Raw genomic sequence first — 243,793 nt, 5'->3', positions numbered from 1 at the left:
ATTTACAAAATTATTTAAAATAAATGAAAAACAAATGAGTTCTAATTCAAATATAATTTTCTTATCAACTTAACAATTTCCTTCTCTAATTTTCTTAGAATTTGGAATTTCCGGTCTCAGTTAAAGAGTTCCTCTGATTTTAATATTAAATTTTTTTAATTTTAAATTTTTTTTGTTTTTGTTAAATATCTTACGTCGTAGTCTACTGTTCTCATTAAGATTATCTACTATTTTTAGATTTTGTTTTTTCTTCTTTAATTATAATATTTTTTTCTCGTCATTTAATTTATGAAAATAATATAAATTTTAGTCAAATTGTGATTAAAATGCAAATAAGATAAGCTAGTAGATATAAACTGAGTTTGTTGATATTATTTTACAAATCTAAATTTATTAAAGTTATCAGGTTTAGTTTTGTAAATGGGCGACGTGTGCTTTAAGTACAGATTAATAAAGATTTTAGTAAAAAATAATATTGCCGACGGAATTTACACTTTCCCAAAATAATTAGTGAAACATTAAGATAAAAATTTATATTATTACTAAAAATTAATTTTTGGATTTCGAAATATTTCAAAAAATTCATTATTTTGCTACATTTTTAATATTGAATAATATGTGATTAATATGTGAATAAAAAATTTAATATTTTAGAATAAAATTGCATTAAAAATTTAATTAATTGGGACACTAAAATTAAGTGAATGAATCTTAAAAGAACATTTAAATTTTGTGAATATTTTCATTAAAAAAAGAAATTCTAAAAGTGTTTAATAAAAATTTATTTATTAAAAAAAAAAAATTTAAATTTTAAATCAGTCATTCGAAATTTTATGGTGCGAAAATTTTCAGGTTCCCAATTGTTTTCTGAAGAAAATTTTATATTCTAACATTAAATTTGTAATTATTAAAAAATTTTTGAGAATAAATTGACCTAATTAAATTCATTCTAATTTGACACTCATTTTAAGCCCTCTCTCTTTGCATAAATTTTAAAATGTAATAAAAAAAAATTTTCTATCTTTGGTATTAATTTCATTTTAATTTGAGGAATTCTGACATATGAATAATTAAAATGTTGATAACAAAAAAAAGAAAAAAGTTAGTGGGAGAAAATTCAATTCTTTCAATTTTTCTGATTTGGTATTCATCCCAATTTGTGTATGCCATTTATCTGCTCAGTAGTTGTGTGAAGAAACTATTTTCTTTTGTTTCTTAATTTAGTCGAAAATATCACAGGTCTTACTTGATGTAAAACATTTGTTTGGGTTTAAGTTAAAAATTAATCAGTGAATAAGATTGCTTTGTAAGGTCACGTTTTTTACATATGTACATATGAGTGTCAAATGCCAAAAATTTTTTAAGAAAATAAATTTTATTTATATATTGCGAGTGTAAAATATCAAATTCGCATTTGCAATTCTAACAAAGATCTGTAATGGTTGTTATGAAACTAGTGTTGTTGATGTTGACGACTGACCTGGCAGAGCATGTCATCCGCCACTGGTTGGGGCATCGGCTGGTTAAAGCACGTTTCGGTAGTTTGCTGCAAAATGTATTTCGTTTTTATTCGTAGAGCAGCAAAAGATCTCCAGCCAAATCGATCTTCAGCATAAAATTTTTTTCTGCTTTTATTTTCATAATTCCACAATTAAGTAGAGAAAACTCAATTAGTAAAGAATATAAATCAAACTTCTTGACACCAGAGTTTTTGTTGACAGCACTGCTTTAGTAAGTCTATTGCAGTGCAGTTCTAAGTAAAGTGATCGTTCATTTGAAGCTCTCTCTCTCTCTCTCTCTCAATATATTATGGTGATCTAAAAATTTTATTTCATTTTTTATTAAAATTCAATTCTTTTTTTTTTTAAAGAATAAAATTTATTTTCATTCCTTAATATTTTATTGGTCTTTAAAGTAACTTGTAACACTGAACCAATCAATATTATATAAAATATATTTTTTTTTCATAAAATTCTTTTTAAATTATTTAAGTTTATATAAGTAATATTTAATAAATTTTTAATAATAATAATTATTATTATAAATTTTTCATTATTATTATTTAATATAATAAAAAATCTCTAATAAAAATGTCAATATTTTTAGAATTTATTGGTTTTAAATAAATGTGCATTTCTATGTTTATGTGTGTATTTAAATGTATACATATTTAAAAGTTATTTTATTTTTCTGATTTTTTCTTTTATATAGTTTTAGAGATCTTTTATACATAAATGCACTTTTTTTCAAAAAAAAAAAAAATATTTTACAAACAAAAGAGAAGATTTATTAGCAATTAGATTAGATAATTTTCTCTTTATTTTTTTTTCTATTTTAATGTTCACTTATTTGAAAGTTATTTATTATATTTATTATTGTTAGGGAACGGATTTTTAGGTGCTAAAAAATAAGCACATAAATAGATCGTTTAAAACAGGAAAAAAGGTTCTTGAAAAAACTTCTTTAAGAAACTGTAAAAATTATTAATCAAGAAATTCATAAAATTGCATATAAAATAACAAAATTTAAATAAATATTGCTGGAAAAACAAAAAAAATTTAATCAGACACAATAAAGGAAAATATTACACAAAAATAACAAACAAAATTGAAAATTTAGACCTAATAAAACCAAAACGTATCACATGTAAGAAATTGTAAAATTTAATGTATGTTATTTAAAAAAAAAATTATGTAATCAAAATAAATTTTGATTGTACAATTTTTTTTGAATATTACACAAATTTCAATGATTACGACAATTTTTTAAACGTAGTTTTGTCGATTAAATCTTAAATAAATTATTAATATTGAAAATGATCTTTCAATGTTTTAGCTGAAATTTAATTTAAATGCTATTTATTTCAGTATTTGTATATAAATTTTGAGAGAGTGCTATTTATTATCAGCAATAATATTTGTAATATTTAATATTAATTTTTAATTTCAATTGAAATTGCATGTCACCTATTCAGGTTGCTTATTTTGTTAACGATATCTTCAATAATCTCTGAGCCTGAGCATGTATGAATGAGAAAAGAAGTCTCCTGGGTGCTTTAAATTAAGATTTAAAATTTCAGTGTAGAGCCTTTTGAAAAAGTATAGGAACGTTTTTAAATTTGGGGTGAAATTATTATGAAAATAGGCGAAGAATGACAAAATAGTTGGCGAAATAGGCAAAAAATGCTGAAATAAATGCAAAAAGGCAAAAAATTTTAAAAGAAGTTGAAAAAGGTCTTAAACTATAAAAAAAAATGTTAAAAAATTTTTTTCCAAATTGATACCAAAATTTTATTAAATGCATTTGTATATTAGTAAATATTTTCCAATAAAAACCTAAAATTTTCCAATCCTAATCCCTAACTCCCCAATTATTATTAAATATATGTAATTTTATTATATTTATAAAAATCCTTGTAAAAATAAAAATTTATAAAATTTTCTCTCATAATTTTTCCTCTTTAAAATAAAAATACATTAAAAAAAAAATTTTTTTTTATTGAAGTTTTAATGTCAAAAATTTTCATATTTATCAAAATTTTGATAAAAATCTCAAAAATAGATTGTTTATGTAATACACACATTTTGTATCTACATACACACACGATATATGCGTGTAAACTAAAAAAACAATATATGGTCTAAAAAAAAAAAGAATAATAATAACAGTAACATCATAACAGTATAAAATGGCAAAATGTTGCTAGTATCAGCCTATTTACACAAAAAATAACAAAAAAAAATTTTTTTTTTTCACAAAAGAAAACACAATAAGCACAACACCACAAAAATATAAACAAATTATTAAACTACTTACTTCGAACCCATTGTAACCATATTGAATCTAGTTCATCTCATAATTTATGATTATGAAAATAAACACAAAAAAAATAATAATAATTTATTTAAAATTATTAATAAAATATTTGTGCATATAGCTGTGATAGTAATAAAAAAAAACAGAAAAAAAAAAGATATTCTAAAAAAGGATCAACAGACATACTAGTTACATTATGCCAAATAGTAACGGCTATATTACTACGATTATATATATATATATCTAAATAGTTATAATGACAATGAATGAATAGTAAAATTTTTATTACAATCGTACATGTGTTTTAAATTTTAACATATAAATGTTATTTAACTGCAAATTACTCCGGAAGAGTCGAAAATATTTTGTACGAAAATATAAATTGTATGCTGTTTTGAATGGAAATTCTGTTATATTATATAACAGTAAAAACTAACCTATAAAATAATGTTAATATTAAGGATTTAATTTTTATTTTTCATATAAAAACTTCAAAATCATCCATTTTGAATAAATGTTTGTTACAAAAGCTCCTCTCAACTACTCCTTCGTATACGTATAGCTTCTACTTATTTTAGAATATTTAATATAGTATAATGATTTGGTGTTAAATTCTACGCATTCTAATTTTATTTTCAAATTCCTTGTAGCTATATTATTAATTTTTTATATAATTGAATAATCAGATTGTATTAAAACAAAACCTTAAAGTTATAGTCCAATCTAAAGAGTTTTCATTGAACATTGAAAAAAATTTTATAATTGTCCAAATATTTTTTATAATCTTTAAGGCAATCGTCTGTTGTTTGTGAAATAATTCGTTAAAATATTGTTATATTATATTTTCATTAAATATATAGGTAAATAAATATTTAAAAATTTTGATACTAGAGGGCTCATAGTTGCCAGCGTAATTTTATTTTGTGTTAAATTATAAGAATATTTCTGCCCTTTGGTAGGCTAAACAAATAATTATAAAAATTTTTATTTGATAAAAATTTACTATAAAATACTTTATAATAATTTTGTGATTATTTTTAATATTTTCAAAAAATTTCATTTGAATTTTCTTTTTTGTTCAAAATTTTATTGAAATTTTAATTTTAAATTGTGTAGCATGTACTTATAACGAGAGAGGAAGAGGCACAATACTCTCGATATTTATCATACTATTATATTTCATGTATCTATTTAAAATCTTTTCAGTATGTTATTACAGCTTCAATTTATTATTGTTATTTTTCCTATAGATGGTGTTAAATTACTTTCAAACTGTTTTATAGTTATTTTACAAAATTTATTATATTACAAAATTGAAAATTTATTATATTAAAAAAAAAAAAAAATAGAGGGCATTTTATTTTTCAACACAAATTAAAAATTTCGCTTAAATTTTGTTATATTTGTTATACATGTAGATAAATATATACGTATACATAACATTGTGTGTCATTTTAATTGTGTTTTTTATTATACATATGTTTGTATACTTATAAAATTTTAGAAAAAAATTTAGTTATTATATAATAGTAAAAGAAATGAAAAGGGTTATAGTTAAACATAAGCAAACAAACATATTTTAGAGAGAGTATATGAGAAATAAAAATAATTGTATAATAATAATTATAATATAAGAGCTATTAAATATATACACTACTACATATATATGTTTATATACTTCCCTACATGTAAATTTATATGAGAGTAAAAAAAAAAATTGTTATCCTATTAAAATCATTTTATAAATAATAAAAATTAATATTCACTTCATTTCTATATAGTTATTATATGAGAATTGAGATAATAAAGTATAAAAATGAATTTTTTATAATAATGATTAAGTGTACATATATATGTATATATTTATGTAAATGTATAATCATAAAAAGTTTATATTTTTTTTCCTTTTTACTCAAAATAAATAATTCATATAAATGCTGTGCTAAAAAGCAAAAATAACCCTTATTAGTTTTTACAATCTATTTAAAATTATTTTTAATAAAAGTTAAATAGATTGTAAAAGAACACAATTTTACAAGTATACAATTTACAAGTAGTTTATAAAACATTTTATAAAAATATTTATTATTAGCTACTGAAAATATGTTTTGGCTTCTTCTCTTCAAAAATGGTTTATTTATACACCATAGTTTATTATATTTTTCATCTTTTTATTGTTGCATATTTATAGGGAGTAGTATGAGTAGAAAAAATTCTAAAAAAAATAATTTTTCAATTTGTTTTTCCAATTAAAGAAATTGTTGAATTTTTTTTGTTATTTAAAATTTGAGTTTTGATTAGTTATTATGCTAGAAAATTGATTTCTTATAGAATTTTCGACAAAATTATATAATAATATTTTTATGACTAAAATAAGTGAGAGTTTTTGAATTAATTAAAATTTTGCGGGCATTAAATTTTTAATAGTACAATATAATTTATTTTTAATTTGAAAAATTTAGAGAATATTTCTATAATTTATAATAATATTAAATGAATTGGGTACGATGTTGGATTCTTAACATAATTTGCTTTTCAAAATTAATTTCTGCAATTCTCTGACTAAGTGGTACTTCAATACTTCAAACTGATATTTTCTTTTGTATACTTGTAATCATATTGGATAAGAACGAAAATGTGTTGTGTTTTTAAAGTTGTTTTTGTAGTATTTCATATTTTATAGGATTTCTCTGCATTTTATAGCATATACATATTATTTACAGAGATTTCACTGCAAAATCTTTGTATATTTTAATTCTTTATAATTTTTGTTCTGTTAGTTTATAAATTGCATTTTGCTGACGTTGCGTTTCCAAGGGAACGACTCTCCTGAAGGGAGCCGGAATAACTGAACTTTGCTTTCCCACAATATTTTGGTCGATTTATTAAATCATATCAGTTTTCGCAAATTTTTTTTTAATCTTACTACGGTCTTTTTAAGCCCAAATTTCAAAAAAATATATTAACAATAGTTGCCACAGATTCTTATAAAATATTTACTATACTTTTTGAATAAACTCCCATGATTTACAAAATTTCTTCTCTTAAATTCATTCTTTATATTGTAACATAATATTATTTACAATAACTATTATTTCTGTTTTAATTAGGTAGCTGTTTAGTTATAATTAAAAGTAGATACTCTTGAAAAAAAAATATTAAGATTGAAAATCTATGAACTTGTAAATTTTAACTTTAAAAATATTTTCAAATTAAATAGTTAACACAAATGAAATCTGAAATGTTTCAAAGTAAATGGAAATATAATAAAAAATTTAAAATACAATATAATCAGTTTTTTAAAACATTCAACATCAAAATTGAATTAAATAACTAAAATACAAGAAAAACAAAAGTGTGAAATATTAAAAACAAAATTATAATAAAAAAAAATTTAAAATAAAAAAACTACTTTTTCATAACAGAAATATATTAATAATTAAAAGAAACAAAATAATATATACAACTCGCCTATAAAATGGCGGGATATCGACCTTTACCACCGCCTTCAGCTTCCTCAACAACTCCCAGTTTAGCCCATCAAAGTAGTCGTCTATCAAGTTCAATGTATCATCATGCAGCTGCAGCTGCAGTAGCAGCAGCTGCTGTAGCTGCAAATACAAATAATAATAGTTTAATATATCCACCGCATAATAATTCAGCATTACATGGTTTAACAGCTGCAGCAGCAGTTGCTTCAAATCTACATAATGGTACAACGACCACAAATCAATTAAATCATAATAGTCATCATCATATGATGGCAGCAGCAGCAGTTGCTGCAGCCGCTGTTGCAAATCGTCAACAACAACAACAGCAACAACAACAGCAGCAACAACAACTACAACAACACCAACAACAACATTTACATTTACAACAACAACAACATCATCCATCTTCGCATCAACAACAGCAACAACAACAACACCAACAACAGCAACATCCTTTACATCCACATCATTTATCACATCATCATCAACATCATCAATTACAACAAGCACAGCATGCAATGCAACATGCAATACATTCACATCATCATTCACATTTACATCATTCACATCATTTAAATGGTGGTAGTTCACATGGTGTTGTTGGTAGTGTCGGTTCACATCATCCAATATTATCAAGACAAATATTTAGTCATATGCAAAATACAATAATACCATTAAATGCAAGTAAGTATATAAGTCTTATTAAATATACCTTTATGTATATTTAATATATTAATAATGATTATGTTTTTTAGTACTAATTATAGTAAGTGTATATAGTTAACAAAATATGTCTATCTATACTTATACTTTGCTTAATTGTATTATGTGTTAATTAAGTGAAGACTTCATTTCTCTTTTTGTGTGTTTGAATTAATTCTTGGAATTAATTTGTATAAAATTTAACTGTAATCATTTATTATATAGGAGGGGAATATTCTCTAAATTTAGTTGAATGTATAAAACAAAATTAAGAAATTTATTTAAATCTGAAAATTAAGGCGTTTATTTAGGGTTTAATGTCTATTAAAATATAGGGGGAAAACAAATAAACCTACCTTGAAAAATTAAGTGTGAATAATTCTGCTTTGATAATTCGTGTATTAATTTTGAATACCAACTGTCTTATTGCAACATTTTCCAACTGTGAAAGAAAAATGTGAAGGAATGTACAGTTGATCAGATCAATTCTAGGGTTTCAGGTGTCGAAAAACATATAAAATATGTTTTAATTAAATATCTTACTGCGGAATGTGACATGTTATTGGAGATTGCTCCAATTTCTTTCAATATTTTCTCTAAATAGCAATTCATATTACACAATAAATACTTTAAATTTTTAAGCTTTTGACGCTCCAGTATTCTAACAATTTAAGATAATAAATTTATATTCATTTCATGTCACTAATGGAGGATCACATTTAAAATGTCATTCAAATGTGTGGTCTATATAAAACAGTATAATTACGAAATTATTACATAACAGATTTTATTATTTAACATTTAACCTTTTAAATTATTATTCTGTTCAATTTTACTAAAATAAAAAAAATATTTTCTGCGCTGTATATTAGCTTATGTACAATGAATAATTCCATATAGTTTTCAATTCGAACATTACAACACAATTAAGCTCACACACTATATACATACATATATGTACATATTTTTGTATGTTATAATTAGTTGTATTGTATTTTAATATGCCCTCTCTTAATGATGAGTGTTAATGTTAATGAATTACTTCAGAAAATTATTTAAAAATATATAACAAGAAAAAAAATGAAAAAAAAAAAAATAACCATTAATTACAGTGTGATCCTTAATGATAATGTTGTCGTAATAATGTCGTGCTACTGTTATTTTTTTTTTGTTAAACAATATTTTCAATATTTAATTTTTCATGTCCTGTTTTTTCCGGTTAAAATTAAAGTAGATTTTATATCTTATACATATTTGTATACATATATCACTGTACATATTAAGTATTCTAGTATGTATATGTGTACATAATATCCTATATAAATATTTTTAAAATGAAGTAAATTGGTCTTATGAGTTTGGGATTGTTTTATGACCATGTTAGCTGGTTGGGCAATATTTACTTAACTTTTATTAAAAATAAAAAAGAAAATATATATATATATATATTTTTTGCTTTTTATTTTTTCAAGGTAATTATTTTATGAACGCAATCATCATAATAATAAAGGTATAAAAAAAATGTTATACCATGAACTCAAATTTTTAAGATGCCAGATTGTTAATTTAAAGGCATGCCTATGTTACGAGTATGTTGTGAATTTGTTGCTAATATAAAGAATCATAGAGAAGGTTACGAAGTTTAAGTGCTAACTGCTAAGAATTTCTGCATTACAACATACAAATTGTATCCACTAATCAAATAATATTTAAAATATGATCTCCATAAATCCTATACATAGGCAACACATCATTTTGAAACATTTAGTTTAAATAGTTCTTATACATAATGCTAAAAGAAAATTCAATGTCTAGAAGTATTATAATAGAAAACGTGAAAAAATAAATTTGATCTGGTCAGCTCTGTGATACTCGTACAAACTTATTACCGTATGGGTGAAGAAATATTCTGTAATTAATTATGATTAATTAATCTGCAATTTAACTATGATTTAACTAACAATAATTTTCAGTATTGCAATTTCATTAGTTTCTGAGACATGATTGATACAATTATTGAATTTGTACGTCACCTACTACAAGTAATCAAGGAATTTGAATGAATTTTATCACATCTAACACATCTCTATAATTTCAAAAAATTTTTGAAGTTGTAGGACAGCTATCTGAACAATTGTTTTAATCAAATCTAATTTAAATATTTCTGGACAGACATGGTTAAATCGACACCGAATTTGACGCTGATCAAAAACGTACGCTTTTGTCTATACCTCAGACCATTATTTCGAATGTTCGGGTATAATTGGACAATAAAGTAAAATTTTCGGTATGCAAATTATAATTTTCTTTTGAATTGAACACTTAGAAATTTGCAACTTTTAGGCTTCCTACAGAGCTCACTTTATATACAATTGTGATCAATATCCTTTTGTTATTTGAAAATTTCAATTGACAGAAATTTTAAAATATGTAATCGACTTCATCGTTATTGAAAATCTATCATTAAATACAAAACCGTTGTTTCGAATATCTGGCAACTCATAAGAAATTTTTGATTTTATAATTTTAATAGGACATTTTCAATAGGTGACTGCCTATAATATCACATATGTACATATATGTATATTTGTTTACACAGAGTATGTTTACATCAATTAATATTGAATAAGAGTTGTGATGACGCCTTCGATAACCCTTTAAAAAAATGTTATGAAAAAAAAATTCTTTTTCCAATTTTTGTTATATTTCTTTTTGTATTTTTTTTAATTTTAATTTTAATTTCATGAAATTTAAGGTTAAGTAAATTATTAGCTTATTAAATTGGTATTAAAAATGCAATCAATTATAATAATGTCAAAATGCAATTTGATTAAATATTTTAATGTGGCCATCATCACCATGATTTTCAAGAATAAAAATTTTAATAAAAATTTTATATAGAAAAAAATTGAATTTAGTTTTTCTTTCTTCTTACTATTTTTTACTAGTTGAATATAAATTGTTTGTTTTTGTAATAAAAATATGTTTTCAGTCGATGTGCACTTCCCAAATTTCAATTAAATGAGGGAAAGAAAATACAAAAAAAAAATTAATAATAAAAATATTGTAAAAATTTTCAAAATATTATTATTAATTGAGAGAATTTACAAGAGAGTAAATAAAAATTTAAATGTAACTTTTAAAAATTTTTAGGTCTTAAAATCACGCAAATCACACATATTTCTATAGTGTGCATATCAAATGGCAATAATGCTACTAAAACGAGGACAGTCATTAATTATTGTGAGCAAAATGAACACAATTTGTTATAAAAAGCACAAGTGCTGAAGTAATAAGATGGTAATACTTTTAGTTAATTTTGGTTAAAAACAAAACGTAAATAATCGCACGGGAGTAATATGCGGGCCAGTAGAGTTGAAATCAAGCACATAAGTATTCTTTCTTATTTTCGAATTGTAAATTGTAGATTGTGTATCGTAGTGCAGTTGCAACGCGAGTCCCACGGATCTATTGTACTCCTTGTTTACTTGCTAGGCTTACCCTACAACCCCTCCTCGAAACCCATAACTCTAATGAATTCAATCAATTTTTAGGGAACGAGTGATCGAAACTTCAATCCAAGGAATATATAATTTCGTTCCTATTCTTTTGCTGACAAGAGCTCTGCACTCTCACAGAAGGTGTGCTGGATTCTCCTCATTTCCGCACAAAATCTGCTATGGAAATCGTCCAATATGTCATTGGAATTATTTAGACCTTTATTTTAAGCTATATTTTCTTTTTATTTGAATGGTCTGATATAGATATTGTTTACATTATGTATGTGCTGGAAAAATTTTTCCAGCTAGCGTAGATTGGTAATAACAAATTGCAATCTTCATATATTCTATGTAAAAAACAATTTCACATATTCTGTGTAAAAAACAATAAGATTTCTTTAACATACTTTTATTTTGAGATGACCTGGTTTAGAAATTAAAATGATTAAAGGCATTCGTACTTTAATTAAATTTTAGCAAATATCATGTATATAAATATAAATTAAACCTTTGGCTCATCAATTTTAAACATTAGACATGACTGTTTAAAATTTTCTCAGCCTACTATACATTTAAAACTGTTATTATAAATTGAAGCATTTTGCTCTCATTTTAAAGTTTTAGATTTTTAATACATGTAAGCAATATGATTTAACATTTTGTGTGTAACATACAAACTCTTGATTTTGTAGTTTAGCTTAATATAATTATGTACAATAATTGATACCCATAGTTTTTACAATTTTTCTTATAGTAACATTATTTGAAGTCATTTATATGTATAACACTTAAAACTTTAATAAATGAACGAATATTATTAATATTTTTATATAACAAAATTTAGAAGAGTGTAATGTTCTAAAAACATTGAACATACTTTTGACCCAAAATTATTATTAACAAAAAAGAAAAAAAATTTAAAATTTATTGTTAGTAGTGATCCTAAACAATGGGGGCTTTTTAAATATTTGTATGTAAATATTTCATTATTTTTAATACTTCCAGGCTTTTACCGCCTCCTGCACCTACATTTATGTACGTTGAATTGTATGTGTATATGCAATTGTATGTATTTTATTCATTTTAAATATTTTCTCGTGTTCTTTTTAATTTTCATTTTATTTATTTATTTAAAATTATTTTTCATTTTTAATATACAAGGTGAGACAGGTATAAAATATAGTGGTAATAACGAAAACAAAATAATAAAATATATTAAAAATAACAAAAAATAAAGAGCAAAAACAAAAAAAAAAATCATCTCATTAAATTCTCGCTTGTGGGCATTAATAGACACTTTCCATACTTCTATACAAAATATATATAGCAAACAAAAAGAATAGAAAAGCGACAACAATGTTGCCAGAAACAAAATTCATTCATCCTAAATTTATGCAATATTTTTTGTTTCTACAGAAAATAAAAATTCAATTTTTCCATGCATTTCTTTTTTGAATGTGAAATTTAAAGAGAAAATGTATAGAAGATTTATTTTTGTTTTGGCTTGCTTTATGTTATTATTTGTTTATTAAAAAAAAAATAAAAATTAAAAATCGAGGGAGGTCTACATTTGAAATTAATTATTTAAATAAAATAAGAAGATTATAAGAAAATAAATCTTTTATAACAATAAGAAATACAAACAAAAACATATGGTGAATTTAAGTGGTGTGAATGTGCACCTATATAATAATTGTTTTTGTTCTCAAAAAAAAAAAGAAAACGAAAAATACAACTTGTATCTGAACTTTTAAAGTCTATATACGATCATACATATTAATATGATATGTATGATAAAAATCTGTGATATACAGTAAAATAGTCGATAAAATTATAACAGGTCCAATATTTATAATAATGTGATTGATTAAATATTATTGCTTATATTTTGTATTGAAAGAACCCATACGTATAACAGTGAAACTTGTTATAATATTATCAGTTTTTTTCTTATTTTCACTTGTATTTTATAGTACACATACAAATTCTTAAATAAAGCCCCATTCATTTGAGCCTAATTACAAAATTTCTATACGTGAAATAGAAACGAATGACGAATAAAAATAAGAAAACACATAAAACAATCTGGGTATATTCTCCTGTAAAATAATATTTTCTATTCATAACTGTTATATGTATAAGAATGTTTTGCATTGCTTAATTAAAATTAATCGTTTTAGTTAAAATATTTATAGCATTGTAATGTAAATATCCAATTCAAACGAGTATTCACTGTATAAGTACATGTACATTTTGTATGTAAAAAATAAATAATAAGAACTTGTATAGAAGAGATCAGTGTATTCTATACCCTCAATCCTTACATTTTATCCTATATATTTTTTCTTTTTTTTGCTTTCTATAATAACAATAGTAAAAATGACAATAAAATAAATAGAAATTTAACACAACTCGTTTAGACATTTTATTATTTAAATTATTTAAAATAAAAATAATAATAATGTACAAAATATTATACAAAAACATAAAAAAATATTCAAAGAGACACAAACATGAGACAAAAGAACTGAGAGAAAAAAAAAAAGAATACATAATGTAAAAGAAAGAAGTCAAAATTTAAAAAGAGAAAATAAAATTACAATTAAACATAAAAAAATGAAGAGTATGAGATGTGAGAAGAATAAAACAAAAAAAATAGAAAAAAAAAGAAAACTGGTCTTTTTAAATTCTGTGAAACAAAAGGCGAGAAAAAATCTTTTTCAAATAAGAAAATGAGAATACAAAAAAAAAAGGAAAAAGATGAGTACCGTTACAATTGGTATTATTCTAAAATTCTTTTGTTAACTCAATCCACTCACTATGTGTGTATGTTTGTGTGTATGTTTTGTTTTTATGTTGTGTTTGATATTGTTGGTTTTTATTGTTTCTAAATAAAAACTCGTTTTTTTTTTATTTTTAAATTTATTTAAAATTCTAAATTTAAATATTAAAAAAATAAATCGTTCCCAACTTGTTGTTATATAAAATTGATTCTCTACTACATATAAAATATTTTGTAAATTAATGCACTGTTATTAATAACATTACTAAAAATTATGTAAGAAATTATTAACAGTTTGTTATTACAGTTGAATGGTGAATTTTAATGTAAAAATGTTGCTATAAAATATAACAAAATATAATAACAGTTAGGATTTGAACTGCGAATTTTTTAAAAAAATTCTATTTTTAATTTTCACCTTAACAGCCTTAATTAGTTCTTATTGACAATTTATAGTATTTGACTTAAGAAATTTAAAGTTTTGAACTTTAAAGGAAATTGTAATAGAAAATTGGAATATTTTTTTTCCATGTGTTAAGTGTCTCAATAGTATTACTAATAAAATATTGAAATTGCTCTTGAACATTTTCAAACTTATTCTTAAACAATGATGATTTTAACCAAGACCTTATTCGCTAATTAGCATTTCGGAATATTAGAACTTAAATTATTTTAATCGGCTATAATTATTGTATTGGTGGCTATAATTTGTAATACTACGTAATACAGGGCCCGTTCCTGTACTTACTTTGTCTAAACTCTTATTTGGCCTTTCCTTTTTATACCAAATAATAAACCATTGTGATGGGTATTTTGCTTATATTACGATAATTCCCGAAAAGTTTTTGTATCAAAAATTACAAATCATTTTCATATGGCTAATATATATATACATAATAAATGTTAATATTGAGGAATAACAAAAGACGCAACAAAAAATAAATCAAATTGCAATAAAATAAAATCAAATTAATTTGAAACCGGTTACTTTTTCAAGGATGTTTTATATTGTTATACTTATATATGTAAATCAAAGATTTTAGATGTATTCGAAAATTTTGTGAATATTTTAATTAAGTACTGTGTAATGAAAGGTTTAAAAGTTTGTATGATTATTGTATGTTTTGAATAATAAACAGGTGTTATGGATATAGTGATTGTGTGGTACTTAACAATTGTTGGATTTTATATACATTTCGTATTCTCTCTGTAATGTTATAATATAAAGTTTAAGTATTTATTGGGTTAACAGATGGATGGGATCAACAGATTGCTATCGTTTTAATATACTATACATTATTATATTTCGAATTAAACAATTTCAACTGAAGATTTTTAAGCATTTTAATTAGAATAATCATAGAGTGTGATGATTTTAAGGGAAAAATAATTAAGGAGAATGCATACTTTTTCTCAAATGATTAATTTTTTCCCTGTTTAAAATGTAACGCTCCTCATTCTTCGATTTCGCCCTAAAATTGGTTACTTTGTTTTTCGTATGGTTACACTTTTCTTCATTTTGGTTTCTGATTTTTGTTTTGGTATTTCTTTCAATTTTCCCTGCAGAAACAGGTACTATTATCAAAAATTTCATTTAAAACGAGAAAAGGTAGAGTTGACCATGTCAATTCTATGATACTGGTACGATTAAATGATTTTAAGAGTTGTATGACAATATTGCCAGACTAATTCATACAACTTTTTGCTTATACATATGGCAGTTATTATATAAAATCGAAACATTACTGACAATAAGCTTGTTATATTACAACCTTCACAAAATTTCTGTACTGCAGCTTAGAGTTTGTGCAATAGTTTCTATGACAACATCTTTTTACTCTTTAAAATCAATAATCAAAATTCAGACGGATCAGTCAAGTTTTAAACATCTTCAGAAGTCAGTGCTACGCATTTGCATCCATTCTTAAATTATTTTATACTCACCACAATTTTAATAATATTCAAACTGTTTATTTTATGTGTAAGTACCGAAAAACAAAAATATTTAAAGAAAATTTATATCATTAGTAGAAAATTCTAAAATAACCTGAATATAAATTTTAAAAAGAAAACAAAAGATTCTTGTTTGTTTCATATCGTTTATGATTAAATGTTAAGTCGACTAGGTTATCCTGCTGCTGTTTTATTAAAATATTTCAAAATAAAACAAAAAAAAATTATTTTTAAATAATGAACTTCCTTTTTGACTCTTCTTTGTGTTTTTTTTTCCCATATTATACAATTCCTATTTATTTTTAAGTTTGATTTTGTTTCTAATTTTACGTATATAAACATTTTTTAAGGAATCCTTCTGATATTTTATTCACAACGGTATAGAAAATAAAATAAAATATAAGACGAATTGGAAAAATATAAAATTTAAATGCAATGGAAGCATTAGATAATTTTCTCGATTTGATTTATAACTCGCAGGCTGCTTTGAAATAGTTTGGATGTTGGATGAATTTAAAAACTTCAAGAAATTAATCGGGTCTAAAATTTCAACAGTATATTTAAATACCATTACTACTTGCAGTCTTCTTACAATATTGCTTCGCGAGTAAATTGGAATTATAGGAATGATTGTCATAAAATTCAAATACTATTAAAGTAGGTAACGTTTATTCTTATGATGCTCGACTTTTGTGTTCGATAATGCGTTTCAATTTCTTTTGAAATAATACCACGAATTTAGAATTTAAACGGTCCATGCCAAAGAAAATTGAAACATAAATGCTATCAGAGTTCCAAAACTTCTTGAAATATAATGTAGCGCAACTAAATCGAAATAGTCGATTCTCGATTTTCAAAAATCGGGAAAAAGCCCAACAACAATATTTTTACACAAAACATTTTAAACAATTACAATATAATTGTTAGAATAGTTTTAATAACAACAGGAGGATAAAACGTTCTTCTTTAAACTTGTGTGCAAAATGGTTGGATCTCTTTGTATAATTGTGAAAATTGTCGGTCTACATTTTCTTTTTTGACTTTTAAAATTATAACAAATAAAAATTGTCAAAAGCTTTCTTTTTTTTTGTTCTTTATTTTTATTAATTTTTTTTTTTTTTACAAAACTGACAAAATATGCCAGTGTCCTTTTTATAAAAATTTTAAAATTTAAAAAAAGGAAAACATTCTTTGTGTTGCTTGGTTCGTTTAGGAAATTTTTATGCACTTTTTCAGGTTATTTCCACCTGTATAACAATAGAATCATTGAAAATAATAAGAAAACAAAAATTTTTATCCTATATTTATAAAAAGGATTAAAAAGGATTCTATATTTTCATATTGTTAAAGTTTTGTTTTTTAATATTCAATATTATATAATTATCCTTAAATTTTCTTAAAACAATAAATGAAAAAAACAATAAGGAAATTTAAATATTTTTTGAAGAGTTAAAGTTCACTAAACTGTATAATAAAATATCATGAATATCAATGAGAAAAGATAACTGATATTTTATTATACAATGTCTATAGCGGTTTTAAAAAATTAATAATATGGTCTTACAAATTTATTTTTATGTGTGTTTATAAGAACTCAAGAAATATATTATTGTTATATACTTTATGGAGTCGACTCTTATTTTATATAGTCATTAAGTTTTTGTTCGATAAAATTGTAGATGAACTTTAGAAAAATAAAATTTATTTTAATGAGAAATTTTTGTTAAAATTTAAGAAGAAAATGAGATTTAATATAAGAAGGGTTAATGTTAATATTAAGCAAGTTCATTTAGCATATATACATATTAGGATCTATTCAAGTATATGCAATTGGTTAACTTTAGTATAGTTCTAGTAAAATATTGTTATAAACTTTAAATACAAAGTTTTGGGGTTTATTCGTTAATACGTTTTTTTAATAAGGAACGAGACCAGAAGCTCTTTATGGAATCCGGAGAAATATGATTTATAAATCATAAAAGCATGTAAACATAAAACTTATGACCTTCAAAATGAATACATAGAGTTGGTGTTACTTGCTCTGTTCACTGAGTTATCAATAAAAATGTAAAAATTAATTATGGTTTTTAACAATTCCAACTTTGAGGTTTCATAACGAAAAAAGGAGGTCGGAAAAATGGTTCCCTCAGCCTGCTCCAGGAGTACTGTTGAACCTCGGACACCCGGTATAATATCAAAATCTTTTGTGAAATTTGCAAAGGTTTGAAATAACCTGGTTTTATTTTAATGTAAAGCTAAAATAGCGTTTCATTCCATATCACCGTTATAACATTTTTATGTTGTGGCAGTGATATTTTAAATATTATACCGGGAATTCTAATATGTCACCTGTGTCGTTCCAATACTAGTATAGTACTACTAGTATACTAGTATACTATTTTATATTTAATAGCAAAGACTTTTTTTTTTGCAAAACTTAAAATTTTTTTTTAACATTATCCTAAATTTTTTTTTATAACCCGCATTATATAAAATAAGGGAGGTTATGTAATCACTAATCACAGTAAATTTTACATATCGAAATTTCGGTGCAAATTAGTTTCTCCATGCTAATCAAACTATTTTTAGAGAAATGTTTGTCTGTCTATCTATCTACCTGTCCGTTAGTCTGTCTGTACAGATAAGTATCTTAAATTCGGCTAAATCGATTTTCCTTAATATTTGAGTTTTCATCGGGGGATGAAAGAATTTGGTCATCTTTTGTAGTATGTCAGGTCTCTGGAATTGGATCTTTATTACGAGCCATTTTTAATTCTTTTTACTATACATATCTAAGTAAAATAATCAGCGTATTCTAAAATTATATACAAGTATATGCTCAGTCTGACAGTACCAAAAAACAATTTGAATGTTTGAAAGAAATCAGATGCCAACAAATTGATATTAATTTATTACGGACCAAATTTACATTTTTGCGCATATAAAAAGTTCAATTTCCTTAAAATTTAATATTTAAAGTAAGGGTGTTAAAACAATGAAATTGTAAAATTTTTAGGAATATAAGAGCGTGGAAGCCAAATTTGGGGTCGATTTTACATTTTAAGTATATCTAAGCAACTAATTGATGGAATTTCTTAAAATATTTCTATTTGCTACTGGATATAACTGACGAATATTTCAAATTCGGATAGCAATAATCTACCAACAGCCAAACACACATTTTTTCTAGGACAATACACCTTGCATTAGTTTATGTGCCTTGACCACATCTGATTTGGGGATGGAAATGGAAAAAAATTTTCTTTTAACGAAATGAACAATTTGTTAATATCTAAAAGCTCCTAAAATTTCAGGCTTCTACAGGCTGGGGTCTAGAAGAAAAACGAAATCAAAAATTTGGAAAAAGGACTTTAGATAACGGTAAATTTGAACGGCCATTTTGTTTTTCTAAAGTTTAACTATAGTATATACCGCGCTAGAGGAAGCAAGCCACTGCCTTTCTGCGTTTGCAAAATTTGAAAAATGCTTATGGTTTCATTTCAAGAAATAGTTAAAAAAGGCCATTTTTAAGGTTTTTGGGGTGGTATAACTTCTAGAAGGGGGGAGATAGATAAAAATTTTGTTCTATGGAAGTAAGTTTCTAGTAAAAATGTATGTACATATAAAATTTCAGCTTTCTATCTTCAAGGGTGTAGAAGTTTTGTAAACAGACATACGGACAGACGGACGGACGGGCGGACGGACGGATGGATGGACGGACAAAGTGAAACTAATAAGCACTTTTTTTCAAAAATTTTTTGGAAAAGTGCTAAAAATGAAATATCAAACCACCCAACTTTAAACTATTTAATATGGATTACGATTTTAAAGAAGATTGTGGTTTACAAATCATTTTGCAATTTCAAATAATAATATTAAAAAAACAAACTTTTTAATAAAAACAATTTCAGTGAAAAAAAAAAAGAAAAATCAATTTTTATTTCTTACTTAACACTATTCATTTTATTTTAAATGTATGCGTTCATGTAAAAAAAGAACAAAAAAAAAAATTCTGTTTTAAAAGTGAAAATTCTTCAATATGCAAAAACTTCTTCCCACCTTACTGTTATGATTCTTGTTTAACATTCTTTAAGCATTTAGTAAACATTTAAAATTAAAAGTATGTATATATATATATATACACAAATGAATATTAATTTAATTTTTAAATTAAAATTCACTTTTAAACATTCACTTATCGTCTCGTTTATTTTTCATATTTAAATATGTAATTATATTACACACATGACATGGATATGCATATGAACCCTCTACGCAACTTTAAAATTAAAAAATTTCTTTAAATTCTTTTTTTTCTTATGTATGTACATATGTAAATATAATATATTTATATGAATAACACCTTCTATTGCATTTATTTACATGCTAATATATTTAATATGAAAATTTATATAATATAATATCACGCACTATTTTATAACTTCTAATTTGTATAACAATAATAAATGTATAATATTTTTCACTTAATAAAACGTCATTGTTATAATATGACATGTTTGTATTTTTACGAGTATATACGTATAAATGTACATATTTACATTAATATTATATTATATTTTCTATATTGATTTAACAAACAAATTAGAATTAAATTATATACCCTTTGTATATACATTATAATATTATTTATATATCAGTTTTTATATATTATAATAATATAACAATATGAAATTGTGTCATCTATTGTTATCCTTATAAAATCCTTTAATTGAATCTTAATTTTAATCTTCCCACACATAAGTATAATATATATGTAATATATATAAGATATATTGGTATATATATAAGAAAGGATATGAAATTAGTTATAAAATTATTTTATAGTATTAATACAGAGTGTATCATTTTTCATTTTTATTTTATTCGTATAAATTATTTCTATTATTTGCTTTCTTATTGGATTTTATTTAAATTTTAATTCCTGAAATGAAATTAATTAGTCATATTTCATATTATAACACTTATATAAAATTTTAAAAATAGAATTTTTATATATATATAACAATGCAATCGGTTCCGTTGTCGGTAGTGACAATTATGGTAATGTTTCGTAATATTATGAAAATTTTAGAATGAATGTTCTTCATATAACACTTTTGATGTTCAAATAATTGTTTGACTTTTAACTGTTATCACACATTTGTAAATTATAGGGTTGGTATAGTGGATAACAGTCTGTAATCAATAACGAATTCAATTTCATTATGACAAATATAAAGTGTAACGTTGACATTACTTAAATTTCGGAAGAAACCAAATAAATTTCTTAATTATTATTAAGAATTGTAAAATTAAATTGTTTTTAAAAATTGGTTTTATTTTAGGCAAAATTACATTCAAGGCAATGATAATTATGTAAATTGTTTTTTGTTAGATCTTGCTGTAAATTTTTTACATAATATAACATAGTTATTACTCGCGGTAATACTCGGTATTTGAGATTGATATAATTTTACTATAATTATATACAGTGTCATATTACATACTTGGAGTTTGTGTCTGTGTGTTTAGTATATAGAGTATATAGAATATTATAAAAAGATTTTGTACCTCATTTTTAATATGAAATTAATGCTAATGTTTAAATAATATCTTAGTATAATATAGTCCTTTTATATCCTTATAATTTTCTGTTAAGTTGTTAATTTTATTATTTTGTTATTATTATTAAGTAGCTATTCTTTATGCTTTTTTTTTTATTATGTTTTTCATATATATGGTATACTATACGATTATCTATTTTGATGTGTGTCTGTGCATGTTTCTTTTACTTTTTATATAGACGTCGAGTAAAGTTTTCTTGATGGCCATTTATCTTTTTTTTTCCCTTGTTATTTTCTTTTCTTCTATTTATTTATTCGGTTTTTTTTTTGTTTTTTTGCTTATTATAGTGGCAAACGACACACAACATGAGTCCTGCGTGTCTACTTTTTATTATTGTTTTGTTATTGTTCTTTCTTTAGTTATTATTGTTATTTTCCACTTAATATTTATGTAAAGAATTTTAAATGTTAAGGGATTTGACTTTAATTTAATATTTTCGTTGTTGTTTTTTTTTTATTATTACAATATTATTCAGATGGTGATAATGATGATGTTGATGATGATGATGATAATATGTAAAACATAGAAAACTAATTATAAATAGAATATTTTTCTTTTTCTGGACAATTTTTGTGTTTAATAATTATGAAATTTAAAGAAATATTTAATATTTTTATTTAATTGATTTTATCCCCTGTTTTTTTTTTTGGTTAGCTTTCATTTCTGTAGAGAAGAATCTGAGTCTGTAAAATTTTATTGAATTTTAAATAATATTTATATAAGAGTTAATCTTGAAATATGACTTAATCCTGGAATATGACTTAATTAAAGAAATAGTACGCATAGTTTGTCTTGCGAGAAAATTTTATGAATTGGAAGAAAAATTTGTTAATTTATTTATGCTATAGGTATAGGAGACACTTCTTACATATTCGAATTTTTAGTATTTTTATGAAAAAAATTACAGAATCATAATTTTAAATTAAAGAAATTATTGAGAAATTAATCTGAATGTGTTAAGTTCGCAGAAGTTAGCTTGTGTATTACGACGACGACCCTCACATATTTTATATTAATATATATATATATATATATATATATATATATATATCACATATCATAAACTTATGCATAATTTAAAATTTCTGAACTATAATATCTACAGCTTAACTAAATGAAATAAGCTTGAAACTAACCAAAAGTTATTAATAATTAGCAACGTATAGAAAATAGCTAATGGAAGTTTCTCTGTTCTGCAGTTGTATGAAGCAATTCCCATTATAGTTGTAACTATAAAATACTTAAACTGAAGGTCAAATTACTCATACAATTAATTATAATAATATAACAGCGCGTTTCCCATAAGGTGGAAAATAATTTTAAGGGATGATTCTTTAATCAATCTAATTCCAATTTTCGAAAGAATTGTATGAATGCGAGGGTGTAGGTATACTCATTTTCGAGCCACGGCCCTTTTAAAAAAAAAAAAGGATTCCATACAACTTCGGAACCATACGATATAGAGTAACTATCGTAGCCTTATTTTACAAATGATTGATTGCTTTCTGTTTTACACGTTTTACTCAAAACACCCTGTATAATTTACTATTTACAAAAAAAAAATTTTAATTTCGTTCTAAAAGATTTAAATTAACAATATTATTTCCCTATAATTTCCATTAATATCAAAAATGAAAAAAAAAATTCTTTAGTCTCTTTAAAATAGTTTCTTAATTTTAAAACTTGTAAATTTGAAAAATACGAAACGTGTTGAATTCAAAAATAAAATTACAAATTTATTTATATCGCAATTGGTACCGTTAAATATGGTGAAACTATTCATATGATTCTATAATTTTTCCTAACTTACAAAGAGTAAGTAAACTATTTTTATTACAATTCTCCTTTTTTTTTGTTTTTGTTTATAAAAAAACAATTTTTAAAGAATTTTCACTTTTTTATTTTAAAGAAATGATAAGGAAACTATGAACTTAACTTTTATTATTTCTAAATTCAGTGTAAATGCATAAATATATTTCATATACACATTTAAGCGTATATAAGTTTCTTATAATGCATAAAATGTGGAAAGGAAATTGAAAACTATGCAAGGACATTTTAAAATGCGTGATATGTTCCTTCCTTTTTTTCCTTCTTTTTTTTGTTGTTTTTCTTCTTACGTATATATACAAATTTTATATTTTATATTTTAATAATTCTATTATTTATAGTTTTCTTTTTTATATTCTTTATATTCAAAGAATATCCAAATCAATCTAAACAATTTAAATAGCAAAGAAAACAACTTGAAAGTTTTGAATAAGTCAAGACAAATTTACACTGTACAATGTGTGGTAATCTTTGCGTTTTCTTTTTTTTTTTATATTTTCCTTAAATATTTTGAATTTTTGAGTTGTTTGTTACTATTATGCTATCGTTGGAATGTATAGACATATTTTTCACCCACTATATAGTTATAGGAAAATTGTTATGTGTGTGTTGAATATAAAAGAAATTTACAGTAGTGAGTATAAGTTTTTTGCTAAGTTTTCATTTAAAATCAATTAACTTTCCTTAAATCAATAAGTTGCAGACTCTTATTTGCCAGACTTTGAATGCTAAGTTACTAAATGATATAACTCGTAACTTAGAGTACAAGATTTTTCTTCAAAATTTATTGTAATAACTTATACTCTATTGTGTTTTGCTCCGAGTGAAAAAGAGAGAAAGAAGTATACGAGCGTCAAAATAATGCAAAATTTATTTGAACTATGATACGAGCGTCAAAGCAATACAAAATTCGTTCATACTTCTACACGAGCTATTTATTAACTTTTAAATCTTCGTGTTATCGTCAAATATTTCTCAATCAAGCTTGTAACGCCAATAATATTTTATCCAATACTGTTTATATTTGGTTTTTATTCATTGTCTATTGTCCTTATTCGATATTAGAATTCAAATCATGTTTCTAACAACTATGAAAAACTATTATAAATTAGTTTTTTTGCTTTAATTTTTATTTTTTGTTCATTCTCTCATTCACTACTCACTTATTTTGCTATTATTCATTCACTCAAATTCTTATTCTAATATTTTCTCTTCCTTCTCTTCTTATATGTTGTATAATAGAGAGGAAAGTAAAATTACTTGAAAGTTAATGTCTTTTTGTTCTGTCATGTGTTGTTTGTCATTCTGACATTTGGTATCCGAAAGAGTGGTAAATTTTAAAATGGTGAAATTTGTATCGAATTTGATTTGTGATGTTTTGGCCATTCCTGTTCTATAAGCTTTTTATAATATCGTTTCTGATGGTATTCAAGCAATTTCTTCTAAAAGTGAAATTTTTGAAAATTGTGTTTGGTTTTTTTTTTTGTTTGCACGTATACGTACTTGCTATTGTTCGATTTCATTTAGAAGGTATGGTTAGAAATTGCTTGTTAAACTTCATCTAACAGTTTTTTTGATCAGGTTCATAAATCGTATTATGTAAACAAGCTAGGTAAATATAGCAAGTATGACGCACAATTATCTATATTAAAATAAATTAATTCACTTTGAATATGAATAAATATTGCACTATAAATATAAAATAATTTATTCTTAAATTTATTAAAAAATTTTGCTATCATTCAAACGATTAAATTTCTGTCCTTGCATTGTTTTGCTGCTGTTTTTTTTCTTATTATAGATTTGTTCCCCCTTGATTTTTGCAATTTGTTTACTAACTGTCTTGTATTTATTTGATAGGAAAGAAGAGTACTTGTTCTTTTTCTTATATATTATTTTTTTTTCTTTCTCTCTATTTCTTACGTGCAGTATACTATAGAATGAAGAGCTTTCAGAGAAATGTGGGGAAAGAAAAATTAAAAAGCATGAAAGAAAAAACGAAGAGGAAATGACATCTTCATAGACGTTATAAGGAAAAGAAAGTGTCATGCACGCAGCTTGAAATTAGATGTTAAGTTTTTTCTTTCCATTTCATTAAATTGGCTCTAACTTTGTGTTCTGTCTTTGTTGTTATTATTTTTTTTTTTGTAACAATCAGCAACTACTTGTATAGTAAAAGCACAGAAGGAAATTTTTTTTTCTTGCACATTTTTTATTTCACTTTTCTTTTTATTGTTATTATTTAAAAAAAAAATAATATATTCAAAACAGAAGTAAAACCCTCAAGAGAGTGCAAGGATATTTATATTAAAGATATGAATTGAAATAAATTTTTCTAATATGTTATAGTATGAATATAGATGAATGTGGGTATCATTGAAATATAGAAGAATGGTAGAAGGAAATTATTAATAGTTTTCTGTATAATAAATAGAGGTACAGTGAGAAAAAGTCGGCCCCATAATGTATAGAACTTAAAAAGAAATTATTTTATGGTATGCGTTTAGAAATGTGGTGAAAATATTTTCATTCTTTTTTTGTTTAGCTTTCGAAAATTCAAAGAAAACGAATAAATTTTTCAATTGCATTTTATAAAAAAAAATTCAAAGAAAAACAAAGGAGAAAAAAATATTTTTATTTGAACATTGGTGCCACTATTTATACTTAAATATCTCTATGCAAATGTATGTCTGTAAATATGTTCATATGCATATATGGGAAAATGCATTGTAGCCTTAAAGAAATTATTATTGTGCAACAATGCTAAAATTTTTTTTTTAAATAAAATTGAAATTATTATTTATTTGTATAATTCTTCGTAATTTTTGTAGAGAATGGTTGTTCAAAATTGTTCTTGCATACTGATTTTCTTTAAAATTTTAATTATTTTAAGAATTTGTCCAATTCAACAACAGTTTCCACTATGATAAAATCTTACAATATTTTAAATATTAAGTTAAATTGCTTAAATTTTTTAAAAGACTTCAGAAATTTGTCTTTATAAGAATGAAATTTACAATTTATTTTGGTGTAAGTGTACTTTAACACAGATCGTAAATCATATTATCTTATACATATTTTCTGGAAGACAGAAATGCGATAGCAAAATTCTCTCGGAAACTTTTTAAATTCTCTTAATTTAGATAAATAAATATAAAAAAAGAAATAATTTTGAATATCTGTAAGATGAAGTCGGCGAAACGCAAAGCGTTGTGGGCTGAACCTTTAGATGCAGTTGTTGACATGACATGCAATTATATGACATGACGTGAATTGACGCGACGCGATATAAATTAACGAAAAGAAATCTGCAAAACGTAGGAAGTAATGAACTGAATCTTTAGTCGCAGTTTTTCGGACTTGAAGTGATATAACATGACGTGAATTGACGCGACAAATTCGGCGAAATGTTGGAATTTGTGGGTTAAATCTTTAGACGCAATTGTTTGCATAACATTAACTAATATGTGATATGACGTGAATTGAAGCGACGCGATCTAACGTAATGCAATGTAATATGATGCATTGCGACGGGACTAGAAGGATTATAACTTTGTTACAGCGGAACATTCTCAGTTTTGCAGAATTAATCACAATTATAAATAAATATTTGAACCAAAATAAATATAAAATTGTAAAAAAGTATAAAACAAATTGTACAGTCATGTATGGGGAATTGGGGAATATTAACAGTCCTCAACAGTGTTGAAGTTAAACCGCAATGAAACGAAGAGTGACTGTGTGTAAGGAACCGAAATGTGTTGTGATAAATTTGTTCAATAAGGCATACTAATTATTACCTCAATAAGCCGGACTATATATTATATTTTCCATTACCAAAGAATTCTAATTAAGTAACCCTATAAATTGAATATTGTGTACATACATACATACAATGTTATATGAATGTGCGTCAGCTTGGAAAAGAAAAATAAAGGTATTCAATGCATTCTTTTATATATATATTGTTATTTATTTTATATTTTTTAATTTATGACAAATAATAGTGTAAAATTATATCAAAAATTTGTTAAAATAATTATGAAAAATATTTTCTTTTATTTAAAATATACATGCATAATATTTGTGTGTGTGTTAAAAGGATATTATTTGGATTATAGCGTAGGTATGTACATATTCTACGTGGAAGAGTATTTTTCATATATAAAATTTGATTTTTTCTTTCATGTTATAAAGATCGAATCGGTCGGTTGGATTTTTAATTTATTTGATTATGATTGTTGATTTCTAGGTATTTTCCCGATGGAATTTTTTGAACTTGTAGTTTTCTTATTAAAATTATTTCAAAATATGCCACTTAAGTGCATGCATCTACATATTTATGTATATATATATTATGTGCATTTGGAAAAGAAATTTATTGCATTATATGTTAAAAGTGAAAGATAATTAGATTAAAATTATTTCTGTCAAGGGTAAACAAAAATAATTTTTTCTTGTTTTGTTTTTTCATTTTTTCAACTATTTTATTGTGATTTTAAAGTTTTAAACACGAAAATTATTTTTTTAGGTTATCGTTTCTTATATGTGTGTGTATAATATTAAGAGGAAAAACATTTAAACATTTTATTAGAAATATTTTTCAAATTAATTGTGAACAAATTTTATACTAATTTTATTGTATTTTACGTAAAATTTTTATTTAATTATAATTTTTGAAATAAAAATTTTTATATTTTGAATGAAATATGAAAAGGATATGAAAAATGCATGAAATTAGGTTTTAAGGATATGGGAAGGAATTTTGATATTAATTGCTGTCAATTATATTTTTTCTTTAAAAATGAAATGTCGTAAATAACATAATGAGAGCACCTGAATCAATTTTTAATTATAAAATACGAAATTTAATTTAATGTTTGATTATTAATAAAGTCATATTTTTTCTATTTTCAGGTAAGTACAAATGTACTGATAAAAAATAAATTTTACGAAAAATATATTAGGATTTGGAAGGTGGTGTTGGTAAGAAACTCACATTTTACTACTAAGCACAATCGAAATATTATATACGGGGAATTCGACAGTTCATAGTATTGCCGAAAAAAATTCATAGAATATATTAAAATATTTTTATTCATTTGAATTTAGTTTCTGTTTAATTAACATTTTATATCCTCAGATTTTTTGCAATATACATATACATAAAATTAAGCTCAAATTGAGATACTTTACATGAGTATTACATTTATACCTATGGCATGGACGGTATATCAAAAATTCGGGACAATAAATTTGGAAATTTTCCTAAAATTCGAATTTTTGCGTTTCCGAAAAAAAAAACGTAAAACCGAATAATGTGCTATTCTTAATTTTAAGTCATCTACGAGCCCTTTTAAAAACTGTTTTTTTTTGAAACTTTTATCTTTTTTCAACATAAGTTATAGGCAAAGAAAATTAGGTATGCTAAAATTTTGCCAAATTTTCTTAAATTAGCTCTGAAATGGTGCCAATTTGACATTGAATTCCAAAACAAAAATTTTGCTTATATTCAACCATCTACCCGATGGTATGTTACTCCAAACTTGTTACTGAATTACCCTGTATAACTGACCTATGTATAGCTATATTAAATTATTTATTTATTTAAGATTAAAAACTGTTTCAAATTTTTAACAATCTATGTAAATGTAATAACATTATTTAAATGGAATTTCATTTAATAATAATAATGATAATTAAAATGAAATTTTTGAATAATTGCTTTCTTTCTAAACTTATGCAATTCCTGTAAAATTATCATAGAATTAAAATTTAATATTAGTAGTATTAGAACAAAGATTTTACGATTATTCTAAATAATAATTTAAATTTTTAATTAAATACATACATATTAGTTTTATAAAGCTGTTAATCATATATGTAATATGCAAGTGCACACCTCGTCGGCGGCATTCAATTTTTTTTTATAATAACTTTCAAGTGTACAGCATGTAAATACCACGTGAATTCATTAAATTTATTTTGAGAAATTTTATAAATATGTACGTACGTATGTACACAGATCTTCGCCATTGTAATTTCGAAGTTACTTAGTTTTATTAAAATTCGGAAATACATTGAAAAAATTATTTGTAATAATAACAAATTGACAATATTAATAATGAATAAATGGTGAGCCGAGTCTTTTATAATTTCCCGTGAAAAGGGATTTTTTTACAAAAAAAGAAAATTGCACTTTTATAATTTTCCAAACTTATTGATTTTTTATGGCACATTACCACATAAATAAATAACCTTTATAAATCAATTGTTAAAAATAAATAAAAAAGAAAATTTTTCAAAAAGAAAAACTACTAAGGAATTGGAAGAAGGTTTACTTTTCTTAAATATGTGAATAAATATATAGTAAATCTAGTTGATATTTTAAATTGGTGGAAATACGGTATGTATTTCGGGTGAATGTGTTGTATACATCTATATAATAAGTGTAAAAGTTATTGAGAAAATCTAAATGTGAAGTAAAATGAAGACACTGATAAGGCAACAAAAAAATCCTCAACAGAAGGATCTTCTGGTATAAATTGCTAAGTAAAGAAAGGGAGGGTATAATAAAAATTCTCCTTCTTACCCTCTTGTTTTCGGGATTTTGATTATTTCTTTCTTCCATTATCAGCTAACTAATAACTATTTTTATGGTAGTTTTTAAACAATTTTTAACAATTTTAACATGATATTAAGTCATGAAAACAATTATTTTCTGTTTTTTCTTCTTCTTCTCTCTTATATATTGTTGTTTTCTTTTATTTTATTTTCACTATATAAAATAAATTTATAAATAACGTTCGTCTTTGCCAGGAAAACCATTTTTAAACTTTTCAACCTTTTCATATCATAATTTTGCTTTTTTCTTATTTTTCCAAAACGATGATACCATTTTAAATGATTATTTGAAATGAAAAGTTTATTCTATATTTATAATTGCATATAGACGTACAGGGTAGTAGTAAAAATGAGGGAGATCCACTTCCACCACAAGGCCAACCAGATGGACCATCGGCAACTTTCAATTTAATGTCCCCATAATGCCCATGTAATACAATCCCAAAAATCATTATCGAAACCAATTGACCTCCTTAAATTATTTCAAAAGCCGCGTAAAAGACCCGCCTTCCGTGGATATTCCAGCCCATCATAAAAGAAAGCCCCCGGGATATACCCCGTCAACACTCCTACCAGTATATTGAGATCTACACTGCTATATTCCAACAACTATTTCGTCCTCTGAGTTATAGGGTATGAGCAAGATCGTTCAATTTTAAATGGATTCCATTTTAATAAAATTTTAAATTTCTAAGTTTAAAATGAAATTTTGGAAGAGTACGATTTAAATATTTATTATTCTTGTTCGATCTTCACTTATTTCTAGCGCAAAAACTTGAATATTTATAAGACTCGAGTAAAATGAAATTGTTTCCAATTTTGCTAATCTCGACAGTCTAATCAAAGAAAACACATTGTTCAACTTGAATATTTCGTCTTATTTCCATCGCATAATTCTCATCAAAAAAAATTTTTACTTTTTACGTTTAAGAAAAGTTTGAACACCTTTCTTAGGGCATGAATTCCCACATAATGTATATAAGTGGACATAATAAATATTGCAATCCACTATAAAACTCCCAATATATTATAGAAATTGAATGAAAAATTACAACTTTTACTTAAAATGAAGTTTTGGAATCACAAATTTATATAAAAAAAAACCTTTTGAAATTAATAAAATTTATGTATAAAATTTGAAAACGTACTTACATACCCCTATAGATTTTTATATACTTATGCAATTGTACATAAATTTGTTTACCGTTATTATTTAATGTACATAATAACTTTACCATTTTATAAAAATTCTACAATATTTTTAAAATCACTTATATTATTCTCATTTAATTTATGTGTTCTATTAAAGGTCATTATTTATTTTTGCAAAATAAAAAAAAACAAATTATACCATAAAATGCCATAAAAATAAGAATTAAAAAAAAAAAGCAAAATAAAACAGAACAAGTTTTAAAATAAATTTTCCAATTCTTTACAAAAAATCCAAAGAAATTAATAATTTTCCTTTTTATTGTGAGGAAATTGTAAAAAAACATTCTTATACATTTTGTAAAATAAACTTTGTCAACTATAATAAATCAGCTGATTGTCACTCTTTATAAAAGTATCATTGAAAAACAAGTAGTTAACGACAGTGGCTCCGATTTTGTTTCTCTTTTTTTTTTTTTTTTTTTCAATTTGTCTCTATATAATTTTGTTTTTGAATAGTTTTTAAAAAGTAAAATTATTATATGACACATACATGCATACATACATAAAATGTATACATAAAACCGACCTATTATCCTTTTAATGGAATTTATATTGTGTTAATAAAATTGTAACATACATTTTAGTTGACGACAAAACTTATGATCCTTAAGTTGAAAAAAAAAAAATTGAGAATTTGTAGAAATTGTATGAATTGTAACGGATATAAGGTATAAATGTAATACAAAAGGAGGACTATATTTAAAAAAAAAAAACATAAAAATGAAATTCAAATAAATAAATAATTGAACAAGTTGAATCAAAAAAAAAAAAATATGGGGGAAAACTTTTGCAAATAGAACGAACACGCACATATTTCTTATAACAAGGACATTAAAATTGAATATATTAAATATAAATGAAGACATATTATCCATTAAGTGAAATTTTTCATTTTTCTTTTCTTGTTTGCCTTAATTTTTAATACCTTAACTTATAATTGAATTTAACCCTTACAATATTATTGATTTTAAATAGAAATGAAATGCATATAATGTTGCACCTCTATAGAAAAACTAATTATGTTCTTAGAATTTCAAAAATTTCAATATTTTTTAATATCGTATTTAAATATATTTTTACGATATTAAAAAAAAAATTATATATTGACATAGAATTGGTTAATCGAAATGAGACAGTATTCTTTCTACAAATGATAATTAAAATCTTCATTAAATAATGGTCGTGTAAGATCTAATTTAGAAATTTTTTTTACAATTGGAAATCATAAGAATTATCGTGAAACCAGCTCCAGCTATACCTCAAATTAAAGTAGGTTAAATTGTCCATTTTATACTGTCGTCATTGCTTAATTTTTACGATATTTTGTGTTGTGCAAGTACATGTAAGTGTAATAATATATTTCTGGCACAAGTTTTTTCGGCTAAGTTTTGTTAATTAATACATAACAATAATTGCAAAAATTATCTGCATTAATTATTGAATAATAAATTATTTAATTTTAATAGAAAACATTACTGTTACGCTAAACTTTGATAAATGATATATGACAAAGGTTTACGATAAAATTTTTTAATAAAAATTGCCACTGTAATTGAGCTTTTAAGTATTACAATATTGGCTGTTCATGAAGTAAAACAAAGTGAGCGAAAGGGTTAAAATATTATTCATATAACATTAAAAAAATTAATAAATTTCGAATCAAACTCATATGAAACAATTTAAATTCAAAAACAATCACTAGAATTTTGAAACAATTTTAAGTTATAAATTTATAAGAATTTTTGTATTTTACTTTTAAATTGATTTTTCAAAACTTTTAGATTTAATTTATTTGTACATTATTGGATTAATAGACGCCACCTTTAGAATTTGTAAATAATTAATTTAATTAATTTTGAACATTCGTAAATTTATGCGGTAATGGCAATAACTGTTTAATGAGTGTATAATCTTTTCTCATGTGCCATCGAACGTTTCATAATCCACATAGAATTTTAATAAGGTTATTTAAAACTAGAAAATAAGTTTCCATAATAGCCTGTTTAAGTAATCGTATAGTCTTAATTGGTCTGCCTAATCGCTCATAATTAGTCTGATCATTGAAGAGGTCTTACTTGTTAATTGACATATAATTTTATACTCTTAGTCTCTGCACAATATTTCATTTTATTATCGAATCTTTTAAAAGCTATTTGAATTATTATGTAAGTGAATATTTTCAATTCACGCATGTTTCTATATACATATTTTATTAATAAATTTAAAATCAAATGACCCTATTAATCGTGCAAACTGTTAAAGAATACAAAAAAAAAAGTAAATTGAAAGAAACTGATAAACTGATTTTAACAAATTATCACTAAAGTGTCAAGTTCAATGTTAACAAATAGCAAAATAATAGATTTTTACTCACTTCACTTATTTTTCGTTTTTTTTCGGCTAAAATATAAGAAGAAAATAATTTTAATATAATTTGTATATTTTTGTTTACAATTAAGTATACTCTGCACTCTCTTGATATTCTTTTTAATTTTAGATTTTTCTTATCTCTTATTTTCCTTGTCAACAAAAATTTTTAACTAATTAGAAACTAGAAAAAGATAAGAATAGAAAAATTTGTAATAATTATGAAAGAAATTTCACTAATTAATCTTGTATACAACTTTATAATTTGACTTGTTCAAGTATGTATATTAAGAGGGTTAGAGGCTTTATTAAAAGATATATAATTATTTAAAAGTGGTAAGAGATATAGCAGGAATAATATTAAATATTTTTGAAAACAAAAAAAAAATTCAAATAGTTTTGGACAATTATATGTATTACCCGAAACTATTTGTTCGGGCAATACATATAATTAATTGTTTCCATAATTCACAATCACAATGTTCGCGTTTAACATTATAATTCAATATATAATTCGCGTTTGACATAATTTACTTGTTCAAATATAATAATATCTCGATTTAAAGCAGCCCATTTTCAGCTACTAATTTAAGTCATCCATTTAGCTCAATACTCCTCACTTATATACGTTATAGAAAACTAAACTTTTGCACTACTAACATTTCTGATTAATTATGGCTGTTATTTTGCCATTAGTACTGCCATTCCATATTGAATTTTATTATTAAAGCAATATTTGGAACAAAAACTTCTAGTATTGTGTGTTTCACATTTTGAAACGCATATATTCTTAAAATTTTTTTCTAAACTAAACGGCAACACTACCATTAATTAAATAAAATTAAAACCAAAAATAAAGAGCACACTGTCATCATTTATATTTATTAATGTTCTAAATCAAATAATTTTAATTTCAAAACAAATAATGATTAAAGATAACATTTTAAGTAAACATTGTTAACATTAAAGAAATATTAATTTCAGTTTCAGTTATTAAAACAAAGAAAAAAAAATTTAACATTTGAAAAATATTTTTGGAATATTTGTTCTTTTATTAATAAAGTAACAAATGAACTTAATTTAATAAATAATAATTAAATTAATAAAGGAAAAGAAAATGTTTATTAATTCTATTGTATAAAATTTGTAATTTATGTTTTGTTTTGCAAGCATTTTTGATTTGTGTGATGTTTGGAATGTTAAATATGAAATTAGGAATACATACATAGTTGTTTTCGAAAATAATATAAAGTTTTTTTTTCAGTGTACATTGATTCGCTGAATTCTATTTACTGAATTCTATTTAAAACAATCGAATTTCATTCGTTTGGTTGTTAAAACTTTATTTATAAAAGCAAATCTCCAGGATATGGGCTGCGTGCAATTTACTGTGTCCTAGTGACTGCTCAGTTGTAAACAAAAGTTCGAAATTTGTAATGTTATTGTTCGGATTAATGGTAAAAATATTTTCTAGCTATAAAATAATAAGTTTTATAATCAAAATCAAAGTAAGTTTACTGTTGTTACTTCTAAGATTGTTCTTGATATATTTAGCCTTAAATTATAGTACCAAAATAAGAAACGTGGATGAATTCTTTATATCACAGTTAAAAAAATTTTGGAAATTTTAAGTAATATATTTAAAGACTTAAATTATTTAAAAATTAATTAATTAATATTAGCACATTTGTCTCATTAGTTTTGTAAATAATATTATTAATTAAAATTTTGAATTTTTTTTTTTCAAATTTGCTTATTAAATTTAATTAAAAATCAATATTACTTTATTATTGTGCGTATGTTTTAAAGGAATTTATACATTAATGCTTGAATAGCTCTCTAATGTTTATAACAACATTCACGTTCGATTTTCACTTACCATTCTTACCTTATACAACAACCTTATAGTTTTCGCACTATATGTTAGCGCACGTGTTTGTGCTAAAAAGAAACAAATTTAGTTTTGTAAACTCACGATAATTGAAAAAATTTAAGTATTTGCTCTTAGTAGTAGTTTCTTTTGCAGTTAATTATTTCTAATTAAAATAAATTAACAAAATTTTATCCACACTTATGACGTTATTCCTATGAAATACAAATGTATAAATACTCAATCTTGCTCTATCTGGTCATTCTAATTAATTAAAATTAAAATTTCTTGGCCATTAATTACTGTTTTTTTTTTCTCTATTATTTGATAAATTCTGTTTTCTATACTTTTAAGCTTACCTTAAAGGCGCTAATATAATTAATTATTGTGTATTAGAGATAAGTAATTTATTAAGAAAAAGCTTCAGACCAGGTTCAAATATTTTCAACATTTTTTTGCTAGATTTTTCAATCTGTTGCGGGAATTTCTTAAAATTTTTTTAGATTTCTACTTGCGCAATTATTATTCGACGATCAAAGTTTAAAAATTTTTCCGAAAGTAAATAATTTTTTGTTTTGTCTTTCAAATTAATTTTGACTAATTGGTATGTTAATTTTTATACACTAATTTTTTTAAATTGATTATTAATGATTTTAAGTAATATTTCTTAATCAATCAATCATTAGAGACTTGTTTTGTATTTATTTTGGCAGTTTAGTTCTCTGTGATAGCTTTCATTTTATTCGAACACAAAAAATTACTGTGTTACCTTATAACATTTATTTTGCGGTTCTTGTAAGAAGACAATTTAAAAACATTAGTATTTCTTAAGTATATTATTAATTAAATTCTTAGATATTTACATTGATTAATTAGAAAACAATTGAAATACAATATAATCATAGATTTTATTGTGATAAATGTAACTAAAAATTGTTGAAATAAGCTCTATAGAAATGCTAAGGTTCCAAAGAAATTTTATCAAATTTTATTAATGTAATATAAGCTATTCAATTAAAATTTCTTGTATAAATAATTACATATTTAGAATTATATTACAATTTTAATGTAACTAATATTCTTAATGAAGTGATCGAAAATTATATCACATTGTAACCACATTAAATCAGATATTTTTACAACCACAAATGGTATAGAATCATAGATTTCTTTACAATCGCACTAAGTAACTGCGCACATATTTAGAAATTTAGAATCAATAACCGCTGTCAACTGTAATATTATAATATAATCTCTATATTTTAGTGTTCCATTTGATTTCCGAGATATACAATTCTAATTTGAAGTAATATTACACTCGCCTATGTTTATTTCACGCCACCATTATAACAACTATTATAAAATCATGAATTTTATTATTAGTGGAACGCTGTATAGTAATAACTGAAGTTCATTAGTAGTAATAACCGTATACAAATATGAAAATTGTTAAAAAATTATCACTAAAATGGGAAATTTGAAATTATACTTAAATTGTGTTTATGGTAATAGCAAAAAATAAATCTTATATATTTAAACATTATTGTACATTTATTATTAAAATTATAATTATATATATATATATATATATATATATATATTTTTATTACTAGGTCTATGTTTAAATTTTAGTATACATAATGTTTGTATTTTAATATTCAATACATCTTTTTCGTTTTGTAGTTTAAATTTTAATTATTTTCGTTTATTCTAACACAATATTTGAAACAACATTGTATAATCTATATGTGTTTGAATTGTTAATTAGCACAACAACATCAACAGCAACAATAAATTAATATTTTTATATAAATATTGTAAATAGTATATACAATACTTTGTAAATTTATAAATACAAAGTATTGTATAAATTATAAAAAAAAAAAATTTCTTTTTTTGATGGAGATATGATAAAAGGCATATAGGCACATCACTCAGCTTGCAGCTTTAAAAAGTAATTAATTTATTCTTCTTTCATATCTTCTGGTACCATCCAATATTCTTGATCTTTATCATGTTCTTTTGTTTCAAGATTTCTAAATAATTTTGATTTTAATATTAAACCAGTTATAAGACCACCAATTGCACCAGAAATAACAGTAACAAGAATACCGATTGCTTGATAACCAGCTTGTTGTAATGCTGTTCTACGTAAACCACCAACAAACATAATCGGTTCATCAGATGTATCACCCATTGCTGGGAATATTACTTTTAAACTATCTTTATAATTATTTTGTGTTGCTAGTGCTGCATATAATATTGAAAATAATGCTGATAAAATACCAGGCATACCATGTAAATTATTAACACCACATGTATCTTGTAAACCAATTTTTGATTCCAAAAATGGTGATATAAATCTATAACCAATAACAGATAATACACCAGCTGTAATACCAATTAATACAGCACCATGTGGTCCAATTAATAAATTACAAACAGAACCGACAGCAACACCACCAGCTAATGTTGAATTTTGTATATGTACCATATCAAATTTTTTCTCTTCACTTAATAATGCTGATAAAGCAAATGTTGTTAAAGATGCAGCACTTAATGATAGGAATGTATTAATAGCAGCACGTTCACGATCAGCACCACTTGCTAATACTGAATTAAAACTTGGCCAATATATCCATAATATTAATGAACCGAGTATTGCAAATAAATCTGATATATATGTTGATGGTTCATCATGTACAACAGCACCAGCTGTTACTTCATTATTTTTTGTTGAAGATTTTTTACGTAATGCTATACTTGCTGCTAAACCAAAATATGCACCAAATGCATGTACTGTTATTGAACCACCAAGATCACATATACCAAATATATCAAGTTGTATCCATTCATTTAATACATATAATGCTGTTTCAATAATTGCCATTACAGCTAATTGTATTGGTGTTGTACGACCCAATAATACTCCCATACTAATTAATGGTACAGCTGCAGCAATATTTGCTTCAATAACATCACCCAAATTAATTCTCATTATACCATTATCCAATCTATGACAATTTTTTAATATCATTGATAATTGACCAACAATAACAGCAACTAATAATGTATAACCAGTTGCACTATAACCATATTTTTTTAAAAATGTCATTAAAAATGCAAAACCTAAAAATATCATTGCTTGTACATCTTGAAATTGACTATAACCGTATGCACTGAGACGATCATCATTTGTTAATTTTGTTATATTCGCTTTAACTGGTAATAATTTACGATCATAATCAACCCAAAGCCAATAAACTAATAAAAATACAAATTGTACAATTAAAAGGAATATTATTCCTAAATTATTTGAAGCTGAATTATGCATTTTTGTTTTTCTAAAACACTATGTTAATTTTACATTAAAATTTTTAATATTTTTCGGGTTGTTGGTTTTTTTTTTTTAATAATTAACTTAGTATTGTTATTGTAACCGAACCGTACTAGACCTTTACTGTAGAACGACTAATCTAATTTTGAAGAAATTATTTTCAAAAAATAAAAACTTATTTTGCCCCCTTTTTTATAAAATATATTTTTAAAATAGAACTTTGTTAATAATATAAAAGCTACTAATTTCAACTTATACTTTAATGCCAACAACAAAACATAAGAGTATTAAAAATTAATATCAGTGATTCTCAAATATTTTCTCTGATTTTTATTTTATTTTGTTTTCGTGTTTATTTTTTATTGTTTTTTTGCTCCCTTCGATTAATATGTAATCAAATATAATTTTAATATCTTTAAACACATGTTAAAAGCTTAAAATTCTACGAGTATCTCTAAATTTAATTGAATAATTTTTTTTTTTTTGAATATTATTTCTCAATTTAGATACAGCACTCATTTTTATTAGATACTTGATATAAAATTTTAATTTAATATCTAATAAATGGCTATCTAGCTAGCTTGTGTAATATTATAAGAATGATCAAATGCTTTAACCTTGAATGAAAGTATAGTCCAGCTAAATCATCAGATTTTTTCTTATCTTAATAAAATGGAATTTTCTTTTTCATAATTTTCAAGTATATTCCAATATAACGTATGTGTACGTATAATAATATGTTGCCAGATTTTAAGGTTGTATTATGATACTTTTGTATGTAAATGTTCGAGGTCAAGAAGATATTTTCTTTTAAGCGTTCTATACATCTGTTTTTGCAATTAAAATCTATTATATAAATTTTTTTTTTTTAATACGATAGTAGGTAATAAATTTTTTTTTTGTTTTGTTTAATAATTTTAAACTCGCAAATAAAAAAATAATCAATTGAAAATATTGAATATTTCCAAGAAAATTTTTTATTATTGAACAAATATCAAATGAAAAATTGATAATAAAAGCGAGCGAGTTATTAATGGTCCCATAAGAATGGTTCCAATAGTGAGTGGTTGTCATTATATACAGTTATCATCGGTAATGCACAAAAACAGCAAAAAGCAGTGCGAAATTGCAATTGCAGGAAATTCAAAAATTAAACTGAATTGTGTATTTCCCGGGTATATTGCTATAATTCCGATGTCAGGGGCATGAATTTCGCCATTCCTATCATTCCAATATAATATTATTATTAAAGTTCTTTTCAAATTTCAAGAAGGCATTTTCAAATTTATTTAAGCCATGATATAATTTATATAATAATATATAATTTTTAAATTGAGCCCTTACAAAGCAACACATAATATAGAAAAATGTTCATACGAACCTTAAATTTTTGCTGGTATATCGTATGAAATTTACATTTTTATAAATGGTAAAGCTTCAAATTTCGCATGTTTCTGAAATGTTGGCTTCAAACCAATTTTGTGTTATATGATTAATGCTTGATTATAATTTATTGTTACCAAATAGTCAAATATTCATTGAGTTAATTTAAGGTTTAAGAAAATATAATTTGTGCAAAGAAAACAAACTGTCAATGTCAAACGAAAATTGACATAATTTTTGAATTGAAATCAAAATTCGCATTTCTGGTCTTTGAAACAATAAAATTTTTTGATGATAAAGTTGTTGATAGTGAAATTTACTGTCGTGTTAAAGCCAATGGAGCCTCATGAAGGTAGCGTTATTGATAGTGCAATGTACTGGTCTGATAAAGCAGCTTTTGCTATGATTGACTATTTGCAAATGTATTTTGGAAAAAACCACGCTATATGAAATTTTAAAATGATTTTTTTTTGTTTTAATTTTTCACTTATTTTTTCCTAAATGTTTATGAAACCGATGTGTGAATATCTATATACTAAATAACACGAAAGCTAATAACATTTTTTAGCTAATAACTTTAAAATTTTAATTACGCAATTTAATTTTTATGTATTTTCTTTTTTTTTATTTGTTTTTGTTAAAATATTTTAATTTTTTTTTTCAAAAAGAAATTTTCAATTTGTCTGACTTCATTTAATTGAGTTTTTATGCTAATATATTTTCATAAATTTCAAATAAATTTGTGTAATTTTTTTTTGAAGAGCATAAAATTATTTTAGTCTATCAGAAATTGATAAAATTCTTCAGATTCGTATATTATTTTAAAATTTTATGCTTAACATATGCACATTTTCTTAATTTCTCTTTTTTTTTTGGTGTTTCTGGAACAAAAAAATTGCATATTAAGTTGCGAAGGTCGCGCCATATTCATTAATTAAAATTCGTAAGATTCAGTCGAAAAAAAAAAACAAACTGAATTAATTTTGGTTTTACAGATAAATATTAATATGTTTTTAAGCAAAGTATTGTTTAAAAAAATTGCGGTCATGTTTAATAATTGAATTAGGGTAATAAATTTTGCAGCTTTTTTTTCCCATAGTCGTATAAATTTTCAATTTTATTATATAATATGCTTGTATTTGCAGATAAATTTAAAATAAGCTGTTTTGCAAATGACATTTACAATAAAATTTAAGATTCTAATCGAATATTCCTTCAGCAGTTCTCAAATTTTAGAGAACTTATGCGGGATAGTCAAGTGGCTATCGAAAGAGCAATTTTTTTTTTCAAATTCAATTTACAAGCTACAATATTTGTAACAATTTTACAACCTTAAGGGTTTTTACAAAATTAGTGGTAAATTAGTGGTAAATAAGTAATATTAGTAATAATTTGATTTTATCGCTTACTTGTATTGACCGGATTTTACCGATTTTTTGAATCTTATTCATATTGTTAATTGTTAAAGTTGTACAAAGTTGTACGGAAGAGACTTCAAATCTGAAAAAAATGAGAATTTTTATAGTTTTTGTTTTTTGATTTAATAGATTCGATGTTGACGATTGATCTGATAATTACCCCTGTCTTTAAAAATATTACAGTAATACTACGTAAACTATACTAAGTAGTACAAAATTCAGCTTGAGCTCTTGATTTTTAATTGCTCAACTGTTCTGTGATATCTTATTGGAATAATTTTGTGAGCAATTTAATCGTAAAGTGTGCCTGTTTTAAATAATTAAGTACACTTTTCAATTTAATAATAAAGATTTTCAATTATTGAACATTAATTTAGTTTCCATGCATTTAAAATATTTTGGAAACACTGAAATTTTAATCTTTTCTTGTATATGACAAATAAATTTTTTTTATCATTTTATTAGTAGCTCCTCTTTTTCTTTTTTATTTACCTACATACATATGTATATATATGTACATATTTTTTAATGCTACACAATTTTGATCTAAATAAAAATGTCCACACACAAAAAAAATTATAACATGCTTTATTTCAAGCTGTGTATTTTGCTCGCATATACAAATATAAAATATAATTTATTTTTTATTTATTTAAGGAATTATTTAAGTACACATATTCAAATACAATTTTAATAACAATCTAAGTTCAATATTATAAATTATATGATAATTTGATAGTTTGTAATTTCAATTGATTTCTTTTTCGAAATGAAATTCAATTACAACCTCATTTGATCCCCGATAATCTCTCAGCTCTCCAACTTCAAAAAAATTTAGGTGCACATATGTATGTAAATTTATTGAGGTAATTTTGTTGTTACATTGTTGCTTTAACTTTTCATAAGCCTGTAAACAATATCGTAAGTATACTATGTATACATATTAGGAATTACTTAGATTTTGTGTACATTCACAATTTCAAAAATAGAAATGGGCTATCAATCCAAACGATGATTTTATTTAAATGTTAAAATTTATTAAGGTATATTAAATGTAATATAATGTAAATAATATGGGGTTGCATTATATGGACATTGTATTTTTGTTTTTAAATTGCTGAGGTCAAGGTCATCAAATCAGGTTTTAAATATAATATTGTACATGACATTTTATGAATCTAGGTTCTAAGTATTGCAATATAGGTAGATAACTTAGCCTAAGCATAGTATAATTGTTATATTGTATAATATTCTATAGTCTATATACAGAGAATTTGATTTTAATTTTATTTTTGTATAAATTTACAAAAAATTGGTGTCACTATTGATTTCTTGTAAATATTAAATATTATCAATTACTTATGCCATTTATTTACTTTTAAGAGCTATGTTAATAATAAAATGAAAACAAATTATAAAAGTAAATACCCTGATTTGTTTAATTTGGTTTAATTAAATATTAATATTATTGATTAAATATTTAGAATTTGAAATAGAAACAAATTATAGTCAAATTTACATATGAGAACTAAATTAAATTGAGGAAGACAATAAACAAAAATAGTTATTGTTTTTACGAATTAATAATATCGGTGCTGTTTTGGTGGAAAAGTTTGTACGATATAGTGAAATCAAATTATTTACATTAACAATAATATTGATTCTTTGTAAATTTGTAATTAGGGCGCTTAAAAATTTTATTTTTATTATTTAAATTGTAATATTTGAATTATTTGAGTTTGCATCAATTGTTTGATATTATACTAATCTTGGGATTTAAGGTTACAGAAATATGCCTGAAAAATTAGTAGATATATCGATTTTTGAAAGAAGCTGATTATATTAGTTTATGCATTTTTCCTGTCAGCATATTATCTATTAAAGTGAAATTATCGAATTTGGTCAGTTTGAATCATTAAATGACGTGTGGAGCCCAATATATTCTTAATGTATATTTAATTTTTGTAAATAGCTACTATAGCCTTCAAGTAGCTATAATTTATATTTATTACTTAGGGTATTCTTTAACACTTTCATTCAAAATTTTCATAATAGGTAGGGGTAAGGTTTTAATATTGCCTATTAGTTGATTTTTCCTAATTTCGATTCATATTACAATTTTTTAATGTTGTACCTAACTATGAAAAAAATTTGATCCTATTCGTAATGGTTTTGATATGGACAAATTACAAGAGAAAAAATGTCCGTGTAACAAAAACAACTTTCAAATTTTGGTGGAACAGTTGATTGAGATAGTTTCGTCTAATTGTCGCTGCAATTATAATTTAGTATACAATTTTCTGATGTCAATGTGCTGAAATATAATTCAATATTTATTGAATCACGCTGTAATGTAGTAGTTCCAATTTACATTTTTATTTCCTTAATATATTTCAAAATTATAATAGCAATCCAAAACTTAAAGTCTCTGCGCTCTCATAAAAATATTATCGAATGACCAACACATAATTTTCTTCAACTAAAGCTATTTTGTTTTGTAGTATTGGATTCCCGCAGATATTATAGAAATCTGAAAATGTTTAATCATAAAATTGAAAAAAATTATTTAGCACTTTAAAACTGTTTGTCTTCATATTATAAAAATATTTTTAACATACTCTGCCTCACTGCTACCTGTTAGATTTCACATACAAATTTATTATTATTTCGCTATAATTTCGCTGTCTACATATTTATTATTGTATATTAAATTCACCTCAGTTAATTGAAAGCTATAAATTAAGAAAAACAAAAGAAAAACGAAAAATTCAACTTACCATTGTAAATAAAAAACAAATTTTTCATTTTATTGATGTTATCGTAGATAATTTTATGTTTCCCTAGCTCATTGCGTAAAAAAAAAGCATTTTCACGAAAAAATTTTTTTTTAAATAAAATTCTTAAAAAATTTTCTTTTATATTATTTAAATTTGTTTTTAATTTGTTTCTATTATTATAAAATGTTTACAATAGCTTTTGGGTCTCTTTGGTCCGCATAAACCAAAACAAACAAAAAAATTACTTTCGGAAATTTTAAGACTGACTGTAAGAAAATATTTTTTATTTTTTTTTTTGTATGTTGTGTTTTTAATAATAATCAAAAATTTTTTCCATAAAAAAAAAATTTATAGTATTAAATTTAAGTGAAATATAATAATTATTATAATTTATTACTAAACCACGTAGACAAAACATTATCCATTATACGAGGTAATAAAAAAATTTAAAACTTTTACCCACATATATGTACGTGCATTGGGACATTTTTAGCACTTTTCCAAAAAAATTTTGAAAAAAAGTGCTTATTAGTTTCACTCTGTCCGTCCGTCCTTCCGTCCGTCCGTCCATCCGTCTGTCCGTGTGTCTGTTTACAAAACTTCTACACCCTTGAAGATAGAAAGCTGAAATTTTGTACGTACATAGAGTTTTACTAGAAACTTATTTTCGTAGAACAAAATTTTTATCTATCTCCCCCCCTTTAGAAATTATACCCCCCCGAAACCCTAAAAATGCCATTCTTTAACTATTTAGTGCAATGAAACCATAAGGATTTTTCAAATTTTGCAAACGCAGAAAGGCAGTGGCTTGCTTCCCCTAGCGGGGTATACTAAAGGTTAACTTTAGAAAAACAAAATTGCCGCTCAAATTTACCGTTATCTAAAGTCCGTTTTTTCCAAATTTTTGATGTCGTTTATTTTCTAGACCCCAACCTGTAGAAGCTTGAAATTTTATGGGCTTTTAGACATTAACAAATAGTTCATTTCGTTGGAAGAAATTTTTTTTTCCATCTCCTTCCCCTCTCAAGTTATTGCCTCTTGAAATTTGTAAAATTTGAATTTTTGACACCTTATATTTCCGAAACCGCAAGCTTTTTCAAATTTCTATAAACACAAAAAGCTAACGGTAAATTCCATGACATTAAAAAATATAATTATTTTTCTTAACTCACATAATTAAACCTTAAAATCGAGCATTATATTAACCCCATTTTATATTAATTTTTGCTTTATTTCAAAGACTGCATAAATCGTTGATCCTAAATATATGCAATCCTAGAAAGAGTTTTGTATATGAATGAAAATAATTTTTAGAATGTGTGATAGGTATACATAGACTGTATTTAAAAGCAGAATTTTCACTTGCTGAAGGGAAAAGTGCTACAATACAAACCATTGGTTTGACCTAACTTTATATAATATATGTACGAGTATAAGACTAGATATAAATTCTTTTGGAATTTTAGAAAAATAAATCTTGAATACAAGAATAAATATTGCTTGGTAACGACCACACAAATTTTTTTATATCATTTGAAGTGTTTCCAGGCGACTGCAATTTTCTATATTCCAAAGTATTGTTGCAAAAACAAAATTCAAATAATAAAAAATTCTTTAGTTTTACTACAAAATAATTGAGATTATGAACAAACTCTGAGGCGAATTTGAATTTGTTATAAATACGGGGGTATTAACTTACAAACCTTCTGCTTGTAACCACAGAATCAATCTTATTTTATTCAATACTTTAAATATTTAATTGAATTTCGTTTTATTTTTACAAAATAAAATAAAATATTAACGAATTAAAAATAAATTTCGCAAAAAAAAAATCATATAAACTGATATATGGGCCCCTTCAATTTAACTCTTCTATATAATAAATAGAAATGAAAAATTGAATTAATAGTTTCCGGTAGCAATAACATATTACGAGTATTTCACATAATAACAATCTACATTCTGTATTGTAGTAAACAAAGAGTAAAAACAAAATACCTACAAATTTTTAAAAATTATTTATTTATTTTAATAAAAACATGCATAGTTAATAAGAGAAAAATTTGTAAATTGCAATTTAAAAATAAAATTCGGGAATTATTTTTGATGTAATTTAAAAATTTCATGTACACAATCAAACATAACTAAATTAAGTAAGCGGTAAATAATTTTGAACTCTTAATCACGCATTATTGTTAAAATGAAAACAATGAAAAACACCCAAATTTCTTTTGGAAAATTTGTCATTTATGACACGGCGCGAGTCATTTTTGTAATTTGAAATTTTTGTACCAGAACTTGAACTTGTATATAATGTTATTGGTTCCTAGACACCTATAATTTACTCTTAATATAAATAAGCAAAATAATTGAATTGACATTGTAAAATTGTAAATTTAAATTGTTTTCTGACTTTATCAACAATTGTGGCGTTATGTATGTTTTATAAAAAAAAAAAATTATATTACGTCAAGGATTGAACTTAAATCGAATCCGTATTCTTAAATGCTACTTGTAATAATTCCTAATTGAATTGAAGTGAAAACAAATTTTTTCACGGTCCAGTCTATTCTTATGTTGTTTTTCTTTCATTCGAGATACAAGTCAGGACACTATAATTCTAACAATTTTCAACGACTTAATTAACATGGGAGCGACATTATCGTGATGAAGCTAAAAATAATAGACAGTAACTTTGTAGAGGCTTGTCCAACCTCTTTTACCCCTTCTTTACAATTTACAATCTACAATACTTAAAGTATTGGGCTTACAGAATACAATTATACCCCATTTTATTTAAATTTAATTTAACTTAATCATTCTTAATATTCAACTTGCAATCGGACTTAGTTTCTGCCAAATTTGTCTCCGAATATTTGAATTTAAAGATTTATAGTCAAAAGCAGAGTCATTTAAGAAAGCTCGTCATCTTGTTTCAACGAACATCATTGACGAACATCTATCGTGTCACGTATAGAGTACACAAGTTAATATTTTTAATAATAAATTTCATGTCCTTAAAAATAAAAAATTTCAAAAAAAAAAAATGTAAAATATAAAAAAGTTTAATTGTAGAAATGAGTCTATTTTCAAAGCGAAAGTATACTCAATTTTATAGTATAAGTTACATAATAATACTTTGAATAATAAATTGAGGTTATATGAAATTAAGAGAACAATAAATTTTCATTTATATTTTTAAATGCACTTATAGTAACATGTAATATATATGTATATTGCACCTACATATAGAATATAAAGGACACATACAGTATACAAGGAAATTATTCAAAAAGGATTTTCATTCTTTTCAGTTTGCAATATACTTGTAGGGTTTGAATTTTATTTTGAGTGAAAGTTATTCATGCAATCAACCTTTTATTTAAACACGTAACAGTTTGTCTTTATGAAGTAAAAAGGAACAAAAAAAAAATGTTATTTTTGAGTTACTGTTTTCTTAGTCGCTTCGTTTATTCTATTGTGAATTTTGTTCTTGTAATAGAAATTATTGTTAAATGAAGAGAGAGGGTGAGGGAGGGAGTAAGAGTTAAATTGGTGAATTGCATTCATTTCTGTATATATACAATTGCATTTTTCGTTCTTTATTATGTGCTTATGTATTATTTGAGTTAGTTATGCAGATATGTGAATGTGTTATATGAATAAAAAATATCAACACGATTAATCGGTAAAGTTTTTCTTTTGTTTTTCATATTTTTATATGCGCTTAATGAAAAGTTGAAATGTTAAAGCTAATTTTCTTTTGATTTTTGTTTTTTTTGATTCTGTTATTTCTTTGTTATTCTGTAATTTTATTTTATATATTGTTATTTTATTAGTTTTAATATTATATTTTATATAGTTATATATGTTGTATGTAATTTCATCTGATATAAATTTATATACACCTTTACGGAGTGAATAACATGTATTTTTGGTAGAGATTTGATTAAATCTTTTTCTAATTAGATTTTAAATGATTAAATAGCGTTTGGGAGCATTGTACATATTGGTTCAGCTATATGTACAGAATAGTCGAAAAGGTTTCTCGGAATAGTCGAATAGATCCCTTGTAGACTGGTGCGCGATAACGTAGCTAAACATGAACAAATTTCTTGTGTCATTGAATTTTCTAGGTGTTGATATTTTATTTTGCTAATATTATCGAAATATGGCAATTAGTTCATATTAATTTTTTATTTTATATGTTGTATACATTACATAACTACATAATATTAAATACAATTTTTACTGGGACATGACCAGGCTTTGAATCTGAGACTCTTGAGCTAATGGACCAATAATCACTGCACAGTTGATCAAACCTTCTTATATAGTTATTTCCAATTAATAGTTGCAACATTAAACCAGAAAATATTCTACGTCAATTTCTAATTTGAAAAAGAGGGTTCGATTGCTTGATCGTCGTTTTGTTCAATATTATAGAAATGATAAAAATGTTTTGAATTCATAAGAGTCTTGCATCTTCAACAAATAATTTGTAAGGAATGGGAGGCTTAATGCTGCAATAACAATCCAATAACCACGAAATTTTGGAAATAACACTCCCACGATAGTTTTTTTAGGAAACTTAAATTAAAAATTTAAGAAAACTTGTCGAAGTTATAGCAAACAAAAAAATTTGATTTTTCGACCACTTCTGAACGTTCTAGTACTTTGATAATTGAAGGCTGACAAATGTTATCATTGTTATGAGTATTGTTTATTGGCGAGATTTACAACTTTTATTCCAGAATACTTTTGAAAATCAATCCTGTAGCGAATACACCAATTATAGTTGTATTAATAGGCCCCAGGTACCGAAAAAGTTCTGTACACCAATTTACATTCCAAATAAGGGTTTCGGACCAGTCATAATCTTATACTTTTATTTTTACTTTTCATTTATTTTAAATGAGTTTTTTTTTTTTGCTTTCGTATATGAAATTTCAGATTGCATATATATCAGGATGATCAGTAAATTATTTATTTTTTCTTTTTCTATATAAATTGGATGTAAACAAAAGGTAAAAAAGAAACAATCGAATAAATAAATAAATAAACAAAATCCTGTTATATTATTGTAATCCTTTTCATTAAATACATGTATATACCTACATATACATATATCACACACATGTTTACTTTAAATATATTCAATTCATTATCACGAAAAGGTTGGATGGTAGAGAATTACACGATTTTTTGTTTATTTTAATAATTTTCTCTATTTTCTTTCATTGTTAAGGATAACTTATACTTGCTTCTACGTATATATATAAAATCGTTAATATGTTTGCTGGTATAATTGAAAATTTATTTTGTTTTGTGGGAGTACAATTCTAAAATTGCATTTCTATTAAGAATACAAAGAGTATATATGAGTAATACCTTTAAATGAGAAGTTCATTTTGGAGATTATGAAAGACTCTTATTTGAAATATTTATGAAATTAGATTTCTTTTAATTTAAATTCATTTTATAGAAAATTCGAAGTCAAATGATGAAGAACAGAGAAGTAGCCACTTTAAGAGCCATTAAGAAGTAGCCATTGTGTCTAAATGTTTTTGGTATACATAAGTAATATAAATGTGTACTTATTCTGCTCAAAAGTAGAATTTAATTAACAATATTTTTCAATTCTATACGACAAATTTTATTTAATTTTATGCAATTAAAATAAATAGAGTAAACTATAGCAAAAGTGATTAAAAATGTGTAGTACACAAGTAAATTTATTTTTATTTCCCAATGTAGACGATGTACTGATTACAAAGTAGACATACGCCAAACGAAAATTTGTACTAAATCTTAAGTAACCAAATTACTCACTTAAAATTTTAAAAATTAATATACTTATATACATGTAATTTAATTATAACAGTTAATTGCTATTTAAGAAATAATTAGTCGAATAACAAATTAATAAAATTCATAAAAATTTTTAGTGACCAGCACATTGTGAATTCTTATTAAATATTCAAGTATGTGTACTCAATTTATATTTGAGCATTTTGCCGCAAATCTACTATACCATATACATATATTGTATATTAAGAGGCATTTGTAGAATGCTAATTTGAGTTAATATATATTGTGTTAAATGTTGTTACACTATTATTGAGTTGCATAAATTCAACATTAATAAAAAAAAAAATTGTAGCATTAATTGCTGTGCGAAAGCTTTTCTTATAAATTGAAATATTTTTCAAATATATATGTTGGAAATATTATAGGGTAAATTTTGAACTTAAGAGTTTTTGGACAAATTTTTAAAGTAAATTTTTGAAATGTGTAAATTTTTTAAAAAATACGATATTATTTAATTAAAATTAATTGAGATTTTGTGATTTTTCAAATAAATTAAAAAATTATTATGACCGGAACTAAAATTTTATGGGCAAACTAGAGTATATGGACCATGAATTACGTATATTTATAATAATAACCAATAAAAATACTATAATAATAAAAATTCTAATTCTAATAACATTTATAATTGCACTATTAAAACTGTTGCACATCTTTAGACAGACAATAATTGTATATTGAAATTCTTGTTATTAAAAATTTTTTTGATCAGTCATTAATTTTAAAACTCAATGGTTGAACGCAATTGCAAAAATCAAATTTTATAAAACAAATTACTGTATAGAAATTTCTTAATACACTAATATCTAGATTTTTTAATATGGCACTTCATATACTCTGTTAAATAGATTCAGAGACTTATTGACTAAAAAATTAAATTTAACCTTAAATTAAATATAAAATTGTTTTGCCATTTTGTCAATCATTATAGATGTGTTAAGGACAATCCAAAATTTTTAGCAGTAGTCTACTTGTTCCAACACATACCCACGTTTAAATATTTGAAATTGTTTATGAAAATATTGTGAGCCATTAAAGTTGAGATCAAATGTGAATTCGTACTTGAAAATTCTAAAAATAAGTAAGAAAATGTAAAATTTAATGTAGATACTATATTATATTATATAATTGCACACACACATGTATACTAAAGTGATTTTTTTAAATTTTTATATCAGTGAATTACAAAAAAGCACGTGATTTTTTATCTTTTGATTGAAATCTCAAAAGCTTTATGAAAAATTCGATTTATCTAAAATATTTCTCAAAATCATAAATAAAATATTTACAATAAAATCTGTAAAACATAATTTTTTTGCAGGATCTTAAAATTTAAAGACACTTCATGTCTCTTCGTACAACACTCTGTTATTCACTTAATATGCAAGATTTTTACTTAAATTTTTCTGTTTGTCTCATAGTAATCTCATGAGATTATATAAGATTGGATGATTTTTTAAGTATCCACCTATTCAAATGAAATTTATTTTTGTTACGTCATCGCAAATTTTATTAGAATCTTTCTTTTTTAACATTTTATTTATTTTATAACCATTTCCTGCATATATTCTAACTGATTTTTTTCTCTCTATCCACACCTATAGTATATGAAAGCGAAAAAAAAATTAAAAATCAAAATTTTGTCCTTAACATATGTGACACAAAATCACATAAATCCTTTTAAGTATTCTCTCGTTTTTGTTTTTTATTGTAATATTTTCAATCGCAAATAACTTGTAAGGGCTAACCAGCTTAAAAAATAAAATCTTGTTTTTGCTATTTTTTTACTCAGATCAAGGGTTAAACTAACTTTTTAATATTAAATGTCTTTTATATAGAAATGGAAAATTACAACAAAAACAAAAAAAAAAATTTTTTTTTTCTTACTGTAGATCAAGGATAATATGAAATTTTCTTCCGCTACAGGCGTATATTCGATGTCGTCTTCGTCAACATAATAGTCGACAACATTGTCATCCTTTATCCTTGTCTATTTTCATATAAATATAGAATATGAGAATGAAATATGAAAAACAAAATAAGGCACTGTACAAGGCAACTTAAAATCTAAAAAATAATAAGAACAAAGAAAAAAAAAAGAAAATAAGCATTGAGTGGAAGAAATGTATTGAATACGTGATAAAAGAAAAATGCATGCGATGATGAAAAATCTTAAAAAGATGAGAAAAAACATTAATAAAAGTGGAGAATTTACTATTTGAACTGAGACTGGATTTCTTCTTACTCATTAATTATTATACGTTCTTGCAAGAGAGTTCAAGGATTTTTTTTTCATATTTTCTTAAGTAAGAGAAAATTTTATCAGTAAGAGAACAAGTTTTACTGACAATGAATCGATGTATATAGGGGTATGTGGTACTGAAAACATTTCAACTTATAGTTTCTATGTTTTGTACAATTTCCTGCCATGAAAGGAAAAACAAATTTATTAAATGGTAAATTTTAGCTAAACAAGGCAAGGAAATTTTTTTAAACAAGGACGTATACTGGCGATATTTAATGGAAAAATAATGAGACTATGCGTACACAAAATTGAAAATTTTTGTATTATATTTTGTTGCAGGTAATTTACGCAGGAGTCATGTTAGAAATTTAAACGAAATTTGGAATTCTTCACATTCTTCTTCATACTAAATTTCAATTGTATTATAAACAATTTTCCAAAATTTCCTCTTGATTTCTGCCATATTATATTTTTAGAGGGTGAAACAACCCTAGCTACTGCAGTAACAAGTTCGATTTTTACGAATGTGCACAATGTGCCCGTGTGATGTGCAATTACTTTGTAGCATTTCTTATACAGATTTAATGACTTACTTCAAGAGTAATATAAGAAGTGACAATATATCGATGAGAATAACTCAAATATGAAAATAAGTGATTTTTTTTTTAAATAAAGTGAAAATCACTATATTATTACCAATTTATACAATACAAAATCACTGTTCTTAAAAGGATCTCTTCAAAACAACGAAAGTTCTATAAAATTAATTTTTATATTTTTTTTGTTCGAAGCTCTTAAATAAACGATTAGATTTTAGTCTCTCAATCGGAAGTAATATTTCTTTTAAAAATCTAACACTTTAGAATTTACTTTAAAATTTTCTCAAGTGTAATATTCGATGTAATATACTTACATTAAAGATATATGTTTATGTACATGTACATGTATGAGATATTCATAGAATATTTCTTGATTATATACTCGTATACTATGAAGATTTAAAACAGATAAAACAGTAAAAATCCTTGTAAAATACTTTTTCTTTTCGTGCAATATAGAAAATTATCAATTGGCCTCAGGTTTCATTTTGACCTACGTATATGTATGTGGTGTATTAAAAAAATTATTTTTCAACATATAGCGTTTACTTGGTAGACTCACATAGATGGACTGACATCAAAAACTGATGTTTCAAAAAAAGTTCGTGTAAGATGTTAATATTAATTTGGTATTAAGTCAAGGCAAAAATATTTTCTGTTTAAATATTCATTCATTTATGCATCTGTGTATGTTATACAGATATAAAAGTTATTATTGCTAGTATAGAGTTAGGTGAATCACAATATTGTAGTATTGTTACGTCGGATCTACCACTTATGTAAAGTAAGCATACGAAATAAGCCCCGGAAAACGAGGGCATCATTGAAAACTTAAAAAAAACTAAATTTTATTATATAAAAATTTTTTCTTTTCCAACTTTTTTCATTACGTGCAAAACGCAGTAAGTTTAATTCAAAGCTTTAGAGCCTTTAATTAGTCTTGCATTTAGTACGGTAAGGTTAAAAGAAAGTGATTTATGATGCAGAACACGGATAATAAATCACTCTCTTAATGAAAGCAGGAAAACATTTTTAAAAACCGCGTAGGGCGCCGAACAATTGAGAACCGGGCCTGTATTTGAAGGGTACAGAAAATATTAAGATAAAGTATTATTTATACTTATATAATAACTTTTCAGATTTGACTTTTCAAAATATTCATTGAATAAAGCTTAAAGCAAAATCATTTTATACAAAATTTATTGTATACAATAAGTTTCTCATAAATTTTTAATTGATTTCTTTTTACATTGTTAAGGACGAATAAATTGAAATTTTTCCTTTATACATACTCAAATATGGTGATATTCAAATGCAGCTACACTATTTTTTTAAGGTTAGACAAAATAATAATAAATGTCTAAATTCTGTCAGTATGGAAAAAATAACTTTGAAGAAAATGAGAAAAAAGAAAACCAATGTTTGCGGCTACTTATTTAAGTATTTTTTTTTTTATAATTTTAAAATGGAATTGATTTTTTCACTGAGGAAAATTTTTGTTATGTAAGCATTGAGAAAATTTTATCGAACACTTATTTGTCCATTAATACATATTTTGCATAAGACTAATATTTTTAAGTATTCCTGAGAGAAAATTGGCTTTTCTCTCTGGAGTCTTCCGTTCTCTTTATTTAATTCTGGTTCTCTCTACTTAATTTTAATAATTTAATTAAATTTTACCAAAACTTTTACCAATTACTTAAACCAATTGTGGGCAAATTTTTATGGGTTATGAGCAAATATATATACTATATGAGTATAAGTATGGGCCACAGAAATTATTAATTAAGAATTTCTGTTTAATTTAGTTTCGCTCGTAGCACTGGTTCGGATATCTCCCAGACAAATCTAAAAATTAATTTCTAATTATGTCGGAAATAATTCAAAACGCAGTGATAAATTGTTAAATAAGTAAGACTGATAAAAAATAAAGAAATGTTGGATGCTATAAGCAGTTGTCTTGAAAAATTATTTAGTCATAATATTCTAAAATCCTCTGATATCACAATACCAATTTTCATATGATAAGTTTAGTGGCAGAGCTACAATTTTAAACAAAAATAAAAAAAACTGTGGAGACGGAATGAAAATGAATTTTGAGCTAAATTTTTTTGAGCTTAAAGGGTACGACACGTTTCACTGAGTTTTTCAAAATTTTATCAGATTTGATCTTGCAAATAATTTCCATTTTGCTTTTTATGTAAGATTTTTCTCTATGTTAAAATTTCAAGTTTCAAAAGTAGCTACTGAAAAAAATATAAAAATTATTTTGAGATTTATTTTTTTGTTTTGTCGATGAGCACCATATTTCGTTCTGTTACATGCACATACCTATATATTATAAAAGTGTAGATGTAAAAAATTTCCTATTTTATATTTCCTTTTTTTTACTACTCTAAAATAGAAAAAACGAAAATAAAAACAAGAAACCATTCAAATCTTTAAATCCTTAGCTAAGCAAAATAAATAAAAAAAAAGAAAATATTCAACAAAAGGACATTGGAGAGGATGCATATATCCTGAATATTACAATGTATATGCTTGTCAATTGATATACTTAGTCGTAGTATAAGTTCATATATTAAGTATATGTACGAGTACTATACTGAGCAAAAGGACACCTACAAAATAAAAAAAAAAATAAAATAAAAGGAAGAAGAACAAAAAAAAAACATGAATTGAATATGAATTTTTTCAATATTTCACATTCCGGCTGATGTCGCCTGTTTTCGAATTTTTGTTTTCCTAAATTTTATTTTAATGCTTTTCCTTTTGACATTACCAAAAAAAAAAAAAAAGAAATATATAAAATTGAGTCCGTTTTACATATAACTTAATCTAGATATCCTTTTTTTTTTGTTTTTTTGCTTTTTGATATTAAATGAGTTGTTATATACCATAAAATTTGGTGGAAAATCATAAAACCGGAACCAATTTATTATAGCTAATTGCATCTATGATCGAATATAATAATATCTGCTTCATATGTAGAATGTCCAAGCTGCTACTTAAAAAATTTTTTTTGGTTTGTCTATACTTTTTGGTTTTTTCGAATTTTGTTTTTTTTTATTTATTTGCTATCTAAAGTTTTAAGGATATGTTTAATTCTTTGAATCTATAGTAATGAAGGACGAATTTTGTTTTCTTTTTTTTTCAGAAATATTTGGAATTTTTTATTGCTTTTTTTGTATTTTAAAGAAGTCATTTGTAATCTAGACAATATTTATGGATGTAGTTGAATAAGGGAGCAAAAAAGTAAGAAAGATAAGAAAATTGCCCAAAAAATATTTATTGCACCCTCTTTTAATGGGTTATATGTAAAGAATAAAAAAAAACAGAAACTTAGAATATTGGAAATTGGTAAGGATGAGAAAGGTACAATTTAATAATTTTAATAGTTTTTTTTACAAAAAAAAGAAAAATTTTACCACAATATTTTTTTTTGTTCCATTTAAAGTTTATGTGAATTAAAAATTTCACATAGAGAAAAATTTGATATTTTGTAATATCGTAGAAAAAAATAAGTGAGTTATTAAGAATTTATGAATAATAAATATTGAATAAAAACCTATTAAGTCTGAAAATAAAATTACTAAAACAAAAATTCGCGCGATTGAATTTTTTGTATTCGGCAAATCGCTTTAGCGAAGCATCAATTGCCATGCAAATTAATATTGCATGTAAGAGCTAAAGGAATCATAATTTATACGCACAAAAATGCGACTATCAGATTGCTTAGTCATAATCGTCATAATTTGATAAGGGAGGAAAGAGATAGTAGAGATTTAGTAAGGGTAGAGTTCATTAATATGAGAGACACAAAAAAGATTTTTCGATTAAATTTTACAGAAAACGGAAAAAAACTAAACCACTAAAAAACCGCTATATAACCCGTACTTAGACATAATTCAAATCGCTAAAAAATCTCTTGGGTCTGTCCACAGAGCACCATTTCCTACAAAAAATGGAGTTAGAATTGACGTCACGCAATATCCTAATTAATGGCACATTGACAGCATAATCCGTACTGTGATGATGAACATTAAAAAACTATCGACTATCTAAATGACACCTGCGCCAACAAAAACGACGAGACAACGTTCCCTGAAAGAAATTGATGAATAAAACAAGATATTTTGAATTATACTATGTATATTATTTCGTTAAGTTAAGTTTCCGTTACTTACATTATATCTTAGAATTTTATTGTTAAGGTGGAATATGTATATTTTGAAAAAAAAAAAATATATAATTACATATATGAAACTTTATAAGAAAAAAAAGATCAGCTACTAATTATTTTAGGAAAACACAACGTTTGCAAGTCCAACAGTAATAGCCTATTTTCATACGTTGCCAATCTGAGAGAATAAGGCAAACTTAAACCATACGTAATGTGAAACGAAGAAATCTTCTAAAACAGTAAGGTGTCCAAACCTACTGTTTTAGAAGATACATAAAAATAGGCCTAACATATAATGAATAATCATAGGAATTTGCGAGCCGAAGCTGGATTTGATTTTAAAAAAAAATTGTACAATAAATGTGTATTACGAGATTTTCCCAAAATTTTCCATTTTTTTTTTTTTTAATTTTGAATTCACGATGCAATGTTTTTCAGACAAAAAAAAAAAATTGTAGAGGGCTAATTGGTAGAGAGAGGCAATTAATTAATACAGCATTCTGCTTTTTCATGTGAGTTCCAGTTCTTGCTCGTTTCTCGAAAAAAAATTTTTCCAAAAATAACGCTGTAGGTAATAAAACAGTTACAGCATGATTTTTTTAATTTTACAAAATTATTCATTTAAAAAAAAAAATCCTTAATTTCGTTTTTTTGATTGAATTTTCATTGAAAATCTATTCAAAGTACCCCATTTATTTGCTATAAAATAATTTTGTTCTGTTAGTGACTGAACTTGCAGCTGATTATACCGTGGTAGTATAATGAAAGCTTGCTGTTACTTTTTAGTTGTAATTCAGTGAAATTCAGAATATTCTAAAATAAAATGCTAGATGCTGCTGCGAAGGCCAATACCATACAGTTATAATGAACTTGTAAGTTAAGTTTTCATATTTTTAAGTATTTGGAGTATTGAAAGCTATGTAATTTAAATTTATTTTATATATGACATATAACATTTTCAATTTTAAGGACATTCGGATATGCTCAGAAGATTGTGTTTTAAAGATTTATTTGAATACTCGTTATATGAAATAAATTTATCATGAAAATAAATTCCTTTTGTTCTACTCGCATGAAATAAATTTGAATAAATCTCTTAATAGTTTTATACATTAATCATAATTTTTTTTTTAGTTTCTATAGTCTAGTTGAATTTTTTTTTATTTTTTTATATTCTCAAGAATATAAATTCTTTCCTTGAATGAAATTTGAATAACTAAGTATATACCTTCCTTAGTATGTAATATACACGAAAGTTTGTAAATTCTTCACTGTCATCTTGAAATTAAATATATTAGAAGGCTGTATAACAGTTTTAAATAAAAAACATGTTGCGAATACTTAACTACCCATATATATATATACATAAATTTAAATTATAGGCAAGTTATATACAGTGATAGTTGTTAAAATTAATTGATTTTTCGTAAGTATATAGAATATACTTTTATACGATATTTAGATGAATGCCTAAATATTCGATACCATATATTATGTATAATATCTTAGATATTGGCTTCCGAAAACCTATTTAGACGATGTTGTTTTTGAATGGTTCAAATTCACTTTAAATCCGGTATTAATTATTTTATTCGCTACTAGTCATATCTTTCTTCTTCCTCTTCCCATAAATTATAATAGTTTTGCTGAGTAATATTGATTATCGTTTCCTACCACTTAAAGTTTTAATAGAGTGTTTACTAAATACTTGACTTAAGAGGTCATTTGAGTTATATTTAAATTAACCTTTGACCCGTGCCCATTGTTAGAGAAATTCGACTGGATTAAAAAAATATTTGGTAAAGAGAGACTAAAAACCATAATTTTTTAATTTTGCTGATCTTTTACTTGAAAATTTATTTTATTTTACTGTATATACTTAATATGTTTAAATACAAACTATTAATAATAAATAATAAGACACGAAAATAAAGAGAAGAAAAGAAAACAATTTGGAAATGAAACAAAACAAAAAATATGAGAGAAGAATAAAAAAAAATAATTTACACATTATAAAAAAAACTCTGCTTCTTATATTGATGACAGGTATAAAGTCCATTTTTCATTGTTGCTCTCTTGATTATATGTATACCAGGACCTAATAATTATATATGTATGACTTTCTAAATATACACTTGAAAAAAACAGGATAACACATTAGTTATGGAAAAAAAGAAATTTTTTTCTCTTTATCCTTAAAAAAAAATATTATATGAAAAACACATGCAATTGAAATCTATTAAGAAAAGTTGAAGAAAAAAAATATTATGAAAAAAACAACAACAACAAATAATGGAATATAAAAAAAATCCGAAATAACTACGAAAAAAAATGAAAATCCTCATAAGGACTCATGGAATTGCAAATGAAACAAACAATAAAAAAAATGAATTCAAAATTTAAAAATAATAACAGAGAAAATAAAAAATGCAAATTTATCCCAGTTAAAATGTCAGTAAAAGTCATTTTTTACACAAGAATATGAAAAACAAATAAAAAAAAAATTCTAAAAAAAATAAACAAAAATTTGAATAAAAAAAAGGATTTTTTTAAAAAAAAAATTAAAAATAAATTGTTTTCAGTTATGAAAAAAAAAAATCGTAAAAAAAAAAAACAACCAAAACGCCTTTTAAAGCAACACACCGTTTTGAACGGAACGGAAGAAGGTTACAAAGGTAAAAAATAATATTTTTTCCTTAATGTAGTTTATAAAGAGAAAACTACCGGAAATGAGGTGGAAATAAATACGAAAGACACAAACCAGTACGATATTAAAAAAAAAAACTGATGTGGTTGACACATAACCGACCGCACTGTGTATTGTCTAGTTTAGAAAAAGTGTTACAGAATATTATGAAATTGTCTTTTAAACACTGTTTTTAAATTTTAACTATACTAGTGTGCCCTTAGTTGATGTACCTAGAAAAATGTAAATTTGGTTCATAGTAGAGTTTTGGTTTGTACTATCCGAATTCTTTGAAAAGTTCACCAGTTATAGTTTTAGTGAAAATTAGAATTCAAATATTAAATTTCAAAAAATTTCATCAATTTGTTTTGTTAATGCTGTACAAAAATGTGAATTCGGCCCTAGTTCCGTTTGCGAGTCTTTATCTTTGCAAAAAAAAAAAATTGTAGCTTCATTGTTTTAACACTCCGATATTAAATATTAAATTTTAAGGAAATTTGTTGATTGTTTCTCTTTATATGACCAAAAATGTTAAACCGCCCCTAAACAATCCACTTCCTTTCCTCAGGCTTAATATATTCCAAAAATTTTATTAAAATCGCTTAGGCCGAATAAGAATACATCAAGGGTACCCATATAGACCGTCATCTCTCTAAAAATAGTTTGTTTACGCTTCTCTATCATACAGAAGTTCGTTCCCGTCGAACACTCGACATCCGAAATTTGATGCCATCACCGAACCAACCTCCCTTATTATATTATATTATATCAGTAAAAAAATTAAAATGAGTTAAGGACGGCAAAGACATATTGAAAAAATAAAATTATTAAAAAAAATTACAATAAAATATGAAAAAAAATAGAAAACGGATAAGAGGTGTTTAACCATGAAACAAAAAACAAAAAAAAAAATAGTAATCATAAATATTTTAACATAGGGTCCAAAAATTATTTATGAATTCAAAAAAAATACTAACGGTATAAATTTCAAAATAATTATGTAGATTTTTCTCTGATATTTTTTTATTTTTTTTTTTATTCTTTATTCCTAAATAAATGAAAATTAAAATAGAAAATATTGTTATTAAAAAATGTAAATTTTCTTATTCTTTTAAAAATGTGCCGAAACAAGGAAAGAAAGTAATTTTAATGCCACAAATATCTCTTTTCCCTGAAATAATCACTATAGAAAGTAATTTTAAGTAAATCCAAAGTAAGGATTGCATATTATTTTTACCTTAATAGATAGACACCAAATGGAAAGTGTTTATGTAATAGCATGCAATTAATAGAATAATTTCGAAGAAGAAGAAATTTATTAAGAGAGTGAAGAGAAAATTATTGTGGGTATATTTGAAAGAGAAAGTATGTATAATAATGAGTTTGAATTTTTGAAATAAAGCATAGAGACTGTATAAATAAGAAATCCACTCCAAAATAGCCTTATTATAATTATTGACAAAAATTTGTGATAAAGGCGAAATTACATTTTAATGCTAGTGAATTATAAAATTTTCATTGCAGACAAATAATTTTAAATTTTCAAACAAAATCAAATTTGGAATTTTTCTGTACTCCTCATACTCACAGCTATCACAAATAAAATTGTAATAATAGAAAGAAAATAAGCTCGCGGGGAATCGAATAAAATGTAAGCTGCAATTTGGAAAATAATTTTTGTATTATTGATGCGCCAACTTTCTGAGCGATTTGTTTATGATTTTATTTATTACACTTGTTTTAGGCAGAACAGCATCTCACTATTTGTAATTAAAAATTTTTACTTTCCCAACGTTTAATAATATTTTCTATTTCATTATACTTAACGATATCTTGTGTTATGTAAAAGTGTGTTTATTGTGACATATACAATGTCTTGAAATATTTACTTTTAACCAAAAAAAAATTATATTCTATTTTGTCTATGCATGTATTCAACATATAAGATTTTCAAGATGAAAATTTATAACATTAACCACTTTCCCACAAAAACATTTAATTGAATGCGAATTAGTTTCACTCTGTTCGTACGTCTATCTAAAGGAGCCTGAAATTTTAGCAACTTTTACATACAGATAAATACCTCATTTTGTATTACAAAAAAAAAATTTTCCAATCCCCACCTTCCTTTTAAGCTATCTCGTCTAGAAATTCATAAAAATCGAATATTCAGCACTTTATATTCCCGGAACTGAAAGTTTAAACTAAATTTTAAAATAAAAGCAAAAAGGTAATGGAAAATGCCATGCTATCTAAAAATATAATTATTTATCGTAATTTAAACTCACTTAACCGTTGATTCAACCATTTTGTTAACTCTTCTCTCAATTTTTTTTGCTCTTGCTCATCCTAAACGTATGCAATAAATTGATATATTTTAATATATGAATGAAAGTAAATTCTCAAATAGAGTGTAAATTAACTGTTAACTGACTGAATGAAAGTAATTGCACTAGATTGTTATAAGAAGCAGTATTTTAACTTGTTCAAGGAAAAAGTGCTGCTTTACGGACCATTAATTTAATTCAGTTTTATTTGATTTTAAATTTTTTAATATACGATAATCATAAATTGTTTTTGTTTTCATATTTTCTTTCGCATTTTTTATTTATCAAAATAATTTCATATTTTATATACTTTATTTTCTTAATTTGTATAGCTATTTATAAAGTCATAATACACAATACTTAGTACTTGAATGTGAATTTAAAAGATTCTTATTATGAAACATAAAATTTTGAATAATTTATTTAAGTAAATGTTTAATAAAGTTGAAAAAAAAAAAATCCAAAATTTTATTTATATTAAAAAATGTACTTGAAAGTTGTTAAAAAAAATTTTTTTGGTTTATTATTATGTTTATTTTATTTATAATCACTTTAATAAATTTTGGAGTAAAAAAAAAAATTATGATGATAATTTTAATATTAAACAAAATTTAATAGTTATGAAAATAATAATTGTGCGTGTATTATACAAAATGGTAATTTGTTAAATAGCAACAAATTGAATTAAATTAAATTATAGTTAAATTACGAAAATGCTCTATTGAGTATAGTATGAAGATATTACATAACATGTAGTCTAAATATACTTATATACAGGGTGATTTAGGATTTTTTTTCCTCTATAAAATTTTTTTTAATGCTTAGTGATTTTAAAGTCCGAATACTTGGTATCCCAAAAATACATAAAATTTTAAGCCATAAAATACATAAAATCTTAAGCCTTTACTAGCGCTCTCTTAAAAACTGTTTGTTTGAAGCTTCTATATCTTTTTCGGAAGGGAATATAAGGAAAAATAAGGAAAACAAGTTGGGGAAAGTAGAAATTTCGTTAAAATTTGTTAAAATTTCTTTACTTCGGAAACTATTGAGATTTGACACCTATAGTTCTGAACAAAAATTTTACTGATTTTTAATGATCTACTAAATGATGGTATATGTTCTGTCATTCATTTCTAAATCATCCTGTATATCTATTTCAAAAATTTAATATTATTTTGTCTTTAATTGTTTTGAGTTTCTTGAAAATAGTTTGAACTTAAAAATTGACTATTCTTTTATTTTACGTAAAATTAATGCAGTAATATTATAACGTAATTTGTAATTATTCGATTAATTAAAATATTAATTAAATTATTAATTAAATTTACCGTAATTTATTCAAAATAAATAATATTTTTAAGTAAAAAATCTTTAAAAGTTTATTTTTCTTGTGGGTTTTCATGATTCCAATCCAATATTTCATAAAAAAAAATTCATGTGTATATTTAATTCTATACAATATTGTCACAATATCGTCATCATCAAATACAAAATACCAAAAATAATTGAATTGAATTTTTTTTTTAATTAAGTTTTTCTATTCTAATAAAATATCAATTATATAACAATTTGAACACTTCACTCTAAGCCTATTGTATTAAAATTTTTAAAAATTTTATTCTAAACTACATAGTATTAAAATTGATTTTTTTTTATTAATTTTCTATCCTAAGGACTGAAAGAAACAATCACATGAATTATCACAATTTATTAAAACTCTATTTATCTTTTCCAATTAAATTAAGTCACTATATCATTTTATTATGGCATATCATCACAATAAGCTGTCAACAAGAAACCGAACATAAGAAAACAACAAAAAACAAAAAAATTAATTTAGTCCATCTGACCATATGCAATCTCTTCATCAGGGTTAACGTCAAGACATTGTATGTGCAATATTTTATAATTATATTTTTTTTTCTATATAACATTTTACATTACACGGCTATATCATGTATATATATGAGCAATCCCGCTAGCCCAATAATCAAAACAATATATTATATACGTTGCATTAAATAATAAAAGTCAAGTGATTTGTCGTTTATATGAAATTTATCACCCAATATTCCAATATAATTTATATATACTTTTTTTTTTTTTTTAGTGACATATCAAGTTAACAAATCGCTTCTCATATATGTCTATATAATACTAAATTGTTATACAAATTGTACTCTTATACAATACAAAAACAAAATAAAAAATAAACAGCGATAAAATATAGAAAACATCGGATATCCGCCAAAAGTGTCAAAATTTATGTAAAATTATTTTTTATATTCTCAAAAGCTCCCTAAATATAGGCAAAAAAAAAAAAAACAAGTAATAATAATAAAACCAAATAATACAAGGATTTTAAAAATTGCTTAAAAAGAAAAAAAAAAGGATACACGTAGAATCACAATAGGATTCAGCTATTATTATTTTTTTGTTGTTGTTGTTTTTTTATATATATTATTTATTAATTTTGTTGCTATTGTGTTTGTTGTATTCATTTTTATTTTTCTCTTCACTGTATATTGTCTGTAATAATAAAAATTTATTTCATTTTGTTTTGAATCACTTCTCTTTCTCCCTCTCTATTTCTCTCTCTCTATATATATATACATATATAAAAACCAAAACAATAATTTTCTTAACACCAACAGAAGAAAAAAAAATCATAATAAAACAAGTTTAATAAAATTTTAACTATGAATATAAAAAAAAAAAAATTTCAATGCAACAGAACGAGAATATTCAGGGCTAGAAAATGAATAAGACTATTATATAGAAATACATGAATGTAGAAGTATTGGATAAAATATTTAGAGAATTGAGAGAGTATAAGAGGTGATGGTTATGTAAAATTTATTTTCTAAAAAAAAAGTGTTCTTATCTTTTACGTCGCGATTTATTGTTTATTGGAAGTCATTTTGAGTCTATCTCAATTTTAAAATCTCTCTTTATTTTCTATATATGTATATGCTTACGAGTACATATAGTTCATAAGTGTAATTTTTTATTGGAATATCCTTGTTCCTCTTTTTTTTTTTTTTTATTTTAGAAATAGAGGCATTTTGATAGTAATTATTGAATACATACATGCATTCGATTGTCCTTCTTGTTTTACTTTTTTTATTAATTTTAAAAATTTTCCATTTTCTTTTTTGAAAAATTTTTATATTTTGTGTCATTGTTAATTTGTTTTTTTTATAAATTATTTAAGATGATGTACTAATGAAGATTTTTCAAGAACAACTTTTACTAAAAATATAAGAGAATTGAACAAAAACTGTAATGTTGAAAATAATTTTTATTGAGTGTGAGAAAAAAAAATACTGAGAATTAAGTCTTAATTACATTTTATTGTTATTGATGGAATTTAGTTGTAAGAGTTGCACTAACCGTGATTAACACTAAATCACAAAATTAACACTAAATCAATTGTGATTAACACTAAATCACAAAAATTTCATATCTTAAATAGTGTGTCTTCAAGCCTTTGAAAGCTTATGCTCTGCTTTTCCCTTAAATAAAAAATATTAGTGTGTAAAATATTGAAAGGAATAATTTTTTGCAAAACAATAGTAGTGTGTAAATTTGACTAAATCATTTCAATTAATATTTTAGTAAAATTTATGTTTAAATAGTTTAATTAAATTTGGCAGTATGGTTCCTTCACCAATCAAAGGTGAAAATATTGTTAAGAATAAAAAAATATTATGTAGTTAATCATAAAAATGAGACGTTCAGAGGCTTTGTTTACTGTTGCTTTGCTATTAATGCAACTTCCATCACCTTTAGGGTAGAAATCTTGCAAGCACATCCAGGAAGATGTAAAAGAACTGCGCGTTTTTTTTTTACTGTAAAATGCTGATTGAATTAAATTTCATTAAATATAGTTTATTCTGTTAGAATAGAATTTTTTTCAATTAAAATTTGATGATTAATTATTATACTACCCTATATTAGTAAATCCTTTTACTAGAGGAAGGGAAATATTTAAAAAGTAATTTAGTAAATTAAAAACTTGTTTTTGTAACTTTTATTTTTCCAGTTTCTTACTTGTTTTCTGACTTCCTGAAATCATAAGAGATAGGGAGTTTTAAAGAATTGCATAAAATTTTGAAAATTTAATTAAACTAACTAACCAAGGAAAATGAGCGTTTTTTGAATAAAAATTAATTTTATTAAATTTTCATAAATTTTCCACATTCTTTTGAGTATCCTTCAACTCCTACTAACTATACATTTAAAAATAAAATATAGCGATATTAAAATATTAATAATTTTTTTTTTATTTATTTTCAGTTTAATCCTTATCTTATTCTATATAAAATAATATTCAAATAAATTAACAAAATATCAATAGTATTTCTTGTTAATCCATTGTATATTGGACAAACAAAAAAAAGCAATCCTTTAAAATTTTATCAAAAACAAAAAATCGCAAAAAAAAAAAAAAAACAAAAACTAACCGACCTTTATTTATATAAAATATATGTTAGGGGAATAGAAACATATTTTAAAACATGACCATAACCAACCACCACTATAGCCATATTATTGAACGGGGCCATACTCATCTATTAAAATTTATATTAATGGTTTGGAACTCGCCAAAAATTTGTTTATTTTTTTTTTCTATTTTTTATTTATTTTTTTTATATATACCGGTTATAAAATTATTTTTTAGCCAAAACTATTTAATACTGATATACTGCTGAGATATTTTACTAAAATAAAAAAAAAATAAAAATATAGAAAACAAAAAATATTGTCCAATATATTTTATATCATAATATCTCTTCCTTATCATACATACTTTTCGCGTTTATATCATACACAAAATAATACACACTTTCATACATAATTTGTGTATACAACTATATGTTATAACAAACTGTTAGTATTAATCACAAATAAAAAAGCATTAAAAAGCAAATCTACATTTCCATTTTTTCTCCAAAATAACATTCTATACACGTGTATATCGGATGGAATGCATATTGTATTTGTATAGTATATGAGCCGCTAAATTTCCCGACAGATGAATGAGGGATTATATACAAAAATTTTTTAAACCAAAACCACACTCTATCAAACACAGAATTTAGCTAGTTTAGTTTGGATAAAATTGTATTTGTGTTTATTTATTTTTGTTTATTCTTTTATTGCTTTTATTATTGTTATACAAGTCTTATACGTATATACTCGTCATGAATATCATATACAAAATACTGGTATGATAGACGTTATATATAGATCCTAAAAGAGAGATAAATGATTTTGTGATGAGACATATTTTATTGGTGATGATATAGTTTTCATTCATACTCGTATGTGCGGTATTAACCCTTCGCAATACTAATTTTTTTTTTTTGCTACATATTTGATGTTATTCAAATATGTATGTATATATGTTTTTTGTAAATTGATGTGTATATTTGATTGTAGATTTGTAAAACAGTGCACCGCCATCTCATATAAGAATCAATTGTGCCCCCCTCCAACCCCTGAGAGCGGACCTTACCCAACGAGCCCACCCTTCTGATGAACTCGAGCACCTAATGAGGCCCATGACTCTGCGGCCGTGAGACCAAAACTCACCAGTATTTCCCTTCTTCCACAAGTGAGAGCATCAAACTCTTCCAATAGGTGAACTGAGGTATCATTATCCTTCCCGCAAAATCTGCAAGTGTTCCCACTTTCTAAACCCAGCCTACTAAGATGCACCATAAGCTGCAATGTCTCAACAAGATCCCGATAAAGACTTTCTTTTGATTCTTGCCCAACCCTACATTTTTCTTAAATTTATTGTGGTCATAATCTCCAAGAACCTCGCTGATCAATCACATCCCCGAAAAATTGTTACAGCGCTCCGGGAATTGAAGGCTAATATTAAAACTCTGTAGCTAAGTTTGTAGAGCGTCCACCTAGAAAGCTGTAGGTCACTGGTTCGAGTCCGAGTTCGATAAAATTCTGAAAAATACTACGAGTATAATCTTACAATTTCAAAATAGTGTAACCCATTTGTATATTATTATTAAAAAGACCCAATTACTTTTACATAAAAAAATTACATTCTTGCAATCACATTACTTTCAAAACAAGAAATTAGTGCATACCAGTTTGCTTAACAGTTCTATTTGCCCCCTAACGACACATAGTTTTTAAAAGTAAAATTTTCAAAAAATCAAAAATTTTTCACATTTTCCTCTGAGCTAGAATATTATTCTTTTTATTGTTATTTTGTTTTTTTTTTAACCATACATACAGTGTGACGACAAATCATTTCTCATTGACTTTTTGATTTGATTTTATTGTTTTTTTGTGCTTTTCATTTTATATCATTCAATGTCCTTGTGATAAATTACTATTGGGATGTAATATACCAAATTCCGGAAAAAAATAAAAATATAAATAATAAAGAGAATAACAAAAGGAAAGAGAATATTGTTGTTATTCAATAGAAAATTATCAAAACCTCAGAGAAATTTATTTTCTCTATATATGTATATATGAGTTTTTACAGTGGGTGGGAGTGAAATTGAAACGGAGTAAAATAGAAAAGTATGCTGTATGAGTATACAGTTTGAAAAGAGGAGCGGGTGTAAGGGAGAGGAGAACTTTATATGAAAATATTTTGTTAAAATTTGTATATTAGAACAATAACTTGTGTTTTTGGTTTGGCATCAGTAAATCAATTTGGCACAAAGCTGATTTTCCCCAAAGAAAACTTTTGAGTATATATACATGTATGTTAAGGTTTACCTAAATACATGAATCTAAGTCAAAATCATTTTAAAATTTAATACATGAGATTATTTTTTTTTTTCTTTTATTTTAATTTTATTTTGAAAAGACCTGATTTCTTTATTTTGCTAGATTATTGATTCATCATCATTATTGTGACCAAGGATATTCAAATATATTAATGTTTTATTTATTTTTTTTTTTTTGAAAAATGAAGGAGTCGGAGAAAGCAAAGTATTAAATCTTTAAAGTGTTCAAATGGAAATGCTTATAATCCAATGTTAAATATATGTAGATAGGTGAATAATGGAATGTTGGCTGCTCTTTTGTTCTTATAGAATTCTCAATGCAATTACATTTATTTCAAGCAGGTATCACATAAAGGCTTAACTTTGTATAGATGATTTTAGAATACAAAATTCATTATTATTATCCTAGTATATAGGCTGTATATCCTTCCTTTTATAATATTCGTATAATATGCCTAAATAAATGCACAAATTCTTTTAGAATTAGATAAAAAAAAGCATATACTCGTATAAATTTCTTAAATGGGAAATTATTTTCAAGGTAAAATAAAATTTATAAAATTTCTTTTGGTACAATGAATCAATAACATGTAGAAGAATTCAGGGTCATATTGTGATTTTTCTTTTTTATAAAATTTTTGAAATAGGCTCTCTATACATTCCGAAAATTATGATTTGTTTCAATTGAGACAAAATTTTTGGGCTGATTTTTGAATTCTTTTGTATTACAAATGCTTTTGTATCTATATTTTATTAATCTATTATAAATAGTGCATTGTATTAAGAGGTGGTCTGCGGCCTCTGAAAAAATATATTGTGTCCGCTTTATAATTGGAAGAGATGTGCTCATGTCAATTGAATTGAATACAATCCTTGATGATGAATTCTAGCAAAAATTTTGAATTGGAATTTAATTTCGTTATCGTAACCACGTAATCCTCAAAAAAAAAAAAAACAATTCTCTTTTTGTTCCTTAATTCTTTACACTGTTCTAGAAGTTGTGTTGATGTTTAGAATCCTCTCGTAGATCAAGCTTCCGAAGGTGTTTTTTTTTTTTGATTATTCAGTTAGGTAGTCGAAAATAAATCTGTGAAAATCATCTGGTTTTTAAAGGCAGTCATCTGAAATGAATGAGAATCATTAAAATTTTAAAATATCTCAAGTCTGTTATTGATTAACGTATTTTTACGCTAAGTCTTCATGGATACTTAGTGCACATTGAGTATAATTGAAAATGTGCCACATATCAAATCAAAAGCTCGTAACAAAAAAAAAAAATTGTCCTTTAAGGCGATTCCTTTCAAAATATTGAATTAAATTTGTATAACAAAAATATATGTACACATATATGTATATGAATTATTTCGATTGTAACGATATATGTATATATACTTTATAGCTTTGATTACCATAATATTGTATAATCATATTTTGAAATCAAGATTTACCACTTCAACCAATTATTTACAGGTATTATTGTATAACGCCCCCTTACAACTTACAATTATAATCTTTAAATCAATACATTTACCATATATAGAGGTACTCTCCAGATGTGTATACCTATGCAATAATAATTTATGACCATAAAAATTAAAAACGATTTATTCGAATTTTTTTTTCTTTTACAAATTTCAATGTTTTCTACTAAATCCTTATATGTATATGTATATAAGTATGTAGCAAATTTCTACATGTGTATACAAAATTTATTGATAATCTTATACTACGTGTTGTCATTTCGAATTCAATTAAATTGGTAATGGTTTTTAAGAGTTTTGGTCTCTTTAACATTTTTAGTTGAAACGTGTGGATAATAAATATTTAAAATTTTAATTTGATTCTAGTTACCAAATAATTAAAGGTGATTGCAATACTCTTATATACATATATGAGTACATATAATTATTTAAAATTCAAAAGAGTATAAATGTTAAATGTAAAATCAAATATTCAGTGTATAATAGTTATATACAAGGAAAATTGTTATCCTTTTAAATGTCCTTCTCAATATCATCATAGAAACATTAAAAAAATTAGTGAGTTATATGGTCAAATGAGCGAGAATGAGAGGGGTGTGTGTGTTTGTAGAATACTCGTAAAAATGGTATGAATCAAAATTTACAAGAGAATAATTTGTAAGTTTTTGCATATTTTATAATTTGTTATTTTTCTTGTTTTTTGAGTTCCAGTTTTGAAAAACAAGTTTAAAATAAAATGTATACGGTTGAGGTTTTTGGATAAATTTTTCAAAATTTTCTTGTTACACTATGTTACATTTAGGGTTTTTTTTTTTTTGGTATTATTATCGCATTTATATCGCCTGCATGTTAGGAAGTGTATTATAAAGTTGTTTTTTCTATTTGTAATGAAAATATGAAAATATGAATTTTTTTGATAATTGTAGTAATTTTTTTGTTCCAATTCGTTTCGAGTGGAAAACTTGTAATATGTGTTAGAGAAAATTAATTTTTAATTTCATTATATATGGGATATATGGGCGATATATGGGCAAATGAATTTCAACACTTCAACCATCGCAGGCAACCATTTTACCAGAGCTTATTGTAGCCTTTTCATATCCCACTTACACTACCACAATACCAAATAAATAGCAGGAAATATTCTTCAGGGAGTTGTATGCGAAGTCCGCAATACTAAGAAAGCGTCACCCGAACCATCTGCACCTCGTGACCTGACGACCAGAGCTAGACAGTCACGCAAAATATGTATGGCCGTCTCCTTATCGCCTTCGCAGAATCTATATACAAAAGGGAGTTCGATTTTCCAGTTTGTGCAAATGATGTTTAACCGGATAATCCCCAGTAAAGAAACCAATAATAGCAAGAACTCGGGTTTGATCCATCCCAAGCAGCTCTGAAGAGAACTTCCTTGAGTAGGATCTATACTGTTTTTAGACCTGCATAACAGTCATATTAAAATTTTTGTCAGCCTGTTGTATTAAAATTTATAGAATTCAGTAAATTGTGCAGTTTAGGTGTTTGTTCTTGGGAAATTTTTAAAACTAAATTTTGATATCCTAAAGTTGGCAATCATTAATTTTCCTCATTTTTAGTTTTTTATTTTGTTTTTGTTTTCAATTGGTTATTTAGAGAGAAAACCGATTAAAAGTTATATGCTGAAAAATCGCTTTAAAAGGTAAAATTTTTGAGGTTTTTACAGTTTATTTAGCTAAAATAATTTAATTCTATAATGATAGAAAGAGAGGGTGCTCATGTATTATATGTACATAGATGTGTTTTTAATCTTCATGTAATATTGGATATTTTTTGTTAGTGTATTAATGTTGTTTCTATGTTTTTTTTTTTATTTTTGTGTTTTCTGAATTATAATTGTGTTAAATATTTCTGGTCCATGCAGTTTTAGTGGTTTGATGGTAAATTTTTGTACTTAATTTTTCATTATATTGTGTACATGAATATACATATATATATATATATGTACATGAATATACATATATATGAAACATATATTGTTCTTTGGCTTCGTTATTTTTTTTTTTTGCATATTTATTTTTGCTAATGGTGGGAAATAGAATTCCAAACAATTTAATTTTATTGATGATAATTTGGTATTAATTTCACATGTTTTTATTAAATATTTTTATTTGATTCTATTTTATAATAAATTGTTGGAATTTTAACATTTTTTTTTTGATTGTTTTTAATTACCAAAACTTAATTTGTATACTAAAGTATGTGTATAAGAGTTTTTTCTCTGTGTATGAAAATTTATGTAAATAATAGAAGGGTTTCAATTAACATATTATATACATATATTTATATACTTATTATTATGTATATAATTGTGCTTGTTATATTCGGTGACCAAAATAATGATGAAATCATTGTTTAAGTAAATTATTTAAAATGAGATTTTATTATGGTCAATATAAACGTATACCTATCTAATATCTACTCACATACAAAATATATATTTATGTAGATACAATATTTGAAAAGAATATGAATTGTTTGAAAAATTATTATAGGTTTGCCTCTATATGTATTGCAATAATACTGAAAATTAATTTGAATTCAATATGAGTGTATAACAATTTATTTATTTTATATTATAAGTATAACCAGTAATAATGTTTATTTATAAAAATTTAAACTTAATTAATTTAAAATTCATGTAATTATTTTGGAAATTAAAATGTTTGAATTTGATAATTTTAATTAAGTTATTAAAAGTTTATTAGAGCGTAGCATATATAAGTATTAGAGTTAATTCAGTCAATTGGTTAATATTTTAATTATTTAACCCATTCACACTTTTTTAAACACTTTAACCCATTCGTACCATATTAATTCGGTTGATATGGCTGTTTCTTATTATTGCTACGGAAATGAAATAATTAAAATTAAAATAAGAAATTGTTTTATTCTTATTATTTCTATAATCCAGCTAATTAATGTGGTCATTATTCTGTTATACAGTTATTTTAATCTATAAGTAATCATTATACAGTTTTGAATTGTTCAAAGGTACACAAACTATAATTTATAGCTCATTTACCTACATTTAATTCCATTTCCTATGATTTGGCTGCTTTGATGTAAAGCTGAATAAAAGCAGCTACTTGAAATGTTCATTTTTTCATTGCTAGAACCTCTGAAATTTTCTATGAAACCTTCAAATTTCAAATTATGAAGCAAAGATAAAACATTTTCTCACATGAAAATTATATTATACAAATATGTGACATTCACTAACTTTTTTCTCTCACTCAGCGAGTAGAAAACTGATATATATGATTAAACCCTTATAATATTTTCCTAATAATGACTTAATTGCATATAAATGTAAATTAGTTTTCCAATTTCTTGAACAATATTTTTACTATAGAATCAAAATATTTATGAATTAAAACTTATTTATTCCGTAATATGCAAACAATCGTAATATCTGCAATCTCAAAAATTATTTTATTAATGCATCATTCTAATAAATATATAATTATTATGTAATCTCGTCCTTTTAATCAAATTAACATGGTTATATTTTTTCTTTTTCTTCATTTCATTTTCCACACAAAATTGAATTCATTATAATATTATAAAAATAGTTTCATATTTTCCTTTTAATATAATTTTTAAAATTTCTTAAAATATACAAAATAAATTAAATAGAAAAACTTTTTATTTAATTTTTAATTTTTCAGTTTAAATTTCATTTATTAATTTATTCAATAAATTATAAATCACGGGTTGGCAATAATTTTCGATCGGCGTAACATTTTCAAAATAATTTTTTTTTTTATTTTGAGCCGCACATTCAAATGTAGCTGTAAACAGAATTAAGATTCAAATTTATCATAGTCAATTTTGGTCAAATAAGGTACTTTTGGGTAATCATTAATTAAGGTTGTAACAAATTTTCATTAAATTCTTAGTTTTCGTCATTAATTTTTTTTTTCGCCGGTATTTTATTAATTATTCCTGCGAAAATAACAAATATGAATTATTTTGTCAATAAATTAAGAATAACATGTACTTTTCATTATCTATTGTAGTGAAACGTAATTCGGTTCTAAATTTCAGCGAATTAAAATGCTCAAATAAACAAACAACAGCAAACTGGCGTAATGAAAGAATGCTACAATTTCTGATGATGAGTTATCAATTCTTCATCAGAATGAATGCTAAAATTTCTGGGATCAAGTTTCTGCATGGTAAAGTAGATTTCTCACTGTGCTTCTGTTACAGTGCATTTTTGTCGCCTACTATACATTTACTCACTGTTATGCTCTATAAGTTTATAATTTTTTTTAAAATATTTTGGTTTGCACCAAAATTTCTAAAGGGTTGCATATTGGCAAGCCCTGCAATATAAATAATACACAAGCGAGAAAACGGAAGAAAAAAAAAATGAATTAATATGAAATTGTGGAAGCGAGAAGGTGTACAAGTTATTTTAAGTAGATTTCGGACAAAACAAAATATTTTTATCCCAAAATAAGAAAGAAAACAAAAAAAAATTTACAAGGATTTTTTTTTCATTATTGTTATTTATTAAAAAATACAAAGAATTTTGTTTCTTTAATGGTTATTTTTGGGGAAAATTAAATTTTTATTTTTTCAAAAAAAAAAAATAAAACTTTTTAAATGCTTATATCTCACGTTTATGATAATTTCAGAATAAAGAATTGTAGAAGAAAACCAACAATAATGTATAAGAGTGCTAATTTTAAGTTTTAAATATCATTCACCAACTATATACCCAACTTTAATGCTGTTTACCACTTATGACTATAAATTTCTTAAAAAAAAGAAGAGAAAATGAAATGAAAATTATAATAATAATAATTTCTTACTGTTGTTGTCCCTCTTTTTAGACAAGAACATCAAAAATTAACTATTAAGGAAGTAGATGGTCTTAAAAAGAAATTCAAGTTAAGAAAAGAAAAAAGAAAAGGATATTCATTTCAATTATTTTTGAATTTTTCGTTCTACAGAGTGAAAATTGTATTTTTTCATGCAATTTAACTATAATTTTTTTTTCCTCCTATTCAATAAATAATTTTATGTTATTTTGGTATTCTTTAGCTCCTTTTAAACTCATTAGATACACCATTTTTTTTTTCATAAATATTTTTAATGATTTTGAATTTTTTTTGTGAAAATAAACCGGATAATTCATGCCAGTTTATTCAAACATTATAATTACGTAAATCACTAAGAAAGTTCATAATAAAATTTAAAAAATAAAAAAAAAAAACATAAATAAATTAAAAAAGAATTAAAAAAAAAAAAATAATGAAAAAGAAAATCTAAAATGCAGTGCTGTATTTTAGAATATGAGCCCTAAGTTGAATTTGACCATTAATCATGTTCATATCGTATGATGGACTATAGTCTAAACTACGAGTACTTTAATACATTGGGTTTGTTATTAAATACGAACAGCATGTTGTCCATATTCGCAATAGAAAATAGGACTAAGAAAGAGTTACAGAGGAGATGGTCGGAAAATTGGAATAGTCCTCCGGAATACAACAGTCCAAGAAGCTTCTAGGAGATTACGACCAGAAACATTTTTCTAGAATTAGGAGGAATTCTCACAGGGGTCAGTACACTCCGGATTCAAGGCATTTATTTGTAAGCTGAGCCTCGAAAGTGAAAACATTTGCAAATTTTTTTTAGAAGGAAGCCGTGGTACACCTTTTGGCTGAGTACTAGTTGATCAGAGAATGGAAATACTAACTAAGGAATGATACACACACAATGATATAGTTACGATCTTGCGTGGCACATATGTTATTCGAATTCATCAGATGAGTTTATCTTTAGCGGCACTGCAGGAGCATATTCCGCATTTAGATGAGAAGCACAATTAATCGCGGATAGAATATGGGGTCGCTGTCCACTGTTGCTCGGCTTAATATTCTATATTTGTAACGTGTAATAAGAAACTGCAGTTGTAATAGGAACTAAACCACCGAATTACTAACTCAATTATCAAAAACAATTTAATAATAATAACATAGGACTCATACCAAATTTATTGTTTCAATTATTTTATGATTCTTTAAATTTGTTGATGACATACCAAAAATAATCATTTTATTGAATCTTTCAACTTTTTAAAAAATTTTTTAACCTTAATTCTTAATATTTTGATTAGGTTAAATTGTCTTATCAAGAATAACCCAAAAAAAAAAAAAGCAAATGAAATCAGAAACGAAAAATTTATTTTCATTCTTATCCTTTGTTATTATACGTTCAAATAATATTGAAATAAACCTTTCTTTAAAAATGAAGAAAAAAGAAAATCCTAATTCTGTCACTGTCAAAAATATTAAAACTATTTTTACCACAGTCATTTTCTTCTCGTATTCTTTAAGCAAACTCCACCATCACTACTGCTACCATCACCAACAATATAAAAAGAAAAGTTGAAAACCCAACAAATAAAGTAAACAGGATAAATAAATTCAAATAAGTCGAAAAAAAAAACACTGAAATCTAAATGAAAGAAATGAAGGATAAAGAAAGTTCAACAGGAACAAACAAAACAAAAAAAGTGAATAAAAAAAAAAGAATCCTTTTTTTTTGTACCTTCAAAATGACTTAAAAAAAATATGTTATAATTTGTAAATGGCAGGATATTATGAATAAAAAGAAGAAAAAAAATTTGAAAATTCAACCAGCACATGCACATCTACCTGCATGTCATACATGTTATTAAAAAAAAAAATCTGATGTGGTCAGCACATAACCGACCGCATAGTGTATTGTCTAGTTAAATAAAAGTGTTACAGAATATTATAAAAATGTCTGTTAAATACTTCTTTCCAATTTTTAGGACATTAGTAAGCTTATAGTTAACATACTTAGAAAAATGTAAATTTGGCTCTTAGTAGAGTTTCGCTTTGTGCTACCCGAATTCTCTGAAATGCTCGCCAGTTAGTTTCGGTAACAACCAGAACTCAAATATCAAATTTCAAGAAATTCCATCAATTCGTTCTGTGGATATGGTGAAAAATGTAAAATCGGCCCGCAAATCAGTTCTCGAGCCCTGATCTTTCCAGAAAATTTATATGTTCATTGTTTTAATACGGGGAATCCATATATTAAATTTCAATGAAATCGGTTGATTATTTCTCTTTATATACACAAAAATGTATATTTGGCCCGTAGTAAACGCCCAGTTGCTGATGCCTGATTTCTTTCAAAAGTTAGGAGTTTTTGCGTATGATCGAGCAAAGCTTATATATGAAATTTCAAGTAAATCGGTTGAATACTTTCTTCAAAATGGTGAAAAATGTAAAATCGGCCCGCAAATCCGTTTTCGAGCCCTGATCTTTCCAAAAAATTTATATGTTCATTGCTTTAATATGAGGAATTCATATATTAAATTTCAATGAAATCGGTTGATTATTTCTCTTTATATACACAAAAATGTATATTTGGCCCGTAGTAAACGTCTAGTTGCCGATGCCTGATTTCTTCCAAAACATACAAATTTTTGCGGACGGTCGAGCTGAGCTTATATATAAAATTTCAAGTAAATCGGTTGAATATTGTCTTCAAAATGTTCAAAAATGTAAAACAGGCCCGCTAAAAAGTGCAGTTCCCGAGGCCTGATATATACCAAAAGTTGATCGATCCGTGCCATGGTGGAAACAAACTTACATATAAAATTTCATCAAAATCGGTTCAGCCGAACTTGAGATACACGCGTGCACACACAGACCGACAGACCGACAGACCGACAGACCGACAGACCGACAGGTTGCTAAAAATAGTTTATTTACACTTCTCTACTATGGAGAAGTACGTTCCCACCGAAAACTCGATATGCAAAATTTGTTGCCATCACATAACCTACCTATTGGTTACACAATACGGTCGGTAAAAAAAAAAGGATTTATTACAACTTTTAAGGATATCCTTAAAGGTATTTCCTTGCTCTTTTTTCTTTCACAATTTTTTTTTAAGTATAACAGTTTTTCTCTTTTTTTTTTTTTTTTGTTTTCAACTTATTGAATGAAGGATTTATAGAGCACATAAAAGTTAATGTATTTTGAACTTCAAACAATGGATTGTCTATTTTTAAAATCAAGTGATGGGAAAACAAAAAAAAATTTTTTTTTTTTTAATTTAAAAATAAAATTGAGGACGGTAATGGTTGTCTTAAAATTCACAAAATTTTTAATTTTCATTATAAAATATTACAGTGCATACTCGTTAGTATGAATAACAAATGAATTTTAATAAAGTTGAGTTAAACGGATGGTTTGTATTGTAGCACTTTTCCCATCAACAAGTGAAAATTCTGCTTTTAAATACAGTCTATGTATATCCACCACACTATTTAAGTATTTCTAGGATTGCATATATTTAGGATAAACGATTTATGCAGTTTTTGAAATAAAGCAAAAATTAATATAAAGACGGGTTAATATAATGCTCGATTTTAAGCGTTAATTGTGTGAGTTAAGAAAAATAATTATATTTTTTAATGTCATGGAATTATGTCAAATATAAGGTGTCAAAAATTCAAATTTTACAAATTTCAAGAGGCGATAACTTGATAGGGGGTGGAGATGGAAAAAAATTTTCTTCTAACGAAATGAAGCATTTATTAGTGTCTAAAAGCCCCTTAAGCTTCTACAGGCTGAGGTCTAGAAGAAAAACAATATCAAAAAATTTGGAAAAAAAGGACTTTAGATAACGGTAAATTTGAACGGCCATTTTGTTTTTCTAAAGTTTAAATATAGTATACCGCGCTAGGGGAAGCAAGCCACTGCCTTTCTGCGTTTGAAAAATTTCAAAAATGCTTATGGTTTCACTGTACTAAATAGTTAAAAAATGGCATTTTTAAGGTTTTGGGGTGGTATAACTTCTAGAGGGGGGGAGATAGGTAAAAATTTTGTTCTACGGAAATAAGTTTCTAGTAAAGATCTATGTACATATAAAATTTCAGCTTTCTCAAATTTCAGACGGACGGAGAGACGGACGGACGGACAGAGTGAAACCAATTTTTTTCAAAAATTTTTTGGAAAAGTGCTAAAAAAGGAAAATTACAATAAGACAAGAAAACAAGAACAAGATTAGATCATGCAATAAGTTTTAAAATAAGAAAAGATTAAGACTTGAATGCATAGTGGGCCTGAGACCTTAAAATTCCTTATAATAATTACGGAATGAAATTCGAGTATAACTACAATTGAAATTAAATAATTGTATAATTGAAAGGGAATCAAGTCTAAAATTTAGAGTCAACTTTATGAAACTGTGGCTAAAAGTTGTACTTGTCAGAAAGGCTGTGTAAATAACGTAAAACTTTTGAAAAAGAAAAAATTTGAAATAATTTGTAAATTATTCAATAATAAGTATATTTTGGGAATTTCTAAATTGAATTTTGAAATATCTTAAACTGTTTACCTATTTCCCACTCTAAAAAAGTTTAGTCTCTCAAATTCCTAAAAATGCTATTTTTTGATTATTTTGTTGTAAAATGTTGTTTGTTGTTGTTTATTAAAAGCTCAAGCATTTTTCAATACGCAGAAAAGCAGCGGCTGGCTTCTTCTACTGCGGTATAACATACTTGAATTATAAAAAAAAAACAAAATGGCTGCTAAAATTTACCGTTATTTAAAATCAGTTTTTTCCAATTGTTCGTTTTTCTTCTAGACAATAGGTTGTAAGAGTCTGAAATTTTAGCAGATTTTAGATAATAGTAAATAGTTAATTTTCTTTAAGAAAATTTTTTTTCCACTTCCACCGCCTCTCAAATTATCGGCTCTCGAAGTTTGTAAAATTTGAATTTTTCGCACCTTATATTTCCGAAACTGCATGCTTTTGCAAATTTCTTTGAATGTAAAAAGCTAACGGTAAAAGCCATGCCTCTTATAATTTTTTTTTTGTTTCATTTGAACCTAAATGTATGCAATCCTTGAAATATTTTCATATTTAAAAGAATGAATGTAACTTTAATACATTGTTTTTAAAAGTAGTATTTTCACTTGTTGAAGGGAAACGTGCTACAGTACAAACAATTAGTTTAATAAACTTTGTTTGTTAACGATAATTCGAAAAAGCATTCTCACATATATGAATTATGTTTGATATATAGAGTCTTACTCTAAAACGTGTTAAAATTGAATAATTCCAATTCTTATTTCAAGTTTAATATTTTAATAATTTTGAAAGTTTATTACAATTTTTTTTGTAAAAATTATAAAGTTTATATTATATTTTAAATTTTCAGTGATGAATAAATTTTCAGAAAGTTGTGACTCTTTGAATAATCACAAAATCAGAATTTCTATATGAATTTATTAAGCCGTTTTATACTTGTATTAAAATAGCATTTTGTACAAAAAATATTTTAAATGAATTCCTTTTAAAAATTTTCAATTTTAAACATTTTTATGCGTTTTATTAATAAAAAAAAATCTCATTCTTTTGAATGAATAAATCATTATTAACCAAAAATATTATAAAAAATAATATTTAATTTTTGTATTTTATTTTCTGTCTCCGAATATAAAAAAAAAAAAAAATTTCTTTTCTCGCCTACAAATAATATGAACGAACTTGTAAAAAAAAAAATTTTTAATATTTAAATTAAATTCACTCTCTGATTTTTGCTTTTTATTTAAATGTGAACATCTCAAGTCAAGCGGACCCTTTTTAAAAATTTTATACACACATAAAAGAAAATCAAATTTTAGTTGTCCCAGCTTACTATAAAATTTATTAATTTAGTTTTACCATTTCTTTAATAGAGTTTTTATTGAGATACAATTTAAAAGGAATCAAATTAGGGTTCTAAAGCTCGAATACTCGTAATTTTAAATAGAAATTTTGCAAATTGCTTCACAATTATAATCCGCGTCATATATTGAATATAAAGTCTTTTATTTGCTTATATAAAAGTCGCTAATATCTGATGATATTACTATCTATATTAGAAATGTGTATATTTTTCCGGACCCTTTTGGTTTTTACTTAATTTCTATTTCATTTTTCTAATTATTTATTGAGACAAAATAATAACCAAGCTGTTTAAACAGAATAAACTTGTCTCACTTACTATATATACGTTGATACTATTTAGGTTCCTGCCATAATTGATTTTTCAATTTCTGGTCCAGTTATTAAGGACTCTTGTACTCTAATACGTTGATACTATTTAGGTTCCTGTCATAACTCATTTTTCAATTTCTGGTCATTAAGGACTTTTGTCCTCTAAACTAATTGTTTATTTTCATATAGTAATTAATATTATTGACCTCCATATAGCAGTCAGTCATAAAAGACCATCACCTTTATAGCAGTCAGTCACAAAATACTACCACCTTTTTCAATTCTAATGCAGTCCTTTACTTTTAGTTGATCTAAAATTGACTGAGAACTAAAAGAAAATACTTATAATTTGAAAAAAAATTCTATATTGTTCTATATTGTCAAGTTGTTCTATAAATCTATAAGAGCAATTACTTTTAGAATATTTAAAACAAAAGTATATGACGTCTTAAAATTTTAAGTATTTAATCCTAATAAAGACCCCATAATTCCAATAGCAATTATAAATATTTTGACGGAGCACTGATATTTTCTCTTAGCTTCGCTATAGAAAACATAGCTTCACTATATGTATAACAAAATGAAGGTCAAATATGTTATACCAAATAGGTCACAATTATTACGTACGGCACGCATACCCACACAGAAATTTCTTCAATTAAAAAAAAGAATAACTTAAACTAAACTTTTTAAAAAATTAATCCATTTTAAATAAATATACATACATATTTAATGTACATAGGTATAAATATTTTTTTTATCACTTTTATAAATATTAAATTAATATATTATATTATTTCATCCTATTAACAAATAAAAATTTTCATAAAAAAAATATTTCCAGTTTTATACCCTGCACCATGCATAACTTCCCCTGTGAAGGGTATATATTAACTTTGGGTATGGAGTTTGTAACCACTTGAAGGAGTCGTCTGCAACATGGACCTGAATTAATACTCTTGCTCAGCGTAAAATTTTGCGTTGATTTAGACATGTCTGTCCGTCCGTTCGTCCGATCGCACGATAACTCAAAAATAAATAAAGCTAACAGCACCAAACTTTTACAAATTTTTTCTTTTCTCCCAAGAACGACTTCTATTATAATTTTATCAATTCAGATAACGGGTTCAGATAGCCACCGTACAACTCTCAAACAGATTATTTCAAATATTTCAAAAATTAATTGAGATATTGTTTGTGATGTAATGTCCAATTATTCTGAAAATCACACTGGTTCGGGTAGTTGCTTATAACCCTTAAAACTAATTTTAAATATTCGGAAACATAACAAAGTTATTATCATAAAACCAGGCAGTTGTGTGTCCAATTATTGATCAGATATATTCGTGAAATTTTTGTGGAATGACTTAACAGGTTTAGGTAGCTGATATAAAAACCTTTAAAGATGATATTGAATATTTCAAAAACAAGTTTTTATACTAAAATTGTTAAAGTGCAGGGTATAATTCAATCGTTTTAGACCGACAAAAAATTTTTAAATCAACTAAGTTATTTTATTTTTTTTAAAAAAAAACGTGCACATTTTATTTTTTGAATATATTTATAAATCAAACCTACATGTACACGAAACCATAAGTGACATGGTACATACTTTTAACCTCATACTTTTCTTTATTATTATATGAAAGTATTTTTATCAATCAAAAGTTATAATATTGGCATATAAACCAGAAATTGCCATCAGTTGTAACAAATTTATAGCTTTTTAAGCAAACTTTTGCTTTTTATTATTTTTTTTTGCAATAAGTATCCTTTCATTTCTATTAAACCAATTGCAAAATATATACACTTTTCCTTTATGTACCTATACATGAATATCAATATGTTCAATATATGTAAATATGTGTGCATATATATATATTTCAAAATCCTTGAATTGTTATAAAAAATGTACGTGTATAATAAAATGTCGACATTCAAAATGTTCAAATATTTTCAAAAAAAAATACAAAATGGGGAGACTTTTCAACATGTGTACATATGCTCCTAATAAATGTCACTTTGGGGTAAAATGTTATCATATGTATGTACGTATATAATATGGAAAGTTGAAAACGATTTGAATCATCACATCCTTGGTACTTTGTTATTTTTATTTTGAGTTTTCTTACTTCTTTCTATATATACACGGCTATATATTATTATAGTGGGGGTATACGTTCACTTTGTCACGATGTATGTAACACCAAGAAGGTAAAATTTGCAAATTCTATAATCAAATTCTAAGACGAAAATGCCGTGCACATACGCCTGTTTATCTGGCCGTCCACTCGTTAGGGATTTGTGGCAGATGCATATTTTTTTTATTGTTCTTGTTTTATAATTAATAAATCGATATTGAGAATGTGCAAGTTGGGCCCATTTCAATTAGTTTCTTCGACACAATGTCCCGGCAGAGGTTTTAAAAATATTCATTAATTATATGTGATTTATTGTATATCAAGAATTTCTAAAACTTTTGTTCGATAACGTTTTTGAACATAAGGTCTCCAAGGTTACAGGTTTTGGGGAAAAGTCTTTTAAAAAATTCGGCTAATATTATGGTCAAGCCTCTATAAATTTCCAATTAAAATTTTCACTATTTCTATGTTTCATTGCCTTTATTTGAACATAGATTTTTGCATAAATAAAATTTTCGTTCCAAATTTTTTTTAAGAACGCATCTTGGGAGTTAAGGTGTACATATACAATCTTTTATTAAGAATTGATTTGGTTCTTTTATTCTTCTTCTTTTTTTCGTATTTTATGATGATAACTTTGACTTTATTTTGTCTTGTAATGTTTTACTCTTCTAACCATATAACAATAATATTTTTTTTAATGGTAAAATATTTAATATGAATTTTTTTTTACCATACCATATAATACGAAATTCACCTTGCTTTCGTTCCCTCTTCTCAACTCTCGCTATTTAGTATATCAAATGTTCTCTTTTGATTTTATGTGGTTAAAATACATACACAATTTAGTGTACTGTAAGTGAGGGTGATTATTATATTCTTTCACTTTAAAAACAAACATACATCACGAATATTTTAAATGTTTTTTATAACAATAAAATTTAAGAAGAAAAATATGTTCAAGTTCTTAAAAAAAATCCAGTGTTGTTGCTTGGGTGCGGTGAGAAAATTATGCAAAAAGAAAAAGGTGTAAGAATGTTTATATAAGCGTGAATAAAGAATTTAACCAAAGAAACAAAAATGAGAAGGAAAAGTTGAAAAAGAAAGTTGAGATTTTTTGAAGAAGAAGAAGAAAATTTTTTTGGAAAATTTGCATACGAGCAAAAAGAAAAGTAACAGAAGGAATGTTAAAGATGAGAAAAAGAAAAGTTTATCAAATTGGCAAAAAAATTTATTACCACAAAAAAAAATGAGAAAAACAAAAAAATAAAACAAATTTTTATTAATTAATTTTTCTCTTATTATCCTTGTAATAAACTTTCACTTGAAAGTTAATTTGAAATTCCAAATCAGTTTTAATAAGAATGAAATTTATTAACATTTAAATTATTTTGACATATTAAGTGTGTGAATGTAAGAAATTATAATGCTAATTTAATTACGAAATTAGTATGTGTGTAATCAGAATTTTATACAGATTTTCTACAAGCTTTATGTAATTTAAAATAGTTTGATTTAATAAAATAAAAAACTTGGTAATCATGTAGATTAGTGTAAAGCAATGTCAAGAACGATTTACCGGTAATTTCTTCGTACCTCTGTAGCTCAGTTGGTAGAGCTAGAAACCGGTAAGTCACTAGTTCGAGTACAGTTCGAAGAGAAAAAATTTTTTTAAACCTTCTGTCTTGTATTTAAGGAATATTCTTATTAGTTATTCTTGTACTCGTAAGAAAAAATTTAAAATTTAAATATAGTTGTAAGAGTCTTATGAAATTTGTTTTGAAAACACTTGACGTAATTATTTCGATTTTAAAATTCGATTGGAAACAATTCTCAAAGAAATAACAATAAGTATGTTATTAATCAAAGTGCTCATTACTAAGTTTTTCATTTAACAATATCCAATATTTATTCAATAAATTTTCTCTATAAATTAAAAATTTTATTAAAAACTTTCTCTCATTGTTTTATATACCCAAAGAAATTTTTTAAATTCATCTGAACTAATTGAATTGAAACTCACTGCTTATGTTATAACATTTGCGTTTCTTTTAATGTTTTATTCCCCGAGAGGTATGCAATAAAAACGTGATACGAAATTGGTTTTATAAAAGTCGAACACGCTTAATATCACTTAGAAAAATAACCAAGAATTTTGTGATTGTAAAGGAGTTATTAAGTTAAGCGATGCTCGGATAAGTTCACATTATGTGAAATTAAGCGAGCTTGAAATGATTAACGAGAAACCAACGAGGTTTTTTGGTTCAAAATCATTTATTTTAAAAAATTTTGTAAATTAATTTGCCTTTTACAATAACGATATGTAATAATCCACAATATGTGGGTTTGTTCGAACTATTTTTAATATTAAAGAACAAATTAGTAATAAAAGAAAGTCAATAATTCAATAATTTCCTCACACTATGCTATAATAATAATATCTTCCTTTTTCATTCAATCGTGTTAAAATTTATACAAATCGTTCTTATTTAAAATGAAACAAAAAACCTACATATATAATCGGTTTCTTTTCTTTATGGTCATTCTAAAATCTAATTATTATACCGATCAATAACTTAAAAGAATACCACACTGTTTTAATTCGATTAGTGTAGTATTAAATAATCCGATAAAATGTAATTTTATTTTACTATGCTTTTTAAAACTAAAAACACAATTACACAATCAATTTATTGGCAAAAGGTGAAGAATTTGCGTAAATTTTTTTTTTTTTAAATACCACGTAAAATTATTTCCTTCATTTATGGGTTAATGAGTGCAATGAAAACCTATATGTGATATATTAATTTAAATTACAAATTGCATTCATATTTTGTAATCGTTACCGTGCTTATTAAAATTTTTTTTTTTTTTGAATTAAAATTTTTCGTTAATTACAGGTGAAAGCAACAGCATTTCAATAAAAAATTTTTAATTGTTTTCTAATTATTTTTAAGACTAAATTAAATATTACCCTCTTAGATTTGTTACGGTTGTATTTTCCAGATAGCATATAATTTTAATATTACTTATAAAAAATTTTCATTTGGCAACATTCTCTCTGAATTCAATCCAATAATCGTGTGATAGTAATTAACAATAATGCTTTAAACTAAACTTTCCTATTAGCGATAACATTCCACACTTAATTCCATTTTACTACTTTTTCCGTTTTGTTTTTTTTTCTGTTGGGGTTAGTTGAAATTTATACTTTACAGAAGTGTGAGTAAAATAATGAGATTTTTTTATTTTGTTCTTGTAATCGTGTTAATTATATGGTTCGAAAAATTGCACTCAACTTTTATTTCATTTTCTCTTTATATAACTACTGTTAATGAACTTAAGATTTAATCGTGGTGAGCGACAAATTAAAAGAGCAAAAAATGTTAAAAAAATAAATAAAAACAAAAGCAGAGGTATACAAATATGAAAAATTGTTATATATGAGAACACTTGATTTGAGATTTTAAGCTTGAAATAATTCAAAATAATTTTTACTCTTTTTTTATTTTTAAGAGTGTGTTGCTACTGTACTGTAACAGTCAACGAATAAATTATTGAGCACATATAATATTGGTATTAATGTCAACGTCACATAGTATTATAAAAATTTTAGTACATTTTTGATTTATGACATAAAAAATGGTGTGATTATTAATAGCGAAGGTAAAAAAGATTAAGTGTTAAAAGAGCTGAAGTGATATTTAGGTCGCTTGTATTAATTGAAAATGTAGCAACAATTGGTTAGGAAAATATTTTAATATTCCTAATTTTGTATAAGAAAGTTGATATTTTATCGATTTTTTAGAAAATCTATTGTCAATTCATTGTTGCAGAGGAAACAGAAGATTCTTGTACACATAGTCGTTACAGACTAACTACAATTGTGTAAAGAGAAATGATGAAGAACAATTTGAATTTTTTAAGTTTTAGTTCTCTGTTTTAAATTAAAATGTTTTGATATTTTCAAAAATACTATGAGAATTTTATTATGTCCAAGTACTGTAATTCCTTATACATACATGTACAATATCCGAGTACATTATACATTAATCGTGTAGTCATTCTCAATTCAACTCAATTTGTTATACACGTATACTTATACATTGAGTGCAAAGATGAAAATAATTTACAATATTAAAATGTCAGATTTAATCTTTTCTATAATATGTTGAATTAACTGTTATATTTTTTTTTTTTGGTATATTTAAAAAAAGGAAAATGAAAAAAATTTTTTTTTATGAAAAATCCTTTTTTTTTTTCTCTTTTGAAAAATAATGAAAATTTACGACGGTATATAAATGATAAGTGCACACTGATGCTCTATAGTGGTTCTACTAATTTTTTTGGTTCATAATTCAGTTTGGGTTAATTTTTGACGGAAAAATGTTTTAATTTTTTTAAAAGGTTTTAATATTTTTTTTTCTCTTATTTTAAGAATATGGAAAATTTTTTTGCTTTAAATTTTGAGTAATTTTTTTTTTTTTTGGATTTAATAAAGAAGTTGCTTTAATAAAAATTTGTAGCCTTTACATTTTTTGTATGATTAAAAAATTTTTTAAGGAAGTTGTGTTGAAATCGGTAATTAAAATATTCTTATTGATGTTTAGCATACCTTATAGCAGAAGTGGGCAACCTGCGGTCCTTTAAAGTGAAAAACCGCTTTAGTGTGTGGAAGCTTGATCCTCACTCTCCACCAGTTCGATAATTTACTACTTTATGTTTATTTGAGCGTTTTGCGCATTGAATAGGTAATGAGAAGTACATGTTATTTTTAATTTATTAGTCAAATAATTCGTATTTTGTCCTAGGAATAATTAATAAAATACATAATAGAAAAATTAATAACCAAAACCAAGAATTTAATCTAAAGTCAACTTAACATTATTTCATTTTTGGTAATTAAATAAAAGCACTATTATTCTTCATTTGGAAAGAATCTATAAGTTTGTTCAAAGAATTTAGTTTGCGTCGCCACGAAATGATGTGCGGTCAGTGTAAAAAATTTCATTTTGGAAATGTCTCGGCGTTCGAAAAAGTTTACCAACTCCTGCCTTATAACATTAATATTTAAGTTTTAAAATTAAAATTTTAATTGATACTTATATAATATACCTCTTAGGACAACAATTAAATCAATCATGAAAGTTTATTTTGAAAAATTACGCATTTTTGAATAGATTATTAAAAATTTCAATTAAATATGAGAAACTGTAACCCATATAACAGACTCATATTATTTTTCCGAACTAAAGGGAATGCCAAACCAGTAATACCGAAATCAGTTAACCATCACTAAAATTCGATAACGAAATATTGGTATTTTTTCTTAAAATTTCAGTATTTAAAAAACGTAAATTATTATCAATGACGGGCTCCAATCGATTGAAACTGAGCTTAGTTTAAAAGAAAAACTAGAAGGATGTATTCAAAAATCTTGAAAAAAAAAGATGAAAAAGAAGAAATACTTAAATTTCGTTTATAACAACTTACCAAGAATACCTTCGACTACTGGAATCAGAGAAATCTTATTCATCTCCGGACATTATTTGCACCGAAATACGAACCAAGAATGAATGACAATATACAATTGAGGTATAGTTATTTTTCAAAGAAGTTACGGTCTAAATATGAAACGAAGATTTACGGTTTTGATGAACTTGAAAGGTTTTTAAAACGAGTATAACAGATAATACCGGTCATACTGGTTTTGGAATATTGGAAGGTTTTGCATTCCTTATTTCAAGTCCAAAACGTTCTAAATTATTTGCATAATTATAATAGCTTGTAGTGAGCCATATGAAAAGTATTGCATGAATAATTTTTTAGATCGCAATTTAATTCGTGTTAAACCTGAACAAAATTTTCTGTTAAGATAATTACTTAAATGATTTTTGAAATCGAGTCTTAAAATTGTGTTACCTTGATTTAAAACATTTCCTTTAAAATTTTTTGAAATAAATTTTAACATTGACTTGATTTTTTTGATTGAAAATCTTTACAATTTAGTTAAATCTTTTTTATTGTCTCGACATTATGTAATAATTTCCTAAAGGACATTCTTCTTATTCTGTATTATTTTTAATATTAAAATCTTAGCGAATTCATTTATAATTATTTAAGGACTTTATTTTTTATTTGAATTTCTTCTGAAAACTTTTGAGACCCAATAGATTTGTTATTTGTTTCAATTAAATTGACTCCATTTTTTATAAATTTTTTTTTTTTTTTTTTATTTAATTAAAACCTTTTTGATGTTGAAATTCTATACTGAAAAAATACAATTTGTTTTTTTATTAACCTGAATAATAAATTTTATTTGACCACCTGTACATGTACTTGTATTCATAAACCTTCTTTTTTTGTTACAAGTGCCATATAAACAGTACAAATTATATATAAGAATCTTAAAATGAATTCTCAAAAGTTAAAAAAAAAACCAAAAAAAAAAAAAAACCGAAAAGAAAAACAAAAGAAACAATATTGACTTAACTTGAAAAAGTGAATCCTTTTTATTATTATCCTTTTTCCTTCTCGCCCTATTCAAGGTTAATTATGCATGAAAATCAAAATAAAATTTATGCTCCGAAAATTTGTCCTTAAATAATAATATAATACCACTTGTTATATCATTAAATACTGATATATATCATTTGAGAATTTTTATAATATATATATATATGGTGATATATATGATATGTCACAGGATATATGAATATATATATACATATATATAAAGAGTGCAACTACATAAATTTGTAGAATTTCTTAGAGAATATTTCATAGAATAAAATCCAAAGTGTATCATATCATATATTATATTCACCTATATAATATGGTATATATACATAATTTTACTTACAAAATTCCCAACAGGATTTACGAGAATTTTTGAATAATATGGCATAATAATATATGAAAGAAAAAAGGATATACTTATATTATTAAATATCCTTAATATCTACAGCTTTTATTTTATTTTATTATATTATATTATACGTATATATCCTTTTTAATATAAAAGGTTAAGAATTTAAATATTTGATAATGTCCATTGCAAATTTTGTAAGAAATCCAAAATGAATTGAAATTTTATTTTGATATTCTATTTGCGAATGTATGTGCATTCAATGGATTTATACAAGAACTTTTTGAAATATGTGATAATGTTGAAGGTTTTATAAATATTCGGAAGTTTTCCTATTTTTTTTTTGTTTTTTTAATTTCATATTGAAAATCACGAATATTACGGATGAAAGAACATAATTTAGATCTGATTTTTTCTAAATATGTGAAAAAAATAGAGTTTTTTTTTATATTTGAAAAAAAAAATTTAGTAAATAAATTATATTTTAAAGAAAAAATTGAAATCAAATCAAATTACGATAAAGGAGGAAATTGTTATAGACTAACTTAAAGTTAAACAGTCTTTATCTAGTTCATATTTTCAATAATTTTCAAACAGTAATTTTTATCGTATCATTTCGTCGCTGTATTTGACCACAATAATAAAACGCATTACAGTTGATAATTATGATAATTAAAGCATGTTAAGCAAGAAACGTGTTTCATACTTAATACGTATATGTTTGGCATCAGAGATTTAGATATACTTCTCAAGAGAACTGGGTTTCTTAGATAGGCCACCTGTAATCGTTCACTCTTTGACGGACTGACAATCACGGGATAGTGTTAGCAGAACGGCACATCTAATGAAAAATTAGAGTTGACGGCAGTTTTTTCCCCCGTAATATACATAAATTTTTGAATCTATTAATTCATAGTGTGTAGGTTAAGAATGTCCTTATATAAATGTAGTTATTAAGAATATCCTTCAGTTATAATTAATTAATGAAAAATTTCAAATAATTTTAAGTATCTCATACAGTCAAATACAGATTTTAATAATAAAAATGTTTGAATTCAATTCTTAGTTCTTAGAGAAATTTGAATATAGGGCAAATAATATGTTAAAAATTTTGATGAAATGCATAAATCACTAAGTTGAAATCCAAAAATGAAATATTGATGAAAACTGATGTCGTATCTTTTGTTCAACAAAATTGTTTATAGTGATTCACATATAATCTGTAAGAGTTTAGAAAAAGTAAGAAAATTTTTACCATTTAATGTAAAAATTTTTATCAAATGCTACTATGAATAGAAATGCTATTATGGTAGCTAGATTGTAGATTATAGATTTGTGCAACGGGGGCAACAATGCACCGCGACCACGTATAAGGATCTATTGTGCGCCCCTACCCGAGTGCGGGGCATGCCCTACAACACACGCTCGAGACCCACCGTCCTGATGAACTCAAGCAACTTTAGAGGACCAGAAGACCGTATTTCCGCCACCGTTCCAGCAAAGCCTCCCAGCACCTCCCCCTCCTACGTCTAATATGGTAGCTAAAAAATAAATCAGATTATTTTTTGAGATCTAAATAAATAAAATATAAAATTGCTGAGAATAGTTCTTATTTTTTTTTTATTTTGAACCACTCTAAACATTCATAAATTTTATATAATATGAAAAAATTTCAAAATTTATTTAGTTTTCTTTTTCTAATAATCAAAAAATTTCACCCCAATTCTATCTACCTATCTGTATTACATATTTTAATTCAATTGAACGCCCTCTCAACAATTCAATAAAATTCTATTTTTTTATAGTAGATATTGTACTCTATTACACTTTACTCAAAAAAAAAGATTACAATAAGGAGATTTGAGTATTCTCTAATCTCAAAATCACTTTCGAAATTTGATCGTTGTATAACACTTTTCTCATCGGAAAAAAAAAACTAAAATCAAAAATTATTTTTTAAAATTCAACAAATAAAAAATACAATGACGAAAACTAAAAAATTTAAGTATGAATGAAATAAAAAATGAAAATATGAAAAAAAGAGAAAGAGCAAAACAAAAATCACGTAAATAACAATGAAATAAAGATTTATCACTCTCTTTAGTAAAATCATATTTTTCTACGTGGTAAACCATATTGTAAAGTAATGACACTTTACAAGAGCAGCACTTTAAAAACAACATGACAAAAAAAAAATAAAGTTACTTTTGCGTTTTTTTTTTTTTTTGAAACCAAACCCAACAACTGAACACAATCCAACTAAAAATATATCCAACTTCTACATAATGTTTGTCTCATGATAGTTGAGTACAGAACAAAAAATCAAAAAAAAAAAAAAATCTCCCGTGACATCGTCACGTTTATGTCATATCTTTTAATCTCTTGTATATTTTTGTTCTCTTTTCTTTTTTTGTTCTCTTTTTTTATTGTGCTCTCTTAAATATATTACGTTTTATATTCTATTTATATCGCGATACAATTTATTCATGGGTTTTGTTTTGCGGTTGTATGTACATTATGTTTATATAAAGGTGTGTATTTCGCGAAATTTTTTCTTTAACCTCTTCCATTTCTGTTTTATATATATTCATTTAATATGGTATCCTTTTTTTGTTTTTTTTTTTGGGTTGCCTTTCGATCGTATTATGAATAAAGTTTGATTTGTTTGTTTTTTTTTATGCTCTTTTGTTTTTTTTTTATGGTATTCAATTTTAAACTCTTGACATTAAAGTGTACTCATTCTTATATTATAGTTTAATACACGAAATATACTTATCGGATCAAAAGGATAACAAGGTTTTTCAATTATAAACATTTGAGTTTAAAGTTTCTGAAATTTTTATATGAAATTTGTGACTTAGAATTTTAAATGTTCAAATTGTTATTGAAAATGATTGTAAAATGAGCTTTCTATAATATTTGTAAATTTTAATAATTTTAATATTATGGAAAAATATTAGAAAAACTATGAAACTTTTATATAAAAGATGAAATAGGTTTACTAAGTGACTTGTGGTATTCTTAGTTATACGATTATTGTGTTTGATTCATAGTTATACAAGGCGGCTTTCAGATATCAAACATAAGAAGCCTACCTATATTATACATATTCCGAATTATACTCTTACAACAAACATTATACTGCAACATTTTTCATAAAATTTATGAAAACTATGATTATCATACAAAAAAGTTTATAATCATATTGTATTATTTGTAAAATCAAACAAGTTTGATTTGCATATTTGTTGCATCATTTTGTTTGGTGCAATTTTTAGTTTTGCAATTGTTACTTGATTGTAAAATTATTGCAAAAATAAAAATTGTAAACTGCTTGATTGCTTAATTGCATGCGATCATACAGTTTGCATGTGAATGCGCTTGAATATAAACAACATCGAACTGTTGCAAAACTAAAAATTGTTTGTCTATCAGAGTTCTTACTTAATTAGCTTTTATAATCTACTCAACGTTAAGAGTGTCATTATTATTAAAAATTTCCTCCATTTCAAATTTATGTAAATAATGTTGTGTTTCTCTTCTATGAAATAAAAACTTATCAAACACTAATCAAACATCCAGTAGGACAAATACTGCGTCAAAATTTTAAATAATGCAAATAAAATTTTGCAAATTAGTGTGCAGAATATTGTGAATTATTTTTTCTACCAAGACTTTATGGAATACCCTTTTGCATGGAGTTTCAAAAAAAAAAGGTGAATATATAGTTTTCAATGGCATATTTTAGATTTTTAAAATTTTATTCAATAAAAAAAGAACCAAAGTGTTCTATAACGATCTGGAAGAGTCCTTTTAGTTAAACTTAAAAATTTTTATCTCATAGAAGAGAAGTTAAGTATAAAATGAAGAAGAAAATATGACGAAAAAAAAATGGAAGTGAAAGTAGAGATTCATTTTTAGCTTTGTTTTTTTTTTATTTTATTTCTTCTGTATATTTAAGATGGATAGGAATAGAAATCTGTTGAATAATTTATTAATAAAGTGTCGCGGAACGACTATAAAATATGACCGATTTTATACAATAAAAAATAAGAAATCTAAGAGAGATAAAAAAAAAATGGAGAATTTATTTTTCAAAAACAAAAAACAAACACGAAATAAAAAAGCGCTAAATTAAATGGATAAAATGGGTTTTTTATTACGCGAAAAACTTTTCATAAAAATTTAACTACAAAGACGATTACATTTGAAATTTTTTTTTTCTCAATTTTCTTTCTCCCAATGTGTAGTCTAAATTTTGACTGAAATAGTAATTTTGATTTGTGTTAGATGTTTGTGATATACATACGTACTAAAAATTAGAATTTATAAACGTACTTTGAATTAGACGGAAATTACTCCTTTTAAGGAATGAGAGCTCAGATAGACATGCAATTATTATTAGTTTTGCAACTGTTTGATTGCTTGTTTGTATTCCATAGTTTTATATTCAAATGTCTCCACACATGCAACTGTATGATCGCATGAAATTAAACAATCAAACAGTTTGTAATTTATTACAAACTGATTGCAATTTTTATTTAACACAATAGTTTAGTTGGTTAGATGTGCGCGCAACGATTCTAACGATTCAAGCAGTAATTACAAAATTTAAAATTGTATATCTGTTTGTCTTAGCCGTGAGCCCAACAGTAGTAGGATTTTAAGGATTCCACTAAAATAAATTTTTTATTGAAATTTCGAAGCAAATAAGGAGACTAGTACTGGATTTGACTGGATCGTAAATAAAAAATAATTGAGTTCTGAACTAATTAAGATGCCTTTTCGCTAAACTTCATATGTTGATGAGGTATTTTTTTCTTAAATTCTTGCTTCAAATAGAATTCTGTAAAATTTTTGATTAAATTATGTAAATCTTATAACAAGAGTATTGGACGATTTCACCTCTATGTACCGTGTTTTTTAATACCTTGAAAATTGATCCTGTAATTTGTAATTGAAAATTTTCTGTAATTTGATTATATCCTGAAAAATTTACCTGGAAACGTTCAAACCCGATTATAATTATAAATTTTAGAGAAAAAATTTCCATTTACAAAACTGAAATCTAGCACTGTATATTAAATTCAAAGTGATGTTGGTGGCTATCAGGTCAGTAAGACTGTCCATAAGATTTTAGGTATCAAATAACCAATGCAAGTCTGCTTGTTTTACATTTATAACTCTTTCAAACTCATTTATACAATTTTCAAAATATTGTTATAAAAATCGTTCTTTTGCATTTATTATGTTTTCTAATAAATTTTTTATGAATTTCCCAAATATCCATAATTTCTTTCTCTATTTTTTTTTTGTAAATTTTAGTATAACACTTAACATATTTACATTCCATCATATATGCTGCTTATATACAAGTTTATTTGTCTAAATTCATTTATTATAAATTTTATTGGAAAAAAAATTGTAGATTCTTCCAGGACATCAAACAAAACATTGGGAAAACAATAGGGAAAAGATCGTGAACATTTCCCGTTTAACAACATTTTTAAATTGATGATAAAAATTGTGTTTTTTTGTCATTTTTTTCTAAATTCTCTTGCATTCTTTTTGTCTAAAAGAACACAGAAAATTTGTGCTTCATCGTATGTGTACAGTGTAGACCCCCATTATTTTATTCCATTGTCAGTCAAAAGTTATACAGGTTCAAAAAAAAAAAAACAAAAAGAGTATGTAAAACTATAATAAATTTTTTTTCGCGAAATTTTACGCGATTTCATTAACTATAGTTCTAATTTTATTCTAAAAATGTCCTGTTGTCTCGTTCAACTGTGAAATTAATTCTTTACCCATTTCATTTTTACTCTTTTGAATTTTTTTTTTTTTGAAATTTTTTATCTTAGTTAAAATAAAGTTTTTTTTTAGGGGCAAAAAGGATAATTTTTTTAGTGTTTCGTTTCACAATTTTTATTTTTATTTTTTTATAGAAATGAAAATGAAAATTAAGAAATTGCCCTTGTTTACTCAGCTTATCGTTAATTTGTACGAGCATATATGATGGAATGTTGGTTCTCAGTTAGAATGATTTTTTTTTTCCTACTCTTCAACGTTTTTGTAAATATTTTAAACATTTTACGGATGTACGGGATGCACACATTTTATTTCAAATCAAATCATAAAAAGTAGAACAAAAAACAAAAACAACAAAATTGCATAAAATAAGTTTTTGAAAAGTAAATATGGGCTTTTAAAAGGACAATATTTTTAATTCATCCGAAATGAAAAGATGAAAAAAAACAATGTTGGGATAGATATATAACAGCTGCAGTGATATGCAATTTTTTTGTTGATTAATTTGGCGAAAAACAAAAAACGGGGAGAAAATCGTGAAAAATCCTACGAGATTAGCTCCCGGATGAATGTTTTCAAATATAAATGCATAATTTACTGACAAAAAAAAAAAAACGTTCGTTTAATTATATAACATAATTTTAGGAGGAATTTAGAATTTTTTTATTTTGTTTGTTTTATATTAGATTTGGTTGGTAATATTTCAATTTCTAAATTATTATTTTAGAAATGAGTTTTTGTTTTTGTCAGATTGAATGATTTTTGTTAACTAAAGACTTTAATAATTGATATTATATAGGATATTAATTTACTGGTTTAGCGAAAATGTTAGACAAGATTATGCAATTGCTTTGGAACAGTTCCTTGCAATTTTAAGGACGTTAGTAAGCTTTTAGTTAATATACATAGAAAAACGTTATTTTAGCTGTTATTTAGAGATTTCAAAAACAAATAGTTACTTAGATACGGTTAAAAATATGAAATCGACCCCTATAGTGAAACTTCAATTTCTGTGCTTTGATATTCTCCAAAAGTTATGTATAGTCTCTTGTATACTGTCGTCAATTTTATATGCCAAAATTATATGCTATGTAAATTTCACTTTAATCGGTTGAATCGGTCTTTAAAAATAGTTAAAAAGTAGAATCGGATCGGTCCGGAAGATCTGATATATCCAATGAGTTGATCAAACCGTTTCATTCCTAAAGTAAACTCAGATATAAATTTTTGGTATAAAATCAGTTTAGCTAAACTATTTGAGATACTGATCTGCACAGACAGACTGAAAAACTGACAGACAGACATTTCTCTACAACCATTTTAATTACTCTACTCTTCCCTAGCATAGAAAAACGTCGAAAACTTCGCATGTGAAATTTGATGGCTTCACATAACTTATGCAGTTCGATTCGTAATAATAAGAGTTGAAAAACTGAAATTTCGGCTGTAATAAATTCAAAGTCAGCAAAAGGATTTTATGCAATGTGAAACCAATATTGAACCGAAAATTCTTGATATCCTTAAAATAACGTTAAATTCATTTAATTAATAAATTTTATTTAAATTTTAAATTCAATAAGTTGATGAGAATGCTTATTATCGTAAATGTTATATAAATTTTTTTCTACTTGTAGACATTGCGTTGAAATCAAGATAATCTTCATTATATGATTACAAGGATTTCTTAATTGCAAAGAGAATTTCCATTTTCCAAAAGAATAATTTTTAATCAAAATAAATTCAAAAATGATTTAAAAAAATATTCGAAAAGTTAGAAAATTTGACAAATTGTTTGTCATAATTTTTTAGATAAATAAAAAGTCAAAAAGTTTATTTCTATATTAAATTTAAACTCTTTGACTCTTTGACTCTTTTAGACAATTAACAAAAAAAAATCATAATAATTTTCTTCAAAAGTCTAAAAAATTTTCCATTATTAAGAAAATAAAGTCACTCTTAGAATATTTTGGCAAACAATTAGTGAAGTTTTTTTTGGAAATTTTACTTAGAAAAAGCGAAAAACCAAAAAAAAAACAACAAAAAGGACGAAATATTTTTCGTTTTATCAGATTTTCATAATTTTTCTAAAAAAAAATTGTTTTGAGCAAAAAAGGAGCATGAAGTTTTCTATATAACAAAAATATAACTGCCTTTTTTTCTTCTCTTCTTGTTATTTACAGTTTATAACCTTTTTAACAGTTATAAAAGTTTATTCTTAATCTGTTTCAACATTATTTTAAAACAAAAATTGTATTTAGTTTTTTTTTTTTACTTTGCACTCCTTTAACACTTTTTTGACTCTTTTGACCAACCCATGACCACCGTTTAATATTTAAGAATTATTTTACAAAAAAATAAAAACGAGAAAGAAAAAAAAGGACAAAATTAAGGAAAAGTAAATAAAAATTTATAAATATGATCATGTTTTAAGGCGTTAAAAGGAAGTTTTACAAGTATAAAGTTAAGCGAAACACAGAAAAAGACAAGAAAGGAAAAAGGAAACAAATATTTGGTCCTTGTTGTTCCATTCTATATTCTGTTCCTTTCTAATTTGTTCAATGGAACGGCAAAATATTGTAAAAAAAAAAAAATTATATGAATTACATAGAAATGAAATAAATGGCTAGAAAGGAAAGCGCTATAGGAAGAAAAACGTGGCATTTTTTTTTTTCCTTTATGTTAAAGAAAATGAATGATGATAGAAGGAAAGCAAAAACAGAACTTAAATACTTTACTATTTTTATAAAATTTATCTAAAAAATTTTTATTATTTAAACGAAAAAATTTAGAACACGAAAAGGATACTCATAGTTTTTTACGCGAAGATCATTATTTCGAGTGTTGAATTAAAGCTTCGGGCTACAATGAAATTAGTAATATAATGACTTTTTTTTGAAACATACTAAAAAATTTTGTAACCTACTAATCGGGATTTGGGCTTAAGTTATCGATTTTTTAGTAATTTCTTTTAATTTGGTGAAATTTAAAGATAACAAATTTAAAATTTATCTAGAAATTATAATTATTTTTTAGTCCGAATTGTTAAATTTTAACCCCGCGCGATCATTCAAATTTTTATATACTACTACTACTAATATTAGAATTACATATACATATATTTTTTTATTCCATTTTCTAATTTAATAACATGAAAGGGGAAAAAATGAGAGGATTTGAATATTAAGGACTTATTTTGTTGAAAAGCCATGAGTGTTGTTTTTTTTTTGTATGAAGATGGCCTTATTTTTGAAAGAGGTCTCTACTCTTGGAATGTGCACATTTAGTGGTTGTGAGAGGCATTTTTCCAGTGCAAAATGTACATTTTTGTGCACTTTGGTGTATGCCCTTTTTGGACGAACTGTATGCCACTCTACAATAACTAGATCAATGTTTCTTGTACATAGATATAAAAGTTTCTTCAAAAATTAGTTTTTTGAAATTTTTCTTAAAAGTATACAATACGCTATGATACGGCCGACAGAACGTTTTGAATGAAATTTCGAGGAATATACATAATTTTTTGTTAGTTACAAGCTACGACAGTAAGCTGTAAAATGTAATTAACTTCAAATTTTTTCCATAAACTTCTATAAGTAAATCCAATAATTTTAAGATTTTGTCTTTCGAAATAATGCATACGGTAAGTTTAATTTTCATTTTTAATTGTCGCCTTTTAATAATTAAGTGATACAAGAAAAAAAAACAAGCAAAAAAAAAAAAATTACAAGTACTTGTAGTAGTACAAAATATAATAATTTAATGTCTAAATTAGCCCCTTTAAAAAAAAATTTTACAATACAAGGATAAAATACAATAAAAATAATAAAAATATCAAAATAAATTAAAATATAAGAAGAAAAAAATTGCATGTACATTTTTGTATTTTGTAGAATACGAGTATAAGAGAAAAATAGGGTGTCGCGTCTATATGAGATTTAAATCTATGAAGTAATAAAATGTATGACCAAAATGAACAAGAAGAAAAACAAACCATGAGAAAAAAAAGAAATCTAAAATGATAACAATAATAAACAATACAAAATTCATTGTAACCTGCTAACTATGGGACATTTTCTGACAACAAAATTTATAATAATTTTTGAGATCGGTTTTTAATAATTATTAATTTTTAATAACAAATTTTTACAAGCTATTTTAATGTTACTGTCAAATTTATATTATTGTTTAAATTTTGGCACTCAAATTCATTGTTCTGACTTATATTGGAATTTGAGTGATTTTTGTGAGTAAATTTGAGTGAAATTGAGTGAAACGAAGTTTCATTCAAAAATTACAAATTTTTCATGTAATAGCAGGCATTCCAATAGCAGCATTGAAATTTATAAAGCAAGTGTTTTAAGCAACTCTTAATTCATGAATTTTGTATATTATAAACATCAAATCCTAAAAGTATGCACGAATTGTAGATGTAATTCTATACTTTATCTATACATTCTATACACATTCACAATAAACTAAAATAATTTTAAATCATAGATAAAATTCTTATATGATGTGGTAAAAAAAAAAAGAACAACTGGCAAAAACAATAAATTTAGCTAAGAGTTATTTTTATTAAAAAAAAAAGGAAAACAAAAACAATAAAAACAGAAAACAAAAATGTATACAAATACAAATGTGATTCACATCATATCTCTCGGCTGGAAAGCTACTATTATTTGATTTATAAACTTTATCTTTCAGTGACTCTTTTTTTTGTTTCTCCTCTTATTTTCGAATTAATTTTAGTGTTTTAATAGAGAAAGAGGAACCGGCAAATTGCACAAATCTTATAAAATCATTTTTTCTTTCAAGTGTATGTACATACAATGTACTTGTTTATTTTCTTTGTCTATAGATAAATTTTTTGGCGTCCTGTTGCTGATTTCTTCTTTCTTTTTTTATTTTTTTTTACAATGAAATTATTTTTTTTTTTTTAATTTGCTGTGTCATATGTAAAGGGTGGAAAATTATTTAAGATTTCCAGGAATATATTTTGTTTAAATTTAAATATTGTATGTAAAGTTAGTTTTATGAGCAATTCTTAAATATAATGTAAATTCACTTATAGATTTGCAATAATTGACAAGTGTCAAATGTCATTATGATTTTATAAATTTTTTTAACTTTATTGCCTCGTATGAATATCAAGTAAATTTCAAATATCACTTTATTTTTTTTTGGCTTGTATTTGAATATAGATATTCGATACTTAATATTTGACATTTGAGACTTAAGACTCACTTGACATTTGACATTTTAATAAAAATTTTCAATATAATCTTATTAGTTTAAATATCACCATTCGTCCAATTGGTTCCTTAACTTTTTAGGCTTATATTTAAATATAGAGATTTAGGATTTCTCGTTTGGCATTTGACATCTATCATTTGACATTTGACAAATCTGACATTTAAGTAACTTTGAATCATTTTACACTTGCAATTTTAATAAAAATTTTCAATATCTTTAAAATGTCACCGTTCATTGAATGGTTGTCTTAATTTTTGGTATTTGCTTTTATATAAAACAATCGTATACCAGTAATCATATTCCATGTAGTTTTTTTATAGAACTGTTATACAAAATGGCATCAATAATTTTCTTACGGTTATCACAAATCCTGAAATATAATGAAATAATTTTCAGTCAATAATCAATCATTTCTATGATCTATTTTAATATCTATGGTAATGTTTATTTAAAAATCTTGAATAATCTTTAAAATACTCTGTCCATGTATATGAGTAGATTGCAAGTGTAAGATAATGCAATTTACTTATTTCATTTTTTTTAATTTATTATAATTTTCTATTTTACATTTAATAATATAATAATTTTTATATTTCATTAAGAGAAAATTCTATTTTCTTACTCATTATTATTATATTTGTTACAGATGGTGAACCAATAAAACTTCCAGATAATTTAGAAAGCTTACCACGTGCTGACCATTTTCCCACGCAACGTCATCGTTGGAATACCAATGAGGTAAGGTTCTTTATAATAAATTTTTCTCTTATATCCTTACAAAAAGAAGAAAAAATATTCATAAATATTAAAGAAAAAGTTTACTCTTTAACTCTTACCTAGCCATTTTGTACTGAAAAATATTTGATGTGAAAATCTGTCCCTAAATTTAGTTGATCCATTAACTTTATTATTATACATATTATATACATACAAGTACTTGTAATATTATATATTATTATGCACAAATAAAATTATTACTAGTGCTCCTATACCTTAAACTCATAGAAAGAAAATTTTTCATAAATTTTATCAACAGAATAAAAGAGAAGGAAAAGGAAGGAACTTATTATCATCATGAACTTCTAAACTTGTAAAAGGATGAAAATTTCGTACATATCTACGTAATAAGATGAAAAAAGAATCCGGGTTGTGGTACCTAGAAGTGAGAAAAAAAATCATAAAAGATATCTTAAACTCTAATATCGTAACTCTAATATCGTTATTATAAGTGACAGAAAAAGTTTGTCAAAGGGCTACATATATAAAGCTACATATTATGTACTTATATAAAGAGTAGGTGAGGGAAAAAACACCAGAATATTTTCAAAGAAAAAAGTTATAATAAATTAACGGGGGGGACGAAAGTTTTTTTGAAAATTTTTTAAAAGTTTCTAATTTTTTCTTTCAAAATTTAATATTGAATATGATTACGGGACGGCGGTGTTAACTCGGAAGGTGTTATGAAAAAATCTTTTTATTCATAATTCTAAAAGTTTAAGACCAACAAACTTGATTGAAAACTTTTGATTTTTAAAATTTTTTTTTTGTCAAATAAATCAAATTTTCAAAAAGCAAAAAAAAAAAAACCAGATCGTAAATAATTTTCGTAAATTTATTAAAGATTTTACAAGATTTTCTATTTTTTACTTTGTAGAGTTTCAATAAATACTCTTCCTCTTGTCTTAATCTTTGGCTTTAAGTAAAATTATGATTTTATTTTGTCTAAATTGAATTTAAAAATTGTATTGTATTGCAAATTTAATTCACGATAGAAATTACTATGGCTAAGTATAATTAGAAATAAGTTAATTTATGTAGACGTAGTAGATATTAGAAAATTTCGAAACAGTGAGACCTTACCTTGGATTGAAAATAATTTTCTTAATTAACTAATTAATTTTATAATAAATTTATTGAATTAAATTCCCTATTAAGTAAATCACATAATTTTATTAAAATATTTACGTGATTACTTACGTTATTGTAATTGTTTATACAAAATAATATTTTACACTATTGTTTCCTTTCATAACAAAGTATAGACACAGTATAAGGTATAATGTTGTATTACTATAAGCATGCCAAAACTATGTACAATCCTACAGAGCTTGTGCTTTCCAAATGTGTTGTTATGCTGTTACACATACATGCATACATATTATGTGTATCCTCAAGTGAAAGTATAAATGTTTTGTTCGGAGACAATCTCTCCATTTCAACAGATTCCCAGTATCTATTAAAGATAACACATTTATCTTCCCGTGCCCTCAATTTACGCAAACCCTCAAGAATCTAAGTTCGTTAGTTGAATATTTGCATAACAGAAGAGGAACTCTATTTTAAACGGTTAGTGCAGTTTTTTTTTAAATAACTGTGATTAATAATTAGTTTTCCTTAATAGCTCCCAAACCGTAGCATGTAGGAACCGGAAAATGATTGACATACCAAAATTAAAGTCAGTTCATAAAAATGGCAAATGTGCGAAAGAAAGCTACAATTTTGCATCACCAGAAAATTAAACATAAAAGTTAAGAATTCAAAATTTTCGAACATTAATTACTGGTCTTGTGTGTCTGAAATTTGGAAAGATTATAGAGAGATATTCCTTTGGAAATCATTTTTCTGAAATTTCGAAATCAAATTTAACCATGCGTCTATGTCACACAGGAAAGGAATAATACCTAATGAAAAGCTAAAAAGAAGAGCCGACTTAAGTCTCCGTAATTCGGAAACAGTTGAGCCGTTAACACTGTGTCTACACATATTAACTTATGAGACTCTATACAATGGTATTTAGTAATGTATATAGAAAACAGACACCCCCGCCCCCATAAATAATTTGCTAAAAACATGAAAGACCATAATTTTAATATAGAAAAAAAAAATAAACACAAATTATTTTTTTATTCCAAGAAATGGCATAAAAGTAATCTTTGGTCAGAAAGAATGGACACTTGTTAAATGAGAAAATGATTTACGACAAGTTGACAATCTTGAATGTCAGCCGGTTATCTATAACAATATAGAAGAAAATAAAAAAACAAAAATGTGTATGCAAAATTTATACTTAGAAATTTATGCATGTATATTTTTGATAGCCTTAGGTCTTGAACTCTTTTGTTGTTTTTTCGTTATTTGAACTTTTTGTTTTAAAAATTTTTTTTGTAATATTTTCTTTTTATGCACTTGTAGCCTTTGTAAACTGATATCTTTCCCTTCTAGTCTTGTACAATAGAATATAATTTATAATATAGAATTCATTGCTAAGCTGGAATATACAAATTGTTGCTATAAAATATCCTTTGAACCAAAAATCATGTATTCTGTTTTCATTTTCTAATATGAGAATTTGAGTTACATTGTCTTTTGTACTCTTAATTTTGTAGGTGTTTTTTATTAAAGCTGTTGGTTTTTAACTGAAATTTTTCAATTTGTTCCTAAATCGGTTTGCCTTTTAAAAGAACTATGTCAGTTTAAGATTAACACACAAGTATAGTGGATTAGAAAATAGAGTTTCTTTTTTAAAAAAAATCACACTGACTACATTAGCTATACACAAGATATACGCTTTTGATTAATTTGATTATATTGTGTGCGGATTAGTGCTGTTATCTTTTTTGTTTTGATAATAATCACCTCGGATGTCATTAAAATTTTTAAAGAGTACCTTTAGACTTATTTCAGGTCCACTAGCACAGCTTGTGCAGTATGTAGTCTTAAATTAACTTTATTCAAAAATTTTTTATTTTTTCCAATTTATTCAAATATGCAATTTGTTTATATTCCCCGTTTTTTACATTGGTTCTTGCATTTGTCGAATTAATAGTTTCTCGTATGTCTCGAATTCTAAAGGACCATATATATAAAAAAAAATCCTTAAATAAAATACAGGAAGAAAAAAATATTAAAATAGCTGAGTTCGTTTTTTATTAACTTCTCACGAATGAGAGTATTATTTTTTGTTTTCATTACTTTTTTTTTGTGTTTTTTGCCATAAATGTCCTTAGAATCGCAATATACATAAAAAAAAAAACAGCTCCAAACAAAACAAAAAAAAAAGGTTAAAAATAAAAAAAATTTTGAAACAAAAACATGAAAAAAATTTGTAAAAACAGACTGGGCACACACAATAAACGACAACGAGAAACCCAACAAACGAAAAAAAAGAGAAAGGAAAGGGAAATTGACTTAAGAAGTGATAAAGGACTACAATGGTTGACTTTGTATTGTTAATCCTAAGTAATTTTTATATTTGGTATAATATGGTGTTCTTAAATATTCATTTAAGGTTGTTATAGCTCTGTTTCGGTACTCTTTTGTTGGGTCTTGGTGTTGTTTTCGTTTTGGTTATTCTCGTTTTTTTTTTGTTCTTTCCAACTTAACAAGTATTGTAGAGACTAGAGTTTGGATTTCTTTGTTTTTTCTTTTACACTTTGGAAAATAAATTTATTTGACATTTATGCATGCAATCTGCTGCATAATCAAAGAAGGAAAGCAACAAATTTTCGGGTGTAGTAACGAGAAAAGAAAAAAAAAAATAAATAAAATACAATTTATTATTATTTTTTTTTTTGGGTTTTTGTCTTTCAAAACTTGTTAACCACTGAAACTAATTTAGTTTACAATTTTCTTCTATTCACATTTATTTATTGAGTATAACAAAATTTAAATTGAATTTTCATTACATGATTACCTTAATATTTTGCAATATTTAATTATATAGTTGAAATTAAGTACGATAACAATTAATTTCTGATAATATAAAAAAAGGGTTGAAGATAAAAACATTATCGTAAAATGTTATTGAAGTAGGAAACAATTTTACAATGAATTGGAGGGAATTAGTAATATTGAAGAATGGGGCATTTGGTTTAATTGGAAATATTGATGTATAAAATAATTATTGTAAAGCATTATAAGGATCATTTCTTGTTAATTATACACAATAGCTTGGAAAATTAGAAATATGTTATTTATTGAAATAAATCAATAATTTGATGTGCTGTACCAATTGAATTTAAATACATATAATATGTCCACTCGTCACTAGGGCTGCAAGTTTTTTTATTCTTGTACGAACGTATGTTCAAAGAATATTATAAATTTGCATTACCGTTTGTACTTCTAATTTGCCATTACATTGTTTAAAATCATTCATTTGTACGGGTATCATTGTGTTGGGACGGTCAACTCTACCTATTCTCGTTATCCTATGTAATTTTTTAAAATTTATGTCATAAAACTATACAATTTGTACTTAAAAATATAAAAGTATAAAAAGAAATATTAAAATAAAAAAAAAAATTTATTTTTGGCTATAAATAAAAAAAAAAACAGAAGGACTTTTGTTTAAGTTTAAAGGACTTTTAAAAGTTTGTCTTCTTTTTTTTTTTGATTTTATTTTTGGCAAATAAAATCAGAATAAAAAAATGCAACAACAAAAAAACCTTGTTACAAATTTAAATACAAATTACAAATAATATGAGAATTTTTTTTTGTTTAAAAACATTTTGTGAATTTGTGAATAAGAAAATTTAAAAATTAAAGTAAGAAATTCGACGGTCTTATAATATTTTACAATTGTAATGCAATTGAAATGGCATTAAGGACTTCTAATTATAGGCAGACAATACTCGATTTTTTTTTCTAATTGAAACAACAAACATTTCCAAAAATATTTTCTTTATTTAGATATGAGAAAGGAGAATGGGCCGCCCCGCAAACAATCTTTGTAGGAGTTGCTGTGACGAGAGGACGATATGAGAAATCGCCAATAAATATGTAGGCAGCACAAGTTTTCTTAAAAATATTTTTATATTCTAATTTTTTCAGAATCTCTCGTGTAATATTATAAACGTTGATTAAATTTATAATTTTTTAAAAATTGGTGGTCAAGGTTCGGTTTTAATTTAAGAAAATGCTAGGGCGAATAAACTTAGTATTTTGAGAATAAAATGTTAAATTTGACCCTTTATCTCAATTATACTAAAACATTTATTCTTAAAACAAATATTTCAACTTCTTACTTATAGGCAAGGATTAATATTAGAAAACTATAATATATCTGAAAATAAAAACCACAATTAATTAAAACTACTTTAAAATTAAAGACATGTGCCCATTAGCCAATGAGGATCTAATTAATAAACTTTTGGAAATTGATTTTTTTTATGTTATCTGTAAATTTGCTGTCACTCTGTTTCAAAAAAATATTGCAATTTTAGCTTAAGCTTAATACAGTTGTAAGCTTGAAAATCTCAACTTATTAAGAAAGTTCAACTTGTCGGGCATATTCAAATTTGAAAATAGCTCTTGTAAAAGAAATTGTATAGGCAGTGTTACAAGATATTCCATAGATACAAGTTTACGGAATATTATCCAGACTTATTTCTTGTAACTGTATAGTTGATAATGTTAAAAAAAAGGGAAATTTAACAAATAATTTAAAAATATTGAGGTTTAATGAAAATTTTTGGGTTGAAAACCACAAAGTTAAATAAAATTTTTTTTTTTATAATTTTCTCCTTTTTAACATAATAAAAATAAATAAATAAAAATTCTCGCTTTAATTTTGTTTTTTCGGTATTCTCACAATACAAGACGAAGTTTTTCGCCGCAGTTCATTAACAGTTTTAGTGAAAAAAGTTTTAAAGTTTACACAAAAGTATTGCACGGGTTTTTTTTTTATTGTACTCGTATAAATTTTTAATTATTTTTTTAATTTTTTTTGTAAATATTTTTGGTTATTTACACCAAAAATTATTGTTGTGACACTAAAAAAGAAAAAAAAAAAGAAAATTGTTTTTCTATTTCTTTTTTAAGGATAAGAAAAACCGCAAATTTTTTTTTTTAAATAGGTAGACTACTCGTTATTATTATCGCTATTTGATTTTTTGGAAAATAAAAAATTTAAATAAAATCTGGTGGTGATGACCTCGGTTACCGCCGACGAATAAAATGGGACAGAATGGTAAAAAATGCCTTCTTTTGTAGTAATAAAAAAATGAGGTTAAAGGTTCGAAATTCCAAAAAATTTTATTACACTTCACATTATTACTTATGCTTTATAACTTTAAAACATAATATAATTTACGATTTGCACCTCCACTTACAAGAAGTAATAGCTTTCTTGTAACCTGTAAAACAGCTGGTTGTAAAAGTAATATAGCAAACTTTAATTTTTGGAAAAATTAAAAAAATTTTGTTTTTTTGTGAATTTCATTTAAAAAATTTTGAACTATCCTAATATAGGCAAGAAATATTTGAAATTTTTTGGATATGCCTAATCTCTATACGTAAATTTTCTAATTTTTCTGAACTTATCCTAGCATTTACATTTACAAATACACTGAAACGTTCTCATTTCATTTCACACTCTCTTTATTCTAAATTGTTTCCCTACCGTTTTGAGTTTATAGTCGAATAGTTGTAAAATATACGCAGGCTTTCAAAATGTTAAACTGAGTAAGCCTTTTATTTTCTCATGGAATTGGTAAAATTTTATATTGAATAGATGATTCCGGAAGACAAATGTAACTTTAGTCTCTATAAAATTTTAGAACAAAATGAATTCATGCACTTATTGAAAAAGAAAATTTTTTTTTATCGTAAATGCTTAATACTAAATAACTCTTAAAGAAAATAAATTCAAGCATGAAAGGGTTAAAAAAAAAAACAATATTAATTTTTATATAAATAAATTTACGTGATCTGAATGATCTCAATATAAATCAAGGATGCATACTTAATGAATTCAAATAATGTACTGCACTTTTGTCCATCAAACTTTTAAATTTTATTTAATTTTCAAAAATAAAAAAAAAATAAAAATAAAAATTAACATGAAACATGTTTTTTGTTTAACAACACTGCAATAGAATTTTTTCAAATTTTTTAATCAGTGTTCCGAATCAGTTAATTAACTTAAAGATTTTTAAATTTGCATAAAAATAATTGAAAATTGAAATCAAATTAAATTTAAATCGTCAAAACATAGAAATATAAGAAATAAGTATAAGTGCAGGGGCGGGTCGGATTTGTTTGTCGCCCTATGTGGTGACCGAAAAGTGGGCTTCTCCGCCCCTTTCATATAGCAAAGAACAATATGCAACAAAATTGCACATTATGCTTTCTTATAAGTTTATAATGCTGAATGTAAGATTAGTCATAGAATTGAAGGCTGTTTGTATATACTCGTATATGCATGCAATCAAATAGAAAGAAAACCAAATTTTTAATTTTGGTTTTTTTTTTTGTAGTTTTCGATAACACCTCTGTTTTGCAGTGCTCATTGCTCATTTTATATATACATATATTAGATTCGATACGACTGCATGGCTGTTAGTTTATTTGCAGTATTCCAAACAAATTGCATGAGTACATGCAACTGGTTTATTTAGTAGTGAGACGCGGCCAGTTCAAAGGGCTAATCAATCTCCGTTGAAGTTAAATAGTATATAATATAAATTTAAGTGATCAATTTTAAATATACATGTATATATTATTCTTTAAATACTAAAATTATCCTAAAAATATTGAGTTCCCTTCATTGTTTTACAAATGATAGATTTTCAAATCAGGTAGATATGCACATGGTGTTATTGAAATTATTAGTAAAATATCAATTTTAATTTTATAATCGAAAACTTGAATATTCATTAGCGCTGGATTTTGATTTACTTCTTGATTAAGATGTAGATTAAATCAGTTAAATCATACGAATTGTTGGTACAATACCAAAATATTTCAAATTGCATCCTACCTACATTATATGAAATTTTCTTGATTTCCTCAAAATGTCCTTCAATTTCCCAATTTTATTTTTATATTCCATTCATTTACTTATTTAACTTGTATAACACTATATTGTATAACACTATATTTCATACTCATACGATACATAAATATTTTTAATCAAAATTATTGGTTTGAACTTGAAATTTATGAAAATACAAAAGATCAAAAAAAAAAATCAACAGGCTATAAACATAAAAAAAAAATTCATATTTGGCTTTCAAATTACATTTTTGTAATAATTACGAATATCCTTCTTAAATAAAAACAAAATATTATTATTAAAAAAAAAAAAAATTCATAAAAATAATTTCAAAAAATATGAATTTATTTTATATTGCATAAATATATTTTATTTATATCGATATTTCCCCCTTTTTTTTTATTTGAAAATTTTCATAATAAAAATTCATGTATCGAATTGAATATTTGATTCGACATAATCGTAAAAAATTTAAAAGTTATTTTTTGGGTTTTTGAAATTTCATTTTTATGTCATCGAATGAAATTTACAATTACAATTTATATACGAGCTTATATAACATATACGAATAGATTTTGTCACAGAGAATACATCGAAATAAGTATGCCATCCGAAGGACCGAAAAATTATACAAATATTTTGTGAATAATTTTAGAATATTTTAATATTAGTTGAGATTTAACCAGAAACTAAAATATAATTCTGGCTTCTAGTTTTCCTATCATGAAATTTTTAAAATTTCAATATTAAGCAGGAAAACTATATGAAATGCTGAAGAAAATTAAGGGACCTGTAATGGTATTTTACATGAAACGTTACAATATAAGGAATGCTATCAAAAATAGTTGTAGTACTTTATACCCATATAATATAAAAGCACTTACAAATTGATATCAAAAAGGGAACATGTTTAAAAAATTTAAATATGAGCGAAAATATATCGCGCAGTCCTTACATACAGCCATTTATAGAAAATATTGAATGAACAATTTCCTTTAATATTTTTCTTATTTGTTTTTCTTTTTTTTTTTAAACAAAAATCAATTGTTGTGTTACTAGTTCTTAAATTTTCAATTTTTATTGCTTGTTCTTGCTGGGTTTTTTTGTTTTTCTTCCAAATTGACATAAAATATTCTTTTAGTACTTTTAAGTGATTCCGTCTTGTTTTTTTTTTTTTTTTGATATTTTATGCTATTTTGAATATGTGGGTATCAAAATACTTAAGTTGAAATTTATATTGTATATACAGGGTGTTTCGCATAGATGGCAAATCATTTTAGAGATGATTTTTTGGTCAAATTTCAATAAAAAACAGGGGAGATAAAAGCGGGTCGATATACTTTTTTTGGAGCTAAATCCTGTTAAAAAAAAGTACCAGCAATTTCGAGTCTTTTAAAAACATTTTCAAAATAAAGCAATTATTCTGATTTTGACAAGCTTTATCTTGAAAACTGTGCTTCAAATCAAGTTGATTATGAGACCGGTAATAAAGAGAAAGTAATCGCCTGTAAAATAATCTCTCAATAGTTATTCTATGTCACATTGTTCCGAAATTATAAGCATTTATTTACATGCAGGAAAAATCTGATACCTGCGGTTGAAAAACGAATATATCTGCAGCCCCTTCTTCCCGCCAACTTTTTTTCTAGAATTTGACCAAAGAATCATTATTTTCTAACTAATGCGGAACACCCTGTATACAAAAGAATATTAAAATAATATTTTACAATTCGCAGTTTCATTTAATTCACTTTTCATGACTTTGTATGCCTTTCATTGATAAATAATTTGATTTCTTTATTTTTTTCAAAATTTATAAGATTTTGTACTTTAGCTGTTGTTCTCTATACGAGTATATTAAACAGATAGTTTTTGAGATATGCAAAATTGTTCAATGAAATAAAATAAAATTTTGATTGTTGAAAATTGTATAGGAAAAATAAATTGAATAGTCTGTACTTACATAATAAAAATTCAGGTCTTATTTAATAGTTTTGAAAAAAAAATATAAAAAATTTAGGATTTATTTTTATAAATTTATGTAAAATCAGAGTTGCACAGGCGGCATTTGATTAGTGGTTGAAAAATGTTAATAGGAATTTTAAATAAAATCAATTTTTAATATTTTGAAACTCGGAACAGTATATTGGCTGAAATTAATATTAATTTCCCATTCTTATACATTCCATTTTTCGACATTTAATTATTAGCATTAATTTTGTTGCAATTAATTCTTGTATATATAGCAATTAATTATTCAGATCTGCATCTACTCCCATATTTATTAAAATCAAATATATTTGCAAAATTCTTTATATTGTACATTATACCCTATTCCGGAAATTAAAATAAAATTAAGATCAATGATCTAATTCAATTCAAAGTATATGTATAACATTTCTCTTATTTCAAATTCACTTTAATAATTTGATTTTGAGAAACAAAAAATTCAACCCAAATATTTTATAAACCATAAAAGAATTGCCATACTATACATATATTATGTATAGATTTAATAATTTTTAATAATTTAATTTCTTCCAGAATTCCTTCTAAAGCAGAAATAGGATTATAGGAAAATTTTCAGAAGAAAAAATTTGTTTTTTTTTTGCAATTTCATTTTTTAAGCTGAAAAAGCTCTTATATACATGTTACTCTCATCATATCAATAAAAAAAATTCTCTTTTGAACTAAACCAAATTATTATATAGGCAAGTATGATACATACCTATACCTATATACATGGTCATAATGTAGCAAAAGGAAGAAGGGCATATTAAATAAAGTTAGTAAATTTATATTCTTAAAAGGACCTCTGAAAGGTTTATATATACATTATGCATATTATATATTTACTTACTTATATATTATATGCCCATAATATAATATAAATTTTTTATTTTTACAAATGTGCAAAGTAAAGTAATATTTATTCATTTTTTATTTAACTTTTACATATATATTTTAATTTTTTTTTCTTCTGTTATTTTAAATGCATGTATATCGTATATATAACCCAGTAGATTTTTATAAGATTTTGTGTGATTTGTTCTATATATTCTACATTATAACTTACACATATTTTTTTTTCTTTTTGTTTTTTGTCATATAATATATTCAATGGTTAAATACAATTTACTGCTTTTATGTTAACGAATATACGACTGTAATACATATATATGTATATATATACATATTTGAATTTTATACCCAAAATTTATATACCCGAAATTTATATAGAGAATGAAAAGAATATAACATATAACTGAAAATATCACGACCAATAAAATAGAAATAGAAAAAAACCAACAAAAAAACAAAAATAATAGCGGAAATAAAAGACAAATGGGAACCTCCAAGAAAAAAAAAAAACAAACAAATTTACAATACACCTATATAACAAAAATTCTTGAAAAAGAATCAGAAACGAAATATGAGACTTAAGGACATATTGAGAAATGACAATATATTAAAAAAAAAAAAATTTTTTTAAAATTTACAAAAAAAAAAAAAATAAAAATTTCTACTCCTTTTAAATATTTTAAACACAAATTACAAATATGTATTCCAAACCGATGTAATAAAAACAAAAAAAATAAATAAATGAAATCACATTTAAAAGAACTGTACAAATACACACACACATGTTTGTATAAACATTATATAGTTTCAATAGAAAATCCTTTTATTTTATTTAGATTTTTATATTTTTTATTCTTGTATTCTTTTTTATTTTTCTCATATCAAAATGCCTATAAACTTCATTCATAAATAAATAAGGACATGACAGTGTTATTTTTTTGCTATTTATTTTCTACTAGTGTTTCCTTTTCGATTTATACTAGATAGATTTGCGAATCCTATATAAAATATAACAGTTATTGAATGTGTTCCCGAAATTTTATTGTATGATAAAAAATGATATTCTATCTTCGAAATCTATGAAGATTTTTTAGTAGAAATATTCGTTAAATCTATTTTCTCTTTAAGAACTCAAAATTTGCATTCATTTACAAAAGAGGGCAATTAAAATGTACGTAAATTTATTTATTTATTTATTTTATATAACATTATATAATAAATTATAATAATATTATCAATACCCTCGGCTGCCAGGGCCATTATGGGCTTAGAATGTACATAAATTAAAAAAATTATTAAGGTTATTGAATTAAATGAAAAAATTGCATACTTTTAGGGTAATTTTTATTTTGCATGTTTTTTATACAAAGACAGTCAAAGAGAGAGAAATACATTCTTTTCTATTGGATTTAATTTTGATTTATTTAAAATTCGATAATTATGATATTTGACTAATTCGAATTCGATTAATATTGGTATTAGATGTTTGAAATTTAAGCCTTCATAGAAGTTTTACTTAAAGGCAATGTGAAGTCTTACTTAGATTAGAGCTTTCTTAAAGTTTTAATTTTTCAAAGTCCTTATAAAATTTAGGATGCCTGTATTCACTTTGTTTAAAGAGAATTTATTGTTGAAAATATTGTTTTATTTGCTGAAATTTTTTGCTTTATTCCGATAGATTCAACGATTTTTTAGTTAAATCAGATTTAATATGACTGGATTCATTTAATCATTTCAATTCTAACATATTTCAATATATTTAATTGAGATTGAGTTCGATAAAATATTATTTGTAAAAATTTAAAATTCTCCATTCGTTTTTAGAAATTTTTTAGATTTAAACAATGTTTTTATTTAAATTTACTTTACGTAGTGTCGTGCCAGTAACATACGCAAAAATATTCTTCTTAAAATCTACGCTCATTGATTGGCCCTTTCCAATGCTTTCTCCTTTTTTTTAAAATTTAATATATTTATAATAGTAAAAGCTGAAAAATGTTGAAAAAATGAATATATAGGCAACAAAATCACTGCTTGAATTTTAAATAAATAAAACGCGAACATTTCAAAAAGAATGCCATACACAAAACACAAATCTGTAATGTAAGGAATGAATGAAAAACCCAAAATACAACAAAAAAAAATAGAAAAAATAACTGTGTAAAAAAAATAGAAACTTATGTGTGGAAATATGAAAAATATGCTTACCGTTTTTGAAAATTTCTATAAATATTTTAGTAGATTTCTTCACATCGAAGTAAAATAAGGAGATTTGAAAGGAAAATGTTTTCTTTTATATTCTATTACTCGCATCATATGGTTGTCGTATATCTCTTTTCACAATAGAAAATCGGATGAGAATATTTAATTCTAATCATGAAAATTTTTAGAAACAAATCTTTGGAAATATTTTACATGCGCTACCATTTGTGACTAATGTAAAGTAGATGTTAAGTATTCCTAGATGTGGTGACATAAATCTGCAAAATTAAGATTTCCGGGAAAGTTATAATAATTTTAAAAGAAATGTTAATTTCACACTATAAAATTCAATCTTCCTCCATATTCAACATAATCTGCTCAAACTGTTCGAAGGTACTTCATGAATTCATATGAAATCACAAATCTATGGTATTTCTAATATCTTTCTATAATACTTGAGATACATATTTGGACAGGAATTGATTTTAATAAAAAAAAGTAAGATTGGTAACACAAAACCCAAAAAAAAAAAAAAAAGAAAAATTTGCAAACCTCATAATTTTTCTCTTTGCAATCAAAAAAATATTTCACTTCTCATACACTTTTTCTAATATGAAAAAGAAAAAAACGGGGTGAGAAAGCACATACGTGTATAGGTAACTATAAAAAGGACATTATTATATACTATACATACTTACAGTTATATGGCGGAATTGAAATAAAACTCAAACGTAAAAAAGAAGATAACAACCAACTGAAAATTTATAGGAAATTATGAATAAAATCAACAAAAAGGATACAAGACAATAATAACAAAAAGCCAAAAAAAAACAATAAGGATTTTATAAATAAAATTGCAAGTGGATATAAAATAATGGAAAGGCATAAACTTTTATGACTTATTATGTAATGGGTTTCATTAAAATCAAAAAAAAAAAACAAAATATTAAAGAAAATACAAGGGGAGAAAAATAATATGAGTATTAAAAAGGACGAAACAATGATTGAGGTTAGGCTGATGTAATAAAGTCATGAATTTTAAAGTGTAGAATGATGATGTGTTGTATGTGATCGAATATTTTAATTTTTTTTTTTTTATTATTCTTGTCTTTTTTAGGAATTTTGATATTTTTTTTATTTTATTCTTATTTATGTAGGTTAATATTGTAGTCCCTATGGATTCAAAATGGCTATATATTAATTTAACTTATTTTAATGTTTATATTTTATCAATTTATTTGATGTACATATATATATAAATAATAAATATTTTTCAAGGATGAATTTATTGGAGCCATGGTGAACTTTAGTCAATATTGTTAGTTGCGAGAAATATTGATCGTATAGAATTATTTAGGAAGGGAAAATTAATTTTTATATAATTTTAAAATTTCTTTTTTAAGATCTAAGAAATGTTTCAATCTAAGAATTTTCTTAATATTCTCAATTCTTTATCTAAGAATTTTGAAGGTCACACTATAATTTCATGTATGCTACATTAAATGTTCCCATTGTAAAAATTTCAGATGAAAATTTAAAAAAATTTTATCATTTTTCTTATATGATATGGAAATTTTCAATAGAACTTTGAACATGATAATATTTTAAATTATTATAAAAAAATTTATTTGAATTAATTTTCATTGGTAATGGAAAACAATTGAAAATTTAAATTTTAGTAAATTTTCATATATTATTTTTAATAAATTGTAAATTAATTGTAAGAATAAATTAAGGTTGCACTATTCACTATTCAATTTTTCCACCATCTTTGCTCTTGAAACCCCAGTATAATGTTTAAAATATATTTCGTATGATTCCAAACTATAATAAAAGTGAAAAAATGACTGATAATTTTATTTCCTACACCTTCGTGAACGACATATTAATATTGACACGGAGTTTGTAACCACTTGAAGGAGCCATGTCCAGTATAGACATGTACATTATATTCTTGCTATGCCTATCCGTCCGATTGCACGATAACTCAAAAACAAATAAAGTAAACAACACCACAATTTTACAAAATTGTTTCATTTCGGTCAAGAAATTGTTACTGGAACTAATTACTGGAACACAACCGATTCCTGGTAGCCATACAATTTAAAAAGATTATTTTAAATTTTGTATACATATGCGTCCAATTACACTCCACATATGCTCTAAAAAAATTTTAATGTCATAAATGCACTAGTTCCGATATTTCCATGAGGTTCAATATAACCATAAAGTTTTTATGGGTTAGTTAAACAAAATGGTTCAACTAACTACCACACAACTATTCTAAATATTTCAAAAACAATTTCTTTTATATTGTCAAAGTGCGGAGTATATTTTAATCAACTCTAATAGACTGAAACGTTTTATTTTTCTTTTTCGTTTATTTTTATGCATACCATGCATAATGTCAAATTAAACGATAAAGTTTTAAAAAAAAAATTGCCTTCTTCTAGGAGTGGAAGATGCAAAAACACAAAAAATTAAAAATAAAATTTTTTAATTTTTATTAATATGTAAATTGCATTTCAAAAATTGTTTTATTTACTACAATAGTGTCGTATGTACAAAAAACAAAAAAAAAATTAGTTGAGTTGAAGATTCAAGCCAAAAGATCTATTTTAAAATTCTGAAAGTTATTTGAATCATATGATTTTTTTTAACAAACCTTCTATTTTATTCTAATTTTTCTTTTTTTTTTACAATTTTTGAATGCTATAAAGGCTGGCACATATCCTGTTCTTGCATAATATTTTAAATATAAAAAAAAAAAAGAAATTTCAAATTTTTTAAGTGTTTTCTATTATAGTTTTATAGGGGGAGATGAGAACAAAAAAAAATATCGCATAAATTTTTCGATCTTAAAATTATTTTAAAAATATCTTAAAGATGACAATCACATACAACCACAAAACAAAAAAAAACTTTTCTTTCTCTTTTTCCTTAAAATCTAGGAATTTTCAAAAAAAAAATATTTTTATGAATATGCAAAAATTTCTCAGTACTTTTTTCTTTCTCTCTACATGCACATTTATTTTTCTTCATTCTTTATTATTTTTTTTTTGTTTCAGTATTTAAACTTACACTCAAATGCAAAATTTATGCATGTGTTATTCAAAATTAGGAAAAAAAAAAATTCCATTTTCTACATAAATCTTTTTTTAGGATTTAAAATTTATGAATTGTTGTCACTACTTATTATTTTCTATTGTCCTTTTTTTTATATATAAAATTTATGAAAATTTAAGAAAATATCTTTGCTATTAAAGTTTGTCTTCTATTTAAGTAAAAAAAAGCATATTTTTTTTTTTGAAAGAAATTTTTGACAATTTAATTTTGAAAGTACATTGAATTTTTTTTCGTAACATGTTATCCTTTCTGAATAATATAGTACATATATACAGGAACTTACATACATATATGACCATATTTTGTATGTCTATACAGATTGAGAAAATGACAAAATAAACTTCTTATTACATGATTGCAATTGAAACTTTAAAACTGAAAATTTGATATTGTTAGAATTGATTTTATGAGCATTAGTTCCGATTTTCTGAATTAAAATGGAGGACAAATTCATAAATTATTTTAAAATGTTATTTTCAATAGGATCATTACTTGAATATCAATAATTCACACAAATAAATTGAATTCAGTTGGAATTCAGCGTTTCTAAAATTTTAATATTAAAAATTGATTTAAATTCGACAATTCTTGTTTTCCATGAATAAGATGTCATATTAAGGTAATTATATTAAGTGCTTGTAATTAATTGATTTTTTATTTATTTTTGATTTTTCATCGACATTGATGTAGAATTTTCAATTTTTCTATTTTTCCTCCAGAACTGAATGGCAATATGATCATATTTCCTACAATTATAATGTGTTATATTTTTGTCATAAATATTATTACCTTTTGACTCCGATAAAAAATTAGAATATCGTAAAAATTTTTTAAAGTGCAGATTCAGAAAGTCTTGGTGATAAAAGCTTCTGAATCTCTATTTTTAGAAATATCCCTAGCATCACATTCCTCTGATATATTAATTTTTAGAATTCAAAGGTACAGGCAATTCTATTGCTATGCGAAAGTTCTCGTATTTATCTGGTAGGCTGTGCAATAGAAGAATTAAAGTAGTACACTATCCAGTTGTATATTGATTGATTTTAAATAATTAACAACATAAAAAAATTGAGACAAATTGAGACAAATGATTATTAATATCATTTGGCCTTTTTATGAACATTAATTTTTTTAAGAATGTTGCTTTGCCTACAGATCCACTGAAATCGTATGTTTTCTTCAACTTGATTCCAATAATATAATTTGAATATAGGAATAGTCTTTAATATTTTTATGGAAAGGCTTTCTTGTCTAATTTTACCCATTAAGCATATATGCAGGATCTTCTATTATTTCTTCTTTTATTTATATTAAATTGAAGATCTCATTAAATTTGTAGTTAAATTGAAATATTTTTTAAATAAATTAAAAATTTATTACTAATAATTATGACTAATCTCCTATAATCGTAGAAATTAATAAATTAAATTCGACTGAAATCATTAAAATAAAAATCCTTATTGTTTCTTAACATGGTCCCCGAAAATTTAAAACTCTTTTTATTTCAATTTTTTTTTTATATTGTATGAAAATGGTAAACATTAGGGCATAATTTACAAATTTAAAGAAAATTCGTAATCTCTCCATAAATAATAGTATTTTAATTTAACAATATTATATTAGTAGAAAACACAAACACCTACATACACAAAAAAAAACGCCTAATATTACATAAGCATTTATTATAATTCCCTACTTATTTTATTTTTTTGAAATTTCGAAAATTCCCTACTCAAAAATGCTTCCCACATAATTTATTCCTGTACATTTATTAAAATATACGTTCTTATCACTATTTATACACAAGAATTTTCACATAATTTTTATTATCCTTTTTTCCTCCTTGCTTATCTAAAAAAATATTTTTTAGAAGAAAACTAATACAAATTTTATTATACACTTATATTATTTGCTTCCCTAATATACAAATAAAATAAAATAAAAAACAAGATCCTTTTCATCCTATTCATTGGTCAAAAATATTTTAAGCTTTTTATAAAATCAAAAAAAAAAAAACATTTATTTATTTGAAAAAACAAAAAAAAAAAACCCGGATACAATACAGAAAATATTTTTAATATATAAAACTTAAAGTGGGCGGTGGTTTACGAAATATGAAAAAAAGTAGGTGGAGATTTTGAAAATAAAATTTATATTTTTATGTAATATAAGTATGTGTATATATATGCCTGTATATAACTACACATTTTTTGTTTATTTTATCCTTTATACTTATGAAAGTTTTAAAAGAAAATTTCTTATAAAATAAAAGGAAAAACAAAAAATATTTTTGATTTTTGGCTCCTACTTTAGGTATAAAATATTTCTGTTATACAAATATCACAAATTCTATTTTTATATATATATGCGTATATACAATATAGGAAACTATTTTTGAATTTGTTCATTTTTTGGATTTAATTCAAGAAAATTTTTTCATTTTAATTCGTAAAAAAAACAAAATGTAAAAGGAGTAAACTTTTTCAAAAGATATTAAAAATATTTTAAAAGTAACAATATTTTTAATTAACTGTTATACATATATATAATAAATAATAATGAAAATTTGTAAATTCATATTAATATTTTTTAATTTATTTATTTGTTTTTCAATTTAATTTTATTTTTTTATTTTACAGGAAATCGCAGCAATTTTAATTAGCTTTGATAAACATTCCGAATGGCAATCAAAGGAAGTTAGAACAAGGTAAATTGAATAAAAACTTATATTTATAAGTTTTAAAATATTGCGAAAATCATGATTTATAACAGTATAAGTAAAAGCGAAAACTTACTATTCTGTACCTAAATTGAATTAAAGACACCTTATTAAATTAACCTGAGTAGATTGTTGTAAAGGATATATGAGGTGCAAAGGATTTCCACGTCACCAAAATTTTAAACTGTACAAGTTTTCTTTATAGAGTTAGCTGTTTCAACTTTTCTGTCCAACTTAATTAAATTATCCTTTACAAAAATTTTAAATTATATTTCGATAAACGTTCGAGATTAAGTTAAGATTTTATTTAAATGAGAACTATACAAGTTATTGGATTAAGCAGAATTATTTTAATATTGAAAAAACAAAAAAAATATTTTTGTAATTTAAGATTTTGAATATTTTTTCAAATTTTTTTTAATTAATCTTTTTAACAAAATATTTTATATAATATAGAAATAAAGTGTTATACACTTGTTTTTGAAATTTGAAATTTCTTAATACAAAATCATTTTTACGTGGTTGTTAAATATTTGCATTATTCATTATATTATATGTTGACGGAATTTTTGAGGCAATATAATATGTTGACAGAATTCTTTGTATTTTCGTAAGAAAATGCACCGACCGAGTTGTCTTTATTTAACAAAAGAATACTTATAAGATCGCTATCAATCAGCAGATTAATATCTTTCAATTTGTCTACTATGTCTAAAATTTTTGTAGATGTTTACGAATATCGTTATTATTTACTGAGAATATAGAGTTGTTTCACTAAATTTGCCTTTCTAGTTGGATATTTTAATTCGAAAATTTCATGTGACTTATACCAAATTTGAAGTTTTACCATCCTCTTACCGCATTTACTCAGAGGAATTGATTGATAATATTAAATCAGCTTCAGTTTTCGCATCTACGCAGTATCCCATATTTCAGCAGTTTTACTTGTTGTGTCATCAATTATTTCATTTATGTTTTCCATTTGCATAATTCCAATAATCACTTTTTTATCGGCATATCGCTTCCACTTGCAACTTTATCAAGTACAAAAATTTCAGTTTTTCGAAATAAAATAATTTTGCATTTGACATTATCAATAATTTTTTTAACAGTTCCAAATACAAATATTTGGTAACCATAATATCTAAATGCAATATAGTAGCCATAATAATAATATTAAAATGCACGAGGATTTTTTTTCTAAGCTGGGTCCATAACCTGTTGAGATTATTACAAGTAATTTATTCGAAGGTTATAAAAAAAATTAAGTATTTAGTTGCATAATATGCGTAATGTTCATTTTAATGTATGTATATAACAATATATATATTACAAAAAGAGAGACAGATATATTACTAATATTAATGTATAATTAAATATCAAACATAGTTGGAGCTAGTGTAGATCATTTATTACGATTGATCTCCATGTATAGTTTATATTTTATATTTTAATTGTGCTTCTTTCAACAAAATAACATTGAACTGTAAACATTTATAATTATTTTTATATAAAATATTACTTTAATATAAATTGTTGAATTATTTATAAAAAATTCAATTAATACAAATTAATTTACTTTATTTTTATTTTAACATTTTGTCCTTATTTTTGTTATACTCGAAATAATTTTACTCTATATACACTTGTTGTTTGTAATATTATTTATAGTAAAATAGTATTCGTAAAATAAACTGTATAACATATACAACTTATATGTATACAAACATTTTAAAAATTAATTATACAATTAAAATTTTTAAATTAAATAAATATAAATGCATCAGGTCCGAATGAATTTTTAAAATTGATTTTCATTACAATTTAAAAATGTTGAAAAATACTATTTTTTACTAAAAAAATAAAAGTTGTGTTTCTTAAATTTCTTAACTGTAATACAAAAAATTTAATTCGAAACCTTGTTAATATTTGAATTTAAATTTGCATTGTTTAAAATATAAAATGAAATTATTTGTTTTTTTTTTTCTTTTTTTTTTTGTACTTATTTGTTAATTTTATTTTTTAAATAAATTTATGATTCATTTTAAACGTTTAAAATGGTGGTTAAAATAAAAATTAAATAATTAAGAACACATCAAAAATATGAGGGTATAAGCGGAGGGTAAGGAAAATTTATATAAAAAAGAATGAGGTCATTTTACTATTTTTGTTTTGTGAAAAAATAAAATCCTTAACCATACTTTTTAAAAATTTTAAGAGTTGGTTAAAAAATTGTAGGTCTACTGTATAAGAAGAGAGAAAGAGATAACAAAAAAAAAAGAATCATTTGTAATGGTACATTAAGGTCAATCTTTGTTCCATATATAAAATGAAAGTGCATTAAAAATTTATTTTAGACTTATGCACGAAGAGGAAATTGGAGTACCTAATACAAAACCATAAGAATACGAAAATGGAAGCAAATAATTTAACATAATTTTTCCTCTTTGGGAACTACTTTATTTTTTTTTGTTTTTGCAAAATTTTTCGGTAAGAAAATTTTTGCTTTTAAAAAAATTTTCTTCCCTTCCCTCCACATAGAAAAGATATATAGAGTAAAAAATATACGGGGAATTTAAAGAAATATGAAGGACTTATTAAGGGAATTCCAAAGTAGTAATTAAAAATTTATAATTACTGCTTTGAAATTCCCTTAATTCATAATTTATTTAGGGATTCAGCTCGAATGAGTTGCTAAAAAGTCAAATGAAAAATTAATTTACGAAATTTTTGAGTAGTATAATCAAAATTTTACTTAGGCTTTCTAAAAAAGTTAAAGAATTCTGATCACATTATTAATTTATGTACAAATTTTTGAAAATGCTTCAGAAATTTTTGATAGTGACTGTAATATGCTTATTTAAGTGATTTTAGACATAAAAATGAAGCTCCTGCATACATGCAAATTGCAGAAATTAAATAAAAGTATTTTGATTTTCTTAAAAATTACGAGAAATTACCAATGTCAATTCAAAGTGACAACAGTAAAACTGTTGATTTGTAAAATTCTTATATTTATTTTTAAACTTTGCCACGTAATTTATTTCACACGTTCAAAAATATTTTATTATTGTTAATTCTAGTACCTGACCTATCTTACAACTAGCTTTAAACTCATACAATTGAAAATTGGAAAATTTTGTAAATCGATTTTTCGACTTCTCATTTGCCTGATATTATGTAAAACAAAGAAAAACAATTATTTTAAGAAAAATTTAATAAATATAAAAATCATTAAAAAAAATAGAATAAAATAAAGTTGAACTTTTCCATATATACACATAACGATTTCAAGTCATTAACTATTTAACCGCTATAAGCTAATTATATGATAATTATATTATGGGTAGAATCTGATGGTCCGTTTCAGGTTCATGTTCAAATAATAAGCCTTATTCATACATTATAGTATCAGTTCGTTTACATATTATTTTATATATATAAGTACTCGTATGTGTAACGAAAAATTTGTTTATGTAAACAAAATAAAACAAGGTTGTATTAAAACAATTACTTGATATGTAGCACATTTCTCTTGAACAATTCGAAATACAAACAAAAAATTGGTATTTTAAAACAAAAAGAAATTTTTATTGCATACGCCTAGGAGGAGTAAAATAGGTGAGACTGTTGGTCAATGCCATAACTTTTTCGTTTTCAAGTGTTTTGAATTATCATGTCTAACTTAATAATTTTTTGTTTTAAAACCAAAAAATTTATCAAGTTAGACATGAAAAAATAACACTACCTCTAATGAACTAAAAATTGAACTGTAAAAATTAAGGTTCAATACAAATGCTCAATGTTCGCAAGTGGTTTTTATCGAAATTTTTGTTTGAAAAAAAATTAATGTATTAGACAATTAGAAAACAAAAATAGATTAATTCTTCAAGCTTTTACAAAAAACTCACAAAAATTGTCATTTAGTTCAGATGATAGAAAAATCTCATAAGTATTGAATATTAAGTAAATTGAGAATCACTGGAAATAGGAGAGATCTGCAGCTTCTCGGTTTCGGTATCAAATGTTAAATTCAAAATTTTATGTTTTCTGAAATGTCTACAATAAAAGAAAAATGCTTTTATAGTAAAAGTAACAAAGAATAGAGAAAATTTTGTATATCATGCACCACTGTAGAACAGGCAGAATTTGTGGCAAGAAGTTATAAATTTTTACTAATAACTTATAATTTTAAAGGTGTGGGAGTTGACAGATAGCAACAGTTATTTTGTGGAAAACAAAAGATTTGCTACTGAGTCTTTAAGTTAGAGAAGGAAATCGTTGTATCTTTGTCGAATTTAAAGTGCTTGTGCTTAGATTTCCAAATTGTTGGAATTTTTAGTAGCTTATAGCAGGATATTATTGGCATATTTAGAGGAAGAGTTCACGTACAAATAAGAAATACAAAAATTTTTTAAACAAACTGTACGGACTATTTTGAAGTTTTTTCGGAAATTTGCTTAAAAGTCAAGTATTTATTTGTGTGTACCAGTTCGTCTCATATCAACGGTGATAATATACAGTAAACTCTTAACTGTTTTAAATTTTTTCAGTTTTTTATTTTCAGTTTTTCTTTTTTTTTTTTCGTATTTTAATAGGATAGTTCTTTATTGTTAATTGTGAGATAATACTCGACGAATTTATTACATATCCTTAATATAAAAATAAAGTTAACGATACAGAATTTATATATATGTACATACATATGTGCAAAAATTCATACATAAACGCATGATAAGCGATTTCACATACATATACCTATATAAAACATGTATAAATTAACAGAAGAGTTATTTGTATGAAGGTTAACTACTGATCCCTCTAATTAACTGGTTTTTTTTTTTTGCCCTTAATAAAATGTTTTCCTACTTAAATCTATATATGAATGTATGTATGAATATGCATTGTATTAATAGACGGTTTATCCTTTAAAGTTAATATTCTGTTATTGTTTTTTTCTTTTATATTTTGTTGTGGGCACAGTAAACATAATTTAAATGATTGAACTGAAAAGATTACAAAAAAAAAAGAAACGGAGACATTATACAATAATTACCGAGTATTTTGGGTGGATAATTTTTTGCTTGTAATATTGTGTATGACTTTGTCATAAATTTTTAATTCAAATTATAAATATTTCAAGGATTTAACCTCAAGTACATATGTACATATTATATTGTACATATATTTATAAATATTTACATTAAATTTATTTTATAATTATATACGAAAAATATTTACATTTAAAGAGAAAATATCGTGAAATTTTATAAATTTTATGTATTATTAATTTAAATTTAATTAAGAAAATATTAATTTTTTAGTTACTTTAATAAATTTATTAAATAATTTGTAAAAAAAAATTGTGATTTTTTTATCATGATCTGAATGATTTTGTAAACTGTAATAATTAGGGATAATTATGTTATATACATTGTATAACAGTGACATTATTTATTATATGGAGTAGTGGAGACTTTCACAAAATGAAAGTCATTTAATATTTTGTGTAATTTAAAGAAACTGAAACTAATTGTTGTATGTAATCGCGGCATGTCATATTTTTAATTCTGGTCTCGTCTGGTTAGATAATTATGTTATACATATTTTCTGAAATTATTGTTCAAATGTTAATTATAAGGAATTTATTTAATTATATCTATGATGATAGAAATTCCTCATATAAATTATATATTTTATTGTAGTTACTCACTATTTTACCTTTAAGCGAGTAATTATTATTCTACTGAATAATAATTCCGACTGATATGGAAACATTTAGCCTTAATTTTTAAAGCATTTTAAATTTAACTTAAATTTTAGAAATTTTTTAATAATTTATTTTTATTAGAACACAATGAACTCGATGCGTTGCTGCTTATGAACATTTTCCTTTTGAGCATCACATATTATTCTGTAAGGAAATGGTTGATAACAAAGGAAAATTAAGCATAATTTATAAGAATGTGTTTTTACCAATTTTGACTATCTTGCAATATACGTTCGCCATAAAGTAAAATTGTCAATATTTTTATATATTCCATACATGTACCGTCACTTCTAATAGCATGTAACAATTAACATTTAGTGTTATATGATCGTTAGTATACTTTTTTAATTGAACTTTATATAATTTCAAATTTCTGATAATTCGTCTTCTGTCGAATCATGAATGACGCTAGAATTATGAAAATGCAATCGATATTCTTGACCTAAAGCTCTTTGAAAATCTATGTCTTTTATTAATTTTAATTCCTGGAGCACCACAACATATACTCGATTTACTCGAAAAATCAAATAAATAATTAAATAAATGTGATGCCAAAATCACTTACTTAACTAATTAACGTAATTTGTTTTTTGTTATTTAATTTTTCAGACCAAAAAGTGGCTCATTATTGCTGTATTCGAGAAAGAAAGTCCGATATCGACGAGATGGCTATTGTTGGAAGAAACGTAAAGATGGTAAAACAACAAGAGAAGATCATATGAAATTAAAGGTTCAAGGGACTGAAGTAAGTATAATAAATTTTATAAAAAAAAAAAAAATTTTATTCAAAATGAAAAGGAGTAGAAAAAAAAATTATCGCCTTCAATTATAAATTTCATATTTTCATCAATTTTTTTTTAAGTTTTTTTCATTCAATTAATTTTTTTTTTAAAGGAAAACATTAATTTTTCATTCTTAATTTTTTTTTTTTTTGATATTGATTTAGAGTGTTTTTGTTTTCTTTCTTTTTAATTTTCTTAAATTGAAAGAATAGATTCATTGCCAAAAATTTTTTTTTCTTTACATGTAATTAATTCTTCTCGCGATTTTTTTTTCTTCTTGCTCTCTCTCTCTCTCTTTTTCTATTGAAAACAGCGAGAAAAAAATAAGTGTTTAAAAAAAGTAATTTTGTTTTTTCCTTATATCTTTTTCTTCCTTCCTGCCTTTAGAATAGGAACCATTCTACAGAAATTTTATAGAAAGAATGAAAGACAAAAAAAAAAAAAAAGCATAAACTCTTTGATAGCTCTAAGGATACAATTGGGAAAATTTGAGGGAAAATAAAAATTGAAAACATGAGTTCAATAAATAATTCGTTCTTATATGCCCTTAAGCATTTTCAATATGTTAGATTCTTTATAGACATTATACACATATAATGCACTTGTAGATAAATAAATATATATGTAGGAAACATGGTGTTAACAGTAGGAAATTAAATGAATTAAAGAAAATGGAATATAAAAGAAATATTAAAAATTTTATATTATAGTGTTTAACTAGACATGGTGATTCAATTATTTTGGCATGTTCATTCCTTGTTGATATTATTAATTGCAATTTTTCAAAATTATTTCATTACATAGAAAGTTAAATTAGTAAATTATAATTCTATTAGCAAATAAAAATATGTTCATCAAGGCAATACTCGTATTATATTAAGTTGGAAAAAAAAAATTTTATTATAAAAAATATTAAATGGAAGCAGCGCTTTTCCGAAAAACTGAAAATAATTTCTTTTTTTTGGGGGTGGGGGGGGATTTTAATTTAATTGCCAACTGCGCAGAATTTTGTTGAATTCCCGTTTGCAGTTCTAACAAAGATCTGCCAATAGCAACATGTTTTCTGTGATTTGCTGCAAAAAAGCATTCCGTTTTTGTTGATAGAACTGCAAAAAATCTTCTGTCAACTCGATAGCATAAAATTTTCTTCTGCTTTTATATTCATAATCTTAATTAACAGAGAATCGGCAGCTCTGCTTTAGTAGTTGCATTGCAATGCAGTTTTAGCTAATAAAATCTTCTGCAGTCAGAATTACAAACGAGAATTTAAACTTTCAATGTTGAAGTTTTAATTAATGAAGTTTGTTGGTCTTATATTAAATCTAATAGCCCCTAAATCTTACCTTAAAAAATTTTTTTTAATATCATACAGTGGAAGGTGAAAAGATGCAATAGAATAATTTTGTTTTTTAATTTTTAATTAAAAACTTATAGTAATCTTAATCAATAATATTCGGAGACTAACATACTATAAATTAAATTAAAAATTCATAAAAAAAACTATCAAGAATGCGTAATTTTAAAATTTTGAACTTACATGTTATATATAATAAGTTGACTCACAGAATACATTAATGCTATATAGGGCGTTTATTGTATAATATTAAGCTCTAATTATTTACAGTTTTAGAGACAATCACAACTATTCTCTAAATAAATGTCTAATTTTGCTACTTTACAATTTGTAATTCTATGTATTTAGTTGCAAGCTAAGAACTTGAAAATAGATTTTGGATTTTTCATCAAATTTAAAGTGAATGTAATTATCTTTAAATCACCTTGTGTAAAGTAAGCAATCTTAGCAAGATTTTCTAAACAGAACATTTTATTCTGAAATAAAATTTTCTTTTACTAAAAATTAAAGAAGGAAATCAAGTTAACATAAGTTAAACTTTAAAAACTATATAATTAATAAAAATCTTAAATAATTCCAAGACCATAGTTCAAATTTGTGGCCTTGCAAAGAAAATAATTTAAAAATTTATTCTACACAATAATTAGCAAAACTCTATATATAATAATCACCATTAAATCGGTCCACAGTGACTGACACAGAACATTTTATCCTTTTGTTATACGAAGAAAAAAAAAACTTTAAGTAACAATATTAAAGTTATACAAAAACAACAATAATATCGTAATTTCTTGTATAACAAGATCCTTAAAACAAGTAAAAAAGATTTAAATAAATCATATCATAAGGGATTCGATTTTATTATTCGTTATACACTAATAAAGAAAAATTACGTGAACAAAGTTTTACATTTTATCTACATATAAATTATTTAAAGATACTTTTGAACAAATTTTTTTTTCACTTTCAAAAATTTCCAAAGTACAAAAAAGAGAAGTCAATGCGAGGGATAGAGTTAAAAAAAGAAAAAAGAAACGTGAAATAATATAAAATAAGGTTGGAACGAAAATACGATTGAATGACTTAAAACCTCCCCCATGTAAATAATTGCTCAGACAAATGAATGAAATAAATTTTTATTCTGACTTTTAACTATTCAAGAGAATAGTATACAATGCCATTTACATTGGCTGAAAAAAAAATTTTTTTTTTTTTTAAAGAAAACCTCTAAAGAGAACAAAACAAAAAATAAGAAAACAAAGTGAAACCTTTGAAAAAGCCAAAAGGATAACAATTTTAACTTATTGCCAAAAAAAAAAACCAGAATAGGAAAAAACGTAGATGATTTTAACTTTATGACGTGATAGTTTATCTTTCCATATATTTACCAACATATATGAGTATTATGTCTATGCATGTATGCAAGTGAATAAATAAGCAATAATAATTTTTGAGACGTATAAGAATTGGAAATTAAAAACTATTTTGTGGTAATAATTTTTGGCAAATATCTTTCAATTTTAAAAATTTCACAAAATACTTAAATAAAAACAAAAATTAGATAGGATTAATGGAATAAAATACTGACTAATTTTTTTAATAGATTTATTCAATTCAGGATCCCATAGAAAATTCTAAATTAAAGATTTTCAAATTAACTAAACGATGTGTGCCTTTTTCCTAGTTAAGACGTGCAATATACGAAAATTTGAATTAATCTTTAAAATCTACACAAAGATACAATAAAAGAGAGAATGTACAAACTCTTGTACAAATAAGAGATTTTATTTAGAAATCTCAAAAAAGGATTTACATAAGGATCTGATAATACTTTAATTTATGCTACTAAAAATATATAAAAATAAAAATTAATTTTTTTCTATTAATGCCTACTTTTTAAGAAATATCATTGAATCCGAAAAATTTTTTTATCCGAATTCACAAGAATAATAAGTTTTTTCGTATTTTATTTCCTTTAAGTTCCTATAGGCCCTCAGCAGGCCTCAAATGTTATACAGTTGAACGTGGATTAGGGTAATTTGAATTTGGACCGAACATTTTGTTCTATACTTATAGAGGTTTCTCACTTTTTCAGTTTTCCACTTATCTAGGTTTTTTTTTCAAAAGAAGTTTTTCTGAAATCCAATAGAATTTCGCAAAACAAGTGAGTCAAACCGGGCACCAAAACTAAATAAGAAAAATTTACTTATACTTTCGTGCTTCTAAATTTCTTCGTTACTCTCTGTTTCTAAATTCGTCGAGTGTAACCCTAGTGTTATTTCTTCTGTCAATACTTCCTATATCTTGTTTTTTTATTTGCTGAATAAAACAAAACCTAAATAAATACTCACGAACATATTTGGAGCGTAATTTTGAAACCAAATAGAAATAAACGAAATTAAATACAAAAATTGCAATTAAAGAGTTAATCATAAAAATATTTCTTTTATATGGAGGCGAAAAATGTACTGAAATATTTGCGCGAAACTCTTAAAATTTATCGCAATTATAGAATGCATATACACTACAGTTAACTCGTCACCTACCTAGTAAACTCAATGATTTAAGAAACAAAAAAAAACAAATATATTATAAAATGTAAGGATAAAATAAATTGGGTACATATAGATATTCTTCTTATAGAGGAAGATTTTGTTAGAAAATTCAAGGGACCAGAAAATTAATTTTATTTAAAGGGGTTTTCCTCCTATCCAGGTTTTACTGTAGTTTAAAAAGAATTAATTCAAATTCTGCTTGTATCAAACTAAAATATTGCATTTCTTTTTTTAAAAATTCATGTGAATACTAAAATGTTTTTTTTTTTCTCTAATTTAATTTAAATAATTTTCACCCAAAAAAAAAAAAAAAAACAAATCATTCCACATAAATCATAAAATTTTCATTTCGAAATTTTAATTTTATTTCTAAAATCCTTCATAAGGATACTGAAATAATGACCATACCCGAGTAACCAACTAAAAAAATTATTGTTCAATTGAGATTTTCAAGAATTTTTTTTTTATTTCATTTTTATTATTTTTAATTTCTAAATTATTTCATAAATTTTTTTTTTTTTATATTTTATTTATTATTTCAATTTTTATAATATAAGTTGTGTATATGTACATGATATCCTTAATATTATAACAGTTTTATTACCTAATCAGAATGTTTGTTTCTTTTCATTTTTTATTTAAACTGAAAAAATTATGAAAATATTTAAAAAAAAAAAAAAAATGAAAATTGTTATTTTTACTGTGTTAAAAAATTATGAGGCCTCTTGAATCTTAAATTATTGTGTATATGTAATGTACTGGTACTGGAAGGACATAAAATTATATTGGAATTTCTCAAAGGTGTTATATAAAAAACAAAACATATTTCATTTAATAATTTCACCTTGGTCCCAAAAACAAAAAAACAAAAACTAAGCATAAAATAAATGAGACTTGGCAAAAAAAAAATAAATAAATAAATAAATTTTTTTCAGTTTTATGTCCTGTTTTCACAAAAATAACAATAAAATTTTCTGACTAAAAGAAAAAAATTTTTTTTTTGCTTTCTTAGTATAATTGTAAGCATACACAATTTTACGATTCTCATATTTTCCCCGATGACGACATTGGTCGGTCATTTGACTTCGCAAAAAACCAAAAAATTGGAATTTAAGAGCAAAAAACCAAAACGAAAAAAATTAAAGAATGTGATGTTATTTGCTTTTTTTTTTTGTGTTTTGCTTTTTTGGTTTTTAATTCCTGAAACATAAAAATGGTTTAACCACTTTCTTTTAGATTGATTGTAAAACATAATGTATACTTATATAATGTACACATTCATCTATACATATAAAAATATTCTGTATGAAGATGGTGTTGTTGTTATGTTTACCCTTAAAATTATTTTGCATCCTATAATTTTTGTTTTTTTTTTCTTGTTTATCATCGTACAAATGAATTGCAATGCAAGAGAAGATTATTAAAAATTTAACGATTTTTTAAGTGTATACTTGTTTGTTTTTTTTTTTCATTCTAAAGATTTATTAAGTTCAAAATAGAATATGATGTACTCCATATACGTATGTGTTGGAATTTTCATATAATTTATAAAATGTAAATACAAAAGTTTGTGTATTTGGAACAAATTCTTTTCTAAAAAATTCTATAGTAAGACACAAATTATTTAATAGAGAAAAAAGGAAATTTTGAAAAAGAAAATTGTTATTAACAATTTGCTTTGAAAGTCTCGAAATATTTAACTATGCTTATATTAATCAAATCTTTATTAATCATCTTGAGTTCTAATTAAATGTCATTGCTATATTGGAAGGACATAAACTATATACATATAAGTAAAAAATGCTTAAATTTCTATAAAATTCAAGATATACACACAATAAAATGGTGCGTTATGTTTAGTAGTAGTAAAAGAGGGGGAGTCCGTTTGGTGTCTCACACGAAACCTATCGGGCCAATAAGAAGGCCTATCGGCAACCCTCAAATTAACATCCCACATGTAACACAGTACCATGTAATACATCAAATTAGCCCACCACCATGTAAAGTAATCCCAAATACCATTTACCTGAACAAGCTCACCTTCGCCAAAGGAATCTGAAAAGTCGCACAAAAGACTCACAAATATTTGCTTGGAGTTTATAGCAAATATTTATGTAAATTTCGATATAAAAGAAAAATGATGATTTTATGAGTAAAAACTAAAAATTGTATGGTCTTGCAACATGAGATATCCAGCATTTTATTTCTTGCTTATGAGTTTCATATTAAACATACATACATACATATTTTAATATATTTAAAATTTTATAATTGATTACTAATAGAACGTGTAGTTATTTATAATTTATAATTAATTCTAATAAGAATAATTAATGGTAATTTCTTCATACAACTGTAGAACAGTTGGTATAGCATTCGCCCAAGAAAAGCGATAGGTCACTGGTTCGAGTCCAGTTCGAGTAGAAAAATTTTTTAATTTTTCTTCCTTGTTTCCTTCCTTTGATAACGTCGTCCATCTGTTCTGCAATTATACAAAGAAATTGTCTATTTGTTATACTTAAAATTTTATTTTAATTTCAAGGTTTTTAAATTTTCACTAAACTAGGCATCATTTATTTTAAAATATTAATATTTTTTATAAAAACTTCTAATATTATCTTAACTTTTAATAAGATCCTATAGGCATTTCTCTGTTTTTGTTTCCATATTGTTCTATTACATAATTTAATAATTTCACTCACAAAAGAAAAAACAAAACAAAACATTAAAGATTTATTTAACTGTAATAATCGTAAAGTTATAAAAATTTGAATTGATATTATTTCACATAGCTATACCCCATCTGTAATTTAAAATATGCCACAAATTTCCTTTCATTTTTTCTATTTTCATGCCTTTTTTTTTGTATATATACTCTCTTGTACATATATTATACAAATAAACCCCATTCTTATAAAAAATTTCTTTTTTTAATATTCATATTTTGATGAATCAGTTTTTTTTTTTTTTTTTTTTTTTGTATAACTAATTCAATTTATAGATGTACAGAGAGAGAAAAGAAAAACATATAAAAAATATGAGAAAAAAAAATAATGCCTAAAAAACAGAAAAATTTTTTTTTTGTTTTTGTGTTTTTACAAAAAAAAAAAAAAATCCTCAATCGGACTTGTGGGAAAAACAAGTCTATAAAAAATGAGAAATGAATCAGAGAAAACAAAATAGAAAGGAGAAAAAAAAATCAACAATTGAGTACAAAAAATTACAAAATACCATATCTAAAGCTCATAAATCTGACTTAATAAAATTCTTTTATGTTTTTATACATATATAAAAGATGCACCTTCAATATATGGAAAAAATTTAGTATATATGTATGTATATTCCTATGTATGTAGCCATTGTAATAAATGGTAACAATAACAAAATTCATTTTTGTGAATTTTCCGAATTTATTTTTTGTTTTTTTGTAAGGATTATTACTGTTATTTTTTTTTTCTTAACAGAATTATTCGATAGAATCATTGTTATCCTAACAAAATTTTTTTTTCGTTATTCTCAAACAACGGAATCTCAAGTATCAAAACAAAAAATTATGTACTATACACACATACATATTCATCATATAAAGAAAAAATTCTTTCATACTAACATTTTCTCGTATAATATCAAAAATGTTTACGAGTTTCAATTTAGATCCGAGTGTGTAGAATGTATGTATTATATGTATATATAGTTATATAATATTTTAAATCATATACGAGGTACGTACGAGTACAATATTGTAATATAATTTTTCAAATAAAATAATTACCAAAAAAAAGAAATTTGAAAAATAAAAAATAATTGCATATATAAAATTTGTGGTTTTTGTCTTGAGTAAAAAAAAAAATTCATTTGTAATAAATAAAAAAAAAAAATTTAATCAGAAAAATTCAATTTTCATTAATTTAATTTTAAAAATAAAATTTCACAAAATTTTTTAAATTATTTAATAAATTGTTTTTTTTTCTGCAATTTAATATTAGTATAAAATTTATAAGAAATTTAAAATAAAATCGCAGCTACGTGCAAATGCAAAAAATTAAAAAAAATTTTTTTACCAAAATTTACATTGCAGAGAAGCCCTGAAAGCGTATGCAGCAATTTAGAGTTAAATTAAACAAAATTTAATAGTTATTTCACTTAAAATTTCATATTTTACTGATAGTCGTGTGAATTGCTGAATTATGAGTTAATATCGTGTTACTGAGTTTCGGAAATTAGAGAAAATTAGTCAAATTACTTTAAGTTACCAATATAATTTCGAATATAATTAATATGTCATATTCAGCTTGTTTTTTATAAAAATTTTTACATAACACTTGAAATTTATAATAAAAAAATTTTTGTGCCACTTCATTGATTCGAAATGAAATTGTGACTATTATTACTTGTATTATTTGTAGGTAATTTTTAAAATTGGGAAATATTGTTATCGCATACAATAATTGATGGTTTTAATATTAAATTAATTATATGCATGACTTCAAAATTATTGCAGCAATACGGTCCAAAAACATAATTCAGCATTTAAAATTAATGAGCTGAATTGTGCATAAAATACTTTATTATTGCATTTTTGAAATCAGGATACATATAAATAATATTGAGAGATTTTTTCAACCAAATTGTCATTGCACTATTATAACAATTATTATCAATTGAATTGAAAACGTAGTACTGTTTACATATACGCGTTTCCTTGTTTAAAGTAGAATAAAAATTTTCAGTGTTAAATTCTCAATTTCGAAAGTATTATTACTTACCTCGTTTCATATTGAAAATTTTCATTTAAAGGATTACAATGGAAAACCCAGTTAACATTAGCTAACAGTTATCACTGTTGAAATTTTGTTAAAATTTTTATTCATTTTTGTCATTCTTCTTTTATTTTTTTTTTTTACACATTCTTAGATGTCACATGTTATTATTATATTTTCAATAAATCTGCTACTGTGTGGTGGATGTGAAAAACAACGTAAACATTATTAATTTTTTTTTTTTGTTTTCATATTTTTTTTTTTAACATAATTTCTAACTCTGATCACTGAAAACTTTCTAATAATAATTTTTCCTTTTTTTGTAAATTCTTTTTATTCTTTCAGTGCATTTATGGTTGTTATGTACATTCAGCGATTTTACCAACATTTCATCGCAGGTGTTACTGGCTATTACAGGTAAGTGTTATTTTATTTCATTTCTCCTTTTTCTTTTAATATTTTTGTTTTGCTTAGTTTTGTATGACAAATAACGGTGTAAAATATTTCAGGTTCATATGTAATATTTGAGAAAATTATCTTATGTTATGTAAGAACAAAGTTAATGTTCCCTCATTTTTTTGTTACATAGAAATTGGAAATTTTAGTAAAAACAGTTTTGTCTCTAAAATTTTTCGCAAATGTGTAACATTTTTTTGCTGGACTTCAGTTTTAATTCAAACTATTTGGAATTAGTACTTCAGGCTATTTTATAAACTATTTCATTAAAATAATATCGTTCCATTACATTGCAGTTGATTTGAGTTCGCGGAATATTTTTAAATTACTGTATTGATTTCGGCAGGATACAGTTAATAATTATTCAAATAATCTACAATTACCATATTTCCGGAATGTTAATTATTCATAATTTAAATTTTGATTAAAATGCAAAATATGTAATTTTCTATATAAAATTTAAAACAAAATAAGGAAGCCAATATGATTTCATTGTTTCATTATCGTTATTATTTCAGCCATATTTTGATATTTTAGATTATAAGCATCTTAAGCAGATTTTCGCCTTTTAAATTTTGTTAACCGTTATAGTTTGGTATTTATATTGTAATAACTATGTACGAATTAAAATTAATTTTTATTAAAACTAATTTATTTCTTTTTCCCTATTTAATTTCATTATTTCTTTGTGAAAATAATTATCTTGGTTTAATTTTTAATGGGCAATTATATCGACGGGTACGGATGAATCATCAAATCTTTACCTACAACTGAATGGCAATTAACACAAAATAAAAAACAACCAAACAACAAAAACAATATTACAAAATGTACTTAAAAATGTCTGGAATGTTTGTAAACATTTAGAATCCGGATATTGTACTTGTACATTATTTAAATGTTCCATATCCAGATGATAATAAAATGGCAATAATAACACCAAGTCTTTCATTATGGGGTGACAAAAAAGAATGGACAAAAGAGGAATTAGTCAGTCAATTAAAGCCAATGTGTAAGTGTATTTTTTGTTTTTGTTGTTCAATTTTTCTATATAACTATATATATATATATATTCTCGGAAAAATTATTCTTAAATAATATTTTCACGAGCTAATATTTATTTAATATAAAAATTTCATTTAAAGTTTTTAGTGAAGATGACCCAGAAGGAGGAAATGATATTGAAATATCCGTAAGTACTTTAATTTTGAACCAAAAAATTTTGTTTCTATAATGAACAAAAAATTTTTTTTTGTAGACTGCTGAGACCGTTGAAGCTATTGTTAGCCAATTAATGGAAAAACAACGTTTAGCACGGCAAGCAGCATTAGTTAAACAATTAGAATGTGGTTGTCCAGATTCAACATGTGCTGATGGTAAATCATGTGCACATCCAATGAGACGTATGAATAAATCATTATCAGATAAAAGATCTGATGGAAGTAATCAAGTAACAAGTACAACACCAAATGTTTTAGTTGGACCAAGAGTAAGTTTAAGATTTCAAAATATTATAAATTTTTTTTTGTTTTTCTTAATTATTTTTTTTTTTTGATTTGTTATTAGTTTTATTCACGTTGGGTTGATCAAAGGAATCGTGATTCAGCAACTGATTTAACACAAAAATCTTCAATTGAAAATCAATCGTCAATGCAATTTCAAGTAATTCCAAATCTTCATTCTCAATCATTATCCCAACATCATCAACACCAACAACAACAACAGCAGCAACAACAACAACAACATTTATTAACACGACATCATAGTTCACATCAATTATTATCAACTAATAATAATAACACTTCATCACAAACACCAAGCATTGGTATAATTGGTAGAACAGCTTCAAGTCATCATCAACAAAATCATCATCACCAACAACAACAACAACAACAACCACAATTTACCAATGCGTCTAATCAAGGCAATCAAATAAATCGTCACAATATTACAAATAATAATCAAATTAATCAAATAGTCATAAATTCAAATAACTCTAATAATCATTCAAGTTCAACTGGAACAATAACAACAGTAACAACAGGAACAGGCACATCAATATATTCACAAAATATATCTACAACTTCATCAGCTTCAAATGTTGAACACAGTATTGTTAGTAATCATAATAATAACAACAACAATAATAATAATAATAATAATACAATAAATAAAAACTCCAATAATACAAATGCCCATTCCAATCAACAAACCATACAAAATTCAAGTGATACTAATAATCTAACAAATAATCATCATACAACGTCTTCAACATCAACATCTTCCACATCCTTATCATCAGTTTCATCTGGGTCTTCGGTTTCTTCTTCTTCTTCTTCTTCTGCTTCTTCTTCTACTTCATCATCCTCTACTTCAATATCATCAGCATCGACTGTTGTACAACATCATCATTCAAATTCACATCATCCACAGAATCATCATTCCCAGCATGGTGGTATTACTCCACATCAACAGCAACAACAACAACAACAACAAAATAATAATAATAATAATAATAGTAACAGTAGCAGCAATACAAATAATAATAGCAATATTCAAACTCAAATACAACATCATATGCATTCTAATCAACAACAACAGCAACAGCAACATCAAACAATAATTGATAGTAATGGTGTCAATCAAAGGGTGTCATCATCAAATCTAATTAGTAACAGTTCCCTTGGTCATCGTAACAGTAATAATAATGTGAATAGTGGTAATGGTACTAACAACAGTTCAGCACCTCCACTTGTTTTAAATTTGTCCCAGGTGAATTTTTATACACATTTGCATATTTTCAATTTTATTTTTACTAGCATTATAAAAAGTAAGAGTATTCTGCCATTTTATGTAATTCTTGTCTTTCGATTATATTACTCTTGAATAAATTGTTGTATTAAGTTCTGTTAATTGACAATATGAAATTTGTCAAAAATAATAATAGATAATTAAAAAATTATATCTATATAGATAATTAAAATAATTATTAAATTTCTATCATTTCTAAAAAAATTAACAGACTTTACAAGTTTTAAGTTACAAGCTCTAGCTTATAAAATAATTTCAACTATAAGCTATAAAGCAAGTCCAAATACGAATCCTTGTAGCTTTTATACTCTATCAAGTTTTCTTTTGTATTCCTTGTTATGCCAAAATATTTGCAATTCAATTTTCAAGAAAAATATTGAATTTTACATTATAATATTGCAAGAAACTGTAATTAACAATACATTTGATGTGCATGATGTAAGGATGATATAATTTTTACATTAAAAAACAAACAAACCCACACCATTTTATAACCATTCCAAATCAACATTTACATAAATGCTATTTGCATGTACATAGATTATATGGGTAAATTATTCCACATGTAAAATTGTATTAAGGCAGGCATATACATATTTAAACATTGTGTGTACTTGTGTTTATTGCTATATTTAGATATCTGTTATATTCACGAATATAATACCATATATACATAAGTTGAATATTATGTAGAGGATTTCAAAAAATATTGAAATTTATGATTTTATGAGGTTAAAATTTTATGTTTTTAATTTTCAACAAAATCATAAAATTTACAACAATATAATAATGAGAAAATTAGAAAATTTCAATCAATTGAAAATATCATATCCATTATTATTAGTTTTATTATAACAATAAATAAATAAATATATTTACATTGATATAAATGAATGAACTGAGTATATATGTATGAATGTATATGTACATACACATTATACCATTCGAATAATTGAATGAAATATAAATAAATAAAAATATTAAAACTCTAACAATATTGAAAAAAGAAAATTTAATAAATATTATTTATAATTATCTGTGAAAATCTGAATATGTACCTATAGTCACTAATAATTGTTTAATTATTTAATGGGTCCAAATTATAGATTTATTGGGCAATTAAAAAACTTCATTTTTTTTTGTTTCTAATTTTATTATATTTGATTATATTTAGAATATTTTGATTGGAAAATAATTTTTAAAAAGTCATTTGGGATATTAAAATTATTAGAAGTTAATAATAGAATATATATACACTCATGTACTCATAGACAATATAAGTATGTATATAATATATGTATAATATTTAAAATAGGGAATAATATGGTTTTCAGATTTATTAGTATATTGTAAAATATTATTTGACGTAGAAAATAAATTGCGGTTTTTATGGGAAATTTATATTTATTTGTTAACGAATAGGTAAAATATAAATTTCTTGATAATTTACGTGGGCGTATATTAGAATTAAATTATAATAATATTAAAATTAGAAGAAATAATTTACTATAAAATAAATATAATTTTATTGTTTTATTAAATTATTAGAATTAAATTAACTTCTACGTATAGTAATTATGAAGCTTGTAATTTATATTACTTTAAAATAATTATAACACAATTAAATATTTATTCGAAAATTAAAATTTACAGTTCATATAGCACATCCTATTAAATAATTTTGTTTACTGATACTATAATTTTAAAATTCTTATACTTACCATTTTATTATGAATACCCTAAATTTTTTTTTTTTTAAGATTTCATCATCTGCTAACAGTCTATTAATATTAAATGGAAGTCAGCAAAATTCATATTTATGTCAACAACAACAACAACAGCAACAAATCCATCATCATTCAAATCAAAATCGTCATAATAATATGACGGCAATGTCTGCAAATCTTGTTCCTAAAACTGAAATGATGGATACAATGTCAACAATTAAACGTCAACATTCAAGTCAACAAGAAAATTCAATTTCACAACAACAGCAACAACAACAGTCGCATTCTATACCAGATTTTGATGATCTTCAATTTCCATGTGATAATAATACAACAACAGTTTCAGCATCATCAAATGATCATAATAATAAACATCAAGAGAATTCTTTAGTTAAAGAATTAAATGATTCTTTGCCATTTTTTAATGAAACACTTGATTTATCACATGAAGATATACAAAAAACTCTTATTGCCAATATGCCATCTCATCATCATCATCACCATCATCATCAATCGCACCATCAAAACCATCATCAGCATCATCATCATAATAATCGTGGTAATGGCAATGGTGGTAATCATAATGGTGGTGGTATTATATCAAATGTTAGTGATACCGTTATTGATTCAAATGATATAAATCCTATGGATTTTATTGATAATGTCTGTGATGTTGGTGAAATTGTTGGTGAAACAAATTCATTTACAAATGGAAGTAGTAATTTAATAAATGGTCATAATGGTAATCTTGTAAATAATAACAGTATTCTTAGTGATCCAAATGGTTGTGTTGATAGTTTAATTGGTAATGGTAATGGAAATGATTCGACTGGTGTTCATATACCCGATGATGTTTATATAAATTTAGATGCTTTTGATATGTTTGTGGATGATTTAGAATTTGATGGTAAAAATAGTTTTGATAATGATTCATCGTTAATATTAGATGGTGGCAATATTATGAATGGTAATAATAATAATAGTAATGATTCAAATTTTGATCATATTAATGGTGGTTTAAAAATGAATTCATTGTCTGGAAGTAATTCAACTGAAAATGATTTACTATCATTAAATAGTGGTCACAATACAGCTGCATTTAATATTACTGATTATAGTCCAGAATGGGCTTATCCAGAAGGTGGTGTTAAAGTTTTAGTAACCGGACCATGGAATTCAACATCACAATATACTGTTTTATTTGATTCCTTTCCGGTAAAAACCCATGTTGTCCAAGAAGGTGTTTTAAGATGTTTCTGTCCAGGTGATTATTATATTTTGAAATATAATTCAAATTAATTATTATTTGTTTTGATAAACAAATTTATAGCAAAAATAATTTTCCGGTCTTTAATCAAAATATTTTACTTCTTAATTAAAGCTCATGAAGTTGGTATGGTTTCCCTTCAAGTCGCTTGTGATGGATATGTCATATCAAATTCAGTTAATTTTGAATATAAAGCTCCTCCTATCGTCGAAACAGCATATGATAGCGCTGCTAATGAAAGTTTATATAAATTTACTTTACTGGATCGATTACTATCAATTGATCAAAAAATGCAAATAAAAAGTGAACCTAAAGATATTGTGAGTATAATTATTGATAAAATTCAATGTCATATGGAATTAAATGTTTTCTATGTATTTAAACATTGTTAATATATTTTATTAGCCTGAAGAAGGTGTTGTTATAGCACAAGACAATTTCGAAGACAGATTGGTTACCTATTGTCAGCATTTAACAAATAAACCATGGCTTTCAATGGCTTCCGGTAATTGGTCGATAAACTATAAAGGTAGATAAATCAAGAATTTTCATTTACAATAATTCATTAATTTAATATTTATAAAGGCATGACACTTTTACATTTGGCATCGGCCTTGGGATATTCAAAATTAGTTTGTGCTATGTTAGCATGGCGTTCAGAAAATCCTAATCTTATATTGGATACTGAGATTGACGCTTTAAGTCGAGATGTTCAAGGATACACACCATTGGTAAGTCCTTCCTTATAGCTCTAAAATATCTCGCAAGTGATTAATGAAGAAAATTCTGAACTTAGGCTTGGGCATGTGCTCGAGGACATTTTGAAACAGCTTTAATATTATACAAATGGAATCATAATTCCTTAAATATAAAAACAAACTTCCAACAAACACCACTTGAAATTGCAAAAGCAAACAGGTAATATTAAATTATTCATAATATGTAATATATTTATAATATTGAAATATTTTTTGATTTTTAAATATCACTTTATTTCAAAAATTTGTTATAGCTTCCAACAATTATTTGATGAACTAAAACGTTTAGAAAATATTCGATTAAATGGCCAATTAATAAAAAATAACTCATCTTCAATAGCTTTAAATAATTTTAATTCATCAATAACTATATTAGCAACAATAGATTCAGCATTAGCTGCACCACAAGCTAATTTACTGTCATCGTCGTCATCGACATCTACATCAACATTCGAAACACCAATTTTAACAAATACAAATTCTAACAATAGCAATAATATGGATAATAATAATTATAATGACAACAATAATATTAGTAATAATAATTGTGATAATATTAGTCACAACAGCAATAAAAACAGCAACAATAACGATGATGATAATAAGAATAATGATAAAAAAAATAATGGAAATAATAAAAATAATAATAATAATGATAGTAAATGCAATGATAAAAATAATAGTAATAATACTATTAAGAATGATAATAATAAAGATAATTCCAAGAGTAATAATACTGATAATATGTGTTGTAATAATAATAATTATAATATCATTAACAATAAAGTGTCTAATAATAATAACAATATTAGTAAAAATAATATTAACAGTATTAATGTCACAACTACCGTCAATAGTGATGAAAATAATAAAAAAAATAATCAAAATAATAATGAAAACAAAACTAATGAAAATAATATTAATAAAAATAAAATCTGTAATAATAATAAAAATACTGATGATATAAAAACTAATAACAATCATAATAAAGATAATACTAATTTAAATAAAAATACTAATAATAATAATGATCGCAGTAACAGTAATTATCATGATGATAACAGAAAAAGGAATGTTAATAAAAATGAAGTTGAAAATAATAAAAATAATACAAATAATAATAAAAATAATCAAATAAATAATGATAATATCAAAACAGAAATTAAATGTGAAATAAATAATACCAATAATAAAGATGATAATGAAAATAATAATAATAATAAAGTAATTAATAATAACAATAATAAGAATAAAAATAATAATGATAATAACAATTGTAATAACACAAAAATCAATCCAACAAGTACTTATGATAAATCATCTTCCAATTCTAGTCCAATTGAGGAAAATAGTTGTAATTATAGTAATGGTAGTAATGCAAGTAATGGTCAAAATTCAAATTCAACAGATAGTTATAAGGATTTTAATAATGATAATGAGAAAAAAGGATTAAATTATAATAATGATGCTAGTAATTGTAATTCATTTGATTCGAATAGCAGTAGTGATGGTAGTACTAATGGTAAAAATTTAAATTTTAATGAAATACAATCATCATTATCACAATGTTTATCACCAAATTCAAATGTATCATCGGTTGGTAGTAATCGAAGTCATGATGGTGTTTTTTTAAGACCAGGAGCTGTTGCAAGGTAAAATTTAAAATTTTTGTTAATTTTATTAATTAAAGAGTGTATAAATAATTTTTTTTATGTGTATGTTTCAGTAGCCAAAGTCCACCAAGTGCAAGAATATCAAAAAGATCTTCAGTGGATAGTGGAATTAATATTGATATTAGAACCTATTCAAGATCTGGCAAATTATTTAAAGAACAAAATCGTTTTCAAAGGTAAAATTTCTTTATTTAATATAAATCGTATTTATATTTATATTATATTTATTATATATTTCTATTTTGTTAATTTTTATCATCTTTTTATATACATTAATATATTTTCAATGAATATCATTAAAACATTAACAAACGAAAAAAAAAAACAATATTATATTTAAAAACTTTTAACTTTAGTCTTGATACAAATGACAATTTCAATTTATCCATGGATTCAACATTTAGCTTAGATAATGGTATTGGCAGCAGTTCCAGTGCTAGTTCATTATTATCACCAATGCGTAAAATGGATTTCGCTCTATGTAAGAAATATCTTTATTTTAATTAACCATTTTTTCAATAATTTTATTTTTATATAAAATTTAAAAATTACATATTTTTCTTTTTATTTAATTATTACAAAATTAACGCTTAAATGAAAAAATTGAAATTTTTCATTAAAATTATAATACTTAGTTTATATTATATTTAATTTATTTCCAATTCTTTTTTCGGTTTCTTTTTTTTCTCTTAAATCACTTCGATTTCTCTAATTAAGAAATAATTTTTTTTTTTAAATTTCAAAATTTAAATTTACGCTTATACATGAAATGAATAAAATAAAAACTAATTTATTATTTTTTTTAATTTAATGATTAGCATATGATTAAAATTTTTTATTATTAAATGAATATTTGAATATTTGTTCAATTTATTCTGAATAGATAATTTAAGTAATTTAAAAATTATTGATTATTTATCAAAATTTCAAAATGTTATTAGTACTAGGGCAGTATAATGAAATTATACATGCAGTTTTTCTTTTTCATATTTTAAAAATAAAAATTTCTTTTGCGTATATTGAATATTTTTAGTTGCTACATATAATAATTAAGACCCGAATTAATTAAGATTTCAACAATTAATGAAGTTTTGGGTAAACTTAAAATTTTTCAAATTTTTTTTTTAATACAATTCTTTACTCTTTGGCTGCCATCCAGTGAATGTATTGCCATAATGAAATAAAATTTTAGTACTAAAAAAATTTATGAAGAACGGTTTTTCCAAACTTATTGCCGAACAATTGCCGAACTTATTTTGAAGTAAATTTAAAATTCAAATAACTCTGGCCGAGAAATTAAATTATCTGCATTTAAGAAGTTAATCATATGCTATTTATTTTGTTTATTTTCCTCAATTCATTCTTCTATTATTTCTTTTTTTATAATATTATAGATTATTCTCACAATATCTTAGTAACAAAACAAAATTATTAAATTACATAATTTTGTATTTTTTTTTCTTAATTTTTAAAGTTAATACATTTACTTACTTATATTACAAAATGATCGAAAAAATTAATAAAATTAATGATGCATTTACAATGACAAATAAATATTTCTTTTTTTTTTTTTTAAGAACTTTACTCTTTTTTGCACAATTTAGTTTTTTACTACATTTTACAGTTTTAATTTTCAATAAATATTTATATATCTATATATATATACATATATATATTTTTTTTATAATTTAGTTTTCCAATAATTCGGTATACCTATATATATTATATATAATAATTTACGCTTTTAGATTTGAAATATTCAATTCTAGTTTCGATTATTATTTTAAAAATCTCTTTTTTATTTAATATTTATTTTGATTATTTATATACCTAAATCAATATACAACGTTAAATACAATTTAGAATGACAAAATATATACAATTATATATCTATATATATTATATAATATAAATACATGTATTGTATTAATCATAAGTTAAAATAAATCAGTAAAAAGAAGACAATCTAATATTTAATAAAATAAATTACTTAAAAATTATAAATTTGAAATCGATAAAATAAAAATTTATTAAACCATTTAAAAAATCAACAATTAATAATTATTAAAATAAATAAAAATAAAAAAAATAAAAAAATAAAAGAAAATGAATATCGCTGACTTCAATTTGTAGGCGAAGTATCGGCTGCTGAATCAAGTCCACAGGATAAACAGTCTGGATGTACGTCTTCTGATGATGAAGATATTGCAGAACAAAATTTAATGAATGAAAATGGTGGTGTTTGCGTAGGTTAGTTCAGATTTATAATTTATTTTTTATTTTTTTATATTTTATTTATTTAATTACTTGTTTTGTTTCTGTTTTTGAGTTTTTTTTTATATTTATTTTCTGTAAAATTTTTTATTTATTTTTTTCTTTCTTTGAATAAGAAAATTATTTTTGATTTCCTAAAAATAAGGAAATATACTAGCTATTTTTATAATTTGATCAAAAAATTTTTGTATTTTAAATTAATCTTCATTTATGAAGGTAATATAATTGTTTGTTAAATAATATAATTAATATTTTAATCTTAAATTTTTTTTTTTGTTATTTATTGTGTTTTTATTTTAAATTTTTTTGGTTTTTATTTTATAAATATTTTACTTTATTAAATATTATCCGCAATACATTTTATGTATATATAATAAATATTCGTTTAAAATTGTTAATTTTTATTATTTTGTTCTTTATATTTATGTTATGATGTCTTAATTTAATACACGTATTTTTTTTATTATATTATTATGATATTGTGTTTTTAATTTAATCAATAAATATTTAAATTATGTCTTGGTAAAACATACATTATATGTGTATATAATTTTATGTATTTATACAAAAAAAATAGGATAAAATAAAACATAATAAATTATACTATAATAATATTTATTTTTCGGTAAATAAGTTTTATTATTTTTAATCTCTTATACTCGAATCGTCATCTTACTTAATATAATTAAACACGGCTATAATACTATTATTATGCAAAATTCTATTATTATGTTATTATTTAATTTAATTATATTCTTACTATTATATTTTTTAACAAAAATTTAACAATCTGAACTTCTAACTGTTATAAACTTTTATAGAGTATTCTTAATTTAATATTTTATTTTAACTTTACTGTTTAAAAACATTCATTTGACATTTGAATTTGACATATTTAATATATGTAAATATTTATTTTTGAGAAAATATAAATAATCTAATAAAACTATTTATAACATAAAATTTCTAAAAGTTATGGAACTTTAAATGTTTTCTTATTTTGTTATGCAATACGGCCATTACAACAACCTTAATAATTTAACATAATATTATATTGTTAAACTTTGAATACTTGTCAAATATTTTTACACAATATTTGGGAAAAAAATAAATAAAAAATATATAGATTTATTTAACAAAATATTTTATTGTGTGAAATATTGTGATGAAGAAGAATGATTTTACCAAGATTTTTTTTTTAATTTTTCCAAATTATGTTTTCTTTTAATTTATTTACCTCTATACAATTTTTGAGTGCTTACTTTATTATTTTATAAATTTTTTCATGTTATTTAATTTATTTTTTGTTATATAATAAACAAATATATAATAATCTTATATTTTTGTAAATTTTGAGTGTAATCTTTGTTTTGTTACTCTTTTATTTTCTGTTTTTTTGTTAATTGTTTATAATTTACATTTAAAATTAATAAATGTAAAAAATGCAAATTTAATAAAATTCAAAACAACAACAACAACAATATTCGTAGTGGACCACAAAATATTATATGCGAAACACTAAATATTTTCAAAGACGAAACATTAAATACGATATTTTTTTTTTGTTTTTGTTATTTCTTGTTCTTAAGAAAACATCGCCATTTTAAAATTATTCAATAAACATACCTATGTGTAGCTACAAATTTGATATAAATTATTTTAAAATACTATGATTTTTAAAAACCAAAAAAACAATTGAAATGAATAAACCTGGCAACACTACAAAATCGCTAGACTTTTTGTACCATAATATTCAATATTATAAATACAAAATCTTACATAACCTGCAAATCAACTATATCATTCATAGGTATAATTTAGGTTGTAAAAAAGAAAAAAGCAAATTAATAAATGTAATATTTTTAAATGTTAAGGTAGGAACTTATGCTCCTTTTGTAGAAAAAACAAAAATTTTTTTTTGATGACATAAAATTAAGTTGCTTCTTTATTTTAATTTTCATAGCTTATCAATGTTAGTTTAAAAAATAGATTTTGGCTTTTGCATTTTATTTAATCGCAGCTTTCGTATTTTGTTATTTTAAAATTGCATGAATTTGTTCCTTAGTTGATATTTAATCAGTCTTTTAAATAAAGCAAATTTTGTTATTTTTGACTAAAAAGCGCACGACTGTCACAGTAAATTGTTTAAAATCATCTTGATGTTTTTATACATGTATTGGCAACAATTTTAATTCAGTAAAAAATATTTGTAAATTATTTTGACAAGAAATCAATATGTTCAATTTGTTATTAAAAAAAAAATATTTGTTTTGTATTTACAGGGGAATCTGATGCTAAAGTATTGACATTAGCTGAACACATTATTGCAGCAATGCCTGAAAGAATTAAGGTAATTTATTAAAATTTAAATAAATTACATACATATGTTATATATATATACTTGATTTATATATACACTTTTTTTTTTATTTTAGAATGAATCTGAAGACATAATGTCTTTAAGTAGTCCAATGTCAGATTCTTTAAATACAAGTGACTTAAATGATTCTTTTATGGAACCATTGTTGGATTCATTACCAAGTTCACAATTTGATCATGAATTCAATTTTGAATTTAGTGATAATAATTACCGATATCACGATGTTAGTACACCATGCTCTAGTTTAAGTCCAGCTAGTTCTGGTCCTTTACAATCACCAGCAAGCTATTCTATACTACAAGAGCCCACGATGAGTTCACCAAGTCCACCACCTTCAACCAAAGAATTAACTGAATTTTTACATGCATCTAATACATCATTAAGACCATTTGAAGCTGATTTTTCAAATTTGACATTAACTGGTTAGTATAATGAGGATACCAGAGATTTAAATCCATTTTTTATTCTATTAAGATATTTTCGTTTTCAGATTAGTTTTTTTTAATTATAAAATTATAAAAATTTTTTTTTTCTATAGTAAAATAAAACTATTTTGATTTTATTGTAGATCGTGAACAACGTGAACTATATGAAGCAGCCAAGTGTATACAAAAAGCATATCGTTCGTATAAGGGTCGTAAAAAACTGGAAGAACAAGATAAAGAAAGATCAGCTGCAATTGTTATTCAAAATTATTATCGAAGATATAAGCAATTTGCTTTATATAATAAACAAAGAACACATGCTGCACTAGTTATACAAAATGGTTATAGATCCTATTGTGAAAATAAAAGGTTCAAAAAATCTCAAAATCATACAACAACATCAAATGAAGATAGTCAAGATTCACAATGCTTACAACATTATTATACTACTTATCATAATGATCAACAGCAACAACAACAAAATCAAATGAAAAATGCAGGAGGTAGTGGAATAACTTCTAAAGAAGCTAGTCCATCTGGACCATTAAAGTAAATAATATTTTTTTACAAAAATTACGTCATAAAATTATTTTAAATATTTAAACGCTATTTATTTTCCGTAGAAGAACATATTCCCAAAGAACTCAAAATAAAGCTGCACGTAAAATCCAACAGTTTATGAGACAGTCAAAAATGAAGTAAGTTTTCTTTTTTTAAATTAAAATGTTTTTAATTTGGTAAACATTGAATCTCCCTTTAGTCTAAATATTTAATTTAAATGTTCGTATATATACCTGCCTTCTAAAATATTTTTGGTTTCAAATAGTATTAAACTCAAAACAAAAATGTAAATATGAAATTATTAACAAATTATCAAATTTATTTTTCCTTACGCTTTCCATATTCACTTGACTAATAAAAAAAAATACTACTAACATAACATAAAAAATATATAGCATTTGGGACGATAGTCTAACAATCTTGGTAAGATTATATGTCAGTGTATTATAAACGTTTTTATTTTGTACTTATTTGGTAATTTTTCATTTCTTTCGTTTTTTGAAATACGATTTTTATTTCCAATAACTTTTAGTTTGCGCTCTTCTACTCTTTTTAGTTGATTATTTCTAATTATGTAATATTGTTATTATAAATATTTTTATTTTGTAAATTTAGTTATAAAAATTTTTTAAATACACTTTATTATTACCATCAGTCTTTAATAATATTTTGTTTCCTGCGTTTTAGACTTCAGAGAGAACGAGCAGAAAAAGAGAGGCTGGCGCACCAACACAGGGCGGAATACCTCCGAAACTTCCAGTATCCAGGACAACAAGAAATGGAAATCATTCCAGGACCAAAGTAAGAAAATTACTTGTTGACTAAAATTCTAAAATATTTTTTAAAACGTTTAAAACACATGTAATAACATATTTATTTTTATATAATTTTAGTGAAAAGCCATTTTAGAAATCCTAACGAGAAAAAAATGCAAAATTCTACCGAAGGCATAAAACAATTATTTGAAGATAACAACAACGTAAAAGAAATCTTTATCATACATATTTTCATTTTATAACACAATACCAACAACAACGGAATTTTTTACTAAAATAATATTTTTTGACACTATTATTCTGCACGTTACTCTAAATTAAAAAAAAAATTGGAATACCATTATATAAGAAGAGAAAGATGACACAAAAAACACATGAGATCATTTTAAAAATCAAATTTTAAACAATTAATAATCCACAGCATTAATATCTATATAAAAGCAACTAAACGAAAATACATCATCAAAATAGTATTTATGAAACTGAACTTCTATTCTATATTTAAAGAACATTTTTTTTTAAATTTATTTATTTTACATAAAATACAATCCTAAACTTACTGAATTACTCTTAGTAACATCTTCTTCTATATAGGTAGTAAAATTATATAGACTTAAGATATTTTCTCTCCTTACAAAATGTATAAAAAAAAATCATTTAATAAAAACAAAATTATAAAAGTTCTTGCAAATTACATTTACATTTTATAAAAAGAAATTATTTTAAATATTCATAATTACTTTAAAAATAAAACAAAAGAATTCAACAAGAATATAAAACAAAAATTCCTTAGATATAACATTATAAATAAAGTGTATTTCTTTCAAAGAAAGAAAATTTGCCTATAAAGTAGAAATCAGAAATCAATATTTGTACATACATACACATATTAATGTATATATATATATATATATAATTAAATAGAAAAACTGAATAAAACAAAAAGAAGCTAATTTTAATTACATTTAAACTAAAATATTATATAAAAATAGTTCAAATATTATAGCTAAAAATCTCCAAAATTCTAGACAATGAAAATCCTAGAAATTTTTTCTTTGATAACCTTAATGAACTAAATCAAAACAAAAAAGTAAATTTATTCAAAAAAAATTGGCTTAAAATATATAAAACAAAAGAAAGAAATTAAACTAAAAATATTACTGTAAATTATATTATAAATTTTAATCAATTTTAAAAATTTAATATAAAGAAAATGAGACAAAAATAAATGATTTTTTAATATTAGATTACAATTTTCAAAATGAAATAAAAAATCTTTAAAAAATCAAATCTATGAAATCTATTAATGAGTGAAATTTAAAGAATTAAAAAAAACCTATTTTAAGGATTCAAAAATTATATAAGAATCATAATGTAAAAATTTAAAAAAAAGATTTTATTGTTTTCTGAAATAAAACAAAAAATGTATATATGTAAGAAATTTAAAAATAATAATTTTTCATTTTATGAAAACAAAATTTTAACTTATTTAAAAAAAAAAAACAAAACAAAAAATCACATAAACTTAATTCAAAAATAAAAGCTTTGCTTAAATTGTTTAAAAAAATATAATATGAAAAACACACATATATTATAAAACATGTATTTAAAAAATAAAAGAATAACCAAACTTTTTAACTATTTAAAGGGGATAATTTTTTCTTCACAAAAATTTTAAATAAAAAATAATTAAAAACATTGAAAAAAAAATCCAACTTAGGGAATGAACAATATTAATGGCCATAAATTTGTTAAAAACAAAACAATTATTTTTATATTACTTAATTTAACTTTTGGTTTTTATTATTTAGTTCAAATCAAATTCAGTTTTTTACATAAAATTTATTAATTGTTTTAATTATTTTAAAATGGTTTTATTATTATTATTATTATTATTATTATTATTATTATTATTATTATTATTATTATTATTATTATTATTATTATTATTATTATTATTATTATTATTATTATTATTATTATTCATATTATTATTATATTAATATTAATATATTATTATACAAGTTTAATATTTATTGTATTAATAATAATGTTATAATAATTATAATAATAAATCATAAATATATTTTTAATAAAATAATATTTTCTTTTAACATAAGGGGATGAGCTTATAAAATAATATGTAAAAAAATTTTTTTGTTTCAATTTTTTAAAAATATTATAGTGTTTTATTGTTATAATGTTTATAAAAATTATATTTCTTTATTGAAAAAATTAGTTTTTTTGATTTACAACATTAATTTAATTTACGAATTAATAAATGTGTTATATAAAATAATTTTATAGTTTATATACATTTGTATATTTCTATTCAACATTAGAAATTTTAATTTTTAAAATGAATTAATTTTCAGAAAAATTAATTTTATTATTGATACAATTATTCTGATTACACATCCAATATAAGTTAGACTTTAAAATATTTTCATTATTTTTTCATAAAATATTTTTGATGATTACAATTTCTTATGAACGCTTTTTTTATTTATGAAAACATAATATGTTAAAATACTAAAATAATAAAAAGAAAAAAAAAAATAGTTAAATTATAGAATAATATAAAGTCTTTGTTGCAAATACACATAAAAAATTTATTGAATAAAAGGTTGTAGTTGATCATTTTTTATACTGTAACATGTAATCCTTTAACTTAAAATTAAAAGTCTTTATTATCTAAAAATTTCAATAATTACCTGAATATAATATATTAATTCAGAATAAAATTCTACTATATTTAGAAATAACAAATAAAACTTTAATCATTTATTGCAAACAATGTTTGCATCGTAATTCTTATTCTTGTTAATAATATTCCTTATTGTTCTCACATATATAATTATGAAGTGTTTAATTTGCAAATAATATCTAAATTAAATTAAATTTTAATTCGATTTTAATTCAGTGAGTTCCCTGAATATTTTATAAACTTTTCAATCATTTTCAATCAGTTTTTCAAATAGAAATATAACATACTACTATCTGATAATAAGTTACATTCTAATTTTAATATTTAAAATATTAATTATTGGTGTTCACGTTTGAATTTCCGTCCATTTTTGAATAGTAAAGAGTTTTTGTATAATTATGTATCTTAATTTTTGATTTATAAAAAATATCTCAGAAGCAAAATCAAATGCCTAACAAAGAATTATTTTTTCTATTTTGAGAATATTTAAGTGAAATTTGCGTAAATTTATTTTAAAATTGTTTTTACATTGAAGCACGGTTACTGTACTAGAAATTGTTAATCTTAATACTTATTTTAGATATTTACAAAATTTTTTTCATATGTTTGCAAAACCAAATTTTGTTTTTTTTTTTTTACAATTACAATTTCAATTTACAAATTTCTCAAAATTATTAATTTCATATTTTGTGATTTTTAGATATCTGCAAATGAATTACAAGTTTCCCTTATAGCCCGTTGTGAATTTAAATAAATAGGTTAAATTAGATATAATTAAATAATTTTAAGAATACGGAATTTATTGTGTAAACTGTTAAAGATTCAAATTGCTAAACCGATAAATTCTTGGAATATATTAAAAGAATGCACGGTTTTTTAATTTAATTTTCTATTTATTTTAATTATTTTAAAATTGTGTTTGCCATTTCATATAGACTTTATTGGAAAAATTTTTTTTAATTGTTTAAATTTTTGCAAATGGTAAATTATAATATTAAATTTTTTAAAATTTATACTGTGTGAATAAACTTAATAAAATATATTATAAATTTCAAAATACATAAGTGTAGCTTATTCTTTAAAAAAAAAAAATTGTTATTACTATAATTTTAAAATAATAAATTTTTAATCATATATCTTTAATTTTGTTTTATTTTTCAATTTTGAAGAAATTTTAGTATAATAAAATTAAATTTCATAATATATTAATCAAATTTCTGTAATTATTGTAGCCGCTAATAGAACTTTCGTGTTGTTAAAGCTGTACATATCACTAGTTATTTAATAAATCAATAACATTTCTTTTTGTTTATTAATAAAATTTACTAAATTTTACTAAATATAACCTTTATAGAGCTATGTATTTCGAAATTTCAAAAGCTTTTTTTTATACTAAAACTTCAATTTAAAAAAAAAAAATGTAATTAAATTTTATAAAGATCAGTATTAAAACAAACAAATTTTTACAAAACAAACATTTGAAATTAGTCAACCTATTTAAAAAATTAAAAAAAAGAATTAACTAATTTTAAATTGAAAAATAGTATTGTAAAATTTTAACTTTACGATTTTTCAATACTAATTTTCAATATGATAAGAAGCTTGCTTTAAAAATTCAGATTTATTAAGTCAAGGTTTTATTAACGATAACTAAATAGTTATTTAATTTAATGCTGATCAAGATGTGTAAAAAATTTTCTATTTTCAAATCTATTATCAAAACTTGAAGAATTATTATTTTGTTTTTTAAACTAAATACGCAAAAATTTAGTAAAAATCTGTTAATAGTGTTTTTCTTTCTATTTGTTTTCTATAGTTTTTTTTTTATATATTATATGGTTATTCACATTTAGTGTATTTTCATTTTAATTGTTACTAAAACAATCTTGAAAAATTCTCAAAAGTCCATGGTTATTGAATTTCCTAATGAGAAGTATAAGTTTTAAATTTTAATAAATCTAAAAGAACATTAAACAATTAACCCTTTAAATAATAGCATAAATTCAAAATCAAAAGAAAACAAAAAAAAAAAAAAAATTAAAAATATCATTAACTTACATACACGTCCTTTGGCTTGTGTTGAAAATCCTAAACCTATAATAAAAATTAAAAAAGAAATATATAGTTTTTAAAACTTATAATCATTAAATTTATTATCTTAAATAAGATTTCAAAATAAAGAGTGAAATATTTAATATAGAAAACGCATATAAATAAAATATTATTAATTAATTTTGTAAATACATATATTTCTTAATATTTTAAATTAATATGAATTAATTAAAAAAGTTGAAAAAAGTCAAAACAAATCCAAAAAATCTTATGAAAAAATTAGTGTTTTTGTATTAAATTTTAGATTCCTCAAAAGTTTATAATAAGATATAAAATATAAAAAAAAGCAAACAATAATAAAACAATATTCTCTTTATTATACTTATTGCTTTCTATTTTTGCATTGAAAATTAATTAATATTTATATAAATGCGCAAATATAAGAATATACTAATTAAATGAAGTCTAGGCATTTAGTTTATATTTTTGAGTTTGTTTTATAGAAATGTTGAATTATTAAAATTTATATTCTTTTTTGGTATCCGCCATAAAATGTTCATTGTTTAAATTAACTTTATTGTTGTTTTTCTATTTAATTTTAATCTTCTCTCTATTTGAATATAAATTTCTATACAAGTCTTAAATAATTTTTAATTCTAAATATTTGCGCATATTATACAAATAACTTTTAATGAAATTTTTATGCAAGATAATATTGAATACGTTTATATTAAAAACTAAAATCAAAACATTTAAAGAAAACACTTTCTTAACTTAATGTAAAAACTCTTAATAAAAACTCAACCATATATTTTCTCAATACAATTAAAAAAAATTAATTCTTTACCTAAAAGTATAATAATATATTTGTCTTTTATTTTTCAATCAACAAGAAGTGATAAAACAAATATAATTTTTCATTTTAAATCAAAAATTTTGAAAAGCAAAAACAAAGGTTGCATTTATACTAATTTTTTGATTTTAAATTTATTACTAAGAGAAAAATTAAATAAGAATACTTTGTTTTAATGCAAACATAAAAAGTATAAATATTTAAAGAAAAAGGAAATATACTAGAAACGTCCATAGTTTATAAAAAAAAAAATTAATATATTATATAAAATAAAATTAAAATAGGAATAAAAGTTTTTAATAAGAAAAGTCAAAACAGAAGAAATTCATTAGCTTTGTACTTGCACTAAGTGAAATCAAATCGAATTTTTAATAAAAAAAATCCAAAAAAAAAATAAGAAACATTACATATTTATAAAACAATTTAAATATTAAAAAAAAAAAAAACAAAAGAAAAATATTAAGATTTTAATGGTGTCATTTATTCATAATAAATTTTTTCTTAAACATTAATTTTTTTAGTAATTTTAAAAAGGAATTCTTTTACATCAATAAATTTCACTAAATCTTAATGAAATAAAAATACTAAAATGTTTGTTTTAAATAATAATTTAGTTCTGTTTTATAAATTATTATTAATTTATACTTGGTTATTGCATTTAAAATTAAAAACAAAATAATTAATTAACTAAACAAACTAAAATTGTAAAATTATAATTTTATCAAGTCTCTTCCAAAATCTTTACCAAAATTTTGTTAATTTCAAGCACAATAGCAAATTAATTTAAATTTTAATTGTTATTTGCTATATTTAATCTTTTAATAATATTTTTATATTAAATGTAAATATGTTTTGTAATTTTAAAACAATATTGTTGAATATGTATGTATATTAAAAACAAAAGACAAAACTAATAATTCAAAAAAGTTGTATATTAAAAAATACAATTATATTGTAATTATTAGAATTATATATATATTAAACTTTAAAATCGAATCACTCCTATAGTCTGACTACAAGTTTTATCTTAACTTTGAAATATATTTATAATATATATATATATACATATGTATGTATATATATATAACTATAAACAAGTGAATTATGAAAAAAAAAACAATGTAATTTATGAAAATACAGTCAAAAGTATGAAAAAAACAAAATATATGAAAAGAAAAAAAAAAACAGTTAAAACTAAGTTAAATAAGAAAAGATTTTAAAATATTTTCTATAGATCATATTTATCTTTAATTTTTACATATACATTACCTACCTATATATAAATGCATATATATACACTCATATATAAATTAATATATCCTTACAAAATACTATGGCAATTAACTATTATTATTAAAATAACAAAAAAAAAAACAAGTTTACTGTGCATAAAATTACATAACATTTGACTAAAACAAAAAAAAAAAAACAAGATGAAATTATATAAAATAAATATATAAAATATATAATTACAAAATATATCTATATAATGATAGTATTGAGCGAAAGCAACCATTAAAAAATTCATAAAATAAAATAAAATTTTTAATAAAATTTCAATAAGAAATGAAAAAAAAAAAATGAAAAATAGTATTATACAAAACAAAGAAGAAATCAATTAAATATTTTATATGTATTTTATTGTAAATATTTGAAAAATAATAGCAAATAAAAAAAAGAAAACAAATAAGTAAATAGGCAATATGCTAAATACCCACAAAAAAGAAAATAAAATTTGAAAGAAATCAAAATTAAATAATTTTATAATAAAAATATTATTTATTTTTACTCTTTTTGTCTAATATTAAATTGTGTATTAATGTATTTTAATATTTTTGAAAGTGTTATACAAAATTCAAACGAATTAGAATAAAATGAAAAATTTTAATTCCCTTTAATTCAAATAATTCTAGAATTTGTACAAGCAATAGATTTTTTTTTATATTTTTCCAATATTTTTTTTTATATTTGTCCTCTTAAAAAACATTTCCATTTTAGTGGAAGACAGAAAAAATAACACTGTAATAAATTTTCAAGTTTAAAAAATATTTAGACTAGAGTCTGAGTCTTTCCACATAAGACTGTTCAAGAATATTCATACTTAATGTATTCTAGTAATAATACGCTGGAATTACATATTAAAAGAAATTTGAAAGTTTTATAAAACTTCTCTGATCACTTTGTTCTATATAAAGAATATTAAAGGGAAAAAAGCACAAAAATATTATAGAATAATTTCATTCCCTTCTTCCACAAAAAAATTTGAAAAGAAAAAAAGAAATAATTCTGATTTGGTTTAATTTTATTTATTATTCAAAAAATTCCGCCTTTTATAATATTCATTTTTGATTGCAATTTTGATTACATCTGAATCTGGAATAAGATTAATTTATCATTTCTCAAAATGAAAAAGAATTTACATTTAATTAAAATCATTTATTAATAATTGTAATCATAAATTGTAATTTCCTAACTAATATGTATAGAAATACGCTCATATAAATTTTCTTTAATTTTGTTTTCTCTAAAAAAAAAAACAAAACCAAAACAATATTATTAAAAGAAATACTAAAATTGATAATATTATAATAAATATTTACTATACATGTATATAATTCTAAGTATTTTATAATAAAATACAAACAAATAAAAAACAAAATTCAATTGAATTATTAATAATTATACAAAAAATATTTTGTCATCAAAAAAAAAAAACAAAAAAAACTACTGTCACAATGATTTTGCACTCTCCTCTATTACTACAACAATTTACTAGAAAAAGTTATACATATAAAATTTTAATAGAATCTAAAATAAAGAAACCAATTAAAAAACAACTTTTTGTATGATAAAAAATATTGATATGAAGGTATAAAAATGTGCATTCAGTATAAAAATATATAAAATATACACTATATACTGTTTAAATTAATTTTATGATCATTATACCAATAAAATATTATGATCATAACAATTATATTTTAACTAGTACAAACTTATATCCACTTATATTATATAAATATATTATATATAAATATAATCGAATTTTTTATTTTAATTTATTAAAAAAATTTTATTTAATTTTTTTCAATAAATACGTAATAAAATACGTAAAAAATATATATATATATGTATATTATCGGTACAATGATTTAACACCATTTACAATATTTATTATAAAATAAATAAATAAAAATTTTTGTGTTCTTAAAAAATTTATTATATCTAAAATATATTATCTGCTACTTAAAATACAATAAAATAATAAAAATCAATATTTCTTCCAATAAACAAAAAAAAAATCTACCATAATTATACATAATTAAATATTAAATTATTTAATAAAATAATGAAAGTAATTATATTAATATAATAATATTAAAATCCTGAATGCACTAAAATATTAAATTAAACACAAAAAAAAAAAAAAAAGAAATAAAAATTTAAAAAAAAAAATTTCACTTAGAATTTTTATTAAATTATTATACTTAGAATAATATTCAAATTGTATTATAAATTAATAATAAATAATTTTTAATTTTTTTCATTTTGTTAAGCTTTACAATTTTTCTTTTTCTTCTTCTTCTTCTCTTTTATTATTATAAATAAAAAATATATGATAGAATAATTTGTAATATTATTTATAATAAAAATAATAACAATATTCTTATTCAAAAAAAAATTTTTGTAATTTTACTGAAATCTTTAAAGAAAATGATCAAAAAAAGGAAAAAAGAATTAAAAAAAAAAAATTAAACATATGTACCTAAGCCATTCGGCACTATATTATAATATTTATATATAAAATTTAATTATAATACAAATACGTATAAATTAAATGTAAAAACTATTATATACATAAAATAATATTTAATTATATTATGTATAAACTCACAAATAAATAAAAATATACATGTAGATATATACATACATAATAATAATATTTATAATTAAAACAAAAAATATAATATAAAATTATTTATATAATTTTAATTAAAGATCATTAATATAAAAAAAATTTAATAATAATAATATTTAAATTATGTAGTAAATAATTTTTTTTTTTCCGTTTTATAATCTTAACGCATAATAAGCATACATACAAAGTTGCTGAATTAAAAAAAAATATATTATATATATATATATATAAAAATTTAAGAAAAGGTAAAACACCAATAAAAATACTAATTAATTATATAAAACTATGTTTATTTCATTTTTTTTTTTTTTGATTTATTTAAAAAATTTAATTTTAAATATACTTAAACATATATTATTAAATAAATACAAAAAAAAAAAAAAAAATTAAATATTATAACAAAATAATATTATGAAAAATATAAAACGCTTTTAGTTAACAAAAACAACAAATGAAAAAAAAAAAATTAAAATTTAAAATGTATAAATGTATTTTAAAAATAAGAATTTTAAATATTTATTAAAAACAAAAAATAATATTAAAGAAATACAATTATTATTTAATTAAGATTCGATTCATAATCATATTTAATATTTATAATATTTTAATTATTATTAATTTATTAATTTATTTAAAAAAAAATAAATAACTATAGCCTTTTATTTTATTTTGATTTTGATTGCCTATAACAGGATTCTTTCAATAAATTTTATAATAATTATAAAATTATTAAATTTCATTCAAATAAAATTAAAATATTAATTATAACATTTTACAATATTATTTGTAATTAAAAAGAATTTTGTACAATATTTTACAATAATATTTTTATTATTGTTAATACAATATATGAGTATCTTTAGAATTGCATCTACGATACGTCAGGCACATTATATCATTTTTTGAAATATCAACAAAAAAATTTGATCATGTGTTATGTTCAGAATTTATTTGATCTTGTGGATCAAATAAATGGAATTATATATTATTAAACTAAGCAATGGAATTATATTATAAATTGCATCGAACATTGCATTAAGTTTTAAAATGTAAATGAATGCAATATGTTTTAAAAAAAAAGGTTAAAAGTTAAAATTTTTGATACACGTTGTATCAAAAATTAAATTGAAATTTTATTTTTTTTTTTTTTCGATTTTTGAACCGTGAAACTTTTATTTGGTGACTCCTAAGAAACTCATATTATTTTAAAATATTAATGTTATACAATATATTTTAAAAAATCAATAATATTTTAACAAAGTATAAACACTACTTTATGCAATAATTTTATGAAAAACCATGGTAACATAAAATGGAAATATTATAATTAATAAAATACAATTATTAATGCCATATATTTCTATGAGGCCTCCAAGCTGAAAATATTTTCCGAAATTTTGAATCGGAAAAAAATGCAAAAACAATTCTTAATGTTTTATGTTTTCGAGGTTTTTTATTATTCTTTATGAATCTTATTTTATCTAGTGTATTTTTAAAAGTTATCTAGATTATAATTATTATTTTTTTTACTTTTTACTTCAATTTATTTTTAAATTCTATTTCTTATTCAAAAATCTTATTCTGTACCCTTCCATTTGGAAGACAAGAAAGGTTGTCTGCGCTAAAAATTGCAATTTTTTTTTTAAATGTAAATGGAATTTACCAACCAATTTTTTTGAAATTTAAATTTTAAATTTAAAAAAATATGTAGAATCAGTAGAGCCAAAAATATTGAATAATTTCCTTCACACATTTAAACTCCATATAAATTTAGAATTTATTTTTGATTTGCTCTCTGAACTTGATGGCCTGTACATATATTGTTTATATAACAAAGGCATTAAAATTATAATAATCGATTATTGTTAGAACACTATTTTTTCTTATATTCATTGAAAATTCTAATTAATTTATTAAAAAACAAATAAATTTAAACTCTTAATTTTTAGCTATGCATAAATTATTTTTCATTATTTTGAAAAATACTTAAGTAAACTCCTATAACATTCTTTTCAGAAATTTCTTATATTGTATAAAATCATGATCATGTAGATTGTAGAACAATAATTTAATTTGTTATTATTAATTATTTTTATATTAAAAATGTTATTAACTAAAATTTATTGTTGGCAATCATATTTAAAATCTTGAATTAATTTTACAAATTATAATTATATAATTTTTTCAATATTGTTGTCATAATTCTTACTATATTTATAATTGTAATCATTTATATTATTTTTACATGTTTCTATTATCACAAAATAAATAAATAAAATGAAAGGCCATAATTACAATTTAATTTTCTATTTATTTTTTAATTTAAAAATTTATAATAAAGCGCACAAAATATAATTAAATATTTTAATTATTACATAATGATTACATATATATAGAATTAATTTTAAAATTCAATATTTAAATAAAATAAACAATTTTATAAACACATACATAAATCATTTTTAAATTTTAAATAAAATATCAAAATTTTCTTAATTTATTACCATTAAAATGAATCGAAATCTTAATTTATTTAAATAATTGTATATCATAATTATGCTTGTAATGAAATCAGCGATATATATTATGGCTTTTTTTTTATATTCTATACAATTGTAAAATTTATTAAAAAAAATTTAAAAAACAAAAAATTTTTAAAAATAAAAATAAATTTAAGAAGAAATCATTTAATTTTATTGAAAAAAAAAAACAAAAATAAAATGAAAATTTGGAAAAACATATTTAAGTTTTTTGTTTTTTTTTTTGCTCTAAATTCGAAAAAAAAAAAAATCATATACATATAAAAAATTTATTGTAAGATTTTGAAAAGATTAAATATAAAAAATAAAAAAAAAAAGCTTTAAAAATGTTTTTTGATATGTGTGTTCTAAATTGTAATTTTTTTTAAATACAAAAACAAAAAAAAAACCATTTTCTTTATTGCTAATAAATTAAATTAAAAATTTGTAAATATTTTTCTATGTAAAATATAAATTTAATTATATAATGCATATGAATGTATATATATAAATATATATATATATATGAAAAAATAAAATTATATTTTCTTATTTTATATTTTTCTCTATTAATTTTATTTTTCTAGAAATTGTTTAAAAATATTATAGTTAAAATAAATGAAAATTTAATTATGTTATTTATATTGGTACATGAATTCGAATATTGGTATTATAAGTGTGTAGTTTGAAATTGTTTTGCTAAAACTCTTAATATTTTATTTATTATTAAATTATTTTTCATTATTTTAAAGAATTACTTAAGTAAGTTCCGCGCCGTTTACATTCTCTTTCTGTATTTGCTTTTCGTCAAATTTGTAATTCTTTTTCATTTAAAAAGAATTAAAAATTGTAATTAAAATTGTAAAATTTATAGATAACGAGTTTTATATAACAAATATTGCAATAGTATAATTTATAAATTGAATTCTATTAAATTGTTTAATTAGTAATTTCCAATTTTTACAATTATTTTGTCAAAAAAAATAACAATTTCTATTTTTGTCTTAAATAATTTGAATCGTTTTTCTTCCTCTAATTAAATTGAATCTTTTTCCTCAAAGTATTTATTTATTTTCAATTATGCATTTCAATTTGAATATAATTGGAATTATTTTATATTATTTAAATGTTATATATTTACGGTTCCAGATTAAAGCGTTTCAGCGTTTTTAGTAGGTTTTCAGGAAACATTTTTTTTGTTCTTTATAGTTTTTATATTATTGATATTAAATGGATATTTTCTTTTAGTATATTATTTTAAATATTTCTTCGATGTATTAATTAAACAAAACTTTGAGGTTATAAATTATGATTATAAGTCAGAGTCAAATCGCTGTTTAAGCGGTTATATCGCTTTTTTTAACATTAAAATTTATAAGTCAATTCAGTTGTTTTTAACGCAAACTCATAAAATATAAGTTTTAAGAAGATTATTATATTGTTCATTTCAATTTACAAGTAATTTTTCATAGAAACTGATTAAAGTGATAATGTAGTTCGATAATATAAAGAATAAAGAATAAAAAATTAATGACACTGCTGCTGCTGCTGCTGCAAAAAAAAATCTGCAGACCAAATTTTTTTAATTGATTTTTTTGTAGATATATTCTATTAATTTCTCTAAAATTTGAAGTTGTACCAATAATTTAATAATAATAATTATGAATGATTATCCGTTATAAATTGATTTTATTTATTTTATTTATGTTTATAGTATTTTATAAAATTTTACATTCGCTGAGATTGGAATTGTAATAATAACCGTAATAATGTAGAATTCAGATTATAAATATTAATTTTTGAATTTTACATTAATTTAGGTATTATTACAATTCTGATGTCAGGGATTCTTAAAATAAGAATGTATAATATTAAGTTTCGCTGTATAGTAATTTCTTAGCGAAACTATATTATATCTCAGCGAAATTATGTAAAATCTCAGCGAAACTACGTGATAACTCAGCGAAACAATTATGTAAAATCTTAGCGAAACTACATAATTAATAAATCGATTCATGTACTAAATTCTATATAAAATATTTAATATTTATGTAGATCTATTATTTGCTAAAACAACAACTTACTTACTTTCTTTTTCATTTTTTATTCTTATTAAATATTAATTATTTTTATTATAATTTCTATTTTTAAAATATTTTTGTAACTTTTTGTAAATACAATGAAAGAAAACAAAAACAAAAAAAAAAAAAACAAAAAATAGTTTACAATCATTTTTCAAATCAAAATTGATTATATTTGGCAAATAAAAATAGAATAAAAAAAAAAATCTAATCTAATTTATTTAATTTTACTGAAAAAGAAATAAAATAAATTATGCATAATCTAATTATTACGTAGCAAAACTGCATAAATAAATTGAAATCGAATGTAATCTAGCTAACTAGCTGCTAGTATGTGTTATAAAGTACGGGAAGGAAACTGTAAAAAAAAATTACTGAAAAAAATTAACAATAGAATAAAAAAAAAACATGAAATTATCAAAAAAGTAAGGAAAAAAAACAAGAGTTAAAAATTATTGTTGTATCAACGATAATTTTTTTTTTTTTTTAATTAAAAAGCAACTTTTTAATTTTATTGAAATAAAATTGTATAATAAAAAAAAAATGAAAAATATACTTAATATACAAAATTGTCAAAAATTCAATTTTGATTAGCTAAAGTGATAAATTCTTAGAGAAAAATAAAAAAAAAAACATAAAAAAAGTTAAAAAAATTTAATAAATATTAAAAAAATAAAACCACGCTGTTTTCAATTGCTAAAAAATTTCAATTTTTTGAAACAAAAAAAAAATCCCTTTTTTTAGATAGATTCTTTATTAAAAATTTTAATATAAACCACTTAAATTATATTTAATTATAATTATAATGATTATTAAAAACAAAACCAAAAAAAAAAACAAAATCTTAATACAAAATTTAAACAAAAAAATGAAAACTTTAATAAAAAATATTTTTCTTGTTGAAAATTTAAAAAAAAAAAAAAACTAATTTATTAAAAATCATAAAACAAACAAACAAACAAAAAAAAAACAACCCAAAGTAAATACTTAAATTGTATTTAAACGAAAAATCTATAGTAAATTTAAAAGTACATAATTTAAATAAATGAAAAAAAAAAACTAAAAAAAAAAATCTTATTTAAAAGTCAAAATAAAAATTATTGTTCATCTTAATTTTAAATGAGTTTTAATTTCTATTATAACAAATTCCTTAGAAACGCTTTATCAGTGCCCTCGTTTTTTCCTACAATTGCATATTTTGTGTCACAATTTAATATAATTTGGGACTGAGACAGACATTCTACTTTTAGTTTTTCAACAGTTTGATTGCTTATTTGTATTTCCATAGGTTTATATTCAAGTGCGCAAACATCCAACTGAATTATCGCCTGAAAATAAGCAATCCAACAGTTTGTAGTTTTTTTACAATTTTATTGCAATTTTTAGTTGACGCAATCGATTTGAATTGAAGCACAGTGGTTTAGTTGCTTAGAAAAGCGCCTGTCGATTTAAAAATCAAGCGATAATTGCAAAACAAATATTTGCATATTTGCCTGAGAACTTACTACAGTATTGTAATTTACTTCCATTTGCTGCAATTATTCTCTTCGAAAAGAAAAAAAAAAACATTTTTTATACCCTGCACTTCGTGAAGGGTATATTAACTTTGGTATGGAGTTTGTAACTATTTGAAGGAGCCATCTGCGGTATGGACATATATATATATTCTTGCTCAGCGTAAAATTCTGCGTTGATTTAGACATGTCCGTCCGTCCGTCCGTCCGATCGCACGATAACTCAAAAACGAATAATGCAATCGACACCAAACTTTCACAAGTTGCTTCTTTTGTGCCAAGGACGAACCCTATTGTTAGTGGACCAATTCGGACAACGGGTTAGGGTAGCTGCCATACAACTCAAAGAGTTTATTTTAATTATTTCAAAAACTAATAAAGGTACAAATATAAAATTTCGTATACATGTGTCCAATTATATTCTACATATTCTCTAAAAATTTTAATGAGATAGCTGCACCAGTTCGGGTGGCTGCCATACAACTCCAACAGCAAATTTTTTATATTCGGCAAAATAATAAAGTCATACTCATGAAACTTGGCAGTCCTGTGTCCAATTATAGGTCAAAGATATTTCTGAAGTTTTGGTGGAATTGCTTGACAGGTTCGAGTAGCTCCCATACAAGTCCAAAAGCTTACTTTAAATATTTGAAAAAATAAAAAAGTTAGATTTATGAAACTTGGCAGTTGTGTGTCCGATTATAGATCAGATATACCTGCGAAGTTTTAGTGGAATTGCTTTACAGGTTCGGGTACCTGCCATACAACTCCAAAAGCTAATTTTAAATATTTGGAAAAATAATAAAGTCAAATTCATGAAACTTGGCAGTTGTGTGTCCAATTATAGATCAGACATATCCATGAAGTTTCTATAAAATGGTTTCACAGGTTTGAAAAGTTGCTATACAACAATGAAAGGTGCAGGGTATAATTCAATCGGTTCATACCGACTGAAACGTTTTTACTTGTTATTCTTTTATTTTGCAGCCTATTCGTATATCTTGCTTTTTTTAAACACTTTTCATTCATGTTTTCAAATCAGAAGTTGAAAATTTTTTTTCTTACACAAATATGTGATAGTTATTCAAATTCTTCTCACTTGGCGAGGAAAATAGTGAGATCACCAAGAAACGCCCTTATTGTTGATTTAAAAATTTTCATCAAATTTTCAATCAAATTGAAATTTTTGTGTAATTCATATTAAAGGTGAATTCAAAAGGTGAATTCAAATGAAAATATTTCATTTATTTTATTTTAATTAAATCACAGTATTGCAATGACGTCAAACTGTTTCTGAATAATTAAAATTGTGAACACCAGGGGGAACGACATAGTAAAAAATATTTATTTATTGAATTTGAAATTTGTTCTAAATTTGTATGTAAAAGAATAAAATTATTTTAATTTTAGTTTGTTTATCAATTCATAGATGGTGCTTGAAACGATAGGTTTCAAAAATAAAATTTTAGTAACTTTGATTCTATTAAAATATAGACGACATTTAAATAATATCGAAAATGTGCTTTTCAACCGTTTGTGACATCTAGCGTCTAAAAGCAAAAATAATTTTTTTTAAATTTTCATTTTAATAATAGAAGAAACAGAAATAAAATAAAATAAATTATAACAATTATTTCTGGTAATAAACTAACTAGTCGATTATAGATCACATCCAATTGTTATTTTTTAATTATATCTTGACCAAAATTATTTATTCGGTGTGGCTTCCAAATAATTTAATAAATTCTTGCATTTAGTACAAGTACAAATATTAATATTAATAAGTATTTATTAAATGCAATTTGAGCTTTAATATTTTATTGAAAATTTTTAGACGCAATTACGTAAACGACACATGTCATCTCACAGTAATTGTTCAAACGTTCAACCCTACCTGAAATAATATTGCCGATAAATTATTTGCAAACATTCGTTATACTTAAAATGTCATACTTATTGTTAAAATTAAAATGTTATACTTAATTTATAATTTACATGAATTTTCGGTTTCCTGTTCTATTGTAAAAATGTAAACTTATTCGCAGATTGTTTACGCAAATGTATAACATAGAAATTTTATAACAATATTTTCAACATCGCATCACATCTTCTTTGCCATGTCGCAATTTTTGGTATTCTACTAGACGTGAAATATGATGTGACAGCAGAGACGAGACTCAAAATTTTTTAATGTAAAAATTTTACAAAATTGTTTTCAAATAAATTGGGAACATCAAAAACTATAACAAATAGTAATTTAGAGAAAGTAAGATGTTTTTGAACATTTTTTGATTTTTTAGGCTGTTTATCTAATGCGTCTAACATTATGGACGTTTTTTGTGACGCTTAATGAGACGCGAGTCTACTAGAATAGCAATTCCATCAGCTTATGTTCACAAAAAAAAGTGAGAGACTTCTACTTGCGATGCAATTTTTCTAATTGATTTACGAGTTTCTAAATTTTCGCACTTATAAACACTTATTCCCTAATTATAAATATTCCGCAATGTTTTTCACCTTACACGTTGTTTTTCTAATTTATATAAATTATTTTATATTATTTATGTATATAAATTATTCCAAATTTATTTCTTATACCAAGTAATTTTGTGCTATTTAAGTTATAAAACTAATATCAGGTGTATAACTACCACCAATCTTCTTCAGTAAATAATGTGTAATCTCTAAAAATTCAGAAAATAATGATAAAGCTGAAAAGTGAAAACAAATTTAATGAAAATAAAATGCGGTTGTCGATTTTGACAGCTGGACAGCAAAGTGAGAAAATCGAGCCATCCTTTTATGTAATATTGCGCATAAATTATGATTATATAAATAGGTGTTGCCAATATTCAATTTATTATTATTTTGCTTGGCATCAGCTGTTGTAGTGCACCTTGATTTCATCTTACCAAAACATAATTAAACAAAACTAAATTTTTTATCTTTTAATTAAAATCAAAAAAAAGAAAACTGAAGAAAAAAATGAAACTGCAATTATATATTCATTTACAGTTAAATAAAAAAAAATTGGTCCAAAAATTCCTTAAAACAAAACATGAAAAATATTATTTTCCTTTTTTTTATGTAAATTTTTTGTAATTTATGTAAATCGTTGTTAATTTGTAAAAAGATATGTGTTCCAAAATTAACGCGTGTATGTATTCCTGCTATGCTAAGATAAACGTTATGTATGAAAACGTAAATGAATAAATAAAAACTTTCTCCTGCGTCTGTTTAGAATAAATATTTAAAGGAGTGCACAAAATAAAAATAAAATTTCATACCAGCATTTCAAAATTGTTGTACCTTCTTATTTTGAATTTGCTAGCTGTCAATATTTAAAACTGGACAGCAGATGCCAAGTTTTGCAGTTGTTAAATTTTGAAGAGTTACTTTGCAATAGTTAAAGTCTAACAAAGTCTGACCAAGCTCTTACTACAAGACGTAATAAGAAAAATTTTGAAGTCGTCGAGTAATAAGAAAAAAATTTTTTTTTCTTATAACATCGAATCATTATTTCCTTGCACCACCATTTAATCATATTTTGTTTGTCTTCATTACTACGGATACACTTAATTTATAATAATTGTTTATTGTTTTTTTATTAAAAATTAATTTTGCAATACATTTGCTCGAATACTTTATGATTTTTCTTTGTTATTTTATGAATTTGAATTTTGGCTTAGAAAGTATGGGAGTCTTATATATATTGGAGAGGAAGGACAAATGTTTAATGGAAAAACTTTCTTTAATATTATGGCTCTGCTTAAAACTTAAATTATATGATGATGGTGGGGATGACATTGTGTAAACACTCATACTAGGTCAGTGGTGATTGTACATTGTGTAGACACTAAATGCGTCTGTTAAATGCATAAGTTTAAATCATCTTGTAGTTTTAAGAACCATCTATGAACTATAACGTAAATTAAAAAGCAATAATTTCCTATAATTAGAAAAAAATTTAAGCTAACGTATAGTTAAGTAGGCGTTGGAAAATTAATTTCAATAAAATTATCAAGTTTGCAGAGATTTTATTTTAAAATTAAAATTAAAAAGGAATAATATTGCAAATAAACTAGAAAATTGAATTTTTAAAATTTGCAAATAGAAATAATAATGCCGAAAAGTTTTCAAAGAGAAATTTTTATGCCGAAAGTCGAAACATTCTAATTGGCTTAACCAAATTTCACAATTTGTACAAGGAAAGAGTTTGCTTTGAACTTTTAAAAAAGTTCTTTAGTGTGTAAAAATTACATATGTACATTAAAAATTGCAATATCTTGGTAAGTTTTTTAAAAAGGATTCGATCTAATTAATTTCTTTGTAGGAGATTTCACCATAAATGTTTGTCGCAAGAATAAATGAATGTACATACATATGTGCATATGTAAGTATGTACATATATAATGTACATATTTCATACCCACTAATTTGAGGTCTTTGAATTTCCGGAAAAAATTTTTGCTATTAAATGTTATGTAAAGGGAGCAACAAAGTCAGCTGGAAGGTTATACCAAATCATTTTAGTTGATTATAAGGTAAGATTTTTAAAAATTTAAGACTTTATTTTCATTAAGTTTCTACACAACGACTTTGATTCTACACAAAGATATTTGCTTAGGAGGTGCTCCAGGTTTCTTGAGTTAGGTTGGAACAATTTTTAATAAAATTTTATTACGTGAAACTTTTAAATGAGAAAATTTTATGTACCCACCAACAAGTTTAAGTTCCATATGGGTGTGATAACCAATATTTGCCATATTTGTTTTAGGTTAATGAATTTTTGCCATTTAGAAAATAATACGGGAGCACTGTAAATTCATTTTTAATCATTTCAATTGAATTATAATGATTTTAACAATCTTCATATTAATCTATAGCCTTATCATAATCTAATTTTTTACAAATTAATAAACAGCCAAATATGTGTGTTTATCTTGAAGTACCTACCAAAACCTCTAAGAATAAAAGTAAAAAGGAAAAATTAATTTCATACTTAAAAAGACTAATATGTAGGTACCTAGAATAAATGTTTATAAATTGATGTAATATGTATGTATATAACATAATAAAATATACATGTGTGTACATCTACATAATGTATACACAAACGTATATACATAATATATGAATTTTTATCTTAAGAATATTTGCATAAATCTTAATTTTTCCTTAACGTCATTTCTTTTTCACAAGATCATAAACAGATTGGCATAAAACTTTTGTGTGGTGTTGAGAGAATTAATTTTCATGTGCATCGCAGAAATATCTTAGTTTTAAAAATGTGAATAGCTATAGGTACTACCTAAAATAGGTAGGTAACCTAGGTATGTCTATCTATATATACCCTGTATATTTTTATGCTTGATTTTTATCTCAATATAAGCGAATAATTTGGAATTTTCATTTAATTTTTTTTTTGTTTTAATTTCTTTTCTTACCTTATGGTTAATTCTATTAAAGAATAAAGAATTAGAGCTGCCGGAACTCTTCTTATTAAATTTATATACACAGCCAAAACTCGTTGATATGCAGGGTGTACAAGAGTAGAAATAGAGTTCCTTAGAATGTGAAGTGCTCAAAAAGTTCGAAAATTTTTTTATTTTTGCAGAATTTTTTCGCATCAAATGCCCAAAAACTTTTGTTTGTCCGGTTTTTTACTATTAGACATTCAATTGTAGTAGGTTAATTACTTAAAATTTTTATAAAAAAAAAAAATTGGTTAAAAGATCATATTTTTGCTTAATATGTATCAATTTTTATGATAGCAGAATTTTAGAGGTTTTTAAGATGGTTTAAAAATTGCTTTCCAAATGTATAGAATATTAATATCTATTCAATTTATCTCCCAATTCAATTTAAATACGCTAGCTAGAGCTAATGTAGTTTACGTTTTCTAAAATCTGGGTCATTTTGTTGTTGAGCTTCTGCAATACCAACAAATTTCGTACACTCTGTACAATATGAATGAGTAGCTTCGCTTAAAATTTTATTTTTATATGAGAAGTTGAAAATATTTGATGAAACTATTTGCCGCTAATGTTATTACCATATAGCATTACTACTGCTAATAATATTTTCAAAATTTTAACTACCATTATTATTTTGATTATAGTGTTCCAAGTAATTTCTACATCATCATAACTATCATCATTATTATGGTACATGAGTTTGTAATGTAGTTATGTGAAACTGTTTTCATTTTGCAATTTGCGTGGGTGAACTCAACTTCTTTAGTTCCTAAATAAGTATATATGGAGTATAAAATTCCAAAATAAAAAAGTAAGTCGAAATAATAAGGAAAGTAAACTATGAAAGAAAAATATAAGGGAAAAAGAAATATGAAAAAAGCTAGTGCAAATTAATTTTTTAAGCATTTTAGTTGAAAGATGAAGTGATGCGAACCGAAAAATTTTTATTTTTTACTTCATTATGTGCTTATTTGCTTATGTGTTAAAAAAATTAAAATGCAGATGACTCAAAATTCGTTTAGAAAAAAGGTGTATTGAATTCCTCAAACAATAACAGTGAATTATTGATAACAATCACTATTATGCCATCAGATTTTTTTTCCTTTTTTGAAAGACCTTTAAATTTGATTTAATACTAGATTTCAGACCAATTTAATTTGCAATTAAAATTTTTTTTTTGAAAATTTTGCGTTTTCCTTTGATACTATTTTTACGCATTAGTATTGTTGTCTGTTTTTGTTTTTATAAATTTTTCATATTCTTTAATAAACAATGATAATATTATACTCGGTCTTATGGTCTGGATTAAAATGAATGTTAATTTTTCTTAAATGGATTCTATAAGAATTATTTTTATAGAATCCAAAAAGTGAAGTTTTAATGAAATTTAAGCCAAACTCTTTTAAAATTTTCTAAACTAATCCAAATAGGTATTACATTAAACCTCAACAGTCAGTGAGTGTATTGCGATTTGATATTTTAAATAAAGCGATCACTCACCTAATAAAAGATATTCTGTAGAATCAAATTGAAAATAGAATATAAGTTTTTATAATTTAATAACTATAAGTTTTTATAGTTTAATAACAAAGTTCCTTTTGATCAAATTGTTGATGATCAAATTTCCTTTTAATAGGTATAACATTTACCATATTATTATGACGTGCAAATGGTAAAATGCTTTTCAAAATTTTGTCACGAGCCATAAATATAATATGGTGGAAGAAATGAATTATAAAAATACTTGCGCCATCAATTCACAATGTTCTTTTATAAAAAGTAAGAATGAAAAGATCAATGAAAATTATATTGTAAAAGTTGCCACCGCTTTCTATATCTATGTATTTATAAAATCACTATAAAAAAATTTATGTAAATGCAAACCTTCTACAAGTATCTTGTAATATAAAGGTAAAAGAAAATTTACAGTGGAATTTCGGTATATGAAATTTTTTTTTTATGTAAAAGTGCATATGTAGAAGAATCTCGTTTTAAAAAAATTGCATAGTTCAAGCATATGGTGAAAATTGAAATTTTAATATTACTTTAAAATTTCGATTTAAATTTGAGTATTTCGTATTAAAGAGTTTTCGAAATTCGAAAACTAAATTTATTTTCTTTCTAAAGAGTACGTCTGGTATCCTGTTTTCCTTTGTTTTTTTTTTTTTGTCGTACATTTCCTTTGATTTTAATTTCTTTATTGAACTATTCTTATATTGATTTTAGGACTTTTTGCTACGGTTACAAGTTCTGATTCGATAAACTTCGGCGGTTTCGAACTTGAATTTAAATTAAAATTTTTTTCTCATTAAAAGACTTAGTTGATAATTGTTTTCTAAAGTTGGAATTTAATTAAATATTTCCATATTTCAATTTGAAGTTGATTAATTCCAGAACATAGGTTCATTTGAAATATCAAATTCTTATTTAAATTTATTAAAAATATTTAAATTTTCCACAATTTTCTATTATAATTTCATTTATTAGTTTATATTTTTTATAAATATCGACCGTTCAGTGTTATATATGATGTGCAAATAACTTTATGAAATGTTAAGATGAATAATTTCTATTCATCTTAAAAAAAAAGAAAAAGAAGCATAAAAAAGGACAGCGTGTCAGTGCAGTAGGAAAAATAAAAGTGCACATTAAACAAGTATTTTTTTTTTTTTGTTTTCATATTGTTAACATCAAAAATGTGTATACGATCACATAAATTTCATATATAAAATATTTATGTTTAAATATAATATCTAAAGTCTATGATGAATACGTTGCGCATACAAAATTATAGTAAAGGTATTAAATATACCACATCCACCCGAACCATTATGATTAATAATAGTTATACATATAAAACAAAATTCTATCCATAGTATCTACATTGTAGACCAGAACTATACATAAGATTTATGATGAATCTTGGTGGTAACAAATTTCATCTGATCTCAAGACAACGACACGCGATGTTGCAAGTAGAAGAGACAAATAAAAGGAAAAAAATAAAAATTACTTCTGTTCACTGATGACATTACAATTCTTATGACTCTGTTACGCTTATTACACTTCTTGTTAGTTAAATTAAGTTGAAAAAAAATTAAAAGGAAATATTTTGTGATTTTTTTTTTTGAGTTTTTGGTGCATTTTTTTTTGTTTTTTATTAAAAACTAGTTATTTGCTTTATATAACGCTTTTGAAATTTTTAATTGGCCTTTTTTTTTAAGGAGTAAAAAAAAAAAAAACAAAATTTAGAAGATAGATTATAGGTAAAAATTATAGTGTCTGAGAGAACATGTGAGTGTGGGAAAAAACGAAAGTATTGTTATCACGTAGATATGCAGGTATATACTATATAGGAGGATGTATATACGTAGATATATAGAGGTTATCGGGTATAGTGACTATTTAAATTGCGTGACTATTTTTTCATTTTGCAATCGTTTGCACCAATATAACTGCTTTGTATAGCTGTTTAATCTTCTACCGAGTCTAAGATTTGTTTTTTTTTTAATGTAGGTTATAATTTTATAAATACAATGGATTTAACTTGAATATTGTTATAAATAATTTTTAATAATATTTACGTATTTATATAATGTTTTTTCATATGTTACTTAAAATTAAATAATACGCATGTGTTTGCATGAATATGTGAAAAATGTGCACCATTTACTCAATATGTAGGCAGTTATAGGTTAATCATTTAGATTTTAATTTTATTTTCATTGATTAATTTATTTTGTAAAATAAATTATTATTGGAATTATATTAAATAATTTTATATATGTTTTAATATATTAAATAATTATATAAATTATTTAGAAAAATTTGTAGGCTGTTATTGAACTTGAACTTTTTTAAATAATCAAAAATATTTATTCGAATCATTTATAAATTTTTATAAAATTAATTTGCTACAAGAATGTTTTCCAATTTTAATTTATTTTGATTGAATATTATTGAAAGATTGGTAAATTTATCTTGCCATGTGCGTGACAACAATTAATTTGAAATTAAAATAATTAATCTTGTGTTGGTTGGTTGGTTGACGTTGCTAGTCCTATAAATATACAATAGATGTATCGTTTTGCTACCTCGTTATCACTCGGCCGTCATTAAGCGTATGAATACAGATGGTTTATCTAATATTTATTTTCATATTTTTGTTCCCGAATAAATTCCCTGGTAATCTCTAGATCAGCTACTAATGAAGGTACACTGCAAGAATTAATTTTGCACCATTATGGATCATTTTAATAATGATCTTTTTACTAATTAAGATTTAAGATTATTTCCTCTTGTGAAGTGATAGTGGATTTTTACATATTTTCAGAAAATTTATTTTCTTTATTTTTATACAGTATAATAATTAAATTTTTCAATTTTACTGAATGGTACAGAGATTTAAAGGGTGGGTATAATTCGCATTTGTACTACTTAAAAAAGCATTAATAAAGTAAATAAACATCTTTATTTAGTCAAAGCTGTAAAAGCAAAATAATATAGAATTTGTGTGTTCTACATGAAAATAATAAATTTATTTCTGATATTTAATTTCTAAGAATATTTAATGTATTATCATGTTATTATTAAAAGAACGCGCTTATTACTAATTATTTTATAATTTTTAAAAAATTATTATTAATCTTCGAGCCTCATATATAAACGAATTTATTTTTTTTTTTTAGAAATGTTTTCGAATACAATAACAGATCCAGGGAGCGAGAATGGGACGATGTCTTCCCCAATGAACTGAAAATACATATAAAATTGGTAAGGGTATATAAAAACGTCCCATTTTTTTCAAAACATTTTCAATTCCATATCATTTTGGATCTATCAGTGGAAGAAGATACGATACATATAAACGTTTTTTAATACACTATTTTCTTAACAAATTTTCTGAATACAGACGAGTGACAGTATAAAATTAAGCAAAATTAAGAGTAAAAACTTATTTCTGCGATTTGCGAATTTGCATTTGCATTCAAGATCATAATTCATAAACTCGCTTAAACATTGAATTTTTTGTATTGATTTACAGTAATTTGGAAATTTCTTTTAACGACTATAGTTAGTTCAAAATCACTTTAAACAATTCATTCATTTTGACAATAATCAGAAGAAATTCAACTTTAAAACTTGTTATTTTACAAATTTCTATAATTTTCTATTACAAATGTTTCTAACATACGTTCAGTTGTCTTTTTGAATAATTGTAACTCAAATCATGTTAAAATGACTTGAATTTTCTTTCAAAAAAAAAAATAATTTCTATTTGGGATTTCACAAGATATAATAGAGATATACACAAGTAGGTTCATAAAATTTCGTACATACATTTTCATGGATTTTATTTTTTCAAATTCGTAGATGAATTACCATCAGTCCATCAGTTAAAATAATATTAAAAAATCGTATAACTTTCTTATCTTAAGACATAAATCACATTTTTAACCCTTTTGTTTTTATGAATGCTAAGGAAAAAAAAGTAAAGCAATGTTAAAAATTAGAAAAATCCAAAATAAAATAAAAAAAAACAAAAAAATAGAAAAATAATACAATTATTTTAAAAGTTCAGACAATTTTACGTGTAGGTTTTTTGTTTTTGGTGGTATTTTTTTTAAGATATTTAACGAGACTTTTGTGTAATTGCTTCAACTTTGCTATAACATAAAAATATACACATAAAAACAAAACAAATTTTTTGATATCACAAATCATAATAACGTATTTTTTTTATAACGGTAAATACAGTCTATTCACAATAATTCTATTAAAATGTTAAAAATTATTTTTATTAAAAAATTTTATTTGCAGTTTTATAATCTTACAAATCTTATGATATATTGATGACTGGATAATTTGTTTGATATCAGAAATTTTCTTTGTGGCCGAAATGGTTCACGTTCTGTACGTTGTACCAGAGAACACAAGATAAATTGGTATAAACCTAGGGTGTTCAAAATTCTCAGTCTTCGACAAGCATTCAATTGACAATTTGTTTTTGAGAAGCGTCTTTGTAAGAATAATTTTTGTTTTACTGGAAAAAATAATTTGTTTTGTTTCTGTAAGGCAACATTTTTTTTTTTCTATATTGTGTTCATGTTTCCGTGATTGTACTGCACGTATGCATAGGGTAATGAAATTTTAGCAGTCGCGAATTTTAATCTTAATTTCATCAAAAGAATTCAGTCACTTAACATATCATTAAATATTAAAATTATTTGTGTCTAGTGTTGAGAGCTTTATTATTTAAATTAAAGATTATATCCTAATCTATGATTAGAAAAAAAAAAGAAAAAAAGTAAAATAATTTTATTAAGGTTAGAAATGAAGTATGGGTTTTGAAATTAATTTTTTTTTTGTTTTCTTGTTTAAATAATAATTTTTATTTTCTTTTCTTACTTAAAACTAAAAAAGAAACCGGCAGGATTTTCTGATAAAAAACAAAAATGTCTTTTCATATTTTCTTACGTTATTGTAGGATGTAGTTGTTTATAGTTTGTTCTTTTTATTTCTATTTTTCTTTTTAATAAACAATAAACTTCCTACTATTTCATATTGCATATTTATTTTTTAATGAAAATCTATAATTGATTTTAATTTATTTGTTTTCTATATATTATAATATGCAAACAACTATCATATCGTATTATAGTGCCTACATAATAATCAAATGTAAAACAGAATGTAGTTAGTATTTAAGGTAAATTTTTATAATATTTGCTTAAAAATTTGTAAGTGTTTAGCAAAGAAATTACATTGCATTAGCGTTATATACAATAATAACTTTTTTGTAAATTTTTAAATAATAATTGCTATACGGTCAGTTTTCTTTGTAATTAAAATATGGAAGTTATGGCAAATATATTAAAAAATGATGAAATTTTAAAACGGTTTAACGTTTATGTTAATTAGAAATTAGTACTTAGAAAGAACAATATTATTTTGCATCTGTTGTTGATTTTATATGCTTATGGAATAGTATGTGCGGAATTGAATTTTGCAGATTATTTAACATGAACGATGGTGCTTAAAAGAAAAGATTTATGTTCTTATAGATGGAATGTGTATATGTACACTTGTAAAGTGTATTCTCGTAGAGGATTTTAAGAGATCTTATAGTTAAGAGCAAATTAAATTTTGATGTTTCTTATACGAATATTTATCGTTAAGCATATTATTATGTTTAAAAATAATGTGTTGGAGTTACAACTAATAAAAAATTTATTGAATATGTATTTTATTATAAAAATATCGAAATCATTTAAATGTTTAATTGTCTAAAAATTAACATATTAAGGAAAAAATCTTAATTCCGTTCTTGTAAATTTTCCTTATTTAAACGTCATGATTTGACGTCCATTTCATTAAAATTTTGAATTTATGTCTATAGAAGCCCAGTACTTATTAATTTTAAATTTGCATTATTATAAATTGGTAAAAATTCTATAATGTAAGATTATTGGTATAGATAGATTATAGATTTATTGATGAATGTTTGTACATAAATTCTTGTAGGTTTATTTATAAATACTAAATATGAATATATGTATGCATTTAGTTTTAAAATTGAATCTGTTCATTTATTTAATTATCTCTTTTAAAATAATTATGTTTCCGTTCTATTCACTTGCGAAATGTTATTAATGTAGGCATATGGATGTGTATATATTTTTGAAATAAATTTAAATTGATGCTAGTTATTATTATAATAGCAAATATTGCATACACATTTTATATGAATACCTATATATCTTAAGCATAATATTATATTTAATGTACAATTTATTATAGAAGACCTATTAAATGTGAAAAATATGTTGATATATATGTAATCAAAAACAAATTTTTGCAATCCATTTAATGGTATACAAAATTCTAAATATTATTTTAACCTTTCGCAAACTGAGATCAATGACTATTCTAAATTAGCTTCAACTACCCTGAAGTGTGATGTTTTTAAAAAGAACGGGGTCAATATAAATAGCCTTTGTGAAAATATAAAATTAAATATTATGCAAGTTAACTTTTATGTAAGTTGCTATAAACACAACAAATTCGCAAATTAAAATGAAATATACAAGTACACAAATTGATATACATATACATTGATTCTTTAATCTCCACTTGCTTTTAAATTATTACTTATAAAGTATGTGCAATTCTTGTGAAGATAGCTCAAAAAAACAATATTTAAAGCAATAAATCGCGTGATCATTATAATGTCCTTTTGTTAATCCAATGTGATTACGTATACAAATGTACATATAAAGCCTAGCAGTTTGGGTAAAAAATAATAACAAAAAATAATGTAGGTTATAAAACAAATAGCAAGGCTATTTTTACAATATTTTTTGTTTATAAGCATCGCTTTTTATACATGTACAAATTACATATCTGATTATTTTGTTTATTAAAATTTTTACAACTAACTAATTGCTAGAATATTAAAAAATTCGAATGTAACAAAAAAATTGTAAATGTATCATTATATTATATAATAACTGTTTTTATTGTAGTATAACAGAAATATCTCGTGGAAATACAAAAAATTTAAATTTCCGTTATTTACAATTACAAATGATCGTTACGATTCGACTGTTAAAAAGCTACTGGACTGACTCACTGACCTGTCGTGAGAATAATAATTTTATTATCCATAACATATGCTGTAAATTTCCTTAAATTACTCAATTCTGTAAAATTAATTTAAAATAACATTCTTAAAATTCATTTGAAATAACATTTTTAATTTTGTATTATTCTCTGTTAACATTTTAGGTACTCTGTTATTTTTGATTTAACAGCTTGGAGGAATAAAAACAAAACTAAAATTACATTGATGTTTCAAAGGAGAATTGTAAATGTTGCTGCAACAAAATGTCATCAACAAAATTACAATAAATGTTATTTTCAATATTATGTAATTGAAATTCTGGAGTTAACAAACTACAGGCAGAAGTAAAATGATTAATGGAAACTTAGACTAATCACTAGAGAGAAATAATTGGTATATGTCATGAAGGTCAGCAAAAAAAATTAATTATAATTTTATTTTTGTCAACTATAATGAAAGATTATCTTATATATTTTTAAGAAAAACTCAAAAATTCCCTCTTAAATTAAATTTGGTAAAATTGTACAAAAAGCTAGCTATAAAATTTAATTTTAAAAATTAAATTAAGATGTCTTCGAATATTTGTATCATTTAATATTCTAAATTATAATTGTTAATTCTATAATTAATTAAATAATAATAATTTAATTATACTAATTATATATACACAGTAAAATAATCACAACTCAACAAATATTTTCCTTAAATACCATATTGTTTTTAATGAATTACAGTTAGTAGTTAACAAGTAATTTAATGTGATTTAATATGATTTACACGAATTGCTTAAAAATGTAATTTATCTGGATGAACAAGATGTGAAGGTGCTGAAATGAAAAATTTTTTTCTTAACTATTTTAAAATAAAAAAAAAAGAAAGAAATAGGTATATGTGATTAAGATTAATTAATAGTAATTTGTTAATTTTCACTTACTTAAACTGTACAGCATGCATATTATGTGTGTGTACATACTTTTGTATCTCAATCTATAACATTTTTTTTTTGATCCTGAAATGGGAAACCTGAATTTCATTAGCTAATAACAGTTTACTAAAATATTTTGAGTTTGTTGATATTCGAGTTTATTGAATTTTCTATTTGAAAAAATATTGAAAATAATTGTAAAAATAATTCAACTTAGATTAATGTATGAAGACATAGTTTTTGTGATTCAGGAAGAATTATGTACATATTGAAAAATAGTTGTTATTAAATCTGTAAGTAAAATAGGCGCAATTAATTTAGATCTATTAGTAAGTATAGAAATACATTTTTATTTAAAGATTTTAGATTATGAAAAATTAGTAAAAATAATTGGAATCGTTGATTTATACAATTGCGATAAATTAATTATTTATTATAGAGAAATACTTTTTAACTTTCTTAAGTTTAAAATGCGATACCTCATTAAAATATGCTACAAAATTCATTTTCCGAATTTTTATTGCCAATATAAATTATTAAATCAAAAATAATATCACAGTGGTTTTTCTATTCCAGACATTGATTTATATTACAAATCTTGTAAATTTTCCAATTATATTCCCACCCTTATTAAAATCTCCTTCGTAAATCACACAATATCTATGCAACAACTGATAGTAAAATATTGTGAAACATTGCTATCAAAAAGTTTTATTTAAGTTGAATGTGTCTCTAATTTTCTGATCTATTATAATATAAATTCGAATTCCTCAATCATTTTGAACTATTTATAAATTAAACTCGTTTTTTAGGTGTAGATATATAATTATATAATTTATTTAAGAATTAAGTATTACAGATAGGTATTTAAGTGCAATAATTTTTATATTACCACAATTTATTATTACTTGTTGTTCAAATGCAATATTATTAAAAAGATTGAACAATAAAAAATTAGAATAATAGCAATTTTTTTTACAAATTTGTTTACATGTTTTAAATTAAATTTAACTTTTGTAGCCCTTAAGCATAATGTTGATTTTTATCAAATTATTTATAGTTTAGTTTTGAATATTTATATATTGTTTTTCATGTATATACTATTATATAAAACTAACAAATGTAACAACATTCTAAGATTTTATCGTATTTCTCTTTAATTTTACATAATTTTTTGAAACATTTGTACAATTAATTTGTAAATCGAGCGAATAATTTGAATGATTCATTTAATTGTATTTGCGCATATATCTTTGAAGATTTGATCCAATTCAAAGTCCTTTAAAAATATTGAATAAGGTATAATTATCTGTTATTTTCGTATTTAAATCATAACGTAGTTTAAAGTCTCTTGAAGTTGAAAACAAATTATTTAAAACTTTTTGCTTTGCCTCAAAAAATTTTTATTGCAAAAAATTGGGATTCAATATCGGTATGACCGTTACTTCTGTTCAAAGGTCAATGTTTGATTTTATATACCATATTATATTTTTGTATTTAATTATGTATAATAAATGTCAAATTAATAAACTAATACAGAAAATATGTACAATTTAATGCTCTTTAAAAAAAAAAAATCCATTTAATTTATATTATTTTTGAATAGAAAATGCCACTGAAAATTGTTTTTATGCATTTGCCCTAATTTGGTGATTCAATCATTTGAAATACTTAAAAAGTTAACCCAAAACAATAATTACCTTTTGTGTTCATCTTAAAATATTGATTTTAAGATAAAATTAGTATAAAAATTTACCTTGGTTGATATTTGTATTTTTTATATTTTATTTTTGATTTGGGTCGCAAAAAGGTTACCACCAATTAGTATTAAATTTGTCATGGCTACCCAAATCTTTAATGTTATCCATATTTTTTTTGCTATTTGATTTTGAAATATTTAATTAACATAGGTTTGCTTTGAATAAAAATTATGTAGAAGTTAAATGGTTTGGGATATTGTTAAAAATTCATCTGCTTTGAATCGGATTTCATTAGGTTTTTTAAATATTATTATAAAAATATTGTAGAAATGACAAATATTATAATTAAAATTTATAACAGTGCAAAATAAAATTTCTTATATTTGAAAAATAAAAAAATTCCATAAATTAGATAGAATAAGTATATTTATTAAAAACATTTAACTTAAGAATAATTAGATAAATAATTATAGTAATAACTTTATAGTTAGACAGAAAATTAACTCTGTGCACTTAAGAACATAAGAGTAATATTCATTATATTCTTTTACAACACATAATCCATTAAGCAAAACCGCGCACTTGAATATATCAATAAAATATATAAGGAACTTAAACTATTAAAACATGAGTAGTATAAACTTAAACTATTAAAACATGAGTAGTATAAACTTAAACTATTAAAACATGAGTAGTATAAAGTCAATAATTTCATAAGACGCATAGTTACACTTGACCTTTAATCTACAGCATCTGAAATTAAAATGAAATTTCATAAATCTTTTTTTAATAACAATAAGCATTCTAAGTTCTTTTTTATTACAATATTAAACTCTAATTTGCGATTTAATGCATAATCAAAGTAAATTGATTTTTCAATTCATTAGCTATTGTTTGGGAATTAGATTAGTTTATAGTGATCACTGAGTATTACAAAGCACTTAAATTTGCGGTTTCAAATGAAAATCATGAAAAAAATTTTCTTCTATGTTATAGTTATGGGATATACTAAACGTTTTCATGTAATTATTGTATTACATATTTCAATGAAACCTATAAAATTGTATGGTGTACCATAATTATTTAAAGCTGAGATATAAATTTTATTAATGGAGTAATTCAAATTTTGTTTTTATATTTTTGTTTTAGAAAATTATGTTCAATTCATTCTAGAGCTGTTATTAATAACCATGATTAATTCAATTTTGTTTTTTTTTAATTTTCAATAGTAAAATGAATTGAAGAGGAAATAAATTTCATAAATTTTATTTTCAATTATCTTCCAATTAAAGTAATTTGTCGGTTTTCAAAATATTATGTACCTTCAATTTTTTTTTTTTTATTATTTTAAGAGTAAAATAATATGAAAAAATAATATTATTAATCATATTTTATAAATGATGAGTAAAATCATAGATTTTGTGCTTTACAATTTATTACAGATTAGTTTCAGATATAGGGTTATTGTTGGTTCAACCGATCAATTTAAATTTTGATTACAATTTTAATTTATTATTAAATAAATATGTATAGTTTAATTTATTACTATTATTTATTATAGAATTTTAATTTGTTTGTGACAATTTTAGTGAATAAATTCCTTATATACCTATATGTATGTGTCAGTCAATCATCGAGAATTTGATCAATTTAACCTTAACTAGGGTACTTTTCTCTCAGTACTTTTCTTTAAGTACTGTAATATCGTACAGTTATAGTATAAACTATCTGTCCGAGTACATAATATAAAATTGATATACATTGACTTGATATAGAATCTAATAATAATTGATTGGAAGGTGGTCCACACCTTACAAAAATAATTGGATAATGAAAAATAAGCAAAGTAATGGAAAAAAAAAAATTTATGATTTTTGTAAAGCCCACAATTTAACTTTTGAAAGTTTTTTGACGTTTTAATAACAGTATAAAAATAAAAATCACATACAGCAAACAAGATTTTAATTTTTTGATTATATTGTATATTTATTAAATTTGATTTATTGAGTTTTAATTACTATAAACATATTAATTTATGAAAAAATTTATAATAAGTGACTTATGGTTAAGTGAGTTGTGTATTTTAACATGTCATACAAATATTTATATAAATTTTAGTGTTTTTTTTTTGTTTCTTTCTCTTATCGTTTATTGTCAATCAATTCAATTATGATGTCATAATAGATATAAGAACTAATTTTTGTTAGGTATTTACATTCTGTGTGCATATGCATTTTAGTAAAGTAATTAAAAAATTATAAATGTTTATTTATAATGAAAAAAATTCACAATAGTTAAATTGTCTTTTTTTTTTGAAGTAAAATAAAAACTTCAGGTTTATTTTGTTTTATTTTAAAGACCAAAATTTTAAAGAATTTTACGGTAAACTGTAATTATTTAATATTGAATAAAAAAAGTGAGATTTTAATGCTAAATGTAACGTTTTGAAAAGTTTATTGAGTTTGTGAATTGTAGTTGAAGAATGGAATTGCAAATTGATATACATACAAGCTTGAAAATAATTTAACCATCAATTTTCCTTCATAATTTTTTGGTTCAATGACCTGTTTATGCATTTAAGTGTTTGGAACAAACCGAAAACATGCTAGAAGGCCTGATTCCATATTAGTAAATGTGATTTATCAAAATATATGGGCATATTATAGGCTATATAGTAAATATATTTTTGAGTTTAAAATTGTTGTAACATTCAACAGAATTTGGAGGTCCTTAGAATGCGAATTAATTTTTACCTAAAAATTTCAAAGATTAAATTTTGTAAAAATTTACCGAATTCGAAATTTTGAAAATGTTAAAATATTTCCTTATTTAGTGAACCGGTATATAATATACTTAAAAAATGTATGGGAAACTGTAATTTTTATATTCTCATTGTTAATCTTTTGTTTCTATTAAAATCTCTTAAGGGTTCTTCAACATCATTTTACAAATTTCATATTTTTTTTCTCCTATTTTTCAATTAAAATGTTTTGATATTTTAACAAAGTGTGAAATATTTTCAATAGTTTTCAAATAAATAACTATTTTTTTTTTGTATATTTTATTAAATGTGTGAAAATTAATTGAATGACGTCCAAATATTTTAATGGCAATATAATTGACTACCATAATATACCAAATACCAAAATGTTTAATACGAGTATAAAATTTTTTGAAATTTTTACGAAAAATACCTTCTGGCAATTATATTGTATTTTATTGATTTTTTAGATTTATTAAAAATTTTAATACACGCAATACTTACATTTCAGCATATTATTTGAATATCTGTCTGCATAAGTATGTATAAATGGTATATTTATACATAAAGTGCGTACATGTTTATATATAATTAAAAAAAAAAATTTCTCAATGAAAATAATGTTGAATGAAAACTACATAATGTAGGCTTTAAGCTTAACTTGTTAAAATAAATCATTTTTCCACATTATTATTTGTACAAAAAAAAATAACTAAAAAAGAAAAACATTTTTATTTCTATTTAAATATGAAATTTAGTTTAAATATAACTGTTTTGTATCAGACACAACAGTTATTGAATTAAATTTTGATTTATATTTAATAAAATATTTAAAATCTACCTAAAATAATACCGGTATATTAAATTAAAATGTTATAATATTAGACTTTTAATAGATAACGTTATGTTAACGGATTTTTTAATTGCGATATTTTTTACAATTTGAAATTATTTACGATATACAAATTTTATTTTGTGTTGGATGTAGAAACTCTACAGCCAAGTCGCTCAAATTCTTTTAGTAGGGGTTTAAAAGTCACACCTCGTTATGATTTTCTACTATAGTAGTTTTTTTAGTATAATACCACCAAATTCATTTTTTACCGTTCTTTTCACCAAACTCATTTTTTACTGTGTTAGAAAAAGGTGTTGGTTTCTTTACTTCTGATACTAAACATTTATTATTACAAAGCGAAAAAAAGTTCTTTGAATTTAAACTTTCAAAATTAAGAAAGAAATTTTTAATACTGTATTAAGAAAATTCATTTCTTTAATATTGTTAATCTAATTAATTTTTTGAATTTTAAATTTTGCTTATTATATTCATGTTTACTATAGAAAATTCTTACGACATAATTTTTTATCGCTCCTTTTTCAAGTTAATTTACTATAATGCCTACATTTTTTTACATAATTATTACAGTCAGTACGCAATAATAAAAAATACCAAATTTTATATTTTAGTGTCACCGGCGATTCATTGGCTTGAAAATGGCCCCTGCAATTTGGATTCGATTATCTGGACTTCGACAATCTGGATTGGATATTGTTTCTAATACACTTTTATGATGTCCAAAATGCATCAATAATTATTATTTAAATATCATGCAAGTTTTATATTTCCTTTACGAAATTTTGCAATTATTCATGTAAGTATGTATATAGTAAAAGTAGAATATAATTTTTAATAATTTCATTAAGAAACTAAAATATTATCGAGTGACATTTGCTATAAAATAGTTAGTGTTGTAAGCTGAGTTACTATTGTGATAAAATAGTAAACAGTAAATCATGGGTAAAAAAAATTTTTTTGTCAATTTACTCAAATTATTTCACCTGTTTTCTTTCACTTTTTTTTTTCTTTTTCTTATTAATTTAAAATTCGAACTATTATATATGTGTATAGAAATAAATTGATATATGTTAATATACAAAATGTGTTCAATTAAGATCGTATACGCAAACAATCTTTATACGATATTATACCTGATATCAATGTCATTTATCTCTCCTGCGCATAGCTGTTAATCATTCATAACATAATAATCACTAACATATAAAATGTATAATAGTTTTATGTGTATATAGAAAATGCAAACAAAAAATCAAAAAAAAGTTCAAGACAAGAAAACAGAAAAGTTGTTAGTTAAATGAGTTAGCCAACAACATAACCCAGTAAGAAAACACCTTTGATTATTGTGTTATACCGTGAAAAATACAAAAAAAAAGAAGAAAAAAGTGACAGGTTTTTTTTTTGTTGCCGTACTTTTAACGTTACAAAAAAAAAAGTGGAAACACATACTGCAAACAAATAGAAACAAATAAAATCGCAAAATCATAAAATTCGATGTTTATTCAGTGAAAATTTATGCTTCAATAAGAAAAAATATTTATCCATTTGCATATTATTGTATATTATGCTGCGGTCATATGTTAGATGCATATTGCATATAAATGTATATAAATATAAGTCTATATATAAATGATGTGTTCATATAAAGAGGTCCGTAATATTTTTATATTATCCATTAAATTTGCTTTAAGATATTGATTTAAAAAAAAAAAAACTTATTGCAAATACGACATTTTTTATTATTATTCGGCCATATGAATTTTTTATATCAGTTTTTTTTTATTCGTATAACAACATAATAGTATAAGATTATCTCTTTATAAAACTATCATATAAAATTGAAAATCGTTTATAGTTTTTAGTTTTTCATTCGAAAAAGATAGAAAATAAAAACGCATTTTCTTGATTTTTCTTCATACATATATTTACTGTATACACTGCATTATTTGATAGAATAAACATAATCGAGACATTTATCTGTGGTTAAATAGGCGCATAAAATTTGACCACCTACAGCTATCACATCCTGCCAAAAGTTATTAAGTAGTTCAATAAATTTTCTTTCTTTTTAAGTGCTTACAATATTATTAAATGAAAAAAAAACACTGATAGTGAAAATTAAAACTATATTATAATACACAATCAACTATAACCACGCTTAAAATTTTCTTCAAGTATTTTTTATAAATTATTAAAAAATAATATATATGAAGAAAGCCAGTGATTTCATTTATGAATTATTTCTTTCTGTTATTGTAGAAATTTTATAGTAGTTTTAAGAAAAAAATGGCATAAAATATGCGAACACAAGACATTTAAAAATTTAATCGAAAGTTTTAATAATATTTTTAAATTTCATTGTAAATTTATTTGTTTCAAAGCAATTGTTTTTATTTCAGATTTTAGCTACCACATATAAAGTGAAAACTTATAATTTATAACTTAAGGCAAGGGAGTCGAAAATTTAATTAGAGTAATGTAGTAAAACATTTCTTTTTTTGGCTTTTATGTAGCATAAACATAAAAGTCGTAAACAGGATCGTAGCGTAGAAAAAAATATTGAATTTAATATTATTATAACAGGGGTGTAATGTAATTGAAATTAATGCGAATGATATAATAATAACATTTTAATAATTATTATTAAGAAAACTGTTTTATAAATATATTTTCCGAAAATTTTAAAAAGCTTCTTATCTAAAATCTAAGTGAATATAATGCAAGAATTTAATTATTTTTTAGATTTTTGAAATTCTTATTAACTTTAAATGTTATAACAATTATACCACAAATAATATAACAATTTTACCACAATTATTTTAATTATGTATTTTGAATACGATCTCCATTGTAAATTTTACATATATTCTTAATTTAAAATAAACATTCCGCCCGGAAAAAAATTTTATATTAAGAGATGATGCCAGTAGGATTTTGTTAGACTCGACGGACTTTGTTCAATGTATTAATTCCAAATTCCCTACTAACTATAAATCAAAATTCTAATTTTTCAAATTCCAATATTATTTAATTATTTTTATAAGATCAAAAGATTATGTTAATTTTCATCACCACATTTAAAATCAATAAATTTAATATGTAAATTACATTTATTTTTTTTTACAAATTGTATTCATATTTTTATTGTTAATTGAGCTGTTGACATAATATGGTAAATTGAAAAATAAGGAAATAATTAAAAAACCATTATAATTAAAATTTTATTGATTGTCATGCTGTGAATCCTTGTAGATGATAAAAATAAAGATGAATATCTGATTTAGACATAAAGCAACACTTTTTTATAATTTTTTCAAAAGAAGAAAAATATGAAAATAGCTATGTTCAGATTTTATACATATAGGTATTAAAAGGTATTAAATTACAATTTTCGAAAACAAAGGAAACAAAAAAAAAAAATTGTGCATCTGAACGAATGTGTACTCACACTCATACTGTCGATTAAAATGTATTAAGTGCGTCAATATAAACTTAATACATTATAATGACTCAATTGATTTACAGAATATATGAAAACCTATTTTTACTACTATGTGTTAATAACAATGATTTAATTTACATATTTTTCTTTTTTAAATTTTGCATTCATACTAAAGGTGTTAACATAATATAGATTTATCAATATTGTTGCACCAACCATTATAGATTAATGTAATGTAAGAAGAAAAAAGGTCATGCTGTAGATAATAACAATAAATTACATATACTGTACTGAAACTTAGTTTTATTTAGTATTTAGTAAAATTTTGAAATCGAATAAATTAACCCATTAATATATATAAAAATTAACAATGATGGAGGTATTGAGATTTGAATAACATTTATACTAATTTTTTATTGATAAATTAGAATTTAAAGTGACAAATAAATATTTAGTTCTTATGACAAGCAGAAAATCGCAAATATGTATATAATGATAATTAGTCGTATATCTTAATAATTAATAAACGAATGAATACAAAAATTTTCTTTTTAACAGATAGTGTTTTAACGGGTAGATGTTAAATAAGAGTGAACTTCAATTACAGTTTTATTATAAACCATTTATTGAACATATTGCAGTTTATATTTTTTAAATATAAAAAATTTTCTTAAAAATTTCCAACAATAATACCAAAAATAATAATACAAGGACAATGTATCAGTCTTCAGTCGGGGTGTGTTATACAAGTTTTTTTTTTTTAAGAAAAATTTTATACATTGTATATTTTTACCGACCGTATTGTGTAAACAATAGGTAGGTTATGTGATGGCAACAAATTTTGCATATCGAGTTTTCGGTGGGAATGTACTTCTCCATTGTAGGGAAGTGTAAATAAACTATTTTTAGCAACCTGTCGGTCTGTCGGTCTGTCGGTCTGTGTGTGCACGCGTGTATCTCAAGTTCGGCTGAACCGATTTTGATGAAATTTTATATGTAAGTTTGTTTCCACCATGGCACGGATCGATCAACTTTTGGTACATATCAGGCCTCGGGAACTGCACTTTTTAGCGGGCCTGTTTTACATTTTTGAACATTTTGAAGAAAGTATTCAACCGATTTACTTCAAATTTTATATATAAGCTCAGCTCGACCATCCGCAAAAATTCGTATGTTTTGGAAGAAATCAGGCATCGGCAACTAGACGTTTACTGCGGGCCAAATATACACTTTTGTGTGTATAAAGAGAAATAATCAACCGATTTCATTGAAATTTAATATATGAATTCCTCATATTAAAGCAATGAACATATAACTTTTTTGGAAAGATCAGGGCTCGAGAACTGATTTGCGGGCCGATTTTACATTTTTCACCATATCCACAGAACAAATTGATGGAATTTCTTGAAATTTGATATTTGAGTTCTGGTTGTTACCGAAACTAACTGGTGAGCATTTCAAGGAATTCGGGTAGCACAAAGCGAAACTCTACTAAGAGCCAAATTTACATTTTTCTAGGTATGTTAACTATAAGCTTACTAATGTCCTAAAAATTGGAAAGAAGTATTTAACAGACATTTTTATAATATTCTGTAACACTTTCATTTAACTAGACAATACACAATGCGGTCGGTTATGTGCTGACCACATCAGATTTTTTTACAAGATGTATTTTTACTTTGTATATGCAACTATATAATATGGGTTTCATTGAACATTTTGTATTGTAAATTAAAGTATTATAAATAATGAAAATTTCAACATTATATTGAAATTTTGAATAAAATATTGGATATTAAAGGCGTAAGACATTGTTTAAAATTTTTATTTTTAACAATTTAAAACAAACTGTTGAAAACTATTCTATAATTTATTTGTTTAAAATTTTGCTTGTTTTCAAAGTTTTATTTCCGAAATTTAGAATGGTAACAGTTTACATTTCTGTGTATGACTTAACTTTCGTTAAGTCATACACAGAACTATAACTTTCGTTGTTTAGTTAGTAAGTTAATAAAAAATTTAAATTAAGTAATAAATTTAGTATATGTATGTACATGAGAATACAAAATAGTTTTTGAGTTGAAATACAATTTTTAAAAACTTCTACTAGAAATTTCATTTATTTTCAATATCAAAAGTTTGAATACATGTGAATAATATAATTAATTGTTTTGCAATAATAAAAAAAAAATTCATCTAATTTTTTATCAAATCAAATCATCACTTTATTACACCGTTTATAATTTGCAAAAATATGAAAATATTCTCACACCGTCATGTACATTTTATTTTTTTCTTTCTTTTTTTTTTTTTGAAACAAGAACAGGTCAGTTTAAATTTTTATTGGACGTTGAAAAACCGTAAATAAAAAATTTAAAATTTATATTAGCTGTCAATATAATTATCATCTAACAAAATGCCTGCCATATACTAATAAACATTCACACCTTATTAATCGTAACAGCACGATGTCTAAAGTTTAAAATTATACCACCCAACTTTAAATCATATTTTTCTTATTATATCCGTATGAACGTTTGTTCGAAGGGTATACTAAATTTGCCTTACCGTTTATAACGCTAAGAAATAATAGTCTGAGATACATACTCAAGTGTCCGCAAATTCTTTAACGTCTAAAATTTGTTTTCAGTCTGCAAACTGTCTGACGTATAAAACTTTTATGGACATAAATGTAGTAAACTTTTTACCCGTAATTGACTTTAAATTTTGATCATCCGTAAACGTCAAAACAAAAAAAAGATTTTTTTTAGATTTAAAATAATTTTATACTTACATATTAAAAATTAACAAAAAAAAATATTTTTTATATTATTTTTAACGTAATGATAGTCACTCAATACATCAAATTTATTTACTGAATTACTACGTCAGACTGTCTGCATGTAAAAAAAAAACCTACAATTTTGACGCTTAATTGACTTTTTTTAAACGTTTAAGAATTTAAACTTTGACTGAAAGTAAAAACGCAATAGAGTATTCGTAAACTCAGACAACTCAGATTTTGTAAAATTTGACGTTTAAGAATTTACCATGTATGTTTCTGATCAGCGTCAAATTCTTAGTCGATTTAGTTTTGTCCGTCCGTTCGTCCGTCCCAACGATAACTCAAAAACTAATTGAGCTATGAGTTCACCAAATTTTTACAAATGATTTATTATAGTAAATGCCAGAACCCTATTTAAATTGGAGTGCTGGTTCGGGTAGCTGTCAAACAACTTTAAAATTTATTTGACTATATCTTAGAAAATATAGAAACTGTGGTATTGAAATTTCGCTCAAGTGAATATGTTAGTAGGGCCAATGTGTTTGATAAAATACGTTGAAATTGCTTGGCTCTTTCTAGTAGCTGCCATAAACTTCAATCGTAGTTTGGCCATATATTAGAAAATATTGAAAACACACTACTGAAATTTTGCACAAATGAATATGGCAACTTAAAGTCATAGTCTATTCGTACGGATATCACAGACTTGACACGGTCAACTCTATTTTTTCTCGTTTTCTTTGTTGTTGATTTTCTGTTTTCATATTGTTATATTATATTATTATATTTATACTGTATAATACGTAAATTGCTACAAAAAATATGTTTTTTTTTTTAAAATTAATCAGCACCGCATCATTAACATAATCTTTAATACTCTCATAAAAATGAACAAAATCAATTAAAGAAAAAAGGGAAAATCTTGTCATATATTATTATGATTGTGTCATTGTGTGCACAAGCAGTGCAGTGCAACTATACCAAGCATTATTTTCTTTGCATTTTTGAAAAATTTTAATTAGATTCTTACTACTATACATAGACTATGTGTTTTAGTATTATATTGTATTATTTTTAGACATGAATATTTTTCAAAATGCCTTTTTATATTTAAATATTAAAATAATAAAGTTATATTTAAATGATCATAAAGCAAATTAAGTTATTCATGACTCCGCCTCATTATCTTTTGTTATATTTTTTTTTTCATATATGCGGTTATGTCTTTATTTTTCTTTGATTGTGCTTGAATTCTTCAAATGGCAAGTGAATTGACTTTGTATCTTTTATACTGATTGCAAGGCGTTGTCTAATTTATAATTATTAATGTGAGTGGCGTTTTAAATAATGTCATAATTTATTTTTGAGTTACATAGCCAATCGTTGAATTTTTAAATGACAATCTTATGTGTTTATTGTTAACGTCAGATTATTATGATTGATTTTTCATTTTATGTCACGTTAGAGAAGTACAATGAAATTGGAAATAATCCGTAAATTCGTAAATTTTGAATAAATTTTTGAAAAAAAAATTTATTAATCATATTTTGAAATACTTCTTAATCACTTTTACAAACAAATTTGGCAAAGAGTAACTGATTTTTTTTTGTTTTACTCACTACATTTGATTTTACAAGAGAATTTTTATTCCTTCATTAATTGCGATTTTTACTTCCTGACATAGGTACTTGTTTCTATATATGTATGTGATTGGGATAATGAAAAACTAGGTTGTGATATTAACGAATAATAAGTTCAGGTTAAGCTGAAAAAAGCAATAAAACAAATTTTCAATTTTTCAGAATTATTAGTGAATTTTGATTAAACTAATTGAAAATTTTAAAAAATTCTTTTTGATTTTTTATTTATATTAGTAAAAATTTATTTCTATTTGCTTATAATTAAACTTTATTGTTTTACTCTTTAACCTCATTTATTACACTTAATTGAACCCTATTTAATTGGATCTTATAATTAAATTATTTGTTAGATTAATTAAACCTCATTTACTTTTTCACATTCTTATTGTTTATATTTTTAATATGGAATTGCGATTATGCTTTTTAAAATTTTTTTAATCAAACGTCTTAAAGAAAATGCAGTTAAGGTTACCATCATGTGCTCTAATTTTATTTCATATACTTATATGAGAACAGATACTTCTTATACTAAAAATTTTCTATAATAGTCAGGTTCTTTGGTTTAATATACTAATGAATTAAAAATTTTTGCGGAAATATTATAAAACTTTTGCTAATTTCCAGTCCAATTGCAAATACAAAATATTTTACAGAAAATCATATAAAGTGTTTTTAATTTTTATACGAGTATTGAAGTTTAGTCATTTAAAACTGATAGAATACATTTGACTTAAATGTATTTAACTGGTAAAACTGGTCACTCTAATATTTCTCTCTATAAACATAAAATTTAATTAAAAATAGATATTTGAAATTAACTTGAATTTCTTCACTATTTTAATAAGATAAATACGAAAAAGTCATCCCATTTATTGCTATCTAACACGATAACTTTGGATTTTCTTTAAGTTTATTATATACATATTTGTATAATATATATAACAGTTCTAATTAACACTTTACTAAAAATTAAAATGAAATGCAAATTTTTTAATATTATTTTTATCTACATATGGACAAAGCTGCATAGCATGCATTAATTTACTATAGCAAGATTATGATAATGAATATTTTCAATTAGAATTTAAGAGTATATGCAGAACTTAATTACCTTCAGAATCATAAAACTTTTATATTAATTAATTTTCTTTTTTATATAAAAGTTATGAAACTAGCAATTACATAAACATTAGATTTAAATAATGATAAATTTAAAAGTAAAGAAAAATAAAAATATTATTAAAAATTGTTATTATATTGTGCATAATTTTGAAATTATTATTTTCTTTTTAATTAATATTCAACCATACCATTAAAATAATAAAATTTTATTAATCATATAGAAATAGTTTTTTTCTAATTTTTTATAATTAAATTAAATTCATAAATTTTATTAATGAAAAAACATCTTTTGTGATGACATCAGAATTGTAAGAATATAAATCAAAAAAATATGACAAATTTTATAAACAAATATATTTTAATAAGCATAATATTTGTGTAATATATTCAAATAAATTAACAAATTTTGTAAATATGTATATATTTTGTAAATACATAAATTTTTTACTTATATCCACAAAATACATTCTTGAAAAATATTCATTTTTTGTCATTTTTATAAATAATGACATTTTAATAGGCTTATCAACAACAATTTAATTTAATTTTAACGTTATATGATGAAAAAAATAATATATTAAAATTTATATTGGATTAAGTTAATTGCGCGTTAAATTTATTGAAAACTGAAATCTTAACACCCATATTCATTTATTTGAAAATATAGTATCGCATAACATGCTAAAATAAATAAAGTTTGGTCAAACCAATGATTTGTATTGTAGCACTTTTCCCTTCAACAAGTGAAAATACTGCTTTTAATTTTTGCTTTATAGAAATTTGAGAAAACTTGCGGTTTCGGAAATATAAGACGACAAAAATTCAAATTTTACAAATTTCAAGAGTCGATAACTTGAGAGGGGGTGGAGATGGAAAAAAATTTTCTTCCAAAGAATTAAACCATTCGGTCTAGAAGAAAACCGACATCAAAAATTTAAAAACAAAACGGATTTTCGATAACGATAAATATGAACGGCTAGTTTGCTTTTTTAAAGTTTAACTGCGTTAAAAACTGCGTTTGCACAATTTGAAAAATGCTTGTGGGTTCACTGCAATAAATAGTTAAAAATGGCATTTTTATGGTTTTGGGGGGGTATAACTTCTAGAGGGGGGAGATAGATACAAATTTTATTTTACGGAAATAAGCTTCTAGTAAAGATCTATATACATATTAAATTTTAGCTTTCTATTTTCAAGGCTGCAGAAGTTTTGTTAACATGTCCAAGGACGGACTGACGGACGGACGTACAGAGTAAAATTATTAAGCACTATTTTTCAAAATTTTTTTGGTAAAATGCTAAAAAGAGCCTTTATGTAATTAAACAAAAACTTTTGCGAAAAAAAAAATTAGTTGCAATTTTTCACGTTTGAATTACAAATTTCAACTACCAATGATGTAGGGAGACTTACAAAAATGATGTGAGTAGATATAAGGTCCATTTGAAGAAATTTTGATAAATATTGATCTGCCGATACGCTAACTTCAAACCCAAGTGTCAAATTTTCAAACTAAATTTCTGTTAAAAACCTTAAATTTTTCATTATATGAATATACTACATTACACTAATCAATATGATTAAAATATACAGTTAGAGTTTTATCTAATTGCTTAGCGATTTTAAGTATTTTTTGTTATCACTGCGAATTCACAGATTCGGCCAACATATGATAATAGGCTGTAGCAAAAATATTTTTGGAGATATTTAAAAAAATCTTTTGCAAAACTTTAAACGCGTTTTTTAGCTAAACTAGAAGAGATAGAGCGATTCTAAGTGTTTTTTGTGATCACTGGTAGTTCACAGATTCTGCCAATATATGATAATAGGCTGTAGCAAAAATATTTTTGGAGATATTTAAAAAAATCTTTTGCAAAACTTTAAACGCGTTTTTTAGCTAAACTAGAAGAGATAGAGCGATTTTAAGTGTTTTTTGTTTCACTGGGAATTCACAGATTCTGCCAATATATTATAATAGGCCGTAGCAAAAATATTTTTGGAGATATTTAAAAAATTTTTTTACAAAACTTTAAACGCGTTTTCTGGCTGAACTAGAAGAGATAGAGCGATTCTAAGTGTTTTTTGTGTCACTGGGAATTCACAGATTCTGCCAATATATGATAATAGGCTGTAGCAAAAATATTTTTAGAGATTTTTAAAAAAATCTTTTGCAAACCCTTAAATGCGTTTTCTGGCTAAACTAGAAGAGATAGAGCCATTTTAAGTGTTTTTTGTGATCACTGGGAATTCACAGATTCTGCCAATATATTATAATAGGCTGTAGCAAAAATATTTTTGGAGATATTTAAAAAAAATCTTTTGCAAAACTTTAAACGCGTTTTCTGGCTAAACTAGAAGAGATAGAGCGATTCTAAGTGTTTTTTGTGATCACTGGGAGTGCACAGATTTTGCCAATATATTATAATAGGCTGTAGCAAAAATATTTTTGGAGATATTTAAAAAAATCTTTTGCAAAACTTTAAACGCGTTTTCTGGCTAAACTAGAAGAGATAGAGCGATTTTAAGTGTTTTTTGTGATCACTGGGAATTCACAGATTCTGCCAATATATTAAAATAGGCTGTAGCAAAAATATTTTTGGAGATATTTAAAAAAATCTTTTGCAAAACTTTAAACGCGTTTTCTGGCTAAACTAGAAGAGATAGAGCGATTCTAAGTGTTTTTTGTGATCACTGGGAATTCACAGATTCTGCCAATATATTATAATAAGCTGTAGTAAAAATATTTTTGGAGATATTTAAAAAAATCTTTTGCAAAACTTTAAACGCGTTTTCTGGCTAAACTAGAAGAGATAGAGCGATTTTAAGTGTTTTTTGTGATCACTGGGAGTTCACAGATTCTGCCAATATATTAAAATAGGCTGTAGCAAAAATATTTTTGGAGATATTTAAAAAAATCTTTTGCAAAACTTTAAACGCGTTTTCTGGCTAAACTAGAAGAGATAGAGCGATTCTAAGTGTTTTTTGTGATCACTGGGAGTTCACAGATTCTGTCAATATATGATAATAGGCTGTAGCAAAAATATTTTTGGAGATATTTAAAAAAAATTGTTGCAAAACTTTAAATGCGTTTTCTGGCTAAACTAGAAGAGATAGAGCGATTTTAAGTGTTTTTTGTGATCACTGGGAATTCACAGATTCTGCCAATATATGATAATAGGCTGTAGCAAAAATATTTTTGGAGATATTTAAAAAAATCTTTTGCAAAACTTTAAACGCGTTTTCTGGCTAAACTAGAAGAGTTAGAGCGATTCTAAGTGTTTTTTGTGATCACTGGGAGTTCACAGATTCTGCCAATATATGATAATAGGCTGTAGCAAAAATATTTTTGGAGATATTTAAAAAAATATTTTGCAAAACTTTAAACACGTTTTCTGGCTAAACTAGAAGAGATAGAGCGATTTTAAGTATTTTTTGTGATCACTGGGAGTTCACAGATTCTGCCAATAGGCAGTAGCAAAAATATTTTTGGAGATATTTAAAAAAATATTTTGCAAAACTTTAAACGCGTTTTCTGGCTTAACTAGAAGAGATAGAGCGATTTTAAGTGTTTTTTGTGATCACTGGGAGTTCACAGATTCTGCCAATATATGATAATAGGCTGTAGCAAAAATATTTTTGTAGATATTTAAAAAAAATATTTTGCAAAACTTTAAACGCGTTTTCTGGCTAAACTAGAAGAGATAGAGCGATTTTAAGTGTTTTTTGTGATCACTGGGAGTTCACAGATTCTGCCAATATATGATAATAGGCTGTAGCAAAAATATTTTTGGAGATATTTAAAAAAATATTTTGCAAAACTTTAAACGCGTTTTCTGGCTAAACTAGAAGAGATAGAGCGATTTTAAGTGTTTTTTGTGATCACTGGGAGTTCACAGATTATGCCAATATATGATAATAGGCTGTAGCAAAAATATTTTTGGAGATATTTAAAAAAATATTTTGCAAAACTTTAAACGCGTTTTCTGGCTAAACTAGAAGAGATAGAGCGATTCTAAGTGTTTTTTGTGATCACTGGGAATTCACAGATTCTGCCAATATATGATAATAGGCTGTAGCAAAAATATTTTTGGAGATATTTAAAAAAAATATTTTGCAAAACTTTAAACGCGTTTTCTGGCTAAACTAGAAGAGATAGAGCGATTTTAAGCGTTTTTTGTGATCACTTGGAGTTCACAGATTCTGCCAATATATGATAATAGGCTGTAGCAAAAATATTTTTGTAGATATTTAAAAAAAATATTTTGCAAAACTTTAAACGCGTTTTGTGGCTAAACTAGAAGAGATAGAGCGATTTTAAGTGTTTTTTGTGATCACTGGGAGTTCACAGATTCTGCCAATATATGATAATAGGCTGTAGCAAAAATATTTTTGGAGATATTTAAAAAAATATTTTGCAAAACTTTAAACGCGTTTTCTGGCTAAACTAGAAGAGATAGAGCGATTCTAAGTGTTTTTTGTGATCACTGGGAGTTCACAGATTCTGCCAATATATGATAATAGGCTGTAGCAAAAATATTTTTGGAGACATTTAAAAAAAATATTTTGCAAAACTTTAAACGCGTTTTCTGGCTAAACTAGAAGAGATAGAGCGATTTTAAGTGTTTTTTGTGATCACTGGGAGTTCACAGATTCTGCCAATATATGATAATAGGCTGTAGCAAAAATATTTTTGGAGATATTTAAAAAAATATTTTGCAAAACTTTAAACGCGTTTTCTGGCTAAACTAGAAGAGATAGAGCGATTCTACGTGTTTTTTGTGATCACTGGGAGTTCACAGATTTTTCCGATATATGATAATGGGTTGTAGCAAAAATATTTTTGGAGATATTTGAAAAAATCTTTTGCAAAACTTTAAATGCGTTTTCTGGCTAAACTAGAAGAGATAGAGCGATTCTATGTGTTTTTTGTGATCACTGGGAATGCACAGATTCTGCCGATATATGGTAATAGGTTGTAGCAGAAATATTTTTGGAGATATTTGAAAAAATCTTTTGCAAAACTTTAAATGCGTTTTCTGGCTAAACTAGAAGAGATAGAGCGATTCTACGTGTTTTTTGTGATCACTGGGAATGCACAGATTCTGCCGATATATGATAATAGGTTGTAGCAAAAATATTTTTGGAGATATTTGAAAAAATCTTTTGCAAAACTTTAAATGCGTTTTCTGGCTAAACTAGAAGAGATAGAGCGATTCTACGTGCTTTTTGTGATCACTGGGAATGCACAGATTCTTCCGATATATGATAATAGGTTGTAGCAAAAATATTTTTGGAGATATTTGAAAAAATCTTATGCAAAACTTTAAACGCGTTTTCTGGCTAAACTAGAAGAGATAGAGCGATTCTACGTGTTTTTTGTGATCACTGGGAATGCACAGATTCTTCCGATATATGATAATAGGTTGTAGCAAAAATATTTTTAGAGATATTTGAAAAAATCTTTTGCAAAACTTTAAATGCGTTTTCTGGCTAAACTAGAAGAGATAGAGCGATTCTACGAGTTTTTTGTGATCACTGGGAATGCACAGATTCTGCCGATATATGATAATAGGTTGTAGCAAAAATATTTTTGGAGATATTTGAAAAAATCTTTTGCAAAACTTTAAATGCGTTTTCTGGCTAAACTAGAAGAGATAGAGCGATTCTACGTGCTTTTTGTGATCACTGGGAATGCGCAGATTCTGCCGATATATGATAATAGGTTGTAGCAAAAATAGTTTTGGAGATATTTGAAAAAATCTTTTGCAAAACTTTAAACGCGTTTTCTGGCTAAACTAGAAGAGATAGAGCAATTCTAAGTGTTTTTTGTGATCACTGGGAGTTCACAGATTCTGCCAATATATGATAATAGGCTGTAGCAAAAATATTTTTGGAGATATTTAAAAAAATATTTTGCAAAACTTTAAACGCGTTTTCTGGCTAAACTAGAAGAGATAGAGCGATTTTAAGTGTTTTTTGTGATCACTGGGAGTTCACAGATTATGCCAATATATGATAATAGGCTGTAGCAAAAATATTTTTGGAGATATTTAAAAAAATATTTTGCAAAACTTTAAACGCGTTTTCTGGCTAAACTAGAAGAGATAGAGCGATTCTAAGTGTTTTTTGTGATCACTGGGAATTCACAGATTCTGCCAATATATGATAATAGGCTGTAGCAAAAATATTTTTGGAGATATTTAAAAAAAATATTTTGCAAAACTTTAAACGCGTTTTCTGGCTAAACTAGAAGAGATAGAGCGATTTTAAGTGTTTTTTGTGATCACTGGGAGTTCACAGATTCTGCCAATATATGATAATAGGCTGTAGCAAAAATATTTTTGTAGATATTTAAAAAAAATATTTTGCAAAACTTTAAACGCGTTTTCTGGCTAAACTAGAAGAGATAGAGCGATTTTAAGTGTTTTTTGTGATCACTGGGAGTTCACAGATTCTGCCAATATATGATAATAGGCTGTAGCAAAAATATTTTTGTAGATATTTAAAAAAAATATTTTGCAAAACTTTAAACGCGTTTTCTGGCTAAACTAGAAGAGATAGAGCGATTTTAAGTGTTTTTTGTGATCACTGGGAGTTCACAGATTCTGCCAATATATGATAATAGGCTGTAGCAAAAATATTTTTGGAGATATTTGAAAAAATCTTTTGCAAAACTTTAAATGCGTTTTCTGGCTAAACTAGAAGAGATAGAGCGATTCTACATGTTTTTTGTGATCACTGGGAATGCACAGATTCTGCCGATATATGATAATAGGTTGTAGCAAAAATATTTTTGGAGATATTTGAAAAAATCTTTTGCAAAACTTTAAATGCGTTTTCTGGCTAAACTAGAAGAGATAGAGCGATTCTACGTGCTTTTTGTGATCACTGGGAATGCACAGATTCTTCCGATATATGATAATAGGTTGTAGCAAAAATATTTTTGGAGATATTTGAAAAAATCTTATGCAAAACTTTAAACGCGTTTTCTGGCTAAACTAGAAGAGATAGAGCGATTCTACGTGTTTTTTGTGATCACTGGGAATGCACAGATTCTTCCGATATATGATAATAGGTTGTAGCAAAAATATTTTTAGAGATATTTGAAAAAATCTTTTGCAAAACTTTAAATGCGTTTTCTGGCTAAACTAGAAGAGATAGAGCGATTCTACGAGTTTTTTGTGATCACTGGGAATGCACAGATTCTGCCGATATATGATAATAGGTTGTAGCAAAAATATTTTTGGAGATATTTGAAAAAATCTTTTGCAAAACTTTAAATGCGTTTTCTGGCTAAACTAGAAGAGATAGAGCGATTCTACGTGCTTTTTGTGATCACTGGGAATGCACAGATTCTGCCGATATATGATAATAGGTTGTAGCAAAAATAGTTTTGGAGATATTTGACAAAATCTTTTGCAAAACTTTAAACGCGTTTTCTGGCTAAACTAGAAGAGATAGAGCGATTCTACGTGTTTTTTGTGATCACTGGGAACGCACAGATTCTGCCAATATATGATAAGAGGTTGTAGCTAAAATATTTTTGGAGATTTTTGAAAAAATCTTTTGCAAAACTTTAAACGCGTTTTCTGGCTAAACTAGAAGAGATAGAGCGATTCTACGTGTTTTTTGTGATCACTGGGAATGCACAGATTCTTCCGATATATGATAATAGGTTGTAGCAAAAATATTTTTGGAGATATTTGAAAAAATCTTTTGCAAAACTTTAAATGCGTTTTCTGGCTAAACTAGAAGAGATAGAGCGATTCTACGTGTTTTTTGTGATCACTGGGAGTTCACAGATTCTGCCGATATATGATAATAGGTTGTAGCAAAAATGTTTTTGGAGATATTTGAAAAAATCTTTTGCAAAACTTTAAATGCGCTTTCTGTCTAAACTAGAAGAGATAGAGCGATTCTACGTGTTTTTTGTGATCACTGGGAATGCACAGATTCTGCCGATATATGATAATAGGTTGTAGCTAAAATATTTTTGGAGATTTTTGAAAAAATCTTTTGCAAAACTTTAAACGCGTTTTCTGGCTAAACTAGAAGAGATAGAGTGATTCTGCGTGTTTTTTGTGATCACTGGGGACGCACAGATTCTGCCAATATATTATAATAGGTTGTAGCTAAAATATTTTTGGAGATTTTTGAAAAAATCTTTTGCAAAACTTTAAACGCGTTTTCTGGCTAAACTAGAAGAGATAGAGCGATTCTACGTGTTTTTTGTGATCACTGGGAATGCACAGATTCTGCCGATATATGATAATAGGTTGTAGCAAAAATATTTTTGGAGATTTTTGAAAAAATCTTTTGCAAAACTTTAAACGCGTTTTCTGGCTAAACTAGAAGAGATAGAGCGATTCTACGTGTTTTTTGTGATCACTGGGAATGCACAGATTCTGCCGATATATGATAATAGGTTGTAGCAAAAATATTTTTGGAGATATTTGAAAAAATCTTTTGCAAAACTTTAAATGCGTTTTCTGGCTAAACTAGAAGAGATAGAGCGATTCTAAGTGTTTTTTGTGATCGCTGGGAATTCACAGATTCTGCCAATATATGATAATAGGCTGTAGGAAAAATATTTTTGGAGATATATAAAAAAATATTTTGCAAAACTTTAAACGCGTTTTCTGGCTTAACTAGAAGAGATAGAGCGATTTTAAGTGTTTTTTGTGATCACTGGGAGTTCACAGATTCTGCCAATATAATATGATAATAGGCTGTAGCAAAAATATTTTTGGAGATATTTGAAAAAATATTTTGCAAAACTTTAAATGCGTTTTCTGGCTAAACTAGAAGAGATAGAGCGATTCTACGTGTTTTTTGTGATCACTGGGAATGCACAGATTCTTCCGATATATGATAATAGGTTGTAGCAAAAATATTTTTGGAGATATTTGAAAAAATCTTTTGCAAAACTTTAAACGCGTTTTCTGGCTAAACTAGAAGAGATAGAGCGATTCTAAGTGTTTTTTGTGATCACTGGGAGTTCACAGATTCTGCCAATATATTAAAATAGGCTGTAGCAAAAATATTTTTGGAGAAATTTAAAAAAATCTTTTGCAAAACTTTAAACGCGTTTTCTGGCTAAACTAGAAGAGATAGAGCGATTCTAAGTGTTTTTTGTGATCACTGGGAGTTCACAGATTCTGTCAATATATGATAATAGGCTGTAGCAAAAATATTTTTAGAGATATTTAAAAAAAATTGTTGCAAAACTTTAAATGCGTTTTCTGGCTAAACTAGAAGAGACAGAGCGATTTTAAGTGTTTTTTGTGATCACTGGGAATGCACAGATTCTGCCGATATATGATAATAGGTTGTAGCAAAAATATTTTTGGAGATATTTAAAAAAATCTTTTGCAAAACTTTAAACGCGTTTTCTGGCTAAACTAGAAGAGTTAGAGCGATTCTAAGTGTTTTTTGTGATCACTGGGAGTTCACAGATTCTGCCAATATATGATAATAGGCTGTAGCAAAAATATTTTTGGAGATATTTAAAAAAATATTTTGCAAAACTTTAAACACGTTTTCTGGCTAAACTAGAAGAGATAGAGCGATTTTAAGTATTTTTTGTGATCACTGGGAGTTCACAGATTCTGCCAATAGGCAGTAGCAAAAATATTTTTGGAGATATTTAAAAAAATATTTTGCAAAACTTTAAACGCGTTTTCTGGCTTAACTAGAAGAGATAGAGCGATTTTAAGTGTTTTTTGTGATCACTGGGAGTTCACAGATTCTGCCAATATATGATAATAGGCTGTAGCAAAAATATTTTTGTAGATATTTAAAAAAAATATTTTGCAAAACTTTAAACGCGTTTTCTGGCTAAACTAGAAGAGATAGAGCGATTTTAAGTGTTTTTTGTGATCACTGGGAGTTCACAGATTCTGCCAATATATGATAATAGGCTGTAGCAAAAATATTTTTGGAGATATTTAAAAAAATATTTTGCAAAACTTTAAACGCGTTTTCTGGCTAAACTAGAAGAGATAGAGCGATTCTAAGTGTTTTTTGTGATCACTGGGAGTTCACAGATTCTGCCAATATATGATAATAGGCTGTAGCAAAAATATTTTTGGAGACATTTAAAAAAAATATTTTGCAAAACTTTAAACGCGTTTTCTGGCTAAACTAGAAGAGATAGAGCAATTCTAAGTGTTTTTTGTGATCACTGGGAATGCACAGATTCTTCCGATATATGATAATAGGTTGTAGCAACAATATTTTTGGAGATATTTGAAAAAATCTTCTGCAAAACTTTAAATGCGTTTTCTGGCTAAACTAGAAGAGATAGAGCGATTCTAAGTGTTTTTTGTGATCGCTGGGAATTCACAGATTCTGCCAATATATGATAATAGGCTCTAGCAAAAATATTTTTGGAGATATATAAAAAAATATTTTGCAAAACTTTAAACGCGTTTTCTGGCTTAACTAGAAGAGATAGAGCGATTTTAAGTGTTTTTTGTGATCACTGGGAGTTCACAGATTCTGCCAATATATGATAATAGGCTGTAACAAAAATATTTTTGGAGATATTTGAAAAAATCTTCTGCAAAACTTTAAATGCGTTTTCTGGCTAAACTAGAAGAGATAGAGCGATTCTACGTGTTTTTTGTGATCACTGGGAATGCACAGATTCTTCCGATATATGATAATAGGTTGTAGCAACAATATTTTTGGAGATATTTGAAAAAATCTTCTGCAAAACTTTAAATGCGTTTTCTGGCTAAACTAGAAGAGATAGAGCGATTCTAAGTGTTTTTTGTGATCGCTGGGAATTCACAGATTCTGCCAATATATGATAATAGGCTGTAGCAAAAATATTTTTGGAGATATATAAAAAAATATTTTGCAAAACTTTAAACGCGTTTTCTGGCTTAACTAGAAGAGATAGAGCGATTTTAAGTGTTTTTTGTGATCACTGGGAGTTCACAGATTCTGCCAATATATGATAATAGGCTGTAGCAAAAATATTTTTGGAGATATTTGAAAAAATATTTTGCAAAACTTTAAATGCGTTTTCTGGCTAAACTAGAAGAGTTAGAGCGATTCTAAGTGTTTTTTGTGATCACTGGGAGTTCACAGATTCTGCCAATATATGATAATAGGCTGTAGCAAAAATATTTTTGGAGATATTTAAAAAAATATTTTGCAAAACTTTAAACACGTTTTCTGGCTAAACTAGAAGAGATAGAGCGATTTTAAGTATTTTTTGTGATCACTGGGAGTTCACAGATTCTGCCAATAGGCAGTAGCAAAAATATTTTTGGAGATATGTAAAAAAATATTTTGCAAAACTTTAAACGCGTTTTCTGGCTTAACTAGAAGAGATAGAGCGATTTTAAGTGTTTTTTGTGATCACTGGGAGTTCACAGATTCTGCCAATATATGATAATAGGCTGTAGCAAAAATATTTTTGTAGATATTTAAAAAAAATATTTTGCAAAACTTTAAACGCGTTTTCTGGCTAAACTAGAAGAGATAGAGCGATTTTAAGTGTTTTTTGTGATCACTGGGAGTTCACAGATTCTGCCAATATATGATAATAGGCTGTAGCAAAAATATTTTTGGAGATATTTAAAAAAATATTTTGCAAAACTTTAAACGCGTTTTCTGGCTAAACTAGAAGAGATAGAGCGATTCTAAGTGTTTTTTGTGATCACTGGGAGTTCACAGATTCTGCCAATATATGATAATAGGCTGTAGCAAAAATATTTTTGGAGACATTTAAAAAAAATATTTTGCAAAACTTTAAACGCGTTTTCTGGCTAAACTAGAAGAGATAGAGCAATTCTAAGTGTTTTTTGTGATCACTGGGAGTTCACAGATTCTGCCAATATATGATAATAGGCTGTAGCAAAAATATTTTTGGAGATATTTAAAAAAATATTTTGCAAAACTTTAAACGCGTTTTCTGGCTAAACTAGAAGAGATAGAGCGATTTTAAGTGTTTTTTGTGATCACTGCGAGTTCACAGATTATACCAATATATGATAATAGGCTGTAGCAAAAATATTTTTGGAGATATTTAAAAAAATATTTTGCAAAACTTTAAACGCGTTTTCTGGCTAAACTAGAAGAGATAGAGCGATTCTAAGTGTTTTTTGTGATCACTGGGAATTCACAGATTCTGCCAATATATGATAATAGGCTGTAGCAAAAATATTTTTGGAGATATTTAAAAAAAATATTTTGCAAAACTTTAAACGCGTTTTCTTTCTAAACTAGAAGAGATAGAGCGATTCTACGTGTTTTTTGTGATCACTGGGAGTTCACAGGTTCTGCCAATATATGATAATAGGCTGTAGCAAAAATATTTTTGTAGATATTTAAAAAAAATATTTTGCAAAACTTTAAACGCGTTTTCTGGCTAAACTAGAAGAGATAGAGCGATTTTAAGTGTTTTTTGTGATCACTGGGAGTTCACCGATTCTGCCAATATATGATAATAGGCTGTAGCAAAAATATTTTTGTAGATATTTAAAAAAAATATTTTGCAAAACTTTAAATGCGTTTTCTGGCTAAACTAGAAGAGATAGAGCGATTTTAAGTGTTTTTTGTGATCACTGGGAGTTCACAGATTCTGCCAATATATGATAATAGGCTGATAAAAATATTTTTGGAGATATTTAAAAAAATATTTTGCAAAACTTTAAACGCGTTTTCTGGCTAAACTAGAAGAGATAGAGCGATTCTAAGTGTTTTTTGTGATCACTGGGAGTTCACAGATTCTGCCAATATATGATAATAGGCTGTAGCAAAAATATTTTTGAAGATATTTAAAAAAATCTTTTGCAAAACTTTAAACGCGTTTTCTGGCTGTAGCAAAAATATAGGCTGTAGCAAAAATATTTTTGTAGATATTTAAAAAAATATTTTGCAAAACTTTAAACGCGTTTTCTGGCTAAACTAGAAGAGATAGAGCGATTTTAAGTATTTTTTGTGATCACTGGGAGTTCACAGATTCTGCCAATAGGCAGTAGCAAAAATATTTTTGGAGATATGTAAAAAAATATTTTGCAAAACTTTAAACGCGTTTTCTGGCTTAACTAGAAGAGATAGAGCGATTTTAAGTGTTTTTTGTGATCACTGGGAGTTCACAGATTCTGCCAATATATGATAATAGGCTGTAGCAAAAATATTTTTGTAGATATTTAAAAAAAATATTTTGCAAAACTTTAAACGCGTTTTCTGGCTAAACTAGAAGAGATAGAGCGATTTTAAGTGTTTTTTGTGATCACTGGGAGTTCACAGATTCTGCCAATATATGATAATAGGCTGTAGCAAAAATATTTTTGGAGATATTTAAAAAAATATTTTGCAAAACTTTAAACGCGTTTTCTGGCTAAACTAGAAGAGATAGAGCGATTCTAAGTGTTTTTTGTGATCACTGGGAGTTCACAGATTCTGCCAATATATGATAATAGGCTGTAGCAAAAATATTTTTGGAGACATTTAAAAAAAATATTTTGCAAAACTTTAAACGCGTTTTCTGGCTAAACTAGAAGAGATAGAGCAATTCTAAGTGTTTTTTGTGATCACTGGGAGTTCACAGATTCTGCCAATATATGATAATAGGCTGTAGCAAAAATATTTTTGGAGATATTTAAAAAAATATTTTGCAAAACTTTAAACGCGTTTTCTGGCTAAACTAGAAGAGATAGAGCGATTTTAAGTGTTTTTTGTGATCACTGCGAGTTCACAGATTATACCAATATATGATAATAGGCTGTAGCAAAAATATTTTTGGAGATATTTAAAAAAATATTTTGCAAAACTTTAAACGCGTTTTCTGGCTAAACTAGAAGAGATAGAGCGATTCTAAGTGTTTTTTGTGATCACTGGGAATTCACAGATTCTGCCAATATATGATAATAGGCTGTAGCAAAAATATTTTTGGAGATATTTAAAAAAAATATTTTGCAAAACTTTAAACGCGTTTTCTTTCTAAACTAGAAGAGATAGAGCGATTCTACGTGTTTTTTGTGATCACTGGGAGTTCACAGGTTCTGCCAATATATGATAATAGGCTGTAGCAAAAATATTTTTGTAGATATTTAAAAAAAATATTTTGCAAAACTTTAAACGCGTTTTCTGGCTAAACTAGAAGAGATAGAGCGATTTTAAGTGTTTTTTGTGATCACTGGGAGTTCACCGATTCTGCCAATATATGATAATAGGCTGTAGCAAAAATATTTTTGTAGATATTTAAAAAAAATATTTTGCAAAACTTTAAATGCGTTTTCTGGCTAAACTAGAAGAGATAGAGCGATTTTAAGTGTTTTTTGTGATCACTGGGAGTTCACAGATTCTGCCAATATATGATAATAGGCTGTAGCAAAAATATTTTTGGAGATATTTAAAAAAATATTTTGCAAAACTTTAAACGCGTTTTCTGGCTAAACTAGAAGAGATAGAGCGATTCTAAGTGTTTTTTGTGATCACTGGGAGTTCACAGATTCTGCCAATATATGATAATAGGCTGTAGCAAAAATATTTTTGGAGACATTTAAAAAAAATATTTTGCAAAACTTTAAACGCGTTTTCTGGCTAAACTAGAAGAGATAGAGCGATTTTAAGTGTTTTTTGTGATCACTGGGAGTTCACAGATTCTGCCAATATATGATAATAGGCTGTAGCAAAAATATTTTTGGAGATATTTAAAAAAATATTTTGCAAAACTATAAACGCGTTTTCTGGCTAAACTAGAAGAGATAGAGCGATTCTAAGTGTTTTTTGTGATCACTGGGAGTTCACAGATTTTTCCGATATATGATAATGGGTTGTAGCAAAAATATTTTTGGAGATATTTGAAAAAATCTTTTGCAAAACTTTAAATGCGTTTTCTGGCTAAACTAGAAGAGATAGAGCGATTCTACGTGTCTTTTGTGATCACTGGGAATGCACAGATTCTTCCGATATATTATAGGTTGTAGCAAAAATATTTTTGGAGATATTTGAAAAAATCTTTTGCAAAACTTTAAATGCGTTTTCTGGCTAAACTAGAAGAGATAGAGCGATTCTACGTGTTTTTTGTGATCACTGGGAATTCACAGATTCTGCCAATATATGATAATAGGCTGTAGCAAAAATATTTTTGGAGATATATAAAAAAATATTTTGCAAAACTTTAAACGCGTTTTCTGGCTTAACTAGAAGAGATAGAGCGATTTTAAGTGTTTTTTGTGATCACTGGGAGTTCACAGATTCTGCCAATATATGATAATAGGCTGTAGCAAAAATATTTTTGGAGATATTTGAAAAAATATTTTGCAAAACTTTAAATGCGTTTTCTGGCTAAACTAGAAGAGATAGAGTGATTCTGCGTGTTTTTTGTGATCACTGGGGACGCACAGATTCTGCCAATATATGATAATAGGTTGTAGCTAAAATATTTTTGGAGATTTTTGAAAAAATCTTTTGCAAAAATTTAGATTGTAGCAAAAATATTTTTGGAGATCTTTAAACGCGTTTTCTGGCTAAACTAGATGAGATAGAGCGATTCTACGTGTTTTTTGTGATCACTGGGAATGCACAGATTCTGCCGATATATGATAATAGGTTGTAGTAAAATTTTTTGGAGATTTTTGAAAAAATCTTTTGCAAAACTTTAAACGCGTTTTCTGGCTAAACTAGAAGAGATAGAGCGATTCTACGTGTTTTTTGTGATCACTGGGAATGCACAGATTCTGCCGATATATGATAATAGGTTGTAGCAAAAATAGTTTTGGAGATATTTGAAAAAATCTTTTGCAAAACTTTAAATGCGCTTTCTGTCTAAACTAGAAGAGATAGAGCGATTCTACGTGTTTTTTGTGATCACTGGGAATGCACAGATTCTGCCGATATATGATAATAGGTTGTTGCTAAAATATTTTTGGAGATTTTTGAAAAAATCTTTTGCAAAACTTTAAACGCGTTTTCTGGCTAAACTAGGAGAGATAGAGTGATTCTGCGTGTTTTTTGTGATCACTGGGGACGCACAGATTCTGCCAATATATGATAATAGGTTGTAGCTAAAATATTTTTGGAGATTTTTGAAAAAATCTTTTGCAAAACTTTAAACGCGTTTTCTGGCTAAACTAGAAGAGATAGAGCGATTCTACGTGTTTTTTGTGATCACTGGGAATGCACAGATTCTGCCGATATATGATAATAGGTTGTAGCAAAAATATTTTTGGAGATTTTTGAAAAAATCTTTTGCAAAACTTTAAACGCGTTTTCTGGCTAAACTAGAAGAGATAGAGCGATTCTACGTGTTTTTTGTGATCACTGGGAATGCACAGATTCTTCCGATATATGATAATAGGTTGTAGCAAAAATATTTTTGGAGATATTTGAAAAAATCTTTTGCAAAACTTTAAATGCGTTTTCTGGCTAAACTAGAAGAGATAGAGCGATTCTAAGTGTTTTTTGTGATCGCTGGGAATTCACAGATTCTGCCGATATATGATAATAGGTTGTAGCAAAAATATTTTTGGAGATTTTTGAAAAAATCTTTTGCAAAACTTTAAACGCGTTTTCTGGCTAAACTAGAAGAGATAGAGCGATTCTACGTGTTTTTTGTGATCACTGGGAATGCACAGATTCTTCCGATATATGATAATAGGTTGTAGCAAAAATATTTTTGGAGATATTTGAAAAAATCTTTTGCAAAACTTTAAATGCGTTTTCTGGCTAAACTAGAAGAGATAGAGCGATTCTAAGTGTTTTTTGTGATCGCTGGGAATTCACAGATTCTGCCAATATATGATAATAGGCTGTAGCAAAAATATTTTTGGAGATATATAAAAAAATATTTTGCAAAACTTTAAACGCGTTTTCTGGCTTAACTAGAAGAGATAGAGCGATTTTAAGTGTTTTTTGTGATCACTGGGAGTTCACAGATTCTGCCAATATATGATAATAGGCTGTAGCAAAAATATTTTTGGAGATCTTTAAACGCGTTTTCTGGCTAAACTAGATGAGATAGAGCGATTCTACGTGTTTTTTGTGATCACTGGGAATGCACAGATTCTGCCGATATATGATAATAGGTTGTAGCAAAAATATTTTTGGAGATTTTTGAAAAAATCTTTTGCAAAACTTTAAACGCGTTTTCTGGCTAAACTAGAAGAGATAGAGCGATTCTACGTGTTTTTTGTGATCACTGGGAATGCACAGATTCTTCCGATATATGATAATAGGTTGTAGCAAAAATATTTTTGGAGATATTTGAAAAAATCTTTTGCAAAACTTTAAATGCGTTTTCTGGCTAAACTAGAAGAGATAGAGCGATTCTAAGTGTTTTTTGTGATCGCTGGGAATTCACAGATTCTGCCAATATATGATAATAGGCTGTAGCAAAAATATTTTTGGAGATATATAAAAAAATATTTTGCAAAACTTTAAACGCGTTTTCTGGCTTAACTAGAAGAGATAGAGCGATTTTAAGTGTTTTTTGTGATCACTGGGAGTTCACAGATTCTGCCAATATATGATAATAGGCTGTAGCAAAAATATTTTTGGAGATATTTGAAAAAATATTTTGCAAAACTTTAAATGCGTTTTCTGGCTAAACTAGAAGAGATAGAACGATTCTACGTGTTTTTTGTGATCACTGGGAATGCACAGATTCTTCCGATATATTATAGGTTGTAGCAAAAATATTTTTGGAGATATTTGAAAAAATCTTTTGCAAAACTTTAAATGCGTTTTCTGGCTAAACTAGAAGAGATAGAGCGATTCTACGTGTTTTTTGTGATCACTGGGAATTCACAGATTCTGCCAATATATGATAATAGGCTGTAGCAAAAATATTTTTGGAGATATATAAAAAAATATTTTGCAAAACTTTAAACGCGTTTTCTGGCTTAACTAGAAGAGATAGAGCGATTTTAAGTGTTTTTTGTGATCACTGGGAGTTCACAGATTCTGCCAATATATGATAATAGGCTGTAGCAAAAATATTTTTGGAGATATTTGAAAAAATATTTTGCAAAACTTTAAATGCGTTTTCTGGCTAAACTAGAAGAGATAGAGTGATGCTGCGTGTTTTTTGTGATCACTGGGGACGCACAGATTCTGCCAATATATGATAATAGGTTGTAGCAAAAATATTTTTGGAGATTTTTGAAAAAATCTTTTGCAAAAATTTAGATTGTAGCAAAAATATTTTTGGAGATCTTTAAACGCGTTTTCTGGCTAAACTAGATGAGATAGAGCGATTCTACGTGTTTTTTGTGATCACTGGGAATGCACAGATTCTGCCGATATATGATAATAGGTTGTAGTAAAATTTTTTGGAGATTTTTGAAAAAATCTTTTGCAAAACTTTAAACGCGTTTTCTGGCTAAACTAGAAGAGATAGAGCGATTCTACGTGTTTTTTGTGATCACTGGGAATGCACAGATTCTGCCGATATATGATAATAGGTTGTAGCAAAAATAGTTTTGGAGATATTTGAAAAAATCTTTTGCAAAACTTTAAATGCGCTTTCTGTCTAAACTAGAAGAGATAGAGCGATTCTACGTGTTTTTTGTGATCACTGGGAATGCACAGATTCTGCCGATATATGATAATAGGTTGTTGCTAAAATATTTTTGGAGATTTTTGAAAAAATCTTTTGCAAAACTTTAAACGCGTTTTCTGGCTAAACTAGAAGAGATAGAGTGATTCTGCGTGTTTTTTGTGATCACTGGGGACGCACAGATTCTGCCAATATATGATAATAGGTTGTAGCTAAAATATTTTTGGAGATATTTAAAAAAATATTTTGCAAAACTTTAAACGCGTTTTCTGGCTAAACTAGAAGAGATAGAGCGATTCTAAGTGTTTTTTGTGATCACTGGGAGTTCACAGATTCTGCCAATATATGATAATAGGCTGTAGCAAAAATATTTTTGGAGACATTTAAAAAAAATATTTTGCAAAACTTTAAACGCGTTTTCTGGCTAAACTAGAAGAGATAGAGCAATTCTAAGTGTTTTTTGTGATCACTGGGAATGCACAGATTCTTCCGATATATGATAATAGGTTGTAGCAACAATATTTTTGGAGATATTTGAAAAAATCTTCTGCAAAACTTTAAATGCGTTTTCTGGCTAAACTAGAAGAGATAGAGCGATTCTAAGTGTTTTTTGTGATCGCTGGGAATTCACAGATTCTGCCAATATATGATAATAGGCTGTAGCAAAAATATTTTTGGAGATATATAAAAAAATATTTTGCAAAACTTTAAACGCGTTTTCTGGCTTAACTAGAAGAGATAGAGCGATTTTAAGTGTTTTTTGTGATCACTGGGAGTTCACAGATTCTGCCAATATATGATAATAGGCTGTAACAAAAATATTTTTGGAGATATTTGAAAAAATCTTCTGCAAAACTTTAAATGCGTTTTCTGGCTAAACTAGAAGAGATAGAGCGATTCTACGTGTTTTTTGTGATCACTGGGAATGCACAGATTCTTCCGATATATGATAATAGGTTGTAGCAACAATATTTTTGGAGATATTTGAAAAAATCTTCTGCAAAACTTTAAATGCGTTTTCTGGCTAAACTAGAAGAGATAGAGCGATTCTAAGTGTTTTTTGTGATCGCTGGGAATTCACAGATTCTGCCAATATATGATAATAGGCTGTAGCAAAAATATTTTTGGAGATATATAAAAAAATATTTTGCAAAACTTTAAACGCGTTTTCTGGCTTAACTAGAAGAGATAGAGCGATTTTAAGTGTTTTTTGTGATCACTGGGAGTTCACAGATTCTGCCAATATATGATAATAGGCTGTAGCAAAAATATTTTTGGAGATATTTGAAAAAATATTTTGCAAAACTTTAAATGCGTTTTCTGGCTAAACTAGAAGAGATAGAGCGATTCTACGTGTTTTTTGTGATCACTGGGAATGCACAGATTCTTCCGATATATTATAGGTTGTAGCAAAAATATTTTTGGAGATATTTGAAAAAATCTTTTGCAAAACTTTAAACGCGTTTTCTGGCTAAACTAGAAGAGATAGAGCGATTCTAAGTGTTTTTTGTGATCACTGGGAGTTCACAGATTCTGCCAATATATTAAAATAGGCTGTAGCAAAAATATTTTTGGAGAAATTTAAAAAAATCTTTTGCAAAACTTTAAACGCGTTTTCTGGCTAAACTAGAAGAGATAGAGCGATTCTAAGTGTTTTTTGTGATCACTGGGAGTTCACAGATTCTGTCAATATATGATAATAGGCTGTAGCAAAAATATTTTTGGAGATATTTAAAAAAAATTGTTGCAAAACTTTAAATGCGTTTTCTGGCTAAACTAGAAGAGATAGAGCGATTTTAAGTGTTTTTTGTGATCACTGGGAATTCACAGATTCTGCCAATATATGATAATAGGCTGTAGCAAAAATATTTTTGGAGATATTTAAAAAAATCTTTTGCAAAACTTTAAACGCGTTTTCTGGCTAAACTAGAAGAGTTAGAGCGATTCTAAGTGTTTTTTGTGATCACTGGGAGTTCACAGATTCTGCCAATATATGATAATAGGCTGTAGCAAAAATATTTTTGGAGATATTTAAAAAAATATTTTGCAAAACTTTAAACACGTTTTCTGGCTAAACTAGAAGAGATAGAGCGATTTTAAGTATTTTTTGTGATCACTGGGAGTTCACAGATTCTGCCAATAGGCAGTAGCAAAAATATTTTTGGAGATATGTAAAAAAATATTTTGCAAAACTTTAAACGCGTTTTCTGGCTTAACTAGAAGAGATAGAGCGATTTTAAGTGTTTTTTGTGATCACTGGGAGTTCACAGATTCTGCCAATATATGATAATAGGCTGTAGCAAAAATATTTTTGTAGATATTTAAAAAAAATATTTTGCAAAACTTTAAACGCGTTTTCTGGCTAAACTAGAAGAGATAGAGCGATTTTAAGTGTTTTTTGTGATCACTGGGAGTTCACAGATTCTGCCAATATATGATAATAGGCTGTAGCAAAAATATTTTTGGAGATATTTAAAAAAATATTTTGCAAAACTTTAAACGCGTTTTCTGGCTAAACTAGAAGAGATAGAGCGATTCTAAGTGTTTTTTGTGATCACTGGGAGTTCACAGATTCTGCCAATATATGATAATAGGCTGTAGCAAAAATATTTTTGGAGACATTTAAAAAAAATATTTTGCAAAACTTTAAACGCGTTTTCTGGCTAAACTAGAAGAGATAGAGCAATTCTAAGTGTTTTTTGTGATCACTGGGAGTTCACAGATTCTGCCAATATATGATAATAGGCTGTAGCAAAAATATTTTTGGAGATATTTAAAAAAATATTTTGCAAAACTTTAAACGCGTTTTCTGGCTAAACTAGAAGAGATAGAGCGATTTTAAGTGTTTTTTGTGATCACTGCGAGTTCACAGATTATACCAATATATGATAATAGGCTGTAGCAAAAATATTTTTGGAGATATTTAAAAAAATATTTTGCAAAACTTTAAACGCGTTTTCTGGCTAAACTAGAAGAGATAGAGCGATTCTAAGTGTTTTTTGTGATCACTGGGAATTCACAGATTCTGCCAATATATGATAATAGGCTGTAGCAAAAATATTTTTGGAGATATTTAAAAAAAATATTTTGCAAAACTTTAAACGCGTTTTCTTTCTAAACTAGAAGAGATAGAGCGATTCTACGTGTTTTTTGTGATCACTGGGAGTTCACAGGTTCTGCCAATATATGATAATAGGCTGTAGCAAAAATATTTTTGTAGATATTTAAAAAAAATATTTTGCAAAACTTTAAACGCGTTTTCTGGCTAAACTAGAAGAGATAGAGCGATTTTAAGTGTTTTTTGTGATCACTGGGAGTTCACCGATTCTGCCAATATATGATAATAGGCTGTAGCAAAAATATTTTTGTAGATATTTAAAAAAAATATTTTGCAAAACTTTAAATGCGTTTTCTGGCTAAACTAGAAGAGATAGAGCGATTTTAAGTGTTTTTTGTGATCACTGGGAGTTCACAGATTCTGCCAATATATGATAATAGGCTGTAGCAAAAATATTTTTGGAGATATTTAAAAAAATATTTTGCAAAACTTTAAACGCGTTTTCTGGCTAAACTAGAAGAGATAGAGCGATTCTAAGTGTTTTTTGTGATCACTGGGAGTTCACAGATTCTGCCAATATATGATAATAGGCTGTAGCAAAAATATTTTTGGAGACATTTAAAAAAAATATTTTGCAAAACTTTAAACGCGTTTTCTGGCTAAACTAGAAGAGATAGAGCGATTTTAAGTGTTTTTTGTGATCACTGGGAGTTCACAGATTCTGCCAATATATGATAATAGGCTGTAGCAAAAATATTTTTGGAGATATTTAAAAAAATATTTTGCAAAACTATAAACGCGTTTTCTGGCTAAACTAGAAGAGATAGAGCGATTCTAAGTGTTTTTTGTGATCACTGGGAGTTCACAGATTTTTCCGATATATGATAATGGGTTGTAGCAAAAATATTTTTGGAGATATTTGAAAAAATCTTTTGCAAAACTTTAAATGCGTTTTCTGGCTAAACTAGAAGAGATAGAGCGATTCTACGTGTCTTTTGTGATCACTGGGAATGCACAGATTCTTCCGATATATTATAGGTTGTAGCAAAAATATTTTTGGAGATATTTGAAAAAATCTTTTGCAAAACTTTAAATGCGTTTTCTGGCTAAACTAGAAGAGATAGAGCGATTCTACGTGTTTTTTGTGATCACTGGGAATTCACAGATTCTGCCAATATATGATAATAGGCTGTAGCAAAAATATTTTTGGAGATATATAAAAAAATATTTTGCAAAACTTTAAACGCGTTTTCTGGCTTAACTAGAAGAGATAGAGCGATTTTAAGTGTTTTTTGTGATCACTGGGAGTTCACAGATTCTGCCAATATATGATAATAGGCTGTAGCAAAAATATTTTTGGAGATATTTGAAAAAATATTTTGCAAAACTTTAAATGCGTTTTCTGGCTAAACTAGAAGAGATAGAGTGATTCTGCGTGTTTTTTGTGATCACTGGGGACGCACAGATTCTGCCAATATATGATAATAGGTTGTAGCTAAAATATTTTTGGAGATTTTTGAAAAAATCTTTTGCAAAAATTTAGATTGTAGCAAAAATATTTTTGGAGATCTTTAAACGCGTTTTCTGGCTAAACTAGATGAGATAGAGCGATTCTACGTGTTTTTTGTGATCACTGGGAATGCACAGATTCTGCCGATATATGATAATAGGTTGTAGTAAAATTTTTTGGAGATTTTTGAAAAAATCTTTTGCAAAACTTTAAACGCGTTTTCTGGCTAAACTAGAAGAGATAGAGCGATTCTACGTGTTTTTTGTGATCACTGGGAATGCACAGATTCTGCCGATATATGATAATAGGTTGTAGCAAAAATAGTTTTGGAGATATTTGAAAAAATCTTTTGCAAAACTTTAAATGCGCTTTCTGTCTAAACTAGAAGAGATAGAGCGATTCTACGTGTTTTTTGTGATCACTGGGAATGCACAGATTCTGCCGATATATGATAATAGGTTGTTGCTAAAATATTTTTGGAGATTTTTGAAAAAATCTTTTGCAAAACTTTAAACGCGTTTTCTGGCTAAACTAGAAGAGATAGAGTGATTCTGCGTGTTTTTTGTGATCACTGGGGACGCACAGATTCTGCCAATATATGATAATAGGTTGTAGCTAAAATATTTTTGGAGATTTTTGAAAAAATCTTTTGCAAAAATTTAGGTTGTAGCAAAAATATTTTTGGAGATCTTTAAACGCGTTTTCTGGCTAAACTAGATGAGATAGAGCGATTCTACGTGTTTTTTGTGATCACTGGGAATGCACAGATTCTGCCGATATATGATAATAGGTTGTAGCAAAAATATTTTTGGAGATTTTTGAAAAAATCTTTTGCAAAACTTTAAACGCGTTTTCTGGCTAAACTAGAAGAGATAGAGCGATTCTACGTGTTTTTTGTGATCACTGGGAATGCACAGATTCTTCCGATATATGATAATAGGTTGTAGCAAAAATATTTTTGGAGATATTTGAAAAAATCTTTTGCAAAACTTTAAATGCGTTTTCTGGCTAAACTAGAAGAGATAGAGCGATTCTAAGTGTTTTTTGTGATCGCTGGGAATTCACAGATTCTGCCAATATATGATAATAGGCTGTAGCAAAAATATTTTTGGAGATATATAAAAAAATATTTTGCAAAACTTTAAACGCGTTTTCTGGCTTAACTAGAAGAGATAGAGCGATTTTAAGTGTTTTTTGTGATCACTGGGAGTTCACAGATTCTGCCAATATATGATAATAGGCTGTAGCAAAAATATTTTTGGAGATATTTGAAAAAATATTTTGCAAAACTTTAAATGCGTTTTCTGGCTAAACTAGAAGAGATAGAGCGATTCTACGTGTTTTTTGTGATCACTGGGAATGCACAGATTCTTCCGATATATTATAGGTTGTAGCAAAAATATTTTTGGAGATATTTGAAAAAATCTTTTGCAAAACTTTAAATGCGTTTTCTGGCTAAACTAGAAGAGATAGAGCGATTCTACGTGTTTTTTGTGATCACTGGGAATTCACAGATTCTGCCAATATATGATAATAGGCTGTAGCAAAAATATTTTTGGAGATATATAAAAAAATATTTTGCAAAACTTTAAACGCGTTTTCTGGCTTAACTAGAAGAGATAGAGCGATTTTAAGTGTTTTTTGTGATCACTGGGAGTTCACAGATTCTGCCAATATATGATAATAGGCTGTAGCAAAAATATTTTTGGAGATATTTGAAAAAATATTTTGCAAAACTTTAAATGCGTTTTCTGGCTAAACTAGAAGAGATAGAGTGATGCTGCGTGTTTTTTGTGATCACTGGGGACGCACAGATTCTGCCAATATATGATAATAGGTTGTAGCAAAAATATTTTTGGAGATTTTTGAAAAAATCTTTTGCAAAAATTTAGATTGTAGCAAAAATATTTTTGGAGATCTTTAAACGCGTTTTCTGGCTAAACTAGATGAGATAGAGCGATTCTACGTGTTTTTTGTGATCACTGGGAATGCACAGATTCTGCCGATATATGATAATAGGTTGTAGTAAAATTTTTTGGAGATTTTTGAAAAAATCTTTTGCAAAACTTTAAACGCGTTTTCTGGCTAAACTAGAAGAGATAGAGCGATTCTACGTGTTTTTTGTGATCACTGGGAATGCACAGATTCTGCCGATATATGATAATAGGTTGTAGCAAAAATAGTTTTGGAGATATTTGAAAAAATCTTTTGCAAAACTTTAAATGCGCTTTCTGTCTAAACTAGAAGAGATAGAGCGATTCTACGTGTTTTTTGTGATCACTGGGAATGCACAGATTCTGCCGATATATGATAATAGGTTGTTGCTAAAATATTTTTGGAGATTTTTGAAAAAATCTTTTGCAAAACTTTAAACGCGTTTTCTGGCTAAACTAGAAGAGATAGAGTGATTCTGCGTGTTTTTTGTGATCACTGGGGACGCACAGATTCTGCCAATATATGATAATAGGTTGTAGCTAAAATATTTTTGGAGATTTTTGAAAAAATCTTTTGCAAAAATTTAGGTTGTAGCAAAAATATTTTTGGAGATCTTTAAACGCGTTTTCTGGCTAAACTAGATGAGATAGAGCGATTCTACGTGTTTTTTGTGATCACTGGGAATGCACAGATTCTGCCGATATATGATAATAGGTTGTAGCAAAAATATTTTTGGAGATTTTTGAAAAAATCTTTTGCAAAACTTTAAATGCGTTTTCTGGCTAAACTAGAAGAGATAGAGCGATTCTAAGTGTTTTTTGTGATCGCTGGGAATTCACAGATTCTGCCAATATATGATAATAGGCTGTAGCAAAAATATTTTTGGAGATATATAAAAAAATATTTTGCAAAACTTTAAACGCGTTTTCTGGCTTAACTAGAAGAGATAGAGCGATTTTAAGTGTTTTTTGTGATCACTGGGAGTTCACAGATTCTGCCAATATATGATAATAGGCTGTAGCAAAAATATTTTTGGAGATATTTGAAAAAATATTTTGCAAAACTTTAAATGCGTTTTCTGGCTAAACTAGAAGAGATAGAGCGATTCTACGTGTTTTTTGTGATCACTGGGAATGCACAGATTCTTCCGATATATTATAGGTTGTAGCAAAAATATTTTTGGAGATATTTGAAAAAATCTTTTGCAAAACTTTAAACGCGTTTTCTGGCTAAACTAGAAGAGATAGAGCGATTCTAAGTGTTTTTTGTGATCACTGGGAGTTCACAGATTCTGCCGATATATGATAATAGGTTGTAGCAAAAATGTTTTTGGAGATATTTGAAAAAATCTTTTGCAAAACTTTAAATGCGCTTTCTGTCTAAACTAGAAGAGATAGAGCGATTCTACGTGTTTTTTGTGATCACTGGGAATGCACAGATTCTGCCGATATATGATAATAGGTTGTAGCTAAAATATTTTTGGAGATTTTTGAAAAAATCTTTTGCAAAACTTTAAACGCGTTTTCTGGCTAAACTAGAAGAGATAGAGCGATTCTACGTGTTTTTTGTGATCACTGGGAATGCACAGATTCTTCCGATATATGATAATAGGTTGTAGCAAAAATATTTTTGGAGATATTTGAAAAAATCTTTTGCAAAACTTTAAATGCGTTTTCTGGATAAACTAGAAGAGATAGAGCGATTCTAAGTGTTTTTTGTGATCACTGGGAGTTCACAGATTCTGCCAATATATGATAATAGGCTGTAGCAAAAATATTTTAGGAGATATATAAAAAAATATTTTGCAAAACTTTAAACGCGTTTTCTGGCTTAACTAGAAGAGATAGAGCGATTTTAAGTGTTTTTTGTGATCACTGGGAGTTCACAGATTCTGCCAATATATGATAATAGGCTGTAGCAAAAATATTTTTGGAGATATTTGAAAAAATATTTTGCAAAACTTTAAATGCGTTTTCTGGCTAAACTAGAAGAGATAGAGCGATTCTACGTGTTTTTTGTGATCACTGGGAATGCACAGATTCTGCCGATATATGATAATAGGTTGTAGCAAAAATAGTTTTGGAGATATTTGAAAAAATCTTTTGCAAAACTTTAAACGCGTTTTCTGGCTAAACTACAAGAGATAGAGCGATTCTACGTGTTTTTTGTGATCACTGGGGACGCACAGATTCTGCCAATATATGATAATAGGTTGTAGCTAAAATATTTTTGGAGATTTTTGAAAAAATCTTTTGCAAAACTTTAAACGCGTTTTCTGGCTAAACTAGAAGAGATAGAGCGATTCTACGTGTTTTTTGTGATCACTGGGAATGCACAGATTCTGCCGATATATGATAATTGGTTGTAGCAAAAATATTTTTGGAGATTTTTGAAAAAATCTTTTGCAAAACTTTAAACGCGTTTTCTGGCTAAACTAGAAGAGATAGAGCGATTCTACGTGTTTTTTGTGATCACTGTGAATGCACAGATTCTTCCGATATATGATAATAGGTTGTAGCAAAAATATTTTTGGAGATATTTGAAAAAATCTTATGCAAAACATTAAACGCGTTTTCTGGCTAAACTAGAAGAGATAGAGCGATTCTACGTGTTTTTTGTGATCACTGGGAATGCACAGATTCTGCCGATATATGATAATAGGTTGTAGCAAAAATATTTTTGGAGATATTTGAAAAAATCTTTTGCAAAACTTTAAATGCGTTTTCTGGCTAAACTAGAAGAGATAGAGCGATTCTACGTGTTTTTTGTGATCACTGGGAATGCACAGATTCTGCCGATATATGATAATAGGTTGTAGCAAAAATATTTTTGGAGATATTTGAAAAAATCTTTTGCAAAACTTTAAATGCGTTTTCTGGCTAAACTAGAAGAGATAGAGCGATTCTACGTGTTTTTTGTGATCACTGGGAATGCACAGATTCTGCCGATATATGATAATAGGTTGTAGCAAAAATATTTTTGGAGATATTTGAAAAAATCTTTTGCAAAACTTTAAATTCGTTTTCTGGCTAAACTAGAAGAGATAGAGCGATTCTACGTGTTTTTTGTGATCACTGGGAATGCACAGATTCTGCCGATATATGATAATAGGTTGTAGCAAAAATATTTTTGGAGATATTTGAAAAAATCTTATGCAAAACTTTAAACGCGTTTTCTGGCTAAACTAGAAGAGATAGAGCGATTCTACGTGTTTTTTGTGATCACTGGGAATGCACAGATTCTGCCGATATATGATAATAGGTTGTAGCAAAAATATTTTTGGAGATATTTGAAAAAATCTTTTGCAAAACTTTAAATGCGTTTTCTGGCTAAACTAGAAGAGATAGAGCGATTCTACGTGTTTTTTGTGATCACTGGGAATGCACAGATTCTGCCGATATATGATAATAGGTTGTAGCAAAAATATTTTTGGAGATATTTGAAAAAATCTTTTGCAAAACTTTAAATGCGTTTTCTGGCTAAACTAGAAGAGATAGAGCGATTCTACGTGTTTTTTGTGATCACTGGGAATGCACAGATTCTTCCGATATATGATAATAGGTTGTAGCAAAAATATTTTTGGAGATATTTGAAAAAATCTTATGCAAAACTTTAAACGCGTTTTCTGGCTAAACTAGAAGAGATAGAGCGATTCTACGTGTTTTTTGTGATCACTGGGAATGCACAGATTTTTCCGATATATGATAATGGGTTGTAGCAAAAATATTTTTGGAGATATTTGAAAAAATCTTTTGCAAAACTTTAAATGCGTTTTCTGGCTAAACTAGAAGAGATAGAGCGATTCTACGTGTTTTTTGTGATCACTGGGAATGCACAGATTCTGCCGATATATGATAATAGGTTGTAGCAAAAATATTTTTGGAGATATTTGAAAAAATCTTTTGCAAAACTTTAAATGCGTTTTCTGGCTAAACTAGAAGAGATAGAGCGATTCTACGTGTTTTTTGTGATCACTGGGAATGCACAGATTCTGCCGATATATGATAATAGGTTGTAGCAAAAATATTTTTGGAGATATTTGAAAAAATCTTTTGCAAAACTTTAAATGCGTTTTCTGGCTAAACTAGAAGAGATAGAGCGATTCTACGTGCTTTTTGTGATCACTGGGAATGCACAGATTCTTCCGATATATGATAATAGGTTGTAGCAAAAATATTTTTGGAGATATTTGAAAAAATCTTTTGCAAAACTTTAAATGCGTTTTCTGGCTAAACTAGAAGAGATAGAGCGATTCTACGTGTTTTTTGTGATCACTGGGAATGCACAGATTCTGCCGATATATGATAATAGGTTGTAGCAAAAATATTTTTGGAGATATTTGAAAAAATCTTTTGCAAAACTTTAAATGCGTTTTCTGGCTAAACTAGAAGAGATAGAGCGATTCTACGTGCTTTTTGTGATCACTGGGAATGCACAGATTCTTCCGATATATGATAATAGGTTGTAGCAAAAATATTTTTGGAGATATTTGAAAAAATCTTATGCAAAACTTTAAACGCGTTTTCTGGCTAAACTAGAAGAGATAGAGCGATTCTACGTGTTTTTTGTGATCACTGGGAATGCACAGATTCTTCCGATATATGATAATAGGTTGTAGCAAAAATATTTTTAGAGATATTTGAAAAAATCTTTTGCAAAACTTTAAATGCGTTTTCTGGCTAAACTAGAAGAGATAGAGCGATTCTACGAGTTTTTTGTGATCACTGGGAATGCACAGATTCTGCCGATATATGATAATAGGTTGTAGCAAAAATATTTTTGGAGATATTTGAAAAAATCTTTTGCAAAACTTTAAATGCGTTTTCTGGCTAAACTAGAAGAGATAGAGCGATTCTACGTGCTTTTTGTGATCACTGGGAATGCACAGATTCTGCCGATATATGATAATAGGTTGTAGCAAAAATAGTTTTGGAGATATTTGAAAAAATCTTTTGCAAAACTTTAAACGCGTTTTCTGGCTAAACTAGAAGAGATAGAGCGATTCTACGTGTTTTTTGTGATCACTGGGAGTTCACAGATTCTGCCGATATATGATAATAGGTTGTAGCAAAAATGTTTTTGGAGATATTTGAAAAAATCTTTTGCAAAACTTTAAATGCGCTTTCTGTCTAAACTAGAAGAGATAGAGCGATTCTACGTGTTTTTTGTGATCACTGGGAATGCACAGATTCTGCCGATATATGATAATAGGTTGTAGCTAAAATATTTTTGGAGATTTTTGAAAAAATCTTTTGCAAAACTTTAAACGCGTTTTCTGGCTAAACTAGAAGAGATAGAGCGATTCTACGTGTTTTTTGTGATCACTGGGAATGCACAGATTCTTCCGATATATGATAATAGGTTGTAGCAAAAATATTTTTGGAGATATTTGAAAAAATCTTTTGCAAAACTTTAAATGCGTTTTCTGGCTAAACTAGAAGAGATAGAGCGATTCTACGTGTTTTTTGTGATCACTGGGAATGCACAGATTCTGCCGATATATGATAATAGGTTGTAGCTAAAATATTTTTGGAGATTTTTGAAAAAATCTTTTGCAAAACTTTAAACGCGTTTTCTGGCTAAACTAGAAGAGATAGAGCGATTCTACGTGTTTTTTGTGATCACTGGGAATGCACAGATTCTGCCGATATATGATAATAGGTTGTAGCTAAAATATTTTTGGAGATTTTTGAAAAAATCTTTTGCAAAACTTTAAATGCGTTTTCTGGCTAAACTAGAAGAGATAGAGCGATTCTAAGTGTTTTTTGTGATCACTGGGAGTTCACAGATTCTGCCGATATATGATAATAGGTTGTAGCAAAAATGTTTTTGGAGATATTTGAAAAAATCTTTTGCAAAACTTTAAATGCGCTTTCTGTCTAAACTAGAAGAGATAGAGCGATTCTACGTGTTTTTTGTGATCACTGGGGACGCACAGATTCTGCCAATATATGATAATAGGTTGTAGCTAAAATATTTTTGGAGATTTTTGAAAAAATCTTTTGCAAAACTTTAAACGCGTTTTCTGGCTAAACTAGAAGAGATAGAGCGATTCTACGTGTTTTTTGTGATCACTGGGAATGCACAGATTCTGCCGATATATGATAATTGGTTGTAGCAAAAATATTTTTGGAGATTTTTGAAAAAATCTTTTGCAAAACTTTAAACGCGTTTTCTGGCTAAACTAGAAGAGATAGAGCGATTCTACGTGTTTTTTGTGATCACTGGGAATGCACAGATTCTTCCGATATATGATAATAGGTTGTAGCAAAAATATTTTTGGAGATATTTGAAAAAATCTTATGCAAAACTTTAAACGCGTTTTCTGGCTAAACTAGAAGAGATAGAGCGATTCTACGTGTTTTTTGTGATCACTGGGAATGCACAGATTCTGCCGATATATGATAATAGGTTGTAGCAAAAATATTTTTGGAGATATTTGAAAAAATCTTTTGCAAAACTTTAAATGCGTTTTCTGGCTAAACTAGAAGAGATAGAGCGATTCTACGTGTTTTTTGTGATCACTGGGAATGCACAGATTCTTCCGATATATGATAATAGGTTGTAGCAAAAATATTTTTGGAGATATTTGAAAAAATCTTTTGCAAAACTTTAAATGCGTTTTCTGGCTAAACTAGAAGAGATAGAGCGATTCTACGTGTTTTTTGTGATCACTGGGAATGCACAGATTCTGCCGATATATGATAATAGGTTGTAGCAAAAATATTTTTGGAGATATTTGAAAAAATCTTTTGCAAAACTTTAAATGCGTTTTCTGGCTAAACTAGAAGAGATAGAGCGATTCTACGTGTTTTTTGTGATCACTGGGAATGCACAGATTCTGCCGATATATGATAATAGGTTGTAGCAAAAATATTTTTGGAGATATTTGAAAAAATCTTTTGCAAAACTTTAAATGCGTTTTCTGGCTAAACTAGAAGAGATAGAGCGATTCTACGTGTTTTTTGTGATCACTGGGAATGCACAGATTCTGCCGATATATGATAATAGGTTGTAGCAAAAATATTTTTGGAGATATTTGAAAAAATCTTTTGCAAAACTTTAAATGCGTTTTCTGGCTAAACTAGAAGAGATAGAGCGATTCTACGTGCTTTTTGTGATCACTGGGAATGCACAGATTCTTCCGATATATGATAATAGGTTGTAGCAAAAATATTTTTGGAGATATTTGAAAAAATCTTATGCAAAACTTTAAACGCGTTTTCTGGCTAAACTAGAAGAGTTAGAGCGATTCTACGTGTTTTTTGTGATCACTGGGAGTTCACAGATTATGCCAATATATGATAATAGGCTGTAGCAAAAATATTTTTGGAGATATTTAAAAAAATATTTTGCAAAACTTTAAACACGTTTTCTGGCTAAACTAGAAGAGATAGAGCGATTATTTTTTGTGATCACTGGGAGTTCACAGATTCTGCCAATAGGCAGTAGCAAAAATATTTTTGGAGATATTTAAAAAAATATTTTACAAAACTTTAAACGCGTTTTCTGGCTTAACTAGAAGAGATAGAGCGATTTTAAGTGTTTTTTGTGATCACTGGGAGTTCACAGATTCTGCCAATATATGATAATAGGCTGTAGCAAAAATATTTTTGGAGATATTTAAAAAAATATTTTGCAAAACTTTAAACGCGTTTTCTGGCTAAACTAGAAGAGATAGAGCGATTCTAAGTGTTTTTTGTGATCACTGGGAGTTCACAGATTCTGCCAATATATGATAATAGGCTGTAGCAAAAATATTTTTGGAGACATTTAAAAAAAATATTTTGCAAAACTTTAAACGCGTTTTCTGGCTAAACTAGAAGAGATAGAGCAATTCTAAGTGTTTTTTGTGATCACTGGGAGTTCACAGATTCTGCCAATATATGATAATAGGATGTAGCAAAAATATTTTTGGAGATATTTAAAAAAATATTTTGCAAAACTTTAAACGCGTTTTCTGGCTAAACTAGAAGAGATAGAGCGATTTTAAGTGTTTTTTGTGATCACTGCGAGTTCACAGATTATGCCAATATATGATAATAGGCTGTAGCAAAAATATTTTTGGAGATATTTAAAAAAATATTTTGCAAAACTTTAAACGCGTTTTCTGGCTAAACTAGAAGAGATAGAGCGATTCTAAGTGTTTTTTGTGATCACTGGGAATTCACAGATTCTGCCAATATATGATAATAGGCTGTAGCAAAAATATTTTTGGAGATATTTAAAAAAAATATTTTGCAAAACTTTAAACGCGTTTTCTTTCTAAACTAGAAGAGATAGAGCGATTCTACGTGTTTTTTGTGATCACTGGGAGTTCACAGGTTCTGCCAATATATGATAATAGGCTGTAGCAAAAATATTTTTGTAGATATTTAAAAAAAATATTTTGCAAAACTTTAAACGCGTTTTCTGGCTAAACTAGAAGAGATAGAGCGATTTTAAGTGTTTTTTGTGATCACTGGGAGTTCACCGATTCTGCCAATATATGATAATAGGCTGTAGCAAAAATATTTTTGTAGATATTTAAAAAAAATATTTTGCAAAACTTTAAATGCGTTTTCTGGCTAAACTAGAAGAGATAGAGCGATTTTAAGTGTTTTTTGTGATCACTGGGAGTTCACAGATTCTGCCAATATATGATAATAGGCTGTAGCAAAAATATTTTTGGAGATATTTAAAAAAATATTTTGCAAAACTTTAAACGCGTTTTCTGGCTAAACTAGAAGAGATAGAGCGATTCTAAGTGTTTTTTGTGATCACTGGGAGTTCACAGATTCTGCCAATATATGATAATAGGCTGTAGCAAAAATATTTTTGGAGACATTTAAAAAAAATATTTTGCAAAACTTTAAACGCGTTTTCTGGCTAAACTAGAAGAGATAGAGCGATTTTAAGTGTTTTTTGTGATCACTGGGAGTTCACAGATTCTGCCAATATATGATAATAGGCTGTAGCAAAAATATTTTTGGAGATATTTAAAAAAATATTTTGCAAAACTATAAACGCGTTTTCTGGCTAAACTAGAAGAGATAGAGCGATTCTAAGTGTTTTTTGTGATCACTGGGAGTTCACAGATTTTTCCGATATATGATAATGGGATGTAGCAAAAATATTTTTGGAGATATTTGAAAAAATCTTTTGCAAAACTTTAAATGCGTTTTCTGGCTAAACTAGAAGAGATAGAGCGATTCTACGTGTTTTTTGTGATCACTGGGAATGCACAGATTCTTCCGATATATTATAGGTTGTAGCAAAAATATTTTTGGAGATATTTGAAAAAATCTTTTGCAAAACTTTAAATGCGTTTTCTGGCTAAACTAGAAGAGATAGAGCGATTCTACGTGTTTTTTGTGATCACTGGGAATGCACAGATTCTGCCGATATATGATAATAGGTTGTAGCAAAAATAGTTTTGGAGATATTTGAAAAAATCTTTTGCAAAACTTTAAATGCGCTTTCTGTCTAAACTAGAAGAGATAGAGCGATTCTACGTGTTTTTTGTGATCACTGGGAATGCACAGATTCTGCCGATATATGATAATAGGTTGTTGCTAAAATATTTTTGGAGATTTTTGAAAAAATCTTTTGCAAAACTTTAAACGCGTTTTCTGTCTAAACTAGAAGAGATAGAGTGATTCTGCGTGTTTTTTGTGATCACTGGGGACGCACAGATTCTGCCAATATATGATAATAGGTTGTAGCTAAAATATTTTTGGAGATTTTTGAAAAAATCTTTTGCAAAAATTTAGGTTGTAGCAAAAATATTTTTGGAGATCTTTAAACGCGTTTTCTGGCTAAACTAGATGAGATAGAGCGATTCTACGTGTTTTTTGTGATCACTGGGAATGCACAGATTCTGCCGATATATGATAATAGGTTGTAGCAAAAATATTTTTGGAGATTTTTGAAAAAATCTTTTGCAAAACTTTAAACGCGTTTTCTGGCTAAACTAGAAGAGATAGAGCGATTCTACGTGTTTTTTGTGATCACTGGGAATGCACAGATTCTTCCGATATATGATAATAGGTTGTAGCAAAAATATTTTTGGAGATATTTGAAAAAATCTTTTGCAAAACTTTAAATGCGTTTTCTGGCTAAACTAGAAGAGATAGAGCGATTCTAAGTGTTTTTTGTGATCGCTGGGAATTCACAGATTCTGCCAATATATGATAATAGGCTGTAGCAAAAATATTTTTGGAGATATATAAAAAAATATTTTGCAAAACTTTAAACGCGTTTTCTGGCTTAACTAGAAGAGATAGAGCGATTTTAAGTGTTTTTTGTGATCACTGGGAGTTCACAGATTCTGCCAATATATGATAATAGGCTGTAGCAAAAATATTTTTGGAGATATTTGAAAAAATATTTTGCAAAACTTTAAATGCGTTTTCTGGCTAAACTAGAAGAGATAGAGCGATTCTACGTGTTTTTTGTGATCACTGGGAATGCACAGATTCTTCCGATATATTATAGGTTGTAGCAAAAATATTTTTGGAAATATTTGAAAAAATCTTTTGCAAAACTTTAAACGCGTTTTCTGGCTAAACTAGAAGAGATAGAGCGATTCTAAGTGTTTTTTGTGATCACTGGGAGTTCACAGATTCTGCCGATATATGATAATAGGTTGTAGCAAAAATGTTTTTGGAGATATTTGAAAAAATCTTTTGCAAAACTTTAAATGCGCTTTCTGTCTAAACTAGAAGAGATAGAGCGATTCTACGTGTTTTTTGTGATCACTGGGAATGCACAGATTCTGCCGATATATGATAATAGGTTGTAGCTAAAATATTTTTGGAGATTTTTGAAAAAATCTTTTGCAAAACTTTAAACGCGTTTTCTGGCTAAACTAGAAGAGATAGAGCGATTCTACGTGTTTTTTGTGATCACTGGGAATGCACAGATTCTTCCGATATATGATAATAGGTTGTAGCAAAAATATTTTTGGAGATATTTGAAAAAATCTTTTGCAAAACTTTAAATGCGTTTTCTGGATAAACTAGAAGAGATAGAGCGATTCTAAGTGTTTTTTGTGATCACTGGGAGTTCACAGATTCTGCCAATATATGATAATAGGCTGTAGCAAAAATATTTTAGGAGATATATAAAAAAATATTTTGCAAAACTTTAAACGCGTTTTCTGGCTTAACTAGAAGAGATAGAGCGATTTTAAGTGTTTTTTGTGATCACTGGGAGTTCACAGATTCTGCCAATATATGATAATAGGCTGTAGCAAAAATATTTTTGGAGATATTTGAAAAAATATTTTGCAAAACTTTAAATGCGTTTTCTGGCTAAACTAGAAGAGATAGAGCGATTCTACGTGTTTTTTGTGATCACTGGGAATGCACAGATTCTGCCGATATATGATAATAGGTTGTAGCAAAAATAGTTTTGGAGATATTTGAAAAAATCTTTTGCAAAACTTTAAACGCGTTTTCTGGCTAAACTAGAAGAGATAGAGCGATTCTACGTGTTTTTTGTGATCACTGGGGACGCACAGATTCTGCCAATATATGATAATAGGTTGTAGCTAAAATATTTTTGGAGATTTTTGAAAAAATCTTTTGCAAAACTTTAAACGCGTTTTCTGGCTAAACTAGAAGAGATAGAGCGATTCTACGTGTTTTTTGTGATCACTGGGAATGCACAGATTCTGCCGATATATGATAATAGGTTGTAGCAAAAATATTTTTGGAGATTTTTGAAAAAATCTTTTGCAAAACTTTAAACGCGTTTTCTGGCTAAACTAGAAGAGATAGAGCGATTCTACGTGTTTTTTGTGATCACTGTGAATGCACAGATTCTTCCGATATATGATAATAGGTTGTAGCAAAAATATTTTTGGAGATATTTGAAAAAATCTTATGCAAAACATTAAACGCGTTTTCTGGCTAAACTAGAAGAGATAGAGCGATTCTACGTGTTTTTTGTGATCACTGGGAATGCACAGATTCTGCCGATATATGATAATAGGTTGTAGCAAAAATATTTTTGGAGATATTTGAAAAAATCTTTTGCAAAACTTTAAATGCGTTTTCTGGCTAAACTAGAAGAGATAGAGCGATTCTACGTGTTTTTTGTGATCACTGGGAATGCACAGATTCTGCCGATATATGATAATAGGTTGTAGCAAAAATATTTTTGGAGATATTTGAAAAAATCTTTTGCAAAACTTTAAATGCGTTTTCTGGCTAAACTAGAAGAGATAGAGCGATTCTACGTGTTTTTTGTGATCACTGGGAATGCACAGATTCTGCCGATATATGATAATAGGTTGTAGCAAAAATATTTTTGGAGATATTTGAAAAAATCTTTTGCAAAACTTTAAATTCGTTTTCTGGCTAAACTAGAAGAGATAGAGCGATTCTACGTGTTTTTTGTGATCACTGGGAATGCACAGATTCTGCCGATATATGATAATAGGTTGTAGCAAAAATATTTTTGGAGATATTTGAAAAAATCTTATGCAAAACTTTAAACGCGTTTTCTGGCTAAACTAGAAGAGATAGAGCGATTCTACGTGTTTTTTGTGATCACTGGGAATGCACAGATTCTGCCGATATATGATAATAGGTTGTAGCAAAAATATTTTTGGAGATATTTGAAAAAATCTTTTGCAAAACTTTAAATGCGTTTTCTGGCTAAACTAGAAGAGATAGAGCGATTCTACGTGTTTTTTGTGATCACTGGGAATGCACAGATTCTGCCGATATATGATAATAGGTTGTAGCAAAAATATTTTTGGAGATATTTGAAAAAATCTTTTGCAAAACTTTAAATGCGTTTTCTGGCTAAACTAGAAGAGATAGAGCGATTCTACGTGTTTTTTGTGATCACTGGGAATGCACAGATTCTTCCGATATATGATAATAGGTTGTAGCAAAAATATTTTTGGAGATATTTGAAAAAATCTTATGCAAAACTTTAAACGCGTTTTCTGGCTAAACTAGAAGAGATAGAGCGATTCTACGTGTTTTTTGTGATCACTGGGAATGCACAGATTCTGCCGATATATGATAATAGGTTGTAGCAAAAATATTTTTGGAGATATTTGAAAAAATCTTTTGCAAAACTTTAAATGCGTTTTCTGGCTAAACTAGAAGAGATAGAGCGATTCTACGTGCTTTTTGTGATCACTGGGAATGCACAGATTCTTCCGATATATGATAATAGGTTGTAGCAAAAATATTTTTGGAGATATTTGAAAAAATCTTATGCAAAACTTTAAACGCGTTTTCTGGCTAAACTAGAAGAGATAGAGCGATTCTACGTGTTTTTTGTGATCACTGGGAATGCACAGATTCTTCCGATATATGATAATAGGTTGTAGCAAAAATATTTTTGGAGATATTTGAAAAAATCTTTTGCAAAACTTTAAATGCGTTTTCTGGCTAAACTAGAAGAGATAGAGCGATTCTACGAGTTTTTTGTGATCACTGGGAATGCACAGATTCTGCCGATATATGATAATAGGTTGTAGCAAAAATATTTTTGGAGATATTTGAAAAAATCTTTTGCAAAACTTTAAATGCGTTTTCTGGCTAAACTAGAAGAGATAGAGCGATTCTACGTGCTTTTTGTGATCACTGGGAATGCACAGATTCTGCCGATATATGATAATAGGTTGTAGCAAAAATAGTTTTGGAGATATTTGAAAAAATCTTTTGCAAAACTTTAAACGCGTTTTCTGGCTAAACTAGAAGAGATAGAGCGATTCTACGTGTTTTTTGTGATCACTGGGAGTTCACAGATTCTGCCGATATATGATAATAGGTTGTAGCAAAAATTTTTTTGGAGATATTTGAAAAAATCTTTTGCAAAACTTTAAATGCGCTTTCTGTCTAAACTAGAAGAGATAGAGCGATTCTACGTGTTTTTTGTGATCACTGGGAATGCACAGATTCTGCCGATATATGATAATAGGTTGTAGCTAAAATATTTTTGGAGATTTTTGAAAAAATCTTTTGCAAAACTTTAAACGCGTTTTCTGGCTAAACTAGAAGAGATAGAGCGATTCTACGTGTTTTTTGTGATCACTGGGAATGCACAGATTCTGCCGATATATGATAATAGGTTGTAGCTAAAATATTTTTGGAGATTTTTGAAAAAATCTTTTGCAAAACTTTAAATGCGTTTTCTGGCTAAACTAGAAGAGATAGAGCGATTCTAAGTGTTTTTTGTGATCACTGGGAGTTCACAGATTCTGCCGATATATGATAATAGGTTGTAGCAAAAATGTTTTTGGAGATATTTGAAAAAATCTTTTGCAAAACTTTAAATGCGCTTTCTGTCTAAACTAGAAGAGATAGAGCGATTCTACGTGTTTTTTGTGATCACTGGGAATGCACAGATTCTGCCGATATATGATAATAGGTTGTAGCAAAAATATTTTTGGAGATATTTGAAAAAATCTTATGCAAAACTTTAAACGCGTTTTCTGGCTAAACTAGAAGAGATAGAGCGATTCTACGTGTTTTTTGTGATCACTGGGAATGCACAGATTTTTCCGATATATGATAATGGGTTGTAGCAAAAATATTTTTGGAGATATTTGAAAAAATCTTTTGCAAAACTTTAAATGCGTTTTCTGGCTAAACTAGAAGAGATAGAGCGATTCTACGTGTTTTTTGTGATCACTGGGAATGCACAGATTCTGCCGATATATGATAATAGGTTGTAGCAAAAATATTTTTGGAGATATTTGAAAAAATCTTTTGCAAAACTTTAAATGCGTTTTCTGGCTAAACTAGAAGAGATAGAGCGATTCTACGTGTTTTTTGTGATCACTGGGAATGCACAGATTCTGCCGATATATGATAATAGGTTGTAGCAAAAATATTTTTGGAGATATTTGAAAAAATCTTTTGCAAAACTTTAAATGCGTTTTCTGGCTAAACTAGAAGAGATAGAGCGATTCTACGTGTTTTTTGTGATCACTGGGAATGCACAGATTCTGCCGATATATGATAATAGGTTGTAGCAAAAATATTTTTGGAGATATTTGAAAAAATCTTTTGCAAAACTTTAAATGCGTTTTCTGGCTAAACTAGAAGAGATAGAGCGATTCTACGTGCTTTTTGTGATCACTGGGAATGCACAGATTCTTCCGATATATGATAATAGGTTGTAGCAAAAATATTTTTGGAGATATTTGAAAAAATCTTATGCAAAACTTTAAACGCGTTTTCTGGCTAAACTAGAAGAGATAGAGCGATTCTACGTGTTTTTTGTGATCACTGGGAATGCACAGATTCTTCCGATATATGATAATAGGTTGTAGCAAAAATATTTTTAGAGATATTTGAAAAAATCTTTTGCAAAACTTTAAATGCGTTTTCTGGCTAAACTAGAAGAGATAGAGCGATTCTACGAGTTTTTTGTGATCACTGGGAATGCACAGATTCTGCCGATATATGATAATAGGTTGTAGCAAAAATATTTTTGGAGATATTTGAAAAAATCTTTTGCAAAACTTTAAATGCGTTTTCTGGCTAAACTAGAAGAGATAGAGCGATTCTACGTGCTTTTTGTGATCACTGGGAATGCACAGATTCTGCCGATATATGATAATAGGTTGTAGCAAAAATAGTTTTGGAGATATTTGAAAAAATCTTTTGCAAAACTTTAAACGCGTTTTCTGGCTAAACTAGAAGAGATAGAGCGATTCTACGTGTTTTTTGTGATCACTGGGAGTTCACAGATTCTGCCGATATATGATAATAGGTTGTAGCAAAAATGTTTTTGGAGATATTTGAAAAAATCTTTTGCAAAACTTTAAATGCGCTTTCTGTCTAAACTAGAAGAGATAGAGCGATTCTACGTGTTTTTTGTGATCACTGGGAATGCACAGATTCTGCCGATATATGATAATAGGTTGTAGCAAAAATATTTTTGGAGATATTTGAAAAAATCTTTTGCAAAACTTTAAATGCGTTTTCTGGCTAAACTAGAAGAGATAGAGCGATTCTACGTGTTTTTTGTGATCACTGGGAATGCACAGATTCTGCCGATATATGATAATAGGTTGTAGCAAAAATATTTTTGGAGATATTTGAAAAAATCTTTTGCAAAACTTTAAATGCGTTTTCTGGCTAAACTAGAAGAGATAGAGCGATTCTACGTGCTTTTTGTGATCACTGGGAATGCACAGATTCTTCCGATATATGATAATAGGTTGTAGCAAAAATATTTTTGGAGATATTTGAAAAAATCTTATGCAAAACTTTAAACGCGTTTTCTGGCTAAACTAGAAGAGATAGAGCGATTCTACGTGTTTTTTGTGATCACTGGGAATGCACATATTCTTCCGATATATGATAATAGGTTGTAGCAAAAATATTTTTAGAGATATTTGAAAAAATCTTTTGCAAAACTTTAAATGCGTTTTCTGGCTAAACTAGAAGAGATAGAGCGATTCTACGTGTTTTTTGTGATCACTGGGAATGCACAGATTCTGCCGATATATGATAATAGGTTGTAGCAAAAATATTTTTGGAGATATTTGAAAAAATCTTTTGCAAAACTTTAAATGCGTTTTCTGGCTAAACTAGAAGAGATAGAGCGATTCTACGTGTTTTTTGTGATCACTGGGAATGCACAGATTCTTCCGATATATGATAATAGGTTGTAGCAAAAATATTTTTGGAGATATTTGAAAAAATCTTATGCAAAACTTTAAATGCGTTTTCTGGCTAAACTAGAAGAGATAGAGCGATTCTACGTGCTTTTTGTGATCACTGGGAATGCACAGATTCTGCCGATATATGATAATAGGTTGTAGCAAAAATAGTTTTGGAGATATTTGAAAAAATCTTTTGCAAAACTTTAAACGCGTTTTCTGGCTAAACTAGAAGAGATAGGGCGATTCTACGTGTTTTTTGTGATCACTGGGAATGCACAGATTCTGCCGATATATGATAATAGGTTGTAGCAAAAATATTTTTGGAGATATTTGAAAAAATCTTTTGCAAAACTTTAAATGCGTTTTCTGGCTAAACTAGAAGAGATAGAGCGATTCTAAGTGTTTTTTGTGATCACTGGGAGTTCACAGATTCTGCCAATATATGATAATAGGCTGTAGCAAAAATATTTTTGGAGATATATAAAAAAATATTTTGCAAAACTTTAAACGCGTTTTCTGGCTTAACTAGAAGAGATAGAGCGATTTTAAGTGTTTTTTGTGATCACTGGGAGTTCACAGATTCTGCCAATATATGATAATAGGCTGTAGCAAAAATATTTTTGGAGATATTTGAAAAAATATTTTGCAAAACTTTAAATGCGTTTTCTGGCTAAACTAGAAGAGATAGAGCGATTCTACGTGTTTTTTGTGATCACTGGGAATGCACAGATTCTTCCGATATATTATAGGTTGTAGCAAAAATATTTTTGGAGATATTTGAAAAAATCTTTTGCAAAACTTTAAATGCGTTTTCTGGCTAAACTAGAAGAGATAGAGCGATTCTACGTGTTTTTTGTGATCACTGAGAATGCACAGATTCTGCCGATATATGATAATAGGTTGTAGCAAAAATAGTTTTGGAGATATTTGAAAAAATCTTTTGCAAAACTTTAAACGCGTTTTCTGGCTAAACTAGAAGAGATAGAGCGATTCTACGTGTTTTTTGTGATCACTGGGAGTTCACAGATTCTGCCGATATATGATAATAGGTTGTAGCAAAAATGTTTTTGGAGATATTTGAAAAAATCTTTTGCAAAACTTTAAATGCGCTTTCTGTCTAAACTAGAAGAGATAGAGCGATTCTACGCATTTTTTGTGATCACTGGGAATGCACAGATTCTGCCGATATATGATAATAGGTTGTAGCTAAAATATTTTTGGAGATTTTTGAAAAAATCTTTTGCAAAACTTTAAACGCGTTTTCTGGCTAAACTAGAAGAGATAGAGTGATTCTGCGTGTTTTTTGTGATCACTGGGGACGCACAGATTCTGCCAATATATGATAATAGGTTGTAGCTAAAATATTTTTGGAGATTTTTGAAAAAATCTTTTACAAAACTTTAAACGCGTTTTCTGGCTAAACTAGAAGAGATAGAGCGATTCTACGTGTTTTTTGTGATCACTGGGAATGCACAGATTCTGCCGATATATGATAATAGGTTGTAGCAAAAATATTTTTGGAGATATTTGAAAAAATCTTTTGCAAAACTTTAAATGCGTTTTCTGGCTAAACTAGAAGAGATAGAGCGATTCTACGTGCTTTTTGTGATCACTGGGAATGCACAGATTCTTCCGATATATGATAATAGGTTGTAGCAAAAATATTTTTGGAGATATTTGAAAAAATCTTATGCAAAACTTTAAACGCGTTTTCTGGCTAAACTAGAAGAGATAGAGCGATTCTACGTGTTTTTTGTGATCACTGGGAATGCACAGATTCTTCCGATATATGATAATAGGTTGTAGCAAAAATATTTTTAGAGATATTTGAAAAAATCTTTTGCAAAACTTTAAATGCGTTTTCTGGCTAAACTAGAAGAGATAGAGCGATTCTACGAGTTTTTTTGTGATCACTGGGAATGCACAGATTCTTCCGATATATGATAATAGGTTGTAGCAAAAATATTTTTGGAGATATTTGAAAAAATCTTTTGCAAAACTTTAAATGCGTTTTCTGGCTAAATTAGAAGAGATAGAGCGATTCTAAGTGTTTTTTGTGATCACTGGGAGTTCACAGATTCTGCCAATATATGATAATAGGCTGTAGCAAAAATATTTTTGGAGATATATAAAAAAATATTTTGCAAAACTTTAAACGCGTTTTCTGGCTTAACTAGAAGAGATAGAGCGATTTTAAGTGTTTTTTGTGATCACTGGGAGTTCACAGATTCTGCCAATATATGATAATAGGCTGTAGCAAAAATATTTTTGGAGATATTTGAAAAAATATTTTGCAAAACTTTAAATGCGTTTTCTGGCTAAACTAGAAGAGATAGAGCGATTCTACGTGTTTTTTGTGATCACTGGGAATGCACAGATTCTTCCGATATATTATAGGTTGTAGCAAAAATATTTTTGGAGATATTTGAAAAAATTTTTTGCAAAACTTTAAATGCGTTTTCTGGCTAAACTAGAAGAGATAGAGCGATTCTACGAGTTTTTTGTGATCACTGGGAATGCACAGATTCTGCCGATATATGATAATAGGTTGTAGCAAAAATAGTTTTGGAGATATTTGAAAAAATCTTTTGCAAAACTTTAAACGCGTTTTCTGGCTAAACTAGAAGAGATAGAGCGATTCTACGTGTTTTTTGTGATCACTGGGAATGCACAGATTCTTCCGATATATGATAATAGGTTGTAGCAAAAATATTTTTGGAGATATTTGAAAAAATCTTTTGCAAAACTTTAAATGCGTTTTCTGGCTAAACTAGAAGAGATAGAGCGATTCTACGTGTTTTTTGTGATCACTGGGAATGCACAGATTCTTCCGATATATGATAATAGGTTGTAGCAAAAATATTTTTGGAGATATTTGAAAAAATCTTTTGCAAAACTTTAAATGCGTTTTCTGGCTAAACTAGAAGAGATAGAGCGATTCTACGTGTTTTTTGTGATCACTGGGAATGCACAGATTCTGCCGATATATGATAATAGGTTGTAGCTAAAATATTTTTGGAGATTTTTGAAAAAATCTTTTGCAAAACTTTAAACGCGTTTTCTGGCTAAACTAGAAGAGATAGAGTGATTCTGCGTGTTTTTTGTGATCACTGGGGACGCACAGATTCTGCCAATATATGATAATAGGTTGTAGCTAAAATATTTTTGGAGATTTTTGAAAAAATCTTTTACAAAACTTTAAACGCGTTTTCTGGCTAAACTAGAAGAGATAGAGCGATTCTACGTGTTTTTTGTGATCACTGGGAATGCACAGATTCTGCCGATATATGATAATAGGTTGTAGCAAAAATATTTTTGGAGATTTTTGAAAAAATCTTTTGCAAAACTTTAAACGCGTTTTCTGGCTAAACTAGAAGAGATAGAGCGATTCTACGTGTTTTTTGTGATCACTGGGAATGCACAGATTCTTCCGATATATGATAATAGGTTGTAGCAAAAATATTTTTGGAGATATTTGAAAAAATCTTTTGCAAAACTTTAAATGCGTTTTCTGGCTAAACTAGAAGAGATAGAGCGATTCTACGTGTTTTTTGTGATCACTGGGAATGCACAGATTCTGCCGATATATGATAATAGGTTGTAGCAAAAATATTTTTGGAGATTTTTGAAAAAATCTTTTGCAAAACTTTAAACGCGTTTTCTGGCTAAACTAGAAGAGATAGAGCGATTCTACGTGTTTTTTGTGATCACTGGGAATGCACAGATTCTTCCGATATATGATAATAGGTTGTAGCAAAAATATTTTTGGAGATATTTGAAAAAATCTTTTGCAAAACTTTAAATGCGTTTTCTGGCTAAACTAGAAGAGATAGAGCGATTCTAAGTGTTTTTTGTGATCACTGGGAGTTCACAGATTCTGCCAATATATGATAATAGGCTGTAGCAAAAATATTTTTGGAGATATATAAAAAAATATTTTGCAAAACTTTAAACGCGTTTTCTGGCTTAACTAGAAGAGATAGAGCGATTTTAAGTGTTTTTTGTGATCACTGGGAGTTCACAGATTCTGCCAATATATGATAATAGGCTGTAGCAAAAATATTTTTGGAGATATTTGAAAAAATATTTTGCAAAACTTTAAATGCGTTTTCTGGCTAAACTAGAAGAGATAGAGCGATTCTACGTGTTTTTTGTGATCACTGGGAATGCACAGATTCTTCCGATATATTATAGGTTGTAGCAAAAATATTTTTGGAGATATATAAAAAAATATTTTGCAAAACTTTAAACGCGTTTTCTGGCTTAACTAGAAGAGATAGAGCGATTTTAAGTGTTTTTTCTGATCACTGGGAGTTCACAGATTCTGCCAATATATGATAATAGGCTGTAGCAAAAATATTTTTGGAGATATTTGAAAAAATATTTTGCAAAACTTTAAACGCGTTTTCTGGCTTAACTAGAAGAGATAGAGCGATTTTAAGTGTTTTTTGTGATCACTGGGAGTTCACAGATTCTGCCAATATATGATAATAGGCTGTAGCAAAAATATTTTTGGAGATATTTGAAAAAATATTTTGCAAAACTTTAAATGCGTTTTCTGGCTAAACTAGAAGAGATAGAGCGATTCTACGAGTTTTTTGTGATCACTGGGAATGCACAGATTCTGCCGATATATGATAATAGGTTGTAGCAAAAATAGTTTTGGAGATATTTGAAAAAATCTTTTGCAAAACTTTAAACGCGTTTTCTGGCTAAACTAGAAGAGGTAGAGCGATTCTACGTGTTTTTTGTGATCACTGGGAGTTCACAGATTCTGCCGATATATGAGAATAGGTTGTAGCAAAAATGTTTTTGGAGATATTTGAAAAAATCTTTTGCAAAACTTTAAATGCGCTTTCTGTCTAAACTAGAAGAGATAGAGCGATTCTACGTGTTTTTTGTGATCACTGGGAATGCACAGATTCTGCCGATATATGATAATAGGTTGTTGCTAAAATATTTTTGGAGATTTTTGAAAAAATCTTTTGCAAAACTTTAAACGCGTTTTCTGGCTAAACTAGAAGAGATAGAGTGATTCTGCGTGTTTTTTGTGATCACTGGGGACGCACAGATTCTGCCAATATATGATAATAGGTTGTAGCTAAAATATTTTTGGAGATTTTTGAAAAAATCTTTTGCAAAACTTTAAACGCGTTTT

The 243,793-nt window shown here is 25.1% G+C and overlaps 2 protein-coding genes across 2 annotated transcripts; one reads left to right on the top strand and one right to left on the bottom strand.

Moving 5' to 3' along the window:
• The first annotated feature begins 7,136 nt into the window (after positions 1-7,136).
• Positions 7,137-152,785, top strand: LOC129615710 (calmodulin-binding transcription activator 1). The gene is made up of 25 exons (XM_055531069.1): positions 7,137-7,991; positions 102,651-102,742; positions 121,610-121,677; positions 128,069-128,204; positions 137,256-137,327; positions 138,234-138,378; positions 138,512-138,558; positions 138,625-138,855; positions 138,933-140,138; positions 141,938-143,168; positions 143,286-143,491; positions 143,577-143,700; positions 143,757-143,902; positions 143,968-144,089; positions 144,184-144,233; positions 145,023-145,581; positions 145,656-145,778; positions 145,959-146,083; positions 147,736-147,852; positions 150,159-150,226; positions 150,312-150,678; positions 150,825-151,230; positions 151,305-151,379; positions 151,930-152,043; positions 152,136-152,785. Exons 1-25 carry the CDS (start codon positions 7,295-7,297, stop codon positions 152,149-152,151), a joined length of 6,543 nt encoding a protein of 2,180 aa, XP_055387044.1. The 5' UTR covers positions 7,137-7,294; the 3' UTR covers positions 152,152-152,785.
• Positions 37,369-39,238, bottom strand: LOC129615709 (ammonium transporter Rh type B). The gene has a single exon (XM_055531068.1). It carries the CDS (start codon positions 39,104-39,106, stop codon positions 37,736-37,738), a length of 1,371 nt encoding a protein of 456 aa, XP_055387043.1. The 5' UTR covers positions 39,107-39,238; the 3' UTR covers positions 37,369-37,735.
• Positions 152,786-243,793: the final 91,008 nt, after the last annotated feature.

This window comes from Condylostylus longicornis, unplaced genomic scaffold (assembly GCF_029603195.1).
Source record: "Condylostylus longicornis isolate FDR11 unplaced genomic scaffold, ASM2960319v2 ptg000145l, whole genome shotgun sequence".
NCBI classification, from domain to species: domain Eukaryota; kingdom Metazoa; phylum Arthropoda; class Insecta; order Diptera; family Dolichopodidae; genus Condylostylus; species Condylostylus longicornis.
The sequence above is the reverse complement of the archived record's forward strand: the minus strand, read 5'-3'. Positions and strand labels throughout refer to the sequence as shown.

Excerpts from the sequence above, each read along its gene's own strand:
- LOC129615710 (XM_055531069.1), top strand. The coding sequence starts at position 7,295 with ATGGCGGGATATCGACCTTTACCACCGCCTTCAGCTTCCTCAACAACT. Across the intron at positions 128,205-137,255 it reads TAAAGGTTCAAGGGACTGAA|TGCATTTATGGTTGTTATGT; the intron begins GTAAGTATAATA and ends TTATTCTTTCAG. Across the intron at positions 143,903-143,967 it reads TTCAAGGATACACACCATTG|GCTTGGGCATGTGCTCGAGG; the intron begins GTAAGTCCTTCC and ends TTCTGAACTTAG.
- LOC129615709 (XM_055531068.1), bottom strand. The coding sequence starts at position 39,106 with ATGCATAATTCAGCTTCAAATAATTTAGGAATAATATTCCTTTTAATT.